Source organism: Cnephaeus nilssonii (assembly GCF_951640355.1).
Source record: "Cnephaeus nilssonii genome assembly, chromosome: 1".
In the NCBI taxonomy this organism is placed as follows: domain Eukaryota; kingdom Metazoa; phylum Chordata; class Mammalia; order Chiroptera; family Vespertilionidae; genus Cnephaeus; species Cnephaeus nilssonii.
The window spans coordinates 46461672-46750029 of record NC_137072.1 but is presented as its reverse complement, the minus strand read 5'-3'; the positions used below and the strand labels follow the sequence as shown (position 1 = coordinate 46750029).

The following is a 288358-nucleotide window of genomic DNA, read 5'->3' as shown; positions in this document are numbered from 1 at the left end:
TAGTGTTCATAAGGCTTCATTTCTGCCTTCAGGAGAAATAATAAGACATTGTGCCTTCATCCTGCATGAAAAATAAAGGAAGTTCTCCCATGAGAATTCTTAATCATAAGCTAGTCTTCACATAGATTTGGGACTCATGCACTCTGTGCAAGCCATAAAAATTCCAAGCTGAGCATTTAAGGTGACCCATGGTTGTTAATGCCTCTGACACATCTGGAAAGAGAAAATGTAGAAACTTCCCAAAGGAAAGCACCTTAAACCCAGGACACAACATTTCCCAGATAAAGCTCTAAGAAACATGAGCTCAAAATAAGGAAAAAAAATCACAAAACACCCAAAGAAACAAGCTGCCAGTCAGCAGATACAATACATAATAGAATTTGACCTGCAAAGATTGTAAATAATAAATTTAAAAACAAATATTTATAGGTTTCCTACTTTGTGTCAGACTATATTTGGGCTGGAATCAAGCACATTGAGCAAAACTGACTTTTTGACATTTGGTGGTATTTATTATCAATGTTTAAAATGTGAAAAAGAATGTCTACTGAAACTTTTTAAATAAATAAGTAGGATGTCAAAATTATAGTCAGTTTTGATTAAAAAAAACAGAACTTGAAGAAATAAAAAATGATAATAAGGAAATTAGAAACTCAATGGACAGGATAAACCATGGGTTAAAAATAACTGAAGAGATGACTCAAGTTTTTATCCAGAATACAGCACAAGAGACAAAGGATATAAATAAGAGATTATAGAACATAAAAAATAGAGAAGGCCCGGCCAACATGACTCAGTGGTTGAATGTCGTAGCTCAGTGGTTGAACGTCGACCTATGAACCAGGAGTTCATGAGTGGGGGACGTGCAGGAGGCAGCCGATCAATGATTCTCTCTCATCATTGATGTTTCTATCTCTCTCTCTGTTTCTATTTCCTCTATGAGATCAATAAAAAGATATTTTTTAAAAAAATAGGTAGAGAAGATCTAATGTATACTCATTCAGTTTTGCAGAAGGAAAACACAAGGGAGAGAGAGAGGAAATATTCCAAAAGACAAGAGCTGAGAATTTTCCAGAAGTGAAAGGAAGCAATCTCACACTCAGGAAGCCCAACAAATCACATTAGGATTTTTTTTTTTTTTAATCTTCACCCAAGGACATGTTTTTATTGATTTTAGCGAGAGAGGGAGGGCGAGAGAGAGAAAAACATCAGTTACCTCCCATACACTCCCCCACCTTGGATCAGATGGATCCTGAAAACCAGGTATGTGCCCCGACTGGGAATCTAACCCACAACCTTTTGGTGAAGGGACGACATTCGAGTCACCCAGCCAAGATTCACATCAGGGTTTTTATATATTTTTAAAAATATATTTTTATTGATTTTTAGAGAGAAAGAGGAAGGGAATGGGATAGAAAGGCAGAAACATTGATGAGAAACACAATCATCTGCCTCCTGTGTGCCCCCTCCTGGGAACTGAGCCCACAACCTGAGCATGTGCCCTGACCTGTAATTGAACCCACTGAGCAACACCAGCAGGCTCATCAGGATTTAAAAAAAAAAAAATTTATTTGGCAACAAAATTTAATGACAACATACTCTATAACATTTGGTGTAAGTACCAAATGTATGTTAACAGCTCTAGCCAGTATGGCTCAGTGGTTGAGTGTCAACCTAGGAACCAGGAGGTCACAGTTCAATTCCTGATCAGGGCACATTCAGGGCTGTGGGCTTGATTCCTAGTGGGGGCCATGCAGGAGGCAGCCAATCAATGATTCTCTCTCATCATTGATGTTTCTATTTCTCTCTCCCTCTCCCTTCCATTCTAAAATCAATAAAATATATATATATATATATTTTAAATCAATATAGTGGCTAGAGGTATTCAACTGTGTGACGAAATCACAAATGTAATCATCTTATATCCAGTGATTGGTGTGCAGGGCCATTCAATACACTCTACAAGACTCCTAAAGGGGTTAGTTTTGAAAGAAAATATAACAATCCTATTATTATTTAACTTATATATTTTTAAAACAGTAACTAGAGATTATTAAGTTAATTTTATACATCTCTATTATTTTATTTTTAATGGAGATTTATTACATTTGAAAATCTTTATAAACAGTATTTAAATAAATAAAAATTTCATCATACTAGAAACCAAAACAGATGCCATTACCATTTTTAATGATGAATCCCCTATGACATTTCACAAACTTTTGAGGATCTTCAAACCATCATTTGGGAAGAAAAAATTGATCAATGTTTACAGGCCTCTCATGGGTCACTAATTACTGCATGTCACCAAATAAATTTTTTTTCCAGTCACTCTTCCTGAAGTCTCTGCGTTATTTTACACCATTTATCAGACCTCTCCTTCCTTATTCTCCTCTCATATCTTACTTCAAGTCAGCATTGCATTCTTGCTTCTCCAATCTATCTGGCTGATCCATCCCTGCTTCTTGGTGAGTTCCTCTCATTTTTTCATAACCACAACAGGACAAAATCCTCTGCTTTTCTGCCCAACGTCATGCTTGCTTTCCTTTGTTTATTCTACTGATCCTGGGCTTGCTTCCCCAGTTCTACTCCATTGGCAGGCACATTTCCTGGGGTCTCCTATCAGCTGGCTTCATTTCATTAGACCGAACGGGGGCGCTGCAGGGAGAAAAGAGGCACCTGCAGGAAGCAGTGAGGAAGACAGAAGGATAAACTGTGAGTCAGTGGTTAGAGCATCAGCCCACACACCAAAGGGTTGCAGGTTTAATTCCCGGTTAAGGGCACGTACCTGGGTTGCAGGTTCAATACCTGGCCTGGTTGGGGCCCATGCGGGAGGCAATCAATCAATGTGTCTCTCTCACATCCATGTCTCTCTCTCTCCTTCTCTCTCTCTCCCTCATCCTCCCCCACCTTCCCCCACCCTTTCACTCTCTCCAAAAGTCAATCGGGAAAAACATGCTTAAATGAAGATTAATTACAAAATAAATAAATAATAAAATAAAATATGTAGAAGCCAGGGTATCTCCCTCCCTTCTGCTCTCTGGCTTGGATGCCATGTTTGATGTCTTGACTGGAGCTGGCTGGTTCAAGATGGCTTCATTCACATGTCTAGCAATGTGTTTTGGTTATTATGACCTTTCTTCTTTCAGAGGACTATGCTAGGCTTTCTCACAGCATGGTGATCTGAAGGTCTCAAGAGGGCTGGAATTTCACGACCTCCTAACACCTATAGGTTTCAGAATTCACACAGTGCACATCGACCACATTCTATCGGTCAAAGCAAATTACAAGACTAATCCTTATTCACATGGATAGAAGAAATAGACTTTGCTTCTTGGTGAGAGCAGAAATGTTACATTGCAAAAGGTTTGGGCACAGAGAAATGCCATTCACTAGGACCATTATTATAACAATCTACTTCAGAAACACCACCTCCATCCAACCACAGCTTAGGATCCTAGCCAAATGCTACTCCTAATCTCTGGTTTGTCCTATTTGTCTCCTTAGCTCCTTTATCACCTGTTCAATCAATTCTTTGCACTATATTACTTCTGGTTTCTGTGTTCCTGCCTTGACCCTAAAAGCACAGCTACTTTCTTACTTTAACACTGAATAACTCAAATCAGAATGCTAGCTTGAGCTCTCTTCCAAAATCAAATCCTAAATTTCCATATTTCCACCTAGATTTCCTCTTCATCACATAAACCTGGTACATCCAAAACAAACTATAATACTCTCTCTTAAAGTATGACCCTTGTCATTTTCTCTATACTCTAAGCCAGGGATTGAATAACTACAGCTGGTGGGCTAAATTTACTACCACCAGTTTTTTTGTGTGTGTTTTCTTTTTGTGTGTGTGTGTTTGTTTGTTTGTTTGTTTGTTTTTTTGTTAATTCTCACTCAAGGATATTTTTCCATTGATTTTTAGAGAGAGTGGAAGGGATGGGGAGAGACAGAGGGAGAGAAACATTGATGTGAGAGAGGCGCATCGATTGGTTGCCTCCCATACGTGCCCAGACCAGGGTAGGGGATTGAGCCTGCAACTGAGGCACATGCCCTTGACCAGAATCGAAACCAGGATCATTCAGTCTGAGGGCCAACGCTCTATCCATTCAGCCAAACCGGCCGGAGCACTACCACCAGTTTTAATGGAACACAGCCATGCTCATTTATTTTTGTACTGTCTAAGGCTGCTTTCTGTCTACAATGGCAGAACTGAGTAGTTGCAACAGAGATCACATGACCTGAAAAGTTGAAAAGTATTTACTACCTGATTTTTACAGAAAAATTCAGCAATCTGCTTTCCAAACCTTTGATTCCTTCTTTTTTTTTTTTTTCTTAATGTACTAGGGGCCTGGTGCACGAAATCCGTGCACTGGGGGTCGGGGGTCCCTCAGCCCAACCTGCCACCTCTCACATACTGGGAGCCCTCAGGGGATGTCCTACTGATGGCTTAGGCCTGCGCCCCATGGGGAGCGGGCCTAAGCCGCAGTCTGGCCTCCCTTTGTGGGCAGCAACCAGGCTGATCAGGGGAAGGCACTAGCCCCATTACCCCGCTGCTGCAGCCACTGTCAGTCACCGCAGCCACCAAGGTGTTTTCATCAACACGGACTCCAGTCCCTTCACCAAGAAAAAATGACAACTTTCTTTAGGCATTTTCAAGATGTGTCTTTCATAGGATATGCATTTCTTTATTTATTTTTTATCCTCACCTGAGGATATGTTTCCATTGACTTTTAGAGAATGCAGAAGAGAAAGGGAAAGACAGAGAGAAACATCAGAGTGAGAGGAACACTTTGATTGGTTGCCTCCTGGATGAGCCCTGATCTGGGCCCCGGGCAGGGAGGGGCCTGCAACCTAGGTACATGCCCTTGATCAGAATCGAACCCAGACCCTGCTGTCTGCAGGCCAAGGCATTATCCACTGAGTCAAACTGGCTAGGGCAGGATATGACATTTCTTAGCCCTCCAGCAGCAGACCTTCATTTTTTTCTCCAGAAGTGTGGTGGAAAAACCCTAGATCACCTTTTTGGATTCTTATTACCCAAGTTACTAAGAATATTACCAGTGGCATACAGGAAGCTTAGCCAATGTGCAGTCAGAAAAGGTGTTTCCTCTATAGTTCACACCAATCGAGGGCTGGGCCCTGCCCAGGCCTAAAGCCTCTGGCCGAAGCTTTAGGCCCGGGCAGGGGCCCTCCAGCTCCCTCTGATCACCAGCTCAGCCCCTGCCTAGGCCTGCCCAGACTGAAAGCCTCTTGGGCAGGAGCGGACCCCCAGCTCCTCATCGCAGGGGGTCCGCTCCTGCCCAGGCCAAAAGCAGAGCATCAGATCCCTGCGATCAATCTCAGGGGGTCCACTCTTACACCAGGCCGAAGCAACCCCCAGCTCCCTGCGATCGATTGCAGAGGGTCTGCTCTGGCACCAGGCCAAAAGCCTCCGCCAGAGGCTTTCAGCCTATGGCCGGAGTGGACACCCAGCTCCCTGCGATCGATAGCAGGGGGTCTGCTCTGGCACCAGGCCAAAAGCCTCCGCCAGAGGCTTTCAGCCTGGTGCCAGAGCGGACCCCAGCTCCCTGCGATCTGTCACAGGGGGTCTGCTCAGGGCGCCTATGTATGCAAATTAACCGCCATCTTGGTTGGGTTAATTTGCATACTCTCCCTGATTGGCTGGTGGGAGTGACTTGGGCATAGTGAAGGTGCGGTCAATTTGCATATTACTCTTTTATTGGGTAGGATAATCAGGGACCAAGTGTTATTCATCACAATTCAGGCTCTCTTCATTTCTAATTTATTTCCATATTCTCTTATCTCTCCCTGTCTTCAACCTCCTTATCTATTCTACATATCTCAGCTAAATTGATTGTTACAACATTCAATTTTAATTTTCACTCACCTACTAACAATTGTACAATGATTTCTTTTTAAAAAATATATATTTGTGTTGATTTCAGAGAGGAAGGGAGAGGGAGAGTGAGATATAAACATCAATGATGAGAGAGTCATCCATCGGCTGCCTCCTAAACACCCCCTACCTGGGATTGAGCCTGCAACGCAGGCATATACCCTGACCAGGAATCGAGCCATGACCTCCTGGTTCACAGGTTGACTCTCACCCACTGAGCCAGCGAGCTGGGCAACATTGACTTCTTTAACCCTACCAGACCGCTGTACCGATTTTTCGGTAATTTCCGAATCTGCCGCTATACTGCTGTACCTAATTTTCGGTACTTTGCCTAGTACATGAAAAAAATGCGTCACAAACTAAAAATAACCAACCAATCATGGTCAAACCTCATGGTTAGCCATTGCAAATGTCTGCCCCATGTGTTTGAATTGACTTTGTGTGGTTTGACGTGAAAAAATTCTGAAAATTCACAATGAAACGAGCAGCTGATGAACCAAGCTCTTCAACAGGAAAGCGAAGTAGGTCTAGGCTTATCACAGTCCAACAGGTGATTGATACTTTGGTTGATTCAGACGCTGAGGAGTCAGAATTCCATCAAGAATACGTTTCCAGTTCAAGTGACACAGACAGTGAGAGCTCGAGTGATGAGGAGAATCTTGAACTTTATAGATCTAGAGCTAGATGGATAGTAAGAGAAGGGGGGCGTGTCCCTCAAACAGCTGATGGAGGAGATCTAGGTGGTGATGAAGGTTGGACAAGGAATTTTGTATCACCAAATACAGATCTGAATTTCAATGAGGATGGAAAAGGCCCAGTGAACATTCCTGGATCTATCACAGAGGAGAGTGAACCGATTGACTTTTTATCCTTGTTTTTGGATGATACTTTCTGGCAAAATTTGACAGAGAAAACCAACCTCCGAGCCCACCAATTGCATATAGCAAAGCCCAACTCCTACAATGCCAAAAATTTCAAGGATGCCACAGTGGAAGAAATGAAGGCTTTTCTTGGACTGAGGATCTATATGGAATACTTATGTATAAAACCCAGCTATGGGGATTATTGGACAAATGAGGGCTCTGACTTTGTTGGGTTTACTCCCGGATTTTGAAATGTTATGACTCGAGACAGATTCTTGGCCCTTTGGAGTTTTTTACACATAATTGATGAGGAAGACACAGATATCGATACGACAGAATATATAAAGTTAGGCCTTTCTTGGAAAGTCTGCTCCCCAAGTTTCTCCACTTCTATCTGCCAAAGCAACATTTGAGGCTAGATGAGGGGATGATCCCGACAAAAACCTGCTTGGCCATCAAGAAGTATATCAAGGATAAGCCCACAAAGTGGGGCATCAAGTCTTTCCTTCTCTGTGAAGGGGAGACTGGCTACATTTTGAGTGCAGAAATCTACACTGGTGCTGCACCAATGCCTAGAAAAGACTTGGGCGCAGTAGGAAATACAGTCGTTCGTCTCCTGACCTCATGTGCAATAGAAAATAAATCTCATGTGCTTGTCATGGACCAGTTCTACCACTCTGTAACCTTTGCTAAATATGCACTGTCAGAATTACACACAGGAATTGTGGGAACCCTGCAGCAAAACAGGAAGCAGTTTCCTAAGTCGCTGAAAAGTGTAGAAAAACTTGCTAGGGGTGACAGTCGCTATCTATGTCAAGAAAGTGTAACATGTTTAGTTTGGCAGGATAGAAAGCCCATCACATTTATTTCGAACTACCACAACCCAGCCCAAAATGTAGTAATAAACAGAAGAAATTAAGATGGCAGTGTGCAAGAAATACAGATGCCACAACTGGTGAAGGACTATAATAAATATATGGGTGGCTGTGACAAAAATGACCAGATGACCCGCCTTCACCGGTCTCGTCGTCATTACCGCTGGCCCCGGCGGCTTTTCATAAAATTTTTTTACGTGGGCCAGTTATAATTCTTATATCTTGTATGCCTCAAAGCAGCAAGCTGCTTCAAAAAAGCCAGTTTATTTCACCAGATATATTCAGAAACTGTGCCTGCAACTTATTGGTGGATACAGGACATCAGCCCACCGCCACCCACAAAAGGAACCCTGCCCTCAACGGATGGCCCCAGGCAATTATTTTCCAGAGATTCCCCCTGGGACATCGTCTAATCATATCTGTGTTGTGTGCATGGAAAAGCACTCCAGGTACAACAAGCAAAATCCTGGAGTTTCTTACAAAGACAATCCATGCAAGAAGGTGAAGAGCAACATCTGGTGCTCACTTTGCAAGAAGTACCTCTGTGTGAAACAAGGCTCATCCTGCTGGGTGGATTGGCACACAAAGGTGGAATATTGGCGCTAGATGAAAGGTAGACCTATTTTCTACAATGTCTCCAAGTTCCATCTTATTCTCACCACTTGTTTGCATGTAACTAACATTTTTCTATATCATGTTGATTTTTTCTCTTTAATGCTCAGGAGCCCAGGTATAGGGGACAGTTAGTTTCAGGGCCTCAGGTCTGGTAGGGTTAATGTACCTGATAATTACAAACTCTACATCCTTCCCCCACATTACCTCAATTTACCCAACATTATTTAATTGCATTTTTCCCAAACCATCTTCAATCTAGTGTGTCTTCTCTTTCTTGATTTCAGAGTCTATGAAAATAGGAATTCTGTCTCGTTGCTTTATAGCCCTAGCACCACGTACAGTGTCTGGCACAAGACAACCAGGGAGTGTTGAATGAATGTTCCCCTTGAACATCACTGATTTTATTTACACTTCTGTTACTTTATTTATATACTCCTTCTACCTAGCATACCCTCTCCATTCTTTTCTACCTATCCTACTTATTTTCTATAGTTTTAGCTACTCTCTAAACTGTCCTAAGCTTAAAGACCTCTTCCTTCATTTGTATTCATGACACTAAAAATCCATGCTATCCATCTATCCCTGCCTCCATGTACCAAGTTGACATGAAATTAGCCACAATATTGATTCTGGAGACCATAAGAACACGACATATATTTAAATACGCACAGTTTATAACATCCTTTTTCATAGCTCACAGCTATCCTTTCAGACATTTCTTATTATTTTTGCCTTGGAATTTGTTCACAATTACAAGGGTAGTAACTTTGAAGATCCAGAGCAACAATCTAATTTCTAAATATATAATTTTAAATCCAAGGCTCTAAATTTATAAGGCTTTCTAAGAAATGTCAGTTGAGTCGTGTAATATAAGAATTTATTCTAAAATCTATTTGGCACCGATAGACATATGAAAGATATTCAACATCACTAATAATCAGGAAAATGCAAATAAAAATCACATTGAGATATCATCTCACACCTGTCAGAATAGCTATCATCAAAAAGTCAACAAATAACAAATGTTGGCAAGGATGTAGAGAATAGGGAACCCTCATTCACTGCTGGTGCGAATGTAAATTGGCACAGCAACTATGAAAATTCCTCAAAAAATTAAGAATAGAGCAACCACATAACTCAGCAATTCCACTTCTGAGTATTTATCCAAAGAAACAAAAACACTAACTCAAAAAAATATATCCCCCCCCCTATGTTTATTGCAGCATTATTTACAATAGCCAAGAAATGGAAGCAATCTAGGTGCTCATTGATAGATGAATAAATAAAGATGTGATATATAATGGAATATTACTCAGCCATAATAACGAATGAGATCTTGTCATTTGCGACAATGTGTATGGTCCTAGAGGGTATTATGCAAAGTGAAATAAGTCGGATAGAAAATTACAAGTACCATATGATTTCACTCATATGTGGAATCTAAAACCAAAACAAAACAAATGAACAAACAAAACAAGACATAAATAGACTCACAGATACAGAGAACAAAGAATAGTTGCCGGAGGGTGGGTTAAAAAGGTGAAGGGGAGTAAGAGGTACAAACGTCCAATAATAAAATAAATAATCATGGGGATGTAATGTACAGCACATGGAATATAACAAATAATAGGGTAAAAACTTTGTATGGCCCGGCAGGCTTGGCTCGATGGTTGTGTGTCAACCTATGAACCAGGAGTTCCGGTTCAATTCCAGGTCAGGGTGCATGCCCGGGTTGCAGGCTCAATTCCCAGTGTGGTGCATGCAGGAGGCAGCCAATCAATGATTCTCTCTCATCATTGATGTTTCTACCTCTCTCTCCCTCTCTTTCTCACTGAAATCAATAAAAATATATTTTAAAAATAATAATAAAAATTTAAAAACAAACTTTGTATGGTGTCAGATGGTTACTAGACTTATAGTGGTGATCACATCATAAGATATAGAAATGTCATATCACTATGTTGTACTAGTATACCTGAAACAAATATATTTCCTCAGCTATACTTTAATAAATAAATAAATGTTAAAAACAAAAACCAAATTGCCCTGGCCACCAGTGTGGCTCAGTTGGCTGGAGTGTCATCCAGTACACTGAAAGGTTGTGGGTTTGATTCCCAGTCAGGACACATACCTAAGTTTCAGGTTCAATCCCAACTCAAGGTGTATATGGAAAGGCAATTGACCAAAATTTCTCTCTCTCTCTCTCTCTCTCTCTCATTCTCTCCTCCCTTTCTTTAAAATCAATAAGCATGTCAGTGGATGATGATTTTAAAAAATATATTTTTGGTAAATTAAAAGTTTAAATTATTCTAATAGAAAAAGAAGGAAGAGTTAGTGAAAGGAAATAGAAATTGCTTATTCATAGGATATTACTCAGAAGAGAAAAGGTTCACTTGAACAAAACCTAAAATTTATAACCTGTCCTTTCAATGCTTGTGAACAAAAAATCCTGGAGACAATACAGACATCCCTGGAAATCAACTCTTACAAAACTTGTGTGCTGAGCAGTTTACTACTGTCTTAAAAGGACAGACCATTAAATCAGGAATTTTGCCAACCAGGTGTAAATCTACTGGTAGCTTCAAATCACCCATTGTACACACACCTGGAAATTGGGAAATGATGCAAATAAAGACTTTTTTTTAAGAGTTTTTCAGCACATTGCTGATGTATGCATAAAGGAAAAAGAAGAGACAGAGGACAATAATAATTACAATAATAATTAATAATGTTTGATAAAGAGACACACAAGTTTAGAATTTACTATGTTCCAAGCCTTGTTCTAAGCACTCAACATATTTTCAGTGGTGTGCTAGAGCTGGCTAGCACCAGCTTGCAAACATTGGTTATGCACAACTCTTCCCAACTCTGCATTCAGTGACTTCACATTGGTAGCTTAAAATCAGGCAGGGTGGGAGTATTTACACCATGAAAAGCAGCAAATACTACAAATCAGGACTTTTTACCCAGAGAGCCAGTCATTAAACATCACTGGTATTAAGCCAGACTTTTATAAGACAGAGTACTCACTAATGGTCTCCTAATATATTATTCGGTGTTGTTTCATCAGCAGTAAACCTATGTTTGAGCAGGGGAAGAGGAAAGAAAAAGATCAGATTGCAAAAAAAGTAAGGCAAGACTTGACTATAATACATACAACTGTGACAATAGAAAGCTTCAGAAATAATTGCAGAACCTTTCCTCCACCATATGAGCTTCTGGGAAAAGTTGGCAGCATATTCTTCTCATCATGCTCACCATCATTCTTGCCCTCTCCATGAAAACAGTTCAATCACTTTACTTTAGCTTCTGAGAAACACTGGCTATTTCTGATCAGACAACACTCTTAGCCATCAATAAGTAGATACTTCTTAAACCCAGACAACCAGCTATAAAATATGACCTTGGGCAAGTTCAAAGAAATATTCCAGTACTAGTGAATCAGGGGAAATGGTGGGATAAATGAGAGAGAACCAAAATAAAAAAAAAGAAATTAGAATGGCACCTAAGAGGAGTGAGTTCTGTAAGAGTTAAGTTTCCATTATTTTAACAGGGTTCCACTGATGATTTGAAATGACAACACAGTGCCTCTGATTGCCGCTCCTCCTTCCTTCCCCAACAATTCTCAGTGTAACCCAGAGAGTAATCTGGGCTAGTGCACAAAAGGAGAATTATGACAAGAGTCTCTTATCATATCTCCACAAAAGGTTAAACTTCTCCACTTCTAAGGCTCAGAAGCAAAAGCTGGTTTCAATGCAAGTTTATGCTTTGCTTAGGGCCATGGTCGGCAAACTGCAGCTCGGGAGCCACATGCGGCTCTTTGGCCCCTTGAGTGTGGCTCTTCCACAAAATACCATGGCCTGGGCGAGTCTATTTTGAAGAAGGGGCGTTAGAAGAAGTTTAAGTTTAAAAAATTGGCTCTCAAAAGAAATTTCAATCGTTGTACTGTTGATATTGGGCTCTGTTGACTAATGAGTTTGCCAACCACTGGCTTAGGGGAAGAGCTGTCCAGTAATTTAGATAATTTTTAAAATTTGCTAGCAGAAATAAGAATCCAAAAACTTGAAGAAAGAAAATGAAAACAATAACAAATGATGAATTATCTGTCCTAAGCAGCCACTGCTGGGTCTTGAGAGCAGGAAAGGGAGGTATACCATGTAATCAGAAAGTGTCCCCCTAAATTGCAGTGGCCTCCCAGGTGCTCTTCTTAGCTAGCCATGGGCCATTGTTTTTGCTCTGTAAATTTAAATTAGCATCTGCTGCCATTCTCTTAGAAGTAAAGACTTCAGCTCAGTGCTTCATTTTTAATACCCATTGGTCTGGAATAAAATTAAATCACAAATGAGGTATTATTTACTAGCAAAGGTTGCTGATCTTCATGCAACATCACTCCAGCAATGAAACTAAAACCCCTTGAACAAAATTCTGCTGTGTAGCCAAGAGTGCCACAGTTAGGTTCCAGTTTTATTAAATTCTCCTGCATTTGTAACTTTAAATGCCTTTAGGCATGTTTTTCTAGGTGGTATTGTAAACTGTACAACATTGAACATAAAGTGATTAAATAATGAAACCTTAAGTTGCTGTGTGTGTGTGCGTGTGTGTGTGTGTGTGTGTGTGTGTGTGTGTGTGTGTGTGTGTATGGCGGGGAGAGATAATAGAGTTCCATGGGAAGTCTTGCCATGGTTCTGCTCAAATTCGGGGAGAGGGAGAAAGTCTCTTCTCTGTTCCACTCTATCATCAAACAAGAAGCAACTCCTCTGTCCCAAAGGGGTTTTTAAGTCCTCATCCCAAAGAAAACACTTATTCCACTGAGAAATTTTAGTAGCAATTGAGATCACAGAACCTAAGGCACACATGCTAAGAAGAAATTCTAAGTGATGCCCATGGTCAACAAATTAGCTCCTTTGTGTGACATCTACTAAGGTGTATGGGTTAATAATGCGGATTTTTTCAATAGATAGGGCTACACATATGTTGATATATGTGCGATTTGATATGTATATTTTGTTGTATTGACAAAAAGCTTCAAAACTTCATATGTCAAATTTTCTGAAGGTGTTGACATCATAGATATTTTTACGCTTAAAAATGTAGAATTTAGTGCCAAAAAAAGAACATTGGCGGGAAGTTTTAATTCATTACTTTAGTTTGAAGAAAAGTGCTAGCAAAGGACATTATTCTGAATGGTGCACTTTTGATGCTTCTCTTGAAATCATTGTGTTTTCTTTGATCACAAAATCCGCATTACTAACCGGTTAAGAATCAATCCGAATAATTAACCAGTTAATATTTGATCCGCATAATTAACTGGTTGATAATTTTAACTGGTTAATTATGTGGATTAATCATTAACCAGTTAATTATGTGGATTGATCATTAACCAGTTAGAAAGGCAGATTTTGTGATCAAAGAAAACATGATGATTTCAAGAGAAACATCAAAAGTGCTTTCTTCAAAGTAATGTCCATTGCTAGCTATACATTTCCCCCATCTTTCAGGTAATTTGTGGATACCATCCCAATAGAACTTTTCTTGTTTTGAGGCAAACCATTCAGAGACCCAATTTTCCACTTCTTCGTACATTTTGAAGTGCTGCTCAGAAAGTGCATGTGCCATCGATCAGAACAAGTGGTAATCTGAAGGAGCAAGGTCTGGTGAATACAGCAGGTGGGTTAATACTTCCCAGACAAGATCTTTTAACGTATCTTTAACTGGTTTTGAAGTGTGTGATGGTGCGTCATCATGAAGCAAAATTACTTTGCCGTGTCTTCTGGCACATTCTGGGCATGGTTCAAATTGATTATTTGTTGTCGGTAGCAATCAGTATTAATGGTTTCACCTGACTTTAGAAGCTCATAATACACCACACCTTCCTGATTCCACCAAACGCAGAGCATTGTCTTCTTTCTGAAGCGATTTGGCCTTGCAGTCGATGTTGATGGTTGACTTGGATCAACCCATGAACTTGTGCATTTGGGATTCTCAAAATAAACCCACTTTTCATCTCCAGTCATGATTCTATGCAAAAAAGACTTTCTTTTGTGCCATTGAAGCAACATTTTACTGATGACTTTTCAGTTTTCCTTTTGTCTTTCATTCAGTTGATGTGGCACCCATTTTCCTTCCTTTAAAATCTTTCCCATTGCTTGTAAACAATCGGAAATTGTTTGCTGAGCAATGTTTAATCTTTCCACAAGTTGTTTTTGAGTTTAACACACATCCTCATCCAATAATGCTTGTAATTGTTGGTCTTCAAACTTTTTCAGTTGAGCTGGATGTTCTTTGTCTTTCACATTGTAATCATCACTTTTAAAGCATTTAAACCAGCATTCACAAGTATCTTGAGATAGAGCATGTTTACCATAAGCTTCCCGAAGTATACAATAACTTTCAGCAGCACTTTTCTTCAAAATAAAGTAATGAATTAAAACTTCCAGCAAGGAGAAACCAAGATGGCAGCAAAGCTAAACACCTAAACTGCCGCCTTGCACAACAATTTCAAAACTACAACTAAAAGACAAAACATCTATCACCCAGAACCACGGGAAAGCTGCCTGAGTGGAAGTTCTACAACTTGAAGGAAAGAGAAAAGAGCACAAGTGCTGAAAAGCTGAGGTACGGAGGCACGTGAATCAGGCTGGCGGCAGGCGACTGGGCGCGCTGCTTTTTTTCAACCCGAAGGGAGACAAGCTCCCGATTACTCTGAAATCGAGTTTCTGGGGAGACGCGGGGGACCCAAACTCCTACAGGGAGAAGCTGGACTGTAGGCCATCGGGTCGAAAAGTGAGGGTGACTTTCTTGCATAGGTGCACCCAGCAATCATTGTTTACTGCGCTGGGGCGCGGGGCGCGGGGTCTTGGAAACGCGGAAAGGCAGAGAAGGCTGACTGTCAGCCATTGCTATTTGCCACACCCTAGCCTAGTGACGCCCTGAGTCCCTGCCCCGCACAATCTACAAACACACCCAAGCTCCAAGCAGCGGTTTTTGCATATAAATGGCCTGCCCTGTTGCAGCTTAACCAAATAAACTGCAGCTCCAGTCAGACAGCTCCAAAACCTCCAAACCCCAAGCAAAGAGGAGAAAACTGTAGTTCTTGCTGTAGCTCCTGCTGGGTGGCCTCAGACAGTAGCTGACCTGCACCCCATTGGAGATCCAGGAGCTAGTGTATCTGGTGGTCTGTGTGAGACGACACCAGATTTCAACTACTCTCATAAAGGACATATTCAAGAGACAGACTCAGTGAGCACCAAAACCCCACTGGAACAAGTCCTGCCCCACAAGCGTGTCTCTAACACAGCAATTCTTCCATTATAGACACAGCGGGTTCTCACAGCCAATTGGCCTGGAGGACAATTCCTCCCAGTGACACCAACAACAATCAAGACTTAACTACAACAAGGCTGTACATACAGTCCACAAAGGGGTGCACCAAGTGTCCACCTCAGGTAACTGGGAGGCTGACCCATTGAACCATATAGGACACCTAGCACACAACGCCACCCTACCAACTCAGGAAAGCAATGAAAATGAGGAGACAAGGAAACAGATCACAAATGAAAGAAATGGAGGAGAACAAACAACTGGATATAGAGTTCAAAACCACGGTTATAAGGTTTTTAACAAGACCCTTGAGGATATGAAAAAAGGACCAACTAGAAATTAAACATATACTGACTGAAATAAAAAATATTATAGAGACCCAACAGCAGACTAGAGGAACGCAAGAATCAAGTCAAAGATTTGAAATACAAAGAAGCAAAGAACAATCAACTGCAAAAGCAAAAAGAAACAGGAATCCAAAAAGTTGAAGATAGTGTAAGAAGCCTCTGGGACAACTTCAAGTGTACCAACCTCAGAATTATGGGGGTGCCAGAAGAAGAGAGAGAGCAAGATACTGAGAACCTATTTGAAGAAATAATGACCAAAAACTTCCCCCACCTGGTGAAAGAAATAGACTTACATGCCCAGGAAGCACACAGAACCCCAAACAAAAGGAATCCAAAGAGGACCACACCAAGACACATCATAATTAAAATGCCAAGAGCAAAAGACAAAGAGAGAATATCAAAAGCAGCAAGAGAAAAACAGTTAATTACCTTCAAGGGAACACTCATATGATTATCAGCTGATTTCTCAACAGAAACTATGCAGGCCAGATGGGAGTGGCAAGAACTGTTCAAAGTGATGAATAGCAAGAACCTACAACCAAGATTACTCTACCCAGCAAAGTTATTCAGAATTGAAGGTCAGATAAAGAGCTTCACAGATAAGAAAAAGCTAAAGGAGTTCATCACCACCGAACCAGTATTATATGAAATGCTAAAAGGTATTCTTTAAGAAGAGGAAGAAGAAAAAAAAAAGTAAGGATAAAAATTATGAACAACAAATACATATCTATCAACAAGTGAATCTAAAAATCAAGTGAATTAAAAAATCTGATGAACAGAATAAACTGGTGAATATAATAGAATCAGGGGCATAGAATGGGAGTGGATTGATAATTCTCAGGGGGAAATGGGTGTGGGGGGTACGGGAAGAGACTGGACAAAAATCGTACACCTATGGATGAGGACAGTGGGGGGGAGGTAAGGGCAGAGGGTGGAGTGGGAACTGGGTGGAGGGGAGCTATGGGGGGAAAAGGAGAAACAATTGTAATAATCTGAACAATAAATATTTATTAAATTAAAAGAAAAAACTTCCTGCAAATGCTCTTTTTTGGGGCACAAAATTTGACATTTTTAAGTGTAAAAAATATCTATGATGTTAACACCTTCAGCAAATTTGACATACCAAGTTTTGAAGCTTGTTGTCAATACAACAAAAATAGCATACATATCAAATCGCATATATATCAACATATGTGTAACCCTATCTATTGAAAAAAATCTGCATTATTAACTGGTACACCTAGAAAAAGCAGTTGCAGGTACAGTTTGTTATGTGGTGGAAGGGTGTGGTCGGGAGGGATAATACTATTACTAGACAACCACAAATCTGCACAGCCCCAGACATGGCACAGATCTCTCTGTTCTAGTCCATAGCCCCATTGAGAAAACCAACAGGTTTTTGTACTGCTTGTTCCCTAAAGAAGTACATCCTGCAGATTCTTCAGCTAAGATTGAGTGCCTAAAATGTTATACTTCTGATTTGTTAGTATCTTCTTCTTGGGTGGGAGAGAAAAGGGGGATCTAGCAGAAAAAAAACCTACCCTGTCAACCTAGGAAAGACAGAACTGCCCAGAGGAGTCAAAGAGTGTTTAACAGAATAAAAGTTTACTTCATTTTTATTTTTCCTTCCCATTTAAAGATTTCAGCAACTCAGTAATGTCCCTGAAGCATGAAGCAAGCATGTCAACTCAGGGCAGACTATGATCTAAGAACAATGGGCAGACACCTGACAAGTGTGTGCCAACCTTCCTCACGGTCCTCACAGGTGAGCTTATCATGGACTAGAGGCCTGATGCATGAAATTTGTGCAAGAGTAAGCCTTCCTTCCCCGGCTGCTGGCACCGGCTTCCCTCCAGCACCCAGCAGGCACCCAGGACCCAGGCTTCCCTCGAAGCCCTGGCTTTGTCCAGAAGGTCGTCTGGAAGGACGTTCGGAAGGATGTCCAGTCTAATTAGAATATTATGCTTTTATTATTATAAATGATTCAGGTGTCCATGTGAGCAGTTCCAACATCTTCCAGAAGCCCTATTGGGCATTAATTAGTTAACCTTTGTATCTAATCTCTGAGAGTACCTAATATCCTAAAAGTACATTGTATAGCCAGGACAGTATGGTTCAGTGGATGAGCATCAACCTATGAGCGAGGAGGTCACAGTTTGATTCCCGGTCAGGGCACCCGGGTTACAGGCTCAATTCCTAGTAGGGGGTGAGCAGGAGGCAGCTGATCAATGATTCTCTTTCATCATTGATGTTTCTATCTCTCCCTCCCTCTCCCTTTCTCTCTATGAAATCAATAAAAAGCTTAAAAAAAACTTAAATTTTTTTCTTAAGTACATTGTATCATATACAACATTGAACATGAAGTGACTAAACAATAAACCCTTTAATTGATCGGGGGCAGGGGGGATAGTGTCCCATGGTAAGTGTCATGATCCTGCCTAAATTGGGGGAGAGGAGAGAGAGACTCTTTTCTCTCCAACATCAAATAAGAAGCAAGTCATATGTTTAAAGTTACAAATGCTAAACAATTTTATTAAGCTGGAACCTCACCATGGCACTTTTGGCTATACAGCAGAATTTTGTTCAAGGGGTTTTAGTTTCATTGCTGGAGTGATGTTGCATGAAGATCATCAACCTTTCTATAATACTCCATTTATGACTTAAATTTAGTTCAAGACCATTGGGTATATAGCAAGCACGAATGTTTTACTCACTGAATGTTCAGACATATATGAAAAGTAGCTACTGTGCTCTCAGAGGAAAGCTTCAGGGGTGGTTGAATAGTTCTGGACTTCAGGGAAATAGACAAGCCCATTCTGTCAGAAACAAAACAGAAGCAGATCCTTTTTTAAAAATAGATATATGTTTTGATTGATTTTAGAGAAGAAGGGAGAGGGAGAGAGAGCTAGAAACATCAATATGAGATAATCATTGATCGGCTGCCTCTTGCATGCCCCCTACTGGGGATCAAGCCTGCAACCAGGACACCTGGCCTGACTGGGAATCGAACCCGTGATCTCTTGGTTCATGGGTCGACACTCAACCACTGAACCACACCGGCTGGCAAGGCAGATCTTTTGGTGAGTATGCTGAGAATTGCTAAGGAAGATGAGACTAAGAAGGAAGGTTACTGCCAGACTATAAATAATTGTGGCATCAACAAATTAGTAAACGGTTTGAGGAACCTGTGATATATATAGATACAGATAGACACACAAGGTCTGATATAGGTAGAATTGAAACAAAGGTATGACTATTGTCATCAATCAATCAGTTAGAAAATAATATGGCAAGTCCACTATTGCTCCTAGTTCAGTTTCATGTACAGAGTAAAAGTAAGAAAATATTTATGAGAGTCAATTGCCACGTTTCCATCAATGATATCATCTTTGATATTTATTCCAAAATAGCACAGAAGTGATCATTATTTAAAAAAAAAGACACCATAGGGTTTTATAAAAATTTAAATAGCTTCTTATGTGTTATTAATTTCATAATACCCCTGTGATAAAAGCAGGCTATCAGGGCAGACACAGTAGCATTTAGAAAAAAGAGGGAAAGAGAAAGAAGAAAGAAAGAAAGAGAGAGAGAGAGAGAGAGAGAGAGAGAGAGAGAGAGAGAGAAAGGAAGGAAGGAAGGAAGGAAGGAAGGAAGGAAGGAAGGAAGGAAGGAAGGAAGGAAGGAAGGAAGGAAGGAAGGAAGGAAGGAAAGAAGGAAGGAAGGAAGGAACGGAAGGAGGAAGGAAAGGAAGAAAGGAGAGAGAAGAGGAAAGGAGAGATCAGTCTTAATCTTAAAATTATCTCCTAATGTCTCCTAATAAGTGTCTCAAGGATTAAGAGCCACATTGTTCTTGGGACTCCCCAGTAATATTGTTCTATACATTCTAAGTAGTATTATCATCATCACCAATCTTAGCTATAAATTTTTTTTATAAACTAATATATGTAGTTGGGGAACTTCAGAGAAAGCAACACTAAGAGCACAGTAAAACACAAAGTCAGGAAAGTTAGGTAAGAAAGACAGAAACAAGCACTAACTTTCCCTATAGGCCTCCTAATCTTTCTCCACGAGGCACTCCAACCAAGCAGTAAGCTCACATTAAAAATGGGGTGTGTGAAAAGGGAGTTCTTGGAGACCAGCCTAGGGAAGGGAAATCCCTCCCATTTTGTCCTCAGTTCAACTCCCAAGATTCCCAGCCTCACCGTGTGAGTCACACTGCAGTTGCCTACGATATGATATGATATGCATCTGCACAGACGCCTTCGGCTGCAGCAAGGAATTTCAAGCTCCTGCCTGCCTATAATAAGGGGGTAAATCAGTGCAGCATGTGACCGGATGCTGAAAAGCTGGCAGCCAGGGGAAACAAGTCGTGCACTTGGCTCATTTTCTTTTTCAAGGCTTTTTACTGTAAAGAAAGTTGGCCTCTGTGTATTAAGGGAAATTCAACACTTGCATCCCTTTCTTGAATTTGATCTCTTTGTTTCCATTTTAATATGTTGTGGGAAGTTTCCTGTGAACATGTAAACAAGCCTTGTGTTTATTTTAATCAATTTTCCCTCCTGTTTCCAGGCTCTAGACAGCCCCAGCCCTCACTCAAATGCTGGTGGTTAGAGTAGAGCACAACCAGGTGGTCTCTCCTTTTATAAGAGGATGTGGTGGGATAAATAAAAGGATGGCCTTTCCTAAAGCAGCTGAGACTCCTGGGAACTGGCTAATGAACTCCTCAATAAAGAATTAGTCAACTCAACAAGTTTAAAAAAACCTTTGAGGTGAGTCATTTATAGCTTTGAAACCTAAACACCCACCCAAGAATCTCTCCCTTTCCTGTTAATCCTGAGTACTGCTCATCTACTTTGCCTCTCAATGAACCACCTTTAAAAAGTTGCCTTATTCACTGTCTCTGCTCCCTTTCATCTGATCTATTAACCCACTGTAATCAGGCTTCTGTCCTTATACCTTACTAAAACTTACAAAGACGAGGGGCAAAATGACCTTCCTGATAAATACAAAGAATGTGGCTTAGTACGGATTTTATTGGATTTTTTTCATGGTATTTAAAGATGTTAGCCACCTTCTTCTTTGAGGAATTTATTTTCTTCTGTTTTCAATTATACCAGTCTCACTTGGTTCTCTTACATCTCAGATCCATTCTTTTTTTTCCTTAATTAAATCTTTGTTGTTGGAAATATTACATATGTTCCCCTTCTCCCCCCATTAGCCTCTTCTAGCCCACCCCAGGCTCAGATCCATTCTTAGTCTTCTTTTCTGAAATCTCTTCCCCTGTCCTTTTTAAAAATAGGTGTTCTTCTGTGCTCTCCACCTCTTCTTTGATTATCTCATTTATTCTTGTGTTTTCAATACCACCTCTACATAATTTTTATATCTATATCCCTAGCCTTGACTTTCTTCCTAAGTCTACACCTTCACCTTCCCATTTGCTTGTAGCCAGCCATGGTCATTATGGACAATTCCAATGTAGCTCCTGCTGCCAAAGTCCCACCTCGCCTGCTGCTGCTTCATGTATTTTTGTGTTCTGCCCCGGGGCATTTTAAACGCCATTGGAGCTGGCTTAAACAAAAGCAACCCACAATGGAGGAGTCATAGATAAATGCTCCAGACACCCATATTTCAGACGGCTAATTCTTGGAGGCATTTTTGTTCTTATCAAAAGTCTTCTGCTGCCCAGACCACTGATCTTAATAAAGTACCCTTACACTGGATCTTCCTCCACTGCTATTTCACTCTTCTTACTTGGCCATTTATGCTTTGTAGGATCACATTCCAAATAAACTAAATAAACTACCTGTACTCAAGTCCTTGTCTCAGGTACTGTTTTTAAGGAAACCCAACAGCATTTGTTACCAGGAACAGTTCTGGAAAGCAGACCCTCAGAATGAGATTCTATACCTGAGTTATCTTTAATTAGTTGACACCAATAATTCAATTACTGGTGGTAAGCAGAATGTGATAAAACCTAGCATTCTGTAGCATTCAATTATGAAGACTCTCACCCATGGTAGATGTGAGGAAGTATAAGGGGAAGGAAAATCATTGGACTGCACAATATGGGGCAATGGTAATGATATCATCCTTACCTGAAGATCTTGTGAAGACCTCACCTGAGACAGATGCCTAGCCAGATGATGTTGCCTCCTTATGACCCACCATTACCTCCCCTTATAGTATACAAACCAATAACTAAAGTCATGGCTATGCCTTTACTGAGTTGAGAAATACAGTCCTTGCTCCAAAAGAAAATAGCTTTATTACAGAAAATAATAGTACTGGCTTTATTATTAAAAAAATGTAGTACTGGCTTATATGTACTGTCAGGAATTGAAAAAATAAGTGTGAGTGGATTTTGATAATAAAGATGAGGAGGCAGTATATAAACCTGAATACAGGAGATTCGTTGACATCAAAGTGCTCTTCCCTGACTCAGGATTTAATGTCTTAGCAAAAACACCGGAAACCAATCCTAACCCAAAGCTGGGGTGCCTCCTTGAACCTCAGTCACCATTATGGCCTCTAGTTAAAAAGGTGGAGCTACCAGAGCTGCCTTGGCAGAGTATTGGGGAAGGATTTGGTAGGCTCAGGATAGTGAACAAGAAAACTCATCCTAACCATGTTTTGCAGGAGGGCCCAAAGCATACCCCTTTTAATAAGACAAGAAGGAATAAACCTCTTAGGAAATTCCATTATATCTTTGAGAATTTAAGTGCTAATTCTTCTCTGTAGGCCAGGGGATATGGTAGGAAACGATGCCACAATAGAACTCATTTCTTTTGTACAAATGGGTATGACAGAACTTTAAAAAATCAGATACTAGGTGGTAGCATTTAATAGTCAGAGGCAAGATGGGATTGATTACTCATAATGGGCATTAAATCCAAAATGGCAATCAGAGGGCCTTCGCCAGGGTGTTCATAAGGGTAAGATAGATGGGCAGTTGATCAACGGCTGGCAAGCAGAAGGCTGATGTCAACCTCCACAGCAGAAAATCATCATTATTCAACCAGCTTTAAGATGGGAGCCTGTTCTCAAACAAAGAGCCAGTCATTGAAGAAGAGAATAGCCTTCCTTAACCTTTTGCACTTGGATGTCGAGTGTGACTCGACACGGTTAGCATCGGTAGCAGCTCGAGAAAAAAGCAAACGAGTGCAAGAAAGATCCTTAAGGACCTCCTTAATGAAAGTATATTGTATATACTGCCACAACAAGCATATACAATAAACCTTCCCCACTTTACTACCAAAGGGACCGGTGGCCATTTACTAGAGCAGATTGTGCACGGCGGGGAAGAGGAGCACTCTAATTTTTCAAGGACAATTAGACATACTTCTGAGCTGACACAAATATAAGGAGATGTGAAATGCCCTCGTGCCCTGCTACCCTTTTTAGAGTGAGGCTTGTGAAGGTCAGATGAATTTGGACCAAACATTATCTCACAATGGTTTATAGACTCGTCCTGTTGTTATTTCCTCTGCCCCTGAGTGTATAATTGGGATGGATATATGCAGCAGCTAAGTAAAGCTCATGTAGTTCCCTGAATTGTGCAAGAAGAGTCATTATTTTATGAAAGGACAAGGATAAGGATTGAAACTACCATGCCCGGCCAAGATAGTAAATCAGAAGCAATACCATAATTCATATGAAAATGCTAGGTTAATACTACAATCAAGATGTAAAGGACACAAGTATTATGGCTCTCCTATCACTGTCAAGATAACATCATTATAGATGGTGGTTGATTAACATTAATTTAATACTCGGGTGAGAATTAACAAAAAAAAAAAAGAAAACTGAAAAGCTTAACATTAATTTAATAAATGAGAACCACAATTCTGTGTGTGTGAGATATGGTATCTTTACTGGAACTGGTCAACATTGGAACTAATCAAATGCTGTCACTTGGTATGTAGCTATTGATCTGGTGAAGATGCGCTTTGTAGTCCCCATCAATAATGAGGATCAAAGAAAATCACATGCTTGTGGAAAGGACAAGAGTATAGACTCACTGCCTTGTCCTAGAGCTACATTACTTCTCCTGTTTTCTATCAAAATGTAGTGCAAAAGGAGTGGATCATCTTGACATTCTGCAGAACATTGTGCTGGTCCACTATTATTTATGACATTATAATGAACAGGAAATGGTAAGTACAGAATTGCCAGTTAAAATCATTCATGCCAGAGAGTAAGAGATAAAAGCTACAAAGGTTCAGGGCTTGCCACATATTTTGAAGATTTGTAGGGAGCCAATGGTATGATATATGTCAGGACATGTCCTCATGCACTCTAAGATAAAGGACAAGCCATTGTACTTGCAACCCTGCCATTAATAAAGAGTCACAACATTGATGGGTAAAACAGATGTGCTCGATGCCTTACACAGGGTACCTTATCATTTTCCATTTCTGTACATATAGACCTGACTTCTAACTGCCAGTACTGCAGTGTCTGCTTGAGGGCTCTCTCCATAGCCAGCAGAGGATGGGGAAAGCCAGAAGGACAGGTAATTAATGCCTTCCCAGGGCAGCCCTCCGCTAGTTGGTGAACACTCCCTCAGCCCTTAAGTGGGATACATTCTACATATTTTGTTTCACAAAGTCTCCAAGAGTCCCCCAGTGGATTAAGTCCACTTGCCCTCAGTGGTAACTTGCTTGAAAATTAAGTCGTTATGGAATACAACTAAAATAGTGCATGGAGAGAAATAGATAGCTGTAAACAATTGGCTTTGAAGCAAGGCCATACTTTCTGCAGTAGACTGAGTCACTCACCATGGCACATGTGCTCATGCACCCAGACCCTGAGCTGGATGTTTGAAAGCCGGCAAATTTTGTGAGCTAGTCGTCAATTCCACGGCTCCAATCAACTGTATCATGAAAATGGAATATTGGGAGTTAGGCCTCAACAGGTCTAGAGGACACAAGTATATGAATATGTGGTCGTAATCCCTCTATCAATTACCCATATGGGACCCGCATACCAATGACCCTCCCGTAACACACAGCTCTGACCTGAGTCCTCCTTCTCACAAAGGAAGAGAAATCTTGGGCCTGTTCACAGTCAGCTCAATATGTTGATGTGGGACAAAAAGGCCTGCCTCTGTGCTACAGCTCTACTCACGGCTGTCCCTAAGGGACCATGAAGAGGGAAAATGCTGTTTGGCAGAGTCTGATCAGTGGTTTTAGCTGCCCACGTTTTATGAAGGGAGAAGTGGTCTGAGGTAGAGGTGTATAGAGACTCCTGTGCAATGGATTACTATTACCAAAAGGTAATGCTAGGACTGGCCCCTTGCCATCACTGCCAATAAAGCGCTTGCAAAATGTGTGCTCTCTTTCCCTGCAGTCTCAGGCTTTGTTGCATTTGACTTCCTAACTCTGAAAGGGGTGGCGATCCAAGGGAATTCTCCCACCAGGAAATATTGTTAACTACTCTATGGAACCTGAAGCTGTAGTTCCTCATGCCAATGGGCCAGTTGACAAAGAAAGGGGATATTCTACTGATGGCAACATTCAAACCTGATTCTCTTGGGGAGTTAGAATTGTTACAAAGTAGAGACAATAGGAACTATATCTACAACCTGGAGCATTCACCAGTTTGTGTGGTGCTTCCATGTCTGGTGACAACAGCTAACTGGTAATTGGCACAATCGCAGCCTCACCAAGGCAAAGTTACCTAAGACTCAGACCACTCAACTCAACCAGGCATGCAACCTAGACCAGCTCACGTGTTGACTGAGGGTTTTAAAAATCTAGCATTGGTGGTGGAAGAGGAAGAAGATAAAAATCAATTATAGTCTGAAGACCAGCCAAAATAGCAGAGACTAGCTTGTACTACTAGTAACCTGGGCATCTTCCTGCCTTCTCTCCCAGGGCCTTCTCGAACACAGCAGACACTCCGATGGCTTATAGAACTGCAGTGCAATTCACACTTTTGGAGGCTTCCTTTGCCTCCACTCATCAAATCAATTCTTATATCCAATTGACTCTACTTCCCAAGAATCTGTTGAATCTATTATTTAAACTGTATCTCTTAGTCAGTCTCCCTGCCTGCAGACTTACTCCTCCCAAACTTTCTTCTCTAATGCAAAGAGGATCATTTAAAAAGCATGTATCTACTCTTTCTTAAACCTTTCAATGCCTCCATATCATCGACAGGTTAAGGATCAAGTTTTTCAGCACAAGATACAAGTCCCTAGATTGTCTTTCTCTGCCTATATCTCCAGCCTCATGTCCTGTCATTTTTCATCCTTAAGCCATTTCACTCTCTAGAAATTTCAAGTAGCTTCAACCATCAAATACCATATAGTAAGCGTTTCATATCCATTCTACTTTCTGGAAACCATATTCTAAGTTTTCCCTTACCTAGACTAAGTGCCTGCAACTGGGCCACAGTGATTGTGCCAGGAATGGACACTAGCCAACCAGAGCCAGTGATTCATGATGGAATTTATCTTTTCAGGAATCCTGGGAAAGAAACTCTAGAGCTTATCTATTAAACACAAACCAAGGAATTATTTAATTAGATCTACTGGCAGCCATCTGGGACCACAGCCCTAAGAACAGAGCCAACACAGAGGAAGCAAAGTGAATGATGGAAGGAAAGGAATCGGATACTGATTATTTCATCTGAGACCCTGTGTGCAGCCAAACCAGAAGCCAGGTCTCCCCAAGGCCATTCATGTGTATAAACCAAGACCTTCCATTTTTGGCTTAATCTAGTTTGGTTCAGATTTATTCATATTGTCCATCAAATGTATCCTAACTGATACATATATACTGCTTCATGCCTCCATATTCTCGTGCATACAATTCCCTCAATCTAAAATGCCTTATTTAAATATGTTGACTAAATGTTTATCTCCTCTTAGAGAAGTATTCTTTCCCTAATTCCCCAGAAGGTATTCATCATTTACTTCATTGTGTTCTCTCTGTGCATGATATGCAGCTAATTAATTTGTTTACCATATATAATATGCATAGTTAATATGTAGGTTTCTTCCACTAGACTATTAATTCTGTTAGTTCTTGAAAGAGAATGTGGGTCTTTTTTCAACTATCCCAATGACAGGTACATAGTAAGAAGTTTCAGTTATATATTGCTGCTTAATAAACCTTTCCCAAATTCAGTGGCTTAAAGCAACAAAGATTTGTAATTTCTCTTGATTCAAAAGCTTTACTGGGTAGATTTTCTGTTTCATATAGTGTCATTCATCTGGGAGACCAGGACAAATGGAAGATACACAGTGGCTTCACTCACATGACTGTCAGTTGACAGGCAAGGAACTCAGCTGGGGTTGTCAGCCAGGAGACTTGTGGGACTTGATTCTTCTTCGCATGGGTTACTTCTGAGAGATACTTGAGCTTCCTTACAGCATGGTGGCTGGGTTCAAAGAAACAAAGGCAGACGCTGAAGATCTTTTAAATCCCAGCCTCAGAAGTTATGCAGCATCACTTCTGCTAATATGTTGGACAAAACTGACACCGACCAGCCAAGAATCAAGGGAAAGAAAAACAGATTCTACCTCTTCATGGATGAGTAGCAAAATTATATTTCTAAAAAGCATGTAAAATGAGAAATATTGTTGCAGTCATCTTTGAAAACAAAATAAGGCAACTGCAGCACTAAATTTCTAAATGAATAAATAAATGAGAAAATAAATGAATAAACTATTGTCACCTTTTATTCCTGTTGTCTTCCCATTCTACCATCTTTCTATTTAGGATTTCATGTTGTCACTATATCTGCTTCTTGAAATACTCATCTTGTCTTTTAACAAGAGTCACAAAAATTCTAAACTAACAGGATCAGCATTTAGATTATTTCATATAATTTCTCTCTAATATTCTCTTGGTAGAAAAAAACAACCCCTCTTTTAAGCCTAAGTTTCAGGACTGCATTGGTGTGGGTGTGGATGTGTGTGCATGTGTGTGTTTGCTTAGTTTATATTTTCAACAGTCCTAGAATGCTTTCATATTCTGACTCAAATTTTAAATTCAGTTTCAAGGTCCATGCCTAGTTTTACCACTTTAAATAATACTCAGTACAAAAATATGTAATAAATGTGAGGAAACTTGAACTGGGTTTATTATCCTGCTTCTAAGTTAATGCTACAAAAGTCTATGAATAGTGTAGAAATAACTACAAACATAATGGGCATTGTTTATTGTCATGTATAATAAAACAGCTCCAAAGTGAAAACACTCATTTTTTGAGGATATGTGAACATTGCTAAAGTCCTCATAAGTTTCTTCTATCCAGAGAATTTATTTTAAGAACAGATGGCCCCAGTCACAGGACTTTTGGTTCAATTACTCATTTCCTGGGGACACATCTCTATGGTTTGTCCTTTTCAATTCAGTTCCTCTATTCCTCTATCTTGTATTGGAGTTTGTTCTAACTTCTCTTTTGACTTGAGCATTCCAAGACCTCATCAGATCTTGTCTCCTGTAGATCTTTATAAATTGCCCTGCTTGCATTTTTGCATATTCTCTCCTCCCACCCAAGCTTCTAACTTGATCTTTCTAATCCTTTTATTTCTCCTAGTTCTGCCTCATAAACCAACCCATAAACGCAATAATAAACTCTCTGTTTTCAACATCTTTGAACCAGAAGTATTAGCAACCACATGAGCCATCATGTGCCCTGTATCCACCAAAGCAGGTCCAATTCCCATGGCCAAATCTGTGGATAAAACTGTTTGGATCTTGGCATATATATCTTCACAATATCTACGATTAGGTTCTGTGAATCAAAGAAAGTCTAATAAGCTCAGATATAGCTAAAAACCTACTAATTTTGGAAAAGAATTGCTACAGGTCAGCCAAGATTCAAGAGAAAGAGAAATACCTCCTGATGGATAAATAGCAAGATTATACTGCAAAAGAGCATGTAAGATAGAAAAGACTTGAGTTTAAGTGCAAGGTATGTTTGAATCTTCAGTTATTGAGAACTCCTAAGGTAGGAAACCAAGGAAAAGCAGCTTTTTTAGTAGCCCAGGAAGATGGTTCTCATGACAACAGTCATCTGTATACCATGTGTAGTTGTCCGGGAAACATGCTTCAAGCTGGAATTTATTTTCCTAATACCTAGAATGGCACATCTTTCCTTCATTTGTCCTAGGAGTTGAGCTCATGTAATCAGGGAATTGGTACTAGTTCACTACTTCAGAAATTTTGCAAATGCTTCTTAGAGAATATAAGAAACAGGGACTTATTTTCTGTGTTAGGCCCCTGTTCTGCTGGTTAATGTATATATAGAATATATATATATTCTATGTTTCTCTCTTTTTTTAAAAAAACAAAACAAAACATGTTTTTATTGACTTTTTAGAGAGAGAAGAAAGGAGAGGGAGAGAAAGAGATAGAAACATCGATGAGAGAGAAACATGGATCAGCGGCCTCCTGCACTGCCCCTACTGGGAATTGAGCCTGCAACCCAGGCATGTGCCCTGACCAAGAATCGCCCAGGGACCTCTTGGTACATGGGATGATGCTCAACTGAGCCACACTAGCTGGGCTGTAATCTCTGTTTCTTAATCCATTTTCACACTTCAGAAACCAAATAAGATAATAATGACTGATGCTGAATATGAACTTTTTGATGTTGCCTGAAACCTAGCCAGAGGCTCACTCCACCTCCTTCTCTTCATCAGCTGGCCATTAATAAAGTGATATGTTACCTGGTTCTAAGTAGTAACTAATGGATGCAAGGAAGGAGTGATAAAGACATAAACTTGCAAAATCTAAAAGAATTGAGGTACACCAGGTAATTCACTGAAGTCACCAATGCCATAGAATAAATCCTATGCCACTGCACCATCAGGGTGCCAGAGAGCATTAATTTTCATTCCTGGGAGCGCAGTGAGGACATCAGTGCTGACATCGGTAGGATAGGGTAGTAGTGACATGTAAAGGAGTGTCTGGGAGATCTGAATGGCTAAGAGATATTTTGGAACTTTCTCTGGGCATTTTTTTGTTAATTAAAGTAATAAATCTCATTTAAATTATAAGTTGTTGGCATATTTGCTTTTAGAAATCCATAAATAGGAAAATTGTCTCACTTGATCCAAAGGGAGAGATTCAGTCAAATGATAGGAGTGAGGTATATGGTTACTTTGGTGTTAGCCAGAAGTAAGGAGAGCAAGCATTGCCTTTAAATAAACACTCTTCCACAGGCCCAAACAAGCACAGCATCTATAGTTCCCAAAATAGCTGTATGTGATAGAGAACAACATGTTGCATGTCTTTTATAAACACACGAGGAGACTTTCACAAAAAAATGAGAATAAAAACAACATGTTCCAAAATACACTTGAAAATCAGTGAATTGGAATTGGAACTTTTTCCCTCTCAGTAAATCCATACCTTAGGTTCCCAGGTGAATCTGAGAAATTCTACATAAAATCATGCAGCTGAAAATCTGGACCATCCAAATGTTGAGTACTACATCCCTAGGTCTTGGAGTCCTAAGTCACTGTGCACTCCAAAGGTGGGGACCAGAGGAAGAGCAGCTCATTTATAGCCTAGGAAGATAGTTCCCATGACAAAAAAAAAAAAAACACGTATGAATGTGCCATTCATAAGTCAAGAATTATCAAGATATACAGCAGAGTGCCCATGCTCTCAAAGTCCCAAGCTGACATATATCAACCTAAGTTTATGCAATTTCATTTATACTAGTAAATGAAAAATATAATGCTATTTTAAATAAAACTACTTCCCATTCAGAGTTTTCATTCACTTGTTCTATCTGAACCCTATTTTCCTTTCTAAGACTAAAGCATGAGTTTTTAATATGAGTAGTAGTTTGCCCCAGGGCCCCAGGGCCCCCATGGATAAGACTTATAATATAACACAAGTCACCATAAGAAACCATTAGCTTTTGCCTATCTTTTCCTAACAGAGGTTCTCACCTCTGTTGTCTCCATTATTACCCTTTCCTTGAGAAATAGTTCCTGATAACTTGAAACCACCGCTTACTCAAGTGCATTAAAATGCTTAATGTGTGTGTTAGGATACAGCCTCAGCCTCTGCCACAAACAATAAACTTATATTTTGATGCTCTCCAACAATAAATTCTCTCAACCAAAATGTGTCATCAGCTTACATGTTTAGACTCAGACATGGGTTCCCTATACAATTTGTTTTATGATAGACATGGAGTATAAGGTTCTGGAATTTTATGTTGTATCTAGAAGACCAAAAAAGGTTGTATTTGGCATTTACCTTTCCTATCACTCTCTCTTTCTTGCTCTGTTCTTTTCCACAGAAACTTGCTCAGCCATGCACTCTCCCTGAGTTAGAATTATGTACTTCATTTTTCAAGCAAGACGTGCTGTTGAGATAAGGTCTTAACCAACTTACATTGTAGTCCAACTATAATTACCTATTGTGTAGGCTACCCTGCTCACCACAAAAAAACAAAACAAACAAACAAAAAAAAACAGTAGGGGGAATTTTATTGAAGGTACCAATGATTTTTGTATGAGTAGTTATTCAGATATTCAGAGATGTTAGTGACCATTCTCATTTCCCAGATTGTCAGGAAAATTTATGTATTGGTGTCAAACTTACCTAAAGTCCTTGGTCCCTAGAGTTTCAAGAGGCCATCAGCCTCTTCTAATTTTAAGGTATTCTTCATCTGTTAGCCAACACATAGCTGAGAAGGAGACAGACAGAAGCAGAGCCTCATGAAATTCAGACCAATTTTTCAACTTTTTAAGTATTATTTCCTACTTGCCTAAAATTGAATGGAGGGTTACGATGGTATCATACATTATTCATCAAGCACAATAAACTACAGTTCCTCTTTCCAGTGATGTCTGAAACATTCAGGACTTGGGTCATCAGCTCACAATTTATTCCATTATCAGGTCAATTCTACTTGACAATTTAGTTCATATATCAGACTCTTGGCCAAAATTCTATTTTCTATTATCCACTTAGTTATTTACCATACTTAAGTTATTTCTAGCCTTAACGACCTTTTAAAGCATTATTTGATAGTAGTAGCTATACTAACTTAATATAAGGATTACATTAATCATACAGTAAATGTGGAGTTTAATTTAGTGTTTTTTATTTTTAAAAGGAGATTGTTAATTAGTTATTAATATATAGTCTCTAACAAATACAAGTGTTTTAGTTCTGTACAGAAAAAGAATTCCATAATTAGAGATGACAGAACATAAACTACAGGCAGCTGTCTCACCAGTTCACATTGGCAAGAAGAAACAATGTGACAAATTAATGTAACCTAATAAAATTCCTATTGGAAGTCTCACCAACAATTCTTGTAGAATGGAGATTATAACATACTAGAGGCCCGGTGCATGAAATTTGTGCATGGGGGAATCCCCTCAGCCCAGCCTCACCCTCTCAAATCTGGGACCCCTTGGACATCCCTCTCACAATCCTGTACCACTGGCTCCTAATCACTCACCTCTATGCCTGCCTGGTTGCCCCTAACTGCCCCCCACCCCTGCCGGCCTGATCACCCCTCACTGCCTCTGCGTACTGGCCTGATCGCCTCTAACTGCTCCCCCTGCTGGCCTGGTCAACCCAAATGCCCCCCTCTGCTGGTCTGGCCACCTCTAACTGCCCCGCCCCCTGCTAGCCTGGTCGCCCCCAACTGCCACCCCCCCGCCAGCTTAGTCTCCCCTCACTGGCTCCCCTGCCAGCCTAATCACCCCCAAATGCCCCCCTACCAGTCTAGTCACCCCTCACTGCCCCCCCTGCCAGCCTGGTCACCCCACACAGCCTGCTTGTTCAGTCATTTGGTCATTCCTCACTAACCTCCCTGCTGGCCTGGTCATAGGCAGCCATTTGTGAGGGCATGATGGTCAATTTGCATATTTCTACTTTATTATATAGGATTTGTGATACTGAAAAAAATCCCAATTTGAGGCAAAGGTAGTTTTGTATAGCTATTGGCATCTCATTGGCTGGGTAACAATAAAAAAATCATTCAAACTTACCAATGCCTCAGTTTCTACTTCTATGAAAGAAAATGGATGGTATTTGTGTTTGAAGACCAAGAGAGACAATACAGCATAATGTTAGGTGCACAATCCTGGAAACTGAAGAGTTTTCAGCCCATTTTGGTACCATCAATAAATAACCTAAGACAAGTTACTCAAGTGTTTTTACATTTGTAAAATGAGGAGAATAATATACCAACTTTTAGGGATATTGTAAAGATTAAATGAGTGAATGCAAAATACTAAGAAAAGTGCCCAGTGCAAAGCAATAATTCAGTAAATGTCAGATCTGTAGCCACAGCAATAAAAGCAAGATTATGTTTTTGGTGTTTCTTTAAAATATATTTTTATTGATTTCAGAGAGGAAAGGAGAGGGAGAGAGAGATAGACGCATCAATGATAAGAAAGAAATATTGATTGGCTGCCTCCTGCATGCCCCTGCTGGGGATCAAGCCCACAACCCGGGCATGTGCCCTGACCAAGGAATCAAACTGTGACCTCCTGGCTCATAGGTTGATGCTCAACCACTGAGCCACACCAGCTGGGCAAGACTATATATATATACATTTTTAAGACTATATTTTTAAAACAATACAGTTGATACAGAAGATACAGTTGATGAGGTTGTTACTGGCCCTCTTAATATTTCATTGTTTCCATTTTCAAGTGTTTTTCAATTATTTCTATTCATCCAAATAGTATTACTAAGAAAATATTAAATTGAAACACAATGAGAGCAAAAGAAATAAATTTGAACTGAGAATTGGGATATGGTGGCTTCTCTGCCACCAACCAAATGTGACTAAATTATTTGGGCTCTCTGCCTCCTCATTTGAAAACTAAATAGAGTAATTAATTACCTCAGAGGCCCCTCCAGGTCTTACATGTTCTCCAGTGAGACTGCATTTCATAGTATTATCTTCAAATAATCAGAATGTAATTTTATAAGAGCCATTTTTCAGCAGGTATGTTTGCTTAGGTATGTTAAGCTTATTTTTCTTCCTTTAAACTTTAAATCCAAGGTTCGTGTTGACCAAAATAGATAGAATCTCATGTATGTTGAACCACAAATCTGACAGAATCTATTTTTCTACCAAAGAGCGAAGAATAGCATAGTATATCTAAATTAACATAATTTTAATAAAAGTAAACTTTTAGTTTAGGGCAACTTGGAAAATGAAAACTTCAACTGAGACCTACATAAAGGAAAGAGTTCTGGGGCGATGAGTGAAAGCAAGTATAACTCTAAAAGGAAAATTTAGATTATGCTTTAGAAAATATATGTTTAAAAAAATTGTCTTTGCAGAACAAACATAGTCTTGAAGGGAGGTGCTAAAGAGTCAGAAAGAAGACAAATAATACCAGGCCACTTACAATGTTTAAAAATACCATTATCTGAAGGAAACAGATGAGTGCATACAAGAAACGGGAAAGGGAAAAAACAAAAGTAAAATAAAAAAGTGTCCCAAAAACTGATGAAAGAGAAGAAAGGGGTTTTTCTGGATAAAGGCTAGTGCAGATACCTGGGTAAATACTAGTAAGACACAAAGAGAGAAATGATGTCAAAAGTAGATTGGTATGACAGTCAGAAAGACAACTTTCATATTCCAAAATGTAGAGGGAGGAGAGGCCTAGAATCTTCAAATATTTCAATTTCATGAAAGATTAAAAAAAAAAGAATGAGGGACTGTTCTAGATTAAAGCAAGCTAAATAAAATACATGATTCTTGATAGATCCCTAGATTTAAAAAAAAAAAAAGTTTTAGAGCCATTGGGACAATCAGAGAAATTTGGGTATGAATTGGTACCATTACATTAGACAATAGTATTGATAATGAGTATTAGACAATGAGTCAATGATAAATTTTATGTAGTGATAATTATATTGTAGTTGTATAGCAGATTATCTTATTATTAGGAGATATATGCTCAAGTATTTAAGGATAAAGTGATAAGGTGCATCTTACTCTAATGCAGAGGGAAAATGTAATAGAAAGAAAAGGAGATAGAGTAAATATGGCAAAACATTGACAATTAGTAAATATAGATAAAGAATTTACAAGTGTTCAATGTATTAGTCTCATAATTTGACTGTAGGTTCCAAGTTTTTCAAAATAGGAAAGTTTCTCAAAATTAAAAAAAAATTCACTATTCAGATAACTTTTGAATAGATAACTGGTGATACTGTTCACAAAAAGTGAGTTATCAGCCATGCTCCCTCCACTCCCATCCATCATTCTCCTCACTAGAACTTTATCAAAGGGGAAATGTGTGTCCCTGGCCAGGTGGCTCAGTTTGGTTAGAGCATTGTCCCAGTACACCAAGGCTGCAGGCTTAATCCCTAGTCAGGGCACATATAAAAAGCAATCAGTGAATGCATGAATAAGTAGAACAGGAAATCAATATTTCTCTCTCTTTCTCGCTCTCTCTCAAATCAATCAATCAATAAATAACTTTTAAAAAGGGGAAATGTGTGAAACTGAATCAGTACTAGTTGCTGATTATTCTGTACTTAGGAATACACTGTGTTCTTTGGAGGTTAGGTAACTTCTTATAATTAGAGCCACAAGAGTTTTTCTCCAGTTACTTTGTGGTATCTATTGGGTAACTTGAAGAGAAAGAAAATGGGAACCTCTGAATGCAAATTCAGCCTGTGGTAAAGAAAAGAGAAAAGGCTAGCCCAGGGGAATTTCTTTTCCTAGACTTAGGTAACAGTGTAAAGTCTTGGGTGAACAAGCAAAAATGGATGCTTTGACAGATAGAGCCAAGTGTGTCATAGCTCTTGGGCAGATATGGATGGTGGAGCATAAAATGATTTTGTTAATCTATCTTTAAATAGAGAAGTATATTGAACATTTTTAATTACAAAAGATTAATTTCTCTAATAATATAAAAAATATAAAGCTCTAAAAGGAACCCACCCCAAAAGGTGAAACATTTGCTAATGTGGAAACATTCTACTATTTAAATTTATAATGAACAATTCTGGTAAGGATGAAGAAAATAGTTCATAGATTAATGATTTCAGCATAAATTGGTACAATATTTTTGGAAAATACTTTGGCTAGAAGTTTCAAAGTTTGCAAAAATATTCTTCTCCTCTGATCATGTCTCACAATTTATCCTAAGAAAGAGGATGACACAAAGAGAGAGACAGAGAAAGGAAAATGGGAAAAGAGAGGAAAGGAAAGGAAAGGAAAGGAAAGGAAAGGAAAGGAAAGGAAAGGAAAGGGAAGGGAAGGGAAGGGAAGGAAAGGAAAGGAAAGGAAAGGAAAGGAAAGGAAAGGAAAGGAAAGGAAAGGAAAGGAAAGGAAAGGAAAGGAAAGGAAAGGAAAGGAAAGGAAAGGAAAGGAAAGGAAAGGAAAGGAAAGGAAAGGAAAGGAAAGGAAAGGAGGGAGGGAGGAAGGAAGGAAGGAAGGAAGGAAGGAAGGAAGGAAGGAAGGGAAGGTGAGCTACATATAACAAGACTAGAGGCCTGATGCACAAAATTCGTGCAAGGGGCTCAGCCCTCGCAGCTGCGACAGCTTGCCTTGGCCGCTTGCAGCCCCAGCTTTGTCCAGAAGGTCGTGCGGGAGGTCATTCGGCTATCCGGTCTAATTACATATTATGCTTTTATTATTATAGATAGTCATTTCAGATATACTAAAAGAAAAAGGGTAGAGAAGATGGTTGCCGATGGGAAGGCAGACTGCAAGATAGTGCGTGAGTGAGAGAACAAAGGGAGAGTGTGTGGTTGCATGGGGAGTGTTTGTTGGTGAGGTGAGGGACAGCTATACTCCAGGAGACTGTGGGGGATGGCTGGACGGGGTTCCCCTGACTGGGCAGCCTCCACTGGATGTTGTCAGAAGCCTGAAAATCCCGGCACTCTACAACAGTGGCACCCAGCGAACAGCTGAGAACCTGGGAACACCGGTCCCCAAGTGGCACGAGCGCCTGGATTTGGAGGAGCTCTGCACTCTCTCACAGTAAGGTCAGATTTCACCTGGGGTAAGGTGAGGTCTGTGGTCCGGGAAGGAGAGAGAAACACGCACGCAGGAGCTGGAGGACCCAGGGAAGTCTGCGTCCATAAAAGTCCGTGGCCTTTGGGGCTGGGGCGTGATCTGCGAATGTGGAAGGGGATCTGCAGGGCTGCTAACAGAAGGGAACTCTAAAAAGCAACCCATAGCTGAACTGGGCGCAAAAGGGCAGCCTAAAAAAAATTTTTAATAGTGTGCCGGCTGCTTAGACCCAAGGGGCAAAAAGACTGCACAGACTGCAGCGCAGAGTTCACGCACTTACTCTGGCTCTTTTTTCTCTCTTTTTTTTTTCCCCTCTTTAAATCCGTGCTTTTCATTACTAAGCCTAATCCATAGGATCACCCATTTGGGGACACTCTAAGAGACTGCAGGGGAAAGTTGTTTGTGTGGAACCTGGAGATCAGAGTGGGGAATAACGATCAGAGAACCAGCTCTGGGGCAGCCCATTCCCCCAAACCGATATTAAGCGCCACAGGGAAAACAAAATATAAACACTAGCTAGAGAGGACCTATAGACACAGAGGTCAATCCAGAAACACTGCCACCCAGGGGTTGAATCACAAATTGACTCTTGTGTAAACACAAATAAAGGAGTCTAAGAAACAGAGAAGTACTGCCTGCTTGAAAATCAGGACTGTGGCCTACAACACTGAGGAGCAGTGGAACACAGGGAACTTCAATACTGTCCTAACTAGGAAATAGGCATGCCAAACAGAACAGTAGAGGAAGTGAATGACCATCACTACTGCACATTTTTATTATTTTTATCTTTTACTTAAGAAACCAAATTTTTTTTCTCTTTTTTCCTCACTTGATTTTACCTTTTTAATGATTACATTTTTATTTTCAATCAGTATTATTACTACTACTATTTACCTCTTTTTAAAAAAGTGTCATTCTGTTTTCTCTTTATTTTACTTTGGGATTAGTGTTCTAAATTCTATTTTCATCTTTCCTTTAGCATCATTTTACTCTATCTCAACTTTACCTTTATGCCAACACTCTCTTCCTCACTTTTCTCCTTTTGTTGTCCTGTTTCTCTTACCCTCTTCCTGCTTTAGATTTTCCCTATTCCTTCTTTTTACCCCTGTTAAAATTTCACCCTACTTACATATCTAATTTCCAATTCCCTGCACTAAGTCCATACATACCTCTTTCTTCTCTTTCTTCACTATACAATTTTTTTTCTATCTGTCCTTTTGTTGTTTGCTTGATTGTTGATTATATTGGTTTTTTTAGGCTTATTTGTGAGATTATTTTGCTTTTGCTTTTTGTTTTTTTTATTTGTTTTTGTTTGTTTTTTGCTTCTGTTTTCCCTCGCCTCACTTGATATTAGTTGTTGTTTGTAGTTTGCATTCATCTTTAGGTATTTGTGGCTGGCATTTGTTGGGATTAGTGACTGTTCTATTGGAGTTTTCTCCCCATATAAATAGTTTTACCACCTCTTCTTTTTTATCCTCTTTCTTTTCTCTCTTACTTTTTATTTCCTTTTCCTGATTTCATTTTTGCACTTCTTCTTTTTCTCTCTCTTTTTGTTTTTCTTCTCTTCTTCTTTCTTTCTTATCCCCTAATTCTCTTTTCTCTGGTTGTCACCTTTATTAGGGGTTATTAGTATCGTGAATACATTTGTGTTCAGTGCCTTGTGCGTTGTACCTTATTGTGTTGTATTCTGTGCCTTTAAATCAATGCAGGAGAGAAATAACAACATAACCAGACATCCAGAGAAGAGAGTTCATGGGGAGACAAAGAAACAGCCCACATATGAAAGAAAAGCAGGCATCACCAGAAAAGGAAGTAAATGAAGTGGAGGCAAGCAACCTGTCAGAGAAAGAATTCAGAGAAATGGTTATAAGGTGGATGAAAAGAATGGAAGACAAATTCGACAATATGTGTAAGAACCAAGAAGAAATGAAGAACCAAGAAGAAATGAAAAATGACATCAATGCTATAAAGAACTCAATAGAAAACATCAACAGTAGACTAGAAGAAGCAGAGGACCACATCAGTGAGCTAGAAGACAAGGTAGGAAAAAATACCCAAGCAGAGCAGCTTCTAGAAAAAAAATTAACAAGCAAGAGGGGAGCCTAAGAGAACTTTGGGCAACACGAAACAAAACAACATACGCATAATAGGGGGGCCAGAAGGAGAGGACACTGAGCAAGGAATAGAAAACCTGTTTGAAGAAATAATGACAGAAAACTTCCCTGATATAGGGAAGAAAAAACTCACACAAATCCAAGAAGTTCACAGAATCCCAAATAAAATGAACCCCAAAAGACCGACACCAAGGAACATTATAATTAAATTGGCAAACACCAATGACAAAGTAAGAATCTTAAAAGCGACCAGAGAGAGACAGAAAGTTACCTACAAAGGATCCCCCATCAGACTAGCAACAGCTTTCTCAACAGAAACACATCAGGCCAGAAGGGAATGGAATGAAATATACAAAGTCATGAAAATGAAGGGTCTGGATCCAAGAATACTGACCCAGCAAGGCTATCAATCAAAACTGAGGATGAAATCAGGAGCTTCACAGACAAAAAAAGGCTAAAGGAGTTTATTACCACCAAACCAGCAATGCAAGAAATGCTAAAGAGTCTGCTGTAAAAAGAAGAAATAGGAAGCAAAGAAGGAACACAGGGGTAAAGAATAAAAATGGCAACAAACAAGTACCTATCAATAATAACTTTAAATGTAAATGGATTAAATGCCCCAATCAAAAGACATAGAGTAACGGATTGAATAAGAAAACATAACCCATATATCTGCTGTCTACAAGAAACCCAGCTCAGAAAAAAAGACGCACACAGACTGAGGGTGAAGGGATAGAAAAAGGTTTTTCAGGCGAATGGAAATGAAAAAAAAGCTGGGGTAGCAATACCTATATCTGACAAATTAGATCTCAAAGTGAAGGACATAAAAAGAGATAAGGAAGGCCACTTCATAATACTAAAGGGAGCAATCCAACAAGAAGAAATAACTCTGGTAAACATATATGCACCCAATACAGGAGCACCCAAATACATAAAAAAACTCCTGGAGAATATCAAAGGAGAGATTGACAGCAATACAGTCATAGTAGGGGACTTTAATACCCCACTCTCACCATTGGACAAATCCTCTAAACAAAAAATCAGCAAAGAAACATCAATCCTAAATGACTCACTAGACCAGATGGAATTAATTTACATCTTCAGAACATTTCATCCCAAAGCCACAGAATATACATTCTTCTCAAGTGTGCATGGGTTATTTTCAAAGATAGACCATATATTGGGTCATAGGCAAAGTCTCTTCAAATTCAAGAAGATGGAAATCATATCAAGCATCTTCTCAGATCACAATGGCATAAAACTGGAAATCAACTACAATAAAAACAATCCAAAAAAATCAATCACATGGAGACTAAACAGCATGCTATTAAACAATGACTGGGTTACCAGAGAAATTAAAGAAGAAATAAAAAGCATCATGGCAACAAACGACAATGAAAACACAACAATCCAAAATCTATGGGACACAGCAAAAGCAGTCTTGAGGGGGAGGTTATAGCTCTAAAAGCCTACTGCAAAAAAACAAGAAACAATGGTAATAAATTACCTAACCCTACAACTCAAAGAGTTAGAAACAGCGCAACAAGAAAAGCCCAGTGTAAGCAGAAGGAAGGAAATAATAAAGATCAGAGCAGAGATAAATGACATAGAGACCAAAAAAACAATACAAAAGATCAACAAAACCAAGAGCTGGTTCTTTGAAAGAATAAACAAGATTGATGAACCTCTAGCCAGGCTCACCAAGAAGCAAAGAGAGAGGACCCAAATAAACAAAATCAGAAATGAAAGAGGAGAAATAACAACAGACCTCACAGAAATTCAAAGGATTGTTAAAAAATACTATGAACAACTCTATTCCAACAAACTGGACAACCTGGAAGAAATGGACATATTCCTAGAAAAATACAACCTTCCAAAACTCAATCAGGAAGAATCTAAAAATCTCAATAGGCAATAACTATGGAAGAAATTGAAGCAGTCATCAAAATGCTTCCAGCAAACAAAAGCTCGGGGCCAGATGGCTTCACAGGGGAGTTTTACCAAACATTCAAGGAATGTAATGCATTTAAAACATATCCTCCTCAGACTATTCCAAAAAATTCAAGAGGAAGGAACACTTCCAAGCTCCTTCTATGAAGCCAGCATCACCCTAATACCAAAGTCAGATAAAGACAACATAATGAAAGAGAATTATAGGCCAATATCCCTCATGAACATAGATGCCAAAATCCTCAACAAAATACTAGCAAATTGGATCCAGCAGTACATCAGAAAGATCATACACCATGACCAAGTAGGATTTATCCCAGGGATGCAAGAATGATACAATATCCGCAAATCAATAAACATGGTACATAACATAAACAAATTGAGAGATAAAAAACATAGTCATATCAATTGATGCAGAAAAAGCATTTGACAAAATCCAACACCCATTTTTGATAAAAACTCTCAGCAAGGTGGGAATAGAAGGATCATACCTCAACATAATAAAAGCTATATATCACAAACCCACAGCCAACATCATACTCAATGGGCAAAAACTAAAACCATTTTCCCTAAGAACAGGAACAAGACAGGGATGCCCACTCTCACCACTCCTGTTCGACATAGTACTGCAAGTATTGGCCATTGCGATTAGTCAAGAAGAAGAAATAAAAGGCATCCAAATTGGAAAAGAAGAAGTAATACTGTCCCTATTCGCAGATGACATGATATTGTACATTAAAAACCCTAAAGACTCTATCAAAAAACTATTAGACTTAATAAATGAACTCGGCGATGTAGCAGGATACAGAATTAACACCAAGAAATCTATGGCATTTCTATACACCAATAGTGAACTTACAGAAAGAGAGACTAAAAAAGCAATCCCATTTACCTTTGCACCAAAAAAATTAAGATACCTAGGAATAAATTTAACTAAGGATGTAAAAGACCTATACGCAGAAAACTATAGGACACTGAAAAAAGAGATAGAGGAAGACATAAACAGATGGAAGAACATACCATGTTCATGGATTGGTAGAATCAACATCATTAAAATGTCCATACTACCCAAAGCAATCTATAGATTCAATGCACTCCCCATTAAAATACCAATGGCATATTTCACAGACCTAGAAAGAACTCTCCAAAAATTCATCTGGAATAAAAAAAGACCCCAAGTAGCCACAGCAATCGTGAGAAAGAAGAACAAAGTAGGTGGGATCTCAATACCAGATTTCAAGCTATATTACAAAGCCACTGTTCTCAAAACAGCCCAGTACTGGCACAAGAACAGACATATAGACCAATGGAATAGAATAGAGAACCCAGGTATCGACCCAAACCACTATGCTCAATTAATATTTGACAAAGGAGGCATGAACATACAATGGAGTCAAGACAGTCTCTTCAATATATGGTGTTGGGAAAATTGGACAGATAGATGCAAAAAAATGAAACTAGACCACCAATTTACACCATATACAAAAATAAACTCAAAATGATAAAGGAGTTAAACATAAGACAGTAAACCATAAAAATACTAGAGGAATCCACAGACAGAGAAATCTCAGACTATGCCTAAGCAATTTCTTCACGGATATCACTCCTAGGGCAATGGAAACTAAAGAGAAAATAAACAAATGGGACTACATCAAAATAAAAAGCTTTTGCACAGCAAAAGAAACCATCAACAAAACAACAAGAAAGCCCAGATGTTGGAAGCCGCCCCTTGTCTTCACTAGCAGAGAGGTGTGGACAAGGAACCTGGAAGGCTGGTCAACCTTGAAGCTCTGAAAGGTCAGAGCCAACCACCCACTGTTTAGTTGAGACAATGGGAGCTAAAGCAACTTTCATCTTTTAGTTTTATGTAAATCCTTGCTGATTGGCTATTACTGGAATTGCCTGCCTAAGGGCTATGGGTGTATCCCAAAACCTGAATAAAAGGGATAGTGAGGTGAGAGCAAAGCAGAGTCCTTCCTCTTGAGCTGGGCTCCTGCCTGGCCCCCAATATTTCCAAATTAATATTTTCTAGTCTCTTTCATTTGTGTGTGGCCTCCTCCAGAGCCCAAACCCTGAACCTGAACCCTGAACCCTGAACCACGCAGGACATGGGGGGGACACTTGCACCCACTGTATGGGAGAACATATTTGCCAATGTTATCACCGATAAAGGTTTAATCCCAACATTTACAGGGAACTCATACAACTTAATAAAAGGAAGATAAACAATCCAATAAAAAAAAATGGGCAACGGACCTAAATAGATACTTTTCTAAAGAAGACAGAAGGAAGGCCAAGAGACATATGAAAACATGCTCAAAGTCACTAATTATCCGAGAGATGCAAATCAAAACAACAATGCAGTACCATCTCACACCTGTCAGAATAGCAATCATCAACAAATCAACAAACGACAAGCACTTGTGAGGATGCTGAGAAAAAGGAACCCTCGTGCACTGCTGGTGGGAATGCAGACTGGTGTAGCCACTGTAGAAAACAGTATGGAGTTTCCTCAAAAAACTAAAAATGGAACTCCCATTTGACCCAGTAATCCCACTTCTAGGAATATATCCTAAGAAACTAGAAACACCAATCAGAAAGGATATATGCACCCCTATGTTCATAGCAGCACAATTTACCATAGCTTAGATTTGGAAACAGCCTCAATGCCCATCAGCAGATGAGTGGATTAGAAAACTATGCTACATCTTCTCAGTGGAATACTACACTGCTATAAAAAAGAAGGAATTCTTACCATTTCCAGGAGCATGGATGGAACTGGAGAGCATTATGCTAAGTGAAATAAGCCAGGCAATGAAAGAAAAATACCACATGATCTCACTCATTTATGAAAAATGAAGAACATTATAACCTGATGAACCAAAAGATAGATACAGAGGCAGAGAAGCATGGAACAGACTGTCAAATTACAGCGGGAAGGCTGGGGAGTGTGGGGAAAGGGGGAAAGAGATCAACCGAAGGACTTGTATGCAAGCATATAAGCACAACCAATGGACACAAGACACTGGGGGGGTGGGATGAGGGTATGAGACGGGGGTAGGGGAAGCTGAGGGAAGGTCAATGGGGGGGAAAAAAGGAGATATATGTACTACTATGTGTAATACTTTAAACAATAAAATTAAATTTAAAAAAAGAAAAAGGGGAAAAGAAAGAAAACTCTACATTGAAATGTTTGCATAATGCACATCAACATTAAGTAGATAAAAATTTTGCAAACCATAAGACTATACAAGAAGGAAAAATGCTACCATATAAAGACAAGTGAAAAATATATAATTAAATATTGCATCTATATTATGATTCAACTATGTAAAGTCATGATGTACAAGGAGAATTTGATCTGTTGGACTCAAATCAGGATAGGAAGTAGTGTTTATCTTTTCGAAATCCCCATTGCTATTGTTATGAGACTAGAGTTATGTTAATTGCTCTCTCAATAGGATAGGGTTTGCATGCAGCAAAATCTGCTCTACGGTTAGGTAAATCTGGGTTTGAATCCCTTTTGTGCATACTAGTTGAGTTTCCTTGGGCAAATTTCTTAACATCTCCCTGTACCACTGATTCCCCATCTGTAAATTGGTACAAAAATTATATCAACTATTTATGGTTATCACGAAGATTGAGTTGATGCACATAAACTTTTCAGCAGCGTGCCTGGTGTGCAGCGGTGCTAGGTGAACAACAGATTTATACAACAAGCAGTTGGGTCTAGAGGTGGTAAGAATAAGGCACATCTTTTAATACTTAGGTTTTGGTTCTATATTCAAATTCATTTCTATTATAGCCAGAATATTTATGAGTAATATTCCTTGAAGACATTTTCGGCGCCCTAGTTTTATCACTCTATAAGATAATTATATTAAGTAATATAATCAAAGGGGTGTGGGAGATTTTTCAAGAAAAACTGTGCAATGTTATATCTAGATATTTTACTTCTTCAGTATCATAGAACATAAACAATTGAGGGGAAACTGAAAAGTAAATTTTGGTCCTCCAGAAACCAATGTTGATGGAGTGCAATTCTTTAATGCCTCCTTCTGAATTCTCAATACAAATGATCTGGGTTAGGACTAACCAGAAGATATTCAGGCAGTTTATATAATCTACACTTATTTGTCTTTCTACAAGAGTCAATTGTGGAATAATCAGAATTTATCCAAAGTTCTTTGAATGTCTAATTCTAATTCAGCCATTATCAGGGAGGCACAAAGAGGACCAAGCAAATCTCTTTGGAATAAGCAGAGCAAGTCTGATGCTAATAAAGAAAATAAGTATGCAGATTGTGTCCTATTATCATTCACCAAGCAGATCTGAGCTCTTATCATGAACAAGGCTGTATATGGGCACAGTGGAAAAATAGGTGGCACTATTTTTGCTCACAAGTAACTTACACTGTATGTGATAAAAAGATATTCATGAATAAATTATAGTGAACTAGTAAATGCATAAAAAATACAATCCTAATAGCATGATTGTGAATAAGCTTTAAATCCTAAAGACTTTTTTTACAAGTGGTATTCTTTTGGATCTTGTTAGTTCCACCAATAACTTATGTCTTGAACTTACGACATTTCATTAACTGAAAGAAGATGCTGGGGCAATCACTGTTGCAATAGCATGACTGCTATTTTTTTTTTTACTCTCACAGCCACCAACTGATAGCTAAAAAGCTGCACCTCCTAAGGATGTGTTGAGAGAGTTTCAGGGCTCAGCAAACTTCACCCTCTTGCTGTCAGGGGTACAATTAGACATTTGATGTAACTCCCAGGTTAATTATCAAGTGAGCATCTCATTGGATTAATAAATGGTGAAGTTGTTGCCCTTGCAATGAAGAAAGACAGTACCGAATAATTCACCTCATTCTTTCTAGTTGACATTCAGCAATATCTGTTATTTGGCAGGTCAACCTGACCTGGCTAATGTCACAAAAGACCACATGGATTGCACAAAGCATTCTATGCACATTCAACAAGTTCAAGTGCCATCTTATCTAATAAAAGAGTAATATACAGATTGATCATCACTGCAACACACAATATAGCTGCCCCCATGTGGTCAAAGATCCTGCCCCCATGTGGACACAAGATGGCCACTACAAGATGGCCAGCAGGAGAGGGCAGTTGGGAGGCACCCGGCCTGCAAGGGAGGGCAGTTGTGAGGGACCAGGCCTGCAAGGGAGGGCAGTTGGAGGTGATCAACCCTGCAGGAGAGGGCAGTTAGGGGTGACCAGGCTGGCAGAGGAGGGAAGTTGGGGGCAAACAGGCTGGCAGGGGAGCAGTTAAGCATCAACCAGGCTGGCAGCAGAGTGGTTAGGGGGTGATCAGGCTGGCAGGCAGAAGTGGTTAGGGGCAATCAGGAAGGCAGGCAGGCAAGCAGTTGGGAGCCAGCAGTCCTGGATTGTGAGAGGGATGTCCGACTGCCCGTTCAGGCCCCATCCCACCAGGATCGGGCCTAAACGGGCAGTCCAACATCCCTCCAGGAGTCCCATATTGGAGAGGGTACAGGCTGGGCTGAGGGACAACCCCCCGCCGTGCACGAATTTCGTGCACCGGGCTTCTAGTACAATATAAGCTGTGTTTCCTCTGTGGACTGAAAGTAAAACATGTCTTTCCACTTGTTTAATTGGTGAAATATTTTACTGAAAGTAGTCTCCAAAAGTATTTCTCAATTCTGGGAACTTGATCAACATATTGACACAGTAAAAGAGTCTTTTGATATATATATATATATATATATATATATATATATATATATATATATATATATATATATATATAATCTATGCCCAAAGGGTATTAGAAAGCAAGTTGCTTGGGCATATCAAAAATTACTTCAGAATAAGCACAAATTTGGTGCTTTGTTTTATTATAAGAATAGAAATGACAGTAAACATTTTATCTTTTATTTTTCTAGAGTAATACCTACCATATTATAAGTTCTTGATAAGTATTTATTGAGTAAATGAATAAATCTTTGGCAATCCTGGGAAAGTAGAATTCATTTGGCATTTATACCTAGTATTCATTTCCTGGTGATTTCCACTGGTATTTTAGGGACACATTTTGATACCCTAATTACTTGCTATTCACAGTGTGGCCCCCAGACAAGCATCATCATCCTCATCTTGGAGTTTATGAGAACCACATCATCTCAGACCTAATCCTATCTAATAAAGACAGAATATGCAAATTGACCATGACTGCGACAAATATGGCAGTGCCCATAGCCAATAAGGAGGGAATATGCAAATTGACGCAACAAGGCGAGAGGCAGAAGGCGGCTCCTGGCCAGAGCGAAGGTAGAGCTGGCAGCCAGGGGAAGGAAGGCCTATTCTTGAACGAATCTTCGTGCATTGGGCCTCTAGTAAATCATAATCTTTTTCTTCTTTTTTTTTTTGAAATCCTCACACAAGGATATTTTTCCATTGATTTTTAGGGAGAGTGGAAGAGAGAGGGAAAGACAAAGAGAAATATTGATGTGAGAGAAATTCATCGATTGGTTGCCTCCTGCATGAGCCGGACCAGGGCTTGGGCCAGGGAGGAGCCTGCAACCGAGGTATGTGCCCTTGACTGGAATCAAACCCGAACCCTTCAGTCCACAGGCTGATGCTCTATCTACTGAGCCAAACCAGCTAGGGCAATAAATCATAATCTTGACATTAAAGTTTGAAAAAACCTGACTTAAAACAGGTAAAATTGTTTTAAAATTAATATAAAATCCAGTCTTGAAAGGAAACAGAGGGAAGTAGATCTTATAAATGGTGACAGAACCAGAGGTGAGGTTTCGAAGGTCCAAAATATTACTTGCATGTATAGCTTGGTAGATACATGCACACTAAGTGGTAAATACATGCACACTTATATATTTATAAATCAAATGGCTGTACTCAAGTAATTATGAAACTTGGGGTAAGTTTCTTAACCTATCTTAGAGTTATTTGTAAAAATAATTAAGTAAAAGCCAAGCTAGAAGTCTTCTAGCTCTAATGTGACTTTCCTCTTGTCTTCAGTGCCTTAGGTTTCATTTCCCACAAAGGGATCGGAGCATCTCTTTCACCCTAGGTCATTCCAGTTTGGCCACTCTATGTGCCTCCTGTTCCCCTGCCACTTACCCTCACTCTGCCAGTTACCTGAGAGATACACTTTATGCTATATGCATTATATACTTCTAACCCATGAAATGTGAAAACAGCATTTATTGTGAAAAGTCCTTGGCATTTCAGATAGATCAGCAAAGAATTTACTCATATGCATTACACCCACATTCATTGATTAATGAGGCACAATCGAATAAATGTCTAATCCTTGTCATATCCCCTCTTTGACACGTACTCAATCCTATTATGCCTCATACTATCAGGCCAGATGTATATTTTTTCTCCTCTGCACAAATTTTTTTAATATATTTTTATTGATTGCAGAGAGGAAGGGAGAGGAAGAAAGATAGCAACATCAATGATAAGAGAGAATAATTGATTTGCTGCCTCCTGCATGCCCCCCTACTGGGGATTGAGCCCACAACCCAGGCATATGCCCTAACTGGGAATTGAACTGTGACCTCCTAGTTCATAGGTCAATGCTCAACCACTGAGCCACACTGGTCTGGCTGCACAAGTTTTTAAAGGAAACATCTATATAAGATCTGTTTTGTATTTTTTTTTAGTTTCATATTTTTATTGTTCTATTAACTTAGGAGTTATTAGCACATTTAAAAGGGATTCCATAGAAAATAATTGCTAGCAGAGCTTTAAAGAAAGTTAAAGTCCTCATTTATATCCTTAAACTAGAGATGCATTGTGACATAATTTAAGCAAAACATTACTAGTAAGCATAGTGAGTATCAGCAAGTCATGACTTAAGTAGTACTAAACACCACTCCAGTCTCATCACCACCACCCAACTCTGTCCATTGGGACCTTCTGTTTGCATAGGACAGAGACTCAGAACTGGAAAGACATGTGGATCTAAGAAAAACCTGATTTGGTGACTTATAGATATCATCAAATTCATGCCACACCTCTCATCAAAGTCTGTTTCTTACCCTTCCCTTGAATTCAGGCAAGCCCCTTCACATACTTTGGCAAATAGAATGTGGCAAAAGTGATCACATTACTTTCAAGGCTAGGTCTTCAGAGATCTTTATATACTGCTTTGCCCCTCTTGGAATGCTTTGTCTTAGAAGCCAGCCACCATGTAAGAGGACAACCACTCACAGACCACCACACTGCAGAAGGAGAGAGTATTCCATGTGGAGGAATACTGAAGTGCCATATTTTGGAGTAAAGCTTGCTTGGAACTTCCAGCTCTGCTCAACCACCATTGTGAGTGCAAATGAGTGAATGAGACAGCTAATGACAAGTAGAGCAGAAAAAGGACCCAAGCAAATTCTACCTTAATTCCTGACCCACAAGATCACCTATATATATAAAAGGTTAATATGCAAAGTGTCCCCTTGGGAGTTGAACCAGGAGAATGGGCGTTCAATCACTCGCTATGAAGTGCACTGACCACCAGGAGGTGGTATGGAACATGGTGGGTGACCAGCAGCGGTGGTGGGGTGCTGAGGGAGTGAGGGAAGGAGGAGGCAGGGAGACAGGGAGGCAGGGAACCTAATTGGCCCTGATTGCCGGCCAGGCCTAGGGACCCTACCCGTGCACAAATTTCATGCACCAGGCCTCTAGTAAGAATATAAAATTGTTATTGGAAATACTAAGTTTGGGGGTAATTCATTACACAGCAATAGATAACCAAACACTTTGGGGCCAATTATTTTCTCTTTCATTACCTTGTGGTCTTTCTCCTAGCTCTGTTTTTCCTAACTGGCCTGCCCATTCTGCTCTCCCACCTTTACTGAGAAATTTTTCCTGAAATCTCTAGACCAAACTCTGGAAGGAGATAGGCTAATTGACTTAGTGAATTACCTCACCATCTTGGGAAGAACCTTTTGTACCAGTCGGTCTTCTAGGTGATTGGTATTTTATGGGTGGACCTTAGTTAGCCAGGTGCCCACTCAGGTCAGATTACTGTCTGACTACACAAAGAACCTGGTGCTCCTTTCCTGAGCAGGGCAGTTCTGAGGACATTGGGCATGTCTGGCACCTAACCTGATTGTTCTGAACATTTCATGATTAGATCTTCAGTCCTTTGTATAAACCAATTATCCCATGTTCAAATGCAGATACTCCCTGCACAAGTGAAACTATCCATTAATTGTTGAAATTTTAATATATCTGAGAGGTTTCCAATATGATCTAGCTTAATCTGAGCCCTAATGTTGGAAAAGAAAGAGAAGGCCTAAGATTTATACATACTTGATAGAATAGAGGTGCTAAAAAGAAGTCAAGGAGGACTTAAAGGAAAGATTAAAGGACTGTGAAGGATCATTTTTCCCAGTTTTGTCTAGAGCTTGGCTTAGTGGTAAAGTGTTGATAAAAGACAGGACTTTTTCCAGATATGTGGGATCACTTAAAAGATGGTGCAAAGGCATGACATGGTGATTATGATCATATGACAGTAAATGAAGAGGAAATATAACAAGAAAATACATGAGGAATGTAAACAAGAGATTGGAGCCTAGAAAAAGAGGACGAGAGCAGAAATTTGGGGAGGCATGGAAAGTATAAGGCCCTAAAGAGTTGTTCACTGTATATGCTTCTCTAGTAAACTCTAATACTTAAAATCAGCATTTACACAATGGGCATATGTATATCACCATTATAGGCTTCTAGAATTTGATAGTTTGTATGCTTCTAGAGGCTTTCAGAATTTTTGACATGGTATATTTCTTTTATAATATTTTGAGGAATTCCCAATTTGAAATGTACATCAGGGCTGTTGCTATACTTGCAGATGATTCAACATGTTGAGTGCAGAAAATAGAGCAAATTGCCCAAATGATTACCCAAAAGTCAAACCAAGTAGCCTCATGCATCAGTGAATTTCAAAAGCTAAATAAAGCATACATTTCTCACGCAAGAGAAAATTTCATTTGTTCCCTCGAGCTTATATAATATAAAAGATTTTAAAGAACAACTTTTCTTGTATTAATTGGATGAAACTTTATTTTAATCAAAGACTATACAATCAAGAAATAAAGAATTTTAATTTTTAATGTTTTCTCTACAATATTTGTTTATTTTATCCACTTTATAAAACTATAACCAGTAGTGTATCATAGCATTCAAAAGTGTAAAAACAAATTCAATGAAATGGATTTCAAGATGTCTTGCACTCATTAAAACAAGAACACAAGAATCTGATTTCTGTATGATAAATCACCAGGAAAAAGGATAGGGACACCAGGGAAGAATCCATATATCAGAATTTGGTCAAGTGTATATTTTGGTGAGGGTAATACCCAAGAGATATTTAGTTGTTTGAAATGTCTCTCATTCACTTAAACCCTCCAATAGAAGATTCCCATTGCAATTAAAATGAATTCTAAATTCCTTCTCTTGATCTCAAGTCTGTTCACTTTTCTGACCTCACTTCTGTATGTTTTCCTATGCCACAAGCTAGTCCTGCTGACCTCTTTCTGTGTTGTTGCTTTTTTAATAATTTTTACTTTTCAATTATAGTTGACATATAATATTGCACTAGTTTCAGGTGTACAACCCATGATTAGACATGTATATAAATTATGAAGGGATCACCCCAATAAATTTAGTACCCATCTGACACCATACATAGTTATTACAATATTATTGACTATATTCACTTTGCTGTACTTTACATCCCCATGACTGTTCTGTAACTACCAATTTATACTTTTTAATCCTTTTCCCTTTTGGTTTTTTGGTGTTTGTGTTTTCTTACATTTAATTAATTAATTCATTAATTTTTAATTGAATTTATTGGGGTGACATTGGTTAATAAAATTATACAGGTTTCAGGTATACAATTCTACAATACATAACCTGTATCTTTCTGTTTTTTGAATAAGAAAATCTCTGCCTTGTCTCAAGGTCTTTTCTATTTTTAAAGAAGCTAGAGTCATTGAATATTTTTTAAAATATTCTTATTGATTTCAAAGAAGAAGGGAGAGGGAGAGAGAGTAAGAAACATCAATGATGAGAGAGAATCATTGATTGGTCGCCTCCTGGGGATTGAGCCTGCATGCCCACTGGGGATCAAGCCTGCAACCCGGGTATGTGCCCTTGACTGGAATCGAACCCAGGACCTCTCAGTCCATAGGCTGACTATTCACTGAGCCAGACCAGCTGGGGCATGTCTCAGGGTTTTGACTCTTTCTATTCTCAGTGGTTAGGATGTTCCCCCCAAATATTTTTTTTAAAATCTGATCAGTGACTTTTATCCAGAATACTACATAAAGAACACTTACAACTCAATAATGAAAAGATAGCACATGTGAAAATGCAAAAATGATTGTAATAGATATTTCTAAAAAAAAAAAAAAGATATAAAATGTCCCAGAACTCATGTGGAAACATGTTCAACTTCATTAGGGAAATGCAAATCAAAACCATGATGAGATACCACTTCACACCCACAAGCATGGCTATGACAGGCATTGACAAGGGTGTGGAAACATTGGAACTTTTATACATTGCTGGCAGGAATGTATGAAATTCTGGAGCTACTTTGAAAAATAACTTTTTCATGAAAAGTTAAACATAGACTTATCATATGACTCAGCAATTCCACTCCTAGGTATCTATCCAGGAGCAGTGAAAATATATATTCACACAAGGACTTGTACATGAGTATTTATAGTAGCATTATTCATAATATCCCCCCAAATAGAAACATTGAGAAATGGGTGAACAAAACGAGCTTTATCCATACATTACAATACTATCTATACTAATAAAAGGGTTATACACTAATTAGATGGGGTCAACCGACTATCTTCCGCATGTCCAACTTCCTTCCGGACAAAGCCATGGTGGTAGGGGCTGAGGCAGAGGCAGTTAGGGACAAGATCAGGCTGGCAGGGGATTAGGGGTGATCAGGCTGTCAGGGGAGGGCCACTGGGGGTGACCAGGCCTGCAGGGCAGAGCTGTTGGGGGCAACCAGGCTGGCAGGGGAAGGCAGTTGGGGGCATTAGGCAGGCAGGCAGGTGAGTGATTAGGAGCCAGTGGTCCCGGATTGCGAGAGGGATGTCTGACTGCCAGTTTAGGTCCACAGGGATCGGGCCTAAACTGGCAGTCGTACATCCCCCGAGGGGTCCCAGATTGGAGAGGGTACAGGTTGGGCTGAGGGACACCCCCCTGTGCATGAATTTCATGCATCAGGCCTCTAGTTCTACCATAAAAAGAAACGGAGTACAGATATATGCTTACAACATGGATGAACCTCAGTGAAAGAAGCCCGTCACAAAAGGATGCATATTATATGATTACATTTATATGAAATGTCCAGAAAGGCAAATTTATAAAGATAGAAAGTAGATTAGTGGTTGCCTAGGGCTTGGTGTTGGGAATGAGGTTATTAAAAACCACCTTATAGGGTGATGGAAATGTTCTCCAGATCTTTTTAGGTCTATTTCTTTCTTGTCATTCAGGCCTTAGTTCCCAGGGAGGCTTTTTCTTTCCTGACCATCTTTGTAAACGGAATTCAAAGATATCCCCTCAAGATTCCTGGCTCTGATGTACATGCGTGCCTTGCTCCATTTATTTAATTAAGCACTAATCTAGCCCCTGCTGTAAAGAGATTTTGGAGATAGAATCAAAGTCCCAAATCTGTTGATCTTAAAATAGGGATATTAACAGGGTTGATTTGACCTAATCAAATGAGCCTTTTAAAAATAGATAACTTTCTATGCCTGATAGCAGGAGTCAAAGATTCAAAGCCTGAGAAGGATTTCACATGCCTTTGCTGACTTAAAGATGGAGGAAACCCAAGAATGTGGGCAAATCATGGGAGGTGAGAGTAGCCCCCACTAACAGCCTGCAAGGAAACAAGGATCTCAGTCCTACAACCACAAGGAACTGAATTCTGCTCATAACAGCAATGAGTTTGGAAATGTGAATGAGAAGAGGGCTATAGAGTAGACCTGGCAAGCTCAGTGACTGAAGGTAACCACACAGGATGGTCTGATCATAAATTCCTAACTGGGCAGGTCATGGCAGTAGTCCATAGTCACGTCCCAAGCCTATTGCTTCCTTAGCAAAGGTCAGTCTTTACTTTGTGAGCCCTGTCTATTGTTTGTATGCATCTAGGATAACATACCATTGAAAGGTCAGAGTAATTTTCTTTTTCCAGACCCCTTGAGGCACAGCCTCAGGCACCAGAGCATGACACCACTAAACTCATTGTTATCTTGTTGCCCTCATATCATTTCTACTTACTGTTAATGTTAAATGTTAACTGTCTTATACCCACCCATGTAAAAGAAGTGAGTATGTGTCTCTTCATTTGGCTTTTTTTTTTTTTCTCCCCTCTCCATTTGGCTTTTATCCAATTCTAGAGACTTCCCCACTTTGGTTTCTCTTGCCTCCTTAATCTATCATCAATGGATTTCTGTAAACTTTCTTATGTTTTCTCCTTTAATTCTAATGTATATCTATAAAATGAACTGCAAAACTACCATTCCCTGCAGCATATTCTCAAACGTTGAGATCTTGCTTCTAGGCATGTCCTTATTTTTTGGCTCAAATAAACTCATAACATTTTTTGATAGGTTTGGATGTTTTTTCTTTGACATAAGCATATTTTTTCCTGCAGAGCCTTCAGCTAAATAGTGAATCCCAGCCAACACCTTGATTTTTGCCTTTGAGAACCCAGTCCCACTGTACCAGACTTCTGACCAACAGAGTCATAAGGTAATTATTTGGTGATGTTCACACTGCTAAAATTTATGGTAATTTGTTACACAGCAATAAAAACTAATTCACACACACACTAATTCACCATCCTAATCTATAAAAATAATCTAAAATTATCACTGCAGTCATTGTTTATACATAGCCTGTTTTCCTTCCTTCTTAATATATTGAAAAGGAAAATAGGGGGAGGGGCTTGCAACCCAGTTCAATATCTGGTTAAAACTGTAGTCTTACTTCTCCACTCTGACTGACTTGGTGGAGCTGCAGAGCCTAACCCCAGGGCCTCACCTCAGGGGCCCACCACAGGAGGAGATATATAGGTCAGAGCCTCCCCACGAGTGCAGTTCAGCCTTTGGATCCAGAATTCCCCTAGACTAGCAGATCTGTGAAATAAAGGTTAAACTTACCTCCCTCAGAGTGCTGGCTGATTGTTCTCCTATGCATTCTGCCACAACAATATGAAACTTCATGGAATTAATATTATTGACTTGCTTGCTTACTTTCTAAATATTTCCTATATTAGACTTTAAGCTCAATGGTTGAATATAAAAGGTGCTAAAATTTAATATCTATAATAATAAAAGGATAATATGCTAATTAGACCAAACATCTTCCAGATGTCATTCCTGATGTCCTTCCTGACCAAGCTGGGGCTGGAGGGAAGCCAACCTGGGTACCAGGTGTCTGGGGGTGGCTGGAGGAGGGCTGGCAACCGGGGGAAGGAAGGTCTACTCTTGCACTTATTTTTGTGCATTGAGCCTCTAGTTTGTTTAATAAATAGATAAATGACTAAAATTAAAGTTTTCTCAACAAGATTTTTTAATCAAATATATTTATCTAGTAATTTTTACTAAAAATGTTTATTCATATCAAATGCTTTTATCAAAACACTATCCTGAAAAAACATCTTAATGATGGCTTCTACTTGTCAGGACTGCTATAGCTATTTTTTAAAGACCTAAAGATACTTCCATAATATAAATTTCAACTTATAATTAGGGTTTAGCAAGATGGAACATGCACAAAAACTAAAACTTACAATTCTAAACGACTCATCTGATTATTTGGCCCACCCCAATGCTGTTTTGAAGAAATGCTGGTCTTCATTGATGTGGAAAATCCTAACAAGTTTGATAACAATAATTCTGCAGGTCAACAATAGAAATCACCACCAAAAATATCCCCTTTCTTAGGAAAAATCTTTTTAATGTTAATTTTATTAATAGCCTTAGCCAGATATCTTCGTTGGCCCCTCCATATCCACTTGCCTTTTTTCTCTATCCCACTTTCTGCTGTAGGAGGTTGGCCTGTAATTAACTGCATAGAGGTTGTAATTAACTGCATCAATAGACTTCTATATCCTCTCATTTCTGGTGGATTTACTTCAGTGCTTTCCAAGAGAAATGATGCATTTATTTAATCCTTACCAAAGGACATTTTCCATTGATTTTTTAAAATTATTATTATTAGAGAGAGGGGAAAGAAGAGAGAGAGAAATATTGATCAGTTGCCTCCCTCATGCACCCCGACTAGAGTCAGAGATCAAACCCAAAACCTAGGAATATGCCCTAAGTGGAGGTAGGGGGAATTGAACCGGTGACCTTTTGGTGTATGGGACAACACTTCTACCAACTGAGCCACACTGGCCAGGGCTGCATAAAGATATTTTAAAATTTTTAATAACGTATTTTCCGGCGTATAAGACAACTTTTTAACCCAGGAAAATCTTCTCAAAAGTCGGGGGTCATCTTATACGCCGGGTATCATCTTATAGGGCAGGTATATCCCAAACTCTATATTTTAATTGGAAAAGTTGGGGATCGTCTTATACGCCCAGTCATCTTATACACCGGAAAATACGGTAGTTATATAAAAATTTTAAATTTTTCTAGTAGCACATTTTTTGTTTGTTTGTATTTTTGTTAATCCTCACCCAATAATATGTTTCCATTGATTTTTAAACAAAATGGAAGGTAGGGGAGAGACAGAGAGAGAGGAACATCAATGTGAGAGAGACACATCGATTGGTTGCCTCCCTCATTGGGGATCGAGCCTTCAACTGAGGTTTGTGCCCTTGACCAGTCTCAAACCAGGGACCCTTCAGTCTGAGGGCTGATATTCTATCCACTGAGCAAAACCAGCTAAGGCTAGTAGCACATTTTAAAAATTAAAAAGAAACAGGTGAAATTAGTATTAAGAATATATTTTGTATATTATTTTTATATAACATATTGAATGTACTGATAAATATATATCTACTAGAGGCCCGGTGCACGAAATTTGTGCACTGGGGGTAGGGGTGGTCCCTCAGCCCGGCCTGCACCCTCTCACAGTCCAGGAGCCCCCGGGGGATGTCTAACTGATGCCTTAGGCCCATGGGATGCGGGCCTAAGCTGGTAGTTGGACATCCTTAGTACTGCCATGGAAGTGGGAGAGGCTCTTGCCACCGCCACTGTACGCGCCAGCCATGAGTTCAGCTTCTGGCTGAGCGGTGCACCCCCTGTGGGAGCGCACTGACCACCAGGGGGCAGCTCTTGCACTGTCTGCCCCCTGATGGTCAGTGCATGTCATAGCAACTGCTCATTCCGCCATTCAGTCTATTTGCATATTAGCCTTTTATTATATACTAGAGGCCCAGTGCATGATTGAATCATGCACGTGTAGGGTCCCCTACACGCTTTCGCTTTTTGCGGTGGAGCTGGGTGCCTGTCCGCTGGTGCACCAGGCCTTTCAGAAGCCTCCGGCTCGGCGGAGGCTTCTGAAAGGCCTGGTGCCGGAGCAGACAGGCACCCAGCTCCGCCACTTTTGATGGTCCGCTGCCACTGAGGGGGGCTACCTTGCTGGCGTGGCAGGCATGTGGCTACCACTGAGGGGGACTCCCGCCCCCTGCGCCTCTCAACAGCCGCTGAGGGGAGCTGCCGCGGACACCTGGCTACCCTGCCGTTGAGAGGCGCAGCCGGGTGTCCGCAGCAGGCCCCCTCAGCAGCCGCGGATCTGGCCGTTGAGAGGCACAGGGCGTGGGAGTCCCGCCCCCTGCGCCTCTCAACAGCAGGGTAGCCCCCCTCAGTGGCAGCAGATCCGTGCCTCTCAATGGCCGGATAGGCCACCCCTAGTCCCGCCCCCCAGCCTCCCGCCGCCCAATCGTGGGCATAGCGGAGTGATGGTAATTTACATGTTTGTTTGTATTTTTGTTAATCCTCACCCAATAATATTTTTCCATTGATTTTTAAACAAAATGGAAGGTAGGGGAGAGACAGAGAGAGAGGAACATCAATGTGAGAGAGACACATCGATTGGTTGCCTCCCTCATTGGGGATCGAGCCTTCAACTGAGGTTTGTGCCCTTGACCAGTCTCAAACCAGGGACCCTTCAGTCTGAGGGCTGATATTCTATCCTATCCATTTATTAGATAGGATCTTCCTATCTTTATTAGATAGGAAGATCCTATCTAATAAAGAGGGGATATGCTAATTGACCCTCACACCATCACAAAGATGGCGACGCCCACAGCCGATAAGGAGGCAATATGCTAATTGACTTCCCCACCCTCAAAGATGGCAGCGCCCACAGCCAATAAGCTTGCCATACTAGCAGACAGCAGTTGTGCGCCGCTGAAGGATGCCCAGGACCAAACCAGAGACAGTCGGACCTGCATCACTACCATTTGTCCACCACCTAGAACTGAAATATCATTGCTGACATGTACACATAAGGAAATGTTCGGCATTGAAATTGGGACTCAAAAGAACTGTTGGCCCAGAAATAAACTCACTACAGACGGATTCATTTGCCTCCCAGCAAATAACCATTATGGCTTGTCTCATTTTCGGTTCTTATAAGTGTATTTCTTGTATCACATGATCTCACGCATCTAAGGGAAATAATGAACAACATAAGCTGAAGAACAAAAACAGACCCAGCGACAGGGAAGCATCGACCAGACTGTCAAACCTCAGAGGGAAGGCAGGGGAGGGTGGGGGAAAGGGGGAGAGATCAACCAAAGGACTTGTATGCATACATATAAGCCTAACCAGTGGTCATGGACAACAGAGGGATGGGGGCATATGTGGGGAGGGGTTCAGGATGGGAATAGGGGGATGAGGACAATTATGTAATACCATAACCAATAAAGCAATTTTTTAAAAAAGGAGGGAATATGCTAATTGACTGCCCCGCCCTCAACTATGGCAGCGCACACGGCCAATAAGGAGGGAATATGCTAATTGACTGTCACGCCCTCGAAGATGGTGGTGCCCACAGCCAATAAGGAAGGAATATGCTAATTGACTGCCACGTCCTCAAAGATGGTGGCGCCCACAGCCACAAGATGGTGGTGCCCAGTCCCCTCAGCCCTGCTGGCATGGCAGGCATGTGGCAAGGCTGAGCCCACCCCCAGGTGTGCCTGACCGCTCCACACACCTGCCTCTGGAGTCCCCCAGTCCCCTCAGCCCCCAAGCCACCCACGGCTGGCCCGAGGCGCAGGCAAGCCTTGGACGGTGGCTGCCCAGCCACCCAGTGCCACCTGAGGCTCAGGTAACCAGGGCTGGCCAAGGCTTGCGCTGCCAGCAGTGGCAGCAGCAGAGGTGTGATGGGGCATTGCCTTCCCCTGATGGCCGGATCACCTCCTGCCCCTTGAGGGCTCCTGGACTATAAGAGGGGGCAGGCTGGGCTGAGGGATCCTCCCTCCAGTGCATGAATTTTCATGCACCAGACCTCTAGTCTACTCTAATAAAAGAGAAAGATGCAAATTGACCATACCTCCACAACACCCACCAGCCAATCAGGAGTGAGTATGCAAATTAACCCAACAAAGATGGTGGGTTAATTTGCATATGCAGGCGCCAAGCCTGGGTCCCGGGGACTGGCGCCATGCCTGCAGCCTCCCGGGACCATCGCCACCCCAGGAGGCAAGGGCAATTGCGCAGCTTGACAGCAGACAGCGGGGTCTGCTTGGCCGTAGCCACGGTGACCTGCAAGCAAGCAAGCAGGCCCGCAGGCAGCACCCAGCAGGGCCTGCTTGCCCATTGCTGTGGTGTGGAGCAAGCAGACCCCACAGACAGCAGAGAACCATGGGGAGCGGGCTTAAGCCATCAGTAGGACATTCCCTGAGGGCTCCCAGATTGGAGAGGGCGCAGGTCAGGCTGAGGAACCCTCCCTCATGCACTAATTTCATGCACTGGGCCTCTAGTATATAATAAAAGCCTAAGCGACCAGTCGACCGTTTGGTAGACCAGTTGCTATGACGCACACTGACCACCAGGGGGAAGATGCTCAATGTAGGAGCTGCCCCATGGTGGTCAGTGCGCTCCCACAGTGGAGGCACTGCTCAGCTGACCGACAGGCACTAGATGCAGGGCTCACAGCTGGAAACCGCAGCAGAGTGGCAGCGAGCCTACTGATTAGTGGTGGCAGGAGCAGCAGGGCCAGGATAAGCAGGAGTGGCAGGCAGAAGCAACAGGCGGCATTGGACTGCAGGTTTTGGCCGATCCTCACAGGCCACACTGAGGGACCCCACCAGTGCCCGAATCCATGCACCAGGCTTCTAGTTTAATAATATATGTTAATATTTAATATGTGCCTTAGTATGTTCAAAATATTATACTTCCTATTTTTAATTCCTATAAAATTGTTAATGTGATATTTTACATACTTTTGATACTAAAGTTTCAAAGTCTGGTGTATGTTTTACACTTACAACCACATTTCAAGCACTCAGTAGTCATCTGTGACTAGACTGCCATGTTTCACAGTGCAGTTTAGCTGATTGGAAAGCCTGGCATCGGGTCAAAGAGAAGGCAAAGAGTAAATTTGGGATATTTATTTCCTGACTCCTTCTCTGTGGAGTTACCTCAATCTTGTTTTGTCCTTCATCCTATAATTACAGCTCCTCTCACAGTGGCCTCCTGTATGCATTGCTCCCTCTGAGTTCTGATAACCATTCCCTCATCTTGCCCCTTTAATATTAGGCATGATAATAGTGCTCTCCTTTGTGATTTCCATAAACCTTCTCCAAACATCTATAGTATCTCTATTAAGCCCTTCTCAAATTATCCTCTTATTTGAGTATGCCCTCTGTTTCCTGCTGGGATCCTTTCCAACTCACAGCTACTAGTATCTTACTGGGATGCTTCTAAACAGTTTAAGGACCATGTTATGGAAGAATTATTTCAGGAGTAATCAATTCCAAATATGGGCCTATCAAATGATAGGGTGGTATGCCTAAAAAGTACATTAATAAGCAGAAGAATTAACTGGAATTTAATAAGCTAAATTATTTCGAGTAACTACAAAGGTACCTTCCGTATTCAATAACTATTGTTCAATAAAAATCAGCATGATAGGAAAGTTGCTTTTTTAAAAAGTTGAAACTATCTAAAATCTTTAAATATAAACATTTTTCCATGTTTCAGGATTTCTGTAGACAGTATTCTAGCAAGAATAAAAATTTGGAAGTCCTGACAGGTCTTATATTTTGTGGATTAAAATAACCTCTTTCAGAAGAATGTGGGAAACAAAATAAAAAGTTCCACTTGTGCAACATAGATATTGACTTGATTAGCTTTATATTACTGATTTCTAAAGTTTGTCTTGATTGAGGACTATTAATAGTAAGTATACATAAATTTCTTTTTAAGTGGTAAACAATACGTAGATTTGGAGGAAAAGAAAACTTTGACACAAGTTTTTAATAAGAAAACTTACTCTGGCCTTTGCCGGCTTGGCTCAGTGGATAGAGCGTCAGGCTGTGGATTGAAGGGTCTCCGGTTCGATTCCAGTCAAGGGCACATGCCCGGGTTGCGGGCTTGATCCCTAATGGGGGGCGTGCAGGAGGCAACCAATCAATGATTCTCTCTCATCATTGATGTTTCTATCTCTCTTTCCCTCTCCCTTCCTCTCTTAAATCAATAAAAATATTCTTAAAAAAAGAAAAAAAAAGAAAACTTGTTCCTTTATTGAAGAAAAGAAAAGAAGTTCATCCAATTGTGTAGTGTAATCTCTCATGTAAACTGTTTGGGGAGATTTTCGTTGTTGTTAATCCTCACCTGAGGATATTTTTCCATTGATTTTTAGGGAGAGTGGGAGAGAGGAAAAGACAGAGAGAAACATCGATGTGAGAGAACACATCGATTGATTGCCTCCTCCCAGGCTAGCGGAGGAGCCTACAACAGAGGTACCTACTCTTGACCGGAATTGAACCTGAGATCCTTTGGTCCACAGGCCGATGCTCTATCCACTGAGCCAAACTGGCTAGGGCAGTATGAGTTTTAAAATAAATGCTATCGATATAGTTTTTTTACTTTCAAAGTAACTAGCATTTTTCCCCTTTACTGTTGCCACCACATTGCCACCTTCTAGTTGTAAAATCTCATTATCATTACAAAATTTTAAAACGTTTTGATGGTATAATGTCGGCTGTGACTTGCCATTATAGTCTTCCTGTGTTAAGATACTAACCTATACATATATTTTGGTTTGTTACTCACCTTTTATCTCACAATACCTCTGACTCTTAAGATTTTCCTGATTAAAACAATGTTTCTTTTTTCCTCTATAATTCCCAACACATTTTACTGAGGAAGAGTAACCTAAAACTTTAGATCACTGAGTTTTGTAGGTGAAATTTTGCTTAATGATTGACTAAGACATATTTGCATTAACAATTTTGAGAATATCTTGGGTAATTCATTGGACCCATTCCCAGAAAAGAAAATACTCTTCTTGAGACTATTTATTCAACAAGTTCATCTCTTACCATTCTTAATGACTATTTCCTTTGGAGCAGAAGCAGAAGATGGTAAGCATGAAGCCAAATTTACTGTTTGACTGTTTGTTATTCAAAACCAAGCTTCTGTGGCCAATTCTATGTGGCCGAGGTTTGGGGTAGCGCTTCTGAGTTTTTACAAGGATTGTCCTTACAATATGAGTTTCTTCTGATGAATCCACATATATCAATGGAAGCCACAGCTAAAGAGTAAATGTCCCATTCCCCATTCTATTTTAACCAATATCTAAGAGTGAGTTTAGCCACAAGAAAATTGGCTGCACCCATAATGTCATGATGTTGCCAACTATTTTAAAACTTAGAGGGCATTGGTTGGCATCTGTGTTGCCAATGGCATTTAGCTTTTAAAACCAATTTTGGAAGTGTTTTTGTTTTTACTATGCCTCCTGGAACCTCATTGGAATACATTTTGCAATAGTGTGGTTATTACCATATTCTTCTCTGTAAGTGAAAACACAAACAAAAAACAAACAAACAAAAAAAGATAAGCATATTACTTTTTAGAGGAGAGGAGAAAGTGTTTCCCTCACATTAGATTAAGGTCAATTTATGAAGCCCAAGTTTTCATTTCAGCATAGATGGTTCCATCTGTCCCATGAAGAACTTTTTGGCCAAGAAGAACATCTACAAAAACAAATATTTTATTAAAATGTCTGGATTTCTCTAGAGGAGAATACATAATTTTCTCTGTTTCATAAAAATTTGAAATTATGATCACAGTTGTGATAAAAGAGTCATTTACTTCTATAGATCCAAAACCTCCCCAAACACGCCCTACCAGGTTTGGCTCAGTGGATAGAACATCGGCCTTTGGACCAAAGGGTCTCAGGTTTGATTCCCGTAAAGGGCAAATACCTCGTTTGCAGGCTCCTCCCCCAGCCCAGGCCCTGATCAGGGCTCATGGAGGAGGCAACCAATCCATATGATTCTCTCACATTGATATTTCTCTGTCTTTTCCTCTCTCTAAAAATCAGTGGAAAAATATCCTTGGGTGAGGATTTAAAAATAAATAAATAAAAATCATACAAACAACCACATAAAAAAGCTGGCTTACTCTTCTCAAAATTATCTTTCTTAAAAGTCTTCAATATGAAAGATAATATATTATTGGTACCCAGCCAGTGTGGCTCAGTGGTTGAGCATTGACCTATGAACCAGGAGGTCATGGTTTGATTCCCAGTCAGGGCACATGCCTGGGTTGTGGGCTCAATCCCCAGAGAAGGAGGCAGCCAATTGATGTTTCTCTCTCATCTATATTTCTATCTCTCCCTCTCCCTTCCTCTCTCTCTCAAAATCAATTAAAGAAATAATATATGGCCCTAGCCAGTTTGGCTCAGTGGATAGAACGTCAGCCTATGGACTGAGAGTACCAGGTTCGATTCTGGTCAAGAGCACATGCCCAGGTTTCGGGCTTGATCCCCAGTAGGGGGCATGCAGGAGGCAGCCGATCAATGACTCTCTCTCATCATTGATGTTTCTATCTCTCTCTCCCTCTCCCTTCCTCTCTGAAATCAATCTATATAATAAAAGCTTAAGGGACTGTTATGGCAGAATGACCAGAACAACTGGTTGCTGTGATGCGCACTGACCATCAGGGGCAGACGCTCACGTAGGAGCTGCCTCCTGGTGATCAGTGTGCTCCCACAGGGGGAGCAGCCACTCAGCCAGAAGCTGGGCTCATGGCTGGCAAGCACAGTGGAGGTGGTGGGAGCCTCTCCTGCCTCTGCAGCAGTGCTAAAGAGCAATGAGCTGAGTGGTAAAGAGCCTGCCAGTAAGGAGCCTACTGCTAAGGAGCAGCGAACCGAGCAGGAAGAAGCAAGCAGGCAGGTGGTAAGGAGTGAGCAGGCGGGTGATAAGGAACGAGGCATCCTGGATTGCAAGAGAGATGTCCGCCTGCTAGCTTAGGCCTGGGGGGATCAGGCCTAAGCTGGCAGGTGGACATCCACCAAGGGGTCCCAGTCTGTGAGAGGACACAGGTCGGGCTGAGGGACCTCACCCCGCCCCCCCCCCCCAGTGCATGAATTTCATGCACCAGTCCTCTAGTCTATAATAATTCTATAATAATAAAAGAAAGCATAATATGCAAATTGACTGAATTACCAAACAGCAGAACGACCATACAGATGACCATGCTATCACACGCACTGGCACCAGTCCAGCCAAGGCAGGTGCAATGTGATTGGCCCAAGCCACCCTCTGTGGGGCGATTGATGGGGGGGGAGGGTTCCATGATCAGTCACCCCAAAGAGAGAGGCCCAGGCCACCCTCTGCATGGTGATTGATTGCGGAGCCCAGACCGGTGGATAGGATCTCCCTCTGCTGGGCAATTGATGGCGGAGCCCTGCATTTGATGGCGCCCCAAAGAGGGAAGCCCAGGCTACCTGGCCAGTGGTGCTGCAGCGGGGGGGTGGGGCCTCCATCTGCAGAGCCAATGATTGCGGAGCCCTGTGATCGATTGCCCCACAGAGGGAGGCCCAGGCCACCTGGCCAGCAATGCTATGGCGGGCATGCAGGGCCAGCCAGTGATTGCCCCACAGAGGGAGGCCCAGGCCAGCCAAATGATTGTACCCCACACCTGTTGCCTGCAGAGGGAGGTGACTGGTGGTGGAGGAGAGGGGGCAGAACTATACAGATGGCAAGCAGATAGGCCCTGATCGCTGGCCAGGCCTAGGGACCCTACCTGAGGGGTCCCAGATTGCGAGAGGGCGCAGGCCAGGCTGAGGTACACACACACACCCCACTCCCCCCCCCCACATGCATGAATTTCATGCTCCAGGCCTCTAGTAAAAATATATTTTAAAAAATATAATAACATTTATGTATCAATATCTATCTCTATATATATATAGATATAAAGATATATCTTTGTGTAAATACCTACTTTTTCATTTTTTTGCTTTGCAACAGAAAATAGAGAATAGTGAAATCCAGATACATACATGACAGGTTGTCAAGAAATTTTATATTGTTAATTGGTAATCTTTTGAATTTATATTTATACCAAATAAGACTTCAAGTTCTATAAATCTGTTTCTACAAAGTAATTCCTGAGTCTCTTAAGGAGACAGGTGTATACTCAGTAATAGTGTTAACATCAGAGAATAAAGTTCATTCTTACCTCTGCATGAAAACATGGAGAGAGCATTGTAAGATCTTCATCAAAGCAAATTGCTTAACTATTTGAAAAACTACTGGGAAAAAAAAATTAATGCGTGAGAAGTGTCACCTCTTTGGTGTTGACTTGTGTAGCTGTGAAGCCCCAGTGTGTCCTCCTGAGTGAGAGAGGCACGTGAAGCCACTTGTCTGGGGGCAGGGGAGGCTCCTCTGTTGCAGCTCAGTTCCAGCTGGGACAGCTGCCTCCTGCCATGAACATGGATACCTACCTCAAAGGAAAACTGGTGTTAGGTCATAATTTTCCTTGTTTTGTATTTTACTCGCATTCTGAGGAAGTGGAATAAGTCTTCAGCTTACAAACGGACCCTCTTTTCTTCATAGCTAATATACATTAGAGGTAGAAGACAAGTACTTCAACAAAAACAAAGGAAGAGTTTAAACCTGTACAGCTTAGTTTCCTCCCACCCCCCAGGGTGGCTCTTGTTTTCCTCCAAGGCATTCTCAGATACAATTTTTTCTGAAACCTTTTTTAGATTAGAGGATTATAACTGAGAGGAGGTCAAGGTTAGTATTTCCTTTCCTTTTTCATATCTGTTTTCATACCTCTTGCTGCTTCAGAAAGGTGTGGAAACACCCATGAAACAAGTACTAACCCTGTCATCCTATTCCTAAACTGATGTTTGCTTAATCTGAAGTTTAGAACTTTTATTTCTTCCATATAGAACTTAATGTTGCAGCAAAAATTCTGTCTCTTGCATGTATTTTTCTGATATAAATTATAGATTCTAAATCACTCCTCGTAATTTAACTAGTAGCCCTGAGGATGAATATGTGAGCCAGTAGCTCTCTGCCACCCTCCTGTAATTCCCCCCACTTCTCTTCCCCCCTCATAGCTTGTTGCCCTGCCCCCTCCTGTAGCTCTCCACCACCCACTTGTAGTTCGCTGCCCCACCCTTCTGCAGATCCGTGATCCAGTTACTCCTCACGGCATAATGGATAATTAGCATATTCCTCTCTTATGATATAGGACTAGAGGCCCGGTGCATGAAATTTGTGCATGGGGGGCGGGGGGTGTCCCTCAGCCCAGCCTGCACCCTCTCCAATCTGGGACCCCTTGAGGGATGTCCGACTGCCCGTTTAGGCTCGATCCTACTGCCCGTTTAGGCCCGATCCCCTCGAGGGATGTCCGACTGCCCGTTTAGGGCCAATCCCCTCGAGGGATGTCCGACTGCCCATTTAGGCCCGATCCAGTCGGACATCCCTCGAGGGGATTGGACCTAAACGGGCAGTCGGACATTCCTCTCACAATCCAGTACTGCTGGCTCCCAACTGCTCGCCTGCCTGCCTTCCTGATTGCCCCTAACCACTTCTGCCTGCCAGCCTGATCACCCCCTAACCACTCCCCTTCCAGCCTGATCAATGCCTAACTGCTCCCCTGCCAGCCTGTTTGCCTCTAACTGCCCTCCCCTGCAGGCCTGGTCACCCCTAACTGCCCTCCACTGCAGGCCTGGTTGCCCCCAACTGCCCTCCTCTGCTGGCCATCTTGTGGTGGCCATCTTTGACAACATGAGGACGGCCATCTTGTGTGTTGGAGTGATGGTCAATTTGCATATTACCTATTTATTATATAGGATTATTATTTATAATTTTAGCATATTGCAAGAGCATTTTTAGAACAGGTAAAATTAATTATTTCAAGTTCTATACATATTTAGGTAGAATTAAATTGTGTGTTTTTTTAAAATAAGCTATCCAGGAAATTCTTATTCATCCTATTAGTAACAACCATACCCAAGGACAGACAAATTAAGAGAATAAATCTCATTTTGACCGAAACCAGTTTGGCTCAGTGGATAGAGCATCGGCCTTCGGACTGAAGGGTCCCAGGTTCGATTCTGGTCAAGGGCATGTGCCTTGGTTGCGGGCACATCCCCAGTGGGGGGTGCGCAGGAGGCAGCTGATTGATGTTTCTCTCTCATAGATGTTTCTAGTTCTCTATCCCTCTCTCTTCCTCTCTGTAAAAAATCAATAAAAATATACAAAAAATAAAAATAAAAAAATAAATCTCATTTTGGTATATCTGCACAAAGCTGATGAATATGAAACCAGATAACCAATGGTCTGGGCTACTGTCACTCCTTGAGCCAATTAAGCAGAGACAGGGTTGGATCATATATGAGCATTTTTTCCAATAATGCCAGTAGTATGAGAGAGCAGCACAAAATCTGCCCTAACCTCCATCCCACCCCCATAAACCAGCTGCTTATATTGGGTAGGACAAAGATTAATGGGGAAGTAGGCAAAAGGAATAAGAATGGGTATAATGGTTACAGGTTACAGGCAATGTGGAGGTGATTCCATTGTTCCATTGTTTGGGCAACAAGGTTGTTGTTAATCTTTCCATGATAATAGACTGAATTCCAAGGCTGACTTCCAGCTCCAAGGTGACTCCCAATTCCTGGGGTCATACAACTCCCAGTCAGGTTATCAGAACAAAACAATCACTGTTAACAGAACATGATTAATATTTCTTATAACTACAGCTAGTCCCCAATATTATATTTCTGCCCCTAACATATATTCTATTGATCTGACTCTAAGACCTCCCCTAAACACTCAGACTTTAAAACCCCTGAAAATGAAGGTCCCTATGCACTCTCCCTCTAGAGAGCATGCCCTTCCCCCTCTCCTTCCCACACAGGCATGTGTCCCCTACCCTCTAAGGGACCCCATGAGATTTGCAACCAGGGGAGTATTGGTCTTGTTTCACTGTCCTAAGTATGTGTTTGCTGTGGTCAATAAATTCTTGCTTGATTTTTCTATACTTTGTCTCTCTCTCTCTCTTAAAAAAATTTATATATATTAATTTCAGAGTGGAAGGGAGTAGAAGAGAAAGATAAAAACATCAAAGATGAGAGAGAATCATTGATGAGCTGCCTCCTACACAGCCTCCCACTGGGGATCAAGCCCACAACCCAGGCATGTGCCTGATCTGGAATTGAACCTTGACCTTCTGGTTCGTGACCTTCTGGTTCATAGGTCGATGCTCCTGAGCCATGCTGGTCGGATTACACTTTGTCTCTTGATTGAAATCTTTCCTTCAAGAAAACAAGAACTGAAGTCCCTGTCTTGCTGGTAGCACATGTATGAGGAGGAAACAAATTATCATGAAAACTTCTACTTAAAAAAGGGGAAATGGGAGGCAGGTGGCATGCAATATACTCTCTGCGTGTACATTACCCTGCAGGACAGGAACAGAGTGAATTGGCTTCAGAGTGAATTTCTTGTGGAGCCCTTCTGTCTGCTCTTGGAACTGTCTTCTAGAATGATTTCCCTTGTAATTTGTCCTTTGTGGCCACAGCTGAGAAAGGCCCTGATGAATATTTACTTTCTAATTATCATACCCCACTAATCTGGCTGTTTCTGTTGGTGTGGCTTTAGGATCCTGACTGAGTATTGCCTTTGAGGTTGAGCAATCACAACCCTGAGGTTATGGGTGGTTGAGTTTCTCTGGAAACACAAGTTCCTTAAATGCTTAGTAAACTCTACAATCTTTTTGTTTCCAGTAAACTCAATGAGTTACCAATAAAAGTCAGAGTTAGTGTTGATGCCTAACTCTTGAATCTAGATGCCAGAGGGGTTTTACCTTGGTGTTCTGTCAACAGGGATGAGTGGGGCTCTTGGTTTCAATCTTATTTTCCAATTTCATTCACTGTTGTGTTAATTTCTCAGAAAGAGGGGTCCTCGTAGTTACTTTCCTACCTGGATTCAGCTGATTACACATTCCATACTTCATTTCTTGCACCATTAAAAATAAGTAAATAAATGAGGGCCCCTCCAGGTCTCAGTGAGCAAAACATAACTTCAATGGGCTTGCTTAGTAAGAGGGATTTACTGGTTCACAAAACGGAAAAGTTATGGAATAGATCTGTTCCATGATGCCAGCTGGACTCCTCTTCATCTCTCAGTTCCTCTTCTCTCCACGTTGGCCACACTGTAGGAGAAAACATTGCCTTGGAAAGAATTCAACTTTTTTTCCTCCTGGTTGCCATAGCTTTAGGTTTACATCCCATAGTACCTACAATCCCAGCAGAAAGGGAATACTTTTCCCCAGCACCATCAGCAAAAGGCTGCGAGTTAGTCTTATTGGTTCTGATTGGCCTGACTTGGGTTGTAGGCTTCTGCTTAATTCCCGCAGGGATGAGGGGGAGAAGTGGAGGTTACTCTCTCACTGGACAAAGTTTATTTAACATGTGCTCACCCTTAAAGCTGACCAGATCTCCCTGAGCCTCATGGTAGGAAGGTTGGTTCCCCAAGGATATATCATAGTGTCATTATCTGACAAAACGGAAAATGGATCCTGAGCAGATGAAACCCACAGATAATGACTCCATATTTAATGTGACGTACAAGGCCCAATATGTTCTGGCCCCTGCCTGCCTTACCAGCCGGTCTCATTGCATTCTCCAGCCACTTCCCTCTCTGCTCCTGGACCTCCCCCTGCTGCAAGCCCTCTGCCGAGAATAAGACGCCTCCTCAAGCCCCATTAGATCGGTTCATTTCTACTCATTTTCCAAAAGCTGTTTCAAAGCTCAGTTATATCTTCTTCCAAGAAAGGTTAAATTGACTTCTAAACTGAGTTTTAGCCTTCCTTTTAACTTCTCCCCTCCCAAGTCTCCAAAATTCTCTTTGGCAGTGCTTGTTATAATTGGAATTGAGTATGTAATTATGTAATTACTTTTAGCTTTATGGTGACAAAACAACTCTGTAAATTTTAAAACAGTGTTCACTGAATGAAGAAATGGAGAGCATGAAAGAATGGGTGAGCTGAAGGACTGTGTGGTGCTGGAGATTATTTCCCCCCCCCTCCAATAAATCTCTATATTTCTGGATCCAGTTTTCCTCCAACTCTCTCCCTTATATACCAGTTTTTTCCTATGTTGTGTTCAGTGTTGCATAACAACACATGGCTATGAGGAAAGTGTGGAACAAAAATAATTTTTAATTAGATATTTCTGAAAGATACATCATGTTGCTCAGGTTAAAGTGCTCACACTGAAATAGACAAACCTGGGTTCCAGTGTTAGTTCAGCCATTTACTAGCTCTTTGATTGTAGAAACTTATTTATTCTTTCTGAGCCGTTACTTCTCTGTAAACTGAAAATAATAACATCTAACTTACAGGATTCTTGTAAGAATATAAAAGTAATACATACTTTGTGTCCAGTACTCAGTAGGCAATCAATACTTGGTATGTAATCTGATGATTATTCCTGGATCACAGAACTGCCACTCATATAAGAAGCATGGATTAGAAACCACAGCCATCACTTTACATCACCCAGATGGGGAGTCTCCCACCACCATAAGGAAACCTTTCTTATTTATCACTTGTAGTGTTTTATAATACACCCTTGTGTTATAAAGGAAGCTCTGACTTCTAGAATTATATATTATATTACAGACATCACCTCCGCCTTGGCCAAACCATCAGCATTTAATTCATAATACATTTCACAGACCCCATTTCCCTCTCTCCAAAGCAATGATAAAACTTGTGAAGAAAGTCCACAGGCCCAGTAGAGAGGAAGAGATGGAGGGAGGGCACCATGAAATGACTTATTTTAGCCTGTGTTACTCATGATAGACTATATCCTACCTGAACCATAAAAATGTAAAGAAAAAAACAAACAAACAAACACTTTACACTGAACAAATTAGCCCTGCTCCTTTATAAGCCCTCATCTTGTCAGCAGAATCATCTTGTAAAAGACCCCAGCTTTCAGGGACCTTGTTTAATACGTTTTCTTTTTTTTAATCTTTAACCACTCACCTCAATTTGCCGTCTCCCAGCAGTAAACAGGCTCAAGTCTCTTCCATCTTAAAAAATTCTTTCCTTGATCCCACCTCCCTGGGCAGCTACTTCCTAACTCCTTCCTCCTCTCTTTAGCTAACGTTCTTTAAATAGTCCTCTGCACTCCCTATCTCCACACCCGCCCTTCCTGTTGATCCTACAGCCTGGCCTCGGTCACGGTCACGGCCACGACTGCTCCTGTACTGGAGCTGCTTTGCCAAGGATGGCAATGAATGCACCACAGCTGTGTTCCAGGGGCACGTCTCGTTCTGGTCTCAGGTGACCGCCCAATAGCATAGCATGTGCACTACTCACCTGGTCAGACCGCCTCCGGGAAGCTTGTCCTCAGCGGCTCCCAGGCACCAGGCACCTCTGGCTGCCTCCTTTCGGGGCTGCTCTTCCTCCTCTCCAGCCTCCTGGAGCTCCCCTTTCCTTCTCACTCAGACCCAAGGCTATCTGCCTCCACCACCCTCTTCATGCAGAAGACGCACACGTTTGTGACTCCGTTCTAATCTTTCTTCTAGGTTTCAGGCTCACATATCCAACTGCTTGCTGCACCTTGGATGGCCCTCGGGTGCCTCAAACGTAACGTTTTCATCACTGATTTATTTTTTTTTTTCTCCGACAACTCCCAAACTCTTATTTCTGGGTCTTCTTCTCTTGCTGTTGTTTCCAGCTCCTGTGAAAGTCCCCACCAGCCACCTCATTGGCCAGGGCCGAAAGCTGGGTGGCATCCTCCAGCCCTGCCTCTGCCCGCCCTGCCTGTGCTCCCTTCTGTCTACCTCGGGGGGACCCCGGGCCCGTCCATTTCTCTCCTCCTGTGGCCTCATCTCCAGTCCACTCTCAGCGTTCCTAAGCGACTTCTCGTTTCCTTGCTGGTGTCCTGGCCTCGGCTACGGTGTCCTCTCCATCCATTCTCGCCGCTGTCACACAAAGATGTTTCCAAAATCCAAATCTGGTCGTTTTCTTCTAAGATCCATTAGGATGTCCCATTGCTCCCAGGCCACAATCCAAACCTCTCCCTGTGATCCACACTAACCCTCACGGGTCTGCCCACGGCTGCAGCTTGGGCGTTCGCACTCTCCCTCTGGACTTTCCACCCAACTCCTTTGGAACGTGTTTGATTTCTTCAAGCATGCCACCCGCTGCCGTCCCCCTGTCCTTCCTGTCCTGTCTTATCTCCACCCGGTGATCTTCTCTGACCTCCTTCTACTTGGCCTGAATAAGTCCTTATAAGCTTGCAGTTTAAGTGTGACTTTCATGAGAAGTTCTCCCTGCACCTGCGACTGTGAGCGTCCCACCGCAGCCGGCACCCTTTGCTTCACACATCTCAGAATGATGTATAATTGCCCATCTGCACGTCTGTTTTCCCATTTGACTTGTAGCTCAGTGAGGGCAGGGGACACATCTTGTTCACTATTACATCACTTAGGAAGAGAATAAATAAGGTTATTACAGTGAGAATAAAGCAGTGAGCCATCATAACATGAGTTTAACGTTAGCATAGAATAAGGCTGAGAAAGCAGAGCATGGGAAATGCCACCACTAACTGAAAGAAGAATGAACAGATAGGTCATTATTCCAACACTCTTTGGAGGGCTGTTCATGACGGTATTTCCATCCAGTTCTGGTCCTTCTGTGCTCTGAGGGTTTCCTGAGCAGACCCCCATCGCGACACAGTTTGACTTGGTTTGGTTACGCTCACGCACTGATTAAAACGCCTCTCAAGAATGTGGAGACCGAGACATGACTGACACATGGGTGTCCTCAGCGCTACCATAAACTACTACAAATTAGAAATTTAGACTTGAACAACCATTTATGCAATGGAAAGTAAGACTGGCAAGCCTTTATTTTGAAAACATTTCTGAGAAGGCATCCTGATTAGGCTCGTTTTCATTTATCTCAAATCCTTTGCTTAGCTTCTTCCCAACCTCTGAATTTACTAGTATAGTACAACATTTCCTTATGAGCAAAAGTCCCAACTAAAAGGTGGGACCTGTAATTATTTTTCTTGTCACAAACATTGCTTTTGAATTTCATGCATTACCCTGCATATAGGCTGATGCATGAAGTCTCTAACAGTAAAAATGTGAGCTACAAAGTAAAATGATTATTGTCACCAAGAATGAACAACTCTATAATGAATTCACTCCATTAGCTTTTTTCCTAAAGATATAGGGTGTGTTATAAATTGTTATTGCTTGGCAAGCAGCCCTGTTGAAGAGCATTGTTCTTAGCTAATATTGTATGAAACATATTTTTGTGAAATAGTTTAGGGAAAAACCATTTTACTCATTCAAGATTATGTTGCATAAAGTTTCATTAGAAAATTTGTGAGTGTGAAAATCTTATTTAACTTAAATCTATCAAACCCCATTCTCTCCAGCCCTATAAAAAATATTTCAATTTAACTGCAGATATTTTTAAATTAATTTTTGATGAAAACGTGAATCTATGTCTTCTTGTCCAATGATTATGATTCTTTAAACACACACACACACACACACACACACACACACACACACACACTCCAGACAACTTTCTCTGTGGCTTGAGAAGAGAGAAATCAAAAAAACTCCAATATGTTATATTTCAAGACTTTCAGTAACTCGTTCTTTCCTTGATAAATAGTTTAGGGAATAGATTAACTTTCACTTCACATTTAGAATGAACAGAATTTCTACACAGTGGTTGACCTACTTAAAAAAAAAGAATACCTTAAATACGCTTTTTCTAAATGTTTCTGTCATTGTACCATCCTCTTCTGTCTGTGTGAGCACAGGCAAGAAATGACAATATGATCAGCCTGATACAATGTTGCAAGCTGATCAGAGCTTCCTTTCTGCCTCCAGAAAGGAATTAAAGTTGGTTTATTTGTTTCCCTTTCGTTTGTGGAAAGAACATTGAAGAAGGTTTACGTCTGAGAATGTATCACCTGCTGTGTGACCCTGGGCAAGTTACTTAATCTCTCTGACACGTCCCCTCATGTGTTAGACACATGTTCTCTAGTGTTTAAAAATAAAATAAGTTGGGTCACAACTGTCTTACCTATTTTCAAGATTATTGTATATAGTAAATGAGATAATGGATATTAAAGTTATTATTTTTGGCAGGTTTTCAGTAACTGCGTCTAGACTACAATTCTGGACTGTGTTACTTATTTATATCAAACTGAGTTTCTTTTTCTAAATTTTACTTTTAATAGCAGCCCTCTCATCCATCAAAATTATGACTTTACCCTTTTCCTGGGTTTAGAGAGAGACTCTTAGTTCTTGTTCACTAGAAGGCAGTGGCTATTGATGTTTTATGATTTAAGATTCAGGAAAGTTTCCTTCACTAAGATGTATTAGTATCACCACTAGGATCACACCCACCCGACAACCCACCCCTCCCCCACCATGCTAACCTAAACACACCCTTCTCCAATATTTCTTACTTCCTTACCTCTCCCTCCCCAGTCCAACTAGGATCTGAGATGATATGATTCTAGAGAAATAAGTTAGAGGCTCCCAATAAGATGCTCCTTTAGGATTTGTTTTTGTATGTTTCTTTTCACCTTCTATCCTGAATATTCTTTCAGGAGCCCCTATTTTATGGTCATTGTTTAGATGTAACTTACTCTCTTGAGAATAAAAGTCATTGTTGAAATGCAGAACAATTGTTTGGCAATCAACCCGTGTTCGACATAGAGGCATGCCTAATTACCCACAGATCAAGGAGGTTTTCTGCCAAGTAGTAATAATATTGTGCTCTAAGATATGAAATGAGAAAACAAATGAAACAGAGGTCGGTAGTGCAGAGCTTTGCAGGAAACTACTCGGCCTCCCGTGCTCCCACTGTCTCTGAGTTGGCACTGAGTCAGAACTCATTAGATGTTCTCACACATCTCTAGGCAGTATGAAAACATACCTTAAAAATATATGAAGAAAACTGGAGATCAAATAATAGCTACCCTATTTCCTTTGTTATTTTTCTTTCTTTTCCTGTGAGAAAGGGATTGATTCAACTTATGGGGGTGAAAAATGAGTTTGTTCTTCATAGCTCTTGCACTAATATCTATCATGATGCTATAAAATATACTCATGAGGACTACTGCATGGCCATGATTTTGGAAAGAGAAAGATATTAGAATCAATTTGTCTAATTGTCTAGACTAAAGAATGTTTTTTAAATGTTTAGAAAAATATGACAAAACTCAACCAATAGAACTTTCTCTTGAGAACAAAAGTCCCTAAATATTCTTCACAAATTGAACTTGGGCAACTTCCAATACCTCTTCCTCCCCAGTGCCTCAGGGTATCAGTCCTAACACTTATATTTTCCCCTAATCTTTCTTTTTCACTACTGATAATCTGAGTCATTCTTTGGCTGCTAATTATTTATCCCCTTCTCCAAAATACTTATTTATTTTTTTTTTACCTGTCACAAAATAATTTAAAAGGATTTAATCAACCGAAAGTATGGAAAGGGCAGCTTTGCTAGACATCTCTCTATAAAGGTGTAAGGGTTCAACCAGATTACAGAGAGATACATTTGCTCCATGAATGACAACGTTGTGTGCCTGTTAATATTAAGTATAAAAATCAATTGTTTGCGTTGTATTTTTACACACGAAGCTATCCTGGTGATTTTTAAGCAGATTTGTGCATTTGATTGTCACTGAATCTTTCAAAAAATATTGTTACTCCAACCCCACCCCAAAGGTCATGAATCAGGATCTCCAAGAGGCTGTGGGAAGCAGAGGAGTGGAACCTAGTTAGGCATGTTTTTCAAAAGCTACACCGGTGATTCTGACTAGCTTTCCCAGTGGAAACATTTCCTGCCTTCCCTGCTATCCTAGCCTGAGGCTTGTATCCCCCAAGATCCACGCACTATTAGCGCTTTCAGTAGGTGGCGCTCATTCCACCTGCCAGTTTTCTTGTTTGGCAGGATTGAACCCTAAGTCATTCAAAGAAGCCAGGAGCTGATCAAAGGTGCTACAGTCCCCTTTCACCACACCTATTCTGAAAACAGATGGCAGAACTTACCTTTATAAACAATACGTTAGTGGGGCAAAGGGGTGGGGGTGGGGGTGGGCAGAGGCGTGCGATCCCATTGTTTATTCCACAAATGCAATTATTGTTCCAAAGAGTTCATGCATGCCCACGTTTTACCATAAAATTGGAAATAAATAAACAAAAAAGGGTAGAAAGCAAATGATAAGAAAAACCAAGTAGAGACTTAGACAAAAAAAAAAGAAAGAGTATTTTTGTTTGCTTGTTTTAATTTTACATGAGGAAGAGATGGGAACACGGATGCTATTGCTAAAAATAAATAATAAATCATAAAATAAATAAATAATAAAACAAAAGAACAAATAATTGTGGGAAAAACTTACCATGACCTACATATAGATAAGTATATCTACTAAAGTAAGGAGATAACATAGTGTAGCTTGCAAGGACATGAGCTTTAGAATAAGACAATCCTAGATTTATACCTTGGTTTAAGCTCTTTGTCTCAACCAAGTTACTCAACTCTTTTTTTTTCCCCAATTTTTTAATTAAGGTATTATATGTGTACATATCTTACCATTGCCCTCCCCACACCCCACTCCCATATATGCCCCCACCCCCCAGAGTTTTGCATCCATTGGTTATGCTTATATGCATGCATACAAGTCCTTTGATTGATCTCTTATCTCCCCCACCTCTCCCTAACCTTCCCCTTGTAATTTGACAGTCTGTTTGATGCTTTACTGTCTCTGTATCTATCTTTTTGTTCAAGTTTATAATGTTCTTTATTATCCATAAATGTTACTCAACTCTTAATTCTGAACAAGATATTACCTACCTTATTTGGTTATAATAAGCATTAAATTCAAAGAAAAAGTTTAAAGCTATTATCCCAATACTTGGTGCATAGCCAGTATTTAATAAATAGTATTAGATTAGCTTAAGAGTACTAAGTACTAAAAATAAGAAAATCTAAAAAAATAAAAAATAAAAACAAATAAAAATATGGAAATCTAAGTGCTGAGTTGTTGGATTTTTGTTTTGTTTTATTTTTGTAACAACGAATAATGGAAAATTATTCTGAGTGTTGAAGGGAAGATTTCTATGTCAGTCAGTATTAACAATAGGAAGACAAACTTAGAGGAAGATGAGCAGGAAAAGATATGAGGCTCATTTTGTTACAATGAAAAAGGCCTGATCTTGAACTTACAAAACTTGGGTTTGAGAGGTGTGTCCCTATTTATAGGTTGTATGACCTTGAGAAAGTCACTTAACCTCACTTTTCATTTTCATAAGATAGGAATTAAATCAAATGCCATCTTGAATATGCATATGATTTTGAATATTAAACATAATGCTATACACTTTACCATAAAAACACAATAGCATACAAAAATGTTACAAAAACTATAAAACCCTAAATAAATGTAAAATGCTACGGAGGTAACTGCTAACAGTTAAAATTTATTCTTTATTGAAGTTCATTATTAAAGTTGAAAAATTATTCTCTCAAAAGAAAGTGGATATTAAGTGAGTTACCAAATTTGGATGAGAATAAGAAAAGTAGTTACTGGATTGTGAAGTCAGGATTTATGAAAGGAAAAGAAATTGATATTAGCAACATGTTTCCAACACATCATTTCCATGACGTTTTTCCCCACAAATGATCCTAATATTCTTCGTATAATGGACATTGGCACTATTTTAACAGGATTAGACATTTGAGTTTCAGCGGACATTTCATTTTGCCCCTATTAAATCAGTACGCACGTTAAGTAACTCCTGATTTAGATAACTTAGAATTATGTCATCTGTACCTGTTTCTTTAAAATTTCCAAATTATAGAATGAGAAATTACAATTTGAAAAAAGGTTTGAGAAAAAGTAAATAAAAATCATATTAATAAAAGAGAATCTATCAAGACCTTCCTAATATTATGACCCCTGGCTCTAGATTATAAAGTTTTTTTTAAAAAAATTAATAATAATTTGTATCAATAAGTTAAAATGTTACATCTAAATGTTTCATCTATTAGAGGTTTTTAAAACTAGCCCTCTGCCTTTGTTAAACACGTACCTCTGTATGGTGTACAGGAATGTCACCAGACAAAAGGAAACAGGAAAGCCCCTTCACAGCCATGACTGCTGTGCTGTTTGAAGGTCAATTGTCTTTTCAGGGTGCAGAGAGTCTGAATCATGTCATACTTCAGAAATACGTTTTCAGAGATGGGAGAAAACAGGCCATGATTTAATGCTCTTGTTAAGACACTAGAATTCTTTCAGAGCAGTATGTATCACAACGATTTCTCTTGGTTAAAGAGAACATCAACTCCTCAAAGAAAACTTCCTCTTCTGCAAGTGGGGAGGAAATGAAGAGTCACCTATTGTTTTTTTGTTAGTACAATATAAGAAATCTGCATTGTAAAGCAAGCTGCTGTTGGCCGGGTCTTTACTGGACAGCACAGACAGGAAGCTGCCTCTACCCTAAGAGGCTTAGAGACGGAGCAACTGAGTTAGGCAAGCAGGTGCCCGGGCCAATCAAGTCAGTTTTCTAACACAGAATCGCATGTCCTGGAACCTGTCCTGTTGGTCTTCTTCCTCTGTTACAGAAGCAATGATTTCTCTAGGGGAAGCAGTGCTGCTATTTCTGTTCTGAGGGGAAAATGAGAAGGGATTTCAATACAATTGACTGTTGTTAAAACTGCAAATTATCTTTTTAAAATAGATGATCTACACTTAAAGGAGGAATCTCAAGAAAGCACACAATGAAGAAAAGCTGGATCTGAATTACCCATACACATGTGCATTCGTGTCCAGTAAATAACTGATTATATACACAATGTCTTTTCTTTCCCAGAAATAGCAACTAAGAAACAGGTGATATTTTTTTAATCAACAATACAAATATCTCACTAAAATAGTTTACACTTTGAGACCTTCAGAATTTTTCTTCCTTTTTGCTGTTAAAAAGTCACAATAGCCTAGAAAAGTAATGTATTTTATTTTAAATTAAAAAAAAAAAGCCGTGTGTTTAAAGGTGGGGTGGGGGTGCAGAGAAAGAAGTTGGCAAGAAAATGTGTAGGGCCTGTTGCAAAACCAACTGCAAGCCAAGTATGATTCCAGATAGGCCAGAACCACCTGTTACAATGCAGATTCAAAAGATGAAATGAGAAGGAGGTGACCTTAAGGATCATTTTTCCAATCATCATATAAGTAACTAAGGAAATGTGCAGATGTTTATATGAGACCCATGTGAATACAATACTTGCCACATGTTATTCAATGTAAGAAGACATTATACAGGGTGTCCCCCAAAAATGTATGCACAATTTAACACCTGATTGCTCAATTTTGAAAATGAAATGTACTAGCATTTTAATAAACATTGCCTTTATAATTATTCAAAGTGTGTATATAATTTTTTTTTGGAAAACCCTATATATTTCTAGTCAATCAAGAAAAACTCCGAGAAGATGGCTTATGATTACTAATAGGAATAACTACCTGGGCATTTATGTTTTAAGTTTATTTTTTAATCATTATTGTTGAAAGTATTACAGATGTACCCCTTTTTCCCCCATTGACCCCTTCTAGCCCACACCCACCCCAGGCCTTCACCATGCTATTGTCTGTGTTCATGGGTTATGCAAATATGCATACAAATTCTTTGGTTAATCTCTTCCCACCAGAGTGTTTTATTTAATCCTCACAACAATCTTGTTGTTTTAGAGGGTGTGTAGCAGGTGAGAAAACTGATACACAGAGAGTTCCGGTAAGTACCATGCTCAAGGTCACACATTTAGTAAGGGATAGAGGCAAGCTTCACTAGGTCTGTTGAGCTCCCAAACCCATGCTTTTTATTTATTTATTTTTAACAATTCTGTACTGTGTACTGCATAAATGTATATCATAATCTTTGGAATTTTTACTTTTTGGACTTGAAAACAAATCCAAGAAATCTCCCAAACAGCTTAAAGTCCATTAGCAATTGCCAAGACTTTGATGACACATTAGTGTACAGTTAGAAAAGACGGAAATTCATTTTCACAGAATGAAATGCTTAGGAGAATACGAACAATTTTGCTGCGCCTATGCAAAATCAGAAATCTGAGTCAACTTTGTCTCAAAATGGAATAAACAATGTTTCACTAAACACACTTTAAACATTCTTCTTAGTAACAACGTGACACATGGAAAGAGTTCCCTTTTTTAACGTTTTTTCCCCAAGAGACAATATTCCGATTTCATGAAATTAGCAAAAGACTACCTGAAAAGAAATTACAGATACAGATACACACACACACACACACACACACACACACACACACACACACACACACACAATGGGATACGCGAAAGAACCTGTGTTGATTTAAGAGGGTCACAATGTAGCGACCCTGTAAATGATGTGCCCAAAGTATGTATTTAAAACTTGAATGTCAGAAACGCGAGAATTTAAGATAGAGGGCAAATCTCAAAAACTATTCGAAATCATTCTTTATCTCATTTTTAAGTAAAAATTATGATTAGAAAAAGGAACATTAAAAAGAGAAGTACAACTACTTGGCAACGGAAAAGAAACACTTTCAATGGACCGGCGCCGTTATCCAGTCCGGATAACGTCAGGGAAAGTCGAGCGCCCGTCATTTGGAATGTTGTCCTTTATGGGTCGATTTCTTGTTACTTAACTAAACGGATGGAAATATATATATATATATTTTTTAACAATAGAGGTTTTTATGGGAGAAAACGTAAGCATTCGAAGGTTCAGGCTTATTTCTTATGACTGAATCTAGCGAGAGGTAGAGACCCTGAGAAATTCCTCTTGGATCTGGGAGAATCCCGGCCCTTCCCAGCCCACGTGGCAAAGTAAACAGAAGGTGGGCCGGGCGGGGAGCGGCGGGACTCCGCCAGTTTCCCAAAGTGTGGAGTCTTTAGAACGCCAGGCCCCTCGTGCGGGAAGGGCACGGCCTCCGCGAAACGGGGGAGTGCTTCTGCTCGGCGAGGTTCCAGTGACAGCGGAGAGAGGATGCCCGAACCTGGGGGAGGCGGTGGCCCCGGGACCTACCGGGGGACGAGGGTGCGGGCCTTGGCGGGAGGAGGTGGGTGAGCGCGGAGCGTGTGCTCCGATGCCCGCGCGCGTGGGGCCGTGGGGTGCACAGACACCTCTCAGCGGGTGGCGGAGCGAGGCAGCAACAAAAAGTTGGAAAGGTTAACCCGAGGTCTCGCATCCTCGCGCCAGGCACCCACGCCACCTCCCCCTGAGCGTCGGCCCCGCGCCTGCACTCGGGGTGGAGTCGCGTCCCCGCGTCCCCGGGTGCCCCGGGGCTGGCCTGGGCTCCCGGGGCTGGACCTTCCCCCCGCGCCCTGCTCCCCCCGCTCCGCTCGCTGCCCCGCGCGAGGGCCACCCGGCCGGGACCGCGCGCCCCAGGGTCCGGCCCCGGGTGCCGCGGCCTCGGTGCGTGCGCCCCGGCTCGGAGGTGACTTCTTGGGAGCGGGGGCAGCGGGCCCCAGGGCGGCGGCGGAGGCCGGGCCGAGGAGGCGGAATCCGGGCAGGGGGGGAGGAGGAGGAGGAGGAGGAGAAGGAGGAGGAGGAGGAGGAGGAGGAGGAGACCGGCGGCGGCGCTGGAGCGGCGGCGGAGGAGGAGAGCTGGGCGGCCGCCGCCTCCCCGCGAGCGCCGCGCGCCCAGGCCCGGCTGGCATGCGAGTCACGTCCGCCCCCTCGGCGCGGCCGCCCCGAGACGCCAGCCCCGCCGAGTGATGAGAACAGACGTCAAACTGCCTTATGAATATTGATGCGGAGGCTAGGCTGCTTTCGTAGAGGAGCAGAAGGAAGCAAGATGGCTGCCCTTTAGGATTTGTTAGAAAGGAGACCCGACCGCGACTGCTGCCTGGCTCCGGGGCTGCGCGACGAGAACGAGGTCAGAGCGCTCGCCTTGGGCCGCGAACCCCCCCTGCCCTCCCCCCCGCGCTTTCTCCCGGGCTCCCGGGGACGGGGGCGCCCACCCGCCAGTGTCACCCGCAAATACCGAGAGGGAAGAGGGAAGCTTCACAAATTACTGGAGCCTCTTCAACATGGCTGACAAATATAGTTTTAATTCCCCTCCGCCCCCTGGAAACCTATACTTCGGGGTCCTCTCCTCTCTCCGGCGGCGCCCGGGCCGCTCGGGACCCGGAAAAGTTACCTTTTGTGACTCCGAGCAGCCGCTTTCCCGGCCTTTTATCCGCAGGAAAGTGATTTTTCTTGGCTTTCCTTTCTCAGAGAGTTCAGCTTTGGGGGCCACTACGTTTCCTTCCAGCCCTCCCACCCCCCTCCCTCCGGGTCAGTCCGAGGAGTCTCCGGTCCATCCCGACCCACCCCGGGAGGCACACGGACCCGGGTTTTCGACCCTTTTATCGGCTGTCGCTCCGGGTCTGGGGCTGTGTTTGCAGGCGCCTCTCCTACCCCGTGTCCCCCTTTTTTTGGGGGGGGGGGGCGTATGGGCGAATGTCACAGGGAGTGAAACTGGAGTACGCCAAGTGGGGTTTTGTGTCCCCCCCCCTGAAGTCCGCGCGATGTGTGAGTGGCGCCGAGTGGGAGAGGAAAGAATAGTTTCTGAGGTCCCCCCAACAAGACCAGCACCCACTTTCTCCAGACACGCCAGCTCCGCCGCGGGCTGTGCCCTGCAGCCCGGGGTGTGTGTGTGAGAGAGAATTTGCGTGCAGCCCTGTGCCCCGGCTTTGTGCTTCCCCCGGACCCGCTGCGTCGGGCTCCCCGGTAAGTGACAGGCAGACACAAAGGCAGGCGCAGGCCCGGGGAGGGGGCGGCCGGGAGGGGGAGCGCAGAGCTGGAGGACTGCAAGGTCAGGGGCGCCTAAAGAAACGAAACCCAATCCCAGCAGAGAAACGGAGAAGTGGAGAGCAGATTTTTAACAGTCCCGTCCACATTTCTCCTTTTCTCCGGGCTGCTCCCTTTCCTTGGGTCTTTTATCTCTCTGCCTTTCTGTATGGGCTTTTCTCTTCCTCTCCTCCTCTCCTCCTCCTCCTCCTCCTCCTCCTCCTCCTCCTCCTCCTCCTCCTCCTCCTCCTCCACCACCACCACACACACACACACACACACACACACACACACACACACGAGTCGAATCTTGATCTTTTCACTGGGGCTGCCTGTCTAGTGTTAGTAAGCTAACAGAGTTTCTATGGAGAGTTTTCTACCTATGGCAAAACAAAGTGTGGCCTGGCTAGACTCCCGGGAAGGTTAGTTATTTGCAGGCAGTGGCCGTCATGACATACTTTTAATTGCATTGAGTTGATTTCCACCCTCTTCGTCTCGTGTGCAGGAACTGAAAGAGGAGTTATTTTCCAGTTGTGTGCTTAAATTTTAGTGAAATGTTTTTACCTGTGTTTGTCCAGGGAGTTGGATACATATATGGATTTAAAATCTCAAATCACATATTGTAATTTTCCCTCTTCAGTCAGGGTTAATAATGCCAGGTCCAAATCCAAAAATAATCATTAACAAATGAGCTATCGTAAGAGTCAGGTTGTATCTTAGGGGAAGTTGAGCTGTGTAAGGAGAAGATATGGATTTCGTTTGGTTTAAGGTTGTGAATATTGTTGCCTGACTAATGAAAACATGATTTGCATTGTAATGGACACTTTGAAATACTGGTGGGGAGTTATATAGTCTTTTACATATTTGTATGTGTGTTTCATAATAGGTTTGAAATAGAATATGAATCTCAACATAGTAAATATTGATCTTCTTAGTGTCTTAGTGTTAGTGAAGGATTGGAAAGTCAAGCTTAAGTTTGTAAGACATGTATATGATTAAAAGGTGGACAGAAGAAAAAGCACAAGAGTAGACATTATTCCATAAATAAGATTTCTAAAACCATTTGTCCTCAGTAGTTCACTTTGTAAGTCTTTATATTTTGATCTCTGAAAAAGCAGTTAAGTGTACTTGCATCACTGATACTAGAGGTTATTTCTCATGAACAAGGGATAAGTATTACTCATCTCTGTGGAATAGAAATAGCTCATTTGGTTAGTTATATCTCATAAAACATTAAAGAAAGAACACAGGAATTTAGCATAAATGCTTACTGTTTGATGGTAAAACTATGGTTAATTATTTCAGCAATTCAGAATTAAAAATAAATAATTCCCTTTGCTAACAGACTAGCATCTAACTACTTTTGGGGGACTTTTCTTCAAATGTTGTGGTTTATACTGTTTTCAAGCTATTCAAATAATCACAGACATAGTATTTTCCACTCACATTGATAAATAACACTACCTAATTTGGGTTAATAATTTTGATTAAGACCATGAAGACTTGTTCTTTTCTATGATCAAATTTAGACTTTTTTTTGTTATTTTATGCGTCTTATTTGCATGTTGAAAATAGCTACTAATTAATGTTTTATGAGAGCGTCAATGACTATAAGGAGATGTGCATATAATTGACAATCTGAACACACGTACCACCTTTTCATATATTAGAAAAGACAAATTATTTGAATCAGTATGAAAAATATATAATAAAAAGCATAACCTCAGTTTTTCATTGGCCATATTTGTGAGAGTTTGTACCACCTGGATCCAAAAATGTCGGAGACAGAACTGTCTTGGGTAATTGAATTTTAGGGCAGTGATAGCGGACAACCACAAGATAGACAGTTTTTCTTAAACTACAGTATTGTTTCAGTTATTCTTTTCACTGAACTAATGGTTAAATGAGAAATTACCTCAGAATGAGGGACGTCCCTTGCTTTGTTTAAATTCACACATTTACCAAACTTCATGCCTTAACTAGATGTGGCATTGTGCTGGTGTGTGCCAGGAGCCAGGGGGATTGCTCTGATGTTGATGCAGTGGCACAAGGGCCTAGACAGAGGCAGGTCAACATCACTTCCTGAACAAGTGAAATGCACCTGCCGGGGACTTGTTATGACAGACTTCCAAAGTCCTGTTTGGGCACTGGACTTGCATTAGGTAATAAAAACTGGAGTTAATGTTTTGGTTTCACTTGCTGAAGTTAGAATTTCTCTATCAGTCTCTCCAAGGCTCCACCCACACACAATGTTGTGAGCCAAATGTCACCATTGAAATGTATTTCCTTACTTGCTGACCTCATTACAAAGCCCTTCTTATGATTCATTCACAGACACACCTTAGGCAGGAACTCTCTTTTGCTTCCTGCCCCAAATCCCAATTGGTACATTCTTATGGGTTCTTATGAAATTACCTTGAAATAAAATGTCTTCAAAAGCTATAGATGTTTGACATTCTAGAATGTCCAATACTTAGAAATACTAGTTCTGCTTTTTTTTATGCTCTAATTGCTTCTACTACAAGTTCAACTGTTGCTGATTAATAGAATTTAATAGTCTTACCTAGCCTCTCAAATTAGTAGAGGGGGTTTTCTTTGTTTTATAAACAACCATATAGATTGTTGTACTGTAATTGTTTCCTATCAGGAGGACAGGCTAAAACTCTGGACAGCGGACAGGGTTGGTGGGTTGGTTGGTTGGTTCATCAAAATAACATTTTTCTCAACTATTATGCCACCATTGCACATTAGTTCTTAAGAGTAGTAATGGCACCAAAGCCAGTAGCAGGAAGCTATCTCACACGCCAACTTTAAAATGGGAGTCTTTACTGTGGGAGACTCAGGTTGCCAAGTAGAGCTGGTGATAATCTTGGAAACTTTGTTGAAGAACACAACCACAAATGCTTTTGCCAAGTATACAGTATTTCCTAGGTCTATATCTCCACTTTCTATTTTGACTCACTGTAAAAGCTCAGTGAATACTGTGACATTGTTTCAGGAGGTTATCCAGTACATTTGTTGGTTTGGTGTATTGTAGGAGAGACTTCCAGAAGGGGAGAGGGTAAAGTGAGCACTTGAATCATTGTAACTACAAGCCGAAAATAATTGTATCTATGTACTGATTTCTAGCATTATTCTGATCCTACATTGTACGTTGCTGAAAATCACTGACTTAAAATAGATATATAATCTTTTCTCAATAAAATGCATTTTGGTTGCCTATTCCAAAATAGAAAATTTTATCAGCTTTGATGTATGCTTTCTCCACTTGTCATGAAATTCAGTTAAATGTGCCAAGCTTTAAGAAGTAGAAATAGATAGTGGATGGGTTTTCAATATTTTGTTTAAAAATAAACTCAGTGATGTCAACTTATCTGCAGTCCTAGGAATTTAGAACTCAATATTTTATACTTACTAAGGGTTGTTACTCAAACTGACTTGAAATTAAGCTCAAAATAATCTGAAAATTCAATTAAGAGATGAATAAACTGGGATGAAGTGTTTTTGAAGGAAAGGTTAGGAAATACAATGAACTGGCTGCTTCACTAAAAATACTATAAGTGTTTCTTTTAAATAAGATTTGCATCTATTGAGATAGAGTATTAAATCTGATTTCTGTGTCTTTTTATTCCCTAATAGAACCTAGTGGTATCCTACTCAGTCAAGATTTAATGAATGAGAGGGAAGTGAGAGTGGTATAAATGTGATCTAAGAGTACAAACTTCCATTTGGAAGATGCATAGGTTCTAGGATGTAATGTATAGCATGGTCACTATAGTTAACAATACAGTATTGTATATTTAAAACTTGCTAGAGAGTAGATCTTAAAAAGGTCTCACCATACACATGCACAGAAATTGTAACTGTGAGGTGATGGATATATTAACTAACCTTATTGTGGTAATCATTTTCATATACACTGAGTGGCCAGATTATTATGATCTCTGAATGCATAATAATCTAGCCACTCAGTGTATATCCTCCTATATAATAAAAGGCTAATATGCAAATTGTCCCCTCGACCAGGAGTTCGACCAGCAGGCAGGCCGGCCAACCGCCCATGTCCCCTCCCCCTGGCCAGGCTGGCCAGACCCCACCCATGCATGAATTCATGCACTGGGCCTATAATACACACACACACACACACACACACACACACACACACACACACACACACACACTGAGTGGCCAAATTATTATGCGTTCAGAGATCATAATAATCTGGCCACTTGAAGAGCTAATATGCTAATTAGACCAGTTGGTGGAACAACCTTTTGGAACCTTCGGGACAACCTTCTGAATGACCAGTAGGTGGGGCTGAGGGGCCAAGGGGCCTCAAGGCAGCCAGGCTTCGAGGGCCGAGCCCAATGCACGAATTCCATGCATTGGGCCTCTAATATATACATATCAAATCATTATAGTGTACACCTTAAACTTACACAATGTTATATGTCTATTGCATCTCAATAAACACTGAGGAAAAATTTAATGAATGGCATAGAACCAGCAAAAAATAATATTATTTAATTAGAAAGTGTGTAATGATTCTCAATCATAAGAGAAAAATAGTGTAAAAGATCTTGGTGATGGTGATAATGGTAGTAGTGATGGTGCTTTTTCCCTAACTAGAACTTCTAAAGGTTATGGCGATTGTCTCATAAAATTCATCCACTGTCTGCATACAGTTTAATGAGGCTAAGCATATTTTTCTAGAAATAGGATGCTGGTCAGTTGTAAGTAGTTGCCTTTCTCTCATGGATGAGAAGGATACCTAATTACACAAAAGTTTACCATTGTGTTTAGTGGCAAATAGGAGCCTTTAGTATTTCTCTGAGATGATTCATTTGACAGGTGATAGGTTAGGTGACTAGGGAAACAGGGCTTAATATCTAATTGCAAGAACCTTTCTCAAATATATTCAATTACTTAGGAATTTTCCAATTAATTCGGGAGATGTAATCCAAATGTTGAAAGGAATGTCTATAAAAGTTGCCATTCTTTTTTTAAAAATATATTTTTATTGATTTCAGAGAGGAAGGGAGAGAGAGTGAGAGTGAGAGAAACATCAGTGATGAGAGAGAATCATTGATCAGCTGATTCCTATACGCCCCACACTGGGGATTGAGCCCTGGACCGGAATCAAACCCAGGACCCTTCAGTACACAGGCCAATGCTCTATCCACTGAGTCAAACCAGCCAGGGCAAAGTTGCCATTCTTTATACTGCTGCCAAATGTGTAGTTTAATCTAGAAACAAGGACAAATTCTAGGTGATTTTTTTTTTTTTGCATTAACATTTGTTGTCTGTGAAAACAGAAGGGCACTGGAAGATACATAGAGCTGACTTCTAAATTTTTATCTTAACTCTTTATATCTCCACTTATTATCATCTATCCATTTTTTTAAATTAAAATGACAAAATATTGTATTGGGTTTAAGCAAAGAATTTTGTTTCTGTGTAGTGATACTGTAGTACATTATAGATATAAAATAGGGTTGAGAAAGAAATTGCTCTGCGGCAGTCTTTGTGATGTCAAGACAAAGTAAGAAAAAGTTAGGGTCACGCCCAGCCGTCATGGCTCAGTGATTGAGCATCAGTGATCTATGAACCAGGAGGTTAAGGATTGATGTCTGGTCAGGGCACTTGCCCAGATTGCCTACTCGATTCCCAGTAGGGGGCGTGCAGGAGGCAGCCAATCTATGATTCTCTCATTGATGTTTCTATCTCTCTTTCCCTCTCCCTTCCTCTCTGAAATCAATAAAGATACACACACACACACACACACACACACACACACACACACACACACACTACCCGGTGAGCATCAGCTTAAGAACTGAAGGGTCCCAGGGTCCCTGGTTCAATTCTAGTCAAGGGCACATGCCTGGGTTGCGGGCTTGATCCCCAGTAAGGGGCGTGCAGGAGGCAGCTGATCAGTGATTCTCTCTCATCATTGTTGTTTCTCTCTCTCCCTCTTCCTTCCTCTTTGAAATCAAATAAAAATATATTTTTTAAAAAAAGTTAGGGTCAGAATGTTGATGCTCTCCATGGTTTGCTACATGTGGCCATAGTCTTTACAAACACCAACAATTTTTACAGACTTTTTTGTGTGTGAATTACTTATTATTTTTTTACAGATTTATTGATGCTAAAATGAGTACAGATTTTTAGGACTAGTGCCTTTGAAATTAGGACACAGGGTGAATTACTCGGGGTTGGTTTATTTGAATTTCTAACTTTATGTAATTCTAGATACCAGACATTCTTCTTGTTGAGCAATGCTTATCTCCCTTTTTCTGATGAGAATGTTGGATTGCTGCCAATTGGGTCCCATAGCTTGGGGACATGAGTGATAACTGAGGTGGGGGAGATTCAATGATATGGAAGCATATCACTTTAGTAATGTATGCTTGTTATTCTACTCAAGGAAATGCCTTGGCTTCGTACAATTGCTGTGATCATTACTTTTTCAAGAAAGAGCTGTGGAAATAACCCAGAATTTGACTTTTTTAAGAATGTGATTATGACACTTATTTGTAGGTTTGTTATATATTCGTGACAGGCATAGACACTCATGTTAGAACCTCTAGCCCATCAAGAAGTTGACATACTGATTATTGTGGAAAGCAATAATAGAATATAGGTCTGGTTCTCCTTATGGGAGAAATGAATAGCTTACTTGTATTTACCCATTCTTGTTTCTTTTAACACTTTGTGAACAACCTCAGCTGGCAATAGATGTATTTTTAAAAAATATATTTTTATTTATTTCAGAGAAGAAAAGAGGAGGAGAGAGAAATAGAAACATCAATGATGAGAGAGGATTGAAGTGGTGATCTTTGGTTCCTGGGTCATCGCTCAGCTGCTGAGCCACACATAGCTGGGCTGACAGTAGGTTTTTATACAAGTATCTCCACAATATTCAAATAGGAGTTCACTGGCTTTGAGTGTAGTACTCCATCTTTGCTTTTTAAATGCACTTCTAAAATTATAATTTTTTAAAAAAACAAATTAGATATATAGGAAATGGAATATTTTGATTTATTTATATTTCCGGCTTTATTTTTTACAAATAATTACTACAGAAGGTACAATTGTTACCGGTGAAAGGAGGAGACCTTGGTTCTTGTCTTCTTGAAGAAAATATTTCGATCAAGAGACAAAGTGTAAAAAAGCAAGAATTTATTGACCACAGCAAAAATATACCTAGGCTGGGCTGCTGTGGCTCACAGGGAAGTCAGAGAAAAGGGGGCCTTGGAGGTGAGTTCAGAGGGTTAGCCCGAGATGAGCTGCTGCTGCCCATTGCTCCCCTGGTTGCAAGTTTCATGGGGTGCCTTAGAGGTTAGAGGACACGTGCCTGTGGGGGAAGATAAGGGGGGAAGAATGGTACAGGCATGCTCCCTGGAGGAAGTGTCCATTTGGATCTTCATTTTGGGTGTTTAGGGAAGGTCTTAGGGGCGGATTAATAGAATATTCATCAGCTTTATGCTGATGTGCCACGATGATATTTAGTCTTTTTATTTGTCTGTGTTTGGGTGTGGTTATCAAATGGCACTTAATTGTATTTCTGTTATCTGCCTCCCTGAGTAGGGTGATTTAAGCTATTTACCCTCTGTTTGGGGAGCAGTGCAAACCATTTACTCTTTTTTAAAAAATATTTTTATTGATTTCAGAGAGGAAGGAGGAGAGAGAGATAGAACACTAATGATGAGAGAGAATCATTGATCGATCGGGGATCGAGCCCACAACCCACGCATGTGCCCCTGACCAGAATGGAACCTGGTACCCTTCAGTCCGCAGGCGACGTTCTGTCTACTGAGCCAAACCATCGAGGGCGCAAACCATTTACTCTTAAGTGTCCTTAGATTAGGGAACATAGGATTTACTAGGTGGCTGCAAACTGCTGTTTAGCTGTCTTATCTTAGTTTCCCCATTCCACTTGTTCTGGCTTCTTACTATTCTATAACACAATATATTCAAAAGAAAACCATAGGGCTGTGAGTTTTTGCTGGTGGACTGCTCTCATTAGAGAGCAGAATCGTCTGTGATCAGGCACAGAAACAAGAGATCTTCCATTCAGGCATGCCATAGATAGTATTGATATTTTTATTTGCTACTTTTATGATTTAGAGAACCATAGTTTTGTGGATGTGGCAAAGTAATAATAATTTTAATTTCTGTTGTCATGTCTAATTAGCTGTTGCTATAACCTGCCTTACAAGTCACTTAATTTCTTGATAGAATATTAAATCTAGTTTCTATGTCCAGATTATACTTTAATGGGGACTATTCACTCAACTCTCAAGATGGTTTTTTTATTATAGTTTGCTTAAATTGGTATATATATATTTTTTGTCTTTCAATATAGAAGAAAATGGGCTTAAATAATGATAGTGAGCAGAGTGTACAACATGATCTATCTGTGAGTTATTTTCCTCGTGTTTTTTCTCCTGTCTGCATTAAGAAACTAGGGCGCCCATTAAAATTGCCTTAATTATTAGTTGTGCTGCTTCCACAGTAAAGCACCAGAACCTGAAAATAATGCAATGATATCACACCCTAATAGACAGTCTTGTTCCTATTAATTTACTTTTTAATCTGTTTGTTCTTCCAGCACTTCTTCCATTTTTGTTTGAAGTCTCTTACTTTGAAGTTATAGAATTTTTATATCTGCCACTAGCTATAAAATTCAGCAATTTTATAAACTTTCATGATTTTTGCATGAGAAGGATTGCTTTTAGACACTCTCTAATTAGTTTGGATAATTATTAGCTTTTTGTTTGTTTTACTGCATACTTCATAACAGAACAAGAAATCATTTCTGCAAATAAAGTGTCTGGTAGTTCATAAAATTAGAGTGAGAAATGAGAGGTTTCTCTTTAGAGCTGGTTGATTTTTTTTTTCTCGCCTTCTGATTACATGCGGTCACATCAGCATTTGACACGTGGGTGCGCAGAGCATGGCAGCGCTATTTACAAACACCATCCTAGAATTCCAGAGACTCTTATGTAACAGCTGAGAGAGTACAGGGCTTTGTGTCTCTGTGGGCAGAGGAGTCAAACAGTTTGATTCATAGTCTGGGAGCCCTTGTCTGGCTCTGACAGGGTCATGAACCAAAGATCAAGGTGTCTAGGTCGGGATTCACCCATCCAATAACCAGTTTTTCTACCAAAGCCTCAAAGGCTGATTTTTTTTTTTTTTTAACTCCTGCAGCCAGCTATGCCAAACTTTTTGTGATTTTGGAAAATGTGGGCAGATTGTGCCTTAGTTCTGGTTGCAATTACGGTGCCTCTGTGACTGCGTGCACTTGCCTGCTGCCCAGTCTCACAAAGCCTTCTCTAAAAAGTGTATGTTCATATTTGTAAGCATCTTCAGATGCAAGAAAATTCATAATCTGACTTGCTGAGCTAGACACTCCGACCTCAGAACACAGGAGGAAAGGATTATTTGATCACCCTCCGCCCACCTTTTCCCCTCCCTTCCCCTTTTTCAATTTCTCATCACCACACCTCCCCCAATCTCCCTCCATTTTTAATTTCACATCAAGACTTGGAGTTTAAAAAAAATTTTTTTTTTTTTAGGTATCCATACTTAGGGAATTGTTTTTCCTTTCCTTAGATTGATTTTAAGAGTTTTTCATTTATGTCTATCAATAAAAAGAAAGTCTTGAGTTTAAAAACACCAAGAATTTAAATGTCTAATCCTGTGTATCTTTTCCTGGTTCTTTTCATTTTACATTATCAGATGACTGGTTGTAATATTTAAAATATGAGTAAATTTTGAGTTCTATTTATATTGCATTTTAGATGGGTGTCATAATTGATTATCCAAAAATAGAACCCTTCTTGCCTAACAAAGAATTCAGATTAAATCATTGAAAAATAAACTGTAGTTAATGAAAAAGTTGGCTTAGTTGAGCTCTTCTGTCATGACCCTGTCAGAGCCAAGTTTGGCATAGCTGGCTGCAGGAGTTTAAAAAAAAAAAAAAATCAGCCTTTGAGACTTTGGTAGAAAAACTGGTTATTGGATGGGTGATTCCCAACCTAGACACCTTTGGTTCATGACTGTGTCAGAATATAGACATTTTAAACATTATACTGCCTTTCTAAAATGAGGAAAGATCAGAATCTTTGAGAAGTGATACTATAAAGGAAGTGAATTCAACTTTTAAAAATGAAAGTTCTTTATTCTAAGAGATAAACCAAGCAACAAAATTTATTTTATTTTAAGTAATGTTTGGTATAAGAGAAATTTAGATCTGTAATAATTTAGAGATTATTTGTCCAAATCTATAAGTCACATATGAGGCTTAGAAATCAACTTTAAATATTAAATTTCTTTAAATAAATTTAACTATTTAACATCAGAGTGTCTTTCATTTGAAAGAAATTACCAAAAGAACTCATTTAACTACACAATGAAATCTGAAAATGGACATTTTTTTATTTCTGTTGCTGAGTAAAGATTCCTTCTGGATTTGAAAAAATATGACTTAACATAGTAGTGTTTATCAGTTATAAGGTACTGTACACTTCTGATACATTGAATTAAGATATGTTGGAAATAGATTATAGACGTAAAAAGATTCTTTTCATTGGCTTGTTTTATTTGCTTGCTTTTCATTATTTTGCTTGGAAGATGACATTTTCTTAATCACCCTAGGGCCTAGGCCCACATAGTCAAAGTCTGTGTGAGATTTCTTATGAGTATACAGTACTTTTCTACCCAAAGCAATGCTATGTCTGAACCCTCTTGCTTTCACAGAAATCATCTATCCTACATTGGAACATTGATATTTTCTCTTCTTCTTATACCTTTGTTGGATACTAAGTTAAATGTGGTTATAAGCCGAAAGTCAGAATTTGACAAAGACGAGTAAGTTAACGCATTTCTAAGAAATGGATTTAAATATCACTTTCATTTGACTATACAGTAGTTTCACTTGAAGAGGCAAGCATGCAATAAAAATTGATTTATTCAATGGACTATCCTCATAAAGATGAGACTTAGAGGGAATTGTTTCTGTATTATAAAATATCGAGTGTAGAATGAATGTGAAATATACATACAAGAAGCAACGTGGATATTTTAGGCTGTTTATCCCTTTTCAATTACTGCTGATTGTATGTTTGTATTCTGGACTTTTTTGATACATGAGTTCTTAGTAGAAATAGTTAATTAAATAAACTGTAGTCAAAGTCTCTGTCAGTGAATATAAAATGAAAAAATACTGATGGCATGCATTTTTTTCAAATATCATGAAGTTGTACAAAATCCTCAGGGTTCTTTGTATTAACTGCTTTTATACAGTTCTTTTAGAAGACAGCTGAGGAATTGAATAGGAGCTCATACATGAAAACAAACAGCTGTCTTGGTGATGTTAAGATTGGCGCCAGGGTGCTCCCTCTTGCATAGGAGTTCCAGGTCATCCTGACGCCCTCCCATGTGGTCAAGCACACATGGCTCTGATGTTCATACACACTGTTCCAGAATTCTGAACACCAGTGATGAAACAATGGAGGGAGGTGGGGAAGGAGTGGCCTGCAGCTCATAAACTGTTTAATGGCCTGGATCATGAATACTGATACAGAATAAGGAAGCACTGATTGTAGTGAAACTTGACGGGGGATGGAAGGGAGAAGCATGGGACATGCTTAAAGGAGGCTTTCCCCCAGCACCCCACATTGTTTATTTTAAACTATCATTACCACCCGAAAGAAGCTTTCTAATTTGAACTTAAAATAGTAGCATCGAACTGGGACGAGTGAGTAAGTGCTTTACTATCCAAGGGCTGGAGGTGATGAAGCTCTTTAAGAGTATCACCCTCTTTCGTAACCAAGCTGACTCAGACGCTTTTAGAAGTTATGGCAGCTTAACCATCCCTCGTAATGTTACCACATACCTGCATGGAAACAGACAATTGGGAATTAAAGCTGCCATGTTCTCTTGTTTTAAAATTGTTTCTCACCCATTAGTTGTTTTGTTTTTGAAAGTGTAGCATTCCTACTGCAGATAGAAATGATTTCCAAAATTACTGAATGTTTGTATAGAACTACTTTGCTTAACATTACAATCTGTTTAAGATCTATATCTGCAACAGTATAGTGGGGAACCCCTTATTATCTGGTAGAATCATGATAAAGGGGAAAAAAAGGTAAAAGGAAACTATGTAATAATAAAGTGGTGTTATTCATTTGACTAAATATTAGCAACTATGCTTAACGGGGAAAAGTGCCTAAAACAGTAAGGGGGAAACATGCAAAAAAGAAGGAGGGTGTGAAGAGTTTTCAGTGAATACATGTTCCAGTTCTCTTTCCTCTTTGTAACAAATTATCAGAAACTTTTTCATTCACCTTCCTTTGAATTTAACAGCTTAAAAAAAAAAACACAAAAAAACTTGTGTGTTTAATTCTGTGTGCCTATATATTTGTGTTTGAATGTATTTTTGAACTTTAGATTTGCTATGTAAAGTAGAGCTGTTACCAATTTATAAGATATTGCTACCTGGATTCCCACTACCTTTACTTCAACATTTCAGTAAATCATCAGAATTGCAAAAATGTAGTACATTTTCAAACATAAAATCATATATTGTTATGGGCTGGAAAGGACTTTAGAGACTCTAACTTATCTGTTGCATTTACAAATGAGAAAATGGAGGCTTGGGAAGGGAAAGACAGTTGCTTCAAATTGCATACTAAGATATTTATCACACTAATAATGACCAATATTGAATACGTCTTTACATTGTGTTAAGCACCATGGTAGGCACTTTCCAGAAATTATCTTATTTAATTCTCACATCACCTCTATTTTTGTTGGTATTATTATCATCCCCATGTTACTAAGGAAGAAATTAGGACATAGGGTTAAATAACTTCCCTATTCATTTTGAATTATCTTTGCCCTCTCTCTATTTGCAAATTTTTTACTAAATCTTATAAAACATTTTACTGTGTTATTTGCTTTGCCCCTTTTCATTTCTGCTTCCCTCACCCATTCTTTTTTTGCTTCATTCTGTTGTGACTAGTTTCTTCCTCCTTGATGTTCTTACCTGTATGACCTTTCTTTCCCATCCTCTTGTAGGTTATTTTTGCTTTTTGCCATATCCCCCTTCCCCCAAAGGAATCTATATTGCCTCCTTATTTCTAAAGGATCAAAATCTACTCCTAAAGAGCTGATGCCATCAAACAGTCTGATCTTTGGAGTTAGGGAGATCTAGTCTTGAATCCTAACTTTCCTTCGTATAAGTTGTGTATACTCTTACTCAAGTCTTTCACCTCTCTGAATCTGCTTCTCCATCTGTAAAATTGGAACAGCTAATAAAACTTATCTCATGTGCCCTAGCTGGTTTGGCTCAGTGGATAGAGCATTGGCCTGCGGACTGAAGGGTCCTGGGTTCGATTCCAATCAAGGGCACATGCCTGGGGTTGTGGGCTCGATCCCCAGTAGGAGAGTGCAGGAGGCAGCCAATCAATGATTCTCTCTCATCATTGATGTTTCTGTCTCTTTTTCCTCTCCCTCTCTGAAATCAATAAAATATATATATATATATATATATATATTAAAAAAACAAACACAAAAACAAACTTAACTCACGTGTTGCTGAGACAGTCAGATGAGTTAACATAAGTCCAATATCCAGCGTATTGGCTGTTAAAGGGGCAGTGATTGGATAAATACTTGTTCATTCCTCCAGCGCATGTTGAACATCAATGTATTAGGAAAGAGGAAAGCCATCATCCTGACCCTTGTGGAGTATATAGACTCATAGGAAAGAATCACTACTATGATTTTTCAAAAATCAAATGTGATGGAAGTTATAGGGCTCACACACTGGTCAAGTGAGGAATTTCCCTGGATGCTTGGCTCAAAGATGTGACTCCTCACATATCTAAATGGCCCTCGGTACTACAGTTGACATAGTTTTCTCAACATTGGGCCAGACAGAGATTACAGAAGTCTAACAGCCTAGTCTCTGAAGAAGAGATGAAAGATTATTTCCATCCGTTGTATTGTTTCAATCAGGATAGAAACTATGAGCCCCATAGTTTCATCTGTTCAGTCATCTTTTACTGTCTTCATTAGGTAAACTAAATGACAAGATACACGCTTGTTCATAGAAATCTTGCTTGAAGGCGGACGATAGTCTTGTTGTTTTCCTCCCAGGAGCTTCCTCTGGGAATGAAAATTTCTTACGTGGTGGTGTCCTGGGATTTGGGACCCATGTGAAAAATATTTTGGAGTGTCTGCAAATTAGTTAACAGATTAAAATATATCAGCTATTTATGTGTCAGCCACTGTCTTCTTTCATCAAGATTGAGTTTTGTTGAGAGCCAAGATCACATCTTGTGTGTTTGTTTAATCCCTCACAATAATTGGTGTGTAACCAAGTGCATAGCAAACTCTCAACCCAAATACATACATACATGCATTTATACATACATACATACATACATACATACATACATACTGATACATTGGTTGTCAGGTGTAGGTTGGAAATACTCTTGAGTACCATTCTAAGTCTGAACTATCATTTCTGGGAAATAAGGAACACAGTAGGGTACTAGTATGTGTTTGACTGATTGGTTATTTCTACATTGACTTTTCAAAAATTATAAGTACATGGTGACAACAAAACCAAACAATTTTAAATAATACAATCAGAAGTATGTCTTTATTCTCTCCTATAGTAATACATTTAATTTTCAAAATTACCAATATCAGACCATAGCTTTCTGAGTTCCCACCATGTAAGTTAGGAAAAATGGTCCTTCCTTCCTTCCTTCCTTCCTTCCTTCCTTCCTTCCTTCCTTTCTTCCTTCTCTCTCTCTCTCTTTTTTTTTTTTTTTTTTTGTTAATCCTTACTCAAGTATATTTTTCCATTGCTTTTTTAAAAAGTATTTTTATTGATTTCAGAGAGGAAGGGAGAGGGAGAGAGAGACAGAAACAACAATGATGAGAGAGATTCATTGATTGGCTGCCTCCTGCATGATACTTGAGCTGGCATGTGCCCTGACCAGAATTGAACTGTGACCTCCTGGTTCATAGATCGATGCTCAATCACTGAGCTACGCCAGCTGGGCTCCATTGATAATTTTTTTTAGAGAGTATGAAAGGGAGAGGGAGAGACAGAGAGAGAGAGAGAAACATTGATTGGTTGCCTCCCACATGCATCCTGAACAGGGCTGGGGATTGATTCTGCCACCAAGGCACAGGCCCTTGACTGGAATCGAACCCAATACCCTGCTGTTCTTGGGCTGATGCTCTAACCACTGGAAACATTGCCCAGGGCTACAACCGCTTCTTGATAAAGAATGCTGGTCCTTGTTGCCAGTGTTAGTTATGTCTGCCCATTTACATTGGAAACTACAATGTGGCACCTGGGATCTTGAAAAAGTTAAGGCAGCACTCATACCTCAGAATAGACCTATAGGAATAGACTCCGCTCTTTCCTCCAGGTGGCATTATTTTCATATGCTTGTCTTTGTCTGTTTTAATGTTTTCTAATCTTCCAAGGCTTTATCATCTCCTTCACGTGTCCATAGCATGCACCTCTCAAGCAGGCCAAACAGGGTTAGTACATACTAGGTATTGCAAAAAGGAATTGTTGACTTTAAATGAAATCTTTGACTTTTGATGAGATGCTAGGCAGGATGCTTACTGCATACTTCCTCATCTATTAAATGAAAGACTTAGACAAAAATAACACTTCTGAAATTTCTCTGAACTTCAAATCCAGCATAGTTAGGTATATATTATACATGACTACTTGCAGCATATTACAAATGTTAAATAAATATCTGTTTCATTGCATTTTGTAAGTGACCTTTCTATTTCCTTCCAAGGGGGGAAAATAATATTACATTCAAATGCCTATATAAACATTTCAGAACTATGAAGGTTTAATTCCGGCTTTCTTATAGATTATCTTTATACTTTCTGCAGTATTTCTCATAATGTGAGAATATTAGTGTCCTTAAAAGGTGAAACTTATTAATTCTTCACCCAACTTAAAAAAAGAATCTTTTGGTAAGGGAAAAAAGTATTCATTAGAACCGTTGTATTAAATGATATATTTTGGGTAACGAAACCGATAGGGACAATTAACAATTTTTTTTCTAAGTTGTCTGTGCTACTGTTATCTTGTTATGCAATAATATTACTTTCATGACAGCACAAAGAGCCAAGTTACTTTGGTCTTATTTCCATAAATCAAACTTTAAATTTTTCAAATTTATTAACAGTTGACCTACAATATTATATTAGCTTCCGCTGTACAATATAGCAATTAGAAATTTATATAATGTTCAAAGTGACCCTCAATAAGTCTACATAGTTGTTACAATAATATTGACTATGTTTCCTATCCTGTACTTTATATCCTCATGACTATTCTGCAACTACCACTCTGTACTTTTAATCCCTTCCCCTTTTCACCCAACCTCCCAAATCCCCCTCTCATCTGGCAGTCATCAGTTTGCTGTATCTATGAATCTGTTTCTGTGTTGTTTGTTCATTTATTTTGTGTCGTTTTTTTGTTTGTTTTGAGTACAGGAAACAGTTTATTCTGTATTATTATTTATTAATTATTGTATTATTATTTTTTATTGTTTAAAGTATTACAAATAGTAGTACATATGTCTCCTTTTTTCCCCCATTGACCTTCCCCTGGCCTCCCCTACCACCTGGCATATGCCCTCACTCCACCCCCCCCCCCCAGTGTCTTGTGTCCATTGATTATGCTTATATGCATGCATACAAGTCCTTAAGTTGATCTCTTACCCCCCCCCCCCAGCCTTCCCACTGTAATTTGACAGCCTGATCTATGTGTCTCTGCCTCTGTATCTATCTTTTTGTTCATCAGGTTATAATGTTCTTTATTTTCCATAAATGAGTGAGATCATGTGGTATTTTCCTTTCACTGCCTGGCTTATTTCACTTAGCATAATGCTCTCCATATCCATCCATGCTGCTGCAAATGGTAAGAATTCCTTCTTTTTTACCGCAGTGTAGTATTCCAGTGTAGATGCACCATAGTTTTCTAATCACTCATCTGCTGATAGGCATTTAGGCTGTTTCCAAATCTTAGCTATTGTAAATTATGCTGCTATGAACATAGGGGTGCATATATCCTTTCTGAGTGGTCTTTCTGTTCTCTTTAGGATATATTCCTAGAAGTGGTACTTCTGGGTCAAATGGCAGTTCCATTTTTAAATTTTTGAGGAAATGCCATAATGTTTTCCACAATGGCTGTACCATCTGCATTCCCACCAACAGTGAAGGAGGGTTCCTTTTTCTCCATATCCTCTCCAGCACTTGTTATTTGTTGATGATAGCCATTCTGACAGGTGTGAGGTGGTACCTCATTGTTGTTTTGATTTGCATCTCTTGTATGATTAGTGACTTTGAGAATGTTTTCATATGTCTCTTGGCTTTCCAAATGTCCTCTTTCAAAAAGTGTCTATTTAAATCCTTTGCCCATTTTTTGATTGTTTATCTTCCTTTTGTTAAGTTGTTTGAGTTCCCTGTAAATGTTGGAGATTAAACACTTATCGGAGATAACATTGGCAAATATGTTCTCCCATGCAATGGGCTTTCTTGTTGTTTTGTTGATGGTTTCTTTTGCTGTGCAGAAGCTTTTTATTTTGATGTAGTCCCATTTGTTTATTTTCTCCTTAGTTTCTATTGCTCTAGGACAGTGATGGGCAACCTTTTGAGCTGGGTGTGTCAAACTTCGCCAAAAAACTGAGCATAACTCGGGTAGTGTGTCACTTTGAGGAAAAAACATTATTTCGCAAATGTTTCATCCTCAGGAGCAGCAAATGTTTCATCCTCGGCATGCGGCCGCCTCAGTGGCCGCGTGTCATCAGAAATGGCTACACGTGTCAGTGCTGACACACGTGTCATAGGTTCGCCATCACTGCTCTAGGATCTGTGTCGGTAAAGATATTGCTATGACATATGTCTGCAATTTTGCTGCCTGTGGAGTCTTTTAAGATTTTTATGGTTTCCTGTCTTACATTCAAGACCTTTAGCCATTTTGAGTTTGTTTTTGTGTATGGTGTAAGTTGGTGATCTAGTTTCATTTTTTTGCATGTATCTGACCAAATTTCCCAGCACCATTTATTAAAGAGACTGTTTTGACTCCATTGTATGCTCTTGCCTCCTTTGTCAAATATTAATTGAGTATAATAGCTTGGGTCAATTTCTGGGTTCTCTATTCTGTTCAATTGGTCTATATGTCTGTTCTTGTGCTAGTACCAGGCAGTTTTGAGAACCGTGGCTTGGTAATGTAGCTTGATGTCTGGTATTGTGATCCCTCCAACTTTGTTCTTCTTTCTCAGGATACCTGTGGCTATTTGAGGTCTTTCTTTATTCCAGATGAATTTTTGTAGAGTTTGTTCTAGATCTTTGAAATATGCCATTGGTATTTTAATAGGTATTGCATTGAATCTATAGATTGCTTTAGGTAGTATGGACATTTTAATGATGCTGATTCTACCAATCCATGAACATAGTATGTTCTTCCATTTATTTATGTCTTCCTCTATCTCCTTTTTCAATGTTGTGTTTTCTGAGTACAGGTCTTTTACGTCCTTAGGTAAGTTTATCCCTAGGTATCCTAATTTTTTTGGTGCAATGGTAAATGGGATTTTTTTTTTCATTTCTATTTCTGTGAGTTCATTATCCTATCTAATAAAAAGGTAACATGCAAAGTAACCATCACTCCGCTACACCCACAAGCCACACCCACCAGCCACGCCCACCAGCCAATCAGGAGCAAATATGCAAATAAACCCAACCAAGATGGCTAAGGCCACAGAGAGCAGGAGGGAGGCTTGGGTTTCCCCAGCAATGGAGAAAGCCAAGCTTTCCGCCTGCCCTTGCCGGCCTAGGCCTCCACTCAAGGCTACAAAGTTTCAATGATAGATGATAAACAAATCCAAACAGAAATGGCGGCAGCCACAGAGCTGGAAAGAGCAGAAGGCTAGGGTTGCCCCGGCAATGGAGGAAGCCAAGCTTCTCGCATACCCTGGCCGGCCCAGGCTTCCGCTTAAGGCTACAAAGTTTCAATTATAGAAGATACATAAGTCCCAACAGAAATAGCTGCTGCCACAGAGCAAGCAGGAGGCTTGGCTCCGCTCCAGGCTGCAAAGTTTCAATTGTAGAAGATAAATAAACCCCAGATACCAGGGCCTCCGTTTGGGTTGCCAGGGGGTGTGGCCAGCCTACAAACCACCACAGGCCTCTCGCCTAGGATGCCCTACACCCCAAGGGAACCCTCACCCTGATCCGGGACACCCTTCAGGGCAAACCAGCCAGCCCCCACCCGTGCACCAGGCCTCTATCCTATCTAATAAAAGAGTAATATGCAGATTGACCATCACTCCAATACACAAGATGGCTGCCCCCATGTGGTCAAAGATGACTGCCCCCATGTGGACACAAGATGGCCAGCAGGGAAGGGCAGTTGGGAGGGACCAGGCCTGCAAGGGAGGGCAATTAGGGGTGACCAAGCTGGCAGAGGAGGGAAGTTGGAGGCGACCAGGCCTGCAGGGAAGGGCAGTTGGGAGGGACCCAAGCCTGCAGGGGAGGGCAGTTAGGGGTGACCAGGCCTGCAGGGGAGGGCAGTTAGGGGTGACCAGGCCGGCATAGGAGGGAAGTTGGGGACAAACAGGCTGGCAGGGGAGCAGTTAGGCGTCAATCAGGCTGGGAGGGGAGTGGTTAGGGGGTGATCAGGCTGGCAGGCAGAAGCAGTTAGAGGCAATCAGGAAGGCAGGCAGGCGAGCAGTTGGGAGCCAGCAGACCTGGATTGTGAGAGGGATGTACGACTGCCCGTTTAGGCCCGATCCCGCAGTCGGACATCCCTCGAGGGGTCCCAGATTGAAGAGGATGCAGGCTGGGCTGAGGGACACCCCCCGCCCGTACACGAATTTTGTGCACTGGGCCTCTAGTTGGTGTATAAAAAGGCTATAGATTTCTGGGTATTAATGTTGTATCATGCTACATTGCCAAATTCATTTATTAGGTCTAGTAGTTTTTTGATGGAGTCTTTGGGGTTTTCTATGTATAGTATCATGTCATCTGCGAATAAGGACAGTTTTACTTCTTCTTTTCCAATTTGGATGCCTTTTATTTCTTCTTCTTGTCTGATTGCAATGGCTAGTACTTCTAGTACTATGTTGAACAGGAGTGGTGAAAGTGGGCATCCTTGTCTTGTTCTGGTTCTTAGGGGAAATGAGTTTAGTTTTTGCCAATGAGTATTATGTTGGCTGTAGGTTTGTCATATAGGGTTTTTATTATGTTGAAGTATGATCCCTCTATTCCCACTTTGCTGAGAGTTTTTATCAAGAAAGGGTGTTGGATTTTGTCAAATGCTTTTTCTTCATCAATTGATATGATTATGTGATTTTTGTCTCTCAGTTTGTTTATGTGATGTATCACATTTATTGATTTGTGGATATTGTACCATCCTGCATCCCCAGAATAAATCCCACTTGGTCAGGTGTATGATCTTTCTAATGTATTGCTGAATCCGATTTGCTAGAATTTTGTTGAGGATTTTAGCATCTATATTCATCAAGGATATTGGCCTGTAGTTCTCTTTTGTTGCAGTGTCTTTATCTGGTTTTGGGATTAGGATAATGCTGGCTTCATAGAAAGGGCTTGGAAGTGTGCCTTCCTCTTGAATTTTTTGGAATAGTTTGAGGAGGATAGGTTTTAGTTCTTATTTGAATGCTTGGTAGAACTCCTCTGTAAAGCCATCCACAAGGGCTTTTGTTTGCTGGAAGATTTTTTTGATCACTGTTTCAATTTCTTTGGTTGTTATTGGCCTATTGAGGTTTTTTTATTCTTCTTGGTTGAGTTTTGGGAGCTTGTATTTTTCTAAGAATATATCCATTTTCATCTAGGTCAGTGGTCGGCAAACCACGGCTCGCGAGCCACACGTGGCTCTTTGGCCCCTTGACTGTGACTCTTCCACAAAATACCATGGCCTGGGCGAGTCTATTTTGAAGAAGTGGCGTTAGAAGAAGTTTAAGTTTACAAAATGTGGCTCTCAAAAGAAATTTCAATCGTTGTACTGTTGATATTTGGCTCTGTTGACTAATGTGTTTGCCGACCACTGATCTAGGTTGTCCATTTTGTTGGAATAGAGTTGTTTGTAGTATTTTTTCATAATCGTTTGTATTTCTGTGGGATCGGTTGTTACTTCACCTCTTTCAGTTCTGATTTTGTTTATTTGGGTCCTCTCTCTTTGCTTCTTGGTGAGACTGGCTAGAGGTTCATCAATCTTGTTTATCCTTTCAAAGAACAAGCTCTTGGTTTTGTTGATCTTTTGTATTTTTTTGTTTGTTTGTTTGTTTCTATCTCATTTATCTCCCCTCTGATCTTTATTATTTCCTTCCTTCTGCTTATGCTGGGATTTTCTTATTGCTCTCTTTCTAACTCTTTGAGTTGTAGGGTTAGATAATTTATTACCATTGTTTCTTGTTTTTGAGGTAGGCCTGTAGAACTATGAACTTCCCTCTCAAGACTACTTTCACTGTGTCCCATAGATTTTGGATTGTTGTGTTTCCATTGTCGTTTGTTGCCATGATGCTTTTTATTTCTTCTTTAATCTCTTTGGTAACCCAGTCATTGTTTAATAGCATGCTATTTTGCCTCCAGGTGTTTGATTTTTCTTAATGTTTTTATTTTAGTTGATTTCTAGTTTTATGCCATTGTGATTTGAGAAGATTCTTTTTTTTTTTAAATATATTTTATTGATTTTTACAGAGAGGAAGGGAGAGGGATAGAGAGCTAGAAACATCGATGAGAGAGAATCATCGACCAGCTGCCTCCTGCACACCCCCTACCAGGGATGTGTCCGCAGCCAATGTTCATGCCCTTGACCGGAATCGAACCTGGGACCTTTCAGTCCACAGACCGACGCTCTATCCACTGAGCCAAACCGGTTTCGGCAAGATTTGAGAAGATTCTTGATATGATTTCTACCTTCTTGAATTTGAAGAGATTTTGCCTGTGTCCCAACATATGGTCTATCTTTGAAAATGACCCATGTGCACTTGAGAAGAATGTATATTCTGTGGCTTTGGGATGAAATGTTCTGAAGATGTCAATTAATTCCATCTCATCTAGTGAGTCATTTAGGATTGATATTTCTTTGCTGATTTTTTGTTTAGAGGATTTGTCCAGTGGTGTTAGTGGGGTATTAAAGTCCCCTACTATGATTGTATTGCTGTCAATCTCTCCCTTGATATCCTCCAGAAGTTTTTTTATGTTTTTGGGTGCTCCTGTATTGGGTGCGTATATGTTTACCAGAGTTATATCTTCTTGTTGGATTGCCCCCTTTAGTATTATGAAGTGGCCTTCCTTATCTCTTGTTATCTCCTTCACTTTGAGATCTAATTTATCTGATATAAGTATTGCTACCCCAGCTTTTTTTTTCATTTCCATTCGCCTGTAATACCTTTTTCCATCCCTTCACCATCAGTCTGTGTGATTCCTTTTTTCTTGGTGGGTTTCTTGTAGACAGCAGATATATGGGTCATGTTTTCTTATCCACTCAGCTACCCTATGTCTTTTGCTTGGGGCATTTAATCCATTTACATTTAAAGTTATTATTGATAGGTACTTGTTTGCCACCATTTTTATTTTTTATGCCTCTGTTCCTTCTTTATTTCCTATTTCTTCTTTTTACAGCAGACCCTTTAGCATTTCTTGCATTGCTGGTTTGGTGGTAATAAACTCCCTTAGTCCTTTTTTGTCTGTGAAGCTCCTGATTTCACCCTCAGTTTTGATTGATAGCCTTGCTGGGTACAGTATTCTTGGATTCAGAGCCTTCCTTTGCATAACTTTGTATATTTCATTCCATTCCCTTCTGGCCTGATGTGTTTCTGTTGAGAAATCAGTCGCTAGTCTGATGGGGGATCCTTTGTAGGTAATTTTCTGTCTCTCTCTGGCCACTTTTAAGATTCTTATTTTGTCGCTGGTGTTTGCCAATTTAATTATAATGTGCCTTGGCATCGGTCTTTTGGGGTTCATTTTGTTTTGGACTCTGTGAGCTTCTTGTACTTGTGTGAGTTTTTTCTTCCCTATATCAGGGAAATTTTCTGTCATTATTTCTTCAAACAGGTTTTATATTCCTTCTTTAGTTTCCTCTCCTTCTGGAACTCCTATTATCCAGATTTTGTTTTGTTTTTGTCTTGTCCCAAAGTTCCCTTAGGCACTCCTCTTTTTTTTTTAAAGCTTTTTTTCTAGTTGCTCTGCTTGGGTGTTTTTTCTTACCTTGTCTTCTACCTCACTGATGCGGTCCTCTGCTTCTTCTAGTCTACTGTTGATGCTTTCTATTGAGTTCTTTATTGCAGTGATGTGATTTTTTATTTCTTCTTAGTTCTTCTTCATTTCCTCTTGGTTCTTACACATGTTGTTGAATTTGTCTTCCAACCTTTCCAGCGACTTTATGGCCATTTCTATGAATTCTTTCTCTTACATATTTCTTGCCTCCTTTTCGTTTATTTCCTTTTCTGGTGATGCCTCCTTTTCTTTCGTATGTGGGCTGTTTCTTTGTCTCCCCATGATCTCTTCTCTCTGGGTGTCTGGTTATGTAGCTCTCTCTCTCTCTCTCCTGTGTTGACTTAAAGGCATTAAATAGAATACAACAAGGCACAACGCACAAGGCACTGAACACAAATGTATTCACGATACTAATAACCCCAAATAAAGGTTACCACCAGAGAAAAGAAAATTTGGGATAAAAAAAAAAGAGTGCAAAAATGATATTGAGAAAAGGAAAAAAAGTAAGAGAGAAAATAAAGAGAATAAAAAATAAGGGAGAAAAAACTATATATATGGGGAGAAATCTCCAATAGAACAACAACTAATCCAAAAAAAAATGCAAACAAGTAACACCCAGATGTAAATGCAAACTACAAAGAACAACTAATAACAAGCAGCCAGAGAGAGACAGAAAAACAGAGGAAAGGAAAAACAGAAGCAAAGAGAGAGAGAGAGAGAGAGAATCATACAAACAAACAAAACAACCAATCTAATCAACAATCTAACAACAACAATAGGACAGAGAGAAAGAAGGCAAAACAAAACAAAATAAAACAAAAAACATAAATAAAAAAAACAAAAAAAGAAGGGGAAGAGTGAAAAAATTTGGATAGTGAAGAAAGAGAAGAAAGAAGTGTGTGTGGACTTGGAGCAGGGGATCAGAAATTAGATATATTAAGTATCTCTTCAGAGAACAGATGATGTGAAAAAGAGTCCTGCTTCTCAGATCTTCTTAACCTTTTGCACTCGGATGTCGAGTGTGACTCAGCACGGTTAGCATTAGAATAAAGGAATCGAGAAAAAAGCAAGCGAGTGCAAAGGGTTAAGAATATAGATTTTTGTTTTTAAGAGGAAGTTCACTCTTGCATGCCAATAGAAAGGCTAAAAAGTTTACCTGTTTTTGTTTTTTTAAAAAAATGTATTTTATTGTTTTTTTACATAGAGGAAAGGAGAGGGAGAGAGAGTTAGAAACATCGATGAGAGAGAAACATCAATCAGCTGCCTCCTGCACACCCCCCACTAGGGATGTGCCCACAACCAAGGTACATGCCCTTGACCGGAATCGAACCTGAGACCCTTGAGTCCACAGGCCGATGCTCTATCCACTGAGCCAAATCGGTTAGGGCAAAGTTTACCTGTTTTTAATCCGTAAAGGAAAATGTGCATAAAATTGCTATTTACTGTGTACAATTTGCTAAAGTAACAAATTCCTGTATTAACCTTTTAAGAAAAATTCAGGCTACTGAAATATTTGAAATAACAAGGAGTCATTTTAGTAAGTAAGGGAAATAAAGGCTAGTTTTGAAAATGACATAAGGGCTGAAATAAATGAGTAATCAATAACATAATAGAACATTTTAATAAAAATTAATATTTTTATTAAACTGCCCTCCCCTGCAGACCTGATCTTGCCCCCAACTGCCTCTGCCTGCCTGCCTGCCTGATTACTCCTAACTGCCTCTGCCTGCCTGCCTGATCGCCCCTAACTGCCCTCCACACTATTGCTTTTCAACATATTTCTGGAACTCCTAGCTAATGCATTAAGAGGAAATAAGAGATTGGGAAGGAAGAAATAAAACTGTCTTTATTCCCAGATGGCATGATCTATGTAGAAAATCTAAAGTAATCAACAAAAATACTCCAGCAACTAATAAGCAGTTATAGCAAATTGCAGGGTATAAGGTTAATATATAAAAATCAATTACTTTTCTATGTACCAGCAATGAACAAATGGAATTTGAAATTGAAAACACATTACCACTTACATTAGTATCTCCCAAAATGAGATACGTAGGCATATATTTTTTAAAAAAAGTATAAGATCTATATGAGGGAAATGAAAAACTCTAATGAAAGATATCAAAAAAGAACTAAGTAAATGGAGTGATAGTCCATGTTCATGGATAGGTGGACTTAGTATTGTCTCAAGATGTTAGTTCTTCACAATTTAATTTATAGATTCAACACAATTTCAGTCAAAATCCCAGAAAGTTGTTTTGTGAATATCAGCAAATGGATTCTGAATTTAAGTGGAGAAGCAGAAAAGACAATATTCAAACACAATATTGAAAGAGAAGAAGGTGGAGGGCTGGCACAACCTGACTTCAAGTCTTACTATAAAGCTACAGCAGTCAATACAGTATGGCATTAGTGAAAGGATAGGCAAATCAGTGGAACAGAATAGAGAACCCAGAAGTAGACCCACATAAATTTGGTTGACTGATCTTCGTTTGACTAAGGCAAGACTAGGAACAAAGACAATCATTTCAACAAGTGGTGCTGAAACTATTGGTCATCCACATGCAATGATATTGAAAATATACAGAGAACTCTTCAAACTCTTAAAACAATAAAATAAATGAATAACCTGATTTTAAACATGAGCAAAAGACCTGAACAGACATCTCACCAAAGGAAATGTGCAGATGACAACTAGGCCTATGAAAAGATGCTCAATATCATATGTCATTAGGAATTTTCAAATTAAAACAACAATGAGATTCCACTACACAATGATTAGAATGGTCAAAATCCAAACACGGGAACACCAAATGCTAGTGAGCATTTAGAGCAACAGAAACTCTTCATTCGTTGCTTTTGGGGATGGAAAAATCATACAGCCTCTTTGGAAGAAAGTTTGGCAGTTTCTTACAAAATTAAACTTACTCTAACCATGCAATCCAGGCATTATGCTCCTTGGTAGTTACACAAGGGAACTGGAAAGTAATGGTTAGACAAAAACCTGCACATGGATGTGTATGGCAGCTTTCTTTATAATTGACAAAATGTGGTAGCAATCAAGATGCCCTTCAGTAGGTGAGTGAGTAAATAAACTGGTATTCAGACAATGGAATATTATTCAGCCTTAAAACAAAATAAGCTCCCAAGCCATGAAAATACATGGAGGAACCTTGCATGCATATTACTAAGTGAAATAAGCCATTCTTTAAAAGCCACATACAGCTTGATTCCAATTCCAAGACATTCTGGAAAAGGTGAAACTACAGAGAGCAAAAATTTTAGTGGTTTCCAGGAATTTAAAGGTAGGAAGGGGTGAATAGGAGTATGGGTAATTTAGGGCAGTGAAACTATTTGATAATATACATGCCATTTTACATCTCAAAATTCATAGAATGTATAGCACCAAGAGTGACCCCTAATTTAGACTTTGGGAGATAATGATGTGTCTGTGTAGGTTCAGCAGCTGTAACAAATGCACCACTGTGATCAGGGATGTTGATAGTGGGGGAGGCTGTGCATGTGTGTGGACAGAAGTATAGGACTACTCTCTATACTTTGCTAAGTTGTACAGTGAACCTAAATTTGTTCTAAAAAATAAAGTTTATTAATTTAAAAAAATGTAAAACAACCTGAAAAACCTTAAACTTATAAAAAGAAAATAAACAAGGCAATAAAAGCATGTCTTCTCTTTCTTATGGGTAGCTATAGTGTTTCAATTCAAGTTCTCTTTCTACTCTCAGTTTTCCAATCTGAGGTTAAGGAAAATAACCTAATCTCCTTCTTAATTGGCCTATAACTTTATTTGCAATGAACTATCATTCATAGAAAGGCAAATGGAGGAGGGGATAGGGCATACCCAGCAGGGAGTCAGTTAACGGGCACAATTCAGTGCCCATGGTACCTCAAAGGCTATAAGCCATTCATGTACCTACAGACACCTGCCTTTTCCCAGAGTGTTGAAGATGAGTCTTGTTTGGTTTTATGTGAGGATTTCCCCCCTCATCACTGCTCAAAAAGTGAAGAGTATATATTCTCTTTATTTAATAAATGACTACTTTCAGTAGAAACTTATTTTTAACTAGTCACTGCACTTTGATGATTTACGTCACCTCTGATATGCTCTCTGATAAAGCATGACGTCATTTGTGGCTCCAGATGACCTGGAGACACTGACCTCACAGGCACTTGGAGGGGAGATTGGCATCGCACTATAAGGCTATCTGCAGTGAGGTTGTCTAAAGCAGCTGCATTCCTAGCAGGACCTGATTAAGTTTGTCTCACTATTAGGTTCTTTCTATTATTATTATTATTATTATTATTATTATTATATTAATTGTCTAAAGTTTTACATATGTTTCCTTTTCCCCCAATTGACCCTCCCCCCCCCCCCCAGCCATTCCCACCCCGGGCAAGCTCCCACCACCCCAGTGTCTGTGTCCATTGGTTATGCTAATATGCATGCATACAAGTCCTTTGGTTGCTCTCTAACCCCCCCCCCCATTTGTCTCTAGATAGATCTATTCTTGTTCATCAAATTATGTTGATCATTATATCCCACATGAGTGAGATCATGTGATATTTATCTTTCTCCGACTGACTTATTTCGCTTAGGTTCTTTCATTTACTCATTTTTTTTTTTTTTTTCTCAAAAGGAAAGAGGTTGTTCTGGCATGCAAAGTATCTGGCTTTTAATGGCTACTGAGCTGAAATAACATGCATCTATTAATGGTTGTTCGTTTGTTTCTCTTCTCTGCTTTTTCTGGTTCAGTGTTGGAGGTTAGAGCTGGTCAGCTGACAATTGATCTTTCTTAGAAATGACACTTTTACATTCTCAAGTATAGGGGGTTAGATTTGTTCCAGTTTCATTTAGCTTCTTACCTATTCTGAGTCAAGATGTTTAACATTGATTTCCGTGGCCTGTGAACCCAAGTGAACCTGGCGTAAAGGGCTTTTCCTAGATATCATTTTCTAAAGGCAGAGCCAGTGGCTCCTTTATTCCCAAACTCCACATTGCTCATTGATGATTTTAAAATTGTGATTTTATTATTTCACTATCTTAAAAACACTGCCCATGTTCCAAAACCCCAGTCATTAATACATAGAGGAAAATACCAATTCTCACATGCCTGCTCTTTTCTGCTGTCATATTTGCATACGCATAAAGTGTATGCACACATGTTCCATAATGATTGAGCTCTTTTGTATTAAAATATATTGTGTTTTACTAGGGAGCAAAGTTATTGTTATCTCAGAGCTAATTTTTTGCACTCTGAAATATGACACAAAGGAAATTTTCTGAAATATAAATATTCCTTATTATGTACCACTATCAGAAACTGTATTTCACATTCTAATTGCTGTTGTCCTGTTATAATTCTTTATAACTCAAATTTTTATACCCTGTTTGCCTCGATAAAAGTAAGCTTAAAAATAAAGTCACTGGTTCTATAAATTATTATTATTATTATTATTATTATTATTGTTATGCTCTTTTATATTTTTGTATAGAGTATTTTAAAGACCTTTAAAATGCTTCTATTATCAACCCCCCTCTATATATTCTTTGGTCAAGTCTTTTGCTATTTTCTTTTTTGGAGTGTGTATGTTTCTGTCTGAGTGATTAGTAAACTCTCAATGTAGTTACAATTATTATGCTTATAGAGGCTTTCTTTTTCCTGGAAATTTCTTGATGATTTTTACTTTGTCATGTCATGAAAAATGTGTGTCAAAACACCATTGCAATAACAGTGTTTTTCTACTTGCTTGTACACTTCTGTATTAGAGGAACTGGTGGTAGACAACCAACTCTTATTTTGGTTTCTACAACACAGGTTGCTAGGTAACTTTAATTCCTTTCAACAAGAGGACAACAACAACAAATTCCTGTCCCCTTTAGATTTGTATATTTCACCTAGAAGATCTAGTAAATAAAAAATGATTTAAAACGTTTTTCAAAAATGTGCAGTTCTATACAGACAACCTCTAATGTGGCATCAGCATTTTTTAATTATGCTGCCATTTCTTCATCATTATGATATGCTTGTTCATAAGAAATCATTTTTAAGTAGCAATAGTTATAAGCATCTCTAGGAAATTTAATATATGAAAATCCAGTGTAAATGAAAATGATAATTTTATGAAAAATATGTCAAAATTTTGCTATTAAAAATATTTGCATGGATTTCTCATTTATAAGTGTGATTGAATTTATAGTTTTTTTTTAATACTAAATGTCTTCTTTATTTAGGGAAAAGTATATTTCAGTTCTGCCTTAATGGTTTAATCACTTAAAGGTTTAATCTCATATTTGTATTTTTAAATAGTTTTAAAATTGCCATAAAATATTTTATATAATTTTCAGTTAATTTTGAAAAATTCAAAAAAAACTTTAATTTTTAGTTTTTTATTCCTTCTATCAAATTTCCCCATGATGTTGCTTTCTAGCTATTGCCAGTGTTAATAGTTACATTTTCTTCAATAATAAGTGGTAGATTTGCAAAGACTTTTAACATTTGCTTAATGCCTTTTTTTATCCCTTATAAGAGTCATATAAACAGCCAGAACTGCTATGCAGCAGGTGTACATGAGTGTGGCTGTGCTGATGATTACTGAAACATTGCCAAGGTAGCTGGAGAATTTTGCTGTCTAAGCCACTGTGGCTCTCTCCTCATGACTCCCTGAACCTCCCCACAACTATCATAATCTCAGCTTGTAGGTGGCCTCCAGGACCCTCCTGCAGCACTATAACCCATGTTGTTGACATGCCAGCTGTTAATATTTTGATTGTCATTCATGTGTATGGAAAGAGAATCACCATTTGTCTTAACTTGATGTTTACTAAACTTTTTTTTTTTTTAATTCTCACTTGAGGATTTGTCTTCATTGATTTTTAGAGAAAGAGGAAAGGGGGGGCAGAGGGAGTAAGAGAGAAGGGAGGAGAAAGACAGAATATCAATGTGATAGAGAAACATCAACCGATTGCCTCCCATACATGCTCTGACGGGATAGAACCCGCAACCTATTGGTGTAAGGAATGACACACCAACCAACTGAGCTACCCAGCCAGGGCTAAACAGTTTTTAAGAATATCTTATGATAGAAGTATTTTGTCATTTTAATTCCTCGATTTTGCAAATTGCATAATTTATTTTAACAATCCAGGTAATCATAACACTGGAGTTTCTCTACGTGTTCAGAAATCTCTTGAACATAATACTCCATTTTAAGGAACAAGATAAAATTAGAATTTTTGGGGAAATTTGTGGAGTTTTCCTCTCTCCTTTGCCTTTTTATTGGACACTAGAGGCCGGATGCATGAAGATTCGTGCAAGAATGGGCCTTCCAAAAAAAAAAAAAAAAAAGAATGGGCCTTCCTTCCCCTGGCTGCCCGCACTGCCTTTGCTCCGGCCCAGAGCCGCCTTTCTGCCTTCCTACGCTGCCCAGAGGCTGGGGCAGTGTGGAACGCCTGCGTCATCCCACCCCTGGCTGCTCGCGCCTGTGTATGCAAATTAAGCCACCATCTTTATTGGGTTAATTTGCATAGTCACTCCTGATTGGCTGGTGGGTGTCACAAAGGTACAGTCAATTTGCATCTTTCTCTTTTATTAGTGTAGATAAGATTTGATGAATTCTCCTTGTTTAAATTTTTAGAGTACAAAATGTTTAGAGTACAGTATTATAACTGAAGTAATGTTGCTTTTTAAAAATATATATTTTTATTGATTTTAGAGAGGAGGGGAGAGGGAGAGAGAGATAGAAACATCAATGATGGAGAGAATCATTGATCAGCTGCCTCCTGCATGCCCCACACTGGGGATCAAGCCCACAACCTGGGCATGTGCCTTGATCGGGAATTGAACCATGACCTCCTGGTTCATAGGCTGACACTCAATTACTGAGCCACTCCAGTTGGGCAGTAATTTTACTTTTTAAAAATCATCATGAATCAAATGTTGGAAGTTTTATATATAGCCTAAAATGTTCCTTTCTATAACATTTGCCATCTTATCAAGCATTAGAATTTTTCTCATCTTTTGATGTTTGTATTGATGTTATTAATGTAATGGCTTTATACCTTTACTCATATAGCTCATGTGACTTTACAGCATCTTTGCATAAGGATATTCTCTGGGCTATTGAATAATTTAAAATGTATCCTTTACTTACCATCTCTCTTAAAGAAATGGAAAGGTGGGATTCATACACACCTAATAATTTTCCTCAAAAGTAGAGAAAATGAAATAATTTTTAAATATCGATGTTAATGTTATAGGTTTGAAGTGGTTTTTTTTTGTAAAGCAGTTACAGTCTGCCAGGTTATCGATCTCTCAATCTATTACTGTTATAAATGGATGCAATTAGCAATTTAATCTAAATGAACCATGGTAGTGACCTCATTACTCTGAAAAATCCCATTACATCTATACTAATAAAAAGGTAATATGCTAATTAGACCAAACATCTTCCGGATGTCCTTTCGGACAAAGCCATGGTGGCAGGGCCGAGGCAAAGGTGGTTAGGGGTGATCAGGCCAACAGGGGAGAGCAGTTAGGGCAATCAGGCCAGCAGGGGAGAGCAGTTAGGGAGATCAGGCTGGCAGGGGAGAGCAGTTAGGGAGATCAGGCCAGCAGGGGAGAGCAGTTAGGGGGATCAGGCTGGCAGGAGAGAGCAGTTAGGGAGATCAGGCCAGCAGGCAGGTGAGCGATTAGGAGCTAGTGGTCCCAGATTGTGAGGGGTCTTGGATTGGAGGGGTCCTGGGTTGGAGAGGATGCAGGTCAGACTGAGAGACCTCCCTCCCTCCCTCCCCGTGCACGAATTTTGTGCACCGGGCCTCTAGTCATTTATAAAATTACTATATCTAAAGGAGTAGAATATACATTATTAAAATTCTTTGGAATAAATAATGGGCATTGTGACTATCGTTACAGTTACATATTAGAATTTAAGGATTATTCATTATAAAGTTTTAATATTATTTAGGTTTATTTAAATTGGTATAATTCTACCAATATAATTTTGCTCATGTTTTTATATCTTATTCATTTGTGCAATACCTCCTTTTTTACATATGTATTTTTTCATTTGTATTACATTAGATATCTAAGTCATAGAATCATAAAGCCCTAAATCTGGTTTGGAACAGAGATACTATAATTCAACTTTTTATAGGCATCTGTAGTCTTCAGTTTCCTTAAGTAATTGGCTCAAGGTCATGAAGTTATGGAGTATCAGTGTCAGAATTAGAACCTGAAATGGACTTACACTTTACCTCTTTTGCCTGCCTCCTTTCTTAGTTTGCTTATGAAAGTTATGGGAGAGAAGTTTCTTCTGAGATTCAGCTAAAAACTTAGCTCCCAGTAGAATTAGTGTCCTGCAGTCAGCCATATAATTACAATCACCAATACCTAATATTCCTTGTATGGAGAAATAGGAAATGATAGACGAACCATTAAAATGATTACACACTTTTCTTTATCCCTTTCTTCTCCTTTATCCCTTTCTTCTTCTTCATTACATCTAATTTCTAGAGGAGATCATCAAAATACTTGGGCGTTGGGAATGGCAATTCTGTTTTAGAGAATTGTTTCCTGTTTTAGTTAATGAAAACTAAACCATACCCTGTATTGGCTTTTCAGATTTAAGATACTGGGCATCGCCCTAGCCAGCTTGGCTCAGTGGATAGAGCGTCGGCCTGCGGACTGAAGGGTCCCAGGTTCGATTCTGGCCTAGGGCACATGCCTGGGTATGGGCTCGATCCCCAGTAGGGGTCGTGCAGGAGGCAGCCGGTCAATGATTCTCTCTCATCATTGATGTTTCTATCTCTCTCTCTTTCTCCCTTCCTCTCTGAAATCAATAAAGAAATATATTAAATAAAAAAAAAGATACTGGGCACATCTCCATCTATAATAATAAAAGCATAATATGCTGATTAGACCGGGCATCCTTCTGGATGACCTTCCTGACAAAGCCAGGGCTGTGAGGGAAGCCTGGGTCCCAGGTGCCAGAGGGAAGCCGGTGCTGGCAGCCGTGGAAAGGAAGGCCTACTCTTGCATGAACTTTGTGCATCGGACCTCCAGTTGGTTTATAATAGCCAGGTCTCTGACCAAAGAGGTCAAGTTTTAGCAAGTGTAAGAGAGTCATAGAAATTTGTGTTCCAGATGCAAGAATTTATATATGCTTTTTCTGCTTGGTTTTTACTCCATGTTTTCATCTAATATGGGTTTTCCATCTTGATTTTTTTTTTAAATACACGTTTCCTTGCCCCCCCCCTCCCCTTTTATTATTTGTTTCTGGAAGATATAGAAGTTGATCTGATAATCTATAAACAATGCCAAGTGAATTCATATCTGTACCTCTCCATTTCTGTGTTTGGTTCTTAAATAATTTCTTCGTGCAATGGAAATACTATATTACTAGTAAACAGTTTATAACTGCTGCCTAATATTTCAGCTTTGATTGACAATTTTAATTCTATAAAGGCTGTTGGTTAGAAACAATCTTGTTTGGTGTATATTTGTTTTTATCTTAGTGGAACTTGTTCTGTAAATGCTTACTGGTGACTCTGAGGAAAAATGTGTTAGAAAATGCAGAAAGTAAATGTCCAAGAGGCCTTCCTTTAGTTTTCTTAGAGCTTTGACTACTAGAGTGATTTTTTTTTTGTAAATGCATTAATAGAATAGTCATTGCTGCCAAGTAACTGACATTCTTGAAAGAGCACTTCCCATTGGGCACCATACAGGTGGGTCCATTTATTTGCAGAAAGAGAGTGTGGGTGTGTATGTGTGTGAGTGTGTATAAGAGACAGTGAGGAGAGGGAGAAAGGGGAAGAAAACTATTTTGTGGGCATGTTCTGTTGAGGTCAATAACCTGTTATTCAGTGAATTCCAGTCTGACCCCACATGGACCTGGAGGAGGATCCCATTGAACTGGAAAGCAGCCACGGCAGCATTACAACAGAAAGAAATATCTATTACTTAGAAGCTTTGAAGACACTGGGGAGCCCTGGCTGGTGCTGCTCAGTGGTTAGAGCGTCAGCCCGTGCACCAAAGGGTCTTGGGTTCAATTCCCAATCAAGGACACATACCTGGGTTGTGTGCGGGAGGAAACCAATCTACATGTCTCCCTCACATCGATGTTTCTCTCTCTCTCTCTCTCTCTCTCTCTCTCTCTCTCTCTCCCTCCCTCCCTCCCTGCCTCCCATTCTCCCTTCCACTTTCTCTAAAAATCAATGGAAAAAAATATCCTCACGTGAGGACTAACAACAACAACAAAAGACAGGGAAGGAAGGACTAGATCCCACAGGATAACAGTCCCCTGTTTGTAACAGAAGTATTTAATGACTTCTGATCATGGAGGGATCCAGCTGTTGAAAGGACAATGTATTTAAAGCCCAAAGAAAGATTTCTATACATGGTGCACAGCTCACATTGATACACACATGCTCACAGGTGGAGCAGCTGGTTTGTAGAGAAAAGTTGTGTTTACTTTTTGAGAGAAAGTATCTGTTTCTGGGGTTTGAAATGTAGGATAACTGACCTTTGACCAAAATGAGATGTTTTCTTCATTGACTCTCAGCGGGTGGAGGCCGTGAGGCATGGTGTGGAGCGAAGGCACCTGCAAAGTGTGTGCTAAGGGGCATGACCGATAGAATTTGGAGGAATAAGTGACTAAGACATTCAAGAAATCTTAGCTGTTTTTGTTCTTTTTCACCTACATTCTGAAAAGTATTGTAGAAAGTACATATTACCCTTTTAAAACACAATGAACAGTTGATGAAGATAAAATATACCAGAATAGGTTTCAATTTAGGGGAACAAAGAAAAATCGGTCTTGGAACCACATACCCTTAGTAAGATTGCAACTTTGACAATGAGGTTTATTTCGTTTAATTAAAAATGCAGACATGTGTGTGGGAGTAAGAACATTTAAATGAACTCATACGCTTCCATTCTTAGATGTCTCTCAACCTCTCTCACGGGCTCTTGTCTGAACCTGTCTTAGCAACAGTTACCCTCATGTTTATTCTGCTTTGCATTCTAAGTGTTTTTGTTTTTGTTTTTTCTATAATCTCAGTATATTGGGCCAGAGGGAAAACTCAGTGTATAAGCTGACTGCCAGTATTTTGCATCTTCTTTGAGATTATTGAGCATAGCCTCATAAATAGTATCACTAAACTTCTCTTTCAAAACAGGTGCCCAAACACACAAGTCATCACGGCATTAATTTCTGAATGTTATCATATTGGAGCCCTTCCACACCTGAACAAAGTGAGATTGTTGACCACGGAGGAACTGTGCCCTCACAGTAGGCCTGTGATCTCTCCCAGGTGCACATTCTATTTGCTGAGATGGCCTCTTTTTATAAGCGGGTTGTTGGAGGCATAGAAAACGGGAACTTCACATCCCTCCTTGAGAGTTTGCCAGTTTGGTTCATAGCCAACCCGATAACTGCTTGTAGTGACACTCATCCTTCTAGGACAGTGGTCGGCAAACTCATTAGTCAACAGAGCCAAATATCAACAGAACAACGATTGAAATTTCTTTTGAGAGCCACATTTTTTAAACTTAAACTTCTTCTAATGCCACTTCTTCAAAATAGACTAGCCCAGGCTGTGGTATTTTGTGGAAGAGCCACACTCAAGGGGCCAAAGAGCCGCAGTTTGCCGACCACGGCTCTAGGACTTCCGATCCGATGCCAGCCCTCAGAGGGCAGTGCCACTCAGCCTACTCACACTGTCCTGGCCCAAAGGCACCCCTGTCCTGAATGCCCCAAAGTATCAGTAAAAATCAAATACCAATTCAAGGGACTTATAGCTAAAGTTCCAGTAAAACTCTGAGCGTAAAGCTTGCTATTTTTACTATTTAAATTTTGTGTTACCATTTTAAACAACAGCAACAAAAACTACAGGAAGTCAAGTGTGTAGTTTTGTTCCTCTGCCTTCCTCAGTGTTTGGTCCATAGTTGCTAAGCCCGGCCTTAGGAATCTAAGCATATACCAGGACGCTTTTTCAGTGTTTCCGAGGCTTCTTTGATCCTTCCTAAAAGCAACACATCTTTCCTTGTCTCCAACCCTGACCTCCTGAACTTCACCTGCCTGATAACTACTTATTTGTTTGGATTATATAGCTTCCTCAAAGATAGCATGTCAATATGTATTTTGTCATTTCAGATTCCTTTCTAGAATTATCTGTTTCTATGATTAATACCACCATTCTTTCAAGCTACCAAACTCAAAGCTTTATTATAATTGTCTTTTTTTTTTCTTCCTACATCTAGAATGTTACTAAAGTCCACTTCTCAATCAGTAATATTTTCCTGCTTGATCATTTTGTCTCATTTCCCCTGGAACCCTCTTATTCTCTTGCCATTTTACATTTGAACTATTGCAATATGCCAGTACAGTATCATGCTTGTAATAAGTTATAACACCATAATCTTCTGCTACTTTGCTCCCACTATAATAAAAAAGACAATAACAAGTGTTGGTGAGGATGTGGGGAAATTGGAACATTCATACATGGCTGATGGAAATGTAAAATAGTACAGCCACTTTTCAAAAACAGTTTGACAGTTCCTTAGCAGGTTAAACATGGAATTACTATATGATCCAGAAATTCCACTCCTCGAGATTCCACTCCCAAAAGAATTGAAAACATATGTTCACACAAAAACTTATAATAATGAATTCTCATGTTCAAAACAGCATTATTCACAATAACTTAAAGGTGGATGTAACCCAAGTATCTATCGACAAATTAATGTTTAAAAAAAAATGTAAAATATACTATTCAGCCTTTAAAAAGGAAGGAGCTGCCCAGCCAGTATGGCTCAGTGGTTGAGCAGTGACCTATGAACCAGGAGGTCACAGTTCTATTCCTGGCCAGGGCACATGCCAGAGTTGCAGGCTGGATACCCGGCGGGGGGGCGGGGGGGGCATGCAGGAGGCGGCCGATCAGTGATTCTCTCATCATCATTGATGTTTCTATTTCTCTCTCACTCTCTCCTTAAAAAAAATTATGCTAAGTAAAGGAAACCAGATACAAAGAGCTAAATTTTACATGATTGCGTTTATTAGAAATATCCAAAATAGGCAAATCCATAGAGACAGAAATTCAATTAGCTGGAGGAGGAATGAATGATTCCTAATGGGTACTGATTTATTTGGGAAGTGATGAAATTGTTTTGGAATTAGATAGTGGCAGTAACGGTACAACTTTTTGAAAATACTAAAAATGCTGGATTGTATATTTTAAAAAGATGCATTTATGGTATGTGAACTAGATCTCAATTTTTAAAAACCTACACGATGCCATATTTGTTAAGAAAGAGCACGCCCCAGTCTCTGCACACCATTTCCAGCTCTGTGTCAGAAAATCAAGTGACCTCTCTTCTTACTCTGTACAATAGGGACAATTACTCCTTCACCAGCTGTTTGTGTTAAATGAGGTAACATATGTAATGCATCCAGCACTGTCTGGCATGCACTAAGAACCCAGTAAATTTATTAAGACCTGTTGGGACATCAGCCTTCAACAGCTTCTAATACTGTTCCAGATAGTATTGTCAGATATTTGGGGAAATGGCCCAACTCCTTTAGCCATTTTAACAATACTCTTCATGTTCTGGCTCAAATCTGCCTCTTTGAATTCTTACGATGTTCCTTTAAAGAATGGGCTTTTTATTCTCTCTCATTTTGCTGTTCAGATTCTTACAGCTCTGAATCCCTGAAAAGTGTTTTCTTCCTGCTCCTCTTTGTCTTTCTCTGAATCCCACCGTGCTCTCCGAACTCAGAAGACTTCCTGAAACCATGCATTCAACTTTCTCCTTTATTTCATGGATGGTAATCTCCGCTTTTTGTAGCACCCAAGATTTTTACTGTATCTTTGACCAGTGCACTTCGGTTGCATTTTTAAAGTGTGTATTTTATTGAGTTATAGTTTTAAGGTGTGTGTCGTTACGCTTTACCTTCGTAGCACTTAGCACATTGCTTTGCTATGGTGTTCTGAATAAACATGGGCTATTTATGGGTTAAATTAGTGCTACATCTCAACAAGTACAAGGGCTTAAATGAATGAGTCTCAATCCTGGCTGTACCTTAAGATCCCCGGAGGAACAAGGCTTCATTTTAGCCCAGCAAATCAGAATCTCTGAGCAGAGGCCTCCGCTTCACACCCAGGTGATACTGTGACAGCCTAGGCGGAGAGCTATTGGATTAAACAGATGAAGGACTAGAAGCCAGGGGGCCCCAAGCCTAATTGATTTTCACAGTCAAGATGTGAGGAGCACTGAAGCAGGTGGAGGTGCTCTGGGCATTGCAAAGTGCGCTACAAATATTAGACAATGTTATTATGGTGCATTTGGGAGTGTCACTGCTTCGAGGAATATCCTCCAACCTTAATTTTCTCTTTTTTTTAAACAGCCAACGGTGTAGTGGAAATATCCAATTATGGTCATCTTAAACCATTTAAACTCTACGTAATAGCTTTCATACCAGATGTGCATGCCTTGTTCCTTTTTGCTAACTTAAAAATATTCACTCTGTGTCTTTCCCAGGCTGGCCAACATTCAGCAGCAGACCCTCTCAAGATTGTTTACTTGCCCTTGTTCTTGTTGAGTTACCACACTTGGAAGCAGGAGATGGGCTCAACAGCAGCCAACAGGCCATGATCCAGGAGGAGCCGTGAGGGATAGAGCTGCTGGTAAGACAGTGGGGACCGCTGGTGCTTGGTTTGCCAGAAGCTTATTCCCAATGTAATGGTCAATGTCTCTTCCAACCTCAACTCTAAATTACTCTGTACTCTCTCAACTGTCTTTGGACACATAGCTTAGATCAGTGGTCGGCAAACTCATTAGTCAACAGAGCCAAATATCAACAGTAAAACGATCGAAATTTCTTTTGAGAGCCAAATTTTTTAAACTTAAACTTCTTCTAACGCCACTTCTTCAAAACAGACTCGCCCAGGCCGTGGTATTTTGTGGAAGAGCCACACTCAAGGGGCCAAAGAGCCACATGTGGCTCGCGAGCCGCCGTTTGCCGACCACGGGCTTAGATCTATGAATTCCCTAAAATTACGTGCTGAGTTTTGTGTATTGACATTTTTTGGTTTGTTTCTAGAGAAAAGATTTTCATCAGATTCTTAATATCTGTGAATTGAAAAAGAGAGATAAGAGCCACTCAAATACCACGATAAGCATGGACAAATGTCACGCCACGAACCGCTTGTCACGGCGTCTGTCCTGTCCACTTTTACCTCACTGTGGCCACTTGGTCTCAGTCTTATTCAAGACGGACAGAATTCTGTCCGTTGTTATTTGCGGGGCTGAGAAGGGAGCACTGACTGAGCCCAGGCAGCTGGGTTCCGTGCCAGTTCGGCTCCACAGAACTAGCGGAGAGCTGAGGTATAGAATGATAGGACTCAGGAAAACCTATGTGATATTTCACATGATTTTTTTCCCCCACATGATTTTTCTAAAAAACACAAATAGAGGTACTGACAGAGAGGGAAACACCAAACACTTTTTATATCCTGTTCTTATAGTTGATCTTAATGAAGTTCAATTTGTTCTGAATGCTACTGACTTGCTAATGGATGTCCCGGCCGAATGGTTATTTATCAGATCATTATCACTTAGATGGATGAATAGAAGTAGGGAATTGGTGTATTCCCCCCCACCCCCCAAAAAAAATATATATTTAAGATGAAGACTACCATGAATTCTATCATATGTAGTTTTTTCTTTACTATAAGCCAGTTACAATAATAGGGGCCTTGTAGGAAAGAAAATAGAGGTTAGAGAAAAGGAAGAATGAGGCTTTTCTTTTTCCTTCGGCAACTCCTTTCGGAGGTAGTTGAGCTTGGGTGTCCCTGAATTTTGTTGATACGTTCACATAACAAATCTTCTAAAAAGCCTGTGTAGCTGTAATCTCTGCTCTCACTCCAGACGCGAAGTATGCACTCTGCCACTTGATCCTTCTGAGAGACTGACCTGGTGCTGAGAAATCCTTTCCAGGGTGTCCTCAGTTCAACTCCCATGATTCCTGGATGTTGCCATTTTCGGGACATGGGGCAAGTGCCTCTGCCTAGATTACCTCTCTGCCCTGGGAATTCAAGTCACTCTGCAAAGGAAAGAGAACTCAGCACCGTAGTGACTCTCAGAATGAAAATTTTCCCTTGCATGTTCATGTTTTTAGAGTAATCATTGTCACTGAAAATAGACTTCCTCTTTCCCCTCTCATGCTGGAAAATCTTAGGTAATCATGAATAAAGCGTTCTTAGCGTTTCCCCTCCTCCCCTAGTGGATGCGTGGCCTCTCTCGCCGTGAGGACTGTGACTTCTCACTCTGTACTTGACCTTACATGAGAACTGAGAGTTTTTTAAAATGGAATTTTTATCTCTTTAGTGAAGTCATAAGATTGTCACTTCTTGGAGGTGAAGGGTGGGTAAGAAAGTGCAGAAGCTTAGGGAAAAGTGTAAGATAAATTACTAACAAGATATGTAGTCAGGAATTAATGTATTGGATGTGTGTAAAAAAATAAAAAGGTTTTATAAGTAAACTCTGAGAGGAGTTCTTCCCTCATGTCCAAAAAACATCTTATTTTGCCTTTATTTTCTTATAGTTGAATAAGCTCGGTCTAGGACTTATTTTCAGTGACAAATAAGCCTAGGGCTTATCTTTTAGTAACATTTATTAGCTGTATGTCCTTTGAAAAATTATTTAACCTCCTTAGATATTATTTTACTGGGCAAATATGTCATAGTTAATACTAATGGGATCACATAATATTATATGGACAATATGTGGATGGCCTGGCACATAATAAGTTCGTAATTTTGTATTTTATGTTATTAATTACTATTATTAACGCTGCTTTCAGTTCTTTAATAGGGAATTTATTTTAAAGGTATTTTTTGAGTATCTATCAAATACCAGGCACTCTTTAGGAACTATAATGCATTAATAAGCCAATCAGATAAAAGTTTTTCTCCTTGTTTAGTTTAGATTCTAGAGTGTGACTCAGACATAAACAAGATAAATAAAAGTGTGCAGTATGTTAAACATCAGGAAGTGCAAAGCATAAAAATTTAAAGTAGGAAAAAGAAATTGGGGGCTTGTTGAGGTAGTAGTTGAAGACGGGGTCATCAAGAAAGACCTCATGAGAAGACTATTTTTTTAGTAAAATTGTGTCTAAGGAATACAAACACACCGTGACGTTACACGAGGGAAGCACGTTGAAGGTAGAAGAGCAAAGCCACCCCTAGAGCAGTGAAAGGTTTTCCAGAGGGAGTCAAAGGGAGTCGGAGCATCGTATGCAACATAATCGTATCCCACCAATAAACAGCCACCCATGTACCCACGTGGTACAGATAAGAACTTTGGACGTTCAAGGAATGGTACAACAGTTTGTCTAGACTAAAACAGAGGAGACTTCACACACAAAACGTGGCAGGTCATGGCCTAGATCTTGGACAGAAAGAATGTGGATACTTGGTGAAAGGGTAGAAACTTTTAGTTATAAGATGAATAAAGTCCGAGGAATTAATATATAACCTGGTGACTATAATAACACTGTGTCATATAATTGAAATTTGCTAGAGAGTAGAACTTAAATGTTCTCACCCCAAATAAGAAAAGTTTAAATATGGGAGGTGGTGAATATTTTTCTTAATAAATAACTTCATGGGAGGGATTCTTTCACAATGTACATATATATAAAATTATTATATTGTACATCAGGTATATGTATCTTACAGTTTTGTCATTTTTACCTCAGTAATGCTGAAAAAAGAAACTGCCAAGGAAAAAGTTCTAATTAAAGTTACTTTTTATAGACATCACAGTTGCATAGCCCTCACACTCTTTGCCATGAAACAACCAACACGCACGCACGCGTGCGCGCGCGCGCGCACACACACACACACACACACACACACACACACACAGATGATGTGCCAGTAGAGACAGGTGGAAGAGAAACTACATGAGGTGAAGTGAAATAAGGATGTTGGCTTTGAGGGCAGGGGTCTACTAGGCATAGAGCAAGGGGAAGGGGCAGGGGTAGGCAATCTTGTGTAGAGTTGGAAAGTAGTGAGAGAAAAGATGGTAGAGCAGGTGAGGGCAAATTTTTTTAAAACACTAAGGCCAGGCTTCAGATTATTACATGCTATCCTACAAATATTGAGGAACAATTGAAGCAGTAAGTAACAAGGTGGTCCAGGTCTTTAACAATTATTTTGACAAGTGTGGAAGAGCAGGGAGATAGAGGAAGTGATTAGAGTGATTTAGGGGGTTGACAACATGGATTATGATAATAAGACTGAAAAAGGAAGATAGATTTGACATCCTTTAAGGAAAAGTCATGAGGATTTAATCACTGATTGCACATGGGAGATACAGGAGAAGAGTCAAAGTTTCTCTTCAAATTTTAAAATGACCAATTTAGTGTTGGTGCTAAAAGAAATGGGCAAGTTAGTGTACCCAGAGATGAAACGTGACTTCCCTAAGGTCATGCCATTAGCTGTTGGCAACACCTGGACTGGCCTCAGGTCTTCATGTTGTGAGCTCCTTTCCCACCACTCCCCATGCTGGCTGTAAAAAGGGTTAGTGATTAAAAAAAAAACCAAACATTTTTATTGATTTCTGAGAGAAAGGGAGAGAGATGAGAGAGATAGAAACATCAATGATAAGAGAGAATCATTGATCGGCTGCTTCCTGCACATCCCACACTGGGGATTGAGCCCATAACCCGGGCATGTGCCCTGACCAGGAATCGAACCGTGACCTCCTGGTTCATAGGTCGACACTCAACCACTGAGCCACACCTGCAGGGCAAAAGGGTTAGTGATTTGTATTTCTCCAGCTTGCTTATGGAAAAGAGAACTGGGAGGTTTGGATGTGCCCATTAGCACTGTGTTTAGCTGTTCTTCTAAAAATGTGAACATTTTTACCCTCTCTCACGAAACAGATCTAACTTGTTTAGAAAGGGTCAAGGAAGTATTGGTAGGACTAGAAGAGGGTCATTACCTGCATACACTTAGATTCTCCTTCCTAGTCATTGTTGATGTTTCCTGATTCAAAATGTCATCTTTCTATCTCTCCAATAATTTGAGATGGAATAGTATTTCTATTATTGTACTTTTTTTCTGCTTATCTTTCAGAAGAAAAATGGTTTCTGTTATCTCAAATTTAAATCACTACCTAGATTTTAAAATTAAGACATCAAATGTTGCTTTCTTTTATTTATTGGATTTATTGGGGTGACAATGGTTAATAAAATTATATAGGTCTTAGGGGTACAATTCTATAATACATCTGTATATTGTATTGTGTGTTCATCACCCCAAGTCAAATCTCCTTCCATTGCCATTTATCACCACTATACCTTCTTCCACCTCTCCCCCACCCCTGTTCTCCTCTGGTAATCACCATGCTATTGTCTGCTATTATCTGTGTCCCTGAGTTTTTTTTGTTTTGTTTTTTAATTGCTTAATCCCTTCACCTTTTCACCCATACCCACAAACCCCTCTTCCTCTGACAATTGTCAGTCTGTTCTCTATCTATGAGTCTGTTTCTACTTTATTACTTTATATTGTTTATTAGATTTCACATATGAGTGAAACCATATGGTACTTGCCTTTCTCTGACTGGCTTATTTCACTTAGCATAATACTCTCCAGGTCCATCCATGCTGTAGCAAAGGATAAGGTTTCCTTCCCTTTTACAGCTGAGTAGTATTCCATTGTGTAAATGTATCATAGCTCAACATTAATAATCATCAGAGAAATTCATATTAAAACCACAATGATATATCACCTCACACTTATCAGAATCACTACCATTTATAAATCAACAAACAACAAGTGCTGGGGGGAATGCAGACTGGTGTAATTACTGTGTAAATAGTATGGAGTTTCCTCAAAAAATTAAAAATGAAACTGCCTATGACCCAGCAATTCCATTTCTGGGAATATATCTGAAGAAAGCTGAAACATTGATTTAAAAGAATATAAGTACCCCTGTGTTCATTGCAGCATTATTTACAACTAGAGGCCCGGTGCATGAAATTTGTGCATGGGGGATGGGGGGGCCTCAGCCCAGCCTGCACCATCTCCAATCCGGGACCCCTCGGGGAATGTCCGACTGCCGGTTTAGGCCCGATCCCCGGGATCGGGCCTAAACCGGCAGTCGGACATTCCTCTCACAATCCTGGACCGCTGGCTTCTAATCACTCACCTGCCTGCCTGGTCGCCCCTCATGGCCCCCCTGCTGGCCTGGTCACCCCCAACTGCCCCCCTTGCTGGCCTGGTCACCCCTCCTGGCCCCCCTGCCAGCCTGGTTGCCTCACACAGCCTCCTGTTCAGTCATTTGGCCACCCCTCACTAACCCCCCTGCCGGCCTTGTCATAGGCAGCCATCTTGTGAGGGTGTGAGGGTCAATTTGCATATTACCTCTTTATTATATAGGATAGCCAAGAATTGGAAGCAGCCCAAGTATCCATCAGTAGATGAGTGGACAGATGTTGCTTTCTTAAAGATAAATCTTGAAATCAATGGTCATTATTCTAACAAGGCTAAATCAATTTATCTTTTGAATCATAGGACTTTGAATAAAAATCATCTAATGCAGTGCTCTTCAATCTGCACTCTTCAAAGTGTTCTGCTACCTATCTGCTTGTTAATAAATGTCTTCTTTTTTAAAATAAAATATAATTATCTAGCAAGTGAGAATAAGTGTATTTAAGGGAGAAAATGTTTTTCTATTTATAATTCTTTATACATTTCCTTACTCTCTCCATTACATATACCACATTATGATGTAAGTCATGACTCAACTGTGTAAAAACAAAATTTTTGTTATCTGTGGTGGTGTCTTATGTATATTTTAAGATTGTTCTCATAGTCTCTCTGTCCCAAGAGGTTGAATTATGGAAGACAATTGACACTCTCATGGGATTCTCCTGAGAACTTTGGCAGTTCCTAAATTCACTATATAAATAGCACTATAGCATTGTTGGTATTAACGTCTATCTGCATATGACATTACTTTGAGTTTAGAACACGTAAGCCATGCTAAAATAGAACACACCCCGTGAAAGTTATTTTCACCATTCTTGTGTTTCAGTTTCCCCATCGAAAGGTGAAGTATCAGTTGCCTCCACTGATCTCATAGGATATTTAAAACAGAAATGAGAGTCTTGGTGAATACACTTTGTATTCTGAAAGAAAGTTTTTTTTCTTTTCTATTATACTTGTACTAGAAACCCGTTGACGAAGTTTCGTGCAATAGACTTTCACCTGGCTGCCGGCACCAGTTTTCCGCCAGCAGCAGTTTTCCTCTGACCACCCGCCGATCAGAGCGCCTCCCGCCAGCGCGATCGGCCACCCCGAGAGGAACTCCGATCCGGGAGGCGCTCCCAGCGGAAAACTGCTGCTGGCGGAAAACTGCTGCCAGCAGCCACGCAATCGGCCACCACCAGCGTCTTCCACAGCGTCGGCCGTTTAGTCTGGCGGTAGGAGCGGGGCGCGGGGACTCGCGAGTCCCCGCCCCCCGCTCCTACCACCAGCCAATCGGCCACCCTGAGTCCCACCCCCCGCGCCTCCAGCCGGCCCAATCGTGGGCGTAGCGGAGTGATGCAATTTGCATATTGCCTTTTTATTATGTAGGATAAGTTTATTTTTTAGTGTTCCATGATATCTTTGTTATTTTATTTTTTATTGGATTTATTTGGATGACAAGGTTTCAGGTGCACAATTCTACAACACATCATCCGTACACTGTATTGTGTGTTCACCACCCAAAGTCAAGTCTCCATCCATCACAATTTATCCCCTGCTATCCCCCGTATTCCCTCCTCTAACTTCCCCCATCCCACTTCCCCCCAGCAGTCACCACGGTATTGTCCATGTTCATGAGTTCTTTCTCTTTTTTTTTTTCACAATCCTTCCACCCCCCAGTCTCCCAACAGCTGTCAGCCTGCTCTCTATGCGTCTGTCTCTGTTCAGCTTGTTAGTTTATTTTGTTTATTAGATATGAGTGAAATCATATGGTACCTGTCTTTCTTTGACTGGTTTATTTCACTTAGCATGATGTTCTCCAAGTTTCAATGTAAATAAAGGCATAGAAATGTTTACCTTTCTTTACAGATGTTACTCTGGCCTATACTTTCCCTAAAAATGTCAAATTAGTGTGCCATCTTGGCTTTTTTATGTTGAAAAGATTAGAAGAACAAGTAATGGATTTCTGAGAGAGTGATCATATAGGTAATGTTGTATATGCATAAAACACTTGTAATTCTCAAACCAAACCCTTGAATCTTAGTGGAGGTCTTGGAGAGAAACTTAAAACAAAAACAAAATCCTTGGCCATCTTTCCAAGATCTTGACTCTCCCTCCACACTTAACACTCACACATGTGCACACATACACACACACACACACACACACACACACACACACACACACAGCATCCTTCCTTAAACCCTCCCAGCCATCTGGGTTCCTACTTTGTTGAGAATGTTGAAATTATTGGGCAATAACTTTTACCTTTCTTTCTCCCCCATACTCTCATTAGATCCAGCTAATCCACACCATCCCCCTTTTGGAATTTCCTTTTTCCATGAATTAATCATGTTCTTATTGTTCTACTCCTGTTCTTCCTTTGTTTTTTCCCTGATGATCAATTTAATGTATTTAATGTGCCCCAGTGTGCTCATTCTTAATCCAGATCTAACCATGCACACCCCTTCTTAAAGACCTTTGGATAGATATCCACTGTCAAACTTTGTCAAAGCAGTAGAGGCTCTTCCTCCCCACCCTACAGAGTTTTGACAATTAAAATGGAGTTTATCTGGTCAGTGCAGAGATGGTGGGTGCAATTTGGGGGTGCTACCTACCCCTCGTCAGCCAGTGTGGCCCTGCACAACTCTGTGGACCTTTGGTATATAAAGAACTCAGGCTGAAAAACCATTGGCCCACAGGAAGTAGGCTAAACTCTGTGCTTGATATTCCTGTCTGCCTCCTGATTCCTCTTCATCCTCCCTGTCATTCTGTTATCCCTCACATTCTGGGATGTAATTATTCCTACCGTAAGTCTTGAACAAAACTTATTTCAGTCATCTAAGCCTTTGTATTTTCTGTTCCTCTCCTGGTTAGCTGCTCTTTTTCCATAAACAACCCAGCTCAGGTTTCTCATCAGCGAAGCCTCATATTTGTGGCTCAATTGTCTCAGCATCACACTTATTGTAGTCATCTGTGCTCATCTTTTCTGAAAGCCCTAGGACAGTGGTCGGCAAACTCATTAGTCAACAGAGCCAAATATCAACAGTACAACGATCGAAATTTCTTTTGAGAGCCACATTTTTTAAACTTAAACTTCTTCTAACGCCACTTCTTCAAAATAGACTCGCCCAGGCCGTGGTATTTTGTGGAAGAGCCACACTCAAGGGGCCAAAGAGCCGCATGTGGCTCGCGAGCCGCAGTTTGCCGATCACTGCCCTAGGACAAGGCTGTGTCTTACCTTCTTACACCTGACATTGTGCACAGTGTCTGGTTACAGAGTAGGCACTTAATCACACTCTTCAAAAGGATGAAGTCACTTTGTGATCTTTTTTATATCTTTTATTTTTCTATGTCCCCTCTTGCCCCTTCTTAAAATTGATACAGCACATTGTGTGTGTTGCGGGGAAGGGCGGGGGGAGAGGACTATGGAGGGTGGACAGTTGGAACTTTCAGAGCTTGAACCTCAGAGATGCTCAATTGTAACAAACACTTGTATAAGTAACATTTGATACTAAGTTGTTTTCCCTAAAGTATCCAACCCAAACTAAATCTTTCACAGTTGGCTGTTTCGGAGACTTTAGGGATGCATTCCATGTTCTAATTCCAGTAGTTCTGATGAACATAAATGTTTCACTATAGGAAATGTGAAAGCTGTTGTGGATAGTTGATGTCTGTTGGGTGACAATCTTGATGCAATTCCTCCTACTTATACATCCTTGAAAGGAACCCCGACATACCTGCTGCCATAAAAGTGTGCGGGAATCTTCTTAGATTGTTCAACATATTCTTTTAGGGGACCATTTGGGACATTATCACTGCAAACATTGTTCTATCTGTTGAAAATATTCCTTAAGAGATCAGATCCTGGCATCATCTTCTCCCCCGCAGCCCTCCACCACCCACCTGCCACCATGTCTCTTTTACTTATCGTAGCCTCTAGTCCAGGTGCATACTTTGGTTTTCTCTGATTTTTTGTGTGCTTCCGCCCACTTAGTTGGGGAGGAGCTCAATCCCTTTGAGGCCCCCCTCGAGCAGTGAACCCTCCCAGCTGAGGAAATGGAGCCCACTCTGAATGAGAAGCCAGGTTAGAGAAGGACCCCCACCCTGAACCCCTCCAGCTGTTCAGTTTGGGGAGATCATGCATGTTTTATTCCCCAACAGTGCCTCCTTTGGCTGCTTCTGGTTCCATAAGAAATACCTCTTTCTCCAAAGGCTCCCTCACCTTTAGCTTTTGGTGTTCTGCGTGAGGAGGGCACCGTTTGGTTAGGAAGACAGTTTTCCTTTGTCAGGGTAAGCTGGCCAAAAGAGTATGTAGCTCAGAGAAGATACCACAGCACTGCTGGGTTTCTAGTTTCCTCTCAGCCATGGGACACGGGATGGGGGGCTTCAATTATAAAGTCCCCCTCTTTCCTGTCTGCACTGTCTACCGCAAGCCAGACCTAAAATAAGGGGCATTGGGCAATCACATTGGCATTTCTTATTCTCTGCAGCATTCCGCAACTGACTTAGGAATAGGGGTCGTGATTAGACTTTTAGTGATGTCCCTCAATAAGGATTCATCCACTTGTTATATCCAGAAAGTTCGAGAACTTTCTGTCTCTTGGCTAGCACTATTCCCTGGTATTTTGGTGCTAATGCAGGATATGTTTCCAGTTTTTAAAAATAATTATTATTTCAGTCATTTCTGGATGTCCACTGTTATATTATCACTTCTCTACAAGTCCTACAATCTAATTTTGTTCATGAACATAATGAAAACTAGAGGCCTGGTGCATGAAAATTCATGCACTGGAGTGGGGGGGGGTCCCTCAGCCTGGTCTGCCCCCTTTCACAGTCCAGGAGCCCTCAGGGATGGGAGGCGACCCGGCGATCAGGGAAGGCGACGCCCCCATCACACCTCTGCTACTACCACTGCCGACAGCGCAAGCCTTGGCTGGCCCTGGTTACCTGAGCCTAGGGCGGCCCTGGGCGGCTGGGCAGCCAACATCTGAGGCTTGCCTGCACCTCAGTCATTGGCTGGGCAGCTGCCATTCAAGGCTTGCCTGCGCCTCAGGCCGGCCCTGGGTGGCTGTGGGCTGAGGGGACTGGGGGACTCCGGAGGCAGGTGCTGGGATTGGCCAGGCCTGCCTAGGGGCAGGCCCGGCCTTGCCGCGTGTTTACCACCCTGGCGGGGCAGAGGGGACTGGGTTCTGCCATCTTGTGGCTATGGGCACCACCATCTTTGAGGGTGTGGCAGTCAATTAGCATATTCCCTCCTTATTGGCTGTGGGCACCACCATCTTTGCGATGGTGTGAGGGTCAGTTAGCATATTCCCTCTTTATTAGATAGGATTAGCTCCTTAAATGGATTTAATAATGGAAGACATTTTCAAGGCAATTCAAAATAGAAAGTTAGCTTTCAAGAAGAAAGAATAAACTGTCAGCCAGTCTCACAAAGACAAAAATAAGCCAAACCTTAAAAAACAGGTTTTGGTGTAAACTTTTTTTTACAGTTTCAATTCAGGTTAAACTCTTCAAATGAAGTTGAAGAGCTAGAGTCTTTAGCTGATAAGGATTCTAAGTATTAATTTATGGGACTCTATAAGCCCACTGAAAATTTTACACCAATTTTGCTAGGAAGGGGGGACCAGGTAATTTCATAAGCTTCTCAATAGGATCTCAAAACTCAGGAACTAATGCTGTGAATGTGTAAGAAAATTAAAGCAAAAAATTCATCATCTTATGAGTTTCTACTTAGGATAATACACTTAATTCCACAAGAGACTGCTTTTAACACAAACACGAAAACTTCAGGCACGGAAACGCTCCTTAAAAGGAGAGTCAAGCCTGAAGCTGGAGTTCAGAAAACTGGATTTAAGATGGTTTGAAGTGTATCCAGAATAACCAACAGAGTTTAAGCGAGATCTTGCTTTGCATAGTCCCTCCGGTATGCTGCCGGATGAGGAGGAGTGCGTTTTAAAAGATAAGAGGTGAGCACTTTTGGTTGGCTTTGACCATGGCTTCAGTTTTAGCGTCTGGACTAAGGGAACATGAGAAAACTTAAATGATTGGTCGTGCTGGCAGCTCTGTACTCCTGTGTTTTCATAGGGGGAGGAGCCAGCTTTTTCCCACCTAGCACACCTTTTTCAGCTGTGGAAATCACTGTGAACACCTTTGTGACACAGTTAGGCATGAGCAGAATAAATAAAGCTCACTCTTCAGATGGATCAGAACATTTTCATATGTTCTTTTATTTTGGTGGTAACGGGTTGGACCATGTTCTACAAAAAAATTGAACAGTTTGTGAACAATCCAACTGCCTAGCACTGAGCAGGACTCTCCAACATATTCCTCCTCGTTACATTTTGAGTCCTCTGTAGAATCAGTTTTCCAAATTGGTCAGCTCTGGTTTTCTCATTTATTTTTACCATCTAGTTATTTTTCTTGCCATTAATTGAAGAATAAGGGACACAGACAATTTATTTTTATTTGCAACACGTTTAAAAACCTAATTAGGGCATCTTTATTTTTACCACTTAACCCTTTTACATTTCCTAAAGTTTTTCCAATCATAGAAAAGTTGCTGAGCATGCCCAACTTTGTTTACTAGCTTATAGGATAAAGAAGAGTAAAATAGGAGTGCATCAAGGCACAGTGGTGAGAAGATAGTGTTTCCAATTAATCTCAAACGTTTGGGGTTAATTTAGTATTAATTCTATTCTTTGATGTCTTCCTGTTTTTTTGACATGGTGACCTGCCATAACAAAGAGGAAAACAGCAGGAAACTTGGTACCAATTAAAACGAGTCTCCTTCCACCAAAGAATTAAACTGTCAGCAAATGTAATCTCAAATTCAAATAGTGATAAGTGTTTTAGAAATAAACAGGAATAAAGGGACAAAGCTATTAAATTTCAACATCTGCTGGAAAATGATTAAAATTCATGCCAGTTTCATTAAGCTTGGAATTTGATAAATGTAGCTAGCACGGCAGAATTACAAATAGATGCCTCATGCCTGGTGTACATGTTTGAGTGGGGGCTGCATCCAACAAAACCGGATACACTGGAATGAATGTGTCTGTAAACATCCCTTATACATTCACCATTGGTGTTCATATTCCAGTTATGAGTTTACTCAACTGGGGTGATTAGGTTTATAACAGGATAATTTCAGGTTTGCATCTGATTAACAGTATTTGAAGTTTGAATTGGTCTAGGATGAGTCGAGTATAATAACAGGTTGCTGGATCAAAATGAGTCTTCAACTTTGGTAGGAAATTTCTATTCTTATCCTGAGTGAGATGTTCTGATGATCCTGGACACAGAACCCACTGACTTTGGATCAGCTGAATTGACTTCCAGAGTTAGAAGTCTAAATACTCCATGCCCATTGATTGAAGTCCATGGATGACCTGATGTGCTTGTAACAACTTTCTTTTAACTAAAATAGTATATATGTCAGGTTGGTTTGTCACAGTGGGACCAGAACAGAAATCACGATTTCATACAAAAACAGAAAACTTGGAGTTTATTTCTGGTCATCTGGGAACACCGATGCTAAAAGTTTCCCCTGTGGTTGGCATAAAATACTTAGTTAGAGGTATTTTACTGATATTTCAGATTTCTTTGTTTGTTTACAGTGGAGCCTATCAAGAATAATCATCCCTATTCTCTTTTATTCAGCCAACAGAAAAATTTTGAGTGCTTGCTGCATACCTGTGCTAGGCATTAAGTTGGAGAGGAAAGGTAGATAAGACATGGAATTTGCCTGTAGGTAGTTCAGAAATAACTGAGTCTAAGGACAAACGTGATAACAAGGGAATCACTTAGGGAATTTAGGGCTCCAAATTCCTATGTAAGGTCTTTTTACTTTTATCCAATTTGCTTTAAAAAGTAACTGAGTCATTTATATTGTCGTCAAAGTAGTTTTTTGAGGATTTATTTTTTGTGTATTGGGACCCAGGTTGAAAATAAACATGTATGGGAAGAAACTTTAAATTTGTTTTTCTTCAATTGCTAATTCAATGAATAAATATTATTTTTTTGAAGTAATTTTTTTCTTTGTAAAAATTTTGCTCTTTGTAAAATTTTTTTGTGTTTTAGTTTTTAGTTCACTTAATCACTAAAAGAAATGTGTGTTAAAAGGCATACTTGCTAAATGTGGATCTTAAGATTCCTATAAACCAGTAGCAGAGAGAATATGTATGTATACACATTCATTCAACTAATACTCTCTGCCAGGTACTGAGTTAGATATTATGGTTATGACTAGGAAACCAGTAGACACAGCTCTTACTCTTCATCCTAGTAGATGATACAAATTAGGAAAGAGATAGATACAGCATAGAGTAAGTGCTATGGGGAGGAAAAGTAGAAGGTGTTCTTGGGACATCCAGGAGAGCACCTAACACCCTCTTGAATTACATTTTTCAAGATTTTCTTTTTTGCCCTAGCCTGTTCGGCTCAGTGCATATAGCGTCAGCCTGTGAACTGAAGGTTCCCCAGTTCGATTCTGGTCAAGGGCATGTCCCTCGGTTGCAGGCTTACATCCATTTCTGTCTCTCCCCCTCCCTTCCATTCTCTCTAAAAATCAATGGAAAAATATCCTGGGATGAGAATGAACAAAAAACAATAAATAAATAAATAAATAAATAAATAAATAAATAAACAAACAAACAAACAAAATAAAAAATGTTTGTTTTCTTTTTTTAAAAAAATCTTTGTTGCTGAGAGTATTACAGATGTCCCCCGTTTTTTTGCTCCCATTGCGCCCTTCCTTCCAGTTCCCACCTGCCCCAGGCCTTCACCACCCTATTGTCTGTGTCCATAGGTAATGCATATATGCATATAAGATCTTTGATTAATCTCTTCTCAAACCCCCCTCCCCATTCCCTCTGAGATTCGTCAGTCTGTTCAATGTTTCCATGCCTCTGATTCTATTTTATTCATCAGTTTCTTTTGTTTATTAGATTTCTTTTTTAAAATTTATCTGTATTGTTGAAAGTATTTTACAGATGTCCGTCTTCTTTATTTGTTTGTTTGTTTGTTTTCCCCCCATTGACCCCCTCCTCCTGTTACCTGCCTCTCCCAAGCCTTTGCCACACTATTGTCTGTGCCTGTGGGCTATGCATATATGCATATAAGTTCCACGATTAATCTCTCCCTTCTCCACACCCCACACCTCCACCTTCCCAGTGAAATTCATCGGTCTATTTGTAGTTCGATGTCTCTAGATCTATTTTGTTCATCAATTTATTTTGTTTCTTAGATTCCACATATGAGTGAGATCATGTGATATTTATCTTTCTCCAACTGGCTTATTTCACTTAGCACAATACTCTCCAGGTTCATTCATGCTGTTGCAAATGGTAAGAGTCCCTTCTTTTTTACCACCACATAGTATTCCATTGTGTAGATGTACCACAGCTTTTTTATCCCATCTGCTGATGGGCACTTGGACTGTTTCCAAATTTTAGCAAATGCACTGCTATGAACATAGGGGTGCAGATATTCTTTCTGATCTGTGTTTTGGGATTCTTAGAATATATTCCCTGAAGTGGGATAACTGGGTCAAATGGAAGTTCCATATTTAATTTTTTGAGGAAACTTCATTCTGTTTTCCATAGTGGCTGCACCAGTCTGTTTTCCCACCAGCAGTGTACTAGGGTTCCCTTTTCTCCACATCCTCACCTATGTTCTTCTTTTTCTCTCTATTTCCTCTTTTTACACCAGTCCTTTTGGTTTGGTGGTAATAAATTGTTTTAGGTTTTTGTTTTTTTTGTCTGTGAAGCTTTTTATTTCACCTTCTATTGTGAATGATAGCCTTGTTGGATAAAGTAGCCTTGGGTTCACTCCCTTGGTTCTCATTACTTCGTATACTTCATGCCACTCCCTTCTGACCTGAAGTGTTTCTGTTGAGAAATCAGCTAACAATATAACAGGAGCTCCCTTATAGGTAACTTAGTCTCTCTCTTACAGTCTTTCAGATTCTTTCTTTGTCTTTAATGTTTACCATTTTAATTATGTGCCTAGGTGTGGGTCTTTTGGGGTTCATCTTGGCTGGGACTCTGTGTTTCCTGCACTTGTGTGACATTTTCCTTCAAAAGGTTAAGGAAATTTCCTGCCATTATTTCTCCAAACAGGTTCTCTATTCCTTGCTTGGATTCATCCCCTTCTGGTACCCCGATGATGCGAATGTTATGTTTCATGTTGTCCCAAAGCTCCCTTGAACTCTCCGCCTGCTTAAAAAAAATTTTTTTCCATTTGCTGCTCTGAGTGGGTATTTTTTTCTGCCTTATCTTTTATTTCACTGATTCAGTCCTCAGCTTCTTCTAGTCTACTATTGAATCCTTCCAGGGTGTTCTTTATTTCAGCTTTGTTGTTCCTCATTTCCAATTGATACTTATTTATTCTTTCAGCCTCTTTTCATGTCAGTGTAGCTATCATGAAGTCCCTTAATATGCTTATTAATTTCCTTATAATTCTCATTAAGTTGCTGTATTCTCACTGAATTCTTTAGCACCCTTATTACCATTACTCTGACTTCTTTATCTGACAAATTCTTACCTCCATTTTATTTAGTTCCTTTTCTTGTGATTTCTCCTTTTCTTTCATTTGGGGGTTGTTTTGTCTCCCTATTTTTGCTGTCCTTTTGTGTTTGTTTCTATGTATTAGATCAAATTGCTGTGCCTCACAGATTTTTGGGGGTGATCTTATGTACTAGGTGTTTTGTGGGACACAGTATGCAGTTTCTTAGATTGCCTGAGCTGGGTGCTCTAGGAAAGTCTCTTGTTTTAGTTATTTGGGATCTCCTGTTGTTGTTGTTATTGTCCCTTTCATGGATGGACTCTCCTCTTAGGCTGGCTGACTATGTGGCTCAATCCTGACCAAATCGAACGAGCTGTTGTGGATGTGCTGAAAGAACAGGACAAAATAGAATACAACAAAATGTGAGACAAAAGAAACAAAACTAAAACATACACAAGACCCCTATAGCAACAACAAACAAAAGCAACAACCAGAGAGAATTAGGAAAGAAAAAGAGAGTAATAATTACAGAAGAAAAGAAATAATGCGAGGAGAAAAATAGCAAAACAACCAACAAACAAAAAAGACAATAAAGCAGGGAGGGGGTATGTAGGTGCAGAGCTGAAATAAAGAAAATAAGAATTAGGAATTAGGGGAATTAAAAAAAAACAAATTAGGGGAATAGGGAAGGAAAATGGTTTTAAATAAAGGAGGAAGAAAGTAAAAGTTAAAAAAAAATTTGAGAAGGAAAATAGAGAACACAGATAGAACCAAAATAAGAAAAAAAAAAGTGACATAAGAGGGTAAAATGAAAAGAGAGAAAGAAAAGAAAAAGAAGAAGAAAAGATTGTATAAGAAAAGGGAAAAAGAAAATTAAATATATGAATGAAACAATAGAGACTAGAATAATAAATCAATAAAGCAGATAAAGAAGATAAATAAAAAAGGAAAAAAGAAAAGAGAAATAATGACCCTGAGAGGGGGCGGTGAAGAATTGAGAAAAGACAGACAAGAGAAGAAAGCTGGGTCTGGGTAGGACACTGTCCTCTCTGATGGAGAGCTAGCGACAGCACCACGGACTACATTTCTTTATTTTATAGCCAGATTCCAGGAGGCAAAGTAAGGGAATGGTCAAGATGTTTACAACATTATTCTGGGTTTCGATCCTACTGAATTACATGCACCTGAACTCTTATCAAGCCCATGTCACTCAGGCACGTGGGGCCACGTGTTCGGACCATAGGTTCAAGCTTACAACTATAGCTTTTGGCTATAATTGTGCTGGGAGGGCTTTGCCCTCCATGCTGGGACTTGCACGTGGCAATGAGAGGACTGTGCCCTCTCATTAGTCCGAGGCTTGAACCTGTCCAAACACTGTAGCCACTCTCCACACACTTCTGCCTACCTTTGCCTGCTACACAGCTGTCAATCTTAATCACTCAAAAGTCTGTTTCTGGGAGGGCTTTAGGCAGGGGAGGTGCTGTTCAGCTTTCAGGGAATGTGTTTCCCTGTCCCAGGGCTACTCCTCTGCAAGTGGCCCAAAATATTACTCTGACCTTGGCTGGACAGAGATCCTTGTATGGAGACCAATGGGGTCAGCTGGAAACCTGGAGTTTTTATTAGCTCTCCCGTGCAGGAAAAGTACCAGACTAGACTGGTGCCCAGGATTGTGGGATGGACAAGCCCTTCCCCAATCCAGTCACTGAGGGCTCCTGAGACTGTTCAAACCTATAGGCTTGGCCTCTGCTTTTGTTTCCTCTGAAAAGGTCAAAATGCAGGGTGTGGCAGGCAGGGCTCCTGAGGGTGGGGGTGGCTGTATCACCTAGGCCAGGGTTTTTGTTTTTTCTTACCTGTCCTGTGCTGCTGGGAGAGGCTGGCTCCACTCAGGAAAAATGGCCATTTCAGTTTGGACACGTATGAATGACCAAATGCAGGACTCCTGGCCACTACTTTTCCATGTCCCCCTGCACTGCTTCCCACCCCAGCCTCCTCCTTGCAACAAAGCCTTGGGTGAGTAGTTGCAAATGAAAACTCTTGTGCTCTGGGATTAGGGGTGGGGGTGGGGGGGAGAGAGAGAGAGAGAGAGAGAGAGAGAGAGAGAGAGGAAGGAGGAGGAGGAGGAGGAGGAGGAGGAGGAGGAGGAGGAGGAGGAGGAGGAGGAGGAAAGAAAAGAAAAGAAAAAAAGAAAAGAGAAGAAAAGAAAAGAAAGGAAAGGGGAAGGGGAAGGGAAGAAGGGAAGGAAAGGAGAAAAAAGAAGAGAAGAGAAGAGAAGAGAAGAGAAGAGAAGAGAAGAGAAGAGAAGAGAAGAGAAGAGAAGAGAAGAGAAAAAAGAAAAGAAAAGAAAAGAAAAGAAAAGAAAAGAAAAGAAAAGAAAAGAAAAGAAAAGAAAAAAGAAAAGAGAAAAGAAGAGAAAAGAAACTGTGGCTTTCTCTCCAACTGGCTCTGGTCTGCTGGCTCCAGACTCTGCCCATCCAGCAGCCCTGCTGCCTTTCCAGGCTGGATGTTATGTGGGCAGTGGGTCTTGGCTCTGGTGCTCCAGGTTTTGGTGTCCAGCCTGGGTTCTGGGACTCTGTCTTTTGAGGGAACAGACCTCCCATAGCCTAGCGATCCCTCCTCTCTCTGTCTGCCGCCCCTGGGAGCTGGATCAGCTTCTCTCACGATCTTACCCTTCCTACTGGTCTCCAGTAGGATATAAGTCTCCTCCTCTATAATCTAGACCTCAATTGGTAATTTCAGGTGAATGTTATCCAATTTAGTTGTATTTCCTGTCTTGCCTAATAATGAGATGCATGCCAGGTCTGCCTATTCGGCTGCCATTTTCCCCTCCCTGTCAACTCTCTCTTCATTAGATTTCTTGGTTTATTTTTATTTTTAGATTCAATTATTGATAGATATGTATTTATTGCCATTTTATTATTCATACTTTTTATCTTTTTTTTCTTCCTCCTCTTCTTGAAGAATACCCTTCAACATTTCATATAATACTAGTTTGGTGGTGGTGAACTCCTTTAGCTTTTTCTTATCTGTGAAGCTCTTTATCTGACCATCAATTCTAAATTATAGCTTTGCTGGGTAGAGTAATCTTGATTGTAGGTCCTTCCTATTCATCACTTTGAATATTTATTCCCACTCCCTTCTGGCCTGCAAAGTTTCTGTTCAGAAATCAGCTGACAGTTGTATGGGCACTCAATTGTAGGTAACTAACTGCTTTTCTCTTGATGCTTTTAATATTTTTCTATTTGTCTTTAACCCTTTGCATTTTAATTATAATGTGTCTTGGTGTGGGCTTCTTTGGGTTCCTATTATTTAGGGACTCTCTGTGCTTCCTGGACTTGTAAGTCTATTTCTTGAATCGAGGTAGGAGAAGTTTTGTGTCATTATTTCCTTATTTATTTGTTTGTTAATAATCTCCCAAGGATATTTTTTCATTTATTCTTAGAGACAGTGGAAGGGAGGGGGAGAGACAGAGACAGAGACAGAGACAGAGAGATCGATTGATTGCTTCAAGCCTGAAACCAAGGTAGATGCCCTTGACTGAATCAAACCTGGGACCCTTCAGTCCTCAGGCTGATGCTCTATCCACTAAGTCAAACTGACTAGGGCTGTCATTATTTCTTCAAATAGGTTTTCAATATCTTTCTCTCTCTCTTCTCCTTCTGACACCCCCATAATGTGAATGTTGGTACGCTTGAAGTTATCCCAGAGACTCCTTACACTTTCTTCAAATTTTTGGATTCTTTTTTTTTTTTCCTCGCTCTTCTGATTGGGTGTTTTTTGCTTCATCATATTCCAAATTGTTTATTTGATTCTTAGAATCCTTTACTGTTGAATCTCTGTGAATTATTCTTTATTTCACTTAGTGTATGCTTAATTTCTGACTGGTCTTTTTTCATGTCTTTGAAATTCTCACTAAGATCCTTAAAAGGTCCCTTGAAGCTCTCATTAAGATACTTGAGTAACCTTATAACCATTGTTTTGAACTCTATATCTAGTAGTTTGTTTGCTTCCATTTCTTAAATTTGTAACATGTTTCTTTGTCTCCACATTTCTCCACATTTTGGTTGCTTCCCTGTGTTTGTTTCTATGTATTAGGAAGAGCTGCTATGTCTCCTGGAGTTGGTAGAGTGGCCTTGTCATTGGGGCTTTGGTGCTCACTGAGTCTGCCCGTTGAGTGTGTTGCTTGTGGATGTGTAGAGTTGTAATCTGGTATGGTCTGCACTGTCCACTAGGTACACTGGTTCTAGGGCCTCCTGGGAGGTGCAAAGTCAGCTACTGACTTGGGCCACCCAGCAGGAGTTACAGAGAGATCTTTAGATGGCTCTTACTTATATTGGGCTTGGAAGTGCCCAAATGAGGCTCAGCTGTGAAGCAAGGCAGACTGGTGCTAGTGCTAAATCTTGGGCCTTTTATTGATAGGTTTGGGGCATGCTTACACCAGCTGCTGCTCATTTGAGAGAATTTAGCAGTCTGAAGCCTCAGCCAGGACAGGCTATTCATATGGAAAAGCTGCTGCATATGGCTTTGTTGGCACTGCAAATTGGATGGGGCAGGGTTTCAGGGAATCACCAGGGTAGAGCAAACAGTGTGCGCCATGCTGATGGAGACTCCGATATGGCTGCCAATCAGCTCTGCAAGATGGGAGGTCCCAGCACAGGAACAATGACCCCTGTGAGCACCTCTGTCTGGGAGAAAGCTGCTCCCAAGTTCTTGCCCTGTGATGCCAGACAATCCAGTTCCTACCTGTATGTCCCTGGTTCTCCCAATGTTGCCACCAAGTGCTCAGAGGGAGTGGGACCGTGTTAGTTCGTGCGCTGACCCTTTAAGAGGGACTGCCTGAGCCTCCAGCAGCCTCTTTGTCACTCTTCCAGAATCCCCACAATCCCCATTGGTTTTTACAGTCCAAAGTCATGGGGACTTTTCTTCCCATCTCTAGAACTCTGGGCTGGGTGTCTGTTGTGGGGCTGGGATCCCTTGCTTCTTATGGAGGCCTCTGTATTGGAGATATCCCTCCTGATTAAAAGAATGCCACATGTGGGTGTCGGACCAGCCCATTCTTCACTTCAACCCCTCCTACCAGTCTCGGTGTACTTTCTTCTTTACTTTTCTAGTTGTTGGACTTCCATTCAGCCAGCTTCCAGGTAGTTCGGAATGATGATTGTTCTGTATTTTAGTTGTAATTTTGATGTGGTTGTGGGAGGTGGCAGGTATTGGTGTTTACTGAAGCCACCATCTTCTGTATTTTCAAGATTTTCTTGAAGAATTATTATGTATACTAAGTCCTTAAAAGAATAAGTAAGAGTTAATTTATCCAGAGTGGGAAGGGTAAAGAGGAGAGAAATAGGTAAAATTTATTACAGTGAGAGGGACCACATGTGCAAAGACATAGGGGCAAGAGAGAAAGTGGTGTATTAAAGGAACTATGTATTATAAATAATATCAGTATGAGGCTGGGGGAAATGGACATGAGATTAAAGGTTAGTGAGAAGGCCATAGGGATATGGAAAGATAAAAGGATCTACTAAAGGTTGCGAAGTAAGTAGAGAAGTAATGGTTTTCACCACTGGACTTTAGTACAGAGAAGGAGTTAGAAGATGAATACGAGTAGGGGTAAGAAGTCCATTTAATGGACTGTTGTAGTAATCCAGGAACAAGATGGTGACAGAAATTACTACATGGTACTAAGAGTATGGATGTTGATAATTTATAGGTTCCAGAGACCATGAGAACATAGAATCAATAATACCTGGTATTGGATGATATTAGTAAGAGAGAAGAAATAATGAAAGACCCAAGTTTACTTCTTAAGTAACTGGGTAGATTATATTACCATTCACTCTGATAGGAAATAGGCAACAGAGGATAAGTCTGGAGAGAAAGATAATGAATTCAGTATGGATGTACAGATGACTGGGAGACAATTACAAATTTAAATGGGAAACTCTGCAGAGGACTAGAAATATATATATATATATATATATATATATATATATATATATATATATATATTTTATTGATTTCAGAGAGGAGGAAGGGAGAGGGAGAGATAGAAACATCAATGATGAGAATCATTGATCAGCTGCCTCCTATATGCCCCCGAGCCCACAACCCAGGCATGTGCCCTGACCAGGAATTGAACTGTGATCTCCAGGTTCATAGGTCGACACTCAACCACTGAGCCAAGCCAGCTGGGCTAGATACCTATTCTTAATTTTTTTGAATAATGTAAGATATGTGTCTACTTTCTCTCTCTCTCTCTCTCTCTCTCTCTCTCTCTCTCTCTCTGCATGTGAATATCCAATTTTCCCAGTATTGTTTTGAAGAAAATGTCTTTTCTCCATTGAGTATTCTTGGTTCCCTTGTCAAATATTAGTTGACTGTGTAATGATCACTTTATTTCTGGGCTCTTGATTCTCTTCCATTGGTCTACGTGTCTGCTCTTGTGCCAGTACAATACTGTTTTAATTAACATCCTAATATATAAAAACTCAGGGTCTGTAATGTCCAAAATGACCGAAGGCTCAACTGAACCAGGCTGCGCATGCAGCAGGCTCGGGTGGGCGGGGACTGGCGAGCAGGCTGAACTGCTGACCTCTCAGAGAGAGAGAGAGGTCGGGCTGATCAGCAGCCACCCCTGGCTGCTGGCGAGGCCTGGAGAGAGAAGCAGGGTATGATCCACAGCCAGAGGTCAGCAGTTCAGCCCGCTCACCAGCAGCATGGGGCAGCTACTGATCAGCCCTGCCTCTCTGATCAGGCCCAGAGACAGGCCCAGAGACGCTGACTGGCATAGAAACCGACCAATCAGAACCAAATCTGGGTGAACTGTGAGAAGCCAATGGCTGCCTAGGAGGCAGAGCTTTTGACGCTGACTGGCATAGAAACTGACCAATCAGAACCTAATCTGGGTGAACTGTGAAGGCAGAACCTAAGGTGGGGGGTGAGGAGGGATTTTAAGGGCAACAGCTGTTTGGTGTAAGGTGTGAGAAAGCAGTTCAATTTTTTAATGACTGGCTTGGCAGTATAGTGCATATGGCTGGCTATCAGTCCAGATATAGGAATTATGTATTTTTGTCTGCTGAAAAAGGCTTTTCGCCCCCATTTAAGCAATCCTATCCTATATAATCTATCTATACTAATAAAAAGATAATATGCAAATTAGACTGGGTCAACCGGCCATCTTCCGGACGTCCAGCTTCCTTCCAGACAAACCCATGGTAGTGGGGGCTGAGGCAGAGGCAGTTAGGGGCGATCAGGATGGCAGGGGAGGTCCATTGGGGGCAAGATCAGGCCTGCAGGGGAGAGCAGTTGGGGGTGAGATCAGCCCAGCAGGGGAGGGCCATTGGGGGTAAGATCAGGCCTGCAGAGGAGGGCAGTTAGGGATGATCAGACAGGCAGGCAGAGGCAGTTAGGGGCAATCAGGCAGGCAGGCAGGTGAGCGGTTAGGAGCCAGCGGTCCTAGATTGCGAGAGGGATGTCCAACTGCCGGTTTAGGCCCGATCCCACAGGGGTCCCCGATTGGAGAGGGTGCAGCCTGCATTGAGGGAATTCCCCCCCCCATGCACGAATTTCATGCACCAGGCCACTAGTAGCTTTATAATAGTCTTGAAATCTAGAAGTGTGATGCCTCCCGCTTTGTTCTTTTTTTCTCAGGTTTTCTTTTGCTATTCAGGGTCGTTTGTGTTTCCATATAACTTTTAGGATTTTTTTTTTTTATTCTGTAAAAAATGACATTGGAGTCTGGTCAGTGTGGCTCAGTGGTTGAGTGTCCACCCATGAAGCAGGAGGTCAGGGTTCAAGTCCCAGTCAGGGCACATATCTAGGTGACAGTTTTGATCCCCAGTTGGGACATGTAGGGGCAATCACCTATAGTCTTAGTCAAAATAACACCCTAAGTACTATCACATCAGCACCCTTCTCACTCTAAGGTTTTACTAGTACATACTAGGTGTATCTGTTAATAATGCGGATTTTGTAATCAAAGAAAACACAATAATTTCAAGAGAAACATCAGAAGTGCTTTATTCAAAGTAATGTCCATCACTAGCTACACATTTCCCCCATCTTCCACGAAATTTATGGACACCATCCCAATAGAACGTTTTTTGTTCTGAGGCAAACCATTCAGAGACCCAATTTTCCACTTCTTCATATGTTTTGAAGTGCTGCTCAACAAGTGGTAATCTGAAGGAGCAAGGTCTGGTGAATACAGCGGGTGGATTAATACTTCCCAGGCAAGATCTTTTAATGTGTCTTTAACTGGTTTTGAAGTGTGTGATGGTGTCTCATCATGAAGCAAAATTACTTTGCCATGTCTTCTGGCACATTCTGGTCGTTTCACGATGAAAGCATGGTTCAAATTGATTATTTGTTGTTGGTAGAAGCTCATAATACACCACACCTTCGTGATCCCACCAAACGCAGAGCATTGTCTTCTTTTCGAAGCGATTTGGCCTTGCAGTCGATGTTGATGGTTGACCTGGATCAACCCATGATTTTGTGCATTTGGGATTCTCAGAATAAATCCACTTTTCATCGCCAGTCACAATTTGATGCAAAAAAGACTTTCTTTCATGCCATTGAAGCAACATTTTACTGATGACTTTTTGGTTTTCCATTTGTCTTTCGTTCAGTTGATGTGGCACCCATTTTCCTTCCTTTAAAATCTTTCCCATTGCTTGTAAATGATCGGAAATTGTTTGATGAGCAACGTTTAATCTTTCTGCAAGTTGATTTTGAATTTGACATGCATCTTCATCCAATAATGCTTGTAATTGTTGGTCTTCAAACTTTTTTGGTTGACCTGGAAGTTCTTTGTCTTTCACATCGTAATCATCACTTTTAAAGCGTTTAAACCAGCGTTCACAAGTATCTTGAGATGGAGCATGTTCACCATAAGCTTCCCGGAGTAAACGATAACTTTCAGCAGCACTTTTCTTCAAAATAAAGTAATGAATTAAAACTTCCCACAAATGCTCTCTTTTTGGCACAATATTCAACATTTTTAAGCGTAAAAATATCTATGATGGTAACACCTTCAGCAAATTTGACATATGAAGTTTTGAAGCTTGCTGTCAGTACAACAAAATAGCATACATGTCAAATCGCATATATATCAACATATGTGTAACTCCATCTGTTGAAAAAAATCTGCATTATTAACTGGTACACCTAGTATACCTATGCTTCACCAAATGAATTTCTTGTTACTTTAAAATCTGTGTTTTAAGTCTTCTTTCTGTAAGTTTTCTTAAGCATTTCCCTTCACCTAGTTTTCTCACCTTCCACTGCAACTCAAGAAATCCTAAAATTCTTAAGTCCCTCTATCAAAATTATCTAAATTTTGATGTATGTCTTAAAATTCCATGTGCGTATGAGCCTGATGGCACTTACCCCCTTAAAACTCCATGATATACCTCTAAATCTTGGTACTAAGCTCCCTGAGAGCACTGTGGCCAATCATCATTGTGTTTCTCATGGCACCTAGCACAGTACTCAACTCACAGGCTCAATAAACAATGAGCTGAACTACAGATTTGAAAATATGTGCCAAAAGTATACCATAAATGTTTGCCATGTATAGTAGTAATGATCATAATGCTTATTCTTACAAAAAATTCCATGAAGGCTTTTAATTAAATCTAATTGTCTTTAACTAAATAGCATGAAAACTGAAAAAGAAAGGGTGATTTCAGTGTTTCTCTATAATAACATCTTAGTATCAATTGCCAGAGCATGAAATATATGTTTTAAAAAATAAACGAAAGGACTTTTAGAACTTGGTAATTTTTGAGTTATATTTATTACAAAAAGCCTGAATTCTTATTCAACACATTACACTTTTAACTAGAGGCCCAGTGCACAAAATTTGTGCACTGGTAGGGTCCCTAGCGGCTGCCGACTGCCGGCCCGGTACTCCCTCCCTTCCTCTGGCCACCTGCCGCCACTGGGGCCTCCCTCCCTTCCCCTGGCTGGCCCCGCCCCCTGGTCCAACTCCCAGACAACTCCTGGTCAAGGGGACAATTTGCATACTCTACTTTTATTATATAGGATCATTTAAAACTTAAATTAGCTGGGAGTCGGAGTACTTTAAATCTTTACAAGATTGATGGGTCTGTAGGAGTCTTCCAACATTGGAAATGCTGGAGTGGGTTCTGAAGAAAGACTTAGAATTTTTAAAGTATTTCCAACAGGGAAACAGAAAGAAATACATTTTCCCAGCATTGCTTCAATAATGCAATTTTAATCATCCTCTCAAAGCATTAGCTGCAGTTAAGATGAGGCAGTTGTGTATGTGTGTGTATATCTGTGTGAGTGCACAAGCATTTGGCTCCAGTGATTTCACCATCTTTTTTATGCTGAATATTGCCCCCCCCACACACACACACACACTCAGAGAGAGAGAGAGAGAGAGAGAGAGAGAGAGAGAGAGACAACATTGAAACATGGGAAAGAGTTTGCCTTGAATTGTAGGAAACTGAAAGGGGGTCAGAATGCCCACTCAGTTCTGGGATTCTAACCCATAGGCTCTTCCAGCAGAGCAGTGTTGAGTTTTGATGAAATGCCATAAACGGGGGGCCTGGGTAATATTGGGACTGTAAGTCAGGACCTTCGAATAGAAACATCTGACAGTTCAGAGTTCTTTCTTCAGATGTGATTAAAGCAATTTTCCCATTAGGACATTAACCACCATTTTCTTCTACCCTTTGTTCTCTTCTCACGTGAAATTAATTTAGCTTCAGCGTACCTTATGATCTTTATTGCTAACCGTGGGCTTAGAAGGCAGTGTAAAACATTTCCACACTGTGAATATGAGAGTTAGTTAGTGGAGTTGGAATTTGTTTAGAGGTTCTGGGGGAGATGGAAGAGGACAAGTAGAGTAAAAAGTAAGATATTTAAAGCCAAAGACTAAAACAAATGAATGTTCAAGTGTGTTTATTTCACTGTAGTTCTTTGAAACAGGTGAGGGGGAGGAAGTTCAAAGGAAATACGGTTTTGAATTTTAACAAAGCCCTTTCAAGGAAATGTTGGTACTTCTGGTTACTACAGCCCTGTAACCTTTAAGAGTTCATCTGAGAGGTTCTTTTTCTTCATCCTAATTCAGTGCTTACTTTAACTGGTGGACTTATCTTATGGTGCCATACTTATAAGATGGAAATTAAAACCAGAGTTCTTATGCCCAGGGAAACATGGAAAAGGGACGGAAACAAGGGAAAGCTACTTTTAGGGGGTTGGTGACATTTTGAGTGTACATTGCTTCAGATTTATAGTGTATATGCCATATTCAAATATAATTGCAGTGTAAAAGTAATGTATTGTGGGATTTTTTGTTTGTTGTTGTTAATCCTCACCCGAGGATATTTTTCCATTGATTTTTTTCTTTATAGAGAGAGTGGAAGGGAAAGGGAGAGGCAGAGAGAAACATTGATGTGAGAATGACACATCGATTGGTTGCCTCCTGCACACACTCCAACCAGGGCCAGGGAACCTGCAACCAAGGTCCGTGCCCTTGACCAGAATCGAACCCGGGACCCTGCAGTCCATGTGCCAATGCTCTATCCACTGAGCCAAACTGACTACGGCCTAAAGTAATGTTTTGACACAAGAAAATTCACATGTAATTTTAAGCAGAAAATTGATGACATTTTCTATTAGATTTTTTCTCTAGAAAACGATATTGTTCTATGAAAAATGCCATAAACTTGGATCATTCTGTAATCTATTAACTTGAAGCTATTCCAAACAAAAAGCTAATTCATCTTTTAACAGATATAGTTAAAGTCATGATAACAGATGTATAGCTATGCGTGTTGGGCAAACCATTGGCCAAATTAATTTTAAATGCACCATTTGATTTGACATGTAAATTTGGAACATGTACATTTGTGAGACCTAAATAATGCAGTGGTTATGTGGAAATTATTTTGCAGGTAATTAGGTTTTACTTTGAATTCAAATAGTATTTTTAATGCAGACATATGTGGAAGTATATTTTTAGTTTTTCTCAATGCTTAGATTTAGTGAGTTTACAATCTTTTAAAAATATTCTTTTTTTCTCTCCTTATCGTTCCTGGCAGTCCTATGAAGATAAACATCAGTGCAATGCTACCTTTAAAAAATAATCACCAGATTATACCCTGAGAGCACACTTTTCTCTTAACTTTAACTCATAACTTAAAAAATTAAAAAATTAATGCTTTTCTGTGTATTTTGGGATAGTAAAGAGTTACACAGGATAGTTTAAATAAAACTTTTGCTGGGAAACTGAATTTTCCTGTTTTTCTTATTTTATTTTTTCAAATTATGCTTCAGGGTTGTTTTATAAAAACTCTAATTCATGGCATATTTGGAAAAATTTAGAAGAAAACGGATTTTTGTGGTCACGTTATCAAAATTTTAATTGTTCACTTCAAAGCTGATGAAATTTTTGATGTATGAGCATAATAGCATTTCTGATATTTAGAAAATTATAAAAGGCTAAGTTTTTTATTCTTATTTTATTTAATAGTATCCTTAATTGCAACTTTATGCTAGTGTAGTCTCTCAACTCTGATTTTATTTCTATAATTTAGTATATAAAAAGTTACCATATGCCAATCCTCATGCTTCCATTACATTTTTTATGTGATTTGGTATTGGACAATTAGGAGTGGCTTTCTTTATGTGATAGGTGGGAATGTAGAGATCACGAAAGCCAGCTTTTAAGATTTAATTTGAAAACTAAGTACTCAGATGGAAGGGAGTTGGGGTGGGGTCTGGATGAAATAAATAAAGTAATTAAGAAAAAAAAAACACACCTCCTAGACAGTATGGTGATTACCACAGGGAAAGGGGGTTAGGAGCAGGTAGGAGAGGGTAAAGGGGAGATAAATGATGATGGAAGAAGACTAGACTTTAGGTGGTGAAAACACAATACAATATACAGATGATGATGTATTATAGAATTGCACACTTGTAACCTATATAATTTTATTAACCAATGTTACCCCAAGAAACTCAATAAAAATATATTAAAAATGAATAAATAACACAAAAAATTCTAAGTACTTACTTATCTCTTAACATACAGTAAGCCCTTACTTAATGTTGTAAATAGGTTCTGCAACTATAAATGAGAAAACATATAAGGAAACTAATTTTACCATAGGCTAATTGATGTAAACAAGAGTTAAGTTCCTATAGCATCTCATCAACATTGAGCAAAATGACATTATTCGAGGTCTTGCTGTATGTATATATGATGAAAATCACTTTGGGCATTAATTAAATGACTGCTACTTTTAAAGTTATCAAGAAAAAAATGTTACTATTAATTTCAGAATTATGAGTTACTGTTTCAAAGCTTTTATTTTAGGTTGAAGATTTGTAACTGTCTCTGAATATTTTCACCAGGACAGAAGAGATTTTTGAGCTAAGGCAAGAATTTTGAACAATTATATAATTGGAGGAAATAGACAAAGAAAACAGTTCAGTGTTTACATGCTTAATTTGACAGTAAAGCAAGACTTGCATATATATAGGTCCTTGGTTCTTGGAGATGAATACAGAGCTCTTTACAGATAAGTTATAGTGATGACATTAATTTATATTCTCCAAGACTACAAGTTCTCGTTAATGCCTCAAGGTCCATGTACATATTAAAACTGTATAAAATGATCACGTACATCTGACTTAGGGTTTTCCAGTGCATGCTCGCCTTGGGATATTGGATTATGGGATACTCTGTATCCAGCCTGTGTGTGTGCAAAATGCCCCATATCACAGTGACATTTTAAAGGTCCCATCATTCATATTAAGTGCTTTGAGGCCTTTCATTAAAGAAAGTTTTCCATTTGTCTTTAACCCAGTTTTTCTTACTTACTCCTCCTTAGTCTGACCCTTTTTAAAAATGCATATGAATAGCTAATAGAACCAGTGTTTCATAAATCACATATGATGTGACTCTCTTCCAATAGTGTGGTTGTGTACTTGTGTTCATGCACCAATGTGTACGTATTCATCTCTACATATTCACCTCTAGTTTATTAGCAATGCACTTATAAAGAGACTTGACAGAGTTGTCAAAAAGATTTCACTTTGGGGCAGACACCACTGCCCAGGATCTGCTTTTTAACTTGAAAAACCAGAGCCCAATTTTATCTTGCCTTTAGAAAGTCATTTGTTCTAATCAAACTCATAAGAGGTTGATGTTTAAACAGATTTATGCATTTATCAATTCATAATCAGAAACTCACAATTCCAGTGATCAAACTATGATTTCTGTTCATTGTCCAAAGTACTTGCATTAAGGATACCCAATGTTTCTTGGAGGCAGAGTCTTAAATAATATTTTATTATCTAGACCGCAATGAAGAAAGCTCCTTAGTCATTTATTTCACACAGAAGAATTTGCTTTCCTGATAACTGTACTCATATCAGCCAATCAGAGCTTCCCTTCCCAGGACAGTGAGGATAAGCAGTGTCAAGTCTGCATCTCTGCCCGGAGCTGCCCGACCCCTTCTATTCACACTGTGGCTCAGCAGCTGGACAGCCCTGCACTTCATATCTACCTCTGGCTCGGATCAGCTATGCCAAGCCACTTCACTCTTTTAGCTTCTGCTTGCTTATATGTAAATGAGGTGAAAATTATACCTCCCAGACCAAAAGTAGTCTTTAGGATGGCATTTCAATGACACCCCGGTACATATTTATTCCTGCCCGTGTTAGAGAATTACAGCATTGTAGGACTCATAAAGACCTTTGATGTATTCTTGTTCATTTCCCTCTATGACATTAGAGATTTTTTTTAATTGTGATTTGTGGAGGTTGTGACTTGCTCAGAAATTCATATCTAGAACTAGAAATCAGCCTTCGTGTTCGGAATAGCTGTTCTCATATACCAGTGTATGTATCTTATCTTCTGCATTAAATAATTAAAAATCTGTGAAGATAGAGACCATATTTACTTCTGGATCCCATAAGTTGTGTTCCCAGAAGAAAAAACCTCTCCTGTGCAAAAAAAAAAAAAAAAAGTATCATTTTTCTATTTCTCTTTTGATAACACTTAAAATGTGCACTACAGTTTTGGGTGATCTAAGATATTTATCGGATGTTTTAACAGAACACAGAAGATAAAGATGAGAGTAATCTTCATAATGATTGAGAGAACATGTTTCTGATGAATATGTGTTCATATAAAGTCCTTTTAAAACATCTATGTAGTTGATGTTTCTTATTTTCCTAATGCTTTAACCATTAGAGAAATTATTTTAATTTTTTTTTTCTTCTGGATGGACTAAAGTTATTTCACTTATATTATGAAATAATGGTGGCAGTTTTCTTTAGGACTGGCACATATATTAAATTGATAGCTCATTGAGGTTTAACAGCATCTTCATCTTCAAGTTGAATATTTATTTTACCCTCAAGAATAACTTTGTAACACCTTACAAAGATAACTGAAACACAGTAATCACTAATTGTTCCAAAATAGGAGGAAGAAAATGACTAGATTGTCATGGCAACTAGCAGATAAGGTCCAGATCAGTATGAAGATGGAGCTGTTCAAGGCTGTACTAAACATTTCAGAAACACAGGGACGTGCCTTTTGAGACTGTCATAGGAAACGACCACTCTGATAAGGACCAGATTCCATGACTATAGTAAGTGCATAATTGCCAAAATGCCTGTGTTGCAAGGATTCCTAGTATAGAATTTCTCAGTAAAACGTTAGGTGTGTTATTAGTTTCATGTTAATACTTTAGATGCCCTTGGACATAAAACAACACACAATGGAATACTACTCGGCCCATAAAAAATAATCTTACCTTTTGGACAGTATGAATGTACCTAGAGAATATTATGCTAAGTGAGATAAGTCAGTCAGAGAAAGACAAATACCATTTGATTTCACTTATATGTGGAATCTAATGAGCAAAATGAACTAGCAAATGAAACAGAAATAGACTCATAGAAACAGAGAACAGACTGACAGCTGTCAGAGGGAAGAGGGTAAGGCAGCTGAGTGAAAAAGGTGAAGAGATGAAAAAAAAAAATCTCACAGACACAGATAACAGTATGGTGATTACAAGAGGGTAAAAGGAACTGTGAGAGATAGAAGAGGTTAAAAGGGGGAGAAATTATGATGGGGTGGTGAATACACAATACTATATGAAGATGATGTATTATAGAATTATACCCCTGAAACCTATATAATTTTATTAACCAATCTCACCCCAATACATTCAATACAAAAATAAAAATTTAAAACTTAGCTGACACCCTAATATAGTTGTCTTCTATATCTTGATAGTTTTGTTTCTTTTTCCATTACTATTTTAGGGCTGAAGACATGGGACAGTGTATCCAATAACATAAAACTAATACATTGATTAATTAAGATCATCTTGGTGAATTGAATGTTTATTATATAATTTGGCTCCAAGACTTTGTTCATATCATACTATTATCAATGAGACTTACTCTGATTATAGTACTTAATACTGCAACCTACAACCCCTCCCTGGTACTCTTTGATAGTTTTGTTTCTTTTTCCAAAAAATCCAATAGAATGGATTACCTGCCCTGTTATTTCTTCATTTTCCCCTTAGCACTCAATGTCTTCATACTATACTAGTGGTCGGCAAACTGCGGCTCGCGAGCCACATGCGGCTCGCGAGCCGCGGTTTGCCACTCTGTTGACTAATGAGTTTGCCAACCACTGACCTAGACTCTCGATTCCAATAATTACAGGCTGTTGTTGTTCCTTGTGATTAAGCCCCTATCCCAGTGGTCGGCAAACTCATTAGTCAACAGAGCGGCAAACCGCGGCTCGCGAGCCACATGTGGCTCGCGAGCCGCGGTTTGCCGACCACTGTACTATACCATACAATTTATTCTTTATTATGTTTATCATTTCTCTCCCTACTAAAATATCAGGTCCAAGAGGTAGGATGGTTTGTCTCTTTTGTTCAGTGCTATAATGTTGTTGGCTACAATAGTGGCTAGCACATAGGATATATTCAATAATATTTGTTGAATAAAAGAATAAGTACATGATAGGTTATTTTTATAATTGCCACTGTCATTATATTAAAAAAAATTGATTATGAACCCTGTCATAAATAACATGAATTTCTTATATATTATTTGAAATCATTCTATTGGATTTTTTTGAAAAAGTACACCTCAACATATAAAAATGAAAGCATCAAATATATTATGGTAGTCTCCCCCCACCCCATTCTCCCTATGTTGTCTTCTTGACTAGATTCCATAATTTTTACAGCATCATCTGGTTATTGGAATGATTTTATTCCAGTCTTTGAAACTCAGTCCTGTTTATCTTAAAACTTACAAGTCAAGCCCGATTCAGAACTCTACTTCCCCCAAACAGGCTTAACCTCTGGCTCCAATACTTTACTTGGAGAGCAAGAGAGTCTCACTCTAAACATGTGCCCCCACCTCACCCTTTCTTTTCAGCACCAGACACTAGGAGGTTGGGCTGGTCTGAGGGAGAATGAAAAATGCTTAGGGCCCCATATTCACCTAAACAAGGCTGCAGGACATTGGGTGTTTCTATTTTGGTAGCTGACATTGACTAGCCATCAGAGGCCCTCTGTGGAGCGGGCAAACAAATACTAGCTCTCCCTTGGCACACATGGGCTCTTCAAAGGGGCCTGCAGGGCTGGCATGCATAGCTCCCTGATATGGGAAGTCTGTTTCCCATTCATCTCTTCTATCACCACACACACTGCAGCTTTGCCTGCAAGGGGTCCACCTTTCTGCTGGGGTCTGCTTGCCCACCGGACAGATTCTCAGGTAGGGTATCAGCGAGATCAAACCCACTTGCCCACCGGACAGATTCTCAGGTAGGGTATCAGTGAGATCAAACCCACTTGCCCACCGGACAGATTCTCAGGTAGGGTATCAGTGAGATCAAACCCAAACAACTACAGTTTCTGCAGTCCTTTTTTTCTTTTTAATTGAAAAACGTTAAACTTTTGATAGAGTGTATGCTGTGCCCTAGAGGGTGTCTGAGTAAGGCCAACCAGCTCGCACTTGGCCATTATAATGATGGCACTGATTGAAACTGAAAAATTATTCAGATAATTGTTATAATTCATGAGAAACAAATAATGCTTGTGTCAAATCCCATGTCTAATTATGTTTGATGATCTTTTTCCTTGGCACATATTAGTTTGATGAAAGAGACCAAGACTAAGCTCAAATTTGAAAAATAATCCCGGGATTAACAGATATGTTGAGAACTGACAAAAAATCATGCCCATCTTATCAGCTGGAACACTGGTTGACTAGAGCTGCAAACTATAAGCAGATTTATTTCTAAACTGTCAGGTGTCTCCACATCTTAAACTCAGACTTCTGTCTGTAAGCCTCTTCTCTAATCTTCAGTGACATTCCTCCTGACTCTCCTCCCTCAAATAATCTACACATTATCAAATTTTGTCTATACTGTTATTTTAAGATAAGAAACAAATTTTAAAACTTCACATATTGGAACTAAACAGTATCTACTGAGGACTATGAAAAACCTGGCAAGGCCTCCCTGGTAAGCGTGTAACACACCGAGGCACTCGCAATGTACATGTTTGCCATATGTGTGCGGCTACTTGTTTAATTAATGCACCTCTGGAAATGCAAGAATGTTGAGACTTTGACGTGCTTGTGTATTCATTGGTTCCTTTTTAAGAGATGTGAAATACGTCTTCACAGATTTTTTAATATGGAGGTTGAAATTTCTTATCAGATGAGAAATATAAATGTCAGTTTTGCCAAAGGTTAATATTCATCTCATATTGCCCATACTTAATGCATATATATGAAGCTTTATATTCCAGACTTAACATGTAGCTTTGATACACTAATTAAGCTGTTGAAAATGTATGTTTTGGATTGATGGTTATTTTCCTTTTAAATTTTAGCTTTAATATTACATTTTAAAAGTTTTTATTTCATAAGTAATGCCCTATAAAAAAAAACATTTTGCTTACTATCAGAGTGGGACTTAAACACCATACTAATTTGATGTATTAATTAAGAAACAAAAGTCAAGCTAAATAAAGGGAATTTGATAGATACAGAAGATAGAGATTGAAACCAACATTTTAGAGCAGCCCTATCTATAGGGACATTTAATAGACAATGCTGAGGCCCATCATCCTGCACATATCTTGAAATAAATGTAAAATTGACAAATTATGTCCCATTTTGGTAGAAAGAATCTAAAACAATTTTGGAGAATAGTGCCATCTATTCAGTAGGCATTGTCAAATATATCATCTTTATTTAACATTCCCCACATCAAGAACAAATTAATTCCTAACAGCCGAATTACTGATAGGGGCAGCGCCTGTCAGTGGGGGTGCCAGAGACATATATAGTAATTTCCTAAGGAGGATGCTGGAACACCTGCCCTTTAGGAGATGCAGTCCTTACAAATAATGAGTCTCAAGAATTCACCTCCCCCAATAATTTGCATATATCAGTAAACAAAACTCATTTGATGATGGCAGAGTATTTTATGTATTTTTAATATTAGAACATGAAGTCAGTTTTTTATAGAAAAAAAATGTACTGCCTTATAGTACGGCCACTATACAGATCTATAAATTGACTCTTTTATCTCCTTAAAAAAAGCTGACAAGAGATTTAAAGGATGTGTGTGTTTTTTCTCTCTTAGAGCGGTAAAAGACACACCACCAACAAAATGAATAAACCAAAAAATAAAAGCAAAAAACAAAAGCCCTCTTCACAAATTTTGAGCATCATCTACAGCTTTATGTGGGGAGAGATACAGCCTCCATTCTTGAGTGATTCAGAGAGAGTCAAATGGTCCTGAGCTAAATTACAACCCTAAATGCATATTGGTGAAATGAGATGCTGATCCATTTGCACACTAATGTGCTATTTTTAAGTCATGCATCATAGCATCTTCAAAGAGGCCTGTCATAATTATGATGGATTAGACTGCAGAGTCAGTCCTAGATGCAGTAATTGTTTCACAGATGCTGCCGATGTGACTTGACTTCATAATAAATTACTGTCAGAGAGGTAGGAGAAGGAGCAAAATCAAATACCAAAGGAAAACTGCTGTGGCTAAAACCTGTTTTAGTCTTAGGAAACTTAAATGTTACCTACTAGTCAAAAGGCCAGTATTTTCCACTTAGATAAACATGCTTCATAAACGAATTCCTCTGACATAGAGGATGAAGGTTGACATACTTGGCATTTTTAAAGTTCCCAATTCCTTCCTCAATCTCTCTCATAGATTATGAAAAATTATTCTGGAGCATTAGCTGAAATCATTGAGTGGTCATACTATATTATTGCATAAATGCTATTTATATTATACTAGAGGCCCGATGCATGAAATTTGTGCAAAGGGCTCGGCCCTCACAGCCCTGGCTTCATCTGGGAGGTCGTCTGGCTGTCCAGTCTAATTAGCATATTATGCTTTTATTATTATAGATTTCCTGGTTATAATTTGACCTTTGGAATTTCCAAAATTATTGGTGGTATTTATAACTAATAGAACTACTACTCTTTTTGGTTCCTTAGAAGGCCATACTTTAAGGGGAATATTAGACCAGAATAAAAGGATAAACATAAATGATATGACTAGTAGGCTCTAAATTATAACATTTGAAATTGTGATTTAAATAACATGTCATTGTGGTAAATAATTTCTAAAACTGCTTCTTTAGGCTTTAAAACAAATGCCGAAGCTGGTTTTAGAACTTAAGTGTTATATTTTTTTTCACTCTTAAAGTCTCTTTCCTTTTTGGCAAATCTATGAAGAAACCTCATGCTGTACCATGTAATCAGAACCCCTGAGCATATGTGTGTGTGTGTGTGTGTACAATTTAAATAATAAACTACTTACTACATTTTAATTAGCAAAGATAACTATTAGAGTAAAGCAGGTAAACACATGCCACAATTTTCCTAGGTTAAGAGTTCAATAAGTAGCCTTGGCCAGTGTGGTTCAGTTGGCTGGGTGTCATTCTGTGCATGGGAGGGTTTTGGTTTCACATCCATGTTTCTCTCTCCCTGTCCTTTCCCCCCCCCCCCCCTCAAAATCAATAAAAATACTGGGGATCAAGCCTACAATCCAGGCAAGTGCCCTGACTGGGAATCGAACTGTGACCTCCTGTTTCAAAGGTAGATGCTCAACCACTGAGCCATACCAGCAGATTCAACTACTTCTTGACTAATAAACTGTGACTGTGTACTTCACACAAATGAACTAATGTGACCTCCAATTCTCTCAATGACATTATCAACAGACCTATAAATTGTTCTCAAATATTTCATTAATTTAAAATTAATTTTTAAAAATCTTTATTGTTGCAAGTATTACATATGTCCCCTTTTTTCTCTCCCATTGACCCCTTATAATCTGCCCCTGCCCTTCGCCCAAAGCCCTCACCACCCTATTGTCTGTGTCCATAGCCTATGCATATATGTATAAAACAGTGATGGGCAACCTTTTGCGCTCGGTGTTTCAAACTTCGCCAAAAAACTGAGCATAACTCGGGTAGTGTGTCCCTTTGAGGAAAAAACATTATTTCACGATATTTATAGTTTAAATAACATAAATGTTTCATCCTCGGCATGCGGCCGCCTCAGCGGCCACGTGTCATCAGAAATGGCACTGACACGCGTGTCAGAGGTTCGCCATCACTGGTATAAAAGTTCTTTGGTGGATTTCTTCCCACCCACCCACCCCGCCTTCCCTCTGAGATTCTACAGTCTATTCCATGCTTCTATGTCTCTGGGTCTATTTGGTTCAACAGTTTATTTTGTTCATTAGATTCCACATATGAATGAGATCATGTGATACTTGTCTTTCTCTGTCTGGCTTGTTTTGCTTAGCATAATACTCTCCAGGTCCCTTCATGCTATCTCAAAGGGTAAGAGATCCTTCTTTTTTACTGCTGCACAGTATCCCATGGTATAAACGTACCACAGCTTTATTATCCACTCATCTACTGATGGGCACTTGGGCTGATTTTCAGATTTTAGCTATTGTACATTGTGCTGCTGTGAACATAGGGATGCATATGTTATTTATTTATTTCATTTTTTATTAAATTTATTGGGGTGATATTGGTTAATAAGATTATGCATATATTATTTCTGATTGGTGTTTCGGGTTTCTCAGGATATATCCCTAGGAGTGGGAGCACTGGGTCAAATGGCAGTTCCATATTTAATATTTTGAGGAAACTCCATACTGTTTTCCATAGTGGCTGCAACAGTCTGCATTCCCTCCAGCAGTGATCTAGGCTTCCCTTTGTTGATTTGTCGATGGTAGCCATTCTGAAGGTGATACCCCATTGTCGTTTTAATTTGGTGATCAGTGACTTTGAGAATCTTTTCATACACATTTTGGCCTTTGTATGTCCATTTTCGAGATGTGCCTATTTAGGTCCTTTGCCAATTTTTTAATTGGATGGTTTGTCTTCCTTTTGTAAAGTTGTGTGAGTTCCCTATAAATTTTGGAGATTAACCCCTTATCAGATGTATCATTGCCAAATATGTTCTCCTATAAAATGGGCTCTCTTTTCATTTTGTTGATTATTTCTTTTGCTGTGCAGAAGCTTTCTATTTTGATGTAGTCCCATTTGTTTATTTTGCCCTTAGTTTCCTTTGCCCTAGGACCGTGGTCAGCAAACTGCAGCTCACGAGCCGGCTCTTTGGCCCCTTGAGTGTGGCTCTTCCACAAAATACCACGGCCTGGGCAAGTCTATTTTGAAGACGTGGCATTAGAAGTTTAAGTTTAAAAAATTTGGCTCTCAAAAGAAATTTCAATCGTTGTACTGTTGATATTTGGCTCTATTGACTAATGAGTTTGCCAACCACTGCCCTTGGAGATGTATCTGCAAACATATTGCTACAAGAGATGTCTGAGATTTTGCTGCCTATGGTTTTGTATAGGATTTTTATGGTTTCATGTCTTACATTTAAGTCTGTTATCCATTTTGACTTTATTCTTGTGTTTGATGTAAGTTGGTGATCTAGTCTCATTTTTTGCATGTACCTGTCCAATTTTCCCAAAACCATTTATTGAAAAGACTGTCTTGACTCCATTGTATGTACTTGCCTCCTATGTAAAATATTAATTGAGCATAATGACTTGGGTTGATTTCTGGGGTCTCTGTTCCATTGATCTATATGTCTGTCCTTGTGCCAGTACCAGGCAATTTTGAGAATAGTGGCTTTGTAGTATAAATTGATATCTGGTATTGTGATCCCTTCAACTTTGTTTTTCTTTCTCAAGATTGCTGCAGCTATTTGAGATCGTTTTTGGTTCCATATAAATTTTTGGAGTATTTGTTCTAGATCAAATATGCCATTGGTAATTTAATAGGGATTGCATTGAATCTATAGAGTGCTTTGGGTAGTGTGGACATTTTAGTGATATTAATTCTACCAATCCATGAACATGGTATATTCTTCCACTTGTTTATATCTTCCTCTATCTTTTTTTTCCAACATCCTGTAGTTTTTTGAGTAAAGTCTTTTACCTCCTTGCTTAAGTTTATTCCTAAGTATCTTACATTTTTTGTTGCAATGGTAAATGGGATTGTTTCTTTAGTTCCTCTTTCTGAGAATTCATTATTGGTGCATAAAAATGCCATCAATTTCTGAGTGTAATTTTGTATCCTGCTACATTGCTGAATTTGTTTATTAAATCTAGTAGTTTTTTTTGGTGGAGTCTTTAGGGTTTTCTATGGACAGTATCATGTCATCTGTGAATAATGAGAATTTTACTTCCTCCTTTCCAATGCAGATGCCTTTTATGTTTTCTTCTTGTCTAATTGCTGTGGCTAGTACTTCCAGTACTATTTTGAATAAGTGTGGTGAAAGTGGACATCCTTGTCTTGTTCCATTCTTAGGGGAAATGGTTTTAGTTTTGCCCATGAGTATGATGTTGGCTGTAGTTTGTCATATATGGCTTTTATTATGTTGAGTTATGATCCCTCTATTCCCACTTTGTTGAGAGTTTTTTATCAAAAATGGGTGTTGGATTTTGTCAAATGCTTTTTCTAGGTCTATTGATATGATCATGTGATTTTTGTCTTCCAGTTTCTTTATGTGATGTATCACGTTTATTGGTTTGCGAATATTGTACCAGCCTTGCATTCCTGGAATAAATCCCACTTGGTCATGGTGTATGAACTTTTTAATATATTGCTGGACCCAACTTGCTAATATTTTGTTGAGGATTTTAGCATTTGTGTTCATCATGGATACTGGCCTATAATTCTCTGTGTAGCATCTTTATCTGACTTTGGAATTAGGATAATGCCAGCCTTATAAAAAAAACCTTGGAAGTGTTCCTTCCTCTTGAATTTTTTGGAACAGTTTGGAATAGTTAGTTCTTCTTTGAATATTTGGTAAAACTCCCCATGAAGCCGTCCAGACCAGGGCTTTTGTTTGCTGGGAGTGTTTTGATTACTGCTTCAATTCCCTCAATTGTTATTGGCCTATTCAGGTTTTCTGATTCTTCCTGATTCAGTTTTGGAAGATTGTATTTTTCTAAGAATTTGTCCATTTCATCCACATTGTCCAGCTTGTTGGCATATAGTTGCTCATAATATTTTCTTACAATCCTTTGTATTTCTGTGATGTCAGTTGTTACTTCACCACATTTGTTTTCTGATTTTAATTACTTGGTTCCTCTCTCTTTGTTTCTTGGTGAGTCTGGCTAAAAGTTTATCAATCTTGTTTATCTTTTCAAAGAACCAGCTCTTGGTTTCAGTTATCTTTTGTATTGTTTTTTAGTCTCTATGTCATTTATTTCTGGTTTAATCTTTATTATTTCCTTCCTTCTATTTACTCTGGTCTTTTCTTATTGTTCTCTTTCTAATTCTTTAAGTTGTAGGGTTAAATAGTTTATTATTAATTTTTCTTATTTTTTGAGGTAGGCCTGTAGTGCTATGAACTTCCCTCTCAGGACTGCTTTTGCTGTGTCCAATATATTTTGGGTTGTTGTGTGTTCATTTTTATTTTTTTCCTGGAATATTTTTGTTTCTTTCTTGATCTCATTATTGATAATCCATTCATTGTTTAATAACATGCTATTTAGCCTGCATGTGTTTGAGTGTTTCTGAGTATTTTTATTTTAGTTGATTTCTAATTTCATTCCACTGTGATCTGAGAAGTTGCTTGATATGTTTTCTCAAGTTTCTTGAACTTGTAAGAGACTTGTTTTGTGTCCTAACATATGATCTATCTTTGAGAATGGTCCATGTGCACTTGAGAAGAATGTATATTCTGCAGCTTTGGGGTGAAATGTTCTACAAATGTCAATTAAATCCATCTGAGCCAGTGTGTCATTTAGAGTCACTGTTCCTTGTTAATTTTGTCTGGAAGATCTAACCAGTTAACAGGCTGTTGAAGTCCCCTACTGTGACTGTATTGCTGTCTATCTCTCCCTTAAAGATCTCCAGAAGTTTTTTTAAATATATTTAGGTGCTCCTATATTGGGTGTGTATATGTTTACCAGGCTTATATTCTCTTGTTGGATCGATCCTTTTAATATTATGTAGTGACCTTTATTGTCTCTTGTAATGGCCTTCATTTTGAAGTCTATTTTGTCAGATATGAGTATTACTATCCCAGCTTTCTTTTTGTTTCTATTTGCATGGAAATTTTTTTCCATCCCTTCACTCTCATCCTGTGTGAGTCGTTTGTTCTGAGGTGGGTCTCTTGTATACAGCATATATTTGGGTTATGTTTTCATATCCATTCAGCTACCCTATGTCTTTTGATTGGAGCATTTAATCCATTTGTATTTAAGGTTATTAAGGTACTTATTTAGTGCCATTTTAATTCCTTGTACCTATGTTTCTCTCACTACATTTCTTCTTCTCATTACAACAGTTCCTTTAGCATTTCTTTCAGTGCTGGTTTGGTGGTGATAAACTTCTTTAGCCTTTTTTTTTTTGTCTTGGTCTCTGAGAAGCAAAAGCAATGTCACACAAAAATATCTCTATAACAAAAATTTACATTCATTAGGAAAACACTTGTTTAACTTTAGAAAAAGTTTTCTTTTCTCCCCCCTAAATTTGTAAAAATAACCTATCAATTCTATTTTCACTGATTAGCAGGTAGATATCTATAACAATTGGAATTTTTTGTCTTATACATAAATTATTCAATATATAAGCTTGAAAAATACTTTGTATAAATAACTAATAATTACAGCATGAAAACTTTTCTAATATTCCTACAATGTACAAAATGAACAGGTCTCATTTATCTTTTTTATTAAAAATAATGCTTGTTAATGTCAGCATGAAAGCAATAGGTCATTTAAAGAGTGCTGTGGGTTAGTATTTTTAAATGGCTATTGAGTTTAAAACTCCGTATTAAAATACATTTCATTGCCCGGCTGCTGTGGTTCAGTTGATTGTCATTTCATGCACCAACAGGTTGCCAGGTGGATTTCTGATCAGGGCATATGCCCGGGTTGCAGGCTCCATCCCAATAGGGGCTGTGCAGAAGGCAGCCAACTCATCGATGCTTCTATCTCCCTCTTCCTCTCTCTATCTTAAAAAAAAAAAAAATCATTGAAAATCACCTTCATTTCTTCTTAGGAGGCAGTATGCTCATAAAAGATTTGCAAACTCCATCTGTTGTAATTCTGCCTTTGACATTTTAAAGAATGTCCAAATTAATGTGGAATGGATCATAATAGAGAATAAAAATGCTTAAAATATTTTATATCTAGAAAATCAAATAGGACAATCTACATCATATACAGAGCATGCAAGTATCATATAGAACATAACATAAATGTGTACCTGTAAATACCTTCTGGCTGGTGAATTGATTTTGCATTTGTCAAAAGAAGACATTTTTTATTGTACTATTTGGAAAGCTAATTGATCTAGTTTGGGCTTATTTTTATACTCTTTAATTTTCAAAAACTAGTAGAACCTCGATTTTTGAGAATCCTCTTACATCAAATTTAAAAAAATCAATTTTTATGATTCTAGAACCTAGAATTTTTTCTTAAGGTTATCAATGATTAAGCATATTAGTCTAGCTTTGAGCTGTCCAAATTGCAGCATAAATAACATGTGGAATTTAAAAATTTTCAGTACACTAAAATAAGTAAAAAGAAACTAGTGAAATTAATGATATTTTACTTAATATATCCAAAATAATATACTGTATTTCAACATGTAATCAATAGTTTTTATTTTTATTAAATTTATTGGGGGTGACATTGGTTTATAGGATCATATAGGTTTCAGGAGTGGATTCTTATGTTACAAGATTTATATATTTTACTGTGTGCCCACCACCCAAAGTCAAATGATAGTTTTAAAAATTGAGTTATTTTATTTTTTTGACCACACTAAGGGCTTTAAAATGCAGTGTGCATTTACACTATAGCGCATCTCAATTTGGACTAACCACATTTCATTTGCTCAATAGCAATATGTGACTAGTGGCTATGCATTTATAGGCCATCTCTTAATTATTTACAAGCAAGGAGATCTCTTAGAAATGAAGACATCCCTTGGCTCTGTTTTTTCTTGTCTTTTGTCCCGTAGGAATTATGTAATTTTATTTATTAATTAACTAGAGGCCACGTGCAGGAAATTTGTATACTCGTAGGGTCCCTAGCAGCTGCCAGCTGCCAGCCGGGGCCTCCCTCCCTTACCCCGGCCCGCCCCATCCCCTGGTCGAACTCCCGGATGACCTCCCTGTCAAGGGGACAATTTGTATACTACGCTTTTATTATATAGGATATACATGATTAAAAGTTATAGAAACAGCAAACAGTCCAAAGCAATCTTCCTCCCAGTGTTTTTCTTCTAGCCTCCCTAGTCCTTTTCCTGGAGACAAAATATTATTACCAGTTTATTGTATATTCTCCCAAAGCTGACTTTATTTTTTTTTTTAATTTACAGTTGTGGCACACTTTTTTAAAAAAAACATATTTTATTGATTTTTTACCGAGAGGAAGGGAGAGGGATAGAGAGTTAGAAACATCGATGAGAGAGAAACATTGATCAGCTGCCTCCTGCACACTGGGGATGTGCCCGCAACAAGGTACATGCCCTTGACCAGAATCGAACCTGGGACCCTTCAGTCCTCGCAGGCTGATGCTCTATCCACTGAGACAAACCAGTCAGGGCTAGGTGTGGCATTCTTATACATACTGTTCTGCAGCTTGCTTTATTTCATTAAATTTGTTGGAGATATTTTAATCTGAAAATATAGATGGTTTCCTTTTGCTATTGAAAAAGATTGTGCATACATCATTTAACATATATATGAGCATACTTGCTAGGTAAGTTTCTGAAACTAAAGGGTCAAAAAAAGTTCCAATGATATTCTGTAGATGTTGCTAAATTGTCTTCCATTGTATTAGTATCAATTTTGACTCCCAAGAACCATGCAAGAGAGTGTCTGTTTCACTAAATGTTAGTCAACATAGTGTATTATCAAACTTTTTTATCTTTTCCAACTTCAAAAAAAATGGAATCTTGTTGCATTTTTAATTTGTACTTATTTTTATTAGTGATACTGCATATTTTCTAAATATTTAAGAGCCATTTGCATTTCATTTTCAGTGAACTGTCCACGTCCTTTGCTCATTTTTCTATTGGATGGTTGGTGTTTTTGTCATTTTCTATGAGTTTTATATATTAAGAAAAGTTTTATGTGACTTTTAACTTTGCTTATGGGCTTATTTTTGCATGCATAAAATTTTTAAAAAATATATATTTTATTGATTTTTTACAGAAAGGGATAGAGAGTTAGAAACATTGATCAGCTGCCTCCTGCACACTCCCTACTGGGGATGTGCCTGCAACCAAGGTACATGCCCTTGCTGGAATCGAACCTGGGACACTTCGTCCGCAGGCCAAACCAGTCAGGGCTGCATGCATAAATTTTACTGAACTTTCTAGTATGTTATGCCTTTGAGATTTTGGGTCACAAATAACTTAGTCATTAGATAATTTTTAGACGGTTTTCTTAGACTGCTTTTAATTTAGGGGGGTTCATATTCATATTTTAAATCCATCTAGAATTCATTTTCATATAGGATATAAGGGATAGATTAAACTTTATAATTTTTTTTCAGAAAACATTCTGCTAGAATTTTTATTTAGAGTACATTAGATGAATACATTGATTTGACAGTATAAAAGACCAAATACCTTTCTACTTGTTTTAAACTTTTATTCCAATAGATTTTGCACATTTCTTTTGAAGTATACTTCTGGTGTTTTATATATTTTTTTCTATTACTGTATTTTATTCCAGTAACATTTCTGACTGGTTGTTGCTGTTATATATCAAGGCTATTGTTTTTTTTCTTCAGCTACTTTATTGAATTCTGATCAATTCTAACAGTTTTTTTCAGTTGATTCTCTTGGTAGACCAGTGTACAATCTTATTATCTGCAAATAATGATAACTTTAGTGTTGCTTCCCAGTGTTAATATCTTATTTCTTCTTCTGTATCATTTGTCTCAGTTAGTAAGCAATGTAAAAATCCAGTGGGCTTTTTAATAGCCCAGAGGCAAAGTAATCTTGATTTTTTTTTTTAAAAAACTTACATTCTTAAAATATATGTAATGAGGAAAACTGTGGGAAAATAAGGTATAACTGTGTCACGAACGGGGCAGCATTTACTTTATCTAATGGATTATTTATGTATTTCAGTGCCCATTTCTTCCTGTTCTTTCTATCATTTGGACTTTGAAATCTCCATCAGTATTGGTCTAAAAATGTTTAAATGAATGAATGAAGAAATAATCATAAGATGGGCACATTTATATCAATCTAGTGAAACTGATTGCATGCTTACTTTATACTAAGCACAAACATGAACAGAGTAGAGTCTTCTTAAGGAGTTTACAGTCCAGTAAGAGAGTAAAATACAATTGAGTATGATATGTTTACTGTAGACCTTATGAAACATAATGGAAACAGTATAGAGTTGGGAATGTTTAATCCTCTTGGAAAACTGGAGGAGGAATCCTAGGGGATGTGATATCTGAGAAAGTTTTAGAGGAATGCAGAAGAGTCTCTGGGCAAATTCGGGGACTAAGAAGACATTCTGGGCAGACAACAGTATCATAATATTTGTAAGTTGCTGTTATAGTTGGACTATAAACTGTGAGAGGAAGTAGAAGGAGAGAAAAATAGAGACCTGCATATGAAAACCCATTTATGTTAGGCAGGAATTCCCAATAGAAGTGGGCAGCCAGGGCTGTAGAAGAAAACATAGATTCACCTAGAAAGGGCATTTTATAAACTACACTTTTCATCCCTGTCTGATCCGCTGGGATGTAAACACGAAAGGCAGTCTGCCTTATCTTTCAGGTGTGTTTGAGTAAAAGAGTTTGAGAACTACTAATGCAAGTAGTATAAAGCCAGTAACCTGTGTTAAGGAGGATATGACATCAGATTTGCATTTTAGAACCTTCTCTTTGATAACAATTTGAAGGAGCCTTGGGACTGGCGAGGACAGGCTGGGCTAGGAGAGAAACCCTTTAAAAAGCTACTGCAATGGATAATGAACCAAGAAAATGTAAAGCTGGCTACCAAATGTCAGTGAAGAAAATTCAAGGAATAAAGAAAATAGAATTGATAGCTTAGCAAGTGATTTACTATGTAAGGCACTTGAGAAGACTGAAAGGAGGTAGTCTTTCTCCACTGTTCTTAGCATTTTGGCACAAAGAATTATTTGGGAAAGAAGTGGATAGTATTTACTAATGCAGTATGACCTTCCCACATGAGCTGGTGATTTTGATCATCTTCATTTTCTATGACCATAACTATGGCAATGGCAATTGCTGGGAAGACAAGAGTAATCATTTTTTAAAAATACATTTTATGATTTCAGAGAAGAAGGGAGAGGGAGAGAGAGATAGAAACATCATTGATGAGAGAGAATCATTGATCGGCTGCCTCATGCATGCCCCCTACCAGGGATCAAGACTGCAACCTGGGCAACCCAGGCATGTGCCCTGACCAGGAATTGAACCCCGACCTTCTGGTTTATAAGTCAATGCTCAATCACTGAGCCACACTGGCCAGGCAAGAGTAATCATTTCTTGATCAGCTACTGGCCTTCCATGAAAATGAGTATCACAATTTACTATGTCTAAGAATTTCAATACTATTAACAACGTGCTAATTCTCTAAGATGCATTATTCAAGTTGGATATGTATTAATGCACTTTCATTTTTGTCTCCGTGCTCTTTAGAATTCACTCCGAGGGCAGCCTTGTGGATGGCCCCGAAGCAAGCCTGATGGAACAGGATAGAACCAACCATGTGGAGGGCAACAGACTAAGTCCATTCTTGACACCATCTCCTTCTCCCATCTGCCAGACAGAACCTCTGGCTGTAAAGCTCCAGAATGGAAGCCCATTACCAGAGAGACCTTATCCAGAAGTGAATGGAGACATCAAGTGGCAATCTTTCAAAAGTCATTATGGAATACCCCATATGAAGGGCAGCCAGAAGAGTCGTGTAAGCCCGGACTTTATACAAGAAGGCAGAGGGTATTCCAAGTGTTTGCAGAATGGAGGGATAAAACGCACAGTTAGTGAGCCTTCTCTCTCTGGGCTCCATCAGAACAAGAAGTTGAAACAAGACCAAAAGGCCAATGGAGAAGGAAAGAACTTCGGGGAAAGCCAAGAAAGAAATCCAGGCAAAGGCAGCAGTCAGCCAAACGTCTCCGATATGAATGACAAGAGAGAATCTGTGAGCTCTGTGGCCCCAGAAAATGCAGTTAAAGATATCACCAGTTTTTCAACACACAACTCAAGTGGGTCTGAAAATGCAGAGCATCAGATTCTGAATGAGCAGGAGGGCAAAGACGCTAACTACCATGACAAGAACATTGTATTACTTCTTAAAAACAAGTCAGTGCTAATGCCTAATGGTGCTACAGTTTCTGCCTCTTCCATGGAAAACACACATGGTGAACTCCTGGAAAAAACACTGTCTCAATATTACCCGGATTGTGTTTCCATTGCGGTGCAGAAAACCACATCTCACATACATGCCATTAACAGTCCGGCTACTAATGAGTTGTCCTGTGAGATCACTCACCCATTGCATACCTCAGGGCAGACCAATTTCCCACAGACCTCGAACTCTGAGCTGCCTCCAGAGCCAGCTGCAGTTATGACTGAGGCCTGTGACGCTAATAATGTCAGTAAACCAGCTGCAATGCTAGGTACCTGTTCCTTTCAGAAACCAGAACAACAAAAACCAGTTTTTGAGATATGCCCATCTCCTGCAGAAAACGGTAACATCCAAGGAACCACAAAGCTAGTAGCTGGTGAAGAATTCTGTTCAGGTTCCAGCAGCAATTTGCAGGCTCCTGGTGGCAGCTCTGAACGGTATTTCAAGCAAAATGAAATGAATGGTGCTTACTTCAAGCAAACCTCAGTGTTCTCTAAGGATTCCTTTTCTGCCACTATCACACCACCACCATCAAAATTGCTTTTGTCTCCCCCTCTTCCTCTTCCAGAGGTTCCTCAGCTTCCTTCAGAAGGAAAAAGCACTCTGAGTGATGGTGTTTTGGAAGACCACCATCACTACCCCAACCAAAGTAATACAGCTCTTTTAAGGGAAGTGAAAATAGAGGGTGAACTGGAGGCACCACCATCCCAGAGTCCTAATCCACCTACACATGCATCCAACCCCTCTCTGACACTTCCAGAAAGGCTTCAGAATAATTGTGTTAACAAGAATGACATACAGACTCCAGGGACAATGACTGTTCCATTGTGTCCTGAGAAAGCAAGACAAATACCAGAACATCCCAAGCATAACCCACCCATTCTTGGTAGCAGTGGAGTTCCACAGGACCACTGCCAGCCGCTGATGGGGCACAAAGAACAGGAGGTTCTGAAGGGTCAAGATAAGCGACAAACACTCGATCTTGTGCTCCCAACACAGCCCCATCTGAAACCAGGATGGATCGAATTGAAGGCCCCTCAATTTCATCAAGCAGAATCCCATCTAAAATATAAAGCACCACAGCGGTCAGTGCTTCAGTATCAGTCCAACTCCTCCAATCAAATGACCTCCAAACAATACACTGGAAATTCCAACATGCCTGGGGGGCTCCCAGGGCAAGCTTGCACCCAGAAAATGATGCAGCCAGAGCAGAGGCCACAAAGGTACCAACTTGAGATGAATCATGGGCAGTCTCAAGGTACAGTGGACCAGCATCTCCAGTTCCAAAAACCCTCACTCCAGGTGCACTTCTCCAAGACAGACCCTTCGCCTGAAGCTCACATGCAGTCAGTGTGCACCCCTAGCTTTCATTTTCAACAAAGACCAGACTCCGAAAATAAGAAACTCACGCCCTCACCATTGAAGCAGCACTTGAATCAACAGGCTTCAGAGACTGAGCCATTCTCAAACTCACATCTTTTGCAATGTAAGTCTCATAATCAGGCAGCACAAACACAGACACCCCAGAATTCACATCTCCCTCAAAACCAGCAGCAACAGCAAAAATTACACATGGAGAATAAAGAACAAATGCCTCATACTTTTTCTCATCCCCAAGGCAACAGTGGTCAGCAAAGAGAAGGATCATTCTTTAGCCAGATTAAAGTGGAGGAATGCTTTCATGGTGAAAATCAGTATTCAAAATCAAGTGAGTTTCAGACTCATAATACCCAAATGGGATTGGAGCACATACAGAATATGAACAGCAGAAATTCCCCTTACGGTCATATCTTGAAGTCAAATGCAAGCAAAGTACAGATTTCTTGTTCAAACAACATTCACCCAGCTTCAAAGAATACAGAACAGACTTTACACCCTGAACATTTTTCTGGAAACAAGACCCAAAACTTGCATCACATGCAATATTTTCCAAATAATGTGACTGCAAAGCAAGGTGGTCTTCACAGGTGCTTTCAAGAACAAGGACAGAAACCTCAGCAGGCTTCAGTTCTCCAGGGATTTAAAAGTAAAAACCAAGATTTGTCTGGCCAACAAGCTGCACAGCTCGCTCAGCAAAGGTACCTGATGCACAACCAAGCAAACGCTTTCGCTGTGCCTGAACAAGGAGGAGGTCACATCCAGACCCCTCCCCAGAAGGACATTCAAAAGCACGCTGCTCTGAGATGGCACCTCTTACAGAAGCAAGAGCAGCAGCAAAACCAGCAAGCCCAAACTGAGTCTTGCCACAATCAGGCACACAGGCCAATTAAGGTTGAACCTGGATCCAAGCCCCATGCCTGTATGCACCCCAAGTCAGCACAGCCAGAAAACAAAATGTGGAAAAAGATAACTAAGCAAGAGATCCCGCCCCTCAGCTGTGACAATGTGCAGCAGAGGAGCATTCTTGAGACCATGGAGCAACACCTGAAGCAGTTTCAGGTCAAATCGTTATTTGACCATAAGGCTCTTACTCTCAAATCACAGAAGCAAGTAAAAGTTGAAATGTCAGGGCCAGTCACAGTTTTATCTAGACATACCACTGCTGCAGAACTCGATAGCCACACCCCAGCTTTAGAGCAGCAGGCAACTCCTTCAGAAAAGACACCAACCAAAAGAACAGCTGGTTCTGTTCTCAATAATTTTTTAGAGTCACCTTCCAAATTACTAGATACGCCTATAAAAAATTTATTGGATACACCTGTCAAGACTCAATATGATTTCCCATCATGCAGATGTGTAGGTAAGTGCCAAAAATGTTCTGAGACACATGGTGTTTATCCAGAATTAGCAAATTCATCTTTAGATATGGGATTTTCTTTCTTTCTTTCTTTTTGTCTGGCAGCAATTTTTAAAGGCTCATGAAAATCTGAAGCTTACATTTCTTGTCTTTGAATTACAAATGCTTGTGCTGTGCAAGAAAGAACTTCACTTACATTCAGTTTTTTTCAAAATATTGACACAATTGTGCATGTTCCTTTTTCTCTGAACCTTTAAAATATAAAGCTATCTGCTATAGATTAATCAATCTATTTGCCTTTATAAATAATTTTCTGGAGAGACAGCTAGGAAGTAAAAAACATCTATTAAAATGAGAAAAATAACTCATATGCAAACTAGTGTAGAAGCTTTTAATATTTTTTAATTCAGGGTTGAAGGTATTAGTGTTACAAGGCTAATTTCTATAAGGGAGAAATTATCTTCAGTCTTGGTGAGTTGGGGGAAATTGTAATGCTTGAAGTGCTGAATATTCATGAAGTTGCCCTTTCTCCATTTATATACTTGAAATCTTGTGTGATTTATATTCATTTTGATTTTATTTTCTCTTTAAAGTTTTATCTTTTTTATAAATATATATAATTTCCTATTTTTGAAACCAACACCTTTTTGTTAAAATTCAAGACACGTGACAGGTCTGTTGGAATAAGGAAACATTTTGCTGATGGATGCAGATTTCATACATATATGTGGAGATCTTAATCATAGCTATTCAGCGTGGGTACAGTAGAAGACATTTGAAAAAACATGTCAAACGAATGTGGCTAGTGGTCCACCCACCCCATGTTATTCCTCTTACGATGGGACACACTGCATCTTATAGGCAATGGAGGGAGGATGCCTACTGTCCCTTCGTGTGTGGTCAGGATTAGGTTGCCTCACTGGGCTAAATGCCACACACGTCATAGATAATATTGGGTAAGTTATAACCACCTTCACTCCCTTCTCCCATCATCCCAACCCTTTCTCCCCCACATTCCATCTTTGACAGGAGCCTCTGCCTTTTACCTGACCCACTCTCCAGTATTTTTTCACTTCAAACATTGTTCTAAAGTATGTACAAACATGGGTCTGGCGTCAGTGTTTTTAATTTCAAAACAGAGTGATTAAATGTTGTGGGGAGACAAGAGGAGAAGAAGGTATCTTGACAATAAACTGAGCAATCTCTTAGGGGCGAGATAAGATAGGAAATTATATTCTAATCTTTCAACATCCAAGTAGCAGGCAGAATTCCAGTTAGCTGAAAAAAAATTTTTTTTAGTTTACAAAACTAATTGTAGTTGATATTACGTATAATATATTATAATTTCCACACTTTTTCTTGTTTGGTTCCATGCATGTGGTATAAAATAATTTCTTAGCCCATATCTGAGATATAATTTAATGTATTTTTATCCAACAGCCAACATATGCATATACTTAATTATTTCACACATTTTCTAATAAATGACTCCCTCAATTTACTCATTCGGAAAAAAAAAATGTGTAAAGTCACATTTAGAGCCCTTAATGTGCAGTTGGGGGATAAGCTTTGTGGGTGTAGCCTTTATATTTAGTATAATTGAGGTCTAAAATAATAATCTTCTATTATCTCAACAGAGCAAATTATTGAAAAAGATGAAGGTCCTTTTTATACCCATCTAGGAGCAGGTCCTAATGTGGCAGCTATTAGAGAAATCATGGAAGAAAGGTAATTAACGCAAAGGCACAGGGCAGAGTAACGTTTATCCTTTTGTATATGTCAGACTTTTTCCAGCTTACACACATACAAAGCAGTAAACAATTGTAAATTGAGTAATTATTAGTAGGCTTAGCTGTTCCAGGGTTGCCAATCCTACACACTGTGCTATTCACCAGAGAGTCACAATATTTGACAGGACCAAGAGTCTGCGAGCTGGCACAGGCTGCCCACTTTGACATGGGTGCCAGAAAACCCAGGCAGGAGCAAGAATCATCCTGCCTGCCAGGCACAAGGGTGCTGGCACAAGCTGCAGAGAGAGGCCCCACTGTGGCTCTCCCACTGGGCGATAAAGTGTCAAAGAGGAAGAGGGGGGACTTGTGGTTTAAGAAAGGAACCCGCTGAGTTAAATTCACCTAGAATTGTAAAGGCGTAGTCCTCTCTAAGGAAGTTGTCCCCAGTCTGAGCAAAGGGCAAGTGTGATATACTGAACAGAAATAGAGACATTCTATTTATAGTTGCATTTTCTTTTTTGCTGTCAGTCACAGGTATGCAAGTACTTACCTGCATCTACCGTTACTCCTGCATGTAGAAGACTCTTAAGAGCGAGATACTCAATGCAGAGAGACATTCATATAGGTGTCCACAGCTCTTGAGCTGTTACTATGCTAGGATGCCTTTTCTCTAAGAGGTAGGCAGTGTTATCATTGAAATACATTAGGAGACATTCTGGGCAGCAAGGACATATTTTGCATCATTCTTGCCCCATTTCCAAATTAGCATGTAGAAATGTACTAATCATCTAGTACCCCCTTTTTTTATTTATTAACAAGTAGTAAGTAGTACCTTGGTCAGAAGGGAAAATATAATCTATTTCTAGAACTATCCTATATTCTCAGTATTGCTGGATACTAGTTATTTGTCAGCTTCCTTTTTAAAAATATGAGATTCTTTGAGGAACAGTTATAACTAAAATCTATTATGATTCCCTATGTTTAAAATAGCTAAATTTAGTTAAGGACAAAAATAAAATAGTATATATCTTAGAAGACTGAATTTAGCAAACTTAAAAAAGTCTTGTGCTTTGTGAAATCATGTATAAAACTAAGTTTTCCCATTATTTTCACCCAACATATAATTTTGAAATAGTAAATTACAATTATCAGTATATTTTGATGCTGAAGAAAAACAAGGCTTAAAGTCTATTATCTAGTTTGCTTGGCATAAACTTTAAAAAATAAAACATTTATTTCTCAGGATGTGGTAATAGAGTAAAATTACACTCAAATGTTCAATATTTTGGGTGTCTTTTAGGTCCATTTGCTAATTTCATGTGTGTGTGTTTCTGTGGATTTCTTTAAGGTTTGGACAGAAGGGTAAAGCTATTAGGATTGAAAGAGTCATCTATACTGGTAAAGAAGGCAAAAGTTCTCAGGGATGTCCTATTGCCAAATGGGTAAGTGTGACTTGACAGGGCTTTTAGTCTTCAGTTCTGGGCATTTTCATTCATTAAATTTAACCCTGAAAATTGTAACCCAGATCAAAGAGTTATTGATACCAGTTAAAAGTAATATTGTTTATATTTATTTTATCATGTGTTATCTCTTAAGAAAAAGTCAGATTAGTTTTATAATCATATACTAACCATATTTAATTGAAAGAATTGAATGGTGAGGAGGAGGTCCATTCAAGTACCTGCTATAAGTATAATTCTTCCTTTAAATACCTTCATGTCATTTATGAAAACCTTGATCTTTATGAAAAAGACCTGCATGTCTTCCCTCTAGCTCTGGCTTTAATTCAGGGAGCATTGCCCCAACTCTACTCGGTATACAGTAGTCAGCTAAACATTGAGCAGTTTTTCACCTCTCCCAGTTCTGAGCCCAGGGTAAACCCCCACTTTGTACATGGGCAACCAAAGGCAAGTTGTAGGTGGTGGTAAATGTTGCCCTGTGACCCAGACATGAGAAAATATGCATACATAAATCAATGCTGACATCTGCTGCAAGTGACCCTTGTCTTGTTTTGGTTGGGGTGGGGGGTGTTGGGGTGGAATGGTGACCCGCACAGGTGGTGCGCAGAAGCAGCAGTGAGGAGAAGCTACTGTGTTTGGTGCGGGAGCGAGCTGGCCATACCTGTGAGGCTGCAGTGATTGTGATTCTCATCCTGGTGTGGGAAGGCATCCCCCTGTCTCTGGCTGACAAACTCTACTCGGAGCTCACGGAGACGCTGAGGAAATATGGCACGCTCACCAACCGTCGGTGTGCCCTGAATGAAGAGTAAGTGAAGCCAGGACCTCTCCTCTCCTTCCACTGATAGCAAAGCCTGATCGTTGGTTGGAGGGAAGAGAGTTGAACCTGCATTTTCACATTTATAAAATGGGGGTCAAAATGCCTGCTTCACAGTCATGCAACAGGAGGTTGTGTTTGCTAATATGGACAGCGTGAGATGACTTCATTAATATTTTGTACCTTCGGATAACACAGCCATTAGTTAGGACCAGCTTGCTAAGTGTCTGTACCCACATGAACTCAATCGCACCGTAAACTTGAAAATACTTGTGTATCAACTTGCTACAAAGGACAACTCTTTTGTGTGCCTGGCCATCACATTAGTAAGTATTGACATCACTTGTAAGTGGCAGTACTTGAAACAAAAGAAGCTTGCTGAGAAACTTTGGGATTCCCAAGTGAAGGACCGTAATTATGTACGTAGCAAAGTACTAGACCTATAGTAGAAGTTATAGAGAACCAAACCGATTTTGACTTCCATTTAATCCAGTTCATTATTTCCACAATAGTAATCAAAATTGCTTCCATTTTTACTATGTCTAAATATTCGAGAATTTAGTGTCTATAGGATATGCATTTTTTCCAGGAATATATAAATATTTGGAATAGAAGAACAGGGTTTGCACTTAAATATATTTAGCGCATCCAAGTGTTAGTATGTTTTTTTTGTTTATGTTCCTGTTTGTTTTCAACTCCCTCCACTTGCAGGAGAAAGCTTTATTTTTTATTATTCCTCTGCTATGCCATTCCTGTATAATATTCAAAGACTATAGGATAATTCACTAGACTACTCTGAAATCCTACCATACTTAGTTTACTTACATTTGATTCTAAAATAATTTTGATTTTGCATTTCTTCCTTTAGTCTCCTTTCCTTTGTATCCACCAAACTGCAAAATAGTTTACTGAGCTTATGCAAATACTACACTGCTCATTGCAACAACCCATTGCTAACCACTTTTTTTTTTTTTTTTTTTTTTTTTTTGCTATTACTCTAACTGGTATGGTTTTACTAACTTTATCTTAAAATAGGTTCTCTCTCTGGGTCATAAGGGAGTGAACATCAACTATAAATAATCTGTTTAAGAAAGTTATTTTATTCTACATGAAATTGTTACTTGGCTTTCTATGGTAGTTGTAATCCAAAAATATCATGGTATGCACCTCACTGCCATAAATCTACATGGTGAAAGGTCAAAGTTGCTGATTTCAGAACACATGACTCAAACTTACAATGGACTGCTTTAGGTGTAACATACTATTCAGTTTACCCCAACTTCCCTGTTCCTCATTTAAAAATGTACTTTAGGTGCCTTGAATCAAAAAGGAAATGAAAGTTAAGGCACCTTGAGCTAATTGTTGGTGATAGCATTTTCTTAGGAATTCATTAGCACTGCCTTGTATTTTTAAAGCTGACTTCCTCTTAGACTTGATGGCTTGAACTTCTAAACCAGTGAAGAATTCGTTTAAATTTATTGAGGTATCATGCAACTATATTTGTAATTGATTTAAGTTTCACTAATAGTAGACATCTCTGGTATTTTTATATATTTAGTGCATCTAAGTGTTAGTATATTTTGTTAAGGTTTTTCTTTAATTTCTATAAATGCCATTGCCTGAAGTGGAATCGGACATTCTATGTGAAGAACTCTCCTAAAATGTGTTATTTTGCATTTGGAAACCAGAACAATAATTGGGCCAGGGTCTAAGAAAAATTATAATTGGTATTAATAGGAGGTAATTACAAAATTATTAGAACATGTACTTCAAATAGTAAGACATTTTAAAGGCGAATCTGTAAACTTTTGCTTATCTTTGTTTAGTATTTCAAGGTGAAGATGAATAACTATTTAGATGAAATTTTCACTTTGGGCTATTCTCCAAATAGTAATTCTCCAAAAAAGTATACTTGAGAAACACGATTAATATAGACTCTTCACAACAGAGACTTACTCAGATACACTTTAGACGTTTCTTCGACCCCATAAAATAAATTTTATCTTTGGCAGAAGTTAAAATTATGATTCTTTTCCAAGAACATAGGATAATATCAAATTGGAGCTGTTGACCCAGCTTAATGTTCAGAGCTGTGTGAACCTCCTCGCTGAGTTCTTACAAGTCCCAATGCCCACAAGCACCGTCCCCGCCCGCTGTGAGTCCAGGAAAGGACTCCAAGCGCTTTCAGCGGGACAGTCAGAAACGGACTTCTGCAGCCTCAGAGCCAAAGCAGCTGCTCCTCCTTTAAAGGTTTCCCTTTGAGATTTCCATTTTATGACTCAGCCTGACCAATATGTTTTTGGCAAGTTAGTGTTGTGGGAGTGTACCTGTCACCATAAGACAGTCAAAGCCAGAAGTGCTTTCTGGCCGGCTGGGTGATGTTAAACTTGTAAAGAAATTTTCTATTACGGACTGGCAGCCGTCAGAGGGGAGGGAGTGAGGGGGCTGGGTGAAAAAGGTGAAGGGACTCAGAAAACAAAACCAGCCTCATAGACAAACAACAGTATGGCGATTACCAGCGGGAAAGGGGGTGGGAGGAGGGAGAAGAGGGTACGGGGGGATAAATGGTGATGGAAGGAGAGTTGATTGGGGTGGTGAACACATATACAGATGATGAATTACAGAATTATACACCTGAAACCTACATAATTTTATTAACCAATGTCACCCCAATAAATTCAATTTATAAAAAGTAACTGCAATTACAGAAATGTGCATTAAATGGAGGTGTGTATTGTAACAAATCCCTATGGGCCCATAACCCAGCTTCAATATTTATCACCATTTTATCAATGCTATTTCATATATTTTCACCACACATCCTACTCCCATCCCCATCCCCCACTAGTGTTTTAAAGCAGAACAGTTACCATATTCTCTCACCTATGCACATTGCAGTATTGCAGTGTGTATATCTAACAGATAACTTATTTTACAAAGCCTAGTCACAGTGTCATATCAATCACCTTAAAATTTATGGTTTAATGTTTAGACCATATTCAAATTCCTGAATTGGATCCTGCCCCCCCCCAAAAAAAAATATTAAAAGTAAAAAGATATTGAGAAAAGTTAAGTCCACACCTTGCATTTGATTGATGCTTTTGAGTAGAGTAGTCCAAGTTCATGTCTGTTATCTAGCGTCATTGTTAATAGAACTTCTTTCATTCTCAGAAGTGTCCCATTTTGGAAGATAAGTTGTATGACTCATAAGCCTCTTTTTATTTATAATAGTCTCCCTCTCTTTTTTTATGAACTTATTTGTAATAGAAACTATATGATTTGCTCTGTAAAATTTCCCATAGTCTGGATTTGGCTCATTGCACAGTTGTTTCATTTAATGTGTTCTCTGTCCCTATATCTTCTGTACACTGGTAATTTGACATACATATACATATATATGTATATTGGAAAAAATGCTTCATAAATGGTAATGAAGTAATCTTAGTTTTTCTTATCTACCAGGTGGGATGTACATCTGCTTCGATTTGTTTATAGTAATGTTAGGAGTGTTCAGTTAGTTCAGGAGTTGTCATCTTGATTCATCCACCCTGAAGTTTCCCGAAAACTTTCACCAAATGATTTAACGCATCCATTATCATTTCCTCTTTCCAATTCGAGTTTGCAAATTGATATTTTTCTTATTCTCTGATGTATAAATGTCAGTGTTATAAACATTTAATTTATCTTGCTAGTTTTTCTATACTTGCATAAGTTTAAATATCCAAATGGTAAACCAAAAGGTTGAAAATGTTTTTAAAAATCGGTTATGCAAATGAATTATTTTTATTACAGTTGCTCTACTGATTTATCATTTAACCATGAGCCAAACACTGTGTAATATTAAAGTGAAGATGGTATGTGTTAATTCTAACAATATTTGAAAGACCCCTATAGAAATAAAAATGCCTTTTAGTAGCCACTTCAAGTAGGAAATCACCTTGAAGTCATCCCAACTTGTTATATAGGGATGTTTTTGTTTGTTTGTTTTTACATTGACTTGCTTCTTCTATTCTTTTTTTTTCTTTCAGTTTCTTTTATTTTAAGAAAAATTATTTTTAAATATAATAATGTTACATACAATAAACCTTAATATTTCAAGAAAAACTATCTTAAATATAATAATGTTACATGCAATAAACATTAATATCTCAAGAAAAATGATTTTAAATATGATAATGTTACATGCAATAAATACCAATTATTCAAAAATGATCTTACATGTGATAATATTACATGCAATGTACATTAATATTTCAAGAATAAAAGAATTTTAAGTATATTACCAAAACTGTACTAACATAGTATGATATCACAAAAGTTGTAGGAAAAGTCTATTTTGTTAGATATGAGTATTGCTACTCCAGCTTTTTTTTCTTTTCCATTTGCATGGGAAATTTTTTTCCATTGCTTCACTTTCATCCTGTGTGTATCTTTTGTTTTGAGGTGGGTCTCTTGTAGACAGCATATAATTGGGTCATGTTTTTTATCCATTCAGCTACCCTACCTTTTCATTGGAGCATTTAATCCATTTACATTTAGGGTTATTATTGAGAGGTACTTATTTATAGCCATTTTAATTCTGTATGGCTAGGTTTCTCGCTGTCTTCTTCTCAGAAATCCCTTATAGCAATCCCTTTAGCATTTCCGTAATGCTGGCTTGGTGGTGATGAACTCCTTTAGCCTTTTTTTTTTTTTTTTTTTTTTTTTTCTGGGAAGCTCTTTATTTGACTGTCTATTTTGAATGTTAGCCTTGCTGGATATAGTAATCTTGGTCTCAGATCCTTGCTTTCCATTACCTTTGGTACTTCATGCCATTGAGTACTTCATGCCATTCCCTTCTGGCTTGTAGAGTTTCAGAGAAATCAGGTGTCAGCCTTATGGGAACTCCTTTGTATGTAACAGTTTTCTTTTCTCTTTCTGCCTTTAAGACTTTCTGTCTTTAATTTTTGGCATTTTAATTATGATGCGTCTGGGCATGGGTCTCTTTGGGTTTTTCTTGTTTGGGGTTCTCTGTGCCACCTGAACTTATGTGACTTTTTCCTTTACCAGGTTAGGGAAATTTTCTACCATTATTTCTTCAAACACCTTCTCTATTCCTTTCTTCCTTTCTGCCTCTTCTGGCACACCTATTATTCTAATATTGTTACATTTCACATTGTCCCACAGCCCCCTTAAGCTGTCCTGTTTTTTAATTTTTTCTTTTTGGTTCTCTAATTGAGTGATATTTTCAAGTCTGTCTTCTAATTCACTGATTTGATTCTCAGCTTCCCCTAATCTGCTGTGTATTCCTTCCAACGTGTTCTTTATTTGTGTTATGTCATTCTTTATCTCAAGCTGTTCTTTTTTCATAGTTTCTATATCTTTTTTTCATACTGTTGAGCATTTTTAACATCATTACTCTGAACTCTGTTTCAGATAAATTTCTTATCTCTGCTTCATTTATCTCTTCTTCTGGAGCATTCACTAGTTCTTTCATTTGGGGGTTGTTTCTTTGTTTCCTCATTTTGGTTGTCTGTTTGGGTTTGTGACTATGAATTAGGTAGATCCTCTATACCTCTCAACCTCTAGTGCAGGACATTGTTAAAGACCTTTTCTGACTAATTGGGTCAGGCAAAGAATCAAAGCCTCCAGAGACCACCTCTGTCTAGAGACGAATAGGATGCAGACTTGAATTGCCCCCAGGCAATCGCCCTCAGGTTTGGGGGAGTTTTTTTTCAACAGGGTGGGGCATTTGCTTCTGCCTGGAGGCCAATTGTTGCTTTTAATCTCTTATGTTGCCTCAGGGCAAGGTGTTTTCCAGGAGGGTGTGTCAACTGTCTTCCCCCCAGGCAAGGCAGATGTCTGTGTGGGAAAGATGTCCTCTGCTGTGTGAGTGAATGACTCAGCCCAGGAAACTTGGGGTTCTGCTTTCTGAGCTCTATCCCCCAAGTCCCCAGTCCTGGGTTCTGCTCTCACAGCTCCAGTCCACGTCACCCTCCCTCTGCCAGAGCACAAGGTGGGTGGCTCCATAGGGAATTTTTGTGCGTTGGTCCTTCAAGAGGGTGCCCAAACTTTCAGTTGTCACTCCCTGGTAGACAGCACCCCACTGCTTTTCACAGCTAGATGTTATGTGGGTGCCCTCCTCAGTTTGGTGCTTTCTGCTGGGGAGCCGAGCTTTGGGATTAGATCCCAGAGTTCTCAGTGACACCTCCTGTCCCCCCTCTTCCCCCCCCCCCCACACACACACAGCTGAGATACCTCTCTGGGACTTCAGTTGCTGTCTGTGGGTGCCTGACCAGCCCTTTCATGTCTCCGTCCCTCCTACCATTCTCTATGAGGTCTCCACCTTCAGTCCTTGGGTTTCAGGGTTCTCTCTTGTGAATTTTCCATTGATTATTCAGGAAGCCTTTCCGTATTTTAGGATGTTTTTGAGAGGTAATTCACATTCCATAAAATTCATCCTTTTAAAGTACAATTCACTGGTTTAGTATATTCACAAAGTTGCACATTTTCATTGCTCCCAAAAGGAAACCCCATACCCATTAGGCAGTCACTTCCCATTCTCCTCTCCCCTAAATGTCAACCACTAATCAACTTTCTTCTATATAGATTCACCTATTCTAAGCATTTCATATTAGTGGAATCAGAATAATTGGCCTTCCTGTCTGGTATTTTTTACTTTGCATAATGTTTTAAAGGTTCATCCATATCATAACATTAATCAGTACTTTATTTCTTTTTATGGCTGAATTGTCCACTGTGTATATATACCATATTTTCTTTATCCAGTCTTCAGTTAATGGAAGTTTGGGTTGTTTTCACTTTTGCATATTATCAATAATGCTGCTATGAATACCCATGTGTAAGTTTTTGTATGGACATATGTTCTCATGAGAAAATATATGTAGGAGTGGCACTGTTGGCCATATGGTAATTATAATGTTTAACTTTTTGAGGCACTGTCTTTTTTCCAAAGTAGCTGCACCATTTTTTATTCCTGTCAGCAACATATGGAGGTTTCACTGTCTCCACATCCTCACCAAAACTAGTTATTGTCTCTTGTTTGTTAAGACAAAAGAGGGTATTTTTCCATTGATCTTTTAGAGAGAGTGGAAGAGAGAGGGAAAGACAGAGAGAAACATCAATGTGAAAGAAACACATCAATTGGTTGCCTCCTGCATGTGCCCTGACCAAGGCCCATGCGGGGTGGGGGTGGGGGGGGGGGAGTGTGGAGGGGCCCTGCAAGCAAGGTATGGTACATGCCCTTGACCGGAATCGAACTTGGGAACTTTTGGTCCACAGGCCAACGCTCTATCCACTGAGCAAAGCAAAAGCAGCTAGGACTTACCTTTTTTTATGACAGCCCTCCCAGTGGGTATGAAGTGTATCTCATGAATTGGATTTTCATTTCCTAATGACTAATGATGTCAGGCATTATTTCATGTGCTTTTGGCCATTCGTGTTTACTTAATTCTTTGGTCATTTTTAAATTGTTTTTTGAGTTGTAAGAGTTAATATATTCTGGATACTAGAACTTTATCATATATATGGTTTGCAGATATTTTCTGTTATTCTGTAGGTTGTCTCTTTACTTTCTTAATAATGTCCTTGAAGCACCAAAGTTTCAATTTTTAAATCAAATTCATCTATTTTAAATATATTGCTTGTACTTTTAGTGTCATATCTGAGAAACCATTGCCTAATCCAAGGTCTTCAATATTTACATCATTGTTTTTTCCCCCAAGTATTATAGTTTTAGCTCTTACATTTAGGTGTTTGATCATTGTTAATTTTATGACATAAGAGTCCAACATCATTCTTTTGCATATGGCTCTCCAATTGTCTCAGCAGTACTTTTTTTTTAAGATGCTCTTTATTAGGTGGAGGAAATTCTTTTCTGTTCAAAGTTTGTTGTTGAGTATTTTTATCATTAATGAATGTTGGACTTTTCTCAAATGTTTGTTTCTGCATATAATAAGATGATGATGTGGTTATTGTCCTTTAATTTTAAAAAATATTTTTTATTGATTTCAGAGAGAAAGGGAGAGGGAGAGAGAGAGAGAAACATCAATGATGAGAATCATTGATTGGCTGCTTCCTGCATGCCCCACACCAGGGATTGAGCCTGAAACTCGGGCATGTGCCCCACCAGGAATTGAATTGTGACCTCCTGGTTCATAGGTCAATGTTCAACCACTGAGCCATGCCAGCCAGGTTATTTTGTTAATATGGTACATTATATTGATTGATTTTTGTATATTGGACCAACATTGCATTTCTGGGATAATGTATGTGTAATTTTTTTATATGTTGCTGGATTTCATTTGCTAGTATTTTATTGAGAATTTTTACAACTCTATTGATAAGGGACATTGGTCTGTATTTTTGTGTGATATCTTTGATTTTTGGTATCAGGGTAATGCTGGCTTCATAGAATGCATTGAGAGGGGTAGAGAGATAGAAACATTGATGAGAGAGAAACATCATCGATCAGTGCCTGCCCCCCTATTGGGGATCAAGCCTGCAACCAGGGAATGTGCCCTCACTGGGAATCGAACTGATGTTTTTGGTTCCTGGGTCAATGCTTAATGGCTGAGCCACACTGGCCTGGCTTCAGTTATTTTTTTATCGCTATTTGCATAATACCTCTTTTCCCATTCTTTTATTTGCATCTTTGAAAATAAAGCATGTCTCTTGTAGGCAACATATAATTGGATTGTTTTTAATCCAGTTATTTTTTCAGTTTCTGCCTTTTAGTTGTATTAATCCATATACATTAAATGTAATTACTGATGATGTTGGATTTGTCTGCCAATTTACTATTCATTTCTATATGTCAGAATTTTTTGTTTCTCTGTTCTTTGATTACTGCCTTATTTTGTGTTCAATACGTATTTTCTATTGTATCATTCTAAATACCTTATTATTTCTTTTAATGTCATTTAAAGTTATATTTTTGTAGGTTGCACCCTAGAGATTTTGATTAACATCTTAACTTGTAACAACCTAATTTGGAGAAATACCAGTTTAATTACAATGGTATACAGAAACTTTGTTTCTATATAGCTTCATTCCCTCTTCCTTTGTAGTATTATTGTTAAACTTTCATTTTACACATGTATGTTCATTAACATAGATTTATAATTATTGTTTTATGCAGTTACCTATACAGTAGATAGGAGAAAAAAGTTAAAAACAAAAAATACATAATATATTTTCTATTTATCTATGTATTTATGTTTTCACATCCATTCAAGTTACTATCCTGTGTCCTTTCATTTCAACATGCAAGACTCCATTTAGTATTTCTTTTAGGGCAGTCCTAATAGCAATTTATGCTCTCAGATTATTTATTACTGGAGGCCCGGTGCACGAATTCATGCACGGGTGGGGTCCCTCTGGGTGGCCTGCAGGAATCTGGCCGAAACCCACAGTCCAACGCCTCCTGCAGCTCCTACCTGCCACTCCTGCTCATTCCAGCCCCACTGTGCCTGCCGCGGGCTCGCGCCCAATCAGTCCTGATCAGGAGAGGCTGGCGCTGCCGCAGCAGAACTCACCAGCCATGAGCCCTGCGTCTGGTGCCCTCCCAAGGGGAGTGGCCTGTGGGATAAGGCTGAAATCGGCTCTCCAACATCCCCTGAGGGGTCCTGGATTGCAAGAGGGTGGAGGCCAGGCTGAGGGACCCCACCGGTGCATGATCGAATGATTGGGGCTAGGGAGGGACCAAAGGAGGGCTCCAGGGCGTGTCTGGCCCATCTCACTCAGTCCCGATCGGCCAGGCCCCAGCAGCAAGCTAACCTACTGGTAGAGCATCTGCCCCCTAGTGGTCAGTGCACATCATAGTGAGTGGTTGAGCAGCCTTAGCATATCATTAGTATATTACGCTTTGATTGGTTCTTCAGTTGTCCTGCCATTCTGTCTATTTGCATATTACCCTTTTATTATATAGGACTAGTGGCCCAGTGCACGAAATTCGTGCACATTGAAAGGGAATTAATTAGAGGAAATATTTTAATATTGCTATTTGCCCTTTCTCTATAATAAAAGTGTGAGAGATAAAAGGAAATGAGTACAATGTATATGAAAATAATACATAATTTTATTAATAAACAACAAAATGATATAACAACAATAACAAACTCATAATATTAAATCAACATTGATGCAAATAATGACTGATAAAGTGATTAAACTTATTCTAATATCTCCGTGTATACCACATTAAGAGTGAAAACACTTTCAGAGTGCTTGACTAATTTCCCTTGAGATAAAGTATTTACAACTTTAACTTTAATGTCCCATCCTCTTCGAACTCGAGGGAAAGCAACATATAATTGACCATGTGCGAAAACGGGTTCAGATAGGAATATTCCTACTCTGTCTAGAGTTTGTCCTTGTGATTTATTAATAGTCATTGCAAATGCTGGCATCATGGGAAACTGTTGTCGAATTAATTTAAAAGGGTGGCCAGTGTCAGATGGGGACAAATCAATTCTTGGAATCAGAACAACCTCTCCCTCTGCAGATCCTGTTAATACTTCAGCTTCGATAATGTTAGGTAGCAATCTTTTGATAATAAATCTGGTACCATTACAAAGACCCCATTTACTATTAAGATTTCTCAACAGCATGATGATTGCACCGACTTTCAATTTTAATTTATGACACGGCATTCCAGAAGGAGTAATACTATTAAGAAATTCAATGGGAAAATTTTCCTTTTCAGCATCATCTGTTGAGTCAATGGAATCATCACTCAAATAGGTGTGAAAATCTCCATCATGTATATCCAAAATTTCTTCACTTAATTTTTGAACGTGCTCATTTTTTGGACAAAGAATTGCACGTTTAGATATATGTTTAATGTTATCTATAGATATACTATTTCCAAAGGTGGCTTCAATAATAGATCCATTAAAAATCATTTCATGGGGAATTTCAATAATATCCATTCCTAAATGAAAACTGCTATTAAGTTTGCCATCTCCAAGTTTTACTAACCATTCACTATAAGCAGAATCCTCTGATCTCATATTTGTTTTAAGAGACAACTGTCTGAAACACCCCCAAACACTATAGTACTTTAAACTCATTTGTACTATGGCCAATCGTATAGCATGGCGACACAAAAATCCCCTCTGAAAAGAACTTTCCCACCAAATGCAACATTCAAATTGGCGCCAGCGAGAGCTTTATATGTATGGCACGTGTGTGAGTCAAAGTTTATTTTTAAATTTCCAGTGTGCGTCATATGTACCGGTTCGTCGGATGGATGGACAAATGTCGGTCACTTAGCCTTTTATCTATACAGATTATGAGCCATGATTTTACCTTTTAAAAAGATTATCCTTTAATACCTCCAAAGCACAATGAGTATGAATCTGAAGGTTTATGTGGCTTCTATATGGTTTCTAGGACAAAGTTCTTTCCTTTACCCACCACTCACTCCTCTCCTTTTACTCTTGAATGTTAATTCCAACATAATTTTTGTAACACCTCTTGAAAAGGATCCCACCAAGTTTTTAATACTCCATATGATAAAACTTACAGAAAAATACAGCATGAGACTTTCATTCTCTCACTAACTTCTTCATATATCTGTAATTCCTCAGCCTCTACAGAATGAAAAAGGAAAATAAAAGTGCCTTCTCTCATTCCAAGGCCTTTCTCAGTCAGACAACCACAAAAAGAAAGAATGAGCCTACAATTCATGCCATGTAATCTCTATCAGGCATAATTCAAATCAAATCCCATCAGGCAAAGTCTGGGATAATTAAAATGTATAAGAGAACAGTGGTGACCTGGGGGAGAACTTATGAAACCTTGTCTCCTGCTTTTGCTGAATATTCATTTTTTTATGCTAGACTCCAAGCCCCGTTCGGGGACCTGGTCAGGCGGCTACGGGCGCTAACCCACGCCGCCTGCCCCGTTCCGTGATCCGTGATCGGGGACCTGGGCAGGCGGCTGCGGGCGCTAACCCACGCCACCTGCCCCAGTCCGCCATCTTGGCTTGGATCCCATTGGTGGCAGGCATTGCCCCCTTCCCCCGCCATCTTTGCTGGGTTAATTTGCATAGCCCCCTGATTGGCTGTGGGGATAGTGAAGGTACGGTCAATTAGCATATTACTGTTTTATTAGGTAGGATAGGAATGCCTTTAGTAATTATTAATTATTGAAGGATAGATTTGCTAAATATAGAATTTCATAGTTGATGGTCTTTTTCTTATTGCACTTTAATATGTCATCCCAGTGCCTTCTGGCCTCCATTGTTTCTGATAAGTTATCAGCTGTTGGAACATCATCTTATTGAAACTCCCTTGTACCTTATGAGTTAACTTTTCTTTCTTACTGCTTTCAAGATTCTTTCTCTCTTTGGCTTTTAACAGTTTTATTATGTTTTTAGGTGTGGAGCACTTTGAGTTTGCAATTTGGAGTTGGTGAGTTTCTTGAATGTGTAGATTAATGCTGTTCATCAAATTTAGGAATTTTTTTGGCCACTTTTATTCAAACAGTATCTCTGTTCCATACTGTCTTACTCTCCCTTCCACAGGTCTCTGAGGCTCTATTACTTTCTTTCTTTTTCTCAGATTGGCTCATCTCAATTAAGATATCTTTAACTTCTCTCCTCACTACTTTTTCTTCCTCCTGCTCAAATCTGTTGAACCACTCTAATGGCTTTTTTATTTGTTATTGTACTTTTCAGTTCCAGAGTTGCTGCTTGTCTCCTTATTGTAGTTTCTCTCTCTTTTATCTCATTTATTTAATAAGGCATTGTTTACCTACTTTTAGTTCTTTAAGCATGGTTTCCTTCAGATCTTTAAACATACTTGAATAGTAATTCAAAGTCTGTCTAGTAGTCTTACTAGTACATCTAGACTTCGTCAGTGACAGCTTCTGTTGACTGCTTTTATTTCTCTATATTGACCATACTTTCTTGTTTTTTTGTATGTTTAATAATTGTTTGTTAGAAAAAGACCTTTTTAAGTAATATAACATAGTAACTTTGGAAATTAGATTCTCTTCCCACCTGAGGATTTGTTATTGTTATTGGTGCTATTCTTGTTTATTTTTAGTTTAGTGACTTTTCTGAACTGTTTCTGTAAAATCTGTATTCTCTCTTATAGGCAGCCATGGAATTCTATGTTTGGTTAGCTTAATAGTCAACTAATGGTTAGACAAAGATGTCCTAAGGTGCCTAAAAGCAGTAAGTCTCCCACTCATTGCCAAGGGGCATGCCTTCAACATTCAGCCAGGCAATTTATAGCTCTAAGCATGTACTTAACTTTCTGGTTCCCACGAACATTTTGGGACTTTTTAAAGCCTCCCATGTACATCTCATTTCCAAGCTTTTAAGTTAGCCTTTCCCCCCTCTTCAACTGTTATCCGCCACCTCAGGTAACCACAATATTCAACAATTGCCTCTGACTGTTTTTAGCAAACACCTGTGGGAGGAAAGGCTGTGCACACTAGGTGAATTCAAAGTCAGATCAAATGAAGAAGACATCCTAACTAGTGGGGTCTTCTAGAGAATTACCAAATAGGTAAAATGATGACACTTATCTGGGAATGGGGCTGTGGGTGATATCCAACCTAATTCTGCTGCCTCTAGTTGTTGCCAGGATGATTTTCACCATAAATGAGGGTTTTCAAGGCTGTTGTGGAGGTCAGGGTAGAATGGGAATAGAGAAAGTTAAAATACCACAAAACTTATTTTTCTCACCAAAATTTCATTGCTTTTCTTGAATAACTGCTCCTGGAAAGCTACAAGCCTTTTGTTAATCTCCAGATTTCTCAAAAGTTGATTCTGGCAATGTTTACCAGAATTCTCATTGCTTTTATGATGGAGAGAATTTTCAGAGATTCTTATTCTACCACCTTTGCTGATATCTGTAAAGTTATAATTTACATTTATAACAGTTCTTTTGCATTTATTAGCTGGAATTCTTTAAAGAATGTTTCTTTATCAACTCTTTGGTTATCATTAAATATAGTTTGTAAACAAATGACAGACTAAATTCATGATAAGCTGTGAAATTTCTGAATAGTGCTTTAGTATTAATCCAAAAATCATCAATTAGTCTGTTCTTTTTTTTTTTTTTTTTTTAGTGTTACTATTAACTCATGGATTTTAACCTATGTTCAATAACAAGTTCTCTTCATGTCACAATATAGCGAAGTAAGTTCAAAACAATATCATTACTACTAATACACTATTGGTATTCAGCAGTAGGGCAGAAGAGCAATGCATGAACAAAGTGATAATTTCAATAAAGAGATAGAAAATATTTAAAAGTCCCAAACATAAATCACAAAACTGAAGAATACATAATTCAACTGAAAATTTCACTAAAGGGATTCAACAGTAGACTACAACACTGAAAAAAAAGAAAAAGGAAGAAAAAAAAAAAAAACAGGGCAAAGAGCAGCGGAATTCATCCAATCAGAGGGGGAAAAAAAGAAAAACAAAAAACAAACAGAATAGGAGTGAAGACAGCTTAAGGATTTATAGACATGAGGACCAGTATATACATCATAGAGAACCTAGAAGAAGAGATAAAATGGCAGAAAGCTCACTTAAGAAATAATAGCTGAAAAATATCTAGAGTCAAACATGCCAGAACTTCTGAGATGCAGCCAAAGCAGTTCTAAGAGAAAGCTTTATAAAAATAAGTACCTACATTTGGGGGGAATACCTCAATCTAACTTTATAACTTAAGGAACATGATAAGGAGAAAAAAACTAAGTCCAAAATTAGCAAAAGAGGAAATAGCAATGATTAGAGTGGAAATAAATGCAATAGGGACCAAAAAGACAATAGAAAAGATACATGCAATAGAGATTTTTAAAATTGAATTTATTGGGGTGACATTGGTTCACAAAACCATACAGCTTTCAAGCGTACAACTCAACACAACATGTGCACACTGCATCATGCACCCATCACCCAAAGCAGTGTCTTTCCATCCCCATTTATACCCCATTTGCCCACCTCAATAGAAACAAATAGTCAAACCTTTAGCTACACTTACCAAGAAAAAAAGAGGGAGAACTCAAAGATATACAATTATAAATGTAAAAGAAGACTTTACAACTGATACCACATAAATACAAAGGATCATAGAGAATATTATGAACAATTATACACCAACAAATTGGACAACCTATAAGAAATAGATAATTTCCTAGAACCATAAAACTGAGTCATGAAGAAATAGAAAATCTTAACAGAACAATTAATAGTAAATACATTATATCAGTAATCAATATCCCCCTATGAAAAGAAACCTGAGACACCCAGAGAGCATTATGCTAAGTAAAATAAGTCAATCAGAGAAAGACAAGTATGATATGATTTCATTCATATGTGGAATCTAATGAACAAAATGAAGTGACAAATAGAAACAGACTCACAGTTGTCAGAGTGGGGAGGTGGGGGGTTGTTGGGAGGCCTGGGTGAAAAAGGTGAAGGGATTAAGAAAAAAACAAACCAAAAACACAGACACAGAAAACAGTATGATGATTACCAGAGGGAAAGGGGGGGTGGGGGGAGGGAGATGAGGTTATAAGGGGGGATAAATGGTGATGGAAGGAGTCTTGGGGTAGTGATTACCTAATACAATATAGAGATGATGTATTATAGAATTGTTCACCTAAAACCTATATAATTTTACTAACCAATGCCACCCCAATAAATTCAATAAAAAAATAATAATTTTAAAAAAACCTCACAAGAAAGAAAAGTTCTGGACCAGATGGCTTTAATGGTGAATTCTACCAAACATTTAAAGTTGAATTAATAGCAATCCTCCTTAAACTCTTCCAAAAAACTTGAAGAGGAGAGATCACTTCCAAATTTATTTTACGAGCCCAGTATTAATCTGGTACCAAAACAATGGACACTATAAAAATGGAAAACTACCAGCCAGTATCCCTGATGAACATAGGTGTAAAAATCCTCAATAAAATATTAGCAAACCAAGTTCTATAGTGCATTCAAAGGATCATACACCATGATCAAGGGGGATATGTTCCAGGGATGTAAGTATGGTTCACCATACCAAATCAGTCACTAATCATCAGGAAAATGCCAATCAAAACCACAATGAGATATCACTTCACTCCTGTTAGGATGTGTATTATCTAAAAACAAGAGGTAACAAATGCTGGGAAGAAAAGGGAACCCTGTATACTGTTGTTGGGAATGTAATCTAACAGCAACTATGGAAAATAGTATAGAGATTCCCTAAAAAAATTAAAAATAGAACTACCATATGATCTAGGAAACCACTTCTGGGTATATATCCAAGAAATTATTATCTCAAAAAGATATCTGTACTCCAGGGTTCATTGCAGCATTATTCACAATAACCAAAGTGTGGGTACAACCTAAGTGTCATCAACAGGTGATGGGTAAAGAAGATGTGGTATGTGCATACACACACAGGAATACTATTCAACTTTCAAAAAGGAAATCCTGACATTTGTGACAACATGGATTAACCTGGAAGTCATCCTAAATGAAATAAGCCAGACAAATACTGCATGCTATCACTTACATGTGAAATGAAAAACAAAAGACAGTCAAACTCATAGAAGCAGAGTAGAAAAGTGGTTGTGAAAGGCTTGAGACCGGGGAAATAGGAAGAGGCTTATAAAAGGAAACAGTATTTCAATTATAAATAAGCCCAGGGGATCTAATGTATAGCATAGTGACTATACTAGATAACACTGTACTATATATTTGAAATTTGCTAAGAAAGTAGAACTTAAATGTTCTTTCCACCAAAAAATAAAAATAAAGAAAAAAGATAAATATGTGAGCTGATGGATGTGTGAATTAGCTCAATGGAGGAATCCTTTTGCAGTGTATACATTATGTCAAAGCATCACACTGTATACTTTACATATCTTACAGTTTTGTCAATTATACCTCAGTAAAGCTGAACAAATACCTACTTAATGTAGTTTTGGCTAGTAGGTTGTTTTATCATGTTTTGTTTTTTGGCTTCTTAACTTTGTCTGTTTATTGCTTTTAGGATATATTGATTGGGCTGTGGAGTCACAATAGTATATTTTATCCAAGAACTAGAAAGCACTCACATACCCATCAGTAATAGAATGGTTAATTTGTGGCATATGATGAAAAACTAAACTCCATGAATAAATACATGAATAAAGCACAACACGTGCAACAACATGGATGGGTATTATAAACATAATGTTGAACAAAAGCAAGGCATAAACAAGTTTATACTATATAATTCCACTAGAGGCCCAGTGCACGAAATTCGTACACGGGTGGAGGGTCTCTCAGCCCGGCCTGCGCCCACTCACAGTCCGGGACCCCTCACTCCTTACCACCCGCCTGCTTGCTGCTCCTTAGTGCTGCTGTGGAGCCGGGAGAGGCTCCCGCCACCACCGCTGTGCTCGCCAGCCATGAGCTTGGCTTCTGGCTGAGTAGCACTCCCCCTGTGGGAGCACACTGACCACCAGGGGGCAGCTCCTGCATTGAGCATCTGCCCCCTGGTGGTCAGTGCATGTCATAGTGACCGGTCGTTTTGGTCGTTCCACCGTAATGGTTGCTTAGGCTTTTATTATATAGATATGCATATGTATGTATGTATGTATGTATGTATGCATAGATATAGTTTTGCCTAGTTTATACTGTATATAAAATATATTTAATATTAGTATTTTAATATAGTATTTTTATATTAATAGGCAAAATTATATATACATATGTATATATACACATATACACTATATACAGTAGGTATATAGTATCCTATATATAGTATAAAAATAGGCAAAACTGTGTTTGTAGATATATATTTATGTGTGTATATATATATATATATGTGTGTGTGTGTGTGTATATATATATATATATATATATATATATATATATATATATAATTGCTAAAAATAGGTAATACTAATCTCTTCTAATAGAAGTTGCTTTTGGGGGACAATGCCTGGAAGGAAGAATTAAAAGGAGATTCTGGGGTGCAAGTATATGTTTTGTTTCTTCATTTGGATGCTACTGTCTTGGGTATTTCATTTGTGAGCATTTGTAAGCTATGAAATTATCTTTACTTTCCTGTGTGTATATTATTCTACAATAAAAAGTTTTTTAAATTGTGTTTTAAAGTCAATTAAAGTAGTTCTTTTCTGATGTGATTATGTCACAGCTTAATATAGCGTTAGATGAGATGTTGTTAAAAACTAATTTGCATGCAGACAGTCAGTATATGAGATTGGTAGCGTAGATAATGCTATCCTTAGTCATGAATGTGATCCTTTGCTTTCTCAGGAGAACCTGTGCCTGTCAAGGGCTGGATCCAGAGACCTGTGGTGCCTCCTTTTCTTTCGGTTGTTCCTGGAGCATGTACTACAATGGATGTAAGTTTGCCAGAAGCAAGATACCAAGAAAATTTAAGCTGCTTGGGGATGACCCAAAAGAGGTTTGTTTACTTCCTGATGTATATAATCTCTTTATCTTTCATGCAGAATTGATGAGCACAGAAAAACAATATGGCATACTCCACCTCTAACAAAGAGTTTCATCTCAGAGATGAATCAACAAAATTTTTGCTAAACTGTAATCACATTGTAATAATTTAAGTTAGCATAATAACCGTGTTATATCAAAGTAATAGATAAAACAACATAAACTCTTCATACCTATTGCCTTTTATATTTATTTATATTTCATGTTAATTCCAGAGTTTTAAACAGATGTCATTTCAATATTAGAACTAAATGTTAACATTTCAATGTTAAAACTTTCATCCATTGCACCTGAATAATAGAAGTCATGTTCATGACTGCCATGTTCAGAAAAGGCCATTTCTAGTCACATTTTTACACCATGAGATTTGGGTAATTTAGTTACTGTAATGAATGCATTCAAGTACCTAAAACATACTTAGATTTTAATACAAAAGTATAATTTAAATAAATGAACACTGATTTCTTATTGAAGTCACTGATTTTTGTTTTTCTCAATAATATATATTTCTCAAAATATAACTTGTAGGTTTGTATCAAATTTTAAATTTTGGGTAGCATGCATTCTAGAGTATGCTAATTGAGTAATCAGGAAACCTCAGTATATTTAGCATTTAGATACGACCAAGTTTTTAGTTATTCTTTGCACCTTATAATTACCTTTCAAATTTTAAATGCAATTAAACAATTATACTATGGATATTATAATATTGACTAGTGGCCTGGTGCATGAAATTCATGCACGGGGGTGTCCCTCAGCCTGGCCTGCGCCCTCTCCAATCTTGGACCCACAGGGATCGGGCCTAAACCGGCAGTCAGACATCCCTCTCGTAATCCAGGACCACTGGCTTCTAACCGCTCACCTGCCTGCCTGCCTGATTGCCCATAACCACTCTGCATGCTGGCCTGCTTGCCCCCAACTCCCCCCCACACCGGTCTTCTTGCCCCCAAGTACCTCCCCCTTGCCGCCTGCTTACCCCCAACTGCCCCCCCACCAGCCTCATCGCCCCCAACTGCCCCCACCCGCTAGCCTGCTTGCCCCCAACTGCCCCCCTGCCAGCCTGCTCACCCCCAACTGTCCCTCCCCCCCGCTGGCCTGATTGCCCCCAACTGCCCTGCTCTCCTGGCCTGATCACCCCTAACCACCTCTGCCTCGGTCCCACCACCATGGCTTTGTCCGGAAGGTTTCCTGATCTGATTAGCATATTACCCTTTTATTAGTATAGATATGTCCTTTTAAATGAAAAATTTGTTACTTTATGACTACAACAGCAAGTGAAAGTTTAATAAAGTACAAAAACTTTTGAAATTGATATAATTATTTTCATAGGATCATTTTGTAAAATATTTTTATTGATTTCAGAGAGGAAGGGAGAGGGAGAGAGAGAGATAGCAACATCAATGATAAGAGAGAATCATTGACCAGCTGCCTCCTACACGCCCCCTACTGGGGATCGAGCCCGCAACCCGGGTTTGTGCCCTTGGACGGAATCAAACCTGGGACCCTTCAGTCTGAAGGCCAACACTCTAGCCACTGAGCCAAACCAGCTAGGGCAATAGGATCATATTTTTAATAAACTATATTATCTAAATGTGTTAGATGTCCTGTTTTCATAAGAAAAAATGAATATTAAATAAGCCCAATGAAAATCAGCAATTTTACATGCTGTCAGCCACTTTAATTTTCCACACTAGAGAACTTTTTCACCGCTATTTCATAAGTGCTTATCACTCAAGCCAGGTTTCTGTAAACCAAATCCAGGGAATGACTAGTAACATCCTCCCTTGGTTAGGTGGGAGCGCTCAACTCAGAAGCCTCCTTTCCTTCTAAATGCGAATAAGTACATCTCTGCCTGGTGGTTACATCTCCCAGGATTTTTAGAGAAATATCAATATGAAATGAGAACTTCTAAGTATGAATAGAAAAACTGAGTATTCTCACTGACAGTTTTCAAAAGCATATTACTTTAAAAATCTATTATTTGGGTGGGTGGGTGTGGGTAACTGATCATTTCTTCTTTCAAATAAACTTTGCCAAGTTCTTCATATACCTTCTAGTTGTGAAGATTTTATTCATATTTGAAGCATCAAGTAATTATTAGTTACTAGTAGCCCTGCACACGAATCCATGCGCGAGTAGCTCGCTGCCGCTTGCCTCAGCTGCCCACCGCCGCTGGTAGCTCTTCGCTGCTTGTAGCTCGCTGCCCCGCCCTCTGGTAGCTCTCCACCACTTATAGATTGGTCGTGACGTTACGGCGTAATGGGTAATTAGCATATTCCTCTCTTATTATATAGGATTATGTGAAGAGATCCTTTCAAATTTCAAAATGCTATTTTAATAGACATTTAAAAGTACAGAGGTTAGAAATAGACAAATTAAAGCAAACAAATCCTTTTAATAGCCATCTTGCTTGGCAGCAGATTGGAGAGGGAGTAGAGAATGTGACCTCTTTAAGACCATATATTTTTCTTTAAATGTGTCTTAGCCAGACCTACTATAAATTACAAAGAGCATCTAAGTTCCCCATGAGCAAAAGGATATTTACATGTGAATCAGATCCTTAAACCCTCAGTGCTGGGCATCATAGGAGGCACTAGACCAACTGCCCCAAACTAGGTTCCTCTGTGTTAATTGCGGAAGGCCTACTACAAGAAGTCTATGAGAACTGGCAGATTTTATCAATGAGCAAACACAGAGGAAGCAGGTGGCTAGTATGAGAGGGGTGGAGTGGTTTATCCCAGAAGAAATAAAGTCACCTTCTTAGAATGAAAATCAGAAAAAAAGTCCATGCAATTTATTTTAAATCCAGTCTTAGAAGGGAATTAAAAGGACTTTAGCCGGAGCATGCTGTCTCTACAAATTAAGTTTCCTCAGTGACTCAAGGGAGAACAGACCAGTTTAAGAAACACGTTTTAGTCTTTCAGTCAGAACCCTCACTGTGGGGAAGGAAAAGGAAAACAAAAAATAAAAATAAATAAAAAGATCATATATAGTAGTTTCATTCTCCTAACCCTTCTACCAGCACAGTCTTCTATTTATAAAATGCCAAATATCTGCATGCAAAGTAGAAAGTTGACTAATCTTATCAGAAGTTAGATATTAATAGCACATACGAAACTCGGTAATATAAGGCCTATACTTTCACTTAGAAATAGTCATATTAAGATGCTTTATTTAGTAAGATGAATAGTATATAGTGATTTGTATCTAAGATATGGGGGGGGGGAATCTAACTGATAGTCTCATATACAGAGAGAATGGATTTAGAATTTAATATGTAAAATTATTCATTTTATACAGGAAGAAAAACTGGAGTCTCATTTACAAAACCTGTCTACTCTTATGGCACCAACATACAAGAAACTTGCACCTGATGCATATAATAATCAGGTAAGTTTAAATAATTGACCACAATTGGGACCACTTACTTATTATTGATGACCTATCTACCTACTTCCAAAAATATTTTTGAAGCAATGATTTTTTAAAAATTTTTCTAACTTCTTTCTAATTGTTGAAGTCACTGCTGTGTTCTGTTTCTGGTAAACGTAAAATATACCATTTTGCTCTTTTAACCTGTAAATATGAGCTTTTGAGGCTCACAATATCTACTAATTGTGTTCTCATCCGAATAATTTTGTCCCTATAAGCAGACTTTGGTGATTAATTAAAATGATGTGGCCCAAACTATAGGTTCAACCACTTAACTGTTTTCTCAGAATGTCTACAGATATAAAACTACGAGAGGCCCAATGCACGAAATTTGTGCAGGGGCTTGGCCCTCGCAGCGGCAGGCAGCTTGCCTCAGCCCTCGCAGCCGCAGCTTCATCTGGAAGGTCATTCGGCTGTCCAGTCTAATTGACATATTACTCTCTTATTATTATAGACTAGAGGCCCAGTGCACGAAATTCGTGCACTGGGGGGGGGGGGGGGGAGTGGTGTCCCTCAGCCCATCCTGCATTCTCTCCAATCTGGGATCCCTCTCACAATCCAGGACTGCTAGCTCCCAACTGCTCGCCTGCCTGCCTTCCTGATTGCCCTTAACCGCTTTTGCCTGCCAGCCTGATCACCCCCTAACCACTCCCCTGCCAGCCTGATTGATGCCTAACTGCTCCCCTGCCAGCCTGTTTGCCCCTAACTGCCCTCCCCTGCAGGCCTGGTCACCCCTAACTGGCCTCCCCTGCAGGCCTGGTCCCCCCAACTGCTTTCCCCTGCAGGCCTGGGTCACACCCAACTTCCCTTCCCTGCAGGCCCGGTCACCCCCAACTTCCCTCCTCTGCTGGCCTGGTCACCCCTAACTGCCCTCCCCTGCAGGCTTGATTGCCCCCAACTGCCCTCCCTTGCAGGCCTGGTCCCTACCAACTGCCCTCCCCTGCTGGCCATCTTGTGCCGGCCATCTTGTGCCCACATGGGGGCAGGATCTTTGATCACATGGAGGCGGCCATCTTGTGTGTTGGAGTGATGGTCAATCTGCATATTACTCTTTTATTAGATAGGATAGAGGCCTGGTGCATGGGTGGGGGCCAGCTGGTTTGCCCTGAAGGGTATCCCAGATCAGGGTGGGGGTTCCCTTGGGGTGTGGGGCGGCCTGGGTGAAGGGCCTGTGGTGGTTTGCAGGCCGGCCACGCCCCCTGGCATCCCAAGCAGAGGCCCTGGTATCTGGGATTTATTTATCTTCTACAATTGAAATTTTGTAGCCTGAAGCGGAGCCAAGCCTCCTGCTTGCTCCGTGGCTGCCGCCATTTCTCTTGGGACTTATGTATCTTCTATAATTGAAACTTTCTAGCCTGGAGCGGAGGCCTAGGCCAGCCAGGGCTGCAAAAGCTTTGCTTCCTCCATTGCCGGGGGCAACCCTTGCCTCCTGCTCTTTCCAGCTCCGTAGCTGCCGACATTTCTGTTTGGATTTGTTTACCTTCTATAATTGAAACTTTGTAGCCTTGAGTGGAGGCTTAGGCTTGCAATAGCAGGCGGAAAGCTTGGCTTCCTTTGTTACCGGGGAAACCCAAGCCTCCCTCCTGCTCTTTGTGGCTGTAGCCATCTTGGTTGGGTTTATTTGCATATTTGCTCCTGATTGGCTGGTGGGCGTGGCTTGTGGGTGTAGCAGAGTTAGGGTCAATTTGCATATTACTCTTTTATTAGGTAGGATGGGTGCACTACTTTGCAAGTGTCCCATTATGCCAGATTTTGCCAGGTCCTTTTTATTTTGGTATTGGCTCTATGAACCAAGCAAAAACATTTTTTTCCTATTGTGTAAGTATGTTCTACACTGTACATATTTAGAAGGCTAGATTTTTCTCTTTTTTTATTAAATTTATTTGGGTTACATTGGTTAATAAAATTATATGTTTCAGGTATATAACTCTACAATACATCATCTGTATATTGTATTGTGTTTACTACCCCAGGTCACATCTCCTCCCATCATCATTTATTCCCCCTTTACCCTCTTCTACTTCTTCCCACCCCCACCCCCTTCCCTCTGGCAATCACCATACTGTTGTCTGTGTCCATGAGTCTTTCTTTTTTTCTTTGCTTAATACCATCACCCTTCTCACCCAGGCCCAACACCCTCTCCTTTGATAGCTGTCAGTCTGTTTTCTGTATCTATGAGTCTGTCTCCACTTTGTTAGTTTATTTTGTTCATTAGATTCCATATATAAGTGAAATCATATGATAACTTGTCTTTCTCTGACTGGCTTATTTCACTAGCATAATACTCTCCAGGGCTACGTTTTCTAAAATATTTGTTCAGAAATACTCATGAAGGAAGCAAAAGACTATCCTGTTTCAATAATATCAACAACAAAATGTATTAAATAAAAACCTGATACAAACCAGACACTGTGTTTAGTCACTGTGGACCTAAATATGAGCAGTGTAGGTTTTCTGTCTTTAAGAAATTTCTTCTCTCAATGAGATATATATACATATATGTACAATAGCAATTACAGAATAATACAATAACAGTTGGGCTAGAAGATGCACATATTTCTGAAGAAACAAAAAGGTTCTCCCCGAGAGTAGGGTAGAGATGTAAGGTCACAAAATCCTTGGAGGTCACATAAAGATTGTTGAACTTCATCATGTAGGTAAGAAAGCAACCATTTGGGTATGCTAAGTGTGTGTTGGCGGGGGGGGGGGGGGGGGGGGGAGAGGGCGAAGTGATTTAATTTTAAAAGGTTGCTCAACTACCCAAATATGAATTTTTCATAGCTGCTATTAATCAAATTATTTTAGCTGGGGAAAGGGACAGGATAACAAAACATTGATGTGCTTTTTACTCCTTTGCTTCTCATTATAGACTGTCTCATACACACCTGATTTTCTAAGCATTAATAGTCTAACTTATTACACTTCCTTTGGAGTATTTTATGTATCTTCTGAGCCTGGAGTGCTCAAAATATGAAAGTAGTCAAAATTTTTTAAGTTATAACAAAGTGACTATATGTAACTCCTGAGATGTGTTTCACTATTTATGTAGGAATAACTGTATAGGTGTACTAATCAATGGGCATCAAGTTTTGGTTAGGCAAGATGAATAAGCGGTAGAATCTGCTGTATAACATTTATAACTGTAGTAAAAAAAAAGTATTGTACACTTAAAATTTGTTACAAGGGTAGATCTCATGTTAAGTGTTCTTATCACAATAAAATAAAATTTAACTGAATACATTTGTGCATTAAAATAGATCTAATGTCTCTATAAATTAATTCAATTAATGGCTGTGAATGGATAAGGTTTTTTTTATATATGCATGATAGGTACCATTAGTAATGTTCATCTATATGTCTTAACATGGTTTAGAGATCAAAAAAGAGCCATGTGATCTTTCCACACAGTAAATGGGAAGATGTTTTGAGGTATGGATGCTGTCAAACCCTATCATTTGATTTTTGCCTGCTTCCCTCAACTGAATATATTAACTTTATTTCTCATATCTGAATGTGCTTCCTTGCTTTATTCCCTGTTTTCATAGTTAAAGTCTTGTTGCTAAAGTTAAGCTTCATTGGGTCTTCAAAGCATTTCTTGATATTTTTGTAGAGAGAGAGAGGAAGGAGGAGGGATAGATAGAAACATCGATGAGAGAGAAACTTCACTGACTGGCTGTATACCCCCTACTGTGGACTGAGCCTGCAACCTGGGCATGTGCTTTGACCAGGAATTGATCAGTGATCTCGTGGTTTCTGGGTCAATGCTCAGCCACTGAACCACACTGGCAGTGCCAGAGTCATGAGTTTCAATACACAAATATACTATGTGAACCCAGTAGTAAATAATATTCAAGTCATCAAAAACATCATGTTGTGAGTGCAGATTCTAGCCATGATGAATTCACAGGGACTGGATTTACTTTTATACATATATATACACTGAGTGGCCAGATTTTTATGATCTCTGAACACATAATAATCTGGCCACTCAGTATATATATATTAGAGGCCCGGTGCATGAATTTGTGCAAGGGTGGGGTCCGGCCAGCCTGGCCAAGGGGAGGGGACATGGGCGATTGGCTGGCCTGCCTGCTGGTCGAACTCCTGGTCGAGGGGACAATTTGCATATTAGCCTTTTATTATCTAGGATATACACTGAGTGGCCAGATTATTATGCATTCAGAGATCATAATAATCTGGCTACTCCATGTGTGTGTGTGTGTGTGTGTGTGTGTATAATATATAACAATTTTTTATATGTAGCAGTAGAAAAAGCACAAGATAGTAATGGCAGAGAAAGGAGAAATTAAAAAGGTGAATTTATCACATGGACCCAGACAACAGTGTGGCAACAGCCAGAAGGAAAGGGGGTGAGGTAGAGGTGGAGGTGGGCAAAGGGAGGGCAGAAAGAGACTGCTTGGGGCAATGAGCGCATGATGCAGTGTGCAAATGATGTTTTATTGAGTCATACACTTGAAGCCTCTATGGTTTTGCAAACCGATGTCACCCTAATAAATTCAGTTGTGTGTGTTTTTTTAAAAAAAGGGCATAACTTATTTCCCGAAGAGTACATTAGGCTCCAGGGCTGGGAGGAGGTTCCTGAACAGACTCCAGGGTTATCTATGCATTAAGGAGACAAAGCTCAGAATATGGAGAAGTAACGTCATAGAATTTACAACCCAGAGTACCAGGGAGGAGAAAGCATCATTGAGAAGAGCTCCTGCTTGAGTCTTCAGCTGACTACTGAACTGTGCATGCATGTGAAGAGATTACCAAAGCTGTAGAAAGAGCCATCAAAAGGAGTAGGCAGAACAATCCCTTAGTTTCATACAAGACCTACAAAGGTTTTGTTAATACTGTTCAGAAGAAAAAGACCTATTGACATACAGACTGACAAAGAGCATATTCAGAATCTTATGGCCTTGGTAGCAGAAGTAGATTAGGCTATTCTGGTCCCATCTACAGATGGTTAAGATTAAGTCTTGAAAGCATCAAACTGATTCCAAATAACGGCATCCCAGAACAAAGGCTTAAAAAAAAATCTCTAAAACAAGGTAAAATTTATAATATCTTAATCCCATAAAAAATTACTAGGCATAGCTCGGCCGGTGTGGCTCAGTGGTTAACGTAAACCCATGAACCAAGAGGTCATGGTCCACTTGCCCAGGTTGCAGGCTCAATCCTCGGTGGGGGCATGCAGGAGGCTACCAATCAGTGTTTCTCTCTCATCAATGTTTTTATCTCTCTATCTCTATCCCTATCCCTTCCTCTCTCTCTAAAATCAGTAGAAACATATTACTAGGCATACAAAGAAGTGAGAAAATATGACCCATAATGAGGGTAAAGGGGAAAGCAATCAATAGAAATTGTTCCAAAAATGACATGGTAATATGTAGACAAGACATTAAAATGGATCAGAGGAAAGTATAAGCATGATAAAGAAAACTAAGAAGATATAAAAAAGACCCACATTAAACTTTTAGAAATGAAAAATACATAATGTCTGGATAAAAGAATACATTAGATGGAATCACCAGCAGATTAGTGAGCTGGAATACATAGCAATAGAAAAATTCCAATGTGAAATAAAGAGAAAAATCAAAACTGGAAATGAAATTAATAGATTGATGACCTACTAATGATTAAACTAATTATTACACTAATATATATGTAATTAGAGTACCAGAAGGAGATAGTGTACAGAAAATTTTTAAAGAAATAAGAGCTAAATTTCCCCCCCAAAATTTGTTCAAAACTATAAACCCGTTGATCCTAGAAGCTGAGAAAGCCCCTAATAGAGGTGGAAAAAAGACAGGAAGTAGACTAGATGAAAGATACATGGAAGTCAATTTGCTTAAAGTCAGTGATAAATAGAAAAATGTGAAAAGCAGATGGAGAAAAAAAGACCTATTACATTTAGTGAGGAAACTGATAATAAACACAGGAAACTTCATGTCAGGAAAAAAATGCAAGAAAGAAGATAGAGGAGAAATATCTTCAAAGTACTGAAAGAAAAAACAAACTGTCAACTTAGAAAACCAGTGAAAACAACTCTTAAAAGTAAAGACAAAATAAATATTTTCTTCAGACAAAGGCTGAAATAATTTTACCACCAGCAGACTAACACTTCAAAAATGTTAAAGGAAGTTTTCTGGTAAAAAGTAAATAATACCAGATAGAAATCTGGATTGATAAAAAAAAAAATCACAAATAGTATATATGTGTGTAAAAAGACTTTTTTCTTATTTTAAAGATACTTTGCTAAATAAAAAAAAAAATTAACAGTGTTCTCTGCGTTTTATAACATGTTGAAGTAGCACAGAGGCTTGGGAATTGGAAGACGGTAGTTTCCCTCCCCTCTTCACCCCACCCCAACCTACAGGCAGTACGTTCTAATACCCCCAGAGGATGCCTGAAATTGTGGATAGTACTGAACCCCACATATACTTTTGTTCCTATACATACATACCTATGCTAAAATTTAATTTATAAGTTTGGCATAGAAAGAGAGTAAAAACAATAAGAAAATAGAATAATTATCTATATATATAAAAGCCTAAGCAACCAAACAACTGGACGGTAGCTATGATGCACACTGACCACCAGGGGGCAGACGCTCAATGCAGGAGTTGCCCCCTCATGGTCAGTGTGCTCCCACGGCGGAAGCTCCACTCAGCTGACAGACGGGCGCCAGATGCCAAGCTGATGGCTGGCGAGCGCAGCTGTGGCAATGCGAGCCTCTCCCGCCCTGCATACCTGAGCGGTGGTGGCGGCAGGCGCAGCGGGGGCTGAGATGAACCGGAGCTGCAAGGCACCCAGCCTGGGCTCAGGCTCCTTCCCGGCCGCCTGTCGCTTGGTGCACTACTTTGTGCTGTGCAGGATCGACACAGACAGTGGGCTGGAACCCAACGAGCTGGCGGGTAAGGCCAGGCTGTGGCAGGCCAGGCCGAGGGACCCCACCGGTGCACGAATCCGTGCACCGGGCCTCTAGTAACGATATATTGTAATTAAAGTTATGTGAATACGGTCTCTCTCTTTCAAAATATCTTATGGACTGTACTCAGCTTTTCACTTAAAGAGAGCAGTTTATGGCTTCTCTTTGGCATATCCGAATTACCAGCATCACTGCGCATGTGTTTTTTGGGGCCATCATTAAGTAAATTAAGGGTGACTTGAACACAAGCACCGAGATACCACACAGTCAATCTGATAGCAAGATGACTTCCAAGTGACTAAAGGGTGGGTAGGCTGGCACATATAGCTAGAGATGCTGGACAAAGAGATGACTCACCATTCAGGTGGGACTGAGTAGGTTGGTGCGAGATTTCATCACACTACTCAGAATGGAGTGAAATTTAAAACTTATAAATGATTTATTCTTCAAATTTTCCATTGAATATGTTTGGACCACTATTGACCACAGGTAACAGAAACTGTGGAAAGCAAAACTATGGATAAGGAGAGATTACTGCATACTGTTATAAGGTTCTTATATATGGAGTGGTATAATATTACTTGAATGCAGACTGTGGTAAGTTAAAGAGCACACCATAAACTTTAAAGCAAGCAGCCACTAAATTAAAGCCAATTAAATTAAAATCTGTACCAGAAAGATGCCTACAAAATCCCTAAATATCTGGAAATGGAGCAATATATTTCTAAATGACATATGAGTCAAAGAATAAAATATAAGGAAAATTAGAAAGTATTTCAAACGAAATGAAAGTTAAGAGATGACATTAAAATGTGTGGGATGCAGCTATAAAGCATTGCTTAGAGAAATATAGCATTGAACATTTATATTAGAAAAAAAAATGATCAGCAGTAACAGAGATCAGTGGGTGCCTGGAAACAAAGAGGAGGCATGAATTATAAAGGGGTATGAGGAAATTTGGGGAGTGATGGATATGTACTAGGTGTACCGGTTAATAATGCGGATTTTATAATTAAAGAAAACACGATAATTTTAAGAGAAACATCAAAAGTGCTTTATTCAAAGTAATGTCCATCGCTGGCTACACATTTCCCCCATCTTTCAGGTAATTTGTGGATACCTTTCCAATAGAACTTTTCTTGTTTTGAGGCAAACCATTCAGAGACCCAATTTTCCTCTTCTTCGTACATTTTGAAGTGCTGATCAGAAAGTGCGTATGCCATCGATCAGAACAAGTGGTAATCTGAAGGAGCAAGGTCTGGTGAATATAGCAGGTGGATTAATACTTCCCAGGCAAGACCTTTTAACGTGTCTTTAACTGGTTTTGTAGTGTGTGATGGTGCGTCATCATAAAGCTAAATTACTTTGCCGTGTCTTCTGGCACATTCTGGTCGTTTCACGATCAAAGTGTGGTTCATATTGATTATTTGTTGTCTGTAGCGATCAGTATTAACGGTTTTACCTGGTTTAGAAGCTCATAATACACCACACCTTCCTGATCCCACCAAATGCAGAGCTTTGTCTTCTTTCTGAAGCGATTTGGCCTCGCAGTCGATGTTGATGGTTGACCTGGATCAACCCATGATTTTGTGCATTTGGGATTCTCAAAATAAATCCACTTTTCATCGCCAGTCACAATTCGATGCAAAAAAGACTTTCTTTTGTGCCATTGAAGCAACATTTTACTGATGACTTTTCGGTTTTCCATTTGTCTTTCGTTCAGTTGACGTGGCACCCATTTTCCTTCCTTTAAAATCTTTCCCATTGCTTGTAAATGATTGGAAATTGTTTGATGAGCAACGTTTAATCTTTCTGCAAGTTGTTTTTGAGTTTGACATGCATCTTCATCCAATAATGCTTGTAATTGTTGGTCTTCAAACTTTTTCGGTTGACCTGGACGTTCTTTGTCTTTCACATTGAAATCATCACTTTTAAAGCATTTAAACCAGCGTTCACAAGTATCTTGAGATGGAACATGTTCACCATAAGCTTTCCGAAGTATTCAGCAGCACTTTTCTTCAAAATAATGAATTAAAACTTCCCGAAAATGCTTTTTTGACACAAAATTCAACATTTTTAAGCGTAAAAATATCTATGATGTTAATACCTTCAGCAAATTTGACATATGAAGTTTTGAAGCTTGCTGTCAATACAACAAAATAGCATACATATCTAATCACATATATATCAACATATGTGTAACTCCATCTATTGAAAAAAATCCACATTATTAATAACCTTTTGCACTTGGATGTCGAGTGTGACTCGACACGGTTAACATTAGAATAAAGGAATCGAGAAAAAAGCAAGCGAGTGCAAAGGGTTAACTAGTACACCTAGTACATTATTTTGATGGTGGCGTGATTCCATGTATTATTATGTCAAAACTTAACAAATAGTGCTCTTTAAATATATTCTGTTTAATGTCAGTTATACCTCAACACTCTCAAATAAAAACTTTACCATGTCAAGGCATTTGCTTTATTGTGTACGATCCTGTTGTTTTTGGATATAAAGTAGGAAACATTTCTAAAAGTTCTAAATATTACAGTGTCTTTTTGACCTATTCACTGCACAGGTCTTGTACTTCCTTATCAAATGTATGCCCAATAATTTAAAAAGCCCAAGTACCTCCCCACTCACACACATACTTGTCTTTTTCAGATTGAATATGAACACCGAGCGCCAGAGTGCCGCCTGGGTCTGAAGGAAGGCCGTCCGTTCTCAGGGGTCACTGCGTGCTTGGACTTCTGTGCTCATGCCCATAGAGACTTGCACAACATGCACAATGGCAGCACGTTGGTAAGTGCGGCTGAGGACCGGCGTGGAGGAGCAGAGGGCTGGCAGGTAGCAGCATTTCGTGAGAGGAACACGCTCTCTGCAGGTGTCACACGCACAGCAGCGTTTTCATGAATGAGCTGTGGTTGCATAACTGTTTGGCATAACTAGTACTCTCATAACAGGTTGGCACACCAGGGGGAACTGTGTTGACAAGCACATGAAAATCATGGAAATTCTTGGTGCTAATCTAAACCAGTGTCTATGAGTTGCCAGCTCCTAGCAGGTGGCTGCCAAAAAAATCTTTAAAAATTACATGTCAGCTATCTGGTAGGTTATGGCCAGTGAAGCAGCAAGCCAAAGTACCGGTCACCTTGCAGAGAAGTACTAATGGAAGCACGTCGTCACTGCCGCAGTAACTACTATAGAAGATTCAAAGTGAAAAAGCGCCCACGGAACTACATATTCCAATGGGTGAAATGCACTGAGCCTTGTAATTGGAGGCTATGGTACAGGGGGGAAATGAATACAGTCTTAGGGTAGGGCAACCTTCCATACTAACGAAGTCTGGGAGGAAAAGGGCTTGCCTGGAGAGAGATGATCCGAGGTGGAGATAAGGAATGAGAAAGTTCAAGTGAAGAAACTGCATTCATCAATCTAACGAGTCATCAACATGGATATAGTTATAGTTAAGGAAGGTGACCAGTTAATGAAAAATCAAAAGACAGGCACTAAAGTTATATTGTAGGGTAGAAAAGAATTCAAGGAGGTAGTAGCAATAGTGGAAAGAATTTGAGAAAACTGGTGCAAAGCTTTTGTTGAGAAGCAGAGAAGGTATTGGTTTAATGGTCTACTACAGGAGATGAAAAACTTTTAAAGGCCAGATAGTATATATTTTAGGCTTTGTAGGCCATATAGGATTTTCATAGAGCATATTCTTTGGAGATTTAAAAAAAAAATTTATATACACACACACACACACACTAGAGGCCCGGTACATGAAACTCGTGCATGGGGGGAGGGGGTCCCTCAGCCCAGCCTGTACCCTCTCCAATCCAGGACCCCTTGGGGGATGTCCGACTGCCAGTTTAGGCCCAATCTCTGGCGGGATTGGGCCTGAACTGGCAGTCAGACATCCCTCTTGCAATCCAGGACTGCTTGTTCCTAACTGCTCACCTGCCTGCCTGCCTGATTGCCCCTAACTGCTCTCCCCTGCCAGCCTGATCGCCCCTAATTGCTCTCTCCTGCCAGCCTGATCGCCCCTAATTGCTCTCCCCTGCCAGCCTGATTGCCCCTAACCACCTCTGCCTAAGCCCCTGCCACCATGGCATTGTCCGGAAGGACATCTGGAAGGGTGTCCAGAAGACATCCGGTCTAATTAGCATATTACACACACACACACACACACACACACACACACACATGTGTGTGTAATATGCTAATTAGACCGGATGTCTTCTCAGTGTGTGTGTATATACATATACATATACATATACATATACATATACATATACATGTATACACACACACACACATATATGTGTGTGTGTGTGTATATATATATATATGTATGTATATACACACACACTGAGAAGACATCCAGTCTAATTAGCATATTATACACACACATATGTGTGTGTGTGTGTGTGTGTGTGTGTGTATGTATAGGTATATACACACACACTGAGAAGACATCCGGTCTAATTAGCATATTACACACACACACACACACTCACGTCCTTCCAGATCATAATAATCTGGCCACTCAGTTTGTGTGTGTGTGTGTGTGTGTGTGTGTATCTGTGTGTGTGTGTGTGTGTGTGTGTGTGTGTATTAGAGGGGCCCGGTGCATGAATTCATGCATGGGTGGGGTCTGGCCAGCCTGGCCAGTGGGAGGGGACATGGGCATTTGGCTGGCCTGCCTGCTGGTCGAACTCCTGGTCGAGGGGACAATTTGCATATTAGCCTTTTATTATATAGGATATACACTGAGTGGCCAGATTATTATGCGTTCAGAGATCATAATAATCTGGTCACTCAGTGTATGTGTGTGTGTGTGTGTGTGTGTGTGTGTGTGTGTGTGTGTGTATTGATTTCAGAGAGGAAGGGAGAGGGATAAAGAAATAGAAACATCAATGATGAGAGAAAAATCTATGATCCACTGCCTCCTGCACACACCACACTGGGGATAAAGCCCACAACCCAGGTATGTGCCCTGACCAGGTATGGAACTGCGAGCGACCTCTTGGTTCACAGGTTGATGCTTAATCATTGAGCCATGCTGCTGGGGAAATTGATCCACTCTTTATTAATAACAGACATAGTTTTATGGTCACTGATCTGGTCCAGTAGACCACCACCACCAATCTAAATACTGAGAGCAAGAAAGACACACACACACACACACACACAGTTGTTCTGGACTGAAACAGGCTGTTTGTCTTACTTTCCTACCAGGTATGCACCCTCACAAGAGAAGACAATCGAGAAATCAGAGGCAAGCCTGAGGATGAGCAGCTCCACGTGCTGCCGCTCTACAAAGTCTCTGATGTGGATGAGTTTGGGAGCGTAGAAGCTCAGGAGGAGAAGAAACGAAATGGTGCTATTCAGGTGCTAAGTTCTTTTCGGCGGAAAGTCCGGATGTTAGCAGAGCCAGTGAAGACGTGCCGACAGAGGAAACTAGAAGCCAAGAAAGCTGCAGCCGAAAAGCTTTTTTCTCTGGAGAACAGTGCACATAAGAATGAAAAGGACAAGTCAGCCCCATCCCGCACAAAGCAGGCTGAAGGTGCAGCCCAGGCTAAACACTTGGCAGGTAAATTCAACGGAAGCCTTGTAGATATATGTGTTATATGATACTGAAAATGAGCATTGTTCATTTTGGAAGGTCACATTTAGTCACGGTCTTAGTTCTGTACCAGCATCTTCTCTAAAGTCGCAAGGGCCAGGCTTTGCTCTTGGAGATGGTACTGAGCTATTGTACCATCAGCCCCCGCTTGATGGGGAACTTCGGATTTTATTTTATAATAAATGGCAGAATCTCCTGATAGGTGAGTGACATGGTGAAATCAGTGTTAATCTCGCAGTGGCAGGTAGGCCACATTCGAGCTGAAGGAGCTAATAGTTTGGAGACAGAAGCCATAAACCAAGAGTGAGGTAATAAGAGCTTGAATTTTGGTGGTGGCAATGAAGATGTAGCAAAGATGACAGAAGGGAATTCTTCCAAAATTAATATCAGTATACTGGTGGCAAAACATTGGGATAAGGAGAAGACAAATTTAAGGATGACTCCAAAGTTTTAAGCCTAGATAACTTAAGCAGTACAATTTATTGAAATAACTTTGGGAACAAGCTTACGGGGCAGTGGCGGGAGAATAAGGTGCCTTCCCTTAGCCATGTTACGTTTGAGGTTTAGGAGGTGGGTCCACATGTAGTTCTTATAAAGCTTTTACCCATCCCATGGATCACATCTATAGAAGGAGCAATAGAACGTGACTTACCAATACTTAGTTGATATTTTCTGTCCGTAGCCCCTTGCTTTACGTCAGCAGTTAATAGTGTAAAGAATCATACAACAATGTAATGTCCATATCCAAATTATAGGCCTGACCATTAACAGGAGAAAAGTGTACATCTTGTAATTTTAGTGAACCAGTTTGCTTAGAAAGTCAAATCTTCCTGTTGATTCATGGTGAAGCCCAAAGAAACTAAGTAACTTAGAATAATGTGCCAAAGATGCTTAATAAATATTTGTTGGTTGGTTGACTCACTGCGAGAAATTAATCCTATTCAGTCCATGATATCTCCTTTAAGTTGGCGGTAAAGTGTAAGCGTGTAGAACTTGGCCTCTCGTCCCTTCTTACCGGCTTCGGTAACCATCGTTTCGGTGGTCAGGGCTGCCTGCGCAGCTCCATTTGTTCTGATCTCAGGTAACGCTCTTAAGTGAGGTCGTGAAACAATCGTATGACTTTGTAAAGTGTCACTTGCAAAGCTGAAAGTTTCCTCTACAACTCTATAAATTTCCTTTCTCGAAAGCATGCTAATGAAATGGGTTCGTGTGTTATAGAAGATGCTCTGGGTGTTTCAATGAATGTCATTTTTCTTCTCGTTGCGTTGCTGAATCTTTTCATAACAAATTTTATGCTACTTAATTCTAACTATCTAACCAATTGTATTGCATGCCAGGCAGTGGAGAAATAAAGGAGAATAAGGCATGGTCCCTTCCCACACGAGGAATTCCTTGTTAGGAGGTTGAAGAGGGGACTACACATGGATAATTACAGTAATTGTGACTGTTGCTTCATGTGACTTATGTTTGTGGTGGGTAATGCACAATCCCTGGAAGATGAGGGCATGGAAGGCTTGCTCAAGGAAGGGATGGCTGTGCCCAGGGAGGGCAGGGAGCGGGCTGGAGGGCAGAGGGCACTTCATGCAGAGAGTTTGGCATGATCAGAAGCAGAGGCTCCAGAGAATGTGATGCTCTCCGTGGAATGTCTTTTGGGTGTTCACTACCTCTACCTTCACTTACCAGACTGTCCTTTTATGAGGTCTGTCGTTTTATTTCTGATGCTTTAGACACAAAAAAGTATGCCAAGACAGTCATCAGCACCCAGACTCTGCTCTTACCTGGTTTGATGGGTGTTGCATAATCCTGGTGGCGGTTCTTCCATGCATTTAAGCATCCTCACTAGCTTTCACAAAATAATAATCAAGCATGCTTGTTCCTGCTCTTTTCTTATCTTGTCCACAAAACTTCTGTGACTTTCAGGACCAGTCATGCAGCTGTCCCAGCAGCCCCAGCCCCAGCCACAGCCCCAGCAACTACAGAAGCAGCCTCCACAGCCACAGAAGCAGCCGCCGCAGCCGCAGCCGCAGCCGCAGCCGCAGCCACCCCAGCAGCAGCCACCACATCACCCCTTGACTAATAACCATCATTCAGAGACTGTCAACTCTTACTATCCTTCTGGACCCACCAATCTATATATGAGACGGCCCAATCCAGTTAGTCCTTATTCAAGCTCTTCACACAATTCGGATATTTATGGAGGAGGCGCCAACGGTGTGAACTACTACTCCACCTCACCCCAAACTGCGGGTTCATATTTGAATTCTTCTAATCTCATGAGCCCCTACCCGGGGCTTCTAAATCAGAACAACCAATATCCGTCATATCAGTGCAACGGGAACGTATCCATGGACAGCTGCTCCCCCTACCTGGGTTCGTACTCTCCCCAGTCCCAGCCCATGGATCTCTATAGGTATCCAAACCAAGACCCTCTCTCTAAGCTAAATCTACCGCCCATCCATACACTTTACCAGCCGAGGTTCGGAAATAGCCCGAGTTTTACTTCCAAACCCTTAGGTTACGGCAACCAGAACATGCAGGGGGACACCTTCAGCAGCTGCACTCCCAGGCCGAACGCGCGCCACGTGGGGACGCTGCCTCCTTATTCCACGCACGAGATGGATGGTCACTTCCTGGGCGCCGCCTCTCGATTCCCACCCAATCTGAGCAACCCCAACACAGAGTATAAAAATGGTGAGCATCACCCACCTTCTCCTATGCTCCCTCACTACGGCGCAGCCCCGGGCATGTTCAGCAGCTCTCTCCACGCCCTGCACCTGCAGAACAAGGAGAACGACCTGCTTCCGCACCCCGCCAACGGGCTCCCCAAGGTGCTCCCGGGCCTGAACCACGATCGAACCGCGGCTGCCCAGCCAGGCTTGCCCGGGTTGCAGGACGCGGGCAGCCAGGAGAAGCAGCCCCCTGCGGCGGAGGAGAACGACGAGGTCTGGTCGGACAGCGAGCAGAGCTTCCTGGACCCTGACATCGGGGGCGTGGCCGTGGCCCCGGCCCACGGGTCCATTCTCATCGAGTGCGCCAAGCGGGAGCTGCACGCCACCACCCCCTTGAAGAACCCCAACCGGAATCACCCCACCCGGATCTCGCTCGTCTTCTACCAGCACAAGAGCATGAACGAGCCCAAGCACGGCCTGGCGCTCTGGGAAGCCAAAATGGCCGAGAAGGCCCGGGAGAAGGAGGAGGAGTGCGAGAAGTACGGCCCGGACTACGTGCCTCAGAAAACGCACGGCAAGAAAGCCAAGCGGGAGCCCGCCGAGCCGCACGAGCCCTCCGAGCCCACTTACCTGCGCTTCATCCGGTCCCTGGCCGAGCGGACCATGTCGGTGACCACGGACTCCACCGTGACCACGTCTCCCTACGCCTTCACTCGGGTCACGGGGCCTTACAACCGCTACGTGTGACGTCGCCCCCGGGGTGGGTTACCTCGCAGCCAGCCTGCCCACAGGGTCGCTCTCCCGGCCTGGGCCCTGGGGAAAGGACACAGGATTCATGACAAAGGTGGTAGGAAGAACCTCAGCTCACCAGCAAACAAAAAAAGAGGTCACCTGTACCATAGCACTTAATTCCCACTGGCTCCTAAGTGGTCACAGATGGCATCCTTGCAAAAGACCAAAAAAAAAGCATTCTATGCAAAACGAAGGTGGGGAAGAGAGGGTTCCACAATTTACATTCTTAAACACTGGTTCTGTTATTGGACGAGCTGATATGTAAATGTGACTTTTCCCCACCTTACAGCTCGACACATCTGTGACCACTTGTCAGTAATACCGAGTTTGCGTAGTCCTGGACACAAATCAAGCAAGTACTGTAGTATTACAGTGGCAGGATTCTTAAATTCCATCTGGTGCTGAACATACGATGTACTGAAATACTGGAATTATGATTTTTTTAACATGCAGTTTTTACTGTAATCTTAATATTAACTTTTATTTATCAAATAGCTACAGGAAGCATAAACGAATAGACAGCAAAACACTGAATTTGTTTGGATGTTCTAAGAAATGGTGCTAAGAAAATGGTGTCTTTAACAGTTGAAAATTTAATGCCTTTATATCATCAAGATCTATCAGTGAACTCCAGTGCCCTTGAATAATAGGGGTACCTTTTCATTCAAGTTTTTATTATAATTACCTATTCTTACACAAGCTGTTTTTAAAAAGTGGACATTTTAAAGGCCTCTGGATTTTGCTCATCCAGTGAAGTCCTTGTAGGACAATAAACGTATATATGTACATATATATATATACACACACACATGTATATGTGCACACACATGTATATGTATAAATATTTTAAATGGTGTCTTAGAAGCACTTTGCCTACCTAAGCTTTGACAACTTGAACAATGCTAAGGTACTGAGACGTTTAAAAAAAAAAGTTTACTTTCATTTTAGAATGCAAAGTTGATTTTTTTAAGAAAGCTTTTAAAATATTTTTGCTTTTAGCCATGCATCTGCTGATGAGCAATGTGTCCATTTTTCATACAGCCGGTTAAATCCAAAAGGGGGCTTACTGGATTCAAGAGAATACGTTAGTCCATAACACATGTTTTCTGGTGCTCATCTCTCATGCTATACTGTAACAGTTTTATACGAAATTGTATGACAAGTTCATTGGTCAAATATGTACTTTTCAGAATTTTTTATCAACTTCGGTAATGATTGACTTCATGCCACAGACTCAACCATGCCGTTCACTTACGCAAAGTGATTTTATGGCTCTTTATGCTCTTCAGCAATTGAATGTCAGTCTGCCTTTGTGTTGATAATTGTACGTTGTGATGTTGTCACTTCTTGGCTTAAGTGTCCTCTTTACCAGGAAGACCGACCGAGCAGACTGATGCCTGCATAAGATGAGTAAACAGGGTTAGTTCCATGTGAATCTGTCAATTAAAGGAAAAGAGAAGAAACAGGCAGCTGGCTTGCTGTGGTGGTTTTAAATCATTAATTTGTATAAAGAAGTGAAAGAGATGTATAGTAAGTAAATTAATTGTAAACAAAACTTTTTTAACGCAATGCTTTAGTATTTTAGTACTGTAAAAAGTTAAATATATACATACATATATATATATATGGATTTGAAGTAGAATTCACATCATGATGGTGCTACTCAGCCTGCTACAAATATATCATAATGTGAGTTAAGAATTCAGTTAAGGGTTGAGTGGTGTTCCTACTGTCATATACCTCAACACTAGTTTGGCAATAGGATATTGAACTGAGAGTGAAAGCTTATAGCATCATGTACCATCATTTTTTTCCAAGTCTTTCTTTTTTATAATTAAAACGCATACCTTTTTGTTCAATACTTGATTTCTTAGCAAGTATAACTTGAACGTCAACCTTTTTGTTCTAAAAATCAGGGATATTTCAGCTCATGTTCTCCTTATGCCAACATGTCACCTGTGTTTATGTAAAATTGTAGGTTAATAAACATATTCTTTTTCAGGGATTTAAACCTTTTACTTTGAATCCCTCCTATTTTGCTTGTATATGTCCTCATGTAACTAAAACTAATTTTGTATATCTGTTGACCCCTTTTATTGTAAAGAAAAGCATTTTAAAAGTTTGGGGAATATTTTGACTGTTTTGAGCAGGAAAAAAATTACATGGAAATAGAATGCACTGAGTTGATAAAGGGAAAATTATAAGGCAGGAGTTTGGCAAGTGGCTGCTGGCTAGAGTCTTTCAACTCTCTAAATAAAGATGTTTTGATCCTGTAATCAGTAAAGGTACAGATCCATAAGGACGTCCCCAAACAGGCAGGACATTTAGGGGTATGGTGTGCAATCGCCTGTACAATTACATTTTGGTCTAAGTACACTTTTGCTTACTAAAATTTCAAATTCTTAATCAAGGGAGCCTTTGAGGTTTATTGGTCAAATCTTTCTTTACAACATGGCTTTTGTCTTTTTAAAAACTACCCTTTTTGGCTGTGACAATTTACAAATATTTCAAAAACATTTGCTTTGCAAATGTCAAACCACATGATTTTAATATTTTACATTAAATATATAGCATATATTTAATGCCAAATATTTGGTTACTACATGCATATTTTTTGGTTTTGAGTCATCCATCCCTTTATGAATATTTGGTTTCTATATCATCCACTGTCACTTGTCAAACTGCTAGCCAGCAAGAGCAGGAAATATAGTTTGGGGGGTTCAGGAGAGGTTAGGTAGGGAGAAGAAGAGAAAATTGAATGGCATATTGTAAATATCAGATCTATAATTGTAAATATAAAACCTGCCTCAGAATGAATGGCAAGCAGATCTCCAGTTTGCTTATATAGGAATATCAGGTTGACTATATAGCCATACTTGAAAATGCTTCTGAGTGGTGTCAACTTTACTTGAATGAATTTTTCATCTTGATTGACGCACAGTGGTGTACAGTTCACTTCTCAAGCTAGTGGTCAACTTGTGTAGGAACCTTTTGCAGTTGGACACTAAGATAATGAACTCTGTGTGCATTTTTTTCTATGCTTTTTTAAAAAACTTAGTTTCATTTCATTTTCATGAAATGTTTGGGTGTCTATAAAATCTGAGAATGGTTGTAAATACTGTAAGTATTGTAATGTTATGAATGCAAGTTATTTGAAAGCGTTTATTATTATATCATTCCTGATAACGCTATGTGAGTGTTTTTAATAAAATTTATATTTATTTAATGCACTCTAAGTATTGTCTTGTTAAAATTTCTGTTTACTGCCTAAGTTATTGCCATCTCAACAAGGCCAAAGGGAATGAAAAGAATTCATTTTTTTAAAGATAATTTTAGATGGTCATTCTTAATGTTAAACTATATCTAGAGTAATATCCACATAATTAAGGCCAAAATATTTCTCTGGTTAAATAGTTTAGGTATTAGCCTTTTTTTCCAGTTTACTTGTTAGTGTATTCACCTTACTTGAGTAGCCAGTGTACGTCAGGAATAGAGTAATAGCATCTGCTGACCTTCATTAGACTGACCGTCCCTTCCTGTGTGTAGTTTGTAAGGGCCACCAGCAACGGCAGGTACACTGGGGTTGAGTTCACATTTCTCTGGTCTAAGGCCACCCTGATTTTTAGATTCACATTTTCCTCTTTATGTCCACTCTTCTCAAGGAAGACTCCTCTTCCTGCCCATCCAAAAGGCAGGTTGTGATGGACAAGAAAAGAGGGGAGAGATGGGCTGGGCAGCAGCACGTAGACACGCATGTCCTCATCCATCCCATGTGGCTTCAGGGAGCTGGAGGCTAGGGTGTCCTCATCTCCGCCTCTTCTTTGTCCCATGACGCAGCTCTCACGCAGCACCAGTGCACTCCGCTGAAGCACTTCCTAGAAACACAAGACATCCCACACAGTAACTAGTTATAGTTACGGCCTTTCAGGCGTTCCCATCCCGCATTCCTCCTCCCACCCCCGCCCAACCTCTATCCCTTCCCTTCCCAAATTGGCAGAGAAATCATTTTCATCATGCAATAAGTAAGGAAATTCCCTTCCCCATATTTCCCTCTCTATTCAGCCTGGGCCAAACCTGATTTAAATAGTCATTCCTGAGCCCACCTTTGAGTTTGACTGGGTGATTCCTCCAGCACTCTACTCAAAGCCGGCGTAGTAAAAGCAGCAGCAATATCACTTAAAAGCAGTGAGCCAATGATCTTTTTCTTTTCTTTTCTTTTCTTTTTTTTTAATTTCAGCCCTTTAGGGACATTGTCAACCCTCATTTCACATCCATCCTCTGACTGAGCCTTGGGAACCTCCCATTCCTCATTTGCTAGTCTGCCAAGCCCAGGGCGAAGGGAGCTCAAAGCTTTTCCTGTCAGGCCCAATGCAGATCCCACGGGCTGAGGCAGGTGATGCCAGTGCCCTGTAAACGAAGGTGCGGGCAGGCCTGCTGCTGTGAGCCTGCAGGTGGACTTAGATGGGGGAGGCAGCTGGGAATGACAGATGAGCCATCATTCACGAAGTTCTTTTGGCCCCTTGCCTCCTCTGGAAATACTTGCCAAGACTGAACGTCTGCAGGCAGGCAGGCAGGCAGGCACACAGCTGCCCTGTCACACACAGTACCACTGCTCCTTTCTTCAGTCTCATATGATAACTGAGTCAATTTATCATAAAAATCCTCCTGCTCTGGGTAATTCTAGCTTAGCTCTGACCCCTGCCTCACTCAACTGTGTGGTACTTGATCAAGTGTGAGAACCTGATTCAGGGAGAAAGGACGTTAGTTTTGTTGGTTTCAAGGCCACCTGGAGATGAGTATCCGGCATAAACGGAAGGCTGGGAGAGTGCATCAGTGTGAGGGGAGAGTGCTTACTGCATAAAGACAAGTGATCATTAACCTCAGTCACATGGCTCACTAGTAAGGGGTTGGGGCCTTTTCTCAATGCCCCCCCCTCCCCTGAGAAACACCCTCTCCAGTTGTTGGAGTGGTGAGAAAACTTTCATAAAAGATGCGGAGATGACAATTAGCTGCAATTATAGATCATTTCAGTTTTACCAGCACTCTTCAGTTTCAAGGAACAAAGATACTTTTGTTCCCATATATTCGAGGCCACCTGCCTACATTTCCCTCTCTTACCAGGCAATTTCTCACAAATCTCTTTGCTTGTCTAGCCAGCGTTCACTCTTGAAAGGAGCCACTCTTTTCCTTGCATATGCACTTGACGAATATGCTTTCTTTGGGGACTTCCTTTTGTGCTGCCTCAAAAGGAATTTCTCTACTCGGCGTGACATTTTATTCTCTAATCAGTTCTTAATTCAAACTGAAATGAGATTTCTACTTAGGTGTTGAGTAAAATAGCAGTTACATAAAAACACTCCACTTCTTCTCTACCCCCCCCCCCCCGCATGAATTCAGATCATTTAAATTCACGGAATTAAAGATGTATAGGCATATTCACTGACCACTGCTTTTATTCCGTGCACAGAATAGTCAAGTGAATAGAAATGTGGGTGTTCTTTCTTGAAACCTGAGATGTCCTCAGTCCTTCTCTCACGGGCAGCTCTTGATTTAGCTCTAAGGAATATGATGACTTACAAGTAACGGTGCAGCAGAAAGTACCCGGCTCTTGATTCGGCCCTGCAATTTACTAGTTATGTGCCATTAAACCTCATTTGTAAAACAGTGCATTCGTCTCAGGGATGTGCTAAAGATTAATGAGAATGCAAAGCTTTAAGCACAAACTAGAATAATCTATTACTCTTTTGTTGTTGTTGTTGTTAATTGATTTTAGAGAGAAAGGAAGAGGGAGAGGGAGATAGAAACATCAATGATGAGAGAGAATCATTGATCAGCTGCCTCCTGCACACCCCCTACTGGGGATCTATCTTGCAACCTGGGCAATATGGCCTGACCAGGAATTGAACTGTGACTCCTGGTTCATAGGTCGACACTCAACCATTGAGCCACACCAGCCAGATCTAAACTGTTATTCTTACAAAGTTTTTCGTCTCTCCATGCTTCAAGCCACTGACCATACCTTAGTGCTTGTCTAGCTGACTCCTGCATCCTCTGCCCCTCTCCCTATGGGCAGGACCCCTGATTCCATCACTTGACAAGATAGGTTCATGGAATAGCAAAACTCTTGATCATGAAGTATCACAAGGACCTTACAGCTAAAGAGAAGAAAGTGACAGAAAAGGGAATAATCCCCTGTTCTGTCATGTCAGAAAGCCTCAGGATGATTTTCAGATACATTTATAATCCCCCTGGTGATTGTGTGAAAATTCCAGTAATTGGAATGATTGTCACAGTTTATAACAGACAAAATCCACAAAGACTAGTGAAAAGCTCAAATAAATTAAGAGGTAAAAGCAGAAGAAAAAAATAAACCAAAGAGAAAAAAATAAATCATTGAGAAAATTATAACAGTTCTATTTCCATTACTTATGTCACCTATTAATAGGTATAGTTCATGAAATAAATGTTTATAGTATCCATATTTCAAATATGTACATTGAAATAAAATACTTTAAGGAGAGTATTATGTATTCCATAGGAGAAGATATATAATGAATAACTATAGCCTGAGTTCAAGTCCTGGCTCTGCCAGGTACTAGCTCTGTAACCTTAGGCTAGGTGCTAATCCTTTCTTTCCCTCAATCTCTGCATTGAGAGAATCCTATATAATAAAGAGGTAATATGCAAATTGACATCACTCCAACACACAAGATGGCCACCCCCATGTGGTCAAAGATGGCCACCCCATGTGGACACAAGATGGCCACCTCTATGTGAACACAAGATGGCAGCCACAAGATGGTTGGCAGGGGAGGACAGTTGTGGGCAATCAGGCCAGCAGGGGAGGGCACTTGGGAGGGACCAGGCCTGCAAGGGAGGGCAGTTGGGGATGATTAGGCCTGCAGGGGAGGGTAGTTGGGGGTGACCAGGCCAGCAGGGGAGGGCAGTTAGGGGGACCAGGCCTTCAGGAGGGGAGGGCAGTTGTGGGGGACAAGGCCTGCAGGGGAGGGCAGTTGGGGGCGATCAGGCCTGCAGGGGAGGGCAGTTATGGGGACCAGGCCTGCAGGGGAGGGCAGTTGGGGGCAACCAGGCCAGCAGGGGAGGGCAGTTGGAGGTGATCAGGTCTGTAGGGGAGGGCAGTTAGGGGTAACCAGGCCTGCAGGTGAGGGCAGTTAGGGGTGACCAGGCCTGCAGGGGAGGGCAGTTGGGGGAAGGGGGGACTCAGGCCGGCAGGGGAGGGCAGCTGGAGGTGATCAGGTCTGCAGGGGGTAGTTGGGAGGGACCAGGCCTGAAGGGGAGGACAGTTAGGGGCGACCAGGCCTGCAGGGGAGAGCAGTTGGGGGCAACCAGGCTGGCAGGGAGGGCAGTTAGGGGTGACAGGCTGGCAAGGAAGGGTAGTTAGGGGTGACCGGGCCGGCAGGGGAGCAGTTAGGCTGTCAATCAGGCTGGCAAGGGAGTGGTTAGGGGGTGATCAGGCAGGCAGGCAGGCAGGCAGGCGAGCGGTTGGGAGCCAGCAGTACTGGATTGTGAGAGGGATCCCAGATTGGAGAGGGTGAAGGCTGGGCTGAGGGACACACTTCCCGCCCCCATGCATGAATTTTGTGCACCGGGCCTCTAATAAAAACAATAATACTGATCTCAAGGGTTCTTGTAAGGAATAAATGAGGTCATTTAAATCATATAGAAAGAATTTCTAAAACGCTATTATAGTTATGTTAATTAATTTAGCTGAGGGTGTTCTTTCTTACCATAGTGGTTTTGTATGCATTTTCAAGTCATTAGTACAAAATCATGGATAAGCATACTTGAGTGAGACCTCAGAGATCACATTTCATAACACTCTGGTTTTATATAGTCATTTCTTCAGTCATTTACTCCCAAATATGTTTAAGCATCCGCTCTGAAAAATGGTGTCAGGTACATTTCTAGTGTTAGGCATTCAGCAATAAACTAAACCAGTAAGTCCCTATCCTCTTGGGGCTTATATTCTTGTTGGGAGAGATAGACACAGAACAAAGTAAAAATAAAGATAAGTGCCTTGGGGGAAAGTAAGTCAAGTTAAGGAGGAAAGGAGTGCTGGCTGTTGGGAGGGATGGAGGGTTTTCAAAATATAGGTTGGTCAAGGAAGTCCTACTGATAAGCTAACATTTGAAAACATATAAGTGAAGATACAAGCCATGTGGATATTTGAGAAAGAATATACTAAGCAGAGAGAACTGCAAGTGAAAGGCACTAAAATGGGCTCATGAACACTGGAAAGTTGAGGGTGCAGCAGAATGAGTGATAAAAAGTGGTGGGGCATAAGGTCAGATGGTTGAGAGCACCGTTACAGAGCATTTTGGCCTTTACTCAAAGTCCTTTGGCCTTTACTCTAAGTAAGATAATGACGATCCTAAAGGGTTTTCTGAAAAAGGAGAAACATGAGCTGATTTGTGTTTTAAAGAATAACTATGTTGAGAATGGGTTTTAAAAGGCAAAGATGGATCCAAGTTCATGAATCTAATAGGTCACTTCAAAATTTTAATTCAACACGTTCTTTTCCAAGACATAATAATAAAACTGTCTGAACCAAAGACAAAGAGTTTGAAAAGAAAAAAGCAAGAGAAAATTAATTCTTTGTACAAAGGAACCACTATAAGGCATTTGGTGGATTTCTCAGCAGTGACCTTACAGGTCAGGAGAGAATGGGATAATATATTCAAAGTGCTAAAGGAAAGAAACTGTCAACCAAGAATACTTTACCCAGCAAAGCTGTTTTCAGAACTGAAAATAAAATGAAGACTTTTTCTATTAAACAAAAACTAAATAAATTTTCCACCACTAAACCAATTTTAAAAAAATGCCGAATGCCCAGCTAGTGTTGCTCAATGGTTAAGTGTTGGCCCATGCACCAAGAGGTCACCAGTTCAATTCCCAGACAGGGTACTGCCTGGGTTATGGGCTGGCTCCCCAGTAGGAGGTGTGCAAGAGGCAGCCAATTGATGATTCTCTCTCATCATTGTTGTCTCTATCTCTCTCTCCCTCTCCCTTTCTCTCTCTGAAATCAATAAAAACATATTTAAAAAAAATAAATGCTGAAATTAGTTCTTAAATTTGAAACATGTCACTAATTGGTGACATGAAACATATAAGAATACATTGGTAGAGGTAAGTATATAGTCAGATTCAGAATACACTAATATTGTAATACTAGAGGCCCAATGCATGAAAATTGTGCAAGGGGCTCGGCCCACACAGCCATGGTGGCTGCCTCTGGCCCTCACAGCCCCAGCTTCATCCGGAAGGTTGTCCAGACAGTCATTCCGCTGTTCAGCCATCTGGTCTAATTAGCATACTATGCTTTTATTATTATAGCTAATGATGTGCTAACTACTTAACTCTAGAATAAAACCTACAGCACAAAAGCATAAAAATAGCTTTTGCTTTTTTATGTTAATGAACACAATTAAAAATGACCTCAGAAACGTAGAAGTAAAAGTATAAAGTTTTTGTACACAATTTAAGTTAAATTGTTCTCAGCATAGACTGTAACATATATACATACATATGATATATATGTATTATACATACATATGTATCCTATCTAATAAAAGAGTAATATGCAAATTAACCATTATTCCACTACACCCACAAGCCACACCCACCAGCCAATCAGAGTGAGTATGCAAATTAACCCCAACCAAGATGGCTGCAGCCACAGAGAGCAGGAGGGAGGCTTGGGTTTCCCTGGCAATGGAGGAAGCCAAGCTTCTGCAGCCCTGGCCACTCAGGCCACCGCTCCAGGCTACAAAGTTTCAATTATAGAAGATACATAAATTCCAACAGAAATGACTGCCGCCATGGAGCGAGCAGGAGGCTTGGCTCTGCCCCAGGGTACAAAGTTTGAATTGTAGAAGATAAATAAATTCCAGATACCAGGGCCTCCGCTTGGGTTGCTGGAGGTCATGGCTGGCCTGCAAACCACCATAGGCCCCTCACTCAGGCCGCCCCACGCCCCAAGGGAACCCCCACCCTGATCCGGGATACCCTTCAGGGCAAACCAGCTAACCCCCACCCATGTACTAGGCCTCTATCCTATGTAATAAAAGAGTAATATGCAGATTGACCATCACTCCAACACACAAGATGGCTGCCCTCATGTGGTCAAAGATCCTGCCCCCATGTGGACACAAGATGGCCACCACAAGATGGCCAGCAGGGGAGGGCAATTGGGAGGCACCAGGCCTGCAAGGGAGGGCAGTTGAGAGGGACCAGGCCTGCAAGGGAGGACAGTGGGGGTGATCAACCCTGCAGGGGAGGGCAGTTAGGGGTGACCAGGCCGGCAGAGGAGGGAAGTTGGGGGCAAACAGGCTGGCAGGGGAACAGTTAGGCATCAATCAGGCTGGCAGTGGAGTGGTTAGGGGGTGATCAGGCTGGCAGGCAGAAGCAGTTAGGGGCAATCAGGAAGGCAGGCAGGCGAGCAGTTGGGAGCCAACAGTCCTGGATTGAGAGAGGGATGTCCGACTGCCCGTTTAGGCCCGATTCCACTGGGATTGGGCCTAAACGGGCAGTCGAACATCCCTCGAGGGGTCCCAGATTGGAGAGGGTGCAGGCTGGGCTGAGGAACACCGCCCCCGTGCACAAATTTCGTGCACTGGGCCTCTAGTATATATATGTTTTATGTAACATCTCATGGTAACTACAAAGCCAAAATTCACAATAGATATACAAAGATAAAGAGAACAGAACCAAAGCATTTCACTATGGAAAACAATCAATTTAGAAAGGAAGGCAACAAAAAAGGAAGAAAAACAAAACTTTAAAATAGCCAGAAAACAATAAGTAAGATGGCATTGGTAAATTATTACGTATCAGTAATTATTCTAAATATTAATGAATTGAAATCCCAGTTAGTAGCTGAATGGATTTAAAAAAAAAAAAAAAAAGACCAAACTATATGCTGTCTTTTGTTTGTTTGGTTGGTTTTTGTTAATCCTCTCCTGAGGATATTTTTCTTTTCTTTTTCTTTTTCTTTTTTTTTTTTTGCTTATATTTGTGGAGGTGTATCTTTCATTCCCAGAAATACGAGTAACAATGTATTTATTTTGTTAGCTATTCCCAAATTCTCCTCTTCCCAAATTTGGCACTCTCACCAGTAATATATGACAGTGTCTGTCTCCCTCACAGCTTTGCTGATCTGAAAGGCAGGAAGGAGCATTTCAGTGCATTTTAATTTAAATTTCTATTATGATGAGTGAAATTGGACATTTGAATATGTTTCTGAGTCAGTTGGTTATCTTTTTCTGTGAGTTTCCTGTCCATATGTTTTGCCCGTTTCCTATTGGAGTTTTTTTTTTTTAATTTCTTTATTGATTAAGGTGTCACATATTTGTCCTCATCCCCCCATTCCCATCCCCCACCCCTCCCCACGGATGCCCCCACCCCCCTGTTGTCCTTAACCATTGGTTAGGCTCATATGCATGCACACAAGTCCTTTGGTTGATCTCTCCCCCCTACCCCCACCCTCCCCTACCCTCCCTCTGAGGCCCGATAGTCCGATCGATGCCTCCTTGTTTCTGGGTCTGTTCTTGTTCATCAGTCTATGTTGTTCATCATTTCCCCTAGATGAGTGAGATCATGTGTTACTAGAAATATACTTATAAGAACCGAATGTGAGATGAGCAATAATAGTTATGCTGACAGGCAAATGAATCAGTCTGTAGTGAGTTTCTTTCTGGACCAACAGTTCTTTTGAGACCCAATATCAATGTCCACCAGTTCCTTATGAGTACATGTCGGCACTGACCCCTCAGCTCTGGATGGTGGACCAATGGTGGTAATGCAGGTCCGACTCCCTCTGGTTTGGTCTTGCCCGGACGCAGGGGCACGGCTTCACCTGGACCTGGGACCCAGCATCACCCAGGCCCCGGGGCGCGTGGCCTCACCCGGACCCAGGTGTGTGTGGCCTCACCCGGTCCCGGGGGCGCGTGGCCTCACCTGGACCCAGGGGCGCGTGGCCTCTCCTAGACCCAGGGGCGCGGTCTCACCCGGACCCGGGACCCAGCCTCACCCGGATCCAGGGGCGCACGGCCTCACCCGGACCCGGGACCCAGCCTCACCCGGATCCAGGGGCGCACGGCCTCACCCGGACCCAGGGGCGCGTGGCCTCAACCAGACCCAGGTGTGTGCGGCCTTACCCGGACCCGGGACCCAGCATCACCCGGATCCAGGGGCGCATGGCCTCACCCGGACCCGGGATCCAGCTTCACCCGGACCCGGGACCCAGCCTCACCCGGATCCAGGGGCACACGGCCTCACCCGGACCCGGGATCCAGCTTCACCCGGACCCGGGACCCAGCCTCACCCAGATCCAGGGGCGCACGGCCTCACCCGGACCCGGGACCTGAGGCTATTTTTCCATTTATTTTTAGGGAAAGTGGAAGAGAGAGGAAAGACAGAGAGAAACATCATGTAAGAGAAACACATCGATCAGTTGCCTCCTTCACAAGCCTGGACCAAGGCCCCGGGTTGGGGAGGAGCATGCAACCAAGGTACATGCCCTTGACCTGAATCAAACCCGGGACCCTTTGTTCTGCAGGCTGATGCTCTATCCACTGAGCCAAACCGGCTAGGGCTATATGCTGTCTTGAAAGGATTCACTTAACGTTTAAGGAGACACATAGACTCAAATAATGGGATGGGGTAAAAAAATATTCCATGAAAGTGAAAAGCAAAAGAGAGCATGGGTAGCTTAAAAGAGAAAAAAGACAAACATTATGTAATAATTAAAAAGCCAGTTCATTGAGAAGGTAAAACAATCATAAATATATATGCACCCAACATCAGAGCATCTAAATATATTAAGCAAATACTAATATAGTTGAAGGGAGTAATAGATAACAATGCAAGAAGAGTAAGAGACTTCAATACTCCATTTTCAACAATGGATAACTCATTTCAGACAGGAAATCCAACAAGGAAACATTAGACTTGAACCAAACGTTAGATCAAAGAAACCTAAGTCATATATTGGACATAGGTTCAACAGCAGCAGAATACACAGTCTTCTCAAGTGCACACTGAACTTTCTTCAGGATAAATTACAGGACTGGTCACAAAACAAGTCTTAGCAAATTTAAGAAGACTGATATGAAACTAGAAATCAGTAGCAAGAGGAAGTCTGGAAAATACATAAATATGTGCAAAATAAATAAAATGCTCCTGAAAATCTAATGAATTGCAGAAAAATTAAAAGGGAAATCAAGAAATATCTTGAAACATAATAAAATTGGAGGTACTAACATATCAAAACCTATGGGATAAAAAAACAACGCAAAAAACATCTATGGGATACTGCAAGAGCAGCTCTGAGAGAGCAGTTTATCATAGATAAATACTAAGAAAATAGATCTCAAAGAAACAACTTAACTTTACACCTTAAGAAATTAGAAAGAAGAATAAACTATGTGCAAAGTTAGCAGAAGGAAGGCAATAAAAAAGATCAGAGCAAAAATAAATGTAGAGACCAGAAAAACAATGAAAGATGAATGGAAATAAAGTGGATTTTGAAAAGATAAAGTTGACAAACCATTAGCTAGACTGATCAGAAAAAGAACTGACGACGCAAAATCAGAAATGAAAGAGGAGACATTACATCTGACACAATAAAAATACAGAATATCATAAGATACTACTAAAAACAAGTACACACACACACACACACACACACACACACACAATGCTGGATAATCTAGAAGAAATGGATCAATTCCTAGAAACATAACCTACCAAGACTGACTCATAAAGAAACAGAAAAGCCGAACAGACCAATAACAAAGAAGGCGATTAAATCAGTGACAAAAACCTCCCAATGAACAAAAGTCCAGGATAAGACGGCATCAAATGTTAATTCATTTAAAGAAGAATTAACAACAAACCTTCTCCAACTCTTTCAAAAAATTGAAGAAGAAAGACTCTCAAATTTATTTACAAGGTCACCATTGCCCTGATAACAAACTAGGTAAGAACATAACAAGAAAAGAAAATCACTGGCCAATATCACCACTAAACAAAGCTTCAAAAATCCTCAACAAATATTAGTAAACTGAAATCAACAATACAATAAAAGGTTCATCCACCATGATCAAGTGAGATTTATTTCAGGGATGCAAGGATGGTTCAACATTTGCTAATCAAAAATGTGTTATACGTCAATAACAAAATGAAGGATTAAAATAATATAATCTCAACTAATGCAGAAAAAGCAGGAATTGGACTCCCTCCTCTCTGGTTTCGGGGTGTGTCACCTGAGAACCGCAGCTGCCAAGTCACTGTGGCTCGGCAGCTCCTGTGTTGAGCTTCCGCCCCCTGTTGGTCAGTGCGTGTCATACCCATTGGCAGGTTGCTTAGGCTTTTATATATATAGACTAGAGGCCTTGTGTATGAAAATTCATGCACTGGGGGAGTCCCTCAGCCTGGCCTGTGCCCTCTCACAGTCCAGGAATCTACTCTGTGGGGTATGGGCCTAAGCCGCAGTCTCGCCTCCCCCTGCGGGAGGTGACCAGGCCAGCCAATCAGGGGACGGCACTGCCCCCATCACCCCACTGTTGCCACCCAGCCTCCCTCTGCAGGAGGTGACCGACAGGCTGATCAGGGGACGGTGCCAGCCCTCCCCCCCATCGCCTCTCCACCACTGCTGGTCAATGCACCCATCTCCGTTCCCTCTCTCTTCCCGCTGACACATGCCTTGCCTGGACTGGCGCTGCCTCGCCGGTCCTGCCCCCTGCCAACTGGTCGTTCCGCCGTTTGGTTCGATTTCCATATTATGCTTTTATTATATAGAATAGTATTATTGCAAGTCCTAGCCAGAGAAACTAGGAAAGAAAAAATAAATAAAAGGCATCCAAATTGGAAAGGAAGAAGTAAAATTCAGTCTTATGCAGGTATATAAAACCCTAAAACGACATGAAAAAAAAAGGTAGGAACTAATAACCTTAGTATAGCTGAAAGATACAAATCAATCAATATAGGAAAATAAGTTGCATTTCTATATACTAATAATTTAGGGAAGAGAAATTATGAAAATAATCCCATTTACAATTGCATTAAGGAGAATAAAATAGCTAGGAATAAATTTAACCAAGGATATGAAAGACCTATACACTAAAAGCTATAAAACATTGATGAAAGAAATTGAAGAAACCACAAGTAAATGAAAAGATGCAGGCTCATGGATTAAAAGAATAATGTTAAAATGTCTGCACTTTCAAAAGCATTCTACAGATTCAATGCAATCTCTATCAAAATTCTAATGACATTTTTCTCAGAAATGGAAAAAATTTATAAAATTTGTAAGAAATCACAAAAGACCCCAGATCGCCCAAACAATCTTGAGAAAGATGAACAAAGGTGGAGGTATCTGAACAGGGACAACATGAGATTTCATCTCCCTCCTCAAAACAGCATACAATTTAAAACAATTTTTTTTTTTTTTTGGAATTTTTCACTTGGTATTTTCAGACTGAGGTTGACTGTAGATTACTGAAAACGTGGAAAGTGAAACTGCCATGGGAGAGAAGGAAATGCTGCCATTTGCAACAACTTGGATGATACTTGAGGTCCTTACGCTAAGTGAAATAAGTCAGACAGAGAAAGAGCAATATTCTGTGATTGGCTTCCTTAAGAGGCTGATGCTGGGAGGTGGGATGTGCCAAAGCATAAAGAATGAAATGAAAGTATGAATAAGAAGGTGCCAAATACATGATCAAACAGGCCTCCTGGTTACTCAAAGGCACAAGAGGGCTTTTCCCAGGTAAGGCCTGAGGAAGAGGTGAGATCTGAGCTGTGCTTGGAAGGAGGGGCCTTTGGTTAGCTGAGTGAACAGAGAAATACGGCCCTGAGGGCCCTCCATTTTAGGAGGCTCCTCACACACATTATAGGATGAGATCCTTCTCTTCTGGGCAGCGTTCTTTTATAATTACCGACAGTGAAAAAGCTTGGAGGCAATGGAGTAAAATGAACAACATTTTGGCTTGAATAACCCAAGTTTGACTCCCAGCTCTATGTGTTTTAGCGCATTTCTTCATCTCTATTAAATGGCAAGGGTAGCAACTCGCTCACAAAGGCGTGGTGAGGCTCCACGAGCTAAGCATGGTGCAAAATAAGCTCGGCTCTTCCAGACACTTCAGAGAGGATTCAGAGGGTAGGAATTGTACTTACCACCCTCTAAAATCATTCTCCCAGACAAGAGGAAATGGAACAGAAAAGAGTGACAAGGAGAAAGGTGCCTTTTAAAGAGAGTTAGATCAGCTGATCAGCCAAAGAGATAAGCAAAGGCCACAGTCATAAAAGCACAGACAGTATATACCTTTAAAAGCAAAAGAGAGATAAAGGAAGTATTACACTGACAAAGGAGGCTGATGGCACCAAGGTAACTCACCCCAAATAAGAGAATGAGGGAAAAGGACTAAGAGACAGAGGACTGGGGGAGTGAAAGATCTACTCTAATAGTTAAATGCTGGCTAAATCTGTAAGCTCAGCAAATAAAGACTTTTTAAAAGTATATATTTTTATCAATTTTAGAGCGAGAGGGAGAGAGAGAGATAGAAACATCAATGATGAGAGAGAATCATTGATCAGCTGCCTCCTGTATGCCCCACACTGGGATTTGAGCCTGCAACCTGGGCATGTGCCCCGATGGGGAATCGAACCATGACCTCCTGGTTCATAGGTCAGCATTCATAGGTCAAGCCAAGCAAGCCGGGCAAAGCCTTTTTTTTTAACAAAAAGTTGAAGGTTAAAGGAGAATGGAAAAATGGGGTGTGTCCTGCGTCACAAAGAACAGGCCTTTGGTAAGACAACATCACGTGAGGACAGCCTTTGCTGGTGCCAAATGGACGCCTGTCCTTGCTCATTGAGGGCTATAAGAGTCAACTGAGCCTGCAGTGTGTAAGGCCTACAAAAATGGAAAAGGTACAAGTGGGCCCAAGAGAGAATCTTGCATCATTCTGAATGGTGTATTAAAACAGCTGGGAAGTCAACACGGTGAGTCCCAGGCTGGGAGTTTGCCCCTAGAGAAACATTCTGCACATGCTCACCACCTGGCAGAGGAATCCAGTTCTCAAATGGGGCTGATTCAACCGAGGGCACCACCTCCCACCCAGAAATTGAGAACAGCTGGAGTGGGAACGACCTCTAGCTGGTCTGTGACCCATAACTGTTGGGGCCTAAAGAAAAGGACCTCAAGGACACAGTCCTTCCTGACTTGATCCTGAGGCCCAAATCTGTGATACACTGGCCAGGTGATCAGAGGGCAAAGGACCAAAAGGGTCAGCAAAGAGGCTCTGGGAAACTGGCCTGTCAGGCAGTGCGGATGCTAACACACATCTGTCTCCAAATGAGTACAGTCTCACTTTCCCCACTACTTTTACCTAAATGCATATTCATTGAAAACAGTTTCTTAAAGAAATCCTGTGTGGGAATGGCAAATGAGAGTAGCGGTTAACAAAACCATAGGCGTGGTTGACTGTGAGGCCTGGTTTCAACTGAGAATTTCATTACTTACAAGCCTGGTATTTACTAGCCAACTAGTTAACTTCTCTATATTTGAGTTTTTCTATCAAGAAAGTGTAGAGAATGATAGCTGCACCTCAGGAAACTTTTAAGAGGGGAAAGTAAGATCATTCATGAATATCACTTCTTAGCATAGAGTGTGTCACCAGGTGCTTTAAAAAAAAGGATTGTTATCACAGACTATTAGTCTATAAATCTGTGGTTCCCCCTGGCATTGATTAATTTCAAGCTAGATGTTTTTTTAAGTTTCAAAAAAGTCAAAATTCAACTATAACTTCACTCAACAACATGGATAAATCTCACAAAATGTTGAGCAATAAAAACAAAAAAAGACAGAAGAGAAAAGAGTACATATTACATTATTTAAGCTATAGAAAGTTCAAAAACAGGCAAAACAAATCCATGTAGTTAGAAAGTAAGGGTAGTTTTACCCTTCAGAGAGAAGATGGGGCATAGTGTTTGTGTGTCTGGGAGTTGGTTACATGGATGTGATCATGTAGAAAATCACTGACCTGTATGCTTAGGACAGGTGCTTTTCTGTATGTATGTTCTATTTCATTATAAAGTTCACTAAGCCAAGTTTTAAAAAGATAAGAAATTCCTCATGTTTCTTTTATATACTGTGGGAAACTAGCTCCTCCCATGTATTCATTCATTCCACAAATATTTATTAAACATCTATTATGTGGTAGGCATCACTCTACATGCATGGGATACATCTGCAAATGAGACAGAAATCCTGCTTTCAGCTACAGCTGTATTTTTCATATTCAGGGAGGACAGGAAGGGCAGCACAGTAGAGTGGGAAGAAGAATCTTGGTTAAAACTCAACAATTTTCAGTTTCCTCATGAGGCAAATGGGCATGACAAATGTATTATCTACTCTTCAAAGAATATTTATGTATTTTAAACTTTATTAGGTAAAGAGGAAAACTTCTCTCTTGGGATTGTGAGAGTAATGCCTCAAGAATATCCTCAAACCAGGGGTTAGGAGGGCTTTCTCCCAACTTCAAATATGGCTCTCTGTGGCCTCTTTATTTTGCCTTCAGTTTCTGGTTGTATTCATGGCTTCAAAATCCAGTAAGCAGGGATAGTGCCTAAGAGTAACTTCAGTGGAGAAGGCACTTGAAAAGTATCAATTTCCATCAATAGTCCCCCCAAACCTATTCTAAAAAGAAGTTATAAAATCTAAATTGAAGAGTGATGTCAACAAAATGGCAGACTAGTAATCTCCAAGCTTTCACTTCACCACAGAAACATTAAACACTTACACACACACACACACACACACACACACACACACATACACACGCTAAAATAATGTTATTGGAGCAACAGAAAAAGGTTAAAGTTCTACAGGCAACCAAAAGCACACCCAGTCAAGATAAAGCCACATTCAAAATGGTAGGAAATTTTGTGGTGTTTTTTCTTGTCCCTATCCCCCACCTCCTTGCAGTGTCTTGGTCTTGAGAAGGTAGCATCCTCGTTACCAATTCCTTCCCATAAACCACTGGGACCTTATTTGCTACATTCTAATCTATCTGGGGTCCTGAACCTCTATCTGTCTGTGCTTCACCTAACATAGAGCTGGGGATGAGTGGAAGCTACTCATAAAAGCTGCAAAGACTAAAACCAGTAGAAACCTAGTGGTTTCACAAGAGGTTACTGGTGAAGATGTACAATAGGCTAACCAAGGCCCGGAGAAGAAGCTGGGATGAGATGCTCTGGTGAAGTAAATATTCAAAACCAGTCTTGTACGTGGGTGGAGAAGATTGAAAAAGCCACACAAGGCCAAGAAAAAAACCTCGTGCTCAGAAAAGACCTTAGGTTTTCAACTTGGGCAGCCCCTAAGGCCCAGAGCACACTTAGCTAATTGGCTAATTGGTGAAGAATGAGCCCAGCCCAGAGCCAGTCTACAAAGACTGGAAGAGATGGTTGTTTTTCCAAGTGCCAACTTTCAACAACAAAAATCACAAAGTAGGCAAAGAAACAGGAAAGCACGGCCCACTACAAGAAGAAAATAAGCTGGCAGGAAGCATCCCTAAAAAAACACAGTCTTTATACAAAAAAATTTAAAGAAATTAGACAAAGAATTTAACACAACGATTGCTCTCAACAACACAACAACATACAAACTGATTAAAATATGGGTAAAGGACTTGAATAGACGTTTTTGCAAAGAATGTATATGAATGGCCAATAAGTACATGAAAAGATGCTCAACCTCACTACTCATTATGGCAATGCAAATCAAACCACAATGAGATATCACTTCATACCCATCAGGATAGCAACAACAAGTGCTGGAGAGGATGTGGAGAAATTGGAACTCCTGTGCATGGCTGGGGGAATGTAAAATGGTGTAATCATGGTGAAAAGCAGCATGGTGGTTCCTCAAAAAAAAACAAAAAAAAACCACCTCAAACATAGAATTACCATATGATGCAGCAATTCCACTTCTGGATACATACTCAAAATAACTGAAAGCAGGAACTCAAGATAAATATATGTATATCAATGCTCATAGCAACATTATTCACAATAGGTGAAAGCAGCCCAGGTGTCTATTGACAGATGAGTGGTATTCTAGATAGAATATTTGTGTCCCCTACCCAATTCACATCTGCAATCTGAATCTCCAAATGTGATATTAGGAGGAGGGGCTATGGGAGATGATTAGGTCAAGAGGTTAGCACCCTCATGAATGAAATTGGTGTCCTAACAGGAAGAGATATGAGAGTTCACTCCCTCTCTGCACTCCACTAAATGAGGATAGATGAGAAGATGGCCATTTGCTGGCATCTTGATCTTTGACTCCCCAGAGTCAAGAAGTATGAGAAAACTGTTTACTATTTAGTCTCCCAGTCTATGGTAATCAAACTGACTAAGAAAAATGGATAAACAAAATGTGGAATATATCTTACCTAATAATAGACAAACATGTAAATTGTACCTCCACTCTGCCCACAGCCAATCAGGAGTGAGTATGCAAATTAACCCAACAAAGATTGCGGGTTAATTGGCATACGCAGGCACAGAGCGGCCAGGTGGGGCGGAATACCTGCTGTGATGGGGAGGGGAGGCGGAGGGAGCTACAGGAGCGGTGCTCTGGCCGGGAGCGAGGACTTGCCGGCTCCCGGGTGGCTGGGAGTGAAGCCAGGGGAAGGAAGGCCTATTCTTGCACGAATATCATGCAATGGGCCTCTAGTATGTATGTATGTGTGTGTGTATATATATATATATATATATATATATATATATATATATATATTTAGAGAGAGAGAGAGAGAGAGAGAATAGAATATTATTCAGCTACAAAAAGGGATGAAATTGTGACACATGCTACAACAGAGATGAACCTTGATGACATTGTGCTAAGTGAAATAAGCCAAACACAAAAGAACAAATAGTGTATGATTTCACTTATATGAGGTACCCAAGTAGATTCATAGAGACAGAAAGAACAATAGTTGTTGTCAGGGTTGGGAGTAGGGGTAAAAGGGAATTAAGTCTTAAAGGGTACAACTTTCAGTTTGAGAAGTTGAAAATTTCCTGGAGATGGATAGTGGAGATGGTTGTACAACAGTACAAATTTACTTAATGCCTCTGAACTACACACCTAAAAATTGTTAAAATGGTAAATTTTATATTATTTAAATTTTATATGCAACCACAGACTTGGTCAGTCCCTTTGTGCCCCCTCCAGTGTTTTTCTTTTATTTATACCTTCAGTGAATATTTATTGATCATTGACCATGTGTGAGGCACTGTCCTAGACACTGGAAATACAATAGTTAAAAAAAAAAAATCTCTGTGTCTTTGGAACACTTACATGATAGCAGACAGGAATTGTGGAGCTACTGGTGCCTGAAATCAACCTCTACTGTGCCATGGAGCAGTCAGCTCTGCACAGCCAAGCAGAAGTAGCCTTTTCACAGTAAAGATTCAAAATTGTGGCCCTCAGTGGCAATTTAATTGAGCAATTATAACATGCCAGGCTTTATGGAAGAACCATTGAAAGGGTTGGAAATAGGATAAATATTACTCCATCAGGGCCCCAGTAAGCTTCCTTTTAAATATCACTGCAGGTAGAGAGCATCATATTGAAGGAGTACTCAGGTGCTTATCGGGATGACGCTGTCATATTATTGCATGTCATAGTACATACTACTAACCTTCCAAACACTATGCTTTCATCTCCCAGGTAGGCAAATATGCTTCTATATTTGCAGCTTAGGAAGTTCCCACGCTAGAGGCTTAGTCAGGATATTAATAATCATTAACATTTATAAAGAATTTTACTATGGGCCAAACATTGATCTAAGTGCCTTACATGTATTAACTCTTTCAATCTTCATTGACCACTACGTAAGGGAAGTCCTGTTATTATCTGCATTTTATCATTGAAAAAACAGATACAGAATTGAAATCATTTTCTCAAGATCACAGAGCTAATAAGTGGCTCTAGATCCTGACAGAAAGCAAGGCAGATGTGAGAAATTCTGTTTTATCTGGGCAATGAGATCATTGGCTGGCCAATCAGAACAGTCAGCTGCCCGTAGTTCAGCCTTTGGCCCAGCTGTCCAATTGTTAATAAAGCTCCCAGGTGACCATATGTCTATTAGCCTGATCTAGGCCTGTCAGCAGAGTCCTGTGGGCCGTGTCTGGCCCCATTAAGGAAATGGCTAAGATGCACTGATCATTATTTCTTTGTTCCCTGGCAAAGGGGTCTGGGTTAGTGAGAGGGAGAGTGAATGGGAAAGACAAAAATGGCCTCAGATTTCACAACACGGCTTAGGATGGTGAGTATACACATAGCACGGACACATGACAACCCCCCAATCGGGCCACATACTTCTCTCTCTGAAAAGCATCGGTGGAAAACATTACATCATACCTGATGTTACAGTACCTGGGATCCTGCTCTAGTCAGGGCTTCTGGCTCTGAATGACAAAAGCAAAGCGGTGTGGGTGTAGGTGGGCGTGTGTCTGGTTCCAAGCACACGCGCACACCAGCAGCTGATGTCACAGAGCCTCGCCCACTGCTCGGTGTGTTAAACAGCAGTGACTCATCGGCTGGCTCGCGTGGTAACCATTCATACCGAGAACGTCAGAGGGAAAACCCCCAGGGCTGCACAGAATGGCACTCTCAACCAAGGACAGAAAGACACCCAGGTGCCACTCACTAAATCCAACCGTGAGATTTTTTTCAGAGAAAAGAGGCTGTTCCGCTTTTCTGAGTCACTATTCCTGTGAGCCATCTGGAAACAGAAAGAATGACTCAATAGAGCACTACCTGTCCTGGAAATGGAGTCAGAGAGCCGGGGCGGGAGGCGGGGGGGTGGTTGGGAGGGGAGGGTGGCTGAAGGAGAGAGGAAGAAAGACATGAGAAGCGTTTCCTGGGGGTAGATGTTCTCACATATTTAACGATGACACTCTCAGAAGACGGAGACTCAGAAGTGGCCAAGTCCCTCTCCCTCAGTTTCAGTGAGACTCAGTCCTGACATGAAAGAACTTGACCTCACCATCCAGGGTGTCCAGCATCTCCATCAGAAAACCAGAGACAGGAAAGTAGCTGGGCTGAGCAAGAAAAACACTCCACCTACTTCTCTCCTACCCCTATACAAGGACTCAATAGACCATTACGGCTACAGAATTCACGAGGGGACTGGGGAGGGAGAGAGGGGGGAGGATAGAGGACTAATGGCTCTCTCCCCCTGCCCCCCAAAGACAGGACGTTAAAAACTTCTCGGTGGTTAAAGGGAGCTATTCCTAATTCCTCCTCCTCCTCCTCTCTCTTTCTCTCATACTTTCAGCAAAACTTCATACTTGCTACTCTGTTAGAAAATGTGTCCAAGTCTGACTGGGCTGGTAAGAAGTTGTTGGAGAAGCCACCACTTTGGGGACGGATTCGGTCCTCTGAAAAACATGTCACTTGTGGCCTTGAGACCCAGCAGAGAGACTAGTCCGCTGCCTGAGGACAAAAACCTAGTCTCAAAAGAAAGCCACAAGCTTTCCAGTCAGATGGAGTTGAACATGAACAAGTTACTTACCTTCCTGAGCCTTACCGTCCTCAATGGGAAAAACAGGAACAATGACAGCTGTCTTGCAGAGTAGCATTATACCAGGTGACCCATGGGAAGTGCACCACATGGTACAAGTAATTCTTGTTTTCTAAGTCCCTTTTCCAAGGCCAAATAAAGCCGCCTTTGCCTTCCTTCCCCTGCCCTGCATTCTACCCCACCGAAGACCAATCAGAACCAAATAAAGGCCTTAATCTAGACGGAATTCATGCACATTTTGTTTATATTTTTCCCCTCTAGGAAAAAACAAAAAGTGATCCAGGGAAAGAGAGTACAGGTGAACACACGACTGCTCCAGTATGCAGGTTCGGTTCTCCCGGGGCGTTCTCATGCGACCTCATATGTTGCCAACAAGGTTTCCTCTCAGTAAGTGGACGGGACACGTGACCAAGGAAGGGGCATTCCTTTCCAGGTTGGAGTAACACCTTTCCATTTGAACTGGACTTTTCCCAAAGGGACATGTGTGTGCTCCCCTCCAAGGGGAGGGAGATCCTACTCTCCTTTCTTTGAAAAAGGCAGCATGGAGTCAAAGGCCTGGAATGCACAGACCCAGAAACCAAGAACCGGTTTCCTCCTTCTGAGGAGTTGATTACATCTAGGCCCAGTTTCCCGGGCGTGCGACCAGTACAGCCACGCAGGCCCCAACGCGCAGAGGGCCTCCTGCTTAGGGTTTAATGCTGTTGCTGTCACTTTCTTGAAATTCTTAAAATATTTCTTTGGGGTGTGTGTGTAAATGAAGTCTGATGGGACCACGGGAAATGTGCTGGGAACTTGCAGGCTGCCTCCTACCACCTCCAAAGGAGGATTCTGGGTGCACTGGCCCTGCCCAGCCTCCTCCCTGCCCCACCTTGGGAGCACACCTGCCCTCCATCCCCTGCAGGGTGTGGCACAGGGTTGGGGTCAGGCAAAGGCCAGGCAGCACCTCTGGGAGGAACAGGGAGGAGGCTGGTCCCACCCCAGGCTGGCAGCACCATGGGTGTCCTGTGAACCACTGGCCAGGGTCGGCATCTTAGCAGCGGAGTGCCTCACCCATTCATCACCGATCCAGGAACCGAGCCTGTTCAGGTGCGAAGGCACATTGTGTCCTTGGGGGGTTCTCCTACATGTGTCAGTTCCTTAGGGGTGCAGGCCCTTAGGAAAGGGGAGCTCTCGGCTTAACTTCCCAGCCCAGCCCCAGCCCCAGCCACCACACAGCGCAGGAGGTCTGGCCGCTGGTGGGAAGGGGAAGGGTCCTGCAGGGCAGGGCGTGGCCCTGGGGACCTGTGAGGACCTGCACTTGCCCTGGAATATCCCCGGGCCCGGGGGATCCTCTCTGCCTCCGTTGTGTGTACATACTCTGGCCAGTTTTAAGGGCTGAGCTGCAAAATTCAAATTGTATCATTTCAGTGATTCTGCATATTAGATGTTCTGATATTTGCATTTTAAATCAGCTTTACACAATGTAAAGGTAAATGGTAAAATTCGTGCTAATAATTCAAGATTTTAACTTTTCTTAACTGAGACCAACATTAAACAGCAAATAGCACACAACTTGCCAAGTCATGGAAGTTTATATGTACGTTTAAATGGGAAATATTGCCCTGGCTGGTTTGCTCAGTGGTTACAGCAGTTGGGTTGCAGACTGGAGGACTGAAGGGTCTCACATTCTATTCCTGGTGTGATGTCTCTCTTACGTGGATGTTTCTCTCTCTCTCTCTCTCTCTCTCTCTCTCTCTCTCTCTCTCTCTCTCTCTCTTCCCCCCCCCCCCTCACCCTCCTCCTCCCTCCTCTCTTTGGAAATCAATGGAAAAAATATTCTTGGGTGAAGATTAACTAAATGGGCAATGTTTTCCTGCTTTTTGAACAAAGGGCCTCAGATTTTCATGTTACACTGGGCCCTACAAATTATGTAGCTACAATGATTAGATCATTTGATCAACAAAGAAATCCTGATGTCCTTTTAAGTGTATCGTTCATTCTAAGACCTCCTTAGACAGAATGAATGATACATTTCTCCATGCCTCAAGGCACCTCACTTAATCTTTGGATTTACTAATATATCTAAAATTTTACTTGTCCTTACTAGAATGTAAATTATCTGAGGACAAAGACTATACTGTATTCATCTTTAATTTGTCTTAAATCTATTATAATGCTTCAAGCATGAAAGATGCTCAATTAAAATTTGCTGTATGGCTAAAAAAACAAAACAGAGATATAAGGAAATATTTGAAATGCCCTCAAGGAGCTTACCATCTTGTTATAGAACTAAGAACATTGGCCGGGGGGCGGGGGGGGGGGGGGGGCGAGGCGGGGGAGAGAGTTGCAAACTTTCCATGACCAGCCCAGATTTCTCTCCTGAGCTTCAAGCCCATAGCTCCACCTGCTTGCTGGATAAGCATCACCATTCGGATGCTCCATCCACATCCCACATTCAACATGTCCAGCTTATCATCTGTATCCACTTTCACCTCAGCACCTGCTCTTTTCCCCGCTATGGTTTATATCTTAGAAAGTGGCTCCTCTACCCACCCTGTTACTCAAGTCCAAAATTTGAGTACCAAGCCTAACTCTTCTTTTCCTAGCCCCCTTATCAGTCATTCTTTAAATCCACTCACTTTACCTGCTAAATATCTCCTGATATTTACTTCCTAAATCTCTTCCTTTCCCTTACATTGCCACTTCCCCGGTCCAGGACATCATCAGCGACTGCCTGGACTACAATTGCCATTCAGTCTCCCTATTTTTATTTCTTACCCCTCCCATATTTGATATACAACATCTTGAAATATTTATTTGATTGACAAGTTGATTTCAATGTATTGGTAAACTGATAAAATAATTCTATTCAAGAACTGTTTTTTAATAAATAAAACTCCTCAAAACTGCCATGAGATCTTACTTCATACCTACTCGGATGGCCATAATAATAGTAAAAAAAAAAAAGGAATAAATTAAAAAACAAATACTCATGCACAGCCAGCTGGCGTGGCTCAGTGATTGAGTGTTGTTGACCTATGAACCAGGAGATCACAGTTTTAATCCCAGTCAGGGCACATGCCCAGGTTGCAGGCTCGATCCCCAATGGGGGAAGGTATGCAGGAGACAGCCAATCAATGATTCTCATCATTGATGTTTCTATCTCTCTCTCCCTCTCCCTTCCTCTCTGAAATCAATAAAAATATATTTTTAAAGAAAATACTCATACACCACCGAAGGACTTGTATGCATGCATATTAGTATAACCAATGGACACAGACACTGGGGTGGTAGGGGCTTGCCCTGGGTGGGATTGATTTGGGGAGGGGGGGTCAATTGAGGAAAAAGGAGACATGTGTAAAACTTAAGATAATAATAAAAAAAGAAAGAAAATACTCATGCATCAAATTTGTTTTGACATTACTTAAAATAGCCAAAAGTTGTCCATCAACAGATGAATGGATTAACAAATGTGGGATATACATTCAATGGAATATTCTTCAGCCATAGAAAGGAATGAAGTTCTGATACATGTGACAAGGAGTATGAACCTCTAAAACATTATGCTAAGTGAAAGTAGCCAGACACAAAAGAACAAATATTGTAGGGTTCCACTTACATAAAATAACAGAACAGACAAATTCATAAACATAGAAAGTAGGTGACAGGTTACTAGGGGCTGGGACCAAGGAGTAGGGAGCTATTGCTTTGGGCACAGAGTTTCCCTTTCAGCTAATAAAATGTTTTGTATACAGATAGTGGCTATGATTATATTACATTTTTAATGTAACTAATGCCACTGAATTAAATATAGTTAAAGTGGTAAATTTTATGTTATTTTTTACCACATTAAATAAAATTCTTTCTAAAAAATAATATATGTTCATGTATATATTAAAGTAAAAAGTCACTTCTTCACATGAATTATCTGAAACTAAAAATCACATTATTAGAATAATTATTCTTCATACATATTTATGTGTTATATTCACTTTCTCAGCTGTATCTATTTTAATACTATGAATATTATTCTCCTGAACAATTAATGTTTTCATAAAATTATCTGAAATCTTTAAAGTTGTATATTATGAAGTTTTGATAACTTGAATTGACTCTTCCCTGCAGCCCATTGTATTTTTTACTACGAAAGTACCACTTATGGTTCCTGATAAGCCTAAGGCAAAATCATATTTTGCATATTAAAATTGGAGGTATTTCAGCTCAAATGTTTTCACAGATACATTTTTGCCACTCTTTTGAGTGTTTTCTTTGATACATATTTTTACAAAATAAATTTGTCAAAAACTTGCCTCTATTTATGATCCTTTTAAATCTTTCACTAAATTCAGATGCTGGAAATTGTAAGCTTTCTCCATTTCTCTCCATCTTGGCATATGGAATAGAAATTTGTCTAATTAAAAACAGAAGCTTCATTAAAAGATTCCTCCCACAAATAGAAATATTGCAAAGCAAAATTTAAAACTTCAGCATGAAATATTTATACACCACTTGAATCCTCATTATTTCCACTTCTCTTGTTTTTGGGGGCTGAGGGTGGGGAAGAGAGGGATTTTAATATCTTCCTTTTTCTTAATTTTTTTTTTTGTAACTGCAATTTGTAACAACTTAATTCTTGGGTGGTCCATTTGTTAAATATGTACACTTAAATTCACAATTTATTTTAGACAAAATGTAATCAAAAGTTAAAGAAATTGTCTACAAAATATTTTAAAACCACTATTAAGTTGATTTACAAAGTGTCTTTCAAAGTCCTTCAAAGACTCAGACATTTCTAAACATCTAATTGGTGATGAGCAGCAAAGAGAAAAAATATAAGTTCTGCCATGAAAAAGTAGTTTTGCATATTCAATATCACCAGCATTATAAAAATTTATATTACTCTGTGAATATATAAAAATGTATTTAATTGGTAGAATAATACAGCTTGTTTAGCCGCAATTATAAAATGTTTGTGCACCACAATCAATGCAAGTACATTTCAGCTCCATAAGTTTCTTAATATGATATAATGTTTATACCTCATATTTGTTCTTTACCAAAATGTGTTTATATTACCACAAAATAATTTTATGTTCAAAGTTAAACTTTGTTTTAAACTAAATGTGCAATAACAGTCACAATAATGCCAAGCCAAATAATTTCCTTTGATTGTATGAATTAGATTGTTTAAGAAAAGGAATTGGAATTAACTGCTTTTCTCTTTGAAGCATTTGATAATTCTTATACAAAACCAACATCATTTAAATAACTGAGAATATCTCTTTTACTAATGGAGCCAATGATTATCACTTCATTTTCATGTGTCCTAGAAAACTTAGAATTGAAGATGAACAGAGCAGTCATCTATACTAATAAAAGGGTAATATACAAATTAACCATCACTCCATCACAATGATGGTGGCACCCATAGCCACAAGATGGCAGCACCCAGTCCTCTCAGCCCCACCGGAGTCCCCCAGTCCTGGGGTAAGGGGGGCAGCCCCTGAGACTGGGCAGCATGAGCGGCCTGGCAGAATGCATGCCTCGTCACCGTGGCGACAAGGCAATCATTCCGCGCCCAGCCGCAGATGGGCCTCTGGCCAGGCCAGGGTGCGGATAAGCCTCTGGGCTGCAGAGATCCTCTGGGCAGCGGGTGCGGAGCAGCCAGGCCCTGCAGAGAGCTACTGGTGCACGAATTCATGTGCAGAGCTACTAGTCTATACTAATAAAAGGGTAATATGCTAATTAGACCAGGAGACCTTCCTAGAGACCTTCCAGACATCCTTCTGGACAAAGCCATGGTGGCGGGGCTGAGGCAGAGGTGGTTAGGGGTGATCAGGCCAGGAGGGGAGGGCAGTTGGGGGTGAGCAGGCCAGCAGAGAGGGTGAGTGGGGGGCAATTGGGGGCAATAATGCCGGCAGGGGGGGCAGTTGGGGGCAAGCATGCTGGGGGGGCGGGGCAGGAAGGGGCAAGCAGGCCAAGAGGGGAGGGCAGTTGGGGGTGATCAGGCTGGTGGGGGGCAGTTGGGGGCAAGCAGGTTGGCAGGGGGGCCAGTTGGGGGCAAGCAGGCTGGCAGGGGGCCAGTTGGGGGCGAGCAGGATGGTGGAGGGGGAAGTTGGGGGCAATCAGGCTGGTGGGGGGGCTGTTGGGGGCAAGCAGGCCAGCAGGGGGGCAGTACGGGGCAATCAGGCTGGCGGGGGCAGCAGTTGGGGGCAAGCAGGCCAGCAGGGGGGGCAGTTGGAGGCAATCAGACCGGCAAGGGGGGAAGTTGGGGGCAAGAAAGCCAGTGGGGGGGCAGTTCGGGGAGAGCAGGCTGGCAGACAGTGTGGTTAGGGGTGATCAGGCAGGCAGGCAGGTGAGCGGTTAGGAGCCAGTGGTCCCGGATTGCGAGGGGGATGTCCGACTGCCGGTTTGGAGAGAGTGCAGGCCAGGCTGAAGGACACCATCCCCCCCCCACCATGCATGAATTTCATGCACTGAGCCACTAGTTTGATATAATGAAAATCTTGTCCATAGAATGACAATAAAACTCACTTTCTGCATTCACACACATTAAATTGTTGTAGTCATACAGTTTCCTTGTAAGTACTAATTTTCAAATTAATTATTTTTAGAGATTTCTGACTTCTGGTTTTCATTTGGTTAGTAATATTTTGTTTGATCATTTTGTTGCTCAATCAGCATCAACTATCTCAAGAAACAGTAATTCAGTACCTAATTTTTCATTGAATATGTGCTTTTAATATTTTTGAACTCATAGCTCCTGAAAGGGTTTATTGTTCCATAAAAGGCCATCAAATAATAAAGTTGAATAAATTGTTAAGATAGATAACATATAGTAAATGACAAAGCCACTGGAGTGGACTTCTCTCTTTCTGCATTATAGTAAATCACCCAACTTCTATTTCCTGCTCATTATTTCAGCTACATTTAACCTTTACCGTCCCCGTTCCCCAATGACTATGATGGTTCCTGCATCTCACAGCCTGGCACAAGGGGCCGGTATATCAGTAGAAGAGCAGTTTTATGTGGTACTTCCCCCACAATTACTCAAGTCCTTTGTTTTCTGTTGGGCTATTTTATCATGAATGCCTTGCATGTTGTCCTTTACAGGAAGGTACCTTTTAGACTCAACCACATGTTAAGATGAGAATTCTGTTCATTGACATATACCTCAAACACTACAAGAGGAATCCATGGAGAAGCTAGAAATACAAAGAAGAGTTCCTAATTTGTTTAAAAGATGAAAAATATAAGACAAATGTTAAAATGGATAGTACTACAACAGGCAAACCACACGGTTTGGTTATCTAATTTATAATCTTTTTTTTTCACTGAAGCCAGAGCGATGTTTCTGAAATGCAAATTTGACCTTGTCCCTCCCTTTATCTGCCTCTCTTCAATGGCTCCTTATAAGACAATGTTCAAACACTTTGGGATAGCCTACAATGCCCTTCCTGATATGCACACCCCTCATCTCTCACCATCCCCATTTCACATAGTAGAGTCCACCTGATTAGAATAAGCAGAATGGAAGAGATATAGGAAGCCCTAACTCAGTTTGCTAGTGCAGTAACAGACCCTGCCACAACTTTCCTACAGGAACTAAGATTCCCCCTTTCTTTGGGTCTCAGCCTACATGTCACATCCACAGGTTAAAGATCTCCTTTTGAGCCCTAAATCTGATTAAAATACTAGAGGCCCAGTGCATGATTGAATCATGCACGTGTAGGGTCCCCTACACGCTTTCGCTTTTCGCGGTGGAGCTGGGTGCCTGTCCGCTGGTGCCGGAACAGACAGGCACCCAGGTCCCCACTTTTTTTTTGTTTTGTTTTGTTTTGTTTTTGTTTTTGTTTTTGCTGTGAAAGAGCTCATTTATTGGGGTGGTGGACTCAGTGGATCCAAAGTGGAGAGCTGGTGAAGGGATCGGTGGCTTCCAGTTTCAAGCGCTGGTTCTCAGTCCTGCGGCACCTGTTTATGGATCGCTTCGGCGAGGCTGGGCCAGGTCAGGGCTGCACGCACTTTGGCATCCGGGCCGGGGATGCTCTCCAGGCCCCACAGGGTGAAGCGGCTGAAACTGGCGGAGGCACGAATAAAGCGGTCGAAGTCCCGCTCCAGCGCCTCCGGGGCTTCCACCAGCTCCTGCTCGTCCTTGTCGGATCCTGCTGAAAAGTCCTGCTTCCCCACCGACTTCTCTTCCGTCACCATCACGTATCCCAGCAGGCCAGGCGGCACCTCCACCTCCTCGCCCCTCAGACTGCGGCCCCAAAATGACACTTTGAGTCCATCGGGACCCTGACGGATGGCCGGGGTGAAAAAGCGCCCCACAGGGGCGGCCGGTTAACCCAGACTTCACAGGGCAGGAGGTGCAGCGTGTGCGCAGAGTGACGGGGCGTAGGTAGATGCAGTGCTTCTCCGTGTCTTCCTCGTCGCTGCTCTCCATCCTCTGCCGGGTTTCTGTGGCTCGCTGACTGAGGCCAGAGCTCGCTCCCCCACTTTTGATGGTCTGGGCCGCTGAGCGGGGCTACCCTGCTGTTGAGAGGCGCATACAGTTGTAGTCATACAGTTTCCTTGTAAGTACTAATTTTCAGGGGCCCTGGATCTGGCCGTTGCGCCTCTCAACAGCAGGGTAGCCCCGCTCAGTGCCTCTCAATGGCCCAATAGGCCACCCCGAGTCCCGCCCACCAGCCTCCCGCCGCCCAATCGTGGGCGTAGCGGAGTGATGGTAATTTACATGTTACGCTATTATTAGATAGGATTCTTACTGTCTGCTCTCATTATGCCCTGTGCTTTCCCCTCATAATACTTTTTGTCCCCCGATACAATCACCTGTTTCTTTCCGAGTCTCTTGATGAACTATAATGGCCAAGAAGATAGGTTCATGTCTTGTTCATCTTTATACCCCTAACGTCAGATAACAGTACACATAGTTATCCTTTAAAATATTATTTAAATACAGTGTATATTAGTATCAAGTTAGTAGTACAAAGTGACAGTAACTACTCAAAGTACAAAGGAGTAAGAGTGCTGGGGTTCTTGTCCCAGCATTACAAAGGGTTCAGCAATCTGGAGAAAGGCTGTGTGTAGATTACATAAGAGTCCAGAGACAAAAGATAATTTTGAAAGGCATTGGGGGTCAGAGGAGCTTCAGCTAAAGGAGCTAAAGTTCCAGTTCTTAGTTCTTAGTTCTTCCTGTCTCAGGACCCCTACTTTTTATTAATACAGTTTGTCCTAAGGCAAGGTGGAGATAAAACACTTCAAAGGGTAGGGTTTACAGAAGAATTGTCAGATTGGGGAATAGCCTACAGCTGTTCAGGTGTTTGGCCAACAGGAGGCAATAACATGTAGATTGAGATGCCCTGAGCTGTCTGGCAGTAAACAATCATCCTATTCAGGTTTAAGGGAAGTGCCCTTTAGCCACTCCAACAGGTAATTACATATGTGACTCAGCCCTTGTTTCGCCCCCAAGTTTCATCAACCTTTTGATAAAACTCGTGTAATTATGACATGCTGGAATTGGCTCCCAGCATAAGAGTGCTCTGTAGGTACATTAGACATCACTAAAGATATATTTGTTCTAGGTCCCAAAAAACTCGAATAGGAAGAGTCAAGGTCAGGATTAGAGTTAGAGTTAAGTTTAGGTTACAACAGAATGGGGGCTCAGAAAATAAGTACCAATTAGAGCAGAACTTGGAACATACAGAACTTGGAGTCTAGTCTAGGGCATAGTTGCTGTATTTTGTAGGCAATGGGAAGACATTGGAAAGTCTTGAGCCAGAGTGTATCACAAGATAGGTATCCAGGTTAGTCTGGCTAAAGAATAAACTGGATGTCCCGAAGCTCAACATTTCCAATTTCCTTCTGCCGAACCTGCCTTCCACAATTCAATCACAAACCCACAGAATCAAAATAAAACAGACAACTGATTTCTGGGGATAACCCAGAGATTCCTGGGAAGTTGAAGCTTACCATCTTGGTCTGAAAAAATAAATGCACCCACTGTTGCCCAGCTGGTGTGGCTCAGTGGTTGAGCATTGACCTATGAACCAGGGGATCACAGTTCGTTCAATTCCCAGTCAGGGCACATGCCCAGGTTGCGGGCTTGATCCCCAGTGGTGGGGTGTACAGGAGGCAGCTGATCAATGGTTCTCTCTCATCACTGATGTTTCTCTCTCTCATTCTCTCTCTCTTTCCCCCCTTCCTCTCTGAAATCAATGAAAGTATTTTTAAAAAGATAAAATGCACCCACTTTTAGCATGTTAATAAATGGAAATGGAACGCAAATCCTTCCAGTAACGGAGAATCTACCTCATTTTTGCAGTGTTATTCAGACTAATTTCTCAAATATGAATTTGAAAACTTTCATTATATAGTTGAACACAAGATACTCTAGTCTAATCTATTTGCCCCTTACTTTCAAGGCTAACTTCCTCTGTCAGAAACACCTCTTGCCAATTAAGTGGGAGTCAATGTAGAAATATAGTCTCTCTCTCTCTCTCTCTCTCTCTCTCTCTCTCTCTCCAGAGCCAAATGCCATGACTCAGAAGGGAATTATTGACTTAGCACAAACCTGTCACCAGACATGTTATTAAATACAGTGCTCTAGTAATGACTGCCCCACTCCCCAAGCCTTTGTCCCACCTCCCTCTGACCTAACTGCCTTTCATTTTGAATTGAAGCACCCATTCAAGGAACCCACAATGGCTCTTTCTCCATTAACACAAGCAACATTTTACCGTATACTGTCTGGTTGGTTGCCCATATGTATCTACCTTTCCAGTCATAACACAAAAGCACAGGTGGTACATCTGCCCGTGCTAAGTACCAATGCACATGACAATTTGGGTGGAGTTCACTCTGTCAATTCAAATGGCAAAGGAGATAAAAATGGTCAATTTCACAGTTCAGCAGTAAAATAATAGTAACCTGTTATTTAACTGACATGGCCAATGATTCTGTCTTGAAAATATGCATCTGACAATTTTCTCACTTCTAGGAACTTTCACTTTCCTGAGATGCAATCAATAATTTCATTCATCCAGAGACATAGCTGATAATTTTGTCTTCCACAGTTTAGATTGACAGTTTGTTCTTGAAGATACAAAACTGGCAGTCATGTACCCAGTTCACACCCATCACAGCTAAGATAATGGAACTTAAATATTCTCCTACTTTTAAGATATCAGTCTTTCCCCCAAAACTTTATATTTTGCTATATTTCAATAAAAAAATGAGTCCAGAAAAGTTTGCTTTTGACAACAGAAACAAATAATTCCTCATAGTTTGCTTGCGCACACCACCTTGCATTCGTCAGCTGTTCCTTATTCTCACTGTAAGGGATTCATATGAATGGTGATTTATTTTAATGCAAAAGATGTGTTGATCACCTTATACGAAAGATTCCCATATATTATGACAGAATCATCAGGAAAGCCTAATCTATTTCTTTTGAGTGAGATAAAAGCATTCAAGATGTGGGTATTGAGGATATTTCTTTTGCTGTGAAAATTCAAAATCTAGATTAGTTACAACCGGGAAAAAATGGAATAGAAATCCAATCATGTTCACTACAGGCATACCTCATTTATTGCACTTCGCTTTGTTGTGCTTCACAGACGCATTTTTAAAATAATCAATTGAAGGCGAGACTCTCCATCAGCAAAACAATTATGACTCATTTTATTTCAATACTTGCTTCATTGCAGTGGTCTGGAAGCAAACCCACAATACCTCCGAGGTACACCTATATTAGATTTTGCCTATCAAATTCCCAAAGTCACAGACCTACCAGTCCTCTGTAGTTCAGGAGATTGGACCTCTGTGCTGCCCATAATTGACTCAGCATCTCCAACCATCTCCACCTGAGCCCATTTTATTGACATTAGTACCATTTTTCTCCTCTTGCTATGCTTCATTCCCAGATGAACGGAGAAGATTGAGGGAACGTGCAGGAGAATTACATCATTTTTAATAGATAGAATGACATGGTTCCCTTTTATCATGCATTCATGCTCCTTCTACCCCATTCTGTAAACATAGAGGCTCCACAATGAAACCAGAAAAATATTAGCAGGTCAAACATGATAGTAAAGACACATCAGAAACTGGCCAGGCAGCTCTGATCTTTTTTTTTTTTTTTCATTTTGGCATGTGGGTTAAAGTTTCTCTAGCAGCCTTAAGACCTATAGCCTATGTTCACTTAAAAAAAACCTATTTGAGCCTGGCTGGCATGGCTCAGTGATCGAATGCCAACCTATGAACCAGGAGGTCATGATTCAATTCCTGGTCAGGGCATTTGCCTGGGTCGAGGGCTTGATCCCCAGGATGGGGCATGCAGGAGGCAGCCAATTCATGATTCTCTCTCATCATTGATGGTTCTATCTCTCCCTCTCCCTTCCTCTCTGAAATCAATAAAAATATTATTTTTTTAAAAACTATTTGATCCAAAGCATTTTATTAACCATTTCAATAGCAGCATGCACAAGAAGCGAGGTGCCCATAAGAATGTAGCCTCATCAGAGGGCTTCTGACCAAGCTCCTCCTCCACTCCTCCATCCTCTCTGGCTCCCTCCTTAACCCAATATTTTCCTCGCTCCCCCCGTTCTAGGAGGGTGTTTGTTTTCAATGAACAAGTCTGATGAACATGAACAAAGGAAACAAAGGATTTCTAGCCCCTGCTTACTAGTATCTTTCATGGAATATCTTCAGCCAATGACAGCTGCTCAGCAACTGAGGAAAGCAGTTGTATTAAAGGAATGGGGAAGCACTGATTCAATCTAGTAGCCAAGGGAAGCCAAAATTAACAAAGAGCTGCCATAGTGGTCCTGCTGCCCCAGAATGAGAAAGAACCGTGAGGCTCCCACTCAGAGGCCACATGGAGGCAATGAAGGAAACCAAACTGAGTTCCCTGAAGGTCCTCTCACCAGGGCTGTATTGGGGCACCCTGTGGTGCTGTTGTAGCCACAGTGGTGAATGGCCACCTGCCATCGCATGCACAGAAAGCAACCTGGAGTAAAGGTCTGGGTGGATTTTGAATCGATTTCTCAGAATGTAATAAATAAACACATCATTATGACCCACCAGATCCTGCAGACATTGCTAGGAGGTATAAACTATGCTGTTCATTAGGGCCTCAGATGTCTACAACAGAGCAAATGGAATTGTATGATTACACCACCTATCAAAATCTACAGACAAGAAAAGAAAAAAACCCAACCCTTCTCCCCAGTCAGCATATCCTTGCACTACAGCCCAATTTTGTTTAATCTCTCAAATTGGCTTTTATTTTTAGAGGTATGGTGTCCCACCATGTCAAATATACACTGAGTGGCCAGATTATTATGATCTCTGAACACATAATAATCTGGCCACTCAGTGTATATCCTATATAATAAAAGGCTAATATGAAAATTGTCCCCTCGACCAGGAGTTGGACCAGCAGGCAGGCCGGCCAACTGCCCATGTCCCCGCCCCCTGGCCAGGCTGGCTGGACCCCACCCATGCACGAATTCATGCACCCACCTCTAATATATATATACTAGAGGCCTGGTGCACGAAATTCATGCATGGGGGTGTGTGTCCCTCAGCCCAGCCTGCACCCTCTCCAATCTGGGACCCCTTGAGGGATGTCTGACTGCCCTCTCACAATCCAGGACTGCTGGCTCCCAACCGCTCACCTGCCGGCCTGCCTGATTGCCCCTAACCACTTCTGCCTGCCAGCCTGATCACCCCCTAACCACTCCCCTGCCAGCCTGATCGATGCCTAACAGCTCCCCTGCTGGCCTGATTGCCCCTAACTGCCCTCCCCTGCCAGCCTGGTCACTCCTAACTGCCCTCCCCTGCAGGCCTGCTTGCCCCTAACTGTCCTCCCCTGCAGGCCTGGTCGCCTCCAACTGCCCTTTCCTGCTGGCCCAGTCACCCTAACTGCCCTCCCTTGCCAGTCTGTTTGCACCTAACTGCCCTCCCCTGCCAGCCTGGTCGCCCCAAACTGCCCTCCCCTGCCGGCCTGGTCGCCCCTAACTGCCCTTCCCTACAGGTATGGTCGCCCCTAACTGCCCTCCCTTGCTGGCCTGGTTACCCCTAACTGCCCTCCCCTACTGGCCCAAACACCCCTAACTGCCCTCCCCTGCCAGCCTGGTAGCCCCAACTGCCCTCCCCTGCAGGCCTTGTCCCTCCCAACTGCCCTCCCCTGTAGGCCTGGTACCCCCCAACTGCCCTCCCCTGCAGGCCTGGTCCCCACAACTGCCCTCCCCTGCAGGTCTGGTTGCTCCCAACTGCCCTCCCCTGAGGGCCTGGTTGCCCCTAATTGCCCTGCCCTGCAGGCCCGGTCACCCCTAATTGCCCTGCCCTGCAGGCCTGGTCCCTCCCAACTACCCTCCTCTGCTGACCTGATCACCCACAACTGCCCTCCCCTGCTGACCATCTTGTGGCAGCCATCTTGTGTCCACATGGGGGTGGCCATCTTTGACCACATGGGGGCGGTCATCTTGTGTGTTGGAGTGATGGTCAATTTGCATATTACTTATTTATTATATAGGATACTGAGTGGCCCGATTATTATGTATTCAGAGATCATAATAATCGGGCCACTCAGTGTATATTTCTTTAGAAACCTACTCTGATTTTCTTTTAAATTTAGGTCCTGTGAGAGAATCAGGAACATAACAAAAACTATACTGCAGTGTGGCCATTGACATTTACAGCTTAAGGAGACAAATAAAAGGCCACATTTTCCATGCTTTTAACTTTTTCTCACCCTCTCTGATGAGATCCCAAATCCTAATTCTAAATTTCTTGAGTGCTCACTAAGAAAACCTGAATCCCAGACCAAAAGACCACTGAGAAATGCTTAATGAGTTGGAAAGTGTGATTTATTTGTTCTTGAAAACTATGAACTTGATAAAAGAATTTAGATCACAGAGCCAAGCATATGGACTTTACCTAGAATCAGCAAAGCATATTCCTTTGATGGAGAAAGGGGCTTTCCTCACTCCTCCCATCCTCTTAGTCACAACTGAGTTGATCAACAGTGGACACCTTTCCGAAGGGAACCAAGATGTAAGCTGAGCACAATGCGCCATATTTCCTCTCAGGAATTTGGTCTATGAGATACAAGAACTAAATTAATAAAGCAAAGTAAGCCAGTCAAGAAAGACAAGTATCACACGCTCTCACTCATATGTGGAATCTAATGAACAAAATAAACTTATGAACAAAATAGATCCAAAGACATAGAAGCATGGAACAGACTGTTGAATCTCAGAGAGAAGTTGGGGGTGGGTGGGTGGGTGGGAAGAGATCAACCAAAGAACTTCTATGCATACATGCATAACCCATGGACATAGATAATAGTGTGGTGAAGGCCTGGGGTGGGGGGCAGGGGCAGACTAGACGGGGTCAATGGGGCAAAAAAGGGGGACATATGTAATACTTTCAACAGTAAAGATTTTAAAAATAATAATATGATCATATGTACATCCTATCTAATAAAAGAGTAATATGCAAATTGACCATCACTCCAACACACAAGATGGCTGCCCCCATGTGGTCAAAGATGGCTGCCCCCATGTGGACACAAGATGGCTGCCACAAGATGGCTAGCAGGGGAGGGCAGTTGGGTGGGACCAGGCCTACAAGGGAGGGCAGTTAGGGGTGACCAGGCTGGCAGAGGAGGGAAGTTGGGGGCGACCAGGCCTGCAGGGAAGGGCAGTTGGAGGGGACCCAGGCCTGCAGGGGAGAGCAGTTGTGGGGGACCAGGCCTGCATGGGAGGGCAGTTAGGGGTGACCAGGCCTGCAGGGGAGGGCAGTGAGGGGAAAACAGGCTGGCAGGGGAGTGGTTAGGTGGTGATCAGGCTGGCAGGCAGAAGCGGTTAGGGGCAATCAGGAAGGCAGGCAGGCGAGCAGTTTGGAGCCAGCAGTCCTGGATTGTGAGAGGGATGTCCGACTACCATTTAGGGTAGGATCGGGCCTAAACAGGCAGTTGTGAGAGGGATGTCCGACTACCCATTTAGGGTAGGATCGGGCCTAAACAGGCAGTTGGACATCCCTCGAGGGTCCCAGATTGGAGAGGGTGCAGGCTGGGCTGAGGGGCACACACACCGCCCCCCGTGCACGAATTTCGTGCACCGGGCCTCTAGTGAATTATAAGAAGGATCATGTAGAATTATGCTGGAGCCACCATACTGGGCCGTGTATTGATAATACCATTTAAGTTTGGGAAGAGGGGTTCAAACCCAGAAAAAAAGGGACATGCAGACTTAAATGACAGGATGCACCTGACTGCTTTCCCAGGTCTAGTTTCTGCCTGGCATTGCTCTACATTGTCCTCTTTCTGAAACGTTCATGTTCTATTCTAGCAGTGTGGTTTCTATCCCTTAAAAGCAATAAACCTTTAAAAATATGGTTATAACTGGCCCAGTTTGCCAATCCAAGTGTAAGGTTAAATTGTATACAGATTGAGAATGAAAAGACTATACGACAGAGAGGCAAAGGAAAAGTATTTCTCAGTATAATTGGGTGCTTCCATGTTGAATGAATGCGGGAACAAGCAAACATCTTCAGTGGTATTGCCATCCTCTCACTATCAGCACTTCCAGGCTGTCAGGTGTTGGGTAGCTTTTGGACCATAGAAATCGTGTGTCTTTGGTTAGGGTCCTTTGGTTAACACTCATACTCAGTGTTACTATATAGAGCTCTTCAGTCTACTCCAATGTTTCCCACACATCCCTTGAGAAAAAAAGAGTGTTTCTTTCACAGCATTCAGCTCATTTTGTCAACCCTTGGGACTCCCATGAAGATGACCCAATTTCTCCAAAATTTACCAACTCCTACTCTCATAGCCCATATTAAGAAAAGTGACATCATAGGAAATTTGGGGCAATCAGTTTGAAAACAACAAACAAACACACAAAAACAAGATGAAACATTATCAAGCTTCACCAAGTACTGGTTTTACATTTTGCTCTCCTTTTTCCACCTGCTAGTGCAGACACCTATGCTCATTTTCTCCGCCACACACCTCGGTTCGCAGCGGAACTACTCCTACCTGAACAAGCCACCTCTGCCTGTGGCTTGGCATATCCTCTTTCACTTTTTCTCGCCACGAGGCCCTGCTCGTTTCCTTCCTTCCTTCCTTGTACACCTCTCACATTTCCCCCCTTGGTGTTCCTCCATCGCATCTCACATACATCCTCACTTGATAAACTTCCTCCATATTCCAGAATTGTCCAGAAAAAAGAACTAGACAAAGGAACTGAAGACACGGGTACCAGTTCCAGTTCTGCCATCGATCAGTTGTACAATCTTATCATTTAGTTTTCTCATCTGTATAATGATGAAGAATTCAAACAGATGACCTCTAAGAGCTTTTCTAGTTGTAAGGATCTGTAATTCGTGTGTGTGTGTGTTTTTTCAAATGGAAAAGGCTTTAAAAATATTTCTCTCATTATATCTTTGTATCCTTGGTACTTATCACAATTTTGGGTAGTTGGAGGGTGCCTAATATACATCTGTTTGTCGACCTCTGCCACTGATTTGTGGCATGAGTGTCAGTAACTTTACAGTCCCCTGGACTAATGTAGTGAAGTGAGAAAATGTGAATTCTTCAGGGGTCAGAGGTAGGCAAAATAACCTGGGAAGAATTCCCCATAAAAAAAGTCAAACTGATAGAACTAGACTCTACTTTTCAGGGGTTTACAAACCAGGAGAAGGGTCTTTTGTCAGAGGCACAGGCATTGGAAGGTGGCAGCGCCTGCCAAATGTGGCAAGCAAACTGGTGGAGGACTGTGGGATGTGATTGCGCCTTTCACCCCTTCAAGTCTTCAGTAATGGCACTAAGTCCACAAAATCATAACTGATTGGACTTTTTTCATAGAAAAGATAAGTGAAATGGTGGTAGCTTTCATATTGGGTGGTGTAAGTTGGATTATAGTATTATGGATATGTCAGGGTTGATAATGAGTAGGAGGGAACATTCGGAGATAAGTGTGGGAAGTCACAAAAATTCTGTGGATAATTCCATATGCATAAAAACTAGGATATTGAGGATTTGAACCAAATTCACCTAAATCTTCAGGGAACAGAAGCCCCAACTGACATCTGGGTTACACATTTATTTCTTTGTCAATACTGCCCATAAATGCATCACTGGCCTACTATAAAATAAATGTGATGAATTATAAGGAGTTTATATTTATAAATTACATATTAATGTCAGGATGGTATAATTAGGCCAACACCAATTATAATGGAAATATTTCCTTTGAATAGGCAGAATTCTTACTGACACACTCATGAAAACAAGCCTCCTCTATATATGGACTGAAAAATAACCTTCCTTAGTTTAAGTGAGGCTGTATTTAAGTATAACTAAAAAGAAATTATCTCTGGATCTCTGCCTTTGAAAATTTTTCTATACCAATAACATCTCAATCAAAACTGTCAATAAGAGGAAATCACCTAGAATAGGTCAGCATTATTTTGAGGAGCAGAGTGATTGAAGCAGATGGTCACCCATCTAATTACTGAGCAGTTTTCAACCTCTTCAAGTTCACATTCAAAATGAGATCTAATATATTACATGTGGTATTAGTCGTGTCTCCTAAGTCTCCAACCATTCTTTTATCAGGATCCAGTTATCATAACATCTAAGATTATTCATCTAAGGGTGTACTTGACTTATGAGTGAAATCATTACTTGAAAGGGGACAATCACATGCCCTATAATCATATAAGAGGCTGGGAGATGACAAGACAGAAAATTAAGTAAAATGGAGTTATGCTGAGATGAGCTTCAAAATGTACTCCTTCTCCCCAGAGTGCAAAATTTATTTTTTTTTATATAAAAGACTAGAGGCCCAGTGCACGAAATTAGTGCATGGGTAGGGTCCCTAGGCCTGGCTGGTGATCAGGGCCAATCTGTGGAGCGACCAGCGGGGCGATCGGGGGACCCCTGCTGGCACCCGCCTTGGCCGGCCTGGCACCACTCATTCGCCGGTCCTGCCCCTGTCACCACCGCTGATCGCCTCCCTCTGTGGGGCAATTGGGGGCCCCCTCTGGCACCCACCTTGGCTGGCCCGGGATCTGTGGGCTGGGGGCAGCCTCTACGTTGAGTGTCTGCCCCCTGGTGGTCAGTGCACATCATAGTGACCAGTTGTTCCATCGGTCGTTCCGCCATTCGGTCGATTTGCATACTAGGCTTTTATTATATAGGACTAGAGGCCCGATGCATGAAATTCGTGCCAGGAGCTCAGCCCCTGCCGCTGCAGTGGCTGCCTCTGCCTTAGCCCCTGCTGCCGCAGCTTTATCTGGAAGATTATCTGGAAGGACGTCCAGTCTAATTAGCATATTACACTTTTATTATTATAGACTAGTGGCCCGGTGCATGAAATTCATGCATGGAGGGGGGGGTTCCCGCAGCCCAGACTGCACCCTCTTTAATCAGGGACCCCTTGGGGGATGTCTAACTGCTGGTTTAGGCCTGATCCCATAGTCGGACATCCCTCTTGCAATCTGGGACCGCTGGCTCGTAACCACTCACCTGCCTGCCTGCCTGATCGCCCCTAACCTCTCTGCCTGCCTATCTGATCGCCCATAACTCCCTCTGCCTGCCTGATTGCCCCTTACTGCCCTCCCCTGCTGGCCTGATCTTGCCCCCAACTGCCCTCCCCTGCCAGCCTGATGTCTCCCCCAACTGCCCTCCCCTGCAAGCCTGATGTCTCCCCCAACTGCCCTCCCCTGCAGGCCTGATCTCTCCCCCAACTTCCCTCTCCTGCCGACCTGGTTGCCCCCAACGGCCCTCCCCTGCCGGCCTGATTTCACCCCCAACTGCTCTCCCCTGCCAGCCTGGTTGCCCCCAACTGCCCTCCCCTGCAGGCCTGATCTTGCCCCCAACTGCCCTCTCTTGCTGGCCAATTTGGTTCTGATTGATCGGTTTCTATGCCAGTCAGCGTCTCCGGGCCCATGTCTGGGCCTAATCAGCAGCCCCTGCGAAGGCCTGAAGAGAAACAGAGGCGCGGCTTCTAGCGAAGCCCGGAGAGAAAGAGAGAGGCAATGGCTGATCAACAGCTGCCACGGAGGCTGCGGATCAGACCCTGCCTTTCTCTTTGGGGCTCTTTCCGGGCCTGATCTGCAGCCCCCTCGGCAGTCAGTGCTGGGTTGCCACGGCAACCCAGCACTGACTGCAGGACTGACTTCCGGTGTTCGGTTGAGCCTTTGGTTGGTTTTTATGGACCCTGGGTTTTTATATATTAGGATAATACATGTTTCCTATAGAACGTTAAATAATATAGAATAGAATAAGTGAGAAGGTTTAAATGTCACTGAAAATCTACCAGAGAGAGATAACCACTGTTGGTATAGTTGGTGAACATCCCTTTAGACATTTTTTTTAATGTAAAAACATAACTGAAAATTATATATAAACTAGAGACCTGGTGCACTCGGGGGGGGGGGGGTTCCCTCAGCCCAGCCTGTGCCCTCTTGCAGTCTGGGAGCCCTTAGAGGATGTCCAACTGACAGCTTAGGCCTGCTCCCCATGGACATCCCTGTGGGAGCACACTGACCACCAGGGGGCAGCTTCAGTCCCACCCCCCATTGCCCCACCGCCACCAGTGGCCTTCATCTGAGGGAGGTGACTGGAGGGCTGATTGGGGGATGACGCTGGCCAGTGAGCGACCAGCCCCGCCCCCATCACCCCACCGCTACCACCGCTGGTGGCCTCCCTCTGTGGGAGGTGACTGGTGGGCCAATCAGGGGATGGCGCCAGCCAGTGAGCAGCTGGGCCCACTCCCCATCACCCCTCTGCCGCCACAGGTTGCCGCCGCCCCCCGATGGCCATCCCCTCTCTCTGCCCGCTGGCACCCACCTTGGCTGGCCTGGTGCCGTCTGCTTGCAGGCCCTGCCCCCTGCCAACTGGTCGTTCTGTCGTTTAGTCAATTTGCATATTAGGCTTTTATTATATAGGATGAGTTCATAAGTTATGCTAACTGCTTACCCCCTGTATTACTTTGCTTAGGCTGCTATAATAAAATACCACACCCTAATTACCTCATTTAACCTTAATTACCCCCCTTAAAGGCCCTGTCTCCAAATATAGACACTTTGGGGGCTAGGGCTTCAACATGAATTTTGGGGAGCCACAAATTCAGTCCATCACAACCTCCATAAAAATTTTAGAACATTTAAATTCAAGTCAACTAATATAATCATTTTAATGCTTTTTAAAAATATTCCTTTGTATGGATATACTATCATTTAAATCAATACACATTTATGTTGTTTCCATTTTTTTTTGAGATTCTAAAAAAACACATGTATATGTATGTGTATGTATGTTTGCACCCTTTTTCAAAGACCTCCTTAGAATAAATTCCAGGTAAAGGGTGACAAATGAGGCTTAGGGAATTGGCACCAAAGATGCTGCTCTTCTTGATGCTGTTATTGCTGTGAGTAAAAGTCTTTTGTTTCTGACCCACGTGGCCATGAACTGTGACAGCCTAACTTGTTGGCTTTTCCAGTAAAGTAAAATCTCAGATGCTTCCCAGCTCTGGACACGTTTTCACCACCATTTATGATAGTCTCCAGTATCCCTTGGCAATAGAGGGTATTATCTACCTCCTCAAACCCCATCAGGCTCATAGTCTGTAAAACAATAGAATTTTGTTTTTATTTCTAATTTTATAAGTTTATTGGTCATTTCTATTGATATGTTTATAAATACCCATTTTTCTATTACATGTGACTTTTTTGTATAAAATTGAAAGAGTTATTTGTATATTAGAAATATTGGCATTTAGTCTGATAGACATTTATAGAATAGTTTCTTTCAACCTAAGTTCACCTTTTATTTTTTCTATTTAGCCTTATGGGTTTTTGTCTTGATGTCATGCCCTCTCCTCTTTAAAATATGTGAACATTAGCTTACAACTTTGCCAAAATTCCAGTGGGAAGGAAGAGTACACTATACAACACACATACACACACACACACACACACACTGATTTATTTGTCCAATTTGATGAAAGTAAGGGTGCTACAGAGGCAGATGCTTCATATTTCAGTGTTGCTTCCTTTGCCCACACTCCAATATTGGGACGTATGGCCCAATGACACTATCCTGTCCATGCTGGGGCTTCACTGTGCTATACCACAATCCTTCTGGACTTGGAATTTACATTCCTATTCAGGAAGACCACCAAACAATTTCAGGGATTAATTCTATTTAAGGGGCTACTGACCAAGACCCAGTTCTCTTGCACCAAATTCAGTTTGGCTACATCTTCATCCCTTTTAACTGCTTTTGCAATTCAGCTAGTCTCATACTTTTACTTGTCCAGAAAATTTTAGATTCATTTTTCAAAGTTCCCCATCTTTCTCCCTATCGCTAATACCACAAGGAGTTTAATTACAATTGCATTAAATATACTATTTAAGGACAAGTGATATATGAGCATATTGCATATGGTTATACATTTTTTTCAAGAATCCTTTTATGCCCCTTATAATTTACAGTTTTCTGTTATCCTGTGCTTTTCATAGTAACTTTGGCTTTTATTTTTTATTGTAGATTGCTACTTTAGTTTTTATTTAAAAAAATATTTTTATTGATTTCAGAGAGGAAGGGAGAGGGAGAGAGATGGAAACATCAATGATGACAGAGAATCATTGATCAGTTGCCTCCTGCATGCCCCAGACTAGGGATCAAGCCCACAATCCAGGCGTGTGCCCTGACTGGGAAACAAACCATGACCTCCTGGTTCATAGGTTGACATTCCACCACTGAGCCATGCCAGCCAGGCTAGATTGCTAATTTAAATAGTATTATTGAATCTGGTTCCAGATGGGGACTTAGGAGGCTCCTGAACTCACCTCCTCCCATGGACACACCACATCTACAGCTACATACAGAATGAATCCCTCTTTAAAAAAGAAAGCCAGGAACTAGATGAGTTACTTCTACATATTGAGTGAACAAGACAAAACACACATCAAAATCAATAGAAGAGGTTGAGACACAATCTCTTCACAAACTTCATCCAACGTAGCAACATGCAACCAGGAGAAAGCTCACAACCCCCAGCTTGCCTCTGAGGAGTGAAGAGTTTGGACCCCACATGTAGTGCCCCAACTTTTAAGACTTTGCCCTGAGAGATGGGACCTCAAAACATCTAGCTTTGAAAGCTATAGGGCTTGAGTCTACGAGGTCCAGAAGGCTCTACTAAACTGTGAAAGAGTCCCCCAGAGACACACTATGGCCAACCCCCCAGGGCCCAGTTCAGAGGCAGCAGACAGAAATGCCTGTCTCTCCGTTTTCTCCCTGAGAAAGGTATATTTGCATACGTTAAAAGCTGCTGCCTGAGAGTCCAGCTCCCCATCTGCCTGCATCTAGGTGATGACTGAGATCCTCCACTTTGGGACAATGACCCTTCTTGGCATACTCTCAACTTCTGGGAGATACTAAGAACAAATAAGGCTACTCAGAAAATCAAAAGGTTTGGGAGACAACCAAGAGCTAGGGTAGAGTTGAACAATAAGGTCCATCTCCTACATAAAACAACTTCTTCAGGATGGGAAGAGGTGACTGTTTATTAAATGCATAAAAACCAACACATACAGACTTCAGGAAAACTGTTATAAGAGACAAAGAAAGTCATTCTATAATGACTTTTGATATAACAATTGTAAATATTTATACACTCATCATAGGAGCACCTAAATATATAAAGCTTCTGAAACACCAGTGGGTCAAAAAAGGAGACCAGAAAAGAAATCAAAGAATATATTGAGATAACTGAAAATGTTAACATACCAAAACTTATGGGATTCACCAAAAGCAGTGCTAAGAGGAAAGTTAATAATGCTAAATACCTATGTTAAAAAAAAAAAGATCTCAAACAACCTAAATTTACATCTCAAGAAACTTAAAACAAGAAGAACAAACAGCCCAAGTTAGTAGAAGGAAGGAAATAACAAAGATCTGATTGGAAATAGAAACTAGAGAAACAATAGAAAAGATCAACAAAATTAATAGGTGTTTTTAAAATGATAAACAAAATTGACAAAACTTTAGCTAGACTAAGAAAAAAAAGAGTGAAGACAAAAATAAATAAAATCAGGGGTGAAAGAAAAGTCAAAATGGAAGCCACGAATATACAGGTGTACTATAAAAGGGTATATGCCACCAAATTGGACAACCTAGAAGAAATGGACAAATTCTTAGAAGCATACAACCTACCAAAACTGAATTATGAAGAAATACAAAGTATAAAGAGACCATTTACTAGGAAAAATTTTGGGTTTTGCATTCAATTTAATAAAATTGCATCAAAAAAAATACCTAGGAATAAACTTAACCAAGGAGATGAAAGACCCATACACTTAAAACCATGACATGGATGAAAGAAATTAAAGAAGACATAAATAAATGGAATAATATTTCATGCTCATGCATTGGAACAATTTTGTTAACCATCATCAAAATGAAAAGGCAACATGGGAAAAAATATTTGTAAGTCATATAATACCCAAAATATATAAAGAACTCATACATCTTGATATCAACAACAAAAAATCCGGTTAAAAATGGCAGAGGTTCTGAGATATTTTCCAAAGAAGACATACAAATGGCAAATAGTTACATGAGAAGATGTTTGGCATCACTAACTATCAGGGAAATACGAATCAAAGCTACAATAAGAAATCACTTCACATATGTTAGAATGGTTATTATAAAAAGACAAAAAATAACAAGTGTTGGCCAGAATGTGACAACAAGGAATGCTTATACACTGTTGGTAGGAATGTAAATTGGTTCAGACATTATGGAAAGCAGTGTGAAATTTCCTCAAAAAAATAAAAATGGCACTATCTTATGATCCTGCAATCCCACCTCTGAGATTTCCTATAAATAAATGAAGTCACCATGTTGAAGAAATATATGTACCCCTATGGTCATTGCAACATCCTATATAATCCTATATAATAAAAGCCTAATATGCTAAGTGTCTGGTCAGCCGGTTGGTCAATCGAAGCATAATATGCTAATGATATGCTAAGGTCGCTCAAACACTTGCTATGCAGTGCACTGATGATCAGGAGGCAGACACTCCGACTGGTAGGTTAGCATGCTGCTGGGGTCTGGCCAATGCGGACTGAACGAGATGGGCCAGACATGCCCTGGAGTCCTCCTGTGTCCCTCCCTGGCTGGCCAACCTCCCGCGTCCCTCCCCAGCCCCAATCATGTACCAGTGGGGTCCCTCAGCCTGGCATGTGCCCTCTCGCAATCTGGGACCCCTCGGGGGATGTTGGAGAGCCGGTTTCAGCCTGATCCCGCAGGCCAGGCCAAGGAACCCCTCTGGTGCACGAATTTGTGCACTGGGCCTCTAGTTATTTATAATATCCAAGACATGGAAACAACCAAAGTGTCCATTGATAGATAAATGGATAAAAAAATGTGAGATATATATATATTAATGAATATTATTCTACCATAAAAGAAGGAAATCCTGCCATTTGCAACAACATGGATGGACTTTGAAGACATTATGATAAGTGAAAGAAGTCAGACAGAGAAAGACAAATATTGTATGATATCACTTATATGTAGAATCTAAAAAACACCCAACTCACAGATACAGAACACATTGGGGGTGGTTAGAGGCAGGGGTCAGGGGTAGAAAAATGGGTGAAAGTAGTCAAAAGGTACAAACTTCCACTTATGAGATTAAAAAGTACTACCTACCAAAACTGAATCATGAAGAAATAGAAAGTATAAGAAGACCACTACTAGGAAAAATTTTGCATGATCACTATCTCTATATATAAAAGCCTAATATGTAAAGTGTCCCCTTGGGAGTTCGACTGGGAGAACGAGAGTTCAATCGCTCGCTATGACGTGTGCTGACCACCAGGGGTGGCATGATACGAAGGAAGGCCCTTGCCAGCAGCTGGCAGCCACTAGGGACCCTACCCATGCACGAATTTCATGCACTGGGACTCTAGTAGTTAATAATACTGTATTACCTGTTTGAAAGTTGCCAAGAGAATAGATCTTAACAATTCTCATTACAATATGAGGTGACAGGAGAAGATTTGCTTTGGATGGTGGGCACACAGTGCAATATACAGATTTTGTAGCATAGAAATCCACACATGAAACCTATAAGTTCATGTTGACCAATGTCACCACAATCAATTTCATTGACATATTACATTGTATTAGTTTTAGATGTGCAACATAATGATTTGAAATATGTATATGTTATGATATAATTACCACAATAAATTTAGTTAACATACATCATCACACAGTTACAGTTTTTTTTCTTTTTTTCAAAACTGTAACTGTGTGATGATGTATGTTAACTAAATTTATTGTGGTAATTATAACATATACATATTTTAAATCATTATGTTGCACATCTAAAACTAATACAATGTAATATGTCAATGATATCTCAAGTTAAAAATAAGTTTAAAAAGTACTATTGTCCATTATGTTTCTTAACTATGGTTAGTAAATGCAAAAGCCATTGATTTTTGTATATTTTACACCCAGTCTTTTTAAAAATATATTTTTTTTATTGATTTCAGAAAGGAAGGGAGAGGGGGAGAGAGATAGAAACATCAATAATGAGAGAGAATCATTGATTGGCTGCCTCCTGCACACCCCCTACTGGAGACCAAGCCTGCAACCCTAGCATGTGCCCTGATGGGAATCAAACCATGATCTGCTTCCTAGGTGGACACTCAACCACTGAGCCACGCTGGCAGGGGTATTCCCAGTCTTTTAAGTTCTTTTTTGGTACTAATAGTTTTTCTGTTGGTTAGTTAAAAATAATAGTAATATATCTTTAGTTTTTCTATTTAGCTGCATTTAGAGTAGCCAGATAAAATACAGGATCAAAATTATGTGTTCAGTTAAACAACAGGTAATGCAAGTATTTCCCATGCAATATTTTAGATAGACATACTAAAACATTTTTGTTTGTTTTTCTGAAATTCACACTTATTTAACTGGGTTATGTTTTTATTTGCTAAACCTGGAAAGTCTACTAGTAGTTGCATTGCTAGCATTACAAGAATCATGCCACATAATGGTGATTAGAGCATTACTGTACTATTTATGATTTTACCAGAAATGCCTCTACAGTGTTTCTCTAAGTACTTCAATGACTGCTGATTTCAATATTGTAAGTTCAACAGAGGTAGGAACCACTCTCAAACTTGTAAACTCAGTCTCATATAGTATGTGTTCAATAGATTCTGGGTAAGTAATAGATATCTTTTATTATGCTAGGATCCTTTAATAAAAAATAATTATATAGCCTTTTAAGTTTTTATTATTTTGTAAAACTACATAGGGCTGTTGAACTCAAGAGGCAAACAAGACCCAGATACATAATCAGATGTGAAATAACCTAACTCAGTGGTCAGCAAACTCATTAGTCAACAGAGCCAAATATCAACAGTACGATTGAAATTTCTTTTGAGAGCCAAATTTTTTAAACTTAAATTATATAGGTAGGTACATTGTTATTAACTTAATTAGGGTACTCCTATGCTGGCCTTTGCTAAAAACTCAAGGGGCCAAAGAGCCACATGTGGCTCGCGAGCCGCAGTTTGCCGACCACTGACCTAAGTCAATGGCAATTAAGAGTCTGGGTTCTAAAGTCATACTGCCCAGTCTCATATCTCACCTCTAGATGTTACTGACTGCCTGATTCTGGGTAAGTTTCCTCTGAGTCTCAGTTTACATATCTATAAAATGACAATAATCATAGCAGCTACCTCATAGAATTAATATGAGGGTAAGTCAGACAATGTCCTAATAGAGAATTAGTACAGTGCCAAGCATTGAGCATTTTAATAAATACTATCTACCAATAGAAGTTACTGTAGTAAGTGCCCCAACACTCTTCTAAACAGTTTACATATGTTATTTTATTTTATATAATGAAAGTAGCATCCTTCACCGTAGTTTCCGTTTTCCTAAGTAAGGAAAACAATGATAAATGATTGAACTTTTCCAAGTTCGTAAATTGGTAATAATGGAAGACTTACAAAAGGTAAGCCAGTGATTCTCAAATTGTGTTTCTGGAACCAGCTGCATCAGTATTACTATGTGTATTGATTTTCAATTGCTGCTATCACAAATTACCACAATTTTAATTATTAAAATAGCACAAATTAGTTAACTCACAGTTTCTGTAAGTCAGATGGCTGGGCACAGTGTGGCTCCCAGGGTTCTCAGCTAGGAGAGTCTCATAGACCAAAATCAAGGTCTCATCAGGGCTACACTTCTTTCCAGAAGCTCCGGAAATGAATCCACTTTCAAGTTCATTCAGGTTGTTGTCGGAATTCAGTTCCATGTGGGGCTGAGATCCCTGTTTCCTTGAGCTGTTTGGGGCTGTTCTCAGTTTCTAGAGGCCAACCACAACCTTGGATTGCAGTCCCTACCTCCAGCTTCAAAGCAAGCAAGGGTGGCGTGACTGTTTCTCAAGCTTCAACTCTCTGACCTCTCCTTCCACTTTTCAGGGCTCAGGTGATAGCACTGGGTCCACCCAGAGAACCCAGGTCATCTATTTGACGTCAGCTGATTAGTACCTGGATTCCATCTGCAACGCCCCTCTATGGTGGTTCTTAGACTGGTGTTTGAGTGAATAACCTGGGGGTGGGAATCTTGGTGGAATATCTTAAGAATTCTGTCTATCATACCTGGGATCTGTTAGAAATTTAAATTCTCAAGCCCCATCCCAGATCTACTGAATCAGGACTCTCAGAGGGGGGTCCAGCAATCTGTGGTTTAACCATCCCTTCAACTGATTCTAATTAGAGCACACTAAGGTTTGAGAACAATTGAGATAAGTGGAAAGGTTAAGCCATATGGTTTGATTTCAAAACTTCAAGTTCAGCCAAGAACATCTGTTCTCAATTTTAAAGGGATTTTTCTGAGAGGAACCTACTTCAATAAATTCTTTTTATAAAAATACATAACTATATTAATTATATCAAATATTACTGATTCCAATTTTATTCAATGGTGATGGGCCTCGATTTAAGACTTGATATAAATGAAATGTTGTTTTCCCAAAGAGGTTTTTGTACATAACTTTTTGAAAAAAGAGTCTGGTTTAAGGGGAAAAGTCCTTAATCATGGCAGGTAATGTGTAAGTAAGAACACATGGAGAACTCCATACAGGAGCCTGGACACCCCTTTATCTCTGATGGTTTGAAAAACGGAGACGGACTTCCCAGGTGCCACTCATCACTTATTCATTATTTGCTTCAGTGACTTGCAATTTTTTTTCTTATTTCTATTGACTTCTTCTGAAGTCTCAGTTACGACTTTCTAATGAAGTCAGAGTGATGCAGAAGAAATTGGGTACAAGGGGAAAGAAGAGGGGAAAACCAAAAGCTGGCTTTAGAAAATGAGTCTTCCAGTTGGTTTCTCAATTGGCCAGATTGTGTGTACATGAAGTTTGCAAATGTAGGCCAGAGGGGAATTATTTCCTTACTAAAATGTGCTAAAGAAACCATTTAATCCTGTGTGTCTATATTCAATGCTCTAAAGACATTTTTTTAAGTGAAAGAATAATGTGGCATAAAACCACTTTGCAAATGAAATGGCAAAAGATTGACATAGCTGCTCTAACCTATAATATAATAATGCACTTACCTAAATTGTAATGACCCATGTTCACTTAAATGTGCCTATTGTCTGTAAAATTTGGGTGTGTGCAATCATAGCTATATATTAAATTTGACACATGAATCATTATAGAATGCTTCCTTGTATCTCATTTTATACACCTTGAAACCTCTACCAAAACCTCAGGGGACTTCAGACATCGAATTGATTTCTTTTGTCATATCTACACTGTAGGATCCAGGCTCTGGATCAAGCTAAAAAGCCATCACATTTCTAGCCTCTTGGTCCACAAATATAGTTGAATTAGTCTACCTATCCTAACTGCTAGAGACCTGAGGTGTGTTGTCCGCCCTCCCCCCTGCCCCCACCCAAGAAAAACTCCTATATTCATTCCTAATGCCCAATGTGATGATAGCAGGAGTTGGGGCCTTTGGGAAATGAGAGTGAAGCCCTCAGGCATGGGATTCGTGGCCTATAAAAGAGAGCCCAAATGTGAGGGCCTGGAGAAGACAGTCCTCTCTGAACCAGAACAGGGCTCTCACCAGACACTGAATCTGTTGGTGTCTTGATCTTCGACTTCCCAGCCTGCAGAACTCGAAAATAAATGTCTGCTGTTTATAACCTCCAGTTTGTGGTACTCTGTTATCACAGCCTGAATGGACTAAAACCATACGGGCATACACTGACGAGACTGCAAGCTTGGTTTCAGACCACTGCAATAAAGCGAGGGGTAAGCTTTTAGTTGGTGGAGGGTATTTCCTTTAATTTGTAGAAAAGCAACATCTGTGGAGCGCCATAAAGCGAGGCGCTATAAACAAGGTATGCCTATGATGTTTTGTTTTGTTGTTAGGTTTCTTTTTTTAAATACATATACTTTTCTTTTTTCTTATTTTAGAGAGGTGGGGAGAGGGAGAGAGAGGTGGAAACATCAATGATGAGAGAGAACCACCAGCCCCAAAAGCTCAAGAAAGTGTCCGTGTGAACTCCCAGTGGAATCAACTCTCAGGGTGTGCACAGGGAGGACTCTGGAAATGAGGGGCCAGATTTATGATGAGAATCATTACAAGACACGATGGAGTGGGCTCCCTTCAATGGGAGTTTTGACTAATACCCCTGCTAAAGCGAACTCACAGCTAAACTTGTAGCTTGAAAGGGGAGATTAGCTTAAAATTACATTCCCTTTCCCGGTGTGTTTCTAAAGCAGAAACAGTTACAATTCTATTTCAAGCTTAAAAAAAAAAAAAAAAAAGGCTCATCCTCATCCCATGGCATTAGACCTGGTTTATCACCCCCGCCCCCGCCCCCGCAGGCATTTACACAGGAGTATTGCGTTAATGTGGCATGTCACTAAATTGAGAATCTCGGAGTTAAGGTTAATCAAAAATAATTTAGGTGATAGCAGTTAATTCTCGGGAGAATTGGAGTCCTCGTCAGAAGCTGGCTGCACATGAGAGGGGAATAAAAAAAAAAAGTGAAAGCCACAGCTCTTTCAGCTGAAATCTCCAGGTCTCAGCTGGCACGCAGGCTCAATTATCGGCTTTTAGCTCAGTGGAAAGTCAAGCCTCCCCAAGCGCACTGGTGCTCCAGGCATTTTATTGGCTCATTAAATATAGGATTTTGCTCTTCAGCCGCAGCCAAATGTGATGTGCTATCCAAATAGAAAGCATGATGAGAACTGAAATAGCTGACACATGCGCTTCCTTTTCCCCTGCTCTGTGCCCCTCTCTTCCCACCTAGCTCCTGTCTGCGTTATTACTGTCACAGGATTTGTACCGAAATAAACAGCAAGAGGCCCCGCTGCAAGTTCTGCTCATGAAGACTTGGGTCTCAACCAGTTCCTCACAATGTATGCTTAGGCATATGTGTGCGTGTGTGTGTCTGTGTGTGTGTGTGTGTGTGTGTGTGTGTGTGTGTGTGTGAAGTCACGCAGATATATTTCCTACCCCAAATGGCTCACGAAGTACAAGGTGACAATGAGGAAGATAGACCCAGAGGACTTAAGTGTTACTCAGTGAACATCAGTTAAGCAACCTACGAGGTCTCAAGGTCAGAAATCACCCCCTGCACATGAGAAAACATTGGAAAGTTCCTGGATGAGATGAGGAAAAGTCAAGAAGAGATTTTGCCTTAATAAGGAATAACTTATTCTCTTAATTAATCTCATATGGAACAAACCTTCAAATCCTTTCGGAAGAGCGTCCTGTCTATGCATGTGGACTTCTAACAGTTAAAGTAATCCGATACAAAGGGGGTGGAGAGGAGTGAAGAGTGTAGGACACAGTCCAGCAGACCCCAGAGGTTCCTGTCTCTCTGCTCACTTCCACGTTCTTCCTTCCTCTTTTTGAAGTAAGCAGCCTAGAAAGCTGAAGAGATAGATCTAAAAACCATCTGTCATGCCATTTGCCACACACATAATTCTACTGGATTGTTAAAAAAAAAAGAATAGTGTTAAAACAATAGGACCAATATGAGAGAAGTTGTAGTAAAATGAAATGCATTCAGATGGTACCACTGGCATTCTAAAGTCATGAAACAGTTCACTGATGAAACCCTAAGAGCAATCTGGTAATATCTATTAAGAATAAAAAATATGTGTATACTTTCTTTTTAAAATATATTTTTATTGATTTCAGAGAGGAAAGGAGAGGGAGAGATAGAAACATCAATAATGAGAGAATCATTGATCAGCTGCCTCCTGCACGCCCCCTACTGGAGATCACATCCGCATCCTGGGCATGTGCCCTTGACGGGAATCGAACCCAGGACCTTTCAGTCTGCAGGCCGACACTCTATCCACTGAACCAAACACTCTATCCACTGAAAATAAATAAATAGAAGAATAAGTCATGTACTGAAAATTATGTAAAAAAATTACTGATATTGGGTTCCATGCTAAATACTTATCCTACAAAGATGAATCAGAAATTGTCTTCAGTTACAAACCTTGACCCCTTCTCTATCTAGTGGAGAAGACAGGGACATAAATAATCTCAACATGACAAAAAAAACAACACATCACCTGAGATATATGCCAGGTACAGTGGTAACAGAGGCGATGTAAGAAGTAAGGGGCATTTATTCCACACCTATTGTCAGTGCTGTGCTAAGTTCTGAGAAGAAGTCAGCAAGACAGATGGTCTGTGCTCACGGTGCCAGGCTGTGGGAGCTCGTATGCCAGGAGAAAGATGCTGAGACTGCTCCCTACCCTTGGTGTGGCATCACTGGGGATCCGCGGAGGGATGCCATCTGCATTGTGCAAAGGTGATCCCATCACCAGTGGGGATCGTGGTTTGGGGCGGGGTGAGCAGCAAGTTTGGAGGCAGTGAGACCAGATGGGAGTCCACTGCAATAGTCCAGAAGAGAAATCACAAATGTTTGAACTAGGTGAGTGGCGAGGGGACAGGGAGAAGCAGACCAATGCAAAAGACCCAGTGCAGCAGGCCTTTGGCATTCACAAGGGATCTGTCCTTACAATCCCCAACCTGATGAGTACAGCAGTGTCTACAGAAAGGCCTGGCTTTTTCCCACATAACTTGACTAGTGCATTTCCATTAGAGACTCCGATCCCATGCCTGTCTAAATACCACAAGTTAAATACTTAGTTTTGCATTAAATCTCTCTTCCGCTTGAGCAGTGTTGGCACTCAGACGGGAATGCCCACGGAAATCCTCTTCACGACCAACTTGCTTATGATGCTGACCTGAGCCGCTGACGATGTGACCCTCCACACTGTAGTTGAGACAAATGATTTTCTTAGACGGTTTCATTCTCTTCACCTCTCATTAGCAACAAATAGTTATTTGTCATTAGCAACAAATAGTAAGTACTGAGTTCTTTACAGATTCATATTTCATTAGAAATAAAGTTTTATTTTTGTCGCTGCAAATGCTAGGACGAGTAAGGAGCCACCAAGCTGAGTATGAAGGCAGGATGGGTTTTGGACATTGCTGGGCACAGTGACTCACTTCTGCATACTGCCTTCCAGCACCCCACACTAAAGGCTGCCTAAGGACGTAATGAAATTATGTTGTAAAGCAGTTGGCACAGAATCTGGTATAGAGGAAGCATTTAGAAAATGTTAGCAACACAATGTAATCTAAAGTCATGTAACTCATTTTTTTTTTCAGTTAATGAATATAAACCTTCTACCTCATGCCAAAAGGGTTTTAAATACACTTAGAATACATACAAATACACAAAGGTAAGCACTACACAGGTATCAAAAGCATATCCTAAAAACTATGTAACCAGTACATCAGGATGCCCAAGGGCATGGTTAAGTGGAAATGGAGCAAGTTGAAGACGTACAGATAGCATGATCTTATTTGTTTTTGTAAAAGTAATTAAGTTTTTGACTCAGGAAAATATCAAACTTTGCAACTCGAAATAATCTCTGTATTTTCAGAATAAAGAGATGAGAAGGCTCACCATTGTTTTAGGGAAGATATTCCTGTGCTCCTTCCAGGAGGACACGGTTAATATTGCCTGCCAACACTGTTGGGGTCCTATGCTGGCCACAAGACGTCTTATGCTGAGACTGGCTAAGGATCTTGCAAAGTCATTTCTCAGTTACTATTGAGGTGTTTTCTAGTTTAGACTCTGTAAACACGTGTACTCTCAGAGTGTTGTTTTTTTTTTTTTTTTTTTAATCTTTAAAGAGTTTACAGGTCTCTAAGATGTCGGTTAATGCCACTGGGATTCATGCAAATTGATGCTTTTAGCTCTGGTATAAAAATACCTCTATTTTTATATTTTATATTATGACCTGCAGTGAAAAAATGGGAATGGGTATCTCTCTGAGAGGCGCATCACCAGAGAAAAACATCAAAACAAAACAAGGTTCCAACTTTTAAGACCCAAATGTGAATCGACGCCCCTCAGACAAAGATAATTAGATAATTTAGGGACAGGAATTCCTTGCGATGTAAATGAATGTGACTGAGATGGACGGCTAAGGTCTTGCTACTTAAGGTGTGGTCTTCTAACCAGCAGCAGCTCCTGGGAGCTTGTTAGGATCTCAGGCCCTATCCTAGACCAACCAAATCAGAATCTTCATTTTAATAAGACCACCAGGTGATCCGTAAGCACATTAAAGTTTGAGGAGAACTGAGCTTTAAGTCGGTGGCTTGTGAAATCATATGGCATTTGTGGAATCTAATGAAAAAAATAAACTGAAGAACAAAATAGAAACAGAGACATGGATACATGGAACAGACTGACAGCTGTCAGAGGGAGGGAGCTTGGGGGACTGGATGAAAGAAGGTGAAGGGATTAATAATAATAATAATAATAAAAACATATATACATAACTCAGACACAGACAAGAGTGTGGTGATAGCCAGAGGGAAAGGGTGGAGTGGGGTAGGGGGAGGTGGGCAAAGAGGGCAGAAATGGAGACGGAAAGAGATTTTGCTTTGGGCAATGACGCACAATGCAGTGTGCAATTGACTTGTTTATTGAGTAGTTCACTTGAAACCTGTATGATTTTCCAAACCAATCTCACCCCAATAAATTCAATTTAAAAATAAAATAAATTTAAACCACACAAAATAAATCAGTGGCTGGTTAATCTTTTTTCATGAAAAACACTCTATATGTTCATTTTTCTATAATCTGTTTTTATTATTCACATTACTACAATATGGCAATTTTATTTTTACCACTTGGATATGTACCTTGAGTGCGGCTGTTTTTCTAATGGAAAATCCACTTGTTTGTATTTTTTTAATGACCCATTTTTGGGAAACTTAACAACCATCACTTAAATTGAAAGAGAATGATACTATAAGTGAAGCACTTTAAAAATAGCTTAAGGACCGTGCAAACTACAAAGTCAATGATTTGCCAAGAGGCAGGGTTGATGTGACTGAGTAAAGCTGGATATGGAAGCAAATGGAAGAAGAATTAAGAGTTGCTCCTGGATTTCTGATTTAGGCAACTGAATGGAGACTGGAATCCATTCACCAGTAGAAGAAGTATGGTTTTAGAAGGAAAAAACATGAGCTCAATGCTTGGCCATGCTGATTCTTGTGGGTTTTCTGATAGGCAGTTGGATGTTCAGAACAGGCTCAGAGAAGTTTGAATTGGTAAGATAGTGGGTCACTTATGCAGGGCCCAGGGCAGCCTCCTCCAGCATCAGGATCAAGGTCTGGTACCTTCATTCTATAGCTACTTAACTTAAGCCATTTAACAATCGGGGTAGCTCTGATGTCCTCCACAATGCCTGTGCAATCTTCAACATGTCAGCTAGACATGATGTATCCACCGTAAAACCCCATATTATCTTTACTCCTCAGCAATGGAGGGTCCTCTTATCAAGGCCATCTGGGGCAATTTCAGGGAGTCGGCACCAAAGTGGCTAGACCCAGGCTGGACAAATCTAGGTTCCTAATGTTAACTAAACCAGCTTGAACTTCTCCCCCAAATTCTCCAGCTTAAAACCAGAGGTCACCATAGCCAACATACATCTTGTACATGTCAGCGGATTGGCTATGTTTCTCCTCATAGTTTTTGTGTCATGGTTTTCTATGAGACATTCCCTGCATTGGTGCCCTGAAATGACAACTGCACCGGTACCTTTGCTTCTAAAATACATATTGACCTTTGACTAGAGTAGAAATTAGTCCTGAAGGGTAAAGTCTGGAAAGCTGCAAGGAAGAAAAGAAGGAAGTGTATTAGATAATGTCTCCCATGAATATGAAATCATTAAAAAATCTTTCAGAGAGAAGTTAACCTTTGACTTTATCTATAATAATAAAAGCATAATAGGCTAATTAGACCAGACATCCTTCCGAACGACCTTCCGGACGAAGCTGGGGCTGTGAGGAAAGCCTGGGTCCCGGGTGCCAGAGGGAAGCCAGTGCCAGCAGCTAGGGGAAGGAAGGCCTACCCTTGCACGAATTTCATGCATCGGGCCTCTAGTATATATAAAGGCATTTCATTAATTTGGCATAATAAATAAATTCAAATCTACTCAAAAAGAAACTTCACAGTATATTTGGGGTTTTGAATTTTTCAAAAAGTTACCTAGTGCATAATATCAATAGAATTCAGGTTTATTGGGATATTTTTCCTTTTATAGATAGCAGTACCTCTAGATACCACAACTGCCACAGGTGCAGAAGAAAAAGTGCACTCATACCTATTTCATAATGTTTCTTTAATTAAAGGGGATATTTACATTTTAAAAATAGACAAAAACCCAGCTGGTGTGGCTCAGTGATTGAGTGTCAACCTATGAACCAGGAGGTCATGATTCAGTTCCCAGTCAAGGCACATGCCTGGGTTACAGACTTGATCACCAGTAGGGGACGTGCAGAAGTCAGACAATCTATGATTCTCTCTCATCATTGATGTTTCTATCTCTCTCTCCCTCTCCTTTCCTCTCTGAAGTCAATAAAAATATTTTTTAAAAAGAAATGTTTGTATGAATTAAAAATTAGACAACCTTACTTACGCAGGAATGAAACAGCATATCTTGGGAAGTAGCTTGTGTTTTGGCTGAGCTTGGCTATTTGGGGGAATGACTGCTTCTTTCTGTTTGGGAGGAGCTTTCTCATAGCCCGAGAAGAGGTGCCTGGGAAGAATAGATACTACGTCAATATTCAAACGAGGAGCTTTCATTAGGGCCCAATGTCTTGACTCTGATACTCTATCATCTCATCAAAATCAATGCAGGAGGAGGAAGCAGTTTAACAAAAAAGTTGGTCAACAGCCACATGTCTTTTACAGAAACTCAAGAAAAATATCTGAATAATTTAGTCATTCTGCTAGGTAGTTTCTCAAATAGGCATATTTTCCCATAGTCGGTAAACGTATATGGGAAGCTCAAATGAGACCACAGAGATGGAAGGTGGGGTGTGAACATTCATCAGCTTGGAGGGACTTGACCACAATTAACATCAGCTGTTGAGACAGCTCCTTCTCAGAGTGACCACTTTGGTTAAGAAAGAAATTTGTCACAGTTATCACATGACTAATGTTTTTGTGAGCGTCCTCCTCTGATGACAGATACAGCAAAATATGATTTCAAATATTAAATCAATGAGATTTTATGGCCCTTGCCTGTCAGCTGTGTTATTTCACAGACTCCATTTATGAGCTACATGTCAGGCACTGTTCTAGATACTTCACGTCCATGATCTTATTTGATCCTCACATTGTCCCTAGGAAGTCAAGTTTCAGTCACAGAGATGGCTATCACTTTCTCTTTACTCCCACGTCCTTATCATATTCCAGGAAGGGGCTGACTTTCTTATGACAAGAGCCTGACGCACCAGGTCGCCGTTGCCTAGACCAGAGGTGGATAATTGACATCGGGTAAATTGTTACAATCAAACTCAAATTTGTAGGAAATTGCAGTTGGATATAGATATACCACATTGGTCTCTGTTGAAGATTAGAACCAATCAATGTTCTAATGGAGAAGCCATGTTGGATCCATTCACCAGTCTTGGGAAAGAATGAAGAATGATGCAGATAAAGACCATCCGGCCTTAAGGGACACTGACCGAATCAGAAGTCACGTTGGTGCCCAACTATATTTCAGTTCCTGAAGTCATCTGCTTATGAGGCCTGCCACACTTCCTGTCCTCAGGGGGTTCACTAGACACCCGTCTCCTTATAAATATTTCTCCTTTCTTCTTAAATTACTTTGAGTAGATTTCATTCAATACAACACACTGGCCTCTAAGTATTCTTATCCCCATTTTTTTGATGAGGAAACAGACTCAGAGAGTTTAAGCAAGCTGTTCAAGTCCATGCAGATAGTAAAAAGTGAAATTCAAGCCCAAGTCTGCACAACTCCAACGTTTGTGCTTTCACCATAGATTAATTTAGATTAAAAAAATTTCAACCCACATAGCCAACTGCTAAAGACATCTAAATCTACTAAGCTAGAGCCTTTGTGATTTTTTCAGAAGTTATTGCGGTGTCTTCTTAATGTTTAATATGCAAAACAAATGCTCATTGGGAACAGACAGGCATAGAAGTGTCCATATTTTCATCCACATCATTAAGTCGAGGGAAGTGAAACTTCCTGCTTGCTAGCTGAGTTGGCCTTCTTTCAGGGAGCCAACTCTAATTGCTTTTGCAGAACACATATATCTCCAGTCAGTTAGACCCATCTCCTCCCAAGGAAAAATTACATTTTCTTCTGGTCAATTTTCTATGTACAATTTATCATCACTAGACCATCCTTATTGTTTATCTTCACGGACCGTTCCCCAGAAGAAATGGATATGTATTTTTTCTCTTTCTAACTAGCCATGAACCCAGAGATACCCAGATAACTCCTGAACAGCCCAGCTTTCTAGTGTAGCTATTATCCTCCTCTGGAGAAAGAACCTCACTTACGTGATCCTATTACCCTTTCTGCACTCTCTTGGCTCTCAGCCTGGGGGGTGAGGCCTCACCACTCGATCCCCCTATAACTGTGGATCACAAGAATCTGGACTTGGGCCACTCTTTGATTCAGTGATTATGCGCATGGTTTAGGTTAAGATGTTTTTATTGTAATTCAACCAAAAAACCATCGCTCGCTAAAAATACATCCATTTTGGTTGCTTTAAATTTGTTTCCCTCATAACATTATAACATTGACAAGAATTTTAAAAAATCACCCAGACGCTCACCACTCTAATAAATCACCCTCTTTAGTTTTTTCTGCATTCTTTTGCGTTCTATTTATATACGAGTCTACTTTTGACCTAGTTTGAATCCTAACAGATGCTACTTTGTGTTTAACTTCTTCTCTTCACTTAACTTTTCAGGAAGCACTTTTCTGGGCTCCTAATATTTTACATTATCATTTGCGTGGCCACATCCACCACGTCAGATGTTAAACTTTGAATGTTTCCAGTTACTTCTTTGGACAATTCTAAATCTGGTCACTACCAAGCCTTTTGGGGGACAAGTTCACCCTCACCCCACCTTTGCCATGAGTGTCGACAAGCATTGGCCACATGCAAACAAAAACCAAACTGGTTTTGTGGTTTTTCATTTGCCTGCTGAGGGGCAAACATGTGAGCACTGTTTCCTTGGCAGTAATCTAAACAGAAGAGTTGGGAATATTTCTTCCTATTTAGCTTAGGGTCCAAACGCAACAGAAAAAGGAGCCGGGGACCGTGGCACTGGTACCTTGTCTTGGGGGCAGTGCAGGTCAGTAGCGGACATGCAGTCCCCACTGAAGCTTGCTTTCTGTAAGCACTTTAGGCTGCGTGCCTCCGTCTTCTGTCCAAAAAGGTCCCAGATGTGTTTCAGAGGAACTGAGGATGGCACCTTCTCCCTTCTGACCGCAGCTGGGACTCGGGGGACTTGAAGGGTCTTGGTACTGTGAGTGGACATCTTTGATGGTTTTCAACTAGACCCTCCATCAGTGCTTCCAGAAGACCCGTGCGCCTCTTTTGGCTACTGACAAAGTCACAGTGACTGAGGCCTAGAGGAGCGTAAATCTGGTTATTTATCCTAACACACGCCCGTGCGCACACACACACTCACACACACACACACACACATTCAAAAGCATTCTTTATCAAACACAAATACATGGAACCACAGTAACAGGAACAAAAGGGGGACAGAGAAGAGGTACCCTGTTTCCTAATGTGCTTATGCTGACCGACCCTCAGCCTCACCCTTCCTTAAGGGGACTCACTCTTAAGTCAAGCTCCTTGTTTAACAAGCTAAACCATTTCCTGGGTTTCACTCAGTTGCCAAAAGCTACAATGTCCTCAATTCGCCTGTTCTGAGTCTTTGTTGTTTCTCAGAGAAGCCGGTCTCTGACCAGCCCCATTCCTCCGTGTCCCACCTCATTCTGAACCGGGGCGCTCCCCTCTGCGAAGGCCCGTTCTCACCTCCCCGAAGCCGCCTGAAATACCCTCTCCTCCTGCCTCTCACAGGCCGCATGTCACTCTTGGCTGTTTCTGAGCTGGTTCCTAAGCTCAAGACTAGGTGACTCAGTCCGAATCAGTAGTTTTCCATTAAAAGGTCAGACTGTTTGAACCATAATCAATGAAGATTAAATGCAGCCAGTCTACCTACCCAGCAGTCCTCAATGAAATACAGACATACTCAGCATGTGTGCTAGGAAGACATATAAAGGAGGGAACACTATTTGCCAAGCTTCAAAAAAAAAAGGTTAAGAAATTTTATTACAGGTAAGTAGTCTGTTGGGAAGGGTAGACATATCTAAAGTTACCAATGGTAACTCCAAAAAATTATGACATTTTAATGAAAATTTCTAATTAAAATGAAAAGCTAAGTTCAGTGGGCTTGCCTCCCACCTCACGCTCCTTGACTACTTCGTAGCATTTGACCCAGCTGTCCATCAATCCATCCCTCCATTTCTGCCCTGGCTTCCCTGTCACCACAAGACTGGGTTAGTTTTGCTCTCCCTCCCTGCACTCAACCTTTCCTGTTCCTTTGATGGTTTCTTCCTTTTTCCTCAGAGGGTTCATTCACTCCCAATACCTGCAATTATCACCCACATGTGGCTTCTTGGTATTAGGTGGGAGCTGCAAGTAATAGAAACATACCTTGAACCTGCATAAAAATTGAAAATATATTTAATTTAAGGATTCAAAGCAAGAATGAAGCTGAGTTTTAGGGCCACTTGGGATCAGGATGTAAAACATGGCCTTCTCATCTATTTTGTTTTCTTTTTCTGTGTGTCCGTCTAATTTTTCTTTGCTTAGATTGAATTTACATCCCCTTTGTTACAGAGAGCAGGAAGACTGGGCTGTCATGTCGGTCTCAATTCCGAGTCTCTAAGAATATTGGTGGGCTGGGTTTAGGTTAGGTTTTAAATAAATCCATTTTGAATTGGGGGGGGAGGGTTTCCAGTCAGGGGAAAGGGTCAGGTGCTCACCCTGAATTGAACAACTATGAGTAAGGGGTCACAGGAACACGGTATCTCTGATCATCACCTCCAGACTTAAACTTCCACCTGGGCCTGTAGAAGATTGCTGCATATGACCATATGCTGCCACCTCAAATTTAACAAGCCCGAGACTGGCCTCATCGTTTCCCACCTGAACCATATGTCACCCTCACCCCACCTTTACTCTTTGAGGATGAATGGGACCAGCATTCTCCCAGAATCCTTGGCAAAAACCTTGAATCGTCCTATCTCATCTCTTTCTCTCTCCTGTGTGTACAGCCATCAATTTGTATAACAGTAATCTATATATATAAAACCCTAAGCGACCAGTCGACCATTCGACCATTCAACCAGTGTACTGTTTGACCGGTCGCTATGATGCGCACTGACCACCAAGGGGCAGATGCTCAACGCAGGAGCTCGTGCTGTGGTCAGTGCACTCCCATCGCGGGAACACCGCTCAGTTGATGGGTGCCAGACGCCAGGCTCATGGCTGGTGAGCACAGCTGTGGAGGCGAGAGCCTACCAGGCCTGCGGGGATCAGGCCAAAACCAGCAGTCTGACATCCTCCGAGGGGTCCCGGATTGTGAGAGGGCACAGGCCAGGTTGAGGGACCCCACCAATGCACAAATCTGTGCAACGAGCCTCTAGTAGTTAATATTTAGTTGAAATTTGCTGCCACTAAATAGTATATACCTTAATGCACTTAATTCTCAAAACAAACTCTTGAAGTAGATACTACCGATAAGCTATCCTACCTAATAAAATAGTAATATGCAAATTGACCGCACCTTTGCTATGCCCAGGCCACACCCACCAACCAAAGCCACGCCCACTAGCCAATCAGGGTGAGTATGCAAATTACCCAACAAAGATGGCGGTTAATTTGCATACGCTGAGGGAGGGAGGAGTGAAGACTGAAGACAACTTAGAAGGAAGAGGGAGGAAAAGCGGAAAGCAAGGTGGCTGCCAGAGGGAAAGCCCGGGCGAGGCGGGGCGGAGCGGGGCGGGGCGAAGCAGGGCGGGCGGCAGAGGCCCTTGGGTGCAGGCTCTGTGGCCGCAACAGCGGCGGCGGCAGTGGCAGCGGCAGCGGCAGCGCACGTGGCCACAGAGGCTGCTTGCAGGATTCTTCCTGCAAATGGGCTACTAGTTTTATAGATAAAGAAGATGGAAGCTCAAAAATATTAAGTAACTTGCCCAACACACACAGCTATTAAGTAAAGGCACTGGAAAGCAACTTTAAGTCTGTTTGACTTCAGAACCAGTTTTTGACAATCATGCCATACTATCTCATTGCTTCTGAAACATGTTTGTTACTTAATGTCCCTCACCTCATATGCTACAACCCCCTCTCCAGCCACCTGTGCACCCACACAGCCCAGGCACTGCCATTCCCCAACAGCTGTCTGGGTTCTGAAACCCACCTAGGAATCTGGAGTCAAGTGTGAGAAACCTAGACTGTCATTGGTTCCAGTGTGTGTTAAAATCTTTAAGAGTTCAAAATTGCTATGTGTGTGGTTTTTTTTTTTAAAGCAGTTAAATATATTAGCTTGTTCTACTTCCCCTTTAAATCTTCCATTCCTCTGTATCTTCTATGTTTTTCATGACTCACCAGACACCTACAAAAACCCCCAAGCATAAAATGCCTTAGACTGACATAACTGATTGTCAGCTTATGTTTTGGGTAACCCCCTTTCTTAACAGGCTGTCCTTCATTTTAAGACTGCTATTATTTCTAGGAAACTTTCTGCATCATGTGCCTCAGTTTTCTAGAACAACATTTTCCGGAAATCCAACGCTGGCAAACCCCACACATCCTCTGTGAGGGTCCATGTCCCCTGGAGCGTGGCGGTGTGGGTCTCCCTTGATGCACAGCCTTCAGCCGGCCCAGGTTCAGTTCCTCTGTGATGCTCAGGGGTGGTGGGAGGCAGACTTTACAGGAGTGCCCAATGGAATGACAATGAAAGGCAAAACTATAAGGACTTTAAAATGTCATATGGAGGGGGGAACAATGCACATACAAAACATTAGCATTACAATAAAAGATTTTTAATTGGAAAAATATATATGTAATATATGTAATGTAGGAAAAAACATTCACGACTAGAGGTTAAGGAAAAGATTTTTTATGTCATAAAAAGCACTAGCTATGAGCCGAAACCGGTTTGGCTCAGTGGATAGAGCGTCAGCCTGCGGACTCAAGGGTCCCAGGTTCGATTCCGGTCAAGGGCATGTACCTTGGTTGCGGGCACATCCCCAGTAGGGGGTGTGCAGGAAGCAGATGATCGATGTTTCTCTCTCATCGATGTTTCTAACTCTCTGTCCCTCTCTCTTCCTCTCTGTAAAAAATCAATAAAATATATTTAAAAAAAAAAAAGCACTAGCTATGAAAAAAAGAATGGCTAAACTGGACTTTATTAAAACGAAAACCTTCTATTTTTGGACACTATGCGATAGTGAAGAGACAGGCCAGAGTGGAGGACATGGGTCACCCCGATGTGTAGAGAGGCACACAGGGCAGACAGCGGGCAGCTTCCCCTCCCCTGGCTTTCTCTTCCTTCCTCCCTCCCACCAACACACCTTAGGGGTGCTTTAATTTTTTACTTTTGTTGTGTTTTTTTTTTGAGGTCCATATACATGGTGACTGCTGAAAGGTGAACATGACTGCATCTTTGATAATTACAAAAATAAGAAGTGCGCATTTGGTTTTGAATCTAAAAAATACAATAAAATAAAGTCGTGCCCAGTGATCCCTGTCTCCAGTGTCCACTTTCGTGTTTAATCCGTTCCCTTGATTAATCCTACTGACTTGCTACGACACGGTGACATGATGTTACTTCCGTGACAAGGTTACAAAAGACTGTGACTGCTGTCTCGCTGGGAGATACTTCCTTCTCGGCTTGTGCACTGGGGTGAAGGAAGCGGCCAGGCTGGAGAGGCCCGTGGTGGTCAGGGACAGAGCGTGGCCTCTAACCGACAGCCAGCAAGAAGCGGAACCCAGCTAGCCATCATGTGAGCCGGGAAGCAAACCCTCCCCTAGTCAAGCCTTGAGATGGCCCGGAAGTAGAGGACCCACTTAAGCCCTGTCTGGATTCCTGACCCACAGAAATGGAGAAATAATGTGTTGTGTTAATCTGCTAAATTTGTTATGCAGAAATAGATTCATAAAGTAACCAATTCCGAAAATTTATTTTCCCCCCTATCACACTAATGTAATCAAGTATTCGACTTTTGGAAAGAAATTGAGTTCTCTTTGAATGGGGAACCTAAAAATCGACCCAAAACACTATGCTCAATTAATATTTGACAAAGGAGGCAAGAACATACAATGGAGTCAAGACAGTCTCTTCAATAAATGGTGTTGGGAAAATGGGACAGATACATGCAAAAAGATGAAACTTACACCATACACAAAAATAAACTCAAAATGGATAAAGGACTTAAATATAAGACGGGAAACCATAAAAATACTAGAGGAATCCACAGGCAGTGAAATCTCAGACATATGCCGAAGCAGTATCTTCACTGACACGGCTCCTAGGGCAATGGAAACTAAAGAAAAAAACAAATGGGTCTACATCAAAATAAAAAGCTTTTGTATAGCAAAAGAAACCATCAACAGAACAACAAGAAAGCCCACTGCATGGGAGAACATATTTGCCAATGTTATCACCGATAAGGGTTTAATCTCCAACATTCACAGGGAACTCATACAACTTAACAAAAGGAAGATAAACAACCCAATCAAAAAATGGGCAACGGACCTAAATAGATACTTTTCAAAAGAGGACATACAGAAGGCCAAGAGACATATGAAAACATGCTCAAAGTCACTAATCATCTGAGAGATGCAAATCAAAACAATATCTCACACCTGTCAGAATGGCTATCATCAACAAATCAATAAACAAGTGTTGGAGAGGATACGGAGAAAAAGGAACCCTCATGCACTGCTGGTGGGAATGCAGGCTGGTGCAGCCACTGTAGAAAACAGTATGGAGTTTCCTCAAAAAACTAAAAATGGAACTCCCATTTGACCCAGTAATTCCACTTCTAGGAATATATCCCAAGAAACTAGAAACACCAATCAGAAAGGATATGTGCACCCCTATGTTCATAGCAGCACAATTTACCATAGCTAAGATTTGGAAACAGCCTAAGTGCCCATCAGCAGATGAGTGGATTACAAAACTGTGGTACATATACACAATGGAATACTATGCCACTATAAAAAAGAAGGAACTTTTACCATTTGCAACAGCATGGATGGAACTGGAGAGCATTATGCTAAGTGAAATAAGCCAGTCAGAGAAAAATAAATATCACATGATCTCACTCATTTGTGGAATATAATGAACAACATAAACTGATGAACGAAAACAGATCCAGAGACAGAAAAGCATCCATCAGACCGTCAAACCTCAGAGGGAAGGTAGGGGAGGGTGGGGGTAAGAGGGAGAGATCAACCAAAGGACTTGCATGCGTGCATATAAGCCTAACCAATGGACACAGACACCAGGGGGGTGAGGGCATGAGTGGAGGGATGGGGGGGACAATGGGGGGATAAGGACACATATGTAATACCTTAATAAAGAAAAAAAAAGAAATTACCTTAATAACTGTTAAACTTTTATGTGAGTTAGACAATAGGCTATTTTGTTCATATTTAGTGTTTCTTGCCTATGGCTCCCAGTCAGGCTGTTTCCTTAACACTCTAACACTTGGGAAGTGAGAACAAGTAGACTCCCCACATAATTATGGGAACCCCGGTTTAATGATCCTCTCATAATCATTATCTCATGGGAGTCTTTCGACTTGACTTCTTGCCAAGCTCACTCAGCTAATATTCTTTCTGCCACCAATTTCTCCACGTAATATTCCTTTGCTTAAATACTTCACAGTAACCATTTAAATTTCAATATGTAAAAATAGAGCATATTCATTTAGAAGATAATGAGACTAGTAGGGAAAAATCTCTTTATGATCTAAAATGAATCCAACATTAATCGCAGAGTGAATGCAAACCAGGCTGCTAGATAATTATCAGGTGTTGTGAAGAAGTTAAAGTTACCAACTCCTTATGGTGCTGTCACAACTTTGACATTAATGGCCACATTCTCCGGGACAGTGCAGAGCAAAAGGGGCACCTACTACCTGATGATATTTATTTCTTTACATGTGAACTTGCACTTCTATTTTTATAAGTTATAGGAAAGGAATTATTTTTTTGAGTTATCATCTTGAGAACAAAATTTTCACCCTGAAAATACTCACTGTTTTTCCCTTTTTTTCTCCAAGAGGCCCCCACCACCTTAAACTATACACATGGGTGCACAAGCTAAAACTCAATTATATTTGCCTCTCAGATGATCCTTCTGAGGGGAGGGAATGGGGGTAAGAAGCCAAATGCCATCTGTTATAAAAAAAAAAAAGAAAAAAAAAAGTACGTCCTCTCTCCAAAAATAAGTACTAATCTAACTTGAAATTGCGTTTAAAGTGCATGTAGGTACCAGCATTCATTCTTTTAGTGCATGTAAGTACCAGCAAACCATTCTTTGTCACAGTCTCTCCAAGTGTCCAATCCGGAGGCCAACTCTTAACATTCCTTGCATATGTTCCTCGTCATGAATTGCGGAAAGCTTTCACGGGGTGGACAAATCGGTTAGCGAGGATGAATATGTGCCACAGAGTATTCGGCCAACGTCAGCTCCAGCTCCCAGGCCACCTGTTTTCTCTGGGATTCTGTCTGTTTTAAATCTTTTATTCAATGCACATAGGAAAAAAGCACTAAGAAGTGGCAATCCTGATTTGCTGCAGTGTTTGTTTTATATCATGGGAAAGTATCCACCCAAACAGATGCTGAAGACAGTATTCTTTTCTTTTCTTTTTTTAAAAATATATTTTTTATTGACTTCAGAGAGGAAGGGAGAGGGAGGGAGAGAGAGAAACATCAATGATGAGAATCATTGATCGCTGCCTCCTGCACACCCCCTATGGGGGATTGAACCCACAACCCAGGCATGGGCCCTTGACCAGAATCAAACCCACGACTCTTTAGTCCCCAGGCCGACACTCTATCCACTGAGCCAAACCGGCTAGGGCAAGACAGTGTTCTGAATAGCATCGTTGGTTTAAGCTCCTCTTCTTCTCTCAAAGTGCGAACACATCATGAGAAACGTTAAGATTGAGCCACACTTACATTATTGGTAAGTGTTAAGGGGAAAACAGCCGCAGGTCGCATTTGTCCCCTATTCCCAGCATGAGGTACTGGGAGCCACAAACTGGAAGTGAGCCAGGGATAAGCAAAAAGCTTAGTGTTGGACGCACACGCACAACATTGAATATAATTTTGGGAAAAAAAAAAGGCTGCTATAAGTCAATTACAAAAACTATTTTACAATTTAAAATGTTAAGCCATACATCGAATTCCTGGACTTAAATTTGATCTTTAATTCGTGGTCACATTTACAAGCAATATTATGAGGTTGGGTAGAGGTAAAAATTAAATGTTTTTAAAGCATAACAAGAAGTTCTTATTACAAAAAAAAATCTCCATGTAAAGAATAGTTTTGTATTAAAACTATAAACACTTTAAGTAGCTATTAATAAAGCAAAGAATGGCAAAATGATGTGTACCCTCATTTCCACAGTCACAACACAGCTATTTTTAAACGCATACCTCACAAGGGGGAAAATGAACGCCTTTCTACTTTAAAGGTGGCAAAGTACACAGAAAAGCAGAAGAAATAACAGCAAAAACAAAACAGCAGGCTTGGATACCGAAGACCTAGTTTTAGGTCAGTCTCCCTAGTCGCTCGCTGGTGGCTTCAGGTGATTCTCCTCTCCAGAGTATACTTGCCTCACCTTATAAGCAAGATTCTTTACAGTGCAAAATGTTCTTTGTTCTCAGTCCTCCTTCAGATTCAGAAAAGCAACGGACAGTTCCTGAATCACACATCTATCTGTAAGTGGGTAAGTATATTCTAGAGATAATACTAATACCCCTGTAAATTACATTTACAGTGCTTGCTTCGAGGGGCAGGAGAATATATAGGCTGAGGTGGGTATTGGTGAAAATCAAATTGTGGTTTGAGAGCCTACTAAGAACATCTAAAATTTTAATGAATGATTAGCTTTAAATTGTTCTTAAAAACTAAAGAGAAGGAGAAGCCAGAGGAGTGACATTTGATATTGTGGGAAGCAAAGGAAAAACTAATATTTTTGTAAAAAAAAAAAAAGATTCCCACAAATACAGTACTTTAGAGAGTTAAGTACAACAGATGACCTTTAAAACTTTTTCATTAGAGCTTATTGACTGAACTATTTATATTAAATTCACATGGATTACCTTTTTCTCATTACATATTATTCTTTTGTTCTACCACTCTCTTAAGATTATTCAGCGCTTCTTGTAATATTTCTAATCTCAAAATCAAATATGTTACTTTACCTTCAAAGTTGGAAGGTCAAGTTTCAAACAAATTATCATCAATAATTACATCAAAACCCACATAAGAGGCCACTCTGGAACAAGAATTTTTGTTTTTGAGCCCTGAGCTTATTTTTATTTTTAAGTATTTCATGTTTATTTTTAAAATTAAAAAATAGGCAGAGGACCTGGACAGATATTTCTCCAAATAGGACATACAGACATATGAAAAGATACTCAATATCACTAAAAAAAAAAAAAAAATGCAAATTAAAACTACAAGATATTATCTCACAGTTGTCAGAATGGCTATCTATAATAATAAAAGTGTAATGTGCTAATTAGACCAGACAGCCGAACGACCTTCCAAACGTCCTTCCGGACAAAGCTGGGGCTGTGAGGGCCAAGGCAGCGGCAGCCACCATGGCTGCGAGGGCCAAGCCCCTTGCACAAATTTCATGCATCGGGCCTCTAATCATTAGTGAATCTCAACAAACAAGTGCTGGTAAGGAGGTGGAAAAAGAAAGCCCTTGTGCACTGTTGGTGGCTATGTACATTGGTGCAGCCACTGTGGAACAGTGTGGAGAGATTCCTCAAAAAGTTAAAAATGGACTGCCTTCTGATCCAGCTTTCCACTTCTGGGTATTTATGTGAAGAAAACAAAAACACTAACTCAAAAAGATACATGCACCCCTATGTTTATTGCATCACTAGAGGCCCGGTGCATGAAAAGTCACGCACTGGAGGGGGGTCC

At 40.4% G+C, this 288358-nt stretch overlaps 1 protein-coding gene and 1 long non-coding RNA gene across 2 annotated transcripts; one reads left to right on the top strand and one right to left on the bottom strand.

Moving 5' to 3' along the window:
- Window positions 1-68284: 68284 nt before the first annotated feature.
- LOC307103411 lies at window positions 68285-71598 on the bottom strand. Its single transcript, XR_013813814.1, has 3 exons — window positions 71506-71598; window positions 70743-70829; window positions 68285-69666 (listed from the first exon to the last, which is right to left on the bottom strand). It is a non-coding gene; the product is annotated as an uncharacterized lncRNA (long non-coding RNA).
- A 10536-nt stretch (window positions 71599-82134) lies between these two features.
- Window positions 82135-218289, top strand: TET2 (tet methylcytosine dioxygenase 2). The gene is made up of 11 exons (XM_079770805.1): window positions 82135-82443; window positions 122198-122343; window positions 169670-173118; window positions 174753-174843; window positions 176194-176287; window positions 176902-177110; window positions 195412-195562; window positions 198910-198999; window positions 208640-208777; window positions 211211-211565; window positions 213519-218289. Exons 3-11 carry the CDS (start codon window positions 169716-169718, stop codon window positions 215012-215014), a joined length of 6027 nt encoding a protein of 2008 aa, XP_079626931.1. The 5' UTR covers window positions 82135-82443; window positions 122198-122343; window positions 169670-169715; the 3' UTR covers window positions 215015-218289.
- The last annotated feature ends 70069 nt before the right edge of the window (window positions 218290-288358 follow it).

Bases quoted from the DNA above. Each gene is read 5' to 3' on its own strand.
- TET2 (XM_079770805.1), top strand. From the start codon at position 169,716: ATGGAACAGGATAGAACCAACCATGTGGAGGGCAACAGACTAAGTCCA. The intron at 176,288-176,901 runs GTAAGTGTGACT...TGACCCGCACAG, and splicing joins GATGTCCTATTGCCAAATGG to GTGGTGCGCAGAAGCAGCAG. The intron at 199,000-208,639 runs GTAAGTTTAAAT...TGTCTTTTTCAG, and splicing joins CTGATGCATATAATAATCAG to ATTGAATATGAACACCGAGC.